This window comes from Trachypithecus francoisi, unplaced genomic scaffold, assembly GCF_009764315.1.
Source record: "Trachypithecus francoisi isolate TF-2019V2 unplaced genomic scaffold, Tfra_2.0 Lachesis_group8, whole genome shotgun sequence".
Lineage (NCBI taxonomy): Eukaryota > Metazoa > Chordata > Mammalia > Primates > Cercopithecidae > Trachypithecus > Trachypithecus francoisi.
Window position 1 is genome coordinate 34,176,071 of NW_022681473.1, and position 288,358 is coordinate 34,464,428.

At 39.4% G+C, this 288,358-nt stretch overlaps 1 protein-coding gene and 1 pseudogene across 1 annotated transcript; one reads left to right on the forward strand and one right to left on the reverse strand.

Moving 5' to 3' along the window:
* The first annotated feature begins 38,737 nt into the window (after positions 1–38,737).
* MPPED2 (metallophosphoesterase domain containing 2) lies at positions 38,738–220,390 on the forward strand. The gene is made up of 7 exons (XM_033205641.1): positions 38,738–39,474; positions 44,993–45,241; positions 89,550–89,731; positions 133,031–133,256; positions 211,162–211,277; positions 214,456–214,569; positions 219,020–220,390. The coding sequence occupies exons 2-7, from the start codon at positions 45,114–45,116 to the stop codon at positions 219,136–219,138; spliced, it is 885 nt and encodes a 294-aa protein (XP_033061532.1). The 5' UTR covers positions 38,738–39,474; positions 44,993–45,113; the 3' UTR covers positions 219,139–220,390.
* Positions 220,391–266,885: 46,495 nt separating this feature from the next.
* Positions 266,886–267,399, reverse strand: LOC117081282 (annotated as a pseudogene).
* Between the last annotated feature and the right edge of the window lie 20,959 nt (positions 267,400–288,358).

Consider the following 288,358-nt stretch of genomic DNA (forward strand, 5'->3'; position numbering starts at 1 on the left):
GACGGATAATGTCAACAGAGATATGAAAATTTTAAAAAGAATAATAAAGAAATGCTAGAGATCAAACACTGTAACAGAAATGAAGAATGCCTTTGATGGGTTCATTAGCAGATTGGACATGGCTGAGGAAAAAAAATCTCTGTATATGAGGATATAACAATAGCAACTTCCAAAACTGAAAAACAAAGAGAAAAAAGACTGAAAACTGGAAAAAACAAAACAAAACAAACAAACAAAACAACAACAAGAACAAAAACAGGACAGAATAGCTAAGAACTGTGAGATCACTACAAAAGATGTAATTGGGAGGCCAAGGCGCACGGATCACGAGGTCAGGAGATGGAGACCATCATGGTTAACATGGTGAAACCCCATTTCTACTAAAAATACAAAAAAATTAGCTGCGAGTGGTGGCGGGTGCCTGTAGTCCCAGCTACTCGGGAAGCTGAGGCAGGAGAATGGCGTGAACCTGGGAGGCGGAGCTTGCAGTGAGCTGAAATCACGCCACTGCACTCCAGCCTCGACGACACAGCAAGACTCCATCGCCCCCCCCAAAAAAAGATGTAATTATGCACAATGGGAATACCAGAAGGAGAAGAAAGAGAGAAAGTAACAGAAGCAATATTTTAAGGAATAATGACTGAGAATTTCCCCCAAATTAATTTCAGATACCAAACCACAGATTCAGAAACTCAAAGAACACCAAGCCGGACAAATGCAAAAGAAAAAAAAAAGTAAATTTCTGCATGTCATATACAGAGTTCAGTAAATAAATATAAAGAAACAATCTTGAAAGAAGTCAGAGGAAAAAAACACTTTACATGTGAAGGCTCAAAGATAAGGATTACACTCTTCTTAGAAACTATGCAAGCAAGAAAGTGGAGTAAAATATTTAAAATGAGAGAAAAAACTCATAAAGATTTTCTCAGACAAATTTGTTGCCAGTAGATACACCTTGCAAAAAATGTTAAAAATTCATCAGGTAAGTGATACAGGTCAGAAAATCGGATCTACTTAAATGAAGAACAAACATTGGAGACTGATTAAGTGAAAGTAAAATAAAAACTTTTAAAAAAATTATTAATTGATCTAACAATTAACAGTTTGTTCAAAATAATAATAGCAGCAATGTATAGAATTATGTGTGCCTCTGTGTGTGTGTGTGCATGTGTGTGTATTTATGTATAAGTGAAATGAATGAAAGCAATGGTAGAAGGGATGGGAGGGAGCAATTAGGAATGTTTTGTCATTCTAAGGTACTTGCACCGTCCGTGAAGCAGTATTTGAAAATGAATTTGGATTAATTGTAAACATATATTACAAATTCTAGGGCAACCACTGGGAAAAAAAAAAAAAAAAAAGAAGTGTGACTAACATGCTAAGGAAGGACAGAAAATGAAATCATAAAAAATAATTAAAACCATAAAAGGGAGGAAAAGTATGGAAGGAAAAAATAGAAACAAAAAGCAATGGCAACAAGTAGAAACCAGAAACAAATATGGTGCATGTTAATCTAACTGTATCAGTAATCACTTTAAAAGTCAACGGTCTGAATATACCAATTAAAGACAGAGATCATGAGAGTGAACTAAAAAAGAAGACCCAATTATATGTTGTCAACAAGAACTGACTTTAAATATAAAGACATATATTGATTAAAGTATGTAGCATGCTAACACTAATTAAGAGAAAGATGGGGTAGCTACATATTAATTTCATATTAATTTTATGCAGAGCAGACTTCAGAAGAAGGAAAGACAGGTGGACAGATAGAACACAGAGAATTTTGGTGGCCATGAAATTATTCTGTACACTACAGTGATTAAGAAACAATTCTGTACACTACAGCGATGAAGATATGTCACTATGCATTTGTCAAAAACCTATGGAATGTACAACATCAAGAATTAACCGTAATATAAGCTATAGGCTTCAGGTGATTATGAAATGTCAATGCAGGTTTACCAGTTACAGCAAATGTACCATGCTAGTGGGGATGTTGATAACTGGTGGGGTCTGTGCATGTGCAAGGACAGAGAGTATATATTAATAGGAACTCTGTACTTCCTGCTTAATTTTGTTGTGAACTTAAAACTACTCTAAACAAATTTTTTTCATTTGAAAAAATAAAATAATGAAAGTAAGATAAAAGTAAATGACTCATCCAAGATCACACAGCTGGAGAAAATATTTGAAGCTGGAGCTCTTTTTTTGCAGTTTCCCTATTACACCACATCCTACTCACCTATCAGTTTTAATTTTTGTTTCTTATGCTGAAAAATTAGGTACAATACTTGTTTGTCATTGGCCCTTTCCTACGTAGAGCCTGACTTACTCTTTCATAAATGAATCATAATTTCCCAGATGTTCCTCTAGTTACATCCTGATTAATGCCACATATATTACTCGGATTAAGAAAATAGGGTTTAGACTCATTTGCATTTCAGGATTTTCCAAAGGCCTCATCTTAACATTTCAGAAGCAGCCAGTTCAAGTACTCTTTTTCTCTTCTCAGTACATCTAATATTTCTTCTCAGGTACACATGTTCTTCAGAAGCTTCAAGGAGATCGTTTCCACGCCAAGAGTTGTTCAGAGCCATAAATTTTAATTTCTTGATTATCTGTTTAAGAATAATCTGTATTTCATTAGTATTACTTATTTCTCCCTAGAGAAAACAACAGACATCTTGCATCTGTTTCTCATAGTCTGATATAAATAATGAAGATAAACTATACATATGAAAAGATAGTATATGGTTTCAAAATATTTTGTACTACAGTCTTATCATTTCAAACTCTTATTGAAATTAATATTCTATATGTTACAATCTTAACTTAGAGCAACAGTGTTGGAAAAAGTACTGTGAATGGGCATTATTACCTGCCTTCCATATTCAGCATTTACAAAATGTTTCTCCTCCGTCAGAAAGTTCGTTAATGTGAATGTCTGGTGATTGGAATAGAGTTCACCAGAATTCTTTCAACTGAGATTTGAAGAATTAAACTAACTTCTACCTTAAGACAGAAGCATCACTATGCTGAAACTTGAAATAATAGGCTAAATAGAAATTCCATCACTTAACATCCTTCCAAACCTGTAAAGGAAAAAATAAATAAATTTGAAGTCAAATTAATATTTTTATTTTTAAAGAATGAACTAAAGCACATTTAACAAAATTTGTGTTAAGAAACGTCTGTATAATTTCAATGTGTGCTTTAAAATGGCAGTTTGTGGAAATATGGAGAAAGGGTAGAGGAAAATATAAAACAAAAAAAGAGAGGACCTTGGTTTTCTTTCTAATTTTCTTAGAAACAATTCATTTGGCCATAAGTTCATAGAACCATCTGAGGGATAGTATTAGGGAACAAAGACAGCAGAAAAGTCCTGATGACTGGTCAGTGGGTGTTATTTGGACCTCTGTCTTCTGGGACTCAGCAAATTAATAGAAAATCATAGGTTGCTGTGATACAGAGGATAATGGAGGTTGATTGATTTTGGTTTTGTCTTATTTTGATTTGGTTTGTTTCATTAAGAAGGCCTTGAATAAGGTGCCTGTTCTAAGGTAGTATCTAATCTGAGAACTGAAATTGCTTTATTCACCCATTCTTTCATTCAACAAAATGCCTGCTTTGAAGACACAACAATTAAACTGAGATCTATAGGATGAGAAGACAGATGAAGGGCAAAAGCAAAAGGACCACATATGCAAAGGTCCTACAGGTGTCAAAGAAAAGTCAATGTGGCTGCAAAACAAAGCGTGAAGAGAAAATTGGTAAGAGATGTGATTAGGAATATAAACAGAAACCCTCTTATGTAATCCCTTGAAGGGCTTTATAAAGCATTGAAATTATTTTCTTAGAGCCATTAAAGGACTTTCAATAATGAGGACTTACAACTTATATATTTTAAGTTTACTTTTGTCTGTGTAAAGGATGGGTTAGAACAGTGGTTCTCAAAGGTGGGTGATTTTGTTCCCCAGGAGACGTTTAGCAATGTCTCCCTCTAAGAGATGGTTTTGGCTGTCAAAACTACAGAGGGAAGGGGGAGGGCGTTACTCACATCTAGTGGGTAGAGGCCAAGGTTGCTGCTAAATATGCTATAATGTGCAGGACAGATCTCCTGCCTCCATCCACAAAAAGAATTATTCTGCCCAAAACATCCAGAATGCAAAGATTGAGAAACTGTGGAATGAAGGAAGCAACAAAGGATACAGGGAAATTAAATTAAGTGAACATCGCAGAGGTCTAGGTAGAAATGATGGCATTTTTCAAAGTTGTTGGTATTGAAATAGAGAGAAGTAGATTCACTCAAGATGCAGTTTGTAGAAATACAGATGGAACTGGACTTCTAGTTTTGATAATGGCAGATTATTCAAAGCACTGATGAAAATTGCTAACTTAGTTGGTTTGTGCTGCTATAATAAAATATCACGGGCTGGGTAATTTACAAACAGCAGAAATTTATTTTCTCCCTGTTCTGTAGGTTGGGAAGTCCAAGGTCAAGGTGCTGACAGCTTGGGTATCTGGTGACGGCCCATTCTTCATAGATGTGTCTTTATATGGCAGAAAAGACAGAAAGGGCAAAAGAGGATGAACACTGTCTTCATATGGCAGAAAAGAGAAAACCTATTTCCCAAAGCTCTTTCTATAAGGACCATAATCCCATCCAGGAGGGCCCTGCTCTCATGACTTAATCACCTTCTAAAGGCCCCACCTCCTAATACCATCACTTTCACTTTCACCATCAAGTTTCAGCTTATGACTTCACAGAGAGCACATTCAGACCGTAACAACTACTAAGGAAGGTAGAGTCATTTTTTCAAAATCTTTTAAAGGTAATACAAGAGCTAACAAATACATGAGAAATCAATAGACTAACATCCAAAAAGGGATGAAAATTCAGAGACATGAGCCAAATATTTTAGGGATTTAGCCCTGTATTTTCCCATCCAGGAGAGAAGGCCCAGAGGTTGCATTGTACTTTTAACATCCTTAAGAAGTGTAGGAAATACAAGTCAGTCCAAAGTTTGGCAAGAGTGGAAACTCTGCTGAGCCATCTCTACCTTGGTGGGATATATCATGAAGGATAGGTGAACTGAAGGCAAAACGGCACTTGCACAGATGGCACCCAGCTTCCAGTCATCTGGGTGACCTAGACAAATTTCAGGCATGACAACTGGATTAGGATAATCTTTAATTACTAATGCACAGGTACCTGTCTGAGACAAAAATCCTTTCTAGAGAAAGATAATATTCTCTACAAACTTTTCTACAAATATTTGATCAAGCCAAGAATAAAACCAAACCTAACTAGATATATGAGAAGACATGACTAGTAGATGTAAAACGAATAAAAATAAACCAATCAATACTTCAAATCTTAGAATTTTCAATCACAGAATGTAAATCAACTATATTCAAGGAGATAAACTTCAATCCTAATAATTTCGAACAGAGACTCAGAAACTCTTAAAAAGTGACAAGATAGATGGGCAAAGAAACCAAATTGAAATTCAATAATTGAAAAATAAAACAACAAAATGAAGAAGTCAATGGATGGTTGATGTAGTTGAAGGGATAATCAGTGAAGTAGAAGAAAATATCAATAATTAAGCAGGGAAAGACAAAAGGATAGAAAATTCAGAATTGAGCACAGAGCAGACAGGGAGAGGTTTAATACACATTTGATTGAGCCTCGGGGTACAGGAAAGAGATAAGAAGCAGAAGCCACATTTGAAGAGAAAATGGCTAAGAATTTTTCAAAACTGCTGATAGATATCAATTTACAGATGCAAAAACCTCAACTAATTCCAAGAGGATATATGAAACTGCTTCACAGCTAGACAAATCATCAAAGGCAAAATGAAAATCTAATTGGGTGAGTGGGTGCCACTCACTGAAATGAAAAAAACTGGAAAAGGAGAAATGAAAAGTAAGAATCTAATCCTACAAGTATTTTGCAGCTGTAATATAATAAAATTCTTTAGCTAAATCAGGATCATGACCAAATAACACAAGATTTTTTTTTTAACTAAAAGAATGCCACAAGTGAGATTGAGTGTTCCTCCTAAGTGCTCTTCTAACACACAAACACTCATCACACATTATTATAGTCATTGGTTTACTTGCTATAGACTAAGCACTCTGAAAGTAAGAGTAATGTCTTTCATCTGTTATCCTCAGAACAGATTCACTTTGCCTGGCAAAGAGAATGTTCTCAATAAATTTTCATTATGTCCCTTGCATCACTTAGGACTAGTATTTGGTTGCTAGGAACAAATATCCAAAATATGAGTGACTTAAACAAGATTCATGTTTATTTTGTCTCATGTAAATGAAGTTTAAATGCAGGCAGTGTCAAGCTGTAAAACAGTTCCTACTTTTACCATTTCCCAACTGTATCCTTTCTTATTCCCCATCCTTAGTGCATGACTTCTGTACTTCAAGTCCGCTCATGACTATACGACATCCACTCTAGCTCCAGCCATCACATCTGCACTCAGGGCAGGATAAGCAAAGAGCAAAGAGCAAAGAGCATGTTTCTCAAAGCTCAGCCCTCTTTAAAGTGCTTTTCCAGAAACTCCACCCAATAAATTCTAGTCATATTCGGTGTTTCAACTTCTACTGCCCCTACCAGAGTCTTAACCTTCTGCAATTTCCTCGGTTCTCCTAATTTGAAACCTGTTCTGCCTTTCTCCCTACCCCAGTGGACTATTAAAGCTACTTTCTCAATGAAGGAAAATACATTTCTAGAGTTTCAAGGAAGAAAATAGAACGTGTTTTCTTGAATGTTCTCAATAGTGCTTATGTTGTATAGTATCATTAGGTTACAATCAAGTTATTCACTATTAAATGAGTTTCTCTGGCCTAAACTTAGAACTCAAACACCATTTAGCACTTGCTTAAATTAGAGAGTTGTTTATGATTATACACAATTGTCCTAGAAACAAATTTCTGAAACACAAACATTTGTTAGGAAATGTCAACATTGTTACGTGTGCTAGAACCCTGGTAGTGTACAAAGTAGTGTGCAATGCACTTTGGAATATTTGGTCATTTTTAACTTCTCCCACGTCATTATTTCTCTTGCTATTCTCTTATTAGAATACATTTATTTTGCTTTGTTTTTAACCAAGGACTTAATTGTGTCCCCATTATGATCTGAAAAGTATTATTTTTTCTCCTGAGCCATAACAGGGGATGACTTGCTGGTATTCTGAGTATGGCAGAGGGTCCACACTTAGTTTCGATGTCACAGTACACAGCTACTATATAGAATGACACTTGTAATATCCTGCATATTTCATCTAGTAAACCCAATAGTGAGGTTCTATCATTTCAAATCATATACCCTGAATATTTCTTGACATGAAAATGAATGAGTACTAGTTTGCTTGTGTTAATTCCTTGAAATTGTAGATGTGTGTTCAAGAATTATTTGAAATATTGCTAATCGTTCATTTTGTAAAGATATCTGATATAGAACCACACGGCTTCATTCTGTTATTTTTTTACCTCTTTATAATGGCACATTGTAAACTAGCAAAATCTCAGGGCAAACTCTGAAAACACAAAGTTAAAGGCACATTACATGTAGCTTAAATTAGATATTACACAGAATTTTATGTCTACCCAGTATGTTTTATCATTTTCCAAGCATTATACTATATTAATACTAGATAAATACTTACATAAATCATTGTGCTTTGGAATATAATTCTCCATTTTACATGTTTCTCTGTGGTTGAGAATTTTGGTTTTTTTCTGAGATTTTTAAATTATAACTGTCAGAATTATTTGATTTTTAAAACTATATACTTGTAACATATTGATTTTTATTTTCTAAAAATGAAATAGAAATTGATAAAGTTAGAAGTTTTCTTAATATTTTCTTATAAAATTGGTAGAAATAGCATGAATTTTGGAGTAGATGGATTTGGTTTTCAGTCTTTATTCTTTCAGTTATTATCTCTATAACCTTATCTATGTTATTTAATTTTTCTGAGATTCCATTTTCTTACCTAAAATTAGGAAAAAAATATTTCAAAAAGTCATGATGATGGCTAATGAAGATTTTTTGTGTGTGAAAAAGTGTCCATTTTTCCTTCCTTTTCCTTGGGTGTATTGTGAGCTGCTTCAGAAGAATTTTTTCTTTCTTAGTGTTTACAACAATGTGAGACACACAGTAAATATTTAGTAAATTTTAGTTGGGTTGAAATGAAATAAAATATCTTACAAAAATGCTAGAAATGTATGGAGGTTTTGTATTCATTGTTGTAGTCTCTAAATATTTTCATGTTTTTACTTAGGATGTACCTCCTTATAATACACTTTCTAGGCTGGGTGAGGTGGCTCATGCCTATAATTCCAACTCTTTGGGAGGCTGAGACAAGCAGATTGCTTGAGCTCAGGGGTTTGAGACCAGCCTGGGCAGCATAAACCTTACTTTACAATACATTAAAAGAAAATCTGGCCATGGTAGTACATACTAGTCCCTGTTACTCAAGAGGCTGATGTAGGAGGATCAGTTGAGCCCAGGAGTTTGAGGTTGCAGTAAGTTATGATGGCACTATGCACTCCAGCCTGGGTGACAGAGCAAGACCCTGTGTTAAAAAGAAAAGAAAACAAACAAACAAAAATTTCTGTTTTAATACTATCAGGCTGGGTTAGATACCTGTCCTATATGCTGTTACAAATTCATTCTGTGTCTCCATTAAAATACTTATTATATTCCTTTATATTAATCTACATATTGGTTGTCCCACTCACTAGACTATAAGGTCCTTGAAAATCTTCTTCATTTTTGTATTCCTAGAACTTTGCAGAGTAATTGACACAAAGCAGGTTTAAGAAATATTTATTCAATAAAATATGAATGAATTAGTCTTCAGCATTTGAATTCAGGACTGTATATATCATAGTCTCTCCATTCATTAACTCAAACACTGAAGGAGGCAAGCTCAATACAGAGAGTTTTCTGAGCACGTTTCTTGTCCTCTTATATTAAAACAAGAAAAACATAGAGGTAGGAGGGTAATTTAGTAGAAGCTTAAATAAATGAGCATAGATTCCCACCACTGCTGACCACAGGGGTAAACAGAATTTAGGTATTGAATCCAACCATATTAACTTTCTACTAAGACAAAATTCACTCTTTACAATAATACAACAGAATCTAGAATCTAGCATATTCAGCAATCTTCAACAGCAGTGCCAAGAATACAAAATAAAGAATAGCTCATTCAATAAATGGTGTTGGTCAAATGATATCTATATGCAAAAGAATGAAACTGGACCTTTATTATATATGATACACAAAAAATCAACTCAAAATTAAAGAGTTAAACATAGACTTGAAGCTGTAAAACCCCTTAAAAAAAAAAATCCTTGACATTGGCCTTGACAATGAATGTTTGGATATGACACCAAAAGCCTAGACAACAAAAGCAAAAATAAACATGTGGGATTACATTAAACTAAAAAGGCTTTTGCACAACAAAGGAAACAATCAATAAGTGAAAAGACAACCCATGGAATGGGAAAAATATTTGCAAACTATATCTCTGATAAAGGATTAACCTCTAAACCACATAAGGAAATCATACAACTCAACAGCAGTAAAGCAATATAACCTGACTTAAAAATGGGCAAAGGACCTGAACAGATGTTTCTCTAAAGAAGACATACAAATGGCCAACAGATACATGAAAATGTGCTCAACATCACTAACCATCAGGGAAATGCAAATTAAAATCATAATGAGCTATTTTCTTATGTCTATTAGTTATTATTATTTAAAAAAGAGACAGTAAGTGTTGGCAAGAATATGGAGAAAACGGAACTCTGGTACACTGTTAATGGAAATGTAAATTGGGGCAACCATTATAGAAACCAGTATTGAGAGTCCTCAGAAAATTAAAAATAGAACTACCATTTGGTTCAGTAATCCTACTTCTAGATATTCACCCAAAATAATTTAAATCAAAATCTCAAAGAGATATCTGTAGTCCTATGCTCATTGCAGCATTATTCACAATAGCCAAGATATGGAAACTACCTAAATGTACAAAGATGAAAGAATAAAGAAAGTGTGGCATATGTATATACAATGGAATATTATTCAGCATTAAAAAAGAAAGAAATCCTGCCTTTTGTGATATGCATGAACCTGGATGAAATTATTCTAAGGGAAATAAATCAGATACAGAAAGAAAAATACTATATGATCTCATTTATATATGGGACCTAAAATATGGGACCTAAAATAATCACACTCATAGAAACAGAGAGTAGAATAGTATTTGCTAGGGGAAAGGGGGAGGGGAAAACAGGGAGGTGATGGTCAAAGGATAAAGTTTCAGTTGTGCAAGATAAGTTCTAAAGGTTTACTATGCAGCGGCCAGGTGCGGTGGCTCATGCCTGTAATACCAGCACTTTGGGAGGCTGAGGCGGGCGGATCATAAGGTCAGGAGTTCAAGATGAGCCTGGCCAACATAGTGAAATCCTGTATCTACTAAAAATACAAAAATATTAGCCAGGCGTGGTGGCGGGCGCCTGTAATCCCAGCTACTTGGGATGCTGAGGCAGGAGAATCACTTGAGCCTGGGAGGCGAGGGGAGGTTGCAGTGAGCTGAGATTGCGTCACTGCACTCAAGCCCAGGCGACAGAGCAAGACTCCATCTCAAAAAACAAACAAACAAACAAACAAACAAACAAAAAACAAAAAAAAATTTACTATGCAGCATAGTGCCTATAGCTAACAATACTGTACTATATACTTCAAATTTGTTAAGACAAATAAACAGATGTTGTGTTCTTACCACATCCACAAAAATAATAGTAATAAAAGGCGTGAGAGGAAACTTCGGGAGGTGATGAATATGTGTATGACTTTCATGGTGGTAATGGTTTCATGAATGTATACTTATCCCCAAACTCATCAGGTTGTATACCTTGAATACATACTGATTTTTATAAGTCAAAAAATATAAAATCAGATAATATTTTAATAAATACGTGAATTTCAAAAGATTAAGTGCAGAGTTTATAGGGTATATTTTCTAACCATAGTGGAATTAAGTAACAATAAGATATTTGGAGAGTCTCACATACTTGGAAATTAAATAACATACTTCTCAACAATTCATGGGTCAAAAAAGAAAGAAACCAAAAGGAAATTTTAAAAATGTTTCTAACTGAATGACAATAAAATTTAGCACCTCAGAAATGACGAGATACAATTAAAGCAATGCTTATAGGGAAGTTTACAGCTTTAAGTGTTCATAGTAGAAAAAAGACAAGTTTCAAGTATTGATCTATATTTTCAATCTTAAGAAGTTAGAAAAAAAGAAAAGAAAACTGAATCTAAATGAAGTAGAAAAAGGACATGTAAAGAGAAGAAATCAATAACATTGAAAACAATGAACAAAATCAATAAAGTTAACAATTTAGTTCCTTGAAAGTATTAAGAAAAAAATTTAAACCTAGAAAGATTGATCATGACAAAACACCAAATACCAATATCAATAATAAAAAAGATTCCACTATAGACCATTCAGACATCAAAATGAAAATAAGGGCATACTATTAACAATATTATATTAATACATTTGACATCTTTAATAAAATTGACTAATTATTTGAAAACACACAACTTAGAAGTGAACATGATAAAATGGGATATTTGGACACTCATATTTCTATCAAAGAAAATAATCTGTTATCAAAATCTTCCTCAAATACACACAAAAATAAACAAATGAAAACACTCCAGTCCCAACATTTTCATTGGTAAATACTATCAAATATTTAAGAAAGAAATAATGCTTATCTTACACAAACTATTTCAGAAAATAGAGAAAGAAGAAACATCTCTAAATTTATTCTAAGAAGCAATAGTAATTCTGGCATCCCAATAGAAAGAAAGTGGGAGAGAGAAATGAAGAAAGAGGAAACAAAAGAAGGAAGGAAAGAAAAAGAGTAAAGAAAGAAGGAAAATTGTAGATCAAAGTGTCTCCTGAAAATATATGAAAAAAAACCCGTAACAATATATGAGGACATTTTTTAAAACATGGAAAGGTAATGCATCAGGCCAAGTAGAGTTTATCCCAGGAATGCAAGGTTGGTTAACATTTGAGAATTAATAAATACAATCCTACATACAACTGAACAAAGGAAAAACATATGATCATTTGAATATATGTACAAAAAACATTTGACAAAATTTCTCACTTATTACTGATAAAAACTCTCAGCAAACTAAGGAACAAAAATGCTGGGAGACGTGGCTCCCACCTGTTGTCCCAATGACTTGGGAGGCTGAGGTGAGAATATTGCCTGAGGCCAGGAGTTTGAGGCTGCAGTGAGCTATGATCACACCACTGCACTTCAGTCTGAGCAACAGAGAGAGAACTCATCTCTAAAAATAAAAATAAAAAGAAGAAAACTTCCTCAATCTGATATAAGACATCTATGAAAAAGTCACAGCTAATGACATACGGAATGCTTTCTCCCCTAAAATTAAAAAAAAAAATAAAAAGAAAGCCTGCTTTCACTCTTTTATTTAACGTAGTAGTGTAGGAATAAATAAAGGAAAGGAAGAATAAAGTTGCCTCTATAGGCAGATGACATAATTGTTTCCATAAAAATAAATTAATAGAACTAATAAGTGAGTTTAGTAAGGTCTTAGATTTGAAGTCAGTTTTTTAAAAAACAAATGAATATATATTCACAACAAATATTTGAAAAAGAATTTTTAAAACATGGCATAAAACATATAAATTAAGAATTAATTTAATAAAGATTCAAAAACTTCTACAGTGAAAACCAAGACATTAAAGAAATACTAAATAAATGGAGAGATATACTATGTTTATGGATTTGTAGGATCAATAGTATTAAGATGCAAATTCCCCCCAACATAATATGTAACCTCAACACAGTCCCTTTTATAATCACTGCAGCCATTTTTATAGAAATTCATAAACTGATATTAAAATGTATTTGAAAATGCAAAAGATTAAGAATAGTCAAAACAATTTTGAAAAAAAGAATATAACTGAAGGGCCTATACTAAATAATTACATTAAACCTTCCATAATAAAGACTGTAGTCTTGTCATATTGGCTAAGGACAGACAAATAGATAATGGAACAAACTGGAGAGTCCAGCAATAAGCCTACACTTATGCAATCAGTTATTTTTTGACAAAAGTTCCAAAGCAGTTCTACGAAGAAAGATAAACCTTTCAGTAAATTGTTCTGGAGTAACTGGTGTACATATGGAAAAGAATAAACCACAATCATTATCTCATACCATACATGAAAATTAATTTGAGCTGGGTTATAGATAAAAATCTAAAAGTAAAACTACAAAGCTTTGGGAAGAAAATATAAGAGGTTATCTTTGCAGCTTGGGAGTAGACAAATATTTATTAGACAGGATACATAAAGCAATATCTGTAAAAGAAAATATGAATAAATTAAACTACATCAAAATTAAAAGTTGTTGCTATTCAAATTCCATTCTTTAAAATAAACAGGTTGGGGTGTGGTGACTCATTCTTGTAATCCCAGCACTTTGGGAGGCTGATGTAGACGAATCCCTTGAGCCCAGGAGTTCAAGACCAGCCTAGGCAATACGGCAAAACCCTGTTTCTACAAAAAATATAGAAAAAAAAAAAATTAGCTGGGAGGTACGGTGCAATGCACCTGTAGTCCCAGTTACTCAGGAGGCTGAGGTCAGAGAGTCACCCAAGCCCGGGAGGTCAAGGCTGCAGTGAGCTGAGTAATGATTGTGCCACCGCACTCCAGCCTGGATGAAAGAGTGAGATCTGCTTCAAAATAATAAAATAAAATAAAATAAAATAAAATACAGGCAAGCCACAGATATCAAGAATACATTTATGAGATGCATATTCTGAATATATAAAGAACTTCTACAACCACTCAATAATAAAAGACAACTCAATTTAAAAATTGGGCAAAACACTTGAAAAGACTAGTTAAAGAGTGAAGCAAATGAAAAAGGTATGCAATACCATTGCTTCTCAGAAATATGCAAATTAAAATCACAATGAGGTGCCACCCCATACTCACTAGAATGGCAAAATACAAGCAGCATGACAATAGCAAATATTTGCAACATTGTGACATGACTGAAACTCTCATATATTGATGATGGGAAAGTAAAAGGCAATTCACCTATAAAAAAGTTTTAGTAGTTTAGTATGAAGTTAAGTATCTACCCTTGACCCAATAATTCTACTCCTACTTATCCAAGAGACATGAAAAACAGATCACCAAGAAAGCATGTATAAGAATATTCATGGCCGGGCGCGGTGGCTCAAGCCTGTAATCCCAGCACTTTGGGAGGCCGAGACGGGCGGATCACGAGGTCAGGAGATCGAGACCATCCTGGCTAACACGGTGAAACCCCATCTCTACTTAAAACTACAAAAAACTAGCCGGGCGTGGTGGCGGGCGCCTGTAGTCCCAGCTACTCAGGAGGCTGAGGCAGGAGAATGGCGTGAACCCGGGAGGCGGAGCTTGCAGTGAGCTGAGATCCGGCCACTGCACTCCAGCCTGGGCGACAGAGCGAGACTCTGTCTCAAAAAAAAAAAAAAAAAAAAAAAAAAAAAAAAAAAGAATATTCATTAAAAATTTATTCAAAAGACACAAAACCAGGAAACTTACCAAACCCGCAAATTGGAGAAATCTCAATATATCCATACAATGCAATTCCAACAGGAGTGAATTGTTAATACACACGTGAATGAGTATCACAGATACGCTGACCAAATAAAGCCAGACACAGAAGTGTACATACTTCTGATTTCACTTACATATTGTATATTTTTATGTTTGCATATATTATAAAAGAGGCAAAACTAATACAAGGGTTAAAAAATATCAGAAATGTGGTTCCTTCAGGGATAGCATACGAATTGCTGGGGGTTTACAGGAGGCCACCTACTTAGGAGACTGAAAATTCTATATTATGATAAAGATATGGTTACCCAGGGACATCCATTAGTCAAACTTGTACAAGTAAGATTTGTTTATTTTAGGCTACGTGTGGCAGATTCCAGCACTTTGGGAGCCTGAGGCGGGAGGATCTCTTGAGGCCAGAGGTCTCATACACACACACACACACACACACACACACATATATATACACATATATATGCATATATTTTTGTATATTTTCATGTGTAAAATTTTACTATAAAAAACTAGAAATTATAATATTTCAGTGGGGGAGCAGGGATTGGACGGAGGTATAGGTGAAGTAAGAATAACAGAGTATTGATAATTGTTGAAGCTAGGTGATGGTAACCTAGGGATTCATTATGAAATTCGATTTACTTTGTATATGTTTGAAATTTTCCATAATAAAAAGAAGTTCATACAATCAAGCACTACTTATGTCATCATCTAATATATATTTTTATATTAGATCCATACCAAGTTCACATACTTTATAAGAACAGTGTTTGGGACATACTTTAGTACTTCAATATTTCATTCATAAGGGTTGCTCTCTGCATATCTGTGCAAGAAAATCACTCTCATACAACCCAAGTTTGTTGGGTAATTCATAGTCTGGGTAATTCAAAGATACTTTTAAATAATCAAACAAGCCAACAAACAAAGTCAACTTCATGAAGTAAAGAACATGGTGGCAAAAGCATGAAGACTTTATATTAAAAATGACAGTTTTCAATAAGAGTCATAAGATTATAGAATTAAGCATCAGTACAATGTGTGAATAAAGCTAGACAAATTGTCCCAACATCAATCAATGCATCAGATTCCAATAGAACAAAAAGAAAAAGAATCCACTCTGAGTATTTAAAACAAGAGAATTTTAATGCAGGGAATTGAATACATTTTGCTCCTCTGCTGACAGAGGAGCAGAAAAGTCAAAGGGGGAATAGTGAGGTAACCCAGAGATTAGCGACAACCAGAAATGTCTACTACCACTTTGCTGGAGAGATAAAGGGAAGGGGCCCATGAACAAAGCCCAGGGGCTAAAGTCTCCTATTGGAAGTTAGATCCATAAAGGGTTTATCCAGTAAGACCGAGAGACAGGAGGAGATGCAGCTGCTTCTGAAGATGCCACCCAGACAGAGAGGTCTGGATAAAAACTCTCCCACCCTCGCATCTCCAGCCAGTGGCTCCCATTGGCCAAAGGCATCTGACATAGGAGCCTGGGAAACAGACTGCAGAGGATTTAAGAATCCTTAGATCCAAGAAGAGGATTACATCCAGAATAAAGTAGCTAATGAAGAAAAAGATAAACATATGCTTTGGCACAAAGCCTATGTGCTTCAGTCTCTATCAACTTTATTGAACTACCTCGGTTCTTCAGTTTCATGTTGGACGTTGCAGACAGCACAGATGTTACTGTCTAAAAGCTTTCCACCTCCTTTCTCACTCTAGTTGGGGGTGGACTTACAACAGAGCTAATAATTCATAAACCTCAGGGCACCTCTCTTGCTCCAGTCTCTTCTAAGGCCCTGGGAAAGATCTTAGCAATTTTTTTTTTTTATAAATGTACAATTGTATGTCCTTTTTCCTTTTTTTTTTTTTTTTTAGACAAAGTCTTGCTCTGTCACCCAGGCTAGAGTGCAGTGGTGTGATCTCGGCTCACTGCAACTTCCGCCTCCCGGATTCAACCGCTTCTCCTGCCTCAGCCTCTCCAGTAGCTGGGATTACAGGCACCTGCCACTGCGCCCAGCTAACTTTTGTACTTTTGTACTTTTTATTTTTTGTATTTTTAGTAGAGATGGTGTTTCACCATCTTTGCCGGGCTGTTCTCAAACTCCTGACCTCATGATCCACCTGCCTCGGCCTCCCAAAGTGCTGGGATTACAGGTGTGAGCCACTACATCGGCCTTTTTTAGAAAAAAAAAAAAAAAAAAGAGGATCCCAAAAGTTATATCAGCTTCTCGTCCCATAAAACCTGAATTTGCTCCTTTCCTAACTGCTCTCTTCCCCCTCATACCTAAGTTAGTGCCCTTTTCCAAATTTTCTTAACTCCTATCCTATCAAATGAAACCAGGACCCTGGATCGGAAAAGCTGGGGAAATTCTAATTCCACATAGCAAGGTGTAAAAAAAAAAAAAAAAAATGCCCCTTATGGAAACTTTCTTTACAATAATAATCACAAACTCAAGGTATTCCTGGGATCAAGCCAGATGACAAATGAATGAGAAAGGATAGGTGGTAACTAGGGCAGCCCCAGGGGCTCATGCCCAGGTTGAGGTGAGCAACTGTTACTCAGCTCTAGCCAATTGTTGCACGAAATTGAGTTTGTTGTGTCCAAATCTTCCTTTAAAATAAAAACCTGAAATATGATTTCCTTTTCTCTATGAAAAGCTGGAACCCTTTTGATTTTTAAATGTATCCTCAAAAAACTTTGATCCACCACTCAGCAAAACAAATAACATCCAGCAATATATTGAACCTCCGGGCTGCCAGTTCACATTTGCTTTATAGACAACATGGGTAACTTGAGAAATTTGTAACAGATCTTTAAAAGGAATCTGATTCTTTCTACTCCCAAAGTCAAAACCAAGAAAAAGAAAAGAATAAAGCTACTCCAAGAAGTCTCTGTCCAAGGTCTATAACAGATTGATTATAATTTATTATAATACAAATTTAGATTCCACAAAATCAGTTTAGTGCCAAGCACTGTGCTGGTGCTGGGATATAAATGTAAGAGAGGTGAAGCCAAAAGATTAGGAGAGGCTAACAGATATATAACTACATAGAATACTGTGACAATAAAATAGCTAACAGCTACCTAGTTATGAAGTGCCAGGCACCGTGCTCAGTGTTTTTGTCAATCAGACAGTCAGTGAAAAAACATGTTAGGCTGGGCACTGTTCTTTGTGTTTGGATAAAGCAATGAACAAAACAGATAACCCTGTCTCCTAGAAATTTAGAATCCAGTGGAGGACGATAGAAAATAAGCCTCTGATACAACAAAGAAAATAAGGTAATGAGGTAGACAGAGACTGGGGAGATAAGGGCTGTCTAGGCTGGTCAGGAAAGGCCTCTATGAAGAACTGACTTTGAATGGAGACCTGACTTATGAGAAGGAGGCAACCATGAAGCAAACTTTATGATGTTTATTCCAAGTAGAGGGGAAACCAAATGTTAAAGGTCCCAAGAGGGCTGCAAGTTTGGCATAACTGAGGAATGGAAATGAAGCCAGTGTGACTAGAGTAAGGGAAGAGTAGAAGATGATGAATGTAGAGAGGAGGCAGGGCCCATATGGTATTGTAGACCATGATTGGGAATGTTGATATTCATCTACTGTGCTCAACGAGCTGCTGCTTTCAGCAGGGTCCTGGTGTGTATTGATTTAAGCATTAAGATTACCCTGGCTGGCCAGTGGAGGAAGAGGACCTCCTGATGTGAAGGCTGAGTTGATGGTGGCCTGGACTAGAGTATACCAGTGCTATTGGTGAGAAATGGACAGATTTCTCATTTATTTACTTTTTTTTTTCTTGGTACAGAGTTTCATTCTGTTGCCCAGGCTAGAGTGCAGTGGCACAATCTCGGCTCACTGCAACCTCTGCCTCCTGGGTTCAAGCGGTTCTCCTGCCTCAGTCTCCCAAATAGCTGGGGCTACAGGTGCACACCATCATGCCCAGCTAATTTTTGTATTTTTACTAGAGATGAGGTTTCACCATGTTGGCCAAGCTAGTCTCGAACTCCTGGCCTCAACTGATCCTCCCACCTCAGCCTCCCAAAGTGCTAGGATTACAGGCATGAGCCATCACACCCAGCTTTATTTACTTATTTTTAATAGACTGGATATATAGTCTGAAGGAAAGACCTAAAACAAAGATGGTGTCTTGACTTGGAGCTGTCAGGATCTGCTCAGGCCACCACCACTGGCACCACCTCCATTACCTTTGTCTATTAAGCAATCACCATTGACCAGCCACCTTCACGTCAGCACCATTCCCAAGCCCCATTACTCTTTGTCATAGCTGATGCTGGGTTAGATCCATAGGTCATTTATAGAGTCAGTAAGTTAAGTATTTCCTTTATCAAGTGGTATGGAAGTATTTCAATACTGTAACAACTGGTATAACCATACTAAGTCATACCAGCTGAATATCAGTCCTAGACTAAGAAGTCGGAAATGTATCCTGTTTGACATAGGATATTGGTGAACATTTCTGGTCAGGAGAATGACAGGATCGAAGTAGGATTTCCTACTAAAGGTTGCGCTGGCAGCTGTGTGCAAGATAAGTTAGAAAGTGCAGGGGTAAATGGGAGGCAAGGAAATCAATTAGCAGGTTATTCCAGAAGAGGCACAAGATAAGGTGAGAAGAACACACAAATTCCCTAAAGGGTTTTGCTGTGAAACTTAGACCCTGTCTTGATAGGAGGAAGATAATGTAATCCCTTCCCCCTTTAAATTGATTTGTTGGAGTTTGTTTTGTTACTGAGGGTACCAAGTGAATATATCACTGTCACCTACATGCCCTGTGGATGAATGATAAAATTACCATCGCTGCTTCCTCTTTCTTGAAAGAATGAACTTCAGAACTCTGTGGTACGGAATGGACTAGATTAGGAGTAAGTTCCTGAGATAACTGGATACTTTCAAATGACAGAATCTTTCTATGAATCTTTGACATGTTGGTTAACCTGGTGGATAGGGAGAGATTCACACCTGACTTGAAGAGTATTGAAAAATCCTTAAAATATATATCTTTGCTTATTTATGAATGTCAGAAGAGAACAACTGAGAGAGAGAGAGAGAGAGAGAGAGAGAGAGAGAGAGAGAGGAAGATATAAAAATGGGGAGAGAATAATTTGTTTATTTACTAATTATAATTTCTGGGAACTAGCTGACCTTTGTTTTTGTAGTTTTCATTTTAATGAGTCATTTTATTTTCACTCTTGGAAATGTCTCTATATGGGTTAAATGATAAAGTGAATCCCATATGTCCAAATCAAGGGATCAGGATTTTAAACATTACCTAATGTCAGCAACTTTTTCCTTCCTGTGTTCATTTCCCTGTTAATACACAGGCAAAGATCCTTTGTATGACTGTAGAGTTTCAAAAAAGGAAAAGCCACCTGTGCTACTCTTTAGCATAATAGTATTCAGATTGACACAGAAAATACAATCATTAGATGTTTTGCATTATCTATTTATGATTTGTTTGTTTGGGTTTCTGATAATTTTGAAAGTGTCTGCTGTGTTGAACAAACTTGATATAATAAGAATGTCAGAGTACACTTTAAATTCTATTTATTTTTCAGTCCATCACTTTGAAATACAATCTTGAAGTAAAAATGTTCAAATCATCCTAGCTTCTTTAAGCTTGAACAAATTCCAATGCAATCCCAGTTACTGTTAGAAGTCCAAAAATAACATTTTTGTTTTGTGGCTTACTCACACCTTAAAATATTAGATTGAACTACATGAAATCGACATTTTGTAGATCAAAAACAGTCAAATATTGACTATTTCATATGATTCACTCTATTAGGATCAACCTATTTCTTTCAATGTTGACATCAGATAAAAATATCATTCATATTGCCTATTGTATATAATTTCCTCCCTCATGAAAGCTCCTCATAGTTTACAGAAACATAGAGACTTATAGTTTAAAGAACCTCAGAGCATGTCCCCAAAATGGTTTGTTAAGATAAATGTAAATTCTCATACAAACTTAAAAATGATGTCATTCAGCATGTAGCATCCAATTCATTATTTTGTTCTATTATTTCTGGGCTGGCAGTATTGAAAGAATAGAAACTACTAATTAAGGTTAGCCCTTTGGGATTTTTATTTTATTTTATTTTATTTTTTTGCATATCTTAGTGACCTATACACATTCTGGAACTGTTCAAATACCTTTATGGTGGATCCCATGATTGTCATCTTCAAAGTATATCACTTCTTTGCCTGTCAAATGAAAACCCCACTGAAGGTGGTTGAAAGTTCACTAAGTAGTGTTAATCTATTGGGCAACCTATATCTTTTCCTTTCATTTTTTCCTGAATTACAGTTTCCGATAACCCCTGACAGGTGAAAAACCACGCATTGAATCCTCTTACTCTCTTTCTTTAACAAGTGCATATTTTCAATTTAGCATGTATCATACTTAAATGCCAAATCCTGAACGTACCTTATGATGCAATAGGGCATAGATTATCCTAACTGCTCTGGTAAGTGCTATAAAAAAAAAAGATCTCTGAATAATTCTCGTAATTTGGCTCACTTACAACAATGGAATATTTTTTGCTTGACATAGAAAACGTATTTTCCCCTCAAATGATTAGTGCTTCCCTTGGATATTTCTCATTAATACACTTAAATATTATAGTCCTGAGAATTGCAGTTTTTCCAAAAGCAAAAAATTACATGGATTTTCTTTTGGAACTAAACTCTCTTAACAGAATGTAAAATATTGGAGCTTCAGTACAACATAGCTGCCCTTTACCATTTCAAACTATAGTGGCAAAATAAAGAAGTAACTTTATTTGGACTTGTTTACTTATTTAATTCACAAAATCATTTTTTATGCCAGGTGCTCTGAAAGTTCATTATGCTGGTCAATAAAGACTTTCTTTTTTCTTTTTTTGACAAAAAAACTCTACACTTTCTAATGTTACCTAAGTATCCCAGTAGTAAAATTGGCAGAAGATAGAAGAGACTGGAACAGAAAGTCAACTAGAGGAGAGGAATGTAATAGCAGGAATATTACAAAGGAGGCAACAAAAAGAGTGTGACAGGTTATGATAAGGATGCTCCTAAAGAAATCTGTATGCCCAATGCACACACACAAGTACTGACCAGTGCTCAAGTCTCATGTTAGTACTACCAGCAGGTAACATGGTATAGTAGTTTTGAGCTTGGATGCTGGTGGCACAGTAACTGGATCCAAATCTTGGTTGCAGTTGGGTAATCTGAGATGAATTGTTTGTCCTCTGTGCCCCGGTTTACTTGTCAATAAAATTAAAGTAAAAATGGCACGCATGGGATTGGGTTAAAAGGACTAAAAGTGATATTCCAGGTGAAGCACTTAGATCCTAGCTTTGATTAATTGCCAATAAATGTTAGCTATAAAAATGATAGCTATATCTTAGTAATTTGTTTTCTATCCTTTACAGCAGAACTTCCCCAGACATACAAATAAACACACTCATAATACTTGACAACAGCTTTGGAAAGAACTCAGAAAAATTAATTATATGGATTCAGATGAAGCCAAACTTATAAACTAATTGGATAATCTAATGATTGGGCAGCTATTATAGTTTCAATATACTCACCTAAAGAGGTGCAATGTGCTGTAGTAGACAGATGACAAACTTTAGAGCCATGTAAGGCAGGGTTCTACTTTTAGTCATGTGACCTAAATTGCCCATGTGACTTTGGACAATTCATTTAATTTCCCCAAGGCTCAGTTTCCCAACTTTCACAATAGGGATAACAGTACCTTCTTTGCAAAATTGTAATAATAAGCAGTAATAACCAGGAGAGTATTATGCATATCATAGGCACTCAGTTCATGGCAACTCTCATTTTTCTTAAGGGAAAGAGGAAGTTTGGATACAGTGAGACTAGAATATCAGAAACTTTAACACACAACAAAGTCAACTCAACAAACCTTCATGCTTGCTTTGAGATCCAAATTAGAAAGCTTTTGGTATAGAGTAATTTTTTTTTTTTTTTTTTTTTGAGACGGTGTCTGGCTCTGTCGCCCAGGCTGGAGTGCAGTGGCCGGATCTCAGCTCACTGCAAGCTCCGCCTCCCGGGTTTACGCCATTCTCCTGCCTCAGCCTCCCGAGTAGCTGGGACTACAGGCGCCCGCCACCTCGCCCGGCTATTTTTTTGTATTTTTTAAGTAGAGACGGGGTTTCACCGTGTTAGCCAGGGTGGTCTCGATCTCCTGACCTCGTGATCCACCCGTCTCGGCCTCCCAAAGTGCTGGGATTACAGGCTTGAGCCACCGCGCCCGGCCTAGAGTAATATTTTTAGTTTACTCAAAGTTTCTTTAGGTCACCCTGTCGTTTCTTCTGGTCACCCTGTATTTTCTTTTATTGTTTTAGACATTTAAACTTTCATAACTCCAAAAGCTTTGAAATTGAAGTCAAATAAGATTTTAAAAATCCATCCCCCAAGCAAAAGCTGTCCTATGATCCTCCATATGGAACCCTTATTATGCATCCTACACATGAGTCTTACGGCAGACCTAAATCATTAGATACAACATTACTCAGAGGATCTTACATAGCATTAGATTAAAAAACAAAAGCAACAAGTGAGTTTCAGAGTGGTAAAGTAAGTTGCCTATAAAGCTAGTTAAATATATTGCTGCTATTTACCAGGTTCTTTTGCTGTTCCAAGTAATAAACTAAGTACTTTACATACATTATCTCATTTAATTCTCAAACTATTCCTGGAGGCAAATATTATCATTGTCATTATTTTATAGATGAGAAAACTGATTCTTAGATATGCACTATCCAAAAAGTAACCATTAGCCACATGTATTGGTCTATTCTCACACTGCTATCAAGAACTTCTGGAGATTGGGTAATTTATAAAGGAAAGAGGTTTAATTGACTCACAGTCTTGCAAGGCTGGAGAGGCCTCAGGAAACTTACAATCATGGTGGAAGGGGAAGCAAACACGTCCTTCTTCACATGATGGCAGGAAGGAGAAGTGCCGAGTGAAGGGAGGAAAAGTCCCTTATAAAACCATCAAATCTCACAAGAACTTGCTCACTACCATGAGAACCGCATGGGGGATCAATCTCCACAATCTAATCACCTCCCTCAAGGTCCTTCTCACAACATATGGGGATTATGGGAACTACAATTCAAGATGAGATTTGGGTGGTAGCACAGTCAAACCATATCACCACATGTGGCTATTAACATTTCAACTTAATTTAATTTAAATGCAATTTAAAATTCAGTCTCTGAGTTACCCAGGCCAATTCCAGGTGCTCAACAGCAGCTACTGTACTGTTCAGCTCAAATTATAAAACACAGAACATCATCACAGAAAGTTCTATCAGACAGCCTGAGAGTTTAAGTAATCATGTAAGTTTTCACAGCTAACACATGGTAGAACCAGGACTCAAATCTAGGAGTCATGACTCCTAAACTTGTCCTGCCATGACTAGGTCAAGCAAAAAGATAAAAGAAAGTTTGTGATTAAATCTAGGCGACTATATATAAAACAGTTTCAGGTGTTAATTGATTGAAGAATCCGTTATTGGGAGTTGAAGTTTTATAGATTAGCATGTTAAGATGTCTATTGGTGACTAGAAGGTAGAAGATACAGAGGCACAAACATTTGTAGCATGATAAGAGTGAACCAGTAGACTAAAAGAGATTAAGGAATGAAGAATTGATGGGACAAGATTGAGGTGGCCCTATGGGTGTCTGACTTCCCAAACACTTTTGGTGGTCAAATACAAGCCTCAGAGAGCAGGCGGAAATGATTCACTTAGCTCATGTCTCTTCTAAACCAAAAATCTGGGATTCAGTTCTGTCGTAACACCATTTTTCAAAAAAGATTGTTACTTTAGACAACTTTTTCTTAATTTGGAGCCATTTTGACCCCAAGGGCACATTTGGCAGTATCTGAAGATATTCTTTGTTGTCAAGACTGGGGTTACATGCCTCAAAGAAGAAAACAGAGAATTACTGTATCATCCAGCAATTTCACTTCTAGGTAAATACCCAAGGGACTTGATGGTAGGAATTCAAGCAGATATTTGTATACCCATGTTCATAGCCATATTTTTCACAATAACCAAAAGGTAGAAGAATTCAAGTGTCCATTGTCAGATGAATGGATAAACAAAATGTGGGATATACATACAAAGGAATATTATTCAGTTATAAAAAGGAAGTTCGGACACATGCTACAACATGAATAAACCTTGAAAACATTATGCTTGGTGAAATAAACCAGTCACAAAAGGACGAATATTGTATGATTTCACTCACATGAGGTACCTAGAGTAGTCAAATTCATAGTGACAGAAAGTAGGATGGTAGTTACCAGGGGCTGCAAGTAGGAGGAAATGAGAAGTTATTGTTTAAACATGTATGGAGTAGTTTCAGTTTGGAAAAATAAAAATGTTCTAGAGATAGCTGGTGGTGATGATTGCACAACAATTTGAATGCATTTAATGCCACTGAACTGAGTGAACTGTATACTAAAAATTACTAAATGGAAAATTTTATATTTTATATCTATGACCCCAATTTAATAAAAAGACTGTGGAGTGCTACTAGCATCTAGTGGGTAGAGGTCAAATATTCTACAATGCACAGGCCAGTTCCTACAACAAAGTATTTTCAATAGTGCTGAAGTTGAGAAATCTTGCTTTTACAAAATACTGAAAGAACAACAGTAAGAGACTGTCCAACGATATTGGGCTTTTCACTCTTACGTTGTTTTTGCACACTCAAGACACTTTCCTGATTTCATCAGATTTCATTAGCGAACTCAAACTGTAAAAATAAAAAAAAAGCAGAGGTAGCAGAAAAAGAAGAAGAAAAACCTCAAAACAGAATGTGGAATTCCCAATTTATATAATATAATATATAAGTCATATAAGAGATATAATTATAAAATATATAAAAAGATATATATAATTAAAAGATATATATCTTATAATTTCACCAACAAAGTCTGAAACTATATAAGACTTCCCATATTGGCATGAATACTTTCTATTTTGTTCTATTCCCAAGTCTATCCTATACATGTGCAATAATGAACTTTTTTAACAAGAGTGTACTGTTTCAGCACATATTGATCTAAATGTGTGTAGTCTGATTGAAATACTTGGGAAAATCATGAGTCTTCTAAAGCTGTTTATTCTACAAATAAAAAGGCATCCTGGTTTTTAAAACTCTTTATTTCACCTGTTTAATATCATAGAGAAATCTCAATGATGAAGAATCATTTTGTCATTTAAAAGGGAGCAATGTCTCCTGTTAAATAACTAAGGCAAATTCAAACTTGAATGAACAATGACAATAAAGAAAAATTACTCTTTACATTTTCTATCTATGAGGCCACTGATAAATGGCCTTTCTTTTTTTTTTTTTTGAAGCGGAGTCTCGCTCTGTCGCCCGGACTGGAGTGCAGTGGCCGGATCTCAGCTCACTGCAAGCTCCGCCTCCCGGGTTTACGCCATTCTCCTGCCTCAGCCTCCCGAGTAGCTGGGACTACAGGCGCCCGCCACCTCGCCCGGCTAGTTTTTGTATTTTTAGTAGAGACGGGGTTTCACCGTGTTCGCCAGGATGGTCTCGATCTCCTGACCTCGTGATCCGCCCGTCTCGGCCTCCCAAAGTGCTGGGATTACAGGCTTGAGCCACCGCGCCCGGCCAAAATGGCCTTTCAATTCAACCAAATACTGTAAACCTCCAATGCAGTTCAGCAATCAGTGAGTCTTATTAGCATTTTCAAGAAGTCGAGCAGCTTATTTGATTGAAAATGATTGAGGGAATTCTATAGGTGTGTTGGGCCACAGCATTTGATAACAGGTTAAACCTAACGAAAAAGGACTAGAGTTTGAGAAACAATGACCCAGAGAAATTTTTCAGTATTTTATTAATTTATTATTTATTTATTCCTCAATTTTGTTCCAGAAGAGGTTTAAGGCAGCTGTTAAGTATTTTGATAATCTGCAGACTCTTGTCTTATGTTTGTGAATATTTTATAGACTGGGTGCTAAATACTAAATTATTAAAGATCTTTTTTGTAAAAAAGAAAAAGAAATAGAGCAGCCTAATATCTTCTAACTCCAGTGAATTACTTTATCTTGAAGACTATTAGCAGACAAGATGGTACATTTTACTTGCAATTCATTTGTATTCAAGGAAACTACTACTATAGAAAATTGCTTATTTAAGTAGAATAAAATGTGTTCTGAATGGACCCTGACTGTTTTTTTTTTAACTTTCTGACTTCCATCTGCCCTTCTGAAAAACACTCCAATTTCTTTTCTGAGAATTTCTTTCCCTCCATGTTATTGTCTTAGTGAGGGTGATAAATCCAGGTGCTAGAAAATCATGCCTTCTACTGGGGAGTCACTGCAGCTGCTGGGGGCTCTTTCTACCAAATCTTTCCTGCATCACTCAGATACAGGTAGGAGTTAGATTTATAGTCTCAGGTTGGTGCGTGGATATGCTGTCCAGGACTTTGACTCTTAAGCAAGTGATACAAAGATTGAAGAGACATTTGGAGTTGAGTCATCCTGGTGGCAGTAGCACAACAACACTACAAATGCTATTAGGTATTTCTCTAGTTCTTGGTTCCCAGCTTTCTCACTCTTTCTTCTTTTATTCCTGCTTCCTACACAAGTGTTCCAATTACTATGGCTGTGTAACAAACCATCCCCAACTTACTGGTTTAAAACAATAACAATAATAAAATCTGTCTTGCTCAAAACTGTACTCTGGGGCAGGGTTTTAGCAGGGACAGCTCAGCAGGGGCAGTTTGTTTCTCTTCTACTCATTTTTGCATACGGTGGCTCAGAGGCAGGGGCTTGAAGGCTTGCTCAACTGTCTGACACCTGGTCAGGGAAGACTCGAACGGCTGAAGACCAGAACAGATGGGACCCTACGAACAACTCTCATAATTTTAAATGGCTTATACAGCATGATTGCTAGAGGGTGACTGGACTTCTTAAATGGCAGCTCAGGGATCCAAAAATCCATGCCCCAAGAGAGATCAACACAGAAACTCTATCATTTTTTTTAATGGCCCAGCCTCTGATGTTATATCATGTCATTTCTGCACCACTCTTTTGATTGAAGTACTGTAGAAGTCCATTCAAGTTCAAGGGCAAAGAACATAAACCCACCCACCTCTCAATGGAGTACAGACAATATCACACTGTAAGAAGAACACGTGGGACAGGATATATACTAGTACGATCATCTTTGGAAAATTTCACCCACCACATCAGATCTTCTGATTGATGTAATCCTGGTAATTTTCAGTAAACTTTCTGTTGCTGATCTTAGCCAGGGTCAGATTCTACTACTTATAACTAAAGAATCCCAATCTAATAGAATAAGGATCTGTTTTATTAAACCCTTGACAATTAAATGCCACTTTAATGTTGGATATTTAATTAACATCACCATTGAGAGGTTGGTACTTATTCATTAATTAATTAATTACTAGACATACCTGCGTGACTAGGAAGCAGACTTTGCGTCACTGGTGAGCGACTGCAACTGCTTTGTCAAGTTTCACTCCATTGCTGCAAAATAGGCATGATTATAAGAAAAGAGCTGAGGCAGAGAAAGGTTATTTGGTTTATCACAGATGGCAATGGGGAGTGCATTGCTTCCAGAAACAGACCCAGAAGTTTTCATTCCCTGGGCCATGCTGGAACTATTAAATCACATAGAAATACCAGGAAAAGATAAGCTACATGAACCAGTGATTGCTAAACTAAACACTCTAGTGACTTCAAAGAGCCCTTAGGGCCTGCTGTTTATTTGGAAAACCAGAAAAAAAAAGTGGTGAGAGAATGGTAGAATAGAAGCCCAGCTATATATTATCTTACGATTTTATCTTAACCAGGCTAGTTTGAATAATTTACATATTAGGGGTGCATGGTGTGTACATATATGTTTGTGTGTGTTTACGGTCCTTTAATCTTTAAAAAAAGTGTTTATTTGTGTGTACATATATGTTTGTGTGTGTTTATAGTCCTTTAATCTTTAAAAAAAGAAAGCTTCAGGACATGTGTGTATTTTCAAATAAATGTATATTTCAAAAAATATTATCAGTCAGTCATCAAAAGATCCTCCTAAAGATCCTCAAAAGATTCTTTTCTCCTAAAAAGAAAATAATTTTGACATAAAAGCAGATGCATATCAACAATACAATTTAGAAAAAATAACAAATGGAATAATATGTAGAATGTGATATTGCTTTATTAAAGATGAAAATAAATAAATATATAAAATAAATAATGGAGTGAGGGACTAAGTTTATTGTTTCTAGGAACATTCCATTCCTCCTTCTGGGACTTACAAGTCAATTTTCCTCAGATGCCAGAATGTTCTAGAAGATTTTTTAAAACCTGATTGTTTGATTGACCACCTGTACTTCCAAGCTCTTTTTATTGATAACATTGTTGGAGGTAAAAGAGAAAAAGAAAATATATGCCTGTGATTCTAGTCACTGGTGTTTTTCAGGATTTTATTTTTACCTTTAAGTGTTCAAATATTATATTTCATCTACTTTCAATCTCTCTTTTTCTAACTCCATTTCCACCTCTTTTACTTTTGGTTCTTTTCCAGAGACCACTCTTTTCAGTGACAGACATCTCCATGGGCTGTTCTTTGTGACCACCGGCTGTGTTGTGAGAACTGTTTTGGTCTTGCTTTTCTTCATGCCTGTCAAAGGCCACAGAGTGTTGAAGCCTGCAAACACAGCCTGAATCAGCATGGACTCCAGAGACTTTCAACAGCATCTCAATAAAACTTTCAATTATCTCCATTTTATACACAGTATTTCAGTTGTGGGTGACACACTTCATCTGAACAAAATTATATTAACACCTTGAATGAAAATGTCCATTCAAACAGAGAAATAATAGAGAATTACACCCAATACCTTGTGTTTTATTATACATTATGAATAAAATCACTACTAAAAGGCAAGAAAAATCATCAATGTTCTTTTTAGAATCACAAATGTCCCAAAACCTTTGATTTGAAAACCTCTTGTGGCCTAAGCACCTTAAGCTATCTTGCAGAAAATTCTATGTGTGTTAAAACACTTGCAGGGACTACTTTTCCATAGAAATGATTATTAAAGGACATTAGTGAAACATCTTTATATTGACTAATTTTGGAGCTATCCTTTCACTCTTTATTCTTTGCATGTGTTTATCTTGTTTTATTAGCAACTTGTTGCTAGATTTTGATGTGTTAATTCTTAGCTACAGTAAGGTTGTTTTAAATGTTATGTTTACTATGATATTACTTAAAAAAAAAGTTACATTTTTGCCTCTGTGTAAGCACAGGGTTGGTGAACTAAACAACATACATAACTCTCAATCTATCATCTGCATTCCCTTTGCATTAGGTGTAACACTGGCACAAAAATCAGAGCCCCAGCTCCAATTTTTCCAGCTGTCTCTGTTGCCCTGTGATCTTTTGGTACAAATTTTCTAGCCTGTTTGAAAAGGCAGGCTTCTACCCCCTTCTTTGATTGTGCTTGGGCATTTTGCCAGCCTGTGACATGGATTAATATGAACAGAATCACAGACTTTTCTGAACACTAGTCATTTACGTGTGTTTAGTAGCATATACCCAGCAAGAGAAAGGCAGGCCGCCGTTGCCTTTGTATAGAGTCTGGGTAGGTTTTGATTTCACTCAGAGTCAAGAACAAAGCAACCTCTGACTTTTCCTCAAACTCAGCCTGTATGGAATGACTTTTAATGACTTCACGAACTGCTAGCCTTCAGATGACTGGAGTGTTTTTTACTTCTTAAGTTTTTCCTTCTATGACGTTTTATGATTATACCTTATGGTGCAGTTCTATTTTTGTTCTCATGTGTTTCTGAGTGCTTAAAGTCTAGAGGAAAAATTTTTTAACTCATTTGGCTCCCATCAAATGTGCTTTTCAGCTTGGGGATAACGTGGAGAGAAGCTTTAAGTACTGTGCCAATACCAAACATGGCATTCCCTATTGAATGGGCCAATTCCATCCCCTGAGTCTGAATAATTTAGAGAAGACGTGATGTCATTGTCTCCTTAGAGATAAATGGAAAAGAGTCTGGGTGTAGAATTTTTGAGTGGTCTTTATAATAATAGTAATTAAAAAGCATTACCTCATATATTTAAACTTTTTGTGCACGCCATGTGCTTTTCTCATTTACCCAATATTACTCGTAAAGGACTAGTATTCCCATTTCATTATTTTTGAAGCACTGTTTGATGACACTGGTTTAACAGTTTCTCACAGTTCACTGCTTCAGTTTTCATCAAATTATATTTCTAGTTACACTAGACACTTTCATCAACAATTTCCATATGCCTCAAAGACATGCAAAGACCAGTCTGCCAACAAGTGAATTCAGATACCAGATAATAGCTGCTGTAGAATACATTTTTCTCTTACTATAGCCTTCTCTAAAATGAAAAGTTTATAACCTACCAGGCCAACCCCTTAACAACCAAACACACCATATTTGTTTAACTGGATTAGCTTGGGTCTATGGTGAAGTGTCAGGATTATGGCAAACTATTTAGTTTTGATGTGCAAATGTTACGGTAAGATGAACAGTGGCCGTATATACTTCCATACAGTTCATATCCCAGCTAATGGAAAAGCAGCAGCCATACAATTTGCCAAAGAACTGCCAAGTTCAAAAGAATTCTAAAATCCCTTCTCTCTTAAATTCTACAACTTTCCTGTGTTCTTTCTGTCACGTCTTGAAGCTCCCGTTGTCAGACAAATGCCACAGATTAGGGTCCATAGTAAACTCCAGATAATTCTGACGCATGCAAGTAAGTTTTATATCAATAATTGTTGATAAAGTTTAAATATCAGTCACCATTTTTCAATGAACTTCCAACTTGTTTTGCTTATGACTTTAAACAGCATAAATAAAAACTGTCTATAGCTGGCAAAGCATATTATCTTCAATTTGTTTTTTAGAACACTGTTCATGCCTTAAAGAAAGGGAACTAATACAATCAGTGCTAAACTCACAGGAAACTAAATGAAAAGCTTTTAGTCTTTCCTCAAGTCAATCAAGCTCCAAAATATGAATATCAGAAGGGTTTTCTTAATATGCTTTAGAATTACTGAATCTCTTGAAGTAATCCCTATGATTATTATATGTGTGCAATATCCTGAAATACAATACGGACCGTTGGGTTATTCTGAACTTATAACATGTGTAGCACTTTTCAAATGAAAGTTAGATTCATAAAAAGATGGAATCATAAGGAATCATTAAAAGATGTGTAACAACATGGAAAGATATTCAGTGTTTTATTCAGTTGAAAGAACAGGCTATGTAGGTGATGGGATATGATGAAGAAAGAGGGGCAACTTTTACTTCTTAATTACTTCTGTATTTATTTACAATGTGTATTAAAAATTTTAAGTGGATTATAACACTATAATAATTGATATGTATCAGGCATTATTCTAAGTACTTTAAAAATATTAACTTAATTCTCGTAACAACTCCATGAAGTAGATACTTTTAGTATTTCTCTTTTACAAATGAAGAGACCAAGACATAGAGGGCTTAAGTAACTTATCGAAGTTCACACAGGTACTACGAGGCAGAGATGGGATTCAAACCCTTCTCTGCTCTTGACATTCCACTCTTGTTCCATTTTTGTGAAATACATTTGACTGAAAAACTATATTACAAAATGGTAAAAGTGGATATTTCTGAATGATAGAATTATGGTTAATTTTTATTTTTTATATTTTGCTTGTCTGTATTTTCCAGTTTTTCCATAAAACAATCAATAGAGTGCTTTTGAAAAGGAAAAAAAACTTTTTAAAGTTCCGTTTGTACTAAAGCATGAAATAGGGATTTGGATGTAGCACTGTGATTTTTTTTTTTAAACTGCCCTCCAGTAAACCTTCCTTTTTTTTTATGCATCTAGTAAAACGTGTGCCCTAGATCTTGGCTATTGAACTGTTCTCTTGTGTGGAGATTTTACTTTGTTTACAGTTGGTCACTATGGGGAATAATGAGAACAGAAGAAAAAATTGATAGAACTTTCAAAATGCAGAAATGTCAAGAAAGGAATAAAGTTAGAAAATATAGTTGTCATCTATTAGTCTTAACATTTCTGAACATATTACTATTACATCCTTCCTTGGCAGTCTGAGTTGCTGAGCAGGGTCATAGTAACTTAGCTTGTATCCATAAGGAAACAGCCACTGGAGTATCATCCTTACCACGGGCTTTTCAAGGCTGATGGGGTCCACATGCAACAATACCTGAACCAAGAGAATAATATTCCCATTTGTAGTTGGTTTCTTGTGTTCCCTCGAAAGCGTATCTGTTTCTTTGAAGATCTCAATAAAAAAGTGACCACTTGTTAAGGATCTCTTAGAATAGTGCATGGAATATTAAATAATTAAATTATATTAAACTGGTTCTGATGAGGACAGATAAGGAATTGACGTAGCATTCAAAAACTTTAAGGAAAAACACAAATACATTTGCCTCTTGCAATTACATCTCATGTGAAATAAGAACAAGTTTGTCTGTGGGCCAAAAACAGGTGTGGGGCATTGAAAGGAGGATAAAGTGAGTTTTAGGATCTGCCAGTTTGAACAAAGTTAGATTAGTGACATTTTATGCTAGTCTTGTATTTCATGCTATAATTCTTCGTGAAACACAGAATCCCAAGAGGTGTGTAAAGGATAGGATGAAGATGGCTTAGAGACATAGGGAGGCTGGAGTGTGTGTGGAATTAGATGCTTAAGAAAGTCATTAGGTGAGTATGGCTCTCAACCTCTCTGGCTGGGTACCACAGTGCTGTTAGCCAGTAGTTCCAGATTCCAGTATCTTTGTTTCTCTTATGTAAAATGTATTCAACTCTCTTCTATTCATTTCTCTCTAGGTCTCATCTTCTACTCCAAAACTGTCCTGGCTAAGGCTACCATCAACTCCAACCCAGTGACAGCAATAGCTCCCAAATGGCCTACCTGTGTTCAGTCTAGTTCCCTAAAATCCGTTTTACAAAATGGGGTGAGTGATCTTTTCAAAACACTAATCTAATCATGTTACCTTTCCAGTTAAATTTTTAAAACAGCTTCCCGTTGCCCTCAGGATAAAATCAAACGTTTTAAACAGGGCCTTACTGTGACCTTCAAATATCTTTAGCATGGCCTTGTAGTTCTGGCCTCTACCCACACATCCAGATGAATCCCAGACACTTCTTGCACCATGCAAATCTTCACTCTCAGTACCTGGCCACACTGAATTCTCTTTTTCCTGTGACCTATTTATACTCCTTTCCTCCACTAGGGAGGTCTTTGCTCAACCCCAGAGGAGAAAAGGGTTCCCTGTTTTGTTTTCTTTGCACGAGGGGCCTCTCCTTTACACAGCCATAATTTGCATTCATTTATGTGATGCTTTAAGTCACTGTCTCCCCATCCCCCTGAGATTATATACTTCATAATGTGGAAAGAACTCTGCTTTTTCTACATCATTAGACTATCAGTATGGTTTAAGAACTATGCCCCACACAGAGCAGAGCTTAAAAATATTTGTTGAATACTGTAATCAAGCCATTACATTAATAATACAGTGAGAAAAAGGTTTTACATTCTGCTGATCTCTCAAACTCAGTTGTAAAAAAATTGTATCCACTCATTCATTTAGTTTTGCTGAGAAAGAACGTTAACATTATATATTGCTTTCTTGAAATACAGATATCTTATGCTAGATTGCCAAATTGAATTATTAAACTTGGAAATGCTCACAAACCTTTTCTTTACCAGGTTTTCATGGGATTTCTATACTGCTCATCTTTCAAGAGAGATTATTTTGAGTTTACTTCAATGAGAAAGCTCTTTTCCACCATGACAAGCCTATCCCAAGTACAACAAAATTCTACCACTTTCCCAAAATTGGGACCATGACATGGGGGAAGACTCAGCAAGTATTAATTGATTTAAAATGAGAAAAGAACTTTTATCTGAGGAATGTGAGTCCTTTTAAATTATCAGGCCTACAAAGTCATTAAAATGAGACAACAAGTCCATCCTAACCCCCACCTTTTGAGATATGTATTCATCTCTTGAAACAGCTTGTTATTGTCCCTACTAGCTATAAATTAACTAATAATACTGCAACAGAAACTATAACTCACACCCTATAACTTAACAATGTCTAGCCAACCACCAATCAACGCTTTTCTATAAACCAATGAGAATTCTTTACAGAGAACTTTGTGTCAGCCCTACTCCCTGTCCCCCATATTTGGCTTTAAAAATTTGCTACAACAAAGGCCAAAGGAAGCTCATATCCACTGTTACCTGGGTGTGAATCTTCCAGGCAGTTGTCCTCACACTTTGGCTCAAGTAAACTCTTTAAATTATATTTTGTGCCATAGCCTATTCCTTTTAGGTCAACACAGAGATCATGGATGTCTGTTAGAATAGTTACTAATGCTAAGAACACACGAATCCAGGCTCAGTATCAGGTTCAGACTTTTAAAATTAATTATTGCATAAATAACTTCCATCTGATTTCTTGATACATGCTAGATATTGGCTAGTAAGTATGTTAATTATTCGTGAGTGTTTTGCTAAATTTTAAGATTCTTCCCCAATGCTTGCTACTTAAGCTGCAGGCAAAGCTGAATTAAATTTAGCCTTTCTAAGATGATAAGGAGCATAACATTTATTTTATGAAATGAAATTTTATCAGTTCTAGTGTTTTCTGATTCTATTTTTTTTAACCCATAAATATGTTTACAGGTTAACCAAAGAAAATTTTAAATACAAAGTACCACACTTAAAAAAATATATATATCATGGACTTCAAAAAGGATCAATTGAGGAATTAGATTAATCATATAAGTTTCTTTTGAGAATGGCTTGATACATTTCTGTACATTTTAAGGAACAAGTTTTACTCAGAATTCTTTTTATTGTGGCATCCTGCTGCATTTAAAAAGAGGGTTGCCTTTAAATGGCCATGATACATAACAATCTTGTCTATGAGAAAATTAATTTTTAAAACAGTCTTAGGATTATTTCATATTTCTAAAGACATTAGCAAGACCTTTAAAATGTGCTATTTTAACTCCTTGGGAAGTCCTTAGCTCTAATCCTACAACATTGCCTCATGACATCACTTCCTCTCCTGCAGATCTGGTGTGAATTTGTCTTCATTGTGTATTTGCCTCATTCACTGATGTGTTCTCTTCTTTACTTTCTCATTTATTGACAAATACAGTCATTTAACAACTATTCCCAACATAAAGAACCCAAAGAAATATAGGACATTGTTATTCAACTTGGAGGGGTCATAATAAAAACATTTGAATGAAACAAGTCAAAAAAACATAAGAACTGCAAGAATTCAGAAAAAAAATAGTTTGTTGGTTCAGTTTTATTTTCTAACTACATCATAGTGGTAATTTTATTAAGAGGCTCTGATTTCTGATAATACCCATCTTAGCCTTTGCTGTAAACTGATAGAAATGCTTACAACTTAAAGAAAAAAAGAAATAAAATAGTTGCTGTTTGTTCCTACAGTTAGACTGGTATATATCATTTCAATGAAATTATCCAACAAAATGCAGTAATTTCAATGGATTATTTTTTAGAAGAAGAACCACAGTATTGAACCAAGTTTTAAGCCATACACATCTCTGAAGTACAGGAAAACCTGTTCTCATAGGGAAGATGAAAGCCAACTCCAAATAAAGTATTGAGCTTTCAAGGGAAGCATCATTTTCTTTCCAAGCTTCCACCCAAAGTTCTCCCACGCTCCTCTTTCTCATTTTCTTTCCTAAATGCATTCTGAAAAGATAATTTAAAAGGTATTGCAGTGGGCTATCAGGAAGCATATTCACCAGTTCCTTCAGTGAAATCACTGGGGAAAGGGTCCAGCTTTGAGTTCTATTAAAAGAAAAAAATTGTAATATTTCCTTGAAGCCAATCATAAACTTAGTATTTGATTTTTGTCCTTCTTTTCTTTTCCATTATACACAATAAAAGCTGAATTTAACAACAACAGCAAAATGGAACTTACAGACTCACTTATCTTAGAAAAAAAAAGCTGCAGCTTATAGGATTTAAAATCTGATATAATGAGGTAACATTTCAAAGCTTATATGGGAGGTGGGATAGACATGGTTCACATCCAATAATTTTAAATTAAGCTTTTAGTGTAGGTAGCTGTATTTGTGGACAATATGATTTAACAAAATGCGGTATGTTCAAATCCACGTAAAGATAATTATTTGAAAAGTGAGTGTCTTTTTGTTCCTGGTTTATTATTTAAACTCAATTTCATATCTCCCGCTTGTTAGTAGCCTAATGAAAATAAAATTTCATAATCCAAATATACCTTGGTCATTATTGGATAATTGATCTATCAGCAAGTTGACTTCTTCCAGCACTACAAACTACAATTTTAAGTCTTTTTACCTCAGTTTTCCCCACTCGGTAAAATGGTATACAAATTTTCATCAACTTTGTAAAGGATGACCCACTTGATTTTTTATGGCATTAAGTATCCTGTAAAACGTACCACTAAAGTAGAAAGCATTATTATTTACTGTCTGGTTGCACATATTTAGATTCAGAATCATGTTCAAACTAGTTTGTCTGCTTTGTTTGACTGCAATTTTTTTTTTTAAAGAAGGAAACCACAGAAATTATTTGGCTGGTGATGCTTTTTTTTTTCTTTTTTGAACTGATTAAATCAGCCCAAATCAGTCTAAAAATTCAAACTGTTAAGATATGAGGAATGTACTACTCAGTCACAGAGTAAGGGAAACAAAACCAAGCATTTCTTTAAAAACGTGATTCTAGTCAGTGCTCGCTGATGGACTAGAAAACAAAAGAAAACAAAATTTAAAGGTGCCCCTACGCCCCCATCTTTGGCATCCTTTAATGTCAATGTCACTTGTTCTGATTTGTGCTGGGCAAGGAAAGACACTGTCCTTTCCACCCCAGCACATTTGACAAGTACTGACACTCTGGGCATGCTGTAAAATAAAATAAATACATTAGTAAGACCATTTCCCTTTTCATTTCAGCCTAGGCATAAGAGATGGGTTACTTAAAATTCAAGTGCCAGGAAAGCCCATTGTAAAGGAAATATTTTCAAGTGAATTCCGTTTGATCTTTTTTTTATAGGGGCTCCTACAAGCCTCTCTCCCTTCCTCCCCAGACCCTGGAAACCAATTAGTCTCAGCACAGAGGCCACAGACCAGGTTGCAATGGCTCCTTTTTATTTTTAGGGGATATAATTTCAGCCAGGATGTCTAGTCGATTGTCACATAGTATACTTTGTACACTTCTCTCTCTCACACATATACATTGGATTTCCCTTCGGAGAATGCACAGCTCTTTCAGTCTGACTCCTAGAAAGGAATTAGATCTGGTTGCTGTCCCAATCTTTCAGCAATGACAATGGCATAACATCACAGGGCCACCTCATCTTTCACAGACAATCCTGCCAACCAAGTTTTCTAAAAGCCTTCTCTCCCTTGTTTTCTGTCTTCCAGCATTTCAGCGGCATTTCCTTTCCTTGTGGTGTTCGTATACAATTCTGAAAACCTTTTCTTCCATTTTCCAAAGTAGCAGACAAAACTGGACTAACTTTGATTTTTAAAATGCTTTTGACGTGCTTATCTTTTGGGGAAAATTTGATCCAAAAGACGAAAATGGAAACAATTAGAGTCTTTGCCTCTCCTCACCTTCCTGTCCTGAACCAGCCTTAATTCATGGAGGTGAAAAAAATGATCAGCTGGGTTGGCCTTTTCTTTCTCAGCAACATTGCAGAGAGAAAGAGGTGAGTGTGTGAGTGTGTGTGTGTCTGGCGTGTTGAAAGGCTTGGGGGAAAAGGAGCACAGCTCTCCCCCAGGAAAGCCTCAGATCAGCAGATGGGAGGGAACCTAAGGTCGCCTTCCTAGGTCTGAGCGAAGTGTCCCAGCCGCTCCCCTTACCCCCACGGTGAGCCCTGCGTCCTGGAACGGTGCCAGGACTCCTGACAGAGCCTGGCAGGTCGGTGGGTGGGGGGAGCTGGGTGTTCTCTTTGCAGAAGAACACCATTTGGGAGAAAGATCCCTTATTTTCCTGGGGCACCGTAGCCTGCCTTCCTTCCCCTATCATTTTTTACGCAGATCACACTCATGATGATGAACTTGCAGCTCAGCTTCCTGCCGCCTGCTTGACCCGGGAGCACCAGCAGGCTGCCGGGCCTCGCCCTCGGTTCCCTCCTCCTCTCGAAACCCTGGGGCTTCGGGGCACCGGTGGGGGTCCGAGTGGGCAGGGACTGCAGGAGAGGCGTGCAGGGGCGCGGGGTCCCGCCGGGGAGCGCGCACGGAGCGGCGCCTCGGCCGCCCTGCTTCCTGGAGCTGTGCTCCTTTGACCCCAGTGGCAGTCCCTGTCACTGCACCGCTCGCGCTCCCTCTGGCTCGCCGCGCCCTCGCTCCCTCTCCTCGCCCCCTCGCTCGCTCTCTCCCCAGATCGAGGCTGCTCGGGTCCTTTCTCCCCCCGCCTCCCTCTAGCGCCGCGCCCCCTGGCCCCCAGCCCCAGCCTGCGGCGGGACCTCCGGGGTCGAAGGTTCTGGCCCGCCCGCGCCCCTCGCCGCCCCCGCGCGCCCCCAGCGCTCCTCCAGCCAGCTCGGGCCGCTCAGCTATGGATTGCCTGCTCGCCGGGCGCTGAAGGCATCCCCGGGACCCGGAGCGCAGCCCGGGAAAGGTAATCCGCCCGGGGAAGGGAGGCGGAGGGCGGGGGAGGGGGAGGAGGCGGCCGGGAGCCCGGTGCCGAGCGCGAGAGGAAGGGAAAAAAATGCACACACAAAGCGGAGCCCGGGTGAGAGGTGCCTTGTCAGAGGCGCGTGCGAGGGGATCGGAGGCTGCGGACCCGGGCTGCCCCGGTGCCCCTGACATCCGCACGAGCGGGCGCCTCCCGGGCAATTCGGCGCCCGGGGAGGGCTGATTTTCAACCCCTGAGCGAAAGCAAATTCTTTTTTAGGAGCTGTCTTCCCTCCCACTCCCCATCCTGCGCCTCTTCTCTTCTCCCCCACCCCCTCCAGCCATCAGCCCCCCGACCTCTGGGGGTCCCCACCTCTTCGCCCCCTCCTCCGCCGGGATTTCTTAGAAGGAAAGGAGGGGGTATCGGCGAGAAGCTGCGGCGAAAGCCGGGCGACGGAGATGGGGGTGGGGACGAGGGCTCAGCGAGCTGTTTACTAGAAAGTCCCGGGGTGATGTGTTCGAGCCGCCCCGGCCTAGGCCCGGGTGCATTGTGTTGGCCCGATCCCTGGTCTCCCGCGGAGGCCCGAGGCCAGGTGCAGTGACTAGGGGAAGGCGCCGCGCAGCTTTGTGCTCGGGCTGCACCCCGCGGCCGCCCCCGGGGCCGCCCGCGCGCGCCGCTCTCGCTCGGGGCTCTTTCTCACCCAGTCCCCGCGCCCCAACCTCACTCTCCGCTGCTGCCTGGGTCTCCGCGCTCGCAGCCTGCGGAGCGACTCGGCGACCCGAGCTGGGGTCGGGGCTAGGCGACGGGGGACGAGTAGCCAGGAAAAGTAACCGTTGCCGCCGGATTTCTTCTCTACAGAGGCAGGACTTTCCTTGCTATTTACGTGTAACAAGATTATCTTTGTAAAGCCTTTGAATTGCGGGGTTTTGCGGCCTAGGAGGTGAAGGGGGCATTTTTCTAGAGGCTCAGGAGCGGGTTGGAATCCGTCAGTAAGAAAATAAATTAAGGATGCCCCAGTGGAGTTGATTTATAATAGTACATCACCACCCCCCTCTCACACACACACCCCAAATTAAGTGCAAATGCGAGTCGTGAAAAATGTATAATTGATTTGAGATGCTGCAAACAAACACAAACAGGTCGGGGGGGTGGAAACAAGCAAAAGTTTAAGTGAAAAAAGATTTCAAAAGAGGGGGAGATCCCGTGGCCTCCACACCCCCTTTCAACGCTCGCTGGCTCCCTCCCTTCCTTTCTCAGCCGTTCCGGGGAAGGAACCTGGCAGCGCCCAGGCGCAGAGCAGGGAGGAGGCGGCGGCCCCGGGCTCCGGCTCCGCGCTGTGGGTTCGGGGATGCCTACGCGCCCGGGAGGCTGACGTCGGGGACGTGGGGCCGTGATGCCCGACCGAGAATGGCGTGGTGTCAGAGCCATTGGCCGCCGGTGGTCATCAATCAACCCAGAGCTAGGGAAGAGGGAGAGAAAAAAGATAGGCGTCCAGCGGAGCCCGGGGCCGCGAGCGCTAGCGCCAGCAGTGCCAGCAGGAGCGGCGGCCGTATAGGCAACGGAGGTGGCAACGGGGGACTGAGCGAGTAAGGCGCTGGTGCTCCAGGAAGGAAGGGGAAGTTGTACCCGGGAAGAGCCAGCCGTGAGCCTAGAAGGGCAGGGCGAGTGTGTGTGTGTGTGTGTGTGTGTGTGTTAGTTGATAAAGCCCCCCCCCACCCCGCTCCGCGCAACTGCCCACCACCCTAGATTTAAAACAAACAAACCAATCCAAAGTAGAGAATTCCGCGCCCCCCACCGCCCCACCTTATATAGACTCCACGAGTTGCCAGAGGCTCCGGAGAAAAGTCTTGCCCTCCCTCTCCGAAAGAATGTGTCACTCGGGTGTCCGCAGTGCTGGAGACAAGTTCAGGTGTAAGTGCGGTGGGAGGGAGGGCACTCGGTGGACAGAAGCACGTGGAACTTTATGTCAGCATCCCCCAAAAAAACCCTGGCGGAGAAGCCCGCCGGGAAGGCGTGTGGGCATCGCTCCCAGATACAGGGATGAGTAACTGGAAGTGGGCATAAAAGAGTAGGGGCGTGAGTTAAGAACGCACTGGGTCGGCGCGGCAGAGGGAGGAGAGAGTGAAATTTGGCGAATTTGGAGCAGGCAAGTTCCAAAGTCCCGCTAGGCTCGGTCGGGAGATCTTGGGGCAAGTGATTAAAATGAGCATTCTTGTTGAAACGAGAAAACCGCGGGCTCTTTTCTCATAGGCTGTGCTGGGCAGTGCAGGGGTAGAGAGGTCATGAGTTGTTGCTTTGAAAGTTTTGGTAAATTGGACTTCTGGTGTCTAGGAGGTGGAGACAGTTATTTAATTACTCAGCTTTTAATCCTTTTATTGCCAGGCGACTTTAAAAGGTTTTCCAACTAGATTCCTGGAAAAGAATATTGCTAGTTGTACAGCTTAAAGGACAGAAGCGATTGCTGTCTAGGAAATGCAGAATATACGCACATGATTTTCTTTTTAAAGAGAAAAATCAAACTAGCACCAGCATGAATGTTTGGCAGTGTCAGTCCCTTTTAGATTTTTCTTTTGGCTTCTTGATATTTCGTCCTGGGTTCCTTTGTTTTGTGGAGCAAGTGTGTTGAAGTACAAAATGAAAATTTATGAAAAGATTAGTGCTGTCTTTAAATATTGTGTGTGAAAAGTTAAAGTAAGTGTGAAGAGGGTGAGATGCACCAAAATCTGATCATTTGGAAGGTTTTACTGCCTAAATGCACATCTTCTTGATAGTTGTAAGCAGTGTATCATTCTGTCTTGTTTCAAACTCTCTCCACATTTCTCAGGTTATAGGAGGTGGTTTTGTGCATTGTCTCGTGTCTCTGAGAGTTACCAAAAAAAAAAAAAAAAGTCTTTTCCAGGTGTTTGTGTTTAAAATTCTTAGGTTATGTTCATTTTGAGATATGGGTGGGGGTGAACATAGCATTTTTAAAAATAAGCCTTTTCTTGACTTGTCTGTAAAGGTGCTGTGAAAGTTTTGAAGCTCTCTGCCTCAGTCTGACATTTTCTTCAAAGGACTCCAGATTAAAGAAGATAGACGCTGCAGGTGCACTGTTTCGATAAAACATTTGAAAGGGAACATGGCAAAGATGAATTCAAATGAGGTGCCAGCCACCCATTTAGCCTTTCAGAGTTACAGGGGCCTGTGCTTGCTGATGAAAAGATGTTCTATTTGTCTTCCTGGGGCAAAGGTGCAAAGAGGCATAGATGTTCACTGATAGAGAAGGATGACTTTAGGATCAAGCAGACCATGTAGAAGTGCAAATTGATCAGCTGCTAAGTTCTGTCTCTTCTTAGCTTCAAATAGTAGAACTTGGGTGGGTATCATGCTAACTGCTACAATTCATTGCTTAGATGTTTAAATATTAGTTATGTATATTTTATTTCTAGGCCACATTTGCTTGGTTTAGTGTGTTTACTCCAGAAACATTTAAAATCTTTCTAGTATTGGGTGCAGAGATTGTTACTCAGAGGTCACAGTGGTCTAGACATGAATTTGATTTCCTTTGCTTCTTAATATTCAGTATTTCACACAATAGACATTGATGGAAGAAGGAACATAAGAATTGTCAAGTAATTTTTACACCACTCTCTAATTTATGCAAACACTAAGTTCTCACAGTCTGAAAATGTGTATTTTTCCCCCTCTGTGCTTTGATGGCTAACATTCTTTTTAATGACAGTCATTTCTATAACAGGAAGATGTTTTCATTTGTATTTACTTTTCAGCGCCACGCAATTATGCAGTTTTGCGCTTCAGTAGTGTCTCGGTACTTTGTGTCTCAAAAGAGAATTACAGTACTTAGAACAGGACTGCAATTTGAAGCAGGTGTTGTGTTTTACTGTTATGCAAAATAACAGTAAAATATAATTGTGGGGGAAATTAAGGAAACAGCTGCAAACTTGGTATGAAAACTGCTACATTATGATTTGTAAGCAGTTCTTATAGATATCTTACATCAGAGGAGCAGGGAAAGATTTTAATTTAGTTAATCCTACTGGCCTGGTTGTCTGTCATCTGGCGCTTAAAAGACTCATACCTCCCATGAAGTCAGGAAAAAGAAAGAGAACCCAAAGTGACACTTTGTTTAAAATGCCAGAGCATGGGGATTCATCTCTTGGCAGTGCACTTGACATTAGGAAGGCAGGCAGGGTGGGTGTTATTTAGCTTGCTTTGCTAATATGAAGAAGGCAATGATTTGAGTAGAACACTCTGGAATTTCTTAGCCCAGCTAGCATATGGAGGACTACACAAGCCCCGGGTTGTAAAATAATAAAATAAATGGCCTATGGCAGGCCATCTGCCTTTTGCTCGATATTTAAGGTGTTTCATGCCAATTTTAAATCTAATCTTATTATTCTAAATATTTTTATTTGAAATAGCAGATAAGATTCTCAGTGCTCAATGGTGCACACGGCAAACCTATTCTGATGTAGAGCACTTAAAGTAAGAGCATGGGTTACCTAAGGGTTACCCAAGGAGCGTACTACGGATTCTTCTCTACCGCACTAATCAATTGCAACAACTTGGACATGAGAATTTGCTTCCCTCTCCCTTTGCACACCCACCATAAAAATAGACATCTTCATTTCTCAACCCAGTGCAGCAAATAATATATTGACATTTATGAAAAAATCAGAACTAATGGAAATTTTTAAAAAACGAAACCAACTACTGAGAATTATGTGGCACCAAGAATGAGGTGACAGATGTAATGGCCGCCCTTCTTTACCGCTCCATCGGGGCTTGAAGAAGGGAGGTAATGAATGCATTCAAAGTGGTGGTCCAGACCTGGAGGTGTTTGGCTTTCCCCTGAGTGACTGGAGTGTTGAAAGAAATGACATTACATTTAACAAGAAGGATTTGCCTTACCATAAGGTTCTGGGCCAGAGAGAAATGCCAAGCATTGCCTACCTATGTATTTTGGGAGCTGCTTGTGAAAGAAAAAATGTGTGTATTGTGTGGGTATTATGAGCATGTTATAGTTATACACATGTATTTGTTATAAGCACAACATTTTAAATTCTTATCTGTCATTGAGTTATACAGCTGTTTTAAACATGGAGCTTTCAAATGATTATATGACACCAACTTTATAAAGACCAAACGTTCCAATTAGCAGGGAAGGTTTGGAAGATTCTTCACTTCGAGCACAAACCATGTATAGCCAGATGCCATGGCAACTGTGGATATGCCCCTTCCGTAATTCACGTTAAGTGCCATAATTATAATTAAAGAGGAAATCTTAGTTTGAACTCTATTGAGATGATTTGCTAGCACCCAGCAATGATGTATAGAGTGTACTATCTGCTTTGAAGTGCATGAAGGGAAGAGAGATGGGAACAGTTGTATCCACGAGCCAACAACACATATTCAGATTTTCCCTGAACTAGTTTCACATCTAGATGTTAAATTTATGTCTCTTAGAACACCCTTTTTCTCTTTGTTCTCATTTTATATACATATTTCTTTTTTCTTTCAGAAATGCACAGCGGTATTGATGAGTAGATCCTTGGATTCAGAGGTTGGCTGAAACGCACCATGCCTACTTCCATCTTTTGCTCTGTAAAGTTGTGAATTGCTCATGCCTATAGGGAGGAAGGATGGCACATGGGATTCCTTCTCAAGGCAAAGTTACCATAACGGTGGATGAGTACAGCTCAAACCCCACCCAGGCATTCACGCACTACAACATCAACCAGAGCAGATTCCAGCCTCCACATGTACATATGTAAGTATCACTCATGAACTTAACAAAATTAGCAATCAGGAAAATAAAGAAAAAAAAAGAAAAGCATTCACTCTTAACTTCTGCTAGGGAGACTAAAAGGTAAATGATTTACACATCGGATGGGTATCTGTGGTTTCAAATACAGCTCAGGAGGAATCCCATACATCTGTGTAACATTTCGAATTTTCGGAGCACTTTCAACCACAATTTGACATTAAATTTTCAGAGCCTCTGAGGGCTGGTGGTTGGTTGCCCATATTTATAGGTAAGAACAGAAAATAACAGAGAGGTTAAAGTGTTTGCAATGCCACACAGAGAATTTGCCTGAGACTCCTGACCCCTAGTTAAATTTGCTTTACATTGTATTGCTTGCCTCAATTCTGAAATACTTCTTTAAAATTTCTGTAGTTTTTTTTTTTTTTTTCCCCACACCTCACCCCACTACCCCTTTACATTCAGCTGGGAAATAGGCCTAATTGGGACTAATTGTCCAGCTACTGCTAGATCCATTGTCTTGCCTGTTGCTAGTGAAACGTGTGCTGCATGCTGTAGGACTCAAACAATATGGGGAACAAAGGAATAAGGGACAGTGGAATAGTTGGTTCCAGGAATTGTACTTTTCTCTCACTCCCTAATACTATTTAAGTCATGTTGAGGTTTAAACTGTTTAAGGAACAAAGTGTGGCAGAAACCCAGAGGCAAGGATTTCGCAGCACCTGGTTGCACATCAACTTTTTTCTGGTCCTCTGCTACAGGATGTGCTGGGCTTTCAGCAGAAGGGAGCAAAAGGTCACCATCTCTCTTGTTTATTCAAGGCCTGGTGCTCATTCTCTATGAGACCCTTCCAATGTCTAACATGAGTCTTTCATAGTAGGACTAAACCTCTTTGAAAACTATTGTATAGTCAAGATAGAAAGGAGGTTAGGACTCTGTTGACTGTTTTTACCACTCCTGTAAGAATTGAACTTGGGACATGTCCAAGTCACAAGCTCCTTTTTTAGTAATTGTTTTATGTGAGCATTTAAAAAAGTAGTAGGACACCCCAAACACACACCTGCCCCTCTGGAATCTAGAAACGCTAACCAAACAAAAGGGTCTTTCCCCTGACTGCCTGGATATTACTGTAAATGCTAGGATGTTGCTTTGCAAGTATATTCTGGAGAGCGACTCAGTTACCTATGATGAGATTTCTGCAAAGCAGCCATTCTAAAGCAACATGCTTGAGTGACGAAAAAAAAAGAAAAAAAAAGGAAAAGACAATCATTGTAAGTGGTTACTGCTGAACTATTTGTAAGAACTTTAAACTTTCTTTAAATGAGTATATATTAATGATTATGAAGGATCGCTAACATGATTTTAAGGAAAAATGTTTAAGGTGAATAAAGTTTTTCCTTGTTAAAATGGCTTTTCTGAATAATAAATATATGTTCAATTCAAATATTCTTTTTATTCTGCTGTTTCTAGTTATTTCTTTTTCTTCAAATATGCTACAATATTTGTGTAAGCCATACTTTAGAATAGCTTCAGCTCTGTTTTGCTGGTGTTATATTTTTATATTACAGAACTACAAGGAACTTTGTAGATGCTGTTTCCATTCAGGCAAAAGAAAGTGTGTTTTGCCCAGATTCCTTGGAAAATGACTGCTGGGGAACGCCAGCTTAGTTCTCAAGTCTGCAGACATCTGCTCACTTGTTCTTGGCCTTAAGATTCCACTTGCAACCTGTGAATGCACATAGATATTTTAAAAATCACGTAACTTTAAAGTTGATCTGCTTATATCTAGCCATAACAAATTTGAAGGATCAAATTATACCTCTTTTGAAAAAAATCGCTTGAAAATGGGGCAACTTAGACAGCTGTGTAGTGCTTTCACCAGACTCCCGATCTTGGAATAGAGGATTCTTCCACAGGCTAGTTCCAGTGTGCCTTTTCACTTTTATCGCCAATGAGGGTTTCCCATTTGAACCCCCTGCTTCAACCACACAGTTTGGCTCCCTGTCATCTGGACACACCTTAGTCCCTTCCATCTTAATGCCACTGCCATCACTTTTTATCACAGCTGTAACACAGTTACACTGTGCTCATCAAATGCCTCAAAGCCAGGTTAGGTTCCTCCACTTAAGCCATTCCAATCCAAAATGATCATGCCTGCCCAAGTTACTTGGCAACACTTTATACCACCTCCATTATTTTTCTTAATCTATCTGTCTATCTGTCTACCTACCTGCCTATCTGCCTATCTGTATCTATCTGCCTGTCTGTGTCTTATTCTCTTAATTTATTATTTCTTAAAGAAAGGCTTGTTCTTCTGAGCAGGTGACAGATGCTCAAAAACACTGGTCGATTGATCCATTGATTTGATTATGCATTGGATAGAGTGATTGGATTGATGCTTGGAGATTTTCATTGGAATTTTTCTGTCAGTTCTCGACATTTTGAATGTTTTTATGATGGTGCGTATTGTCTGGAGGCTGACTTACCTTTTCCTTGGCTTCACTCTTTCTTGCTTGAGAACATGCCATTGTTTTGTAGGCGTGATGGCCTCGCACAGTGACTGGCCTGTTGTAGGTGGTCAGGGATCTTGGTTGTATGCAATCATGTCATATTTCTGTTATATTAAGAAAAACAATTGGCCTTAATCTAATTAGAAACTTTAGTTGGCTAGAAAATATCTATAAAATATTTAGTCTAAAATGTCTTCAGGTTTTCTGAAAATTTCAACATGTCATGGCAGAACTTTGCTCCTCTCCCCAAGGTAAAGATATTTTGTCTTTTCCACTTGCATAGTTGCTCATTTATTTTGCGTGGATTGTTAAATTATTTGCTTCCCTTTTTCACGTGCACTTGAGATTTCTGAAGACCCCTGACAGATCACCTGGATTATAGTTAAAAATCCTATCCCTTTAATGATGTCTTATTTTCTTTCCTACAGCCTTGTGGTGGTAGTGAGGTTTTTTCACCTTAAATGGGAAGAACTCACTTCCCATTTAATTCAATTAGTCTCAGCTCAGCTTTATGACTAATGAATTTTCTTTTCCAAGTCTCAGTTTACTCATATGTAAACATTTGCACTAAATGATGGTTAAGGATCTTTTTAGCTCTGACTTGCTAAGATTAAGATTGCAGTTAAGACAATGTTTATTTGCAAGGCGATGCTATTAAGGAAACAGAAATAAATAAGACCCAGTCCCCATTTTCATGAAGCTCATCGCTGATTTCAGAGCTGATGTTTCAAACAGCTTTAAGAAGCATTGGTTTAGTTTTCATCTCTGAGTTCTGACAAGATTACCACCAAGCTCTCTAAGAATGACTGGCTTGAATCTCTGCTTGTTATGTAGGGAAGTTTTTTTTTTTTTTTTTTTTTTTTTTTTTAAAGAAAACAATCCTGTATGACCTTGGGAAAGAAAATTAAAGCACAGCTGGAGCTGGCAGAGCAAAATTTAACCTAGAATTTGTGTGCCTCGCTTACCCAGACTCTTGAACATACTAGTAGATGTCATGATTGAAACCCAGCAATTAACAGGGCTTCATTTTTCCACAACCCCTTCGTCTTTCCCAAGCAGAATGTTAAGAAAAATTATTTAGTATTTTTAATGATGGTGAGAGGAGGCGCTGAAGGAGCCAGTGTAGGTCTGAAAACACCATAAAGATTTTGTATGTGTTTCATGATCTGAGGCCTAATCAAATGTTACGAAACTTTATTAGTAGGGGATTCAGCCATCGCAGTTTTAGCACTGAAATCCCTGTGTTATTGGAACGCCTCAGCCCGGTGAAAACCATTACATTAGGATACCCTACTGAAGTTAATTCTTCATCTTTTTCTTTAAGGATTGACAACTAGGGAGCTCAAATCAAGTTTTCAGTTTCAGCCACTTTCCTTGTTTGCACCTTCTGTTGTTAACACCCCTCGAATCTTACTCTGTGCTTGTTCTTTTATCCTTGTTCTATGGAGGCAGGGTAGCATAGTGGTCAACATCACTTGTGGAAACAGATTATCGGGTTTAAAATTTGCTTGCACCACTGACTAGCTGTGTAACCAACTGTGGAGAAATACTGTAACTTCCTTATGTTTTATTTTTCTATCTGTAAGATCTGGACCATAAAAGTAATGCCTATCTCAAAAGGTTGTGGAGGATACAAGAATGAAACAGTGTTATATGTTAATGCTTATACATACATAGACTATGCTCAGTAAATGTTAGCTGTTATCATTAATAATTGTTTCATTGATTCTGGGTTTTTAATTTTAAACTGCCAGTTCATTTTGAAAAGCAGTGGAGTGTATAAAAATGAGTAAATAAAGTCATTGCTAAATCTTGTCCTTTTTTCCTCATGGAGCCATGATCAGCAAAGAGTCATGGAAACTTTTCTGGGTGGGATTTTGGTTTGTAAAGGTTGACAAGTGTCCTGGTTTAGTGCCTGTCAAGATTCTAAACAGCCTAGGAATGTCTCATCCACCTCCAGTTACTCCACGGGAGTGGCAGTCCCAAGGGGAGGTGGAATCTTGTGAGCTGAGTGCTGACTGGTTGCCCTCTGTGGAATCACAGTGGCCTCCCTCCACATAAGCCGGACCTAGGTTCTCTGTACCCCAGTCAGTTTCTTAGACTTCCCACCTCTATCTGTGGCTAAAACAGAAACATCAAGCGCTAACTGTAATTAACCAGAATTGAGTGCAAAAGGCACAGTTTGGGCTGGGGAATGAGGACAACATGTATATGGTAGCTGAGAATGTGGTCTGAAATCAGCGATCTGTAGACAAATGCTGATCCTGCCAGTTACTGCCATGGCTGGGTGACGATGGAAAAATTGCTGAACCTGTCTTCTCATCTGTAAAATAGGTTCAATGATCCTTTAATATGGTTGTGAGCATTAAATGAAATGATACATAATGACATACAGTGCCCAAAAGATATCACTTGATAAATAGATTCTATGATAATATTTATGGTATTGTCTACCAGCTGATGAGCATGAGTTAAGTTGTTAACATTTTCCTTTCTAAACTACTTGGCTATATGAAACCTGACCAGTCCAAATTGCTTTATTATTGTATTGTGTAGTATCTGTCAGTGTTGCTTGGCCATCGCTATTAAAAAAAAAATCTGTAGCTTTTAGGGTATCTGGGTGATTATTTCATGCCAAAGTATTATAAGATTTTGTCTGATCTGAGATTTCATTCTTATTCAGTTCAAGAATGTGGTAGGAAGTAACTGTTTGTTTTAGTTCTGTATTAGATATGCTTGCGTACGAAAACAGTGTTACAGAAGAGTGTTATAGAAACGGTGTCATTTGGCTAAATAACTATATAAAAGTGTGTGGAAAGATAAGTAACATTACTGGTGATTATTTAGGGAATACATTTGGAACTGAATTTGCAGGAAGGAGTGTTGGATAAGGACCTTTTACTTTTTATTTCTTGTACTTTTGTATAATTTGAATTGTTCTTATAACAAGTATGTAACACTTTTATGATAAAAACGTTTTTTAAAGATTGATAAAAAATGTAATTTGTCTCCAAGTCCTTATCTTTTGCCTGTAAGATTTGCTTTAAAGTCTTGATCTGATGCAAATCTTCTGTTTTATTTTGTCCTCACTTTCTTGGGTAGCACTTTCTTCTATTTTATATTGCAATCAAGGAATAGGCCAAAGGCTGTTCATTGGTTCAGTATAACTCAACTTTCTCAAGTGTGGGAAGATGAGAATATTGTTGCCTGCTTCATTGTCTTATAACTGATTGGAAATTTTTAAAGAAGTATGGTGTCACTTAATGACAGGGATACATTCTGAGAAATGCATCTTCTGGGTGGTTTCGTCTTTGTGCAAACATCATAGAGTATATTTACACAAACTTAGATGGTATAACCTACCATACACCTAGGCTATATGGTATAGCCTATTGCTCCTAGTCTACAAACCTGTACAGCATCTTACTGTACTGAATGCTGTAGGCCATTGCAACACAATAATAACTATTGTGTATCTAAATATATCTAAACATAGAAAAGGTATGAGAAAGGTAGAGTATAAAAGATTAAAAATGGTCCACCTTTATAGGGCACTTACATGAATGGGGCATATAGGACTGGAAGTTGCTCTGGGTCAGTCAGTGAGTCAGTGGTGAGTAAATGTGAAGGCCTAGGACATTGTTGAACACTATTTTAGGCTTTGTAAACACTCTACAATAAGTTTATAAACAATATTTTTGTCTCTTCAACAATAAAGTAAGAAACTTAGCTTACTGTGGCTTTTTTACTTTATACCCTTTTTAATTTTTTAAAACTTTTTGACTCTTTTATACACCAGATTAAAACACAAATACATTGTACAGCTGTACACAAATATTTTCTTTCTTTATATTCTTATTCTATAAGATGTTTTTATACTAATTTTTTTTTTTTTTTTTGCTTTTTAAGCTTTTTGTTGAAAAGACATGGTGTGAAGGGAATGAAGGATTTAAAAACTGCATATTGGATACAATGTACACTACTCAAGTGATGGGTGCACTAAAATCTCAGATTTCATCACTATACAATTTATCCATGTAACCAAAAACTACTTGTGTCCCAAAAGCTATTGAAATAAAAAGTGTGTGTGTGGTGTGTGTGTGTGTGTGTGTATAAAACTAAGACATGAGCACACATTAGCCTAGGCCTACACAGGGTCAGGATCATTCATATTACTGCCTTCTACCAGCACATCTTGTCCCACTGGAAGGTCTTCAGGAGCAGTAACAGGCATGGAGCTGTTATCTCCTGTGATGGCAATGCCTTCTTCTGAAATATCTCCTGAAGGATCTGCCTGAGGCAGCTAGGGTTTTAGAGTTAACTTTTTTTTGTTTAAATAAGTAGAAGGAGTACACTCTAAAATAACAATTAAAACTATAGTACAGCGAATAAGGAAACCAGTGACAGAGTCATTTATTTCATTGTCAAATATTATATACTATACATAATTGTATGTGCTATACTTTGTACCACTGGCAGGGCAGGTTTGTTTACACCACCATCACCGTAAACACATGAGTAATAAGTTACACCACAATGACGTTATGACAACTAGTGTCATTAGGTGATAGAAAATTTTCAATTCCATTATAATCTTATGGTACCACCTTCATATATGTGGTCTGTCATTGACCACAATGTCATTATGCAGCTCATGACTGTATTTTCAAATCCATTTGGGAAAGCTAAAAGAGTATACAGTAGTAGACTTCTTGACAGCATTTCAGGAACTCTGCATTCTAGTCCTGTCATGGTCACTAATCAGCTCTGTGATCTTTAGCAAGTAGGGCCTCTCTCAATTTCAGGTTCCTTACCAGTCAATAGACTTGATAGCCTTAGCATCATCTCTTCCCATGTTAACAGTCTGAGGTTTCTCCCATTCCTTACCTTTACATTTGTCCATGTAAAATTACGAACACAAATCCCACACCATTAGTGACATTCTGTAGGGAAAGAATATAATAGAGACACCATTGGGATATGGTGGTGAGAGAAGAGAAATGACCCCTAACGCTCACACAGAGGAAAAGTCGTATCAGTGGATGAATGAATGAATGAATGTCTGGAACTCTGTAAAATAGCACTTACTAACAAGGTAGAAATGAATTTTGTTACAGAGTTGGGCTGCATTTGCTATTTAAAAAAAATTCGAAACATACACTTCTTTCTTGGTAAGCCACTTTCTTATTTTCATTACAGATTCATCACTGTCCTGCACATTAGCGTGGTGGCCATAATTTGTGAAGTGCTCTCCATCTGAAATTCATTGTAGAAATGCTGAATGGCCCTTTTAGTTTGCACTTTATATATAAACACTGGGTATTTTTATTTTCTTCTCTCATTTATTTTTAAAAATAAATTCTTTTTCCTATACACTCCCTGAGGGCACCCGCCTTGTGGTCCGTGACAGTTGGACTTCATTTTAGAGCTGACTTTTTTCCTATTCTGTACAATCCTTTGTTTGCACTCGAGCATTAAAGAAGCAATCTAAAATTAGATTTGTTTTTTGTCCGTAGGAATTTGTTCCTAGAACCCTACTGTATGTTGCATAATTGGACAGCGTTTTTTGTTTATTTGGTTATTGGCTACTTGACTTTCTGGAAGAGTAAAGAATTTTGGTGAAATAAAACAAATCCTGTTTTCTATGTTATACCTGGATTTTGGGTTCGGAAAGTTACCTACATTTGTAGGGATAAAGAACGACTCATAGAGAAAGCATAGTCATAATCAACTCATAGACATATCCTGCAACCGGGAGCCATTCAGATCACCTCTCCTTACAGACTGAATCCATCTAACTCCTGCTCTAAATACAATTTTTGTTCTTTAAACTTCTTTCATGGGGATATTTTGGTAAAAATTATTCAAGTGGCAAGACAAACTAAACAGGCCATAATGAAATAGGTAGTTTGTATTTGTGACATACTCGATTTTAATTCTGAGATTTTAAAGCTTATGAAGATGAGCTTTTAAGATGTAGAAACAAAGCTAATGCTGCTGAATCTACTGCATCCTGTAGGGCAAACTCTAGATAATTCTGAACTGTTTCCAAAAAGGAGAAGCTTATTGAGTCTTGGAAGATCTATTCATCAGTTTGTTTTTCTTCTTTTTCAGTATTTCCTTAGCTCTTTCCTTCCCATGTCTTTTTCCCTTTTAGACTTTCATAGCATACTGGAAACTAGATGTTTAAGTAGCTATCCTAGCACGGTTAGACTATTATTTCAATATCAGTATGTACAAAACTGCCACACTTTTGCAGACCACCATGTTAGTCTTCTTTTTTTTTTCTTTTTTTTTTTTAATGTAAAAAGTACACTTAGAGGCTTTGTCTGTGTGGAAACACTAACTCTGCAAAGAGGAAACTGTTGGATTTATTGGCTCTTGCAGTATTTGGGTCTGCATATTTTTGTTCTATTTTGCTTTGAAGATTGGTTTTATTCAATTTCTGCCCCTGTGGAAGGGACAAAATATATGCAAATAAGAAAATGCATTTTTGCAGATTTTTTTATTTTTTTCTTCTTTACTACAAATCAAGAATATAAGCTTCTCTAGTTGATTTACATTTTTGTGCAAGTTTTTATTAAGCCTCAGAGCTGTTGAAACTAGTTTAAAAAAAACCCAAAAAGATAAAGAAAGCTAACATCACCATGGAATAGAGGGAACAGGTAACTTTTTCACATTTGATAGTATTGATCTTTAACATTCTAAGTGAGAATTAGACCATTACCGAAGTTCCTCTGTTGGTAGTGGCTTCCTTAAAAGACTGCAGGACTCTACATCAAAACATGGACTCTACTGAAACTCACATTTCTTTGTACAGACTGTCTCTGAAACCTTCCAGCTCAAAGATTTGATAATTCTTGGATTGGAAAAATATCCTTTCCTGTCTTGCTGTGGGCTTTTTTGGCATTTATACTGATTGGCTAAGAAAAGTGGCTTACTTGTGGTATTTGGCTTTAGGTATTTGGGCCAAGGACCAAGTTTCAAACCTTGTACATATTTGTACACTTAGCTTAAAATATGTTTTGAACAAAGACTTTAAACTGAAATCAAGAAAAAAATTAAGTCTCCCACCAGCTAAGCAAGCTCAGCATGTTTCCCTAATTTCCTGAAAGAGTTAGTCTTCTTCTATGACATAGGCATTTTACTAGCTCTGTTTAAGTCCTGAGTCAGTTCTGGAAAATTTTTCTCCAGTTTACTTTATTTTGCTTTGCCTGGAGATTTCAAAGATAACCAGTGAAGCCTATCAAACTGTACTCGATTTTTTAATCATAAAATTGTACCTATTGCTCTTAGCACCTTTTATTTAATATATTCTATGTGTAAGAATGATACAACTTTTATGTACTGGTTCTGCTTGGATAGTGCTATGGTTTGAATATTTGTGCCCCTCCAGAATGCATATGTTAAAATCCTAACTCCAAAGGTGATGGTATTAGGAGGTGGGGCCTTGCAGAGGTGATTTTCTCATGAGGATGGAGCCTTTATAAAAGAGGCCCCAGAGTAACCCCTTGTTCTTCTTTCATATGAGGTTACGGTGAAAAGATGCCTGCCTATGAACTGGGAATTGGGCCATCAGCAGACATTGAATCTGCCTTGATCATGGACTTTCCAGTCTCCAGAATTGTGAGAGATAAATGCATGTCATTTATAAGCTACCCAGTCTATGCTATTTTGTTATAGCATCTCCAACAGCCCAAGGCAGGTAGGCAGGGAATATAATGGGAAGATGAATTTTATAGAGGAAAGAAGAGGAGAAATTGGGGTATTTGTGAAGGAGAGAGGGAGAAAGTAGGAAAGAATATATAGCAGATGTATTTGTGAGATCATAACTCTTCCTTGGCAGTTATGATGTCCCGCCCTTGGGCTTGACTTTAGCACTGGGAGTGGGTCAGCATCCCTGGACTTCAGTCAACAAAGTTGCTCTGTTGAGACAAAATTGCACCTTGGCTTTCTAGGGTACACATGCCAACTCAATATACCAATGAATCTAGCATATGAAAGGATCAGGATAGGAATTTTTGATACTTTCATACTTTGAATTTTTGATACGCTCAGACTTATGTTGATCTTTGAGAAGCAATGATTTTTGGGGTAATTCAAAACTTTTAGGCTTGTATTTCAATATTTTTTAAAAATCATTTGACAAATAGTGAACTCTGAACTGGCTTTCGAGAATGTAAGAATATCTGAAGTTGTGATTTCCCAAGGTTCGCCATCTGTTAGTATCTAGGAGACTTACCATATGTTGTGCTCAAATTCTGACTTTTACAGGTTAACTTGTTTTCACTTTGTTCTTCACTCCTACATTTTGGGCACAGCTGGTAGCACTGAAACCTATCTTGACTCAATAAACTTAGAGAAAAGAATGGGGAGGGGTGAGTCTTTGGGAAGAACAAACAGGCTAGGAGGTGTTGAATCCTAAAGGATATTAATTCTTAATTCTTCCATAATGCAGTTCAAAGAGTCTAATGCTTTCTTCATGTAAAATACATGTAAAGACTTGGGTATCCTGTTTGGTACAGTAGTGTGAGTCCTGTTCTAGCCCCTCTTGCAACTGACCCTCCTGAGAATTCGGAAGGGAAATAATAATCCCATGGGAGTCTGTTTGCTCCATGTTGTGCCCCTTGGTGGTGGTGGATAGCTCCCCTGTTTCGCATCTCTCCATCTCGACCCCACCACGATGTTAATGGCTGTCGGCACGCTCCACTGTTTATCTTGGAATTTGATCCCATCATCTTGGCAACCAAACTGGGACCTTTACCGCTCAGATTGTTTGTCATTTGTTGTTAATTATCTGTTACCATAAATTCTGCACTTTGAGAAAAAAGGGAATGTTTTGAAATATTTCCTCCAACATGTAAGTGGAGCTTCATTTTCTGTGGACAAAAGAGAACAACAACAAAAAAAATGAGCCCTCTTGGCAGCTGGTTTTAGGGAAATCAAGTGCCTTGGTTTTTCAGACGGGCTCAGTGAGATCCCACTAATGCAGCCAGGATTTGCACTGAAAGAACCTTTGCAATTCAGCAATGGTCTAATACAGACCATTAGTGACAGGTACTCCCCATTGGAGGGAAGAAATAACTTTAAATAAGGGGTTTTGCTTTTTATCTCAATCAAGAAATAATTTAACTTTAAATAAGGGGTTTTGCTTTTTATCTCAATCCCTTTATGCCATAATTGTGTTTTTTGTGTGCTAGGGCCTGTTCCCTTCAGCCACTTCCTCCTTTTAAAGATTATTAAAACAAAGCAGTCCAGAGTGAGAAGTAGCTTCTGCCTGCCTGTCTTTATGAGGTGTTTATTTTGTCAAGTATAGAATTAAAATGAGCTTTCTAGTCATTAGTGGATTTTAGTCCTGGTCTCACACTCTGCAGGGAGGGTCGTGCCATGTTATAAACAGATAGCACTGTTTTGCAGGGTGCTGTACCACCGGTTACAGGAACCATGGTTGAGCTTAATATCTTCATAAAGCGATAAACGAGAGAACATGAAAGAGAGAGGGGGGAAAGAATGAAGGTTTGTATTTTAGAGGGAAGCATTGAGAATAGAGTGACTGTTGTTAAGCAGAAATCTGGGCACAATTAAAGTATTTAAAAATGAAGTCATTTGAGAAGTTCCAAAAAGAAAAAAAAAGTATACCCACAACTACTACTAGTGTCTTATCTTTATAGCAGGGATCATAATCATATGTGCTTCAAAAAGTAATGGTGAGGGTTACAGAAGATAATGCTTAGTGCCCAGTATAGCACTTAGTGCAGTGTCTAAATGCTCCATGTATGGTGGCTATTATTGTTAACAATATCGTGTATCATTATTGCCTCTAAAACATTAACATGAGCTTCTGCAGTTTTAATAGTGACATATAGTCCATCATCGCTATAACATTTTTCGTGCCTTTAAGTTTGGTGTGTCTGTTTTATTCTTGTCAAGATGTTTTACGGTTTTGCTGTCTCCCAGAGGAGACACAGGGAGGGCGGGATCGAGTCTCTGTTAACCTGATAGCCAGGGGCGGAGGCTTAATAAACACTTAGTTCCCTGCCTGCTGCCTGGGACAGTGTAACTCTCAGTGATGTGTCTTTTACTGGAGTTGTGGAATTTGCTTGGACGAAAATGTTCTCAGGTTTATAGGGGTTCATGATAATAGTATCGGCCCTGAAATAAAGCACCGTTTCTAAATATTCCACTTTCATTATCCTTGTATGTCTTCTCTCTCAGTGTTTTTCAAAGGGGACAGGATAAGTGCTTGGGCACTACTTTAGAACACAGATTATAATCAGACTTTGGGATTAAGACATGAGTAGTAAATGTATTAAATTAGTGACTTAGTAACTGTTCGAGTATGAGAATAAGAAACTGGAGGGAGGAGATTGGGAGCTGGAAAAAAGCACCCTCTGATTGCTCTCGGGGAGGCTGGGAAAAAGAATTTAACACTTTGAATTTTTTAGGAGCCATTAAAACTCTGATGGGATCGGATTACTTGACTGCACATCTGAAACATGAAACTCTTGCCCTAAACCGTGCAATTGAGTTAAGCTCAAAATTCTAGGCCTCCCCCTAAGACTGGCCTCTGGGTAAGCCTCATTGTTGATCACAAAATGATTTCCTTTGAGAGGAACAAGACTACAGTGAGGTTTTTATGGCCAATTTAGTCTGTGCATTGGTGCCAGCCAGACTTTTGGCAAGAGTTAGTGCCAACTTTGGTGATCTGTCCACCGAATTTTTCCCAAGGTCTTCAAAACGGTTTGGATTTAGTGCTGACATCGAAGGAAAGATGCATTATAAGTCCAGCTTTCTAGGCACACCTCTTGTATTTTTTGTTTTTTCAAGTAGAGAGATACTGAGAGGTGCCAGAGAGCAAGAGGCTGATCTGTGGCCGTAAACTTTGAGTCACAAAAGAATGTGGACAGTCTTCTTCCCTAAACACTATTTTCTCTCTCTCACTTTGTCACATTTTTAGGGACCCCCTGTCTTCTCTGTGGATTAGGTGTCCCCCTTATACATACTCCCAAACCTATGAGTGGTACTGTCCTTTAGCTGTACTTTTCATAAATATATACTTGAATTGTTTGTGAAATGTCTGTCTTCCACTAGGATATAAGCTCTATGAGGGCAGTGACCTTATCTTTTTCTTTTTATTTATTTTTTGCTGTCTGTATTCACAACACCTATCACAATGCTAGGCATGTTCTGGAGACTATATAAACACCTGTTGAATGAATGAATGAATGAATGAAAGCTGAGTTTGCAATGATTCGAGGGATTAACATGTGCTTCCCCAGGAAATGAGTGCTGCCTTGTAATCACTCATTCATTTTGGGAGCAGATATGTAGACTTGAGGATGTACTTGGCTTTAAAAAGGGTAACTTATGTAAGTCTCCTGTGTTTTTTTCAGGATGGAGCTGGATGAAGCTCAGAGGGAGTATTTCTGATACTCATACATTAATGCTGTCATCTCTGCCTTCAGTTGACTTTTGCTTTGGCAATAGTAAACTCTGATTTCTATTCCATTTTCAATTTGACCCTAGAGATTTGGGTTTTCTATATTGTTCTTTAATTTAAAAATTGAGGCATTGGAAAGCATATTGTTTTAACTCCTTATAAAATGCTCACTTATTGATCGTATTTGGAGTCAGCAATTATCAGTCAGAAGTGTGAAATTAATTGAGATATATTTCAGCCCACTTACCTGGAACCCAACAACTGCTCCTAATATGTGGAGTTTACTTGAAATGAAGACCTGAAAATGGGTCATCTGTCATCATGGGAATCATGCATTTTGAATAAGGCGAACCAATTTTTATTCTGTACTCTGATGTTTAACGACTTTACTTTTTTTTAAATGGTAAACGCTTAACATTTTTACAGAACAACTTTTTTGACAAAAATCTGTGATTTGGGTTAAATAGAGATAACACCGTCATAACAGTATTGGTATGACAGTGATTGAAAACCTTTCTTAAAAACATTGACTTGAAGGTAAAACAAAGGAAATTCAAAGTAAGTATGCAATGGAGTTCTAATTATGGATGACTAAACTGCAAACCCCTTGAAAAGCAAATGATCAGGAAAAGATCCTGCTGTAAAGTACCAGGCTTAAGAAAATTTTACATGGCGCAGAAGTTAAAAGAGGGGAGATAGTAAGAAAGAGAAGTCAGTATTGCAAGCACTTTTGGGGCAGGGTTTTTAATTTAGATGACTGACTTCAGGTTTTCTCTCTAACTTTCCCTGTGGCCGTGTCTACTAAGGAAGGTGCTGTATAATTAGACTTTGTGGAGATGCCTTTTGGCTGAAGACCTAATTGAGTCTCTGGACTTGAGTGCAGGGTTGGAGCTGGAGGAGCTTTTTGCCCTGCAGGTAAAAGCGCTTTGATGGACCTACCTCTTTGATAAGTACCTGTAGGGCTGGCAGTGATATTGTTTAGGTAAAGTATGGTTTAGTAATTGAAGAATCAGTGCTCCTTAGTATATGAAAATCTTTCTTTAAAATAGGGTAGACACCAAAATCCACATGCGCAATTTAAATGAGTCTGTATTCTGCATTATAAATATGCACCGGATGCCAAGTAGAAAACCGGAACACTCTCTCAGGATGCTGTTAGGGCCAAGCGGAATCTCATTAGGGACAGCTTCAAAGATCAGTTCCTCGTGTCCATAAAAACAAGTGTAAATTATCTGGTGCGCGCCTGCTGTTAGCAGTTGCGGTGTTGCATTATGCATGATTCAAGACTGCACAGGGGAGACACAGGCTGCACGGAATTCCACAATGTATGTGGGGATTTCTCTACCCATTTTTTTCTTTTTGGTGCTGAGTCCTACATTTTGGAAATTTATTGGTGTGTTTCAGTTAATGGAGGGTGTCATATATAACCCGCTCCTACATTTTTGATGAATTGGAGTCAGTTCAGAGAGAAATGATAAGGTTCTGAATTGTTTACATGAACAGCCACGGTACTCAGATTTATGTATCTTGTTTGCTCACACATGGAGTCAGATTGGGGGGCATGAACGCATTCCATGCACACAGAATTGAGTGCATTTGTTTCAAGTACTCTCTCCCTCATTTTGGTCTCTTGGTTAGATTTTTAAAATAAGTATGAATGCTCCGTAAGTTAAGAACATGTAGTCGAGTTTAACATATGAGGCTTCAATAGTTTTGAAATAAATGCCTGAGGGTCTGGAAGTATATTTCTGAGCTTTATTGCCTGAGGAGACAGGGAAGCAATATAGTGTTTAAGAACATGGATTCTAGAAGCAGACTGCCAAAGTTTGGATCTTGATCTCACTCTTACTATCTGTGAGACTTTGAGCGAGTTACTTGACCTCTCTGTGTTCTCATCAATAAATGTGACCTCTCTGTGTTCTCATCCATAAATGAGGGAAGCAAGTAGTACCTTTCTCAAAGGACTGTTGCAAAGGTTAAATCAACTGCTTTAAGTATAGTACCTACCAAATTTTCTGGGGATGTAGTAAGTTCTATAGAGTGTTTCATTTTGGTGTTATCATCATTATCAGAGGTAAAAGACCTTCCAGTGCAACTGGGCATGACTAGGTACAGAACACCCAGAGCCTGAATTTATAAGCATATGTGTGCTTGAATGGATAGATATACATGAAAGCTGAGGGCAGACAAAGTCAGGGAATGATTACCTTGGGGTCAATTAGAAGAAGCCACTAAAAATACAAAATGCTTAGTAGATGTGTATCTTGCCAGCCCAGGTAACTCAGGGAGATAAACATGAGATCTTGAGAAAAGGTTAAGTCATAGTAGCAAGAGAGAGTTAGCTTTCCTCTAGCCAGAGTAGAAGAAAGGGTTTGTCAGTTTCCTTTTCCCAGTTGTTTCTCAAGACCTGTTCCCAGAACAAAGAGGCATGTGGGAGAAAGATCAAAAGATCAGCCTTACCTAGTGTCAATGACTTAAATCCATCAATTTCCCAGCACTAGTTACCTCCATTTTGAAATCTACATTCGTTCCTATAAGCGGATACCCACACACAGCAATATTGCCCTTTCTAGACTGGAAGCCCTACAAGGGCAGGATTGATGCTGGCTGATCTTGAATCCTCTGCCTTGTCCATGAGTTCAGTAACAAATTCATCTTTAACAAATCAATAAACAGTCTTCAATATGTATTTGTCCTGTCATTTTGTCCTCACAGTAAATGTATGTGGGGATTTCTCTACCCATTTTTCTGTCTGAATTCTGTCTGAATTCAAAATCTCCCCACCCTCTTTAGAGTCTCTGCTGCTACTAACATGCTCACCTAAGCACTAGTTAATGGCCTACCATGCTTGCTTCAGTGTCTCTCCTTATAGTTTGCTGAAATTGCCCCTACCATCTCCTGTCACTTACTCATCAATACCTTAAGAATGGTTTGTTGGGAGCTCTCATATTTTGGCACTAAGTGATTGAGGCTACCTTGGGTATTCTGTAGAGGTGAGCTGCGCCAGCATTACTGCCTGAGCTCTGCCTCCTGTCAGATCAACTGTGTCATTAGATTCTAATAGGAGCCCAAACCCTATTATGAACTGTGCATGCGAGGGATCTAGGTTGCTTACTCCTTACGAGAATCTAATGCCTGATGATCTGAGGTGGACCAGTTTCATCCTGAAATCTACCTCCTCATACCCCCATCCATGGAAAAATTGTCTTTCACCACACCCGTCCCTGGTGCCAAAAAGGTTGGGGACTGCTGATCTATAGGATAGGGAGGGAGGAAATGAGCAAGGAGAGTGGGATGTCTGGGGAAAGCTGGGTGTCACTGAAAATGTTACAGTATATGAATCAATAAGTATTTATTGGAAGTAGCATGGGATGCAGGGATCCTGGTTGTTTTGCTTCTCGTTTTAACCCCAATGCATAGTACAGTGCCTGACACATAAATAATTATTGATGAACAAATTAATGAAGGAATGTTGTATTGGGTTTAGCAGTCAGGACAATATAGAACGATAAGCCCCCAATCCTTGTCTGCTAGCGTGTCTTGCCTGTTTAGAGAGACAATCAAATTCATCTGAAATAAATAATATTTAATAAAATAATCATGTGTGCATTATTGTTAATAGAATATCAAGGTTCTTAAAGTACTTTTGTGCTGTACTCACTGTGAAGGAAACGGAAGTAGAGAATTTTATGTATAGCCTACTGGCAGCCCAGAGAGGTTGAGTGATGTGCTCAAGGTCAAGCAGGACTGCTGGTTTCTAGTATAGAATGTGACTCTTCATGACCCTTCATAAGCTGTAGGTGCCTAAAGAACTTACAGTTTGGGGCAGACAATAAATGCTAACTGAGTAAGAGAAGCAAGGAAGAATTCAAGAACATGTCTAAAGTAAGACTTTTTGGGCATCTGCCATAGTTCTACTGAAATGCTTTACAATGTTATTTCCTAGTTTTTCCCTGTAGGCATGCATCAGGTTTGACTATTCTCCCAAACGTGAAAGAAGGTAGGCTTCCCGTAGGAGGCACCCTGTGATGGAAAGCAGCTTAAAATAAACAGGAGCAGCTATTTTCTGCCCTGGAGGATCACACTTTACTTTCATTTCAGAGCATGCCCTCCTGTTTCTACCACTCTTTTGTCCTTTGGTTCTTCTCAAGTCTGGCAGCATCTTCTGGCCTTATGGGCTCCAGAAACTACTGCCATTTCCTATTCAGAGCCTGTGCACACTTGGACAGCAATTGCATTTTTGCTTGGTTGTGGGAGTTGAGAAGTGTGTGGCCATATGCTGTGGCTTGGATAATGGCTTACATTTCAAACAAGTTAGATGGTTTCTGGCCCACTGCTTGCTGTGTGTTGAAATGAGCAAACCTATATGCTTTTAGGTCTTTTCCATTTGCAGACATGAAGATGAAAGGTGGGATGCTTCAACCCAGTATATTTTACAAAGCTCAATTTGAGTGTGGTTTTCAGACCTGACTATGGTTGAGTATCAAAGATCAAGGGTAACTTCAAGGCACCATTTTTGAGAAATCCACAGAGGTTACTATTTGTAAATGATGTCTCTGACCAAAAGGAAGTGGTGTTATTGCACAGAAAATTGCTTCTGTTCTCTGTCATTGGTGTTGGCATCACTTAGTAGGCTACTGAAGTGCATCTTCTTCATTAGGGTGGAGAAACCCTGTGGTCACAGGTTGCTCCACAAGGAGCACTTTTAGCCACAGGCAATTTTCCTTTTGGAAAATGTGGGGTGGCAGGTGTGAGGTATCACATTAAACTTCTTCATGTTGGACTGCAGCTGGGCCCAAGTTGGCTTTGACAATAACCCTCTTTTTGCCTAGGTTGCTACAGATCTAGCTATCAGTAAGGCTGCAGCCAGACTCCTAGGATGTTGGTGCAGTGGCTGGTGACTGGGCATTGGTTTATTTGCCGGCATTGAGCCAGTATTACCTGTTAGACCTTTAAAAACTGAGCATCACGGGACATGCTAGAATTCTTCCAGCTTGTTGCTTTTCTGGGAAGTTCAGAGACGGCATTTGGCAGTAAACTCACATTCAGCTGAGACTGTTGAACTTCACATTCAATTGAACTATTGAACTTCATAATGGGGAAATTATCTAATAAAAGCTCTAGTTTTTGGTGATGATTAAAAACAGTGGCTCTGGAATGCTCAAGACCCCAACTTAGTAGGCAGAGAAGTTCATAAAATACGCATCGTGAAGAGTCCGACTAGTGAATATACTGGCTGTAACAGTATTTATTTCACTGTAGAATTTATACATCTCTGCTGTCCATATTGAAATAAGTGTGTGTGTGTGTGTGTGTGTGTGTGCACACCCACATGAAGGTTTAAAATTAAACATAGATGAAAATGCTTACAGAACACTTCTTTTGGCTATTTAAAAAACAAATAAAACGTTGGACATGTTTGCATGTGGGTTGAACACCTCAGCTACCGATTACTCACACAGTTGACCTTGTTTTCTATTCAGGGCACCAAGAAGCCACATTGTTAAGCCTATTGGGTCAACCCAGGGTTCATGTTAACATCATTTTTCTTTCTGTGGAGATGTAAAGGTCTTCAGCCTGATTGTTTTCTTTTTCTTCCGCACCAGGTGGGGGGTAGCATGATTTTTGCATGACTATGGGCCTGCTCTATAAATAAGCAGATTCAGTCCTTTGTTTTCAATGTAATCAGCAAGATTGCATTTGCATCGCCTGTAAGTGAATCACATAAGTGAAATTACATTGCCTGCATCTCATTTGGTATCATAAAATGTTATGGGATGCAGGCTGTTTTTCCTCCAAGTAAAGTGTCTTGAGTTAGTTTAGTATTAGGGTGCTTGCTTTCATTTTCCTTTGTGACCAAATTAGTGGCATTCTACAGAGCTAGGGCTTGTATTTTCACTTATGTTAGTTGCTAGAGAAATACTCATTCATGGCATCTAGAATGAGCTAAGATATTGGTTCAGTAGGGGGTAAATGGGAGTTTTAAGACTATCTCATGTCGTGTAGCAAGTGATTGCTAATCACTTTCTTTCGTTTGTGACAACTTCTGCTTACTAAGAGTAAATGCCAGTCAGTATTGGTTGGAAATATAAAGCAATCTGAAGCTTTTCAGGCAGTTGGCCACAGAAAATGGTTAACATATCTATATATTTTAAACTTGTTAGTCATCTTTTTTAGTAACTACTATGCAATACATATCTTAATTGGCCCTTTAAGTGGTATCCCTAAGACAGAGGACTCAGAAGTCATTGTAAGATTCTCCCACTTATTTTCTTGAAAATAAATAAACACAATAAAAAATAATTACTGACTTCAAAAGTCAGTAATTTTGGTGACAAATAAGAATGCTCTATTTCACATACCACCTCCCCTCTCCCCTGAGGTTTTCTTAATTCATGAATGCTGGTGGAAGTCAAAGCAAAGGTATGAGTTCTTAGATAACCTGTAACACAGTGTGGTTACCCACAAAACATCTGTTTATTGACTACATTATTGATAAAACTCCACAAGGCAACAGGCAGCTATAGTGCTTATTGTGTCCTTTGCTTACATATGAAGACTATTTTCAAAAAGAAAAGGCGTGCCAGTCATAATGATATACCAACACAGTGTAGGTGCTTGATACAAAATGCTCTTTGGTTATTTGGAGAGGTATTAAATTTAACATGCCTCACATGGAATAAAAATAATTTATTTTTGAAATTACATTTAAGAAATAACATTTTTTAAAAATAACTTTCAAACATAGCTTACAATTTTTTCTATAAGACTTTGAAGGAGATTTGCAATTTTGTGTTTGCATATTATTTAAAAGAAGGTATCTGGGAAAAACATTTCATATGGAAGGAAAAGATTGAGTATAGTTTCTTTTTAATTAGTAAGCTTTTAATTGACACATCATGCAAGCTAAAATGTATACAAATTAAGCATGTTCATGCAATAAATTTCCACAAAGCAAAATACTCGTGTGATCACAGTTAACTATGGTTTTAAAGATCATTTTGTTTGTTTTAGTTTGCAAAATATTATGAAGTCATAAGAATTTAAATATGATTGCAATTTACAATAAATTTTTATTAATAAAAATTGTGAAGACCTTTGTTACTATTGCTGTGTGGTTTACAAAGAAGATAATTGTGAACATTGGGAGCCCATTGGACTCCTATAGATTCCCCTGCCGCTGGATGTTTCAGGGCATCCAGTTACATATGTGACTATTGTGACTTTTATTTCAACTGGACTCTAAGGAATACTTTTCATTAGTAGTCATTTAAGATTTCCTGGAAGCTCTTCTCTGTGATTTGAAAAATTCTCTGGATAGTATTTCCAAATTGATGACCTTCTGGAGTTAAAACAACTTTTATTTTTGGTCTAGCTTTAAAGATATCTTTATTTTCTATTCCATTCATCACCATTTTCTCATTGAAAAAATTAACCATGCTTATCCCACTTCAAATGAGCAGCTGCACTTTGAAACTAGATCCTTCTTTTGGCTGTAATTGTCCAAATCAGGAGGACCAGGTTTGCGGACTATTTGAAAAGAATTGGTTGTGGCTCAAAGCATTTTTCTGCTTTCAATTTTTCTCTTCAAATTTTAGTGTATTCCAAAGCCAGGAAAAAAAAAAAGAAGAAGAAGAAGAAGAAGAAAGAAGGAAAGAGGGAGGGAGAAAAGGAAGAAGGAAGAAAGGAAGGAAGGGCTGGGCAAGGTGATTCCTGCCTGTAATCCCAGCATTTTGGGAGGCCAAGGCGTTTGAGACTCCCTGGGCAACATAGCAAGACCCTGTCTCTATCAAAAAAAAAAAAAAAAAAATAGCTGGGTGTGGTGGCATGTGCTTGTAGTTCTAGCTACTTGAGAGGCTGAGGTAGGAGGATTGCTTGAGTCTGGGAGGTAAGGACTGCAGTGAGCTGTGATCAGTCCACTGCACTGTAGCCTGGGTGACAGAGCAAGACCTCATCTCAAAAACAACAACAACAACAAAAAGGAAACAAAAAAAAGAGAAAGAGAAAGGGGGAAAAGGTTTACAAAGTACATATAAGCAAGGCAGTTCTTACCTGGGAATAGCCGAACTATAGCTTTTGAGGAAAGAGAAAGATACAGGATGATCCCAGAATTTCGGCTTAAGAACGACTATTGGGTTTGAAGTGTGACTATAAACTACTCAGCCAGACTTTTCTTTTCTTTTTAATAAATTTACCAGAATAGGTAAAATAATAATAATAAAATGCATACAAAATATATAAGTGCGTGTGTGTATGTGTGTGTGCATATTCTATTGGTTGACCAATTCCTGCAATACCAATACTGCTGGAAACAATTGTGAAACCACCTCTTTGAGGACTGTCCTTGGAGCCAGGTCCTGGGCACATAAAGAAAGAGTTCTTCATATTTTCCAGCCACAGACATTATCTTTACTCGTATTTATTTATATCTTCCTAGCAAGGCCCTTATGGTTCCAGTTCAACATGCCCAAGGAATAAAATTCATTAGTGAGTTCTCACATTTGACTTTCTCCCTCTGACCGTGAGGCTCTTCAGACTTACCAGGCTAAATGTTTCTTTGATTGGATTCCTCATGGTCATTGCCATGAAGAGCTCTCATATACATATCACTATAGCAACTTTTTACTTCTCTTCAGATATACTGGACTGACTGTCGGAAAGTTGACCCAGCAGTTGATCCAGATCATTCTATATAAATGGGAATATGGGAGACTGAAATAATTGCACATTCCGTTGTTAACGGCATCAAGATAGCTGATCAGAGATGCTTATTGATTGGTTATTTAGCAAGTAGCCTTTACTTAAAAGAAAACAAAAGGAAACTAACAATCACAATAGATGGACATGTGCTAAATCTCATAATAACTAGAAAGAATATTTGTAAATAAACATGAATTATAGGTCTGTTTATTACACAGTTGTGAGAGCTAATAATTTGCCTTGACATATAGCTGCTTTCGAGCTATCAGCAGTCATAAATATATGAAAATATCTATAAATTTCCAAAAGTATATTTGAATTATTATATTTTGCATTATATGAAATTACACATTTTCTCTGACAAAATGTTTTAATTCATATCTCCAGTTAAGATAGAAATATTCTAAAACTTACTTTAACGTTGTAAATGACATAGCAAATACAGCTCTTTCAGAGTTTTGAGATATATACATACATAAAATATATATTTTATATGTATATATATATATATTTGCTTGTTTGACACAGTCATTCTTTTATTCATTCACTCATTGAATTCCTGCTATGTGCCAGGCACACAAACTACCTAAATCTAGGACTATTTAACAAATTGAAATGATAGTCTCATAAATGCATTATGGGGGAAAATGGCTCAATGTAATGCTCAGTGTATCAGTCTTGATACAAAATTTGTGATAGCCTGGAGTGTAAAACTAACCCCCTTATGATTTTGATTCTTTTTATTCTGATGATCTTTTCCTCATCTTATTGCCCTAACTTGGTTCAACACTGCTTTTGGGGAATCCCTTGTCTCTCTTCTTATATTTTCTGGACTATAGGGTGAAACGGCCTAAGTTAGAATAAGGAGACCAGTCAAAAAGAGCCAAGGCAGACAAGGCAAAATCCACAGAAATGATAATAATAGTAACGATAATAAATAATATGGCTACCATTTATTGAATGCTTATTGTGTACTAAGCCAAGTGTTATTTGTCATAATACATTATATCATAACCCTAGGAAGTGAGTGGTGTTATTCCCATTTTGCAGATAAGAAAACCAAGGCTAAAAGAGGCTGCCAAGGGTGACCTGGGTTTTACAGCTTGTCAGTGACACACAACTTTGCCTGAATCTATAGGCCATGCTAATCTGTCAAGGAGGCAGTGACAGACTTGTGGATTAAAGGTTTGGATTTGACTATTTTCTTTTCTTTTCAAACAATGTTCATGATAAAACCATGTGGAACTGAAGTCATGAAGAAGCATGAGGTAAATGCAATCCAAACCCACAAACATATTTTTGGGATAGTTCTATCGATTGAGGTCCTGTAGAGAAGCATGACCTAGGATGACATCTTCACTCAGAAACAAATATGGAGGAATTCATTATTTGGAGGTTGGGGAATGGCATGGAGAAGAGCATATTGAGTTAAGAGTCAAATGGTGTAGGCCTCCATTCCCTACTCTGTAAAATGAGACTAATGCTGGTTAGAGCAGATGGCCTCCAAGGATCCTTACATTTCAAGCATTCTAAGCTTTTAGGCTGAAGTTACTTAGAATTCTTTGTATTATTAGTTCCTGGACTTTCCACTGAGAGGCTGCAGGGATTGATGACAATGCAGGAGAGAGTGGCAAATGAGGTTTAATGGACTCACAGTTCCACATGGCTAGGAAGGTCTCACAGTCATGGCAGAAGGTGAAGAAGGAGCAAAGCCATGTCTTACATGGTGACAAGAAAGAGAGCATGTGCAGGGGGTTTGCCCTTTATAAAACCATCAATCTCGTGAGACTTATTCACTATCATGAGAAGGGCATGGGAAAAACCCGCCCCCATGATTCAATTACCTCCCACTGGGTCCATCCCATGACACGTGGGGATTATGGGAGCTACCATTCAAGATGAGATTTGGCTGGGGACACAGCCAAACCATATCACTCATCTAAGAACCGTGTGAAGAGTAGCCTGAAGTACTCTAGGTCTGGAAATTCCTAGTTTCAGCCTTGCCACTGATTCGCACTTTGATATTAATATCTGTTTTGTTTTTTCTAAGACCACCAGATCGGGCGCAAAGGAACCAGCGACTAGGCAAGGGTAGGAGCAAAACTGCAAGTTTATTTTGGTCACCTAGCTTCAGGGGAAGAAGGTGGGTAAGGAGAGGTCTGTTGGCCTCCGGCAAATGAGGCCCACAGAGTTCTCCGTGCTGCCCTCGGACGGAGTTCCGACAGTCCTGACCGCAGTGGGGAAGCTGGGAAGTCCGCGCGTGGCACTCCTCCGGAGCGGCTTTTCTGGGAGTGGGAGGGCGATAGGCGGGGCACGGGCGTGTCCGGGGGCGTTCCGCAGGTGCGACCAGGTAAATCTTGGTCTCTTCAGATTGACGTCACCTGGCGCATGCCCAGTTGGTCTGCACCTTCCCGGGCGTCGGCTGCATTTTCGCGCGCGGGAAAAGTTGGGGGGATGAAGAACCCGGAAGTGCGCCATCTTGCCTCCGTTCGTCCAAACAATATCTGGGTCTCATTTTCTTATCTGTAAGATATAAAGTAAGTTTCTAAAACTGCTTTCTGGTGCAAAATCTGTGAATCAGGGTATCTTGATATCACTATAGCAAGAGAGTCACAGTGTTGAGGTGGTGTTTGGGGTGCCTGGACTGTCAAGTGGACTGAGTCCTGGCTGAGTGACCAGTTCAGAGGACATGGACTAAAATAGTTTCCATGAGGAGGAAGAAGAAAAGTCCAACATTAGGAAAATAATTTGTAGTTGTGTGAGAGTAGTTTGTCCTGTGGGGTGAGATAAGTAGATGATGGTAATTCTGCTGTCATATACCATGGCATCTGGAAAATGGTGGAGAAGGCAGAATAGTCTAGACCAGCACTGCTGTGGAATCTGGGAGACTATCTGCATTTGGGGCTAGTGTTAATTGTGGGTTTGGAGAGGACAAGAAATCACAATGAGCAATGTACTTAGAGAACTGATGTCAGGCCTAAGGACAGACACACATGGAGATCTTCTAACCCAAGGAAAATGTGGTACAGGCTGGGCATGGTGACTCATGCCTGTAATCCCAGCACTTTGGGAGGCCAAGGTAGGCGGATCATTTGAGGTCAGGAGTTCAAGACCCACCTGGCCAACACAGTGAAACCCCACCTCTACTAAAAATGCAAAAATTAGCTGGACATGGTGGCAGGCCCCTGTAATCCCAGCTACTTGGGAGGCAGAGGCACGAGAATCTCTTGAACCTGACAGGAGGAGGTTGCAGCCGAGATGGTGCCACTACACTCCACCCTGGGTGACAGAGTGAGACTCTATCTCAAGACAAAACAGCGCCTCTAAAATGTGGAGCAGATGATGAACATGTAATAGATATTTTGGAGTTTCAGAGCAGAAATTTTAAAATGGGAGACACTCTTCAAGGAGCAAGGACATACTGCAGTCCCTGGAGTTGTGGTAGGATAGCAAAGCTTAACAATAAGAAAGAGGGCAGAAGCCCGTTTACTAGAATTGAAGTGAAACACAAGCAGCGGCAGACAAGCAGAATGACTTGTCCCTGAGCTGTGTGAAGCCTGGATTAGGATTTTTCTGAGTGCCGTCTACAGTCAGGGTGGGTTTAGGAGCCTGACCTTGGACTGAGTTGAGTGATGGGCATAAAGTTGCCATGGCTCTGTGTAGGGGATTGACATGAGGGCGGAGAACCAGTCTCTGCAGTTGAGAAATTCACAAGTTACCCAAGGACTCTACATTGGGCAGGCTGCCTCAAGACAAACCAAGAAGTCTAGGAAGAGTGTACTTTTTCTTCTGAGTTCTTGGTTTGCTTCATGACGTTAACAAAAAGAAGCAATAGTCCTAGGTTCTTAATCTCTAGGTCCTTGACCTTATGCTTATGATTATTTACACTCATAAATTATCAGTGCAATATGACTCCCTGACAGCTTCCTCCTTCTTGCGGTATAGGCTTTTCTTCGTGTTGACAATAATTCTGCAATCCTTACACTTTAATACCTGCTCTGTGCCAGAGATGGTACTTGGCATTGTAGGTACCATATTTAACATTCAAAGAACCCTTTGAAGTGGCTACTTATCCCTCCTGCATGTGGCTTGAATCAGAATTCAGGCCCAGCTATTATCCTGACAAAGTCCATTGTTTTCCATTAAGCCATCCTTACTTTCAACTTGAAGCAGTTTCTTTCCTGTTTCTCAATCTTGTTTTAACAGGAACGGTGAAGATTTTCTAAATTCTAGCTACTGCGCCTAGAAGTGCAAAAATGCTGTTTTCTCTTTGCTTAAACTTTAACTGCTTAAAACAAAAATTCGTGTTTGTTGTTTGTTTGTTTGAAATGCAAATGCAGCTTAGAAGTTGTTTTGTAAGACCACACAACCATTTTTAAATTCAAAGACTTAGCTTTGAATCTTGGATTTTAAGATGATGGTCATGCATGTGCATGTGGGTGTTAAAAGAGCCTTGGTTATTGTGATTTCTGATTTTGGTGTTACATTCTATGACTATTGCAAGTTCTACATTGTTTTATCTACCTAATCCTTGCCCTTCTGCCTTCTTTGTTAAAAAAGAAAATATAATGAACATGATATATTATTTAAAAAGCATGTTTTATGGTGCGATTCATGGCAAATGGTGTTAAGTGGTGATGGGACAGTGATTTTTGGAAATAAACTGAGTAGGGCAAGAGGAGAAAAGACGGAATTCACATCTGCACATCTGCACCCTTGGTTTGCGTTGGAACACAGGCTGCAGAGGTGGGTGGGAGGTGTTTGTGCTCTTCCGTGTGCTCACCGTGGGTGGCCAGGCCTGTCAAGAACATTATTTTATTTATCTTAGAGGAGTTGCTGTAATTGTTGACCAGAACTACTGGCATTTGGGGTTTACACATCACTGGACTCAGGGTCTGTTGGCATTTGAAGAGGAGGACTCACGGTGATTCTTACCTATGGTGAAAAGTGAGGTAGCTGGTTCCCAAAATGGCATGGTTCATGACCACAGGCAGGCCCCATCCTTAGGCTGTGTGTCTAGAAATCTTGTCTGGGCTTGACAGCTTAAAAGCCTTCGGGGGGGTATAGCAAAGGGAAATGGTTAAGAAAATTGTGACAAAACTAACCTATGAAATACCCCATAGCCAGTGAAAACGTTTATAAAAAGTCTGCAGTAACATGGAAAATGCTGACGTTATAATGGTCTAAGCGGAGAGAAAAAAAAAAAAAAACAGAAAGAAAGAAAACTCAGAATATAACATTTTGCTTGCAGAATGATTCCAATTATATTTTTAAAATGCATAGCAGAAAGATGAAATGGAAAGATACCAAAATGTTACTAGTAGCTATCTCTGGGAGGCAGAATTATGGGTTCATCTTTCTTTGCTTTTTATGTATATATTCTTAATTTTACTAAAGTTAATTATCTCTAACTTTAGTAAGCATATATTATGTAACCAGGGTAAAAAAAAGCATTTTCACAATAAAAATATAACTTCTTATATTTTGGGGAAACTCCCCTTTGTGGATCAGGGAAATTCGTTTGTGCCTTGTCATTCTGGCTTTGCAGATGGCTCCTGTTTGACCAGATTAACACAGGACATTGTGTTCAAGAACATCTATCTGATAAGAGTACTAAGGTGCTATAGAAGATGACAGTTTTAGTAATATCGGATGAATAATAATTTTAAGAGATGGGGTTGACTTATGAAGTATAAAATGACATTTTATTCCCCAGTTAGGGTGTAGGATGCTTTATTATCTGTTTATGAGAAACCTGCATTTGGAACACTTCATCAAGGAGAATTTTCAGGTTTTTTCAATCTAGTGAAATTAGGACAATCCTGAGACATTTTGCAGAGGCAGAAATAACAAGAAAACAATTCCAGTAACTATTGGTCGTTTATACCGTGCTCAGTGCATTCTCATTACTTATTCTTTATAACATCCTTGTGAAGTATTTTTACCCCTAATGCAGACATGAGAAAACTGAAGTATGAAGGTTGAGCAACTTGCCCATATTCCAGAAGTTGTCCGTTTGTGTATTTGGGATTTAAATCCATGCTGTTTGTTTCTAGAACTTACTATGCTCATAAAGTTTGCTGGGGAGTCTAGAAAACTTCATGCGGGAATTTATATTAGACCATCTGTTTTTCTTTTAAACAAAATAAGAGATAGAAGCGAATAATACTTGGATCAGTAAAAACACCTGACAAAAGACAGCACTTTTCAGTTTTCAGAGTGTTTGCCTTTTGACAATATCAAAGTGGACCAAACTAGAATTTCATAAATTTATTAGATATTTTAAAAGGAGTGTATTTGAAATCAAGAGAAAACTTGTAATTTTTCAATTTAGCATTGAGTTTGCGTAGACGAAGGCATTGGACTGGGAGGCACTATAATAGTGGGTAAGCTGAGGAATTATGTTCTCCTTATAACAGAGCCCTCATGATTTATAGCATGTCTCCTCATAGGGAAATTATGTAACCTCATAAGTCTAGTATTTCTCATCTGTAAAATGGGATTAATGATACCTACCTTACAGGGTTCTCATAACTAATCGAGGTAATGTTCATAAAGTGCTCGGCACAGTGCCTAAGTGCGGGAATAGTGTTCACTGATGGTAGTGATTATTTTTATTACTGAGAGTTAGGAAGTACAGAGTGTGGATCCAGTTCTGCTGCTAACATTGGCCATGGTTCTGCTGCTAACATTGGCCATGAACTAGTCACTCAACCATTCTGGTTCTTAGACCCCAATGGGAATCATAACAGTGTCCTTTTTACCAATAAGATGAGAATGAATTGAAATTACGTATGAGTCAACTTTTTGAAAAAGTATGAAGGATTCTACCAATATACATGATAAAGATGGAGGGGAATTGCAGGCAGGTCAGAGGGGCAAAGTGGTTAACTTTCTTTGGGTTTAAGTCCTAACTGGGACTTTCTCACACAAGTCCAGTTTGCACAGAACAAGTTGAGTGAATTATACTCAATCACTTGTGAGAAAACAGTTTAACTCAGAAACCTAGCATTACTGCTCCCAAATTTTCCTGATGTTTGGCCTCTCATCATGAAGGGGTCTGAACTGGACCTGGCGGGAGATCTTATTGTATTTTTTCCCCAGGCTATGCTTTCTGGTTAGTAAAGTGTCCCGGACAGGCCTGGCTGAGGTTTTACTCTTTCACTCTGGAGTGAGAGGAGAATGGAAATAGCTCATTTCTTCAGCTGTGCAAGCCGTGGAAACATCAAAGGTGTGTGTGAACTTGTCCATACCATTCAGGCCAAGTGCTTATAAAAATTATCTGCTTCCTAAATTGCCACCAGTGGTCTACGAAGTTTTGTTTTGGTAAACTCCCATCAAAATTCCTGACTATTCTCACATCCCCTCTGCAGGGCCATAATGGGAGTACTGCAGGGCCTTGGCTCTGGAAGCAAACATTTAAGAGTCAGGGCAAACAAAGAAAAATTATATTCTAGTCCCGCTGCACTCATTGAAATGGGTTCAAGATACTCAGTGTGTTTCCTAATATAGATAACATGCTACAGCAGGGGTGGGAAAGACACAATGATTTCTTTGGAACCAGGGGCTGGTTTGTTGTTGGGGATTATAAATCTTTTCACTGACTATTTCTCAGGCCACCATTCACCCTAGATTCCTACAGGAATCACATTGCCTCCATGAAACAGCCCCAGCCCCAGCGCTAATCAAATTTAATCTATCAGCCAGGACTGCTTCCCTACAATGGACACTGGGGGGGCACTGCCCATTAAAATATTGAGTCACTAGCACTGTCTTGAAAACAAATCTGAAGGCTTGATAGGTGCTACTATCTTATTATTATTTTTAAAAAGCAATTGATATGAGAGTGGGAAGGGGGGCTGATTTGAACTTAACATGCCCCCATGGCCACCCCTCCCTAAAAGATGATTTAAAAACAGGCAGTGAGCCAGAGAATTTTCAAGGCTGACTTTCTCACATGGAAGAGAAAAATTATTGCAATGCCCTTTAGCTAAGTACACTCACTTTAGCCTTTATCGATGGCAGCAGTCACGTGTGTACCTCTTCATGAGGAAGAGAACTTGAAACAGTCACAGGGCAGAACCTCCAGAGGCTAGAGCTGGGATGAGCTCTAATAGTACGGCACAGGGAGTACCTGTAAGGTTTTTGTTCTTGTTTTTAGGAGAAGGCTTTTTGAGGAAGTAATCTTCCTGCCCAAAATTCAAAGTTAAAGCTTTTCCATCTTATCCATCATTGCTCTAACAGAGACAGTTGATATTCCTGAGTTATAGGAGACTTGCAAGTCTCTACAGTAGGCAACTTTGTGGAACTCATATGTATAGATAGTGGGCCTTTTACAGTTTAGCATTCACTTGAGTGTATGAAGGAATAAAAAGGAGCAAACAGATGGGATTATGCAAACATGGTGCATTAAGAGTTTCGAGTAAACTTTTAGCAAATGTTGACACAGAACTGAGAATTCTCTGAAGTTTATTCTCCTGTCCAAAGTATCCAAGAAAGCAATTGACTGGAAATAGAGCAGGGGAAATTTTTAATGTGAACCATAACAAGATCAACAAAATGTAGAAATGACATATAAGCAGATACAGAAAGAAAGCAGTTATGTCCAGGATAAGAGCAAGGATGTAATTGGCTTTGTGTGTTATTTTCATGGGTGTATAGGGATGCATATGTGTGCACATTGAATGCAAGCTGTTAAAGTATGTTGTATAAACTTCGATCTGTCTAAAATGTGGTTTGCACTTTGAACTCATATTTTTTGGTTGCTTATAAAGTTTAGAATAAAATAACCACTTATTCCTGAAGGGTATTTGACCTGGTGAGTAGTCACAACTGTAGTCATGATAATTTGGTGTCTAGGTTTTTATGTAAATTGGTACCTGGATAATGCATTCCTATAAATTGGTACCTGGATAATGCATTCCTATTTGGCTTTAGTAATCTTTATACAACTGTGAAGTAGAGAGGTACAAGCTTTAACAAATTTAGAAAAATTCAGGTCACCTGACAAATGCAGTGTCCCCCTGGGAATTACCTTCTTTGTAAATTTGGCACTATGACTCACCTTTGTTGACCCTTTCATGACTGTCTTTCTCTTTAATTTAAATTCTGTTTCTTTTATGTCAAATGACATTACTCCAGTTCTTTGCTTGGTGACCTAACCTTTCAAGTCCCAGGTAAAATGCACCTTTTGTGAAGATCTACCCATTTTTAAATAGAACTAATTTCTTTCATCAATATTTCTCATAGAAGAATCTCAATAATGTTGGCTAACACTTACTGAACATTTGATATGCACTGGGCCCTTTACAAGCAATAGTTACTTAAGCTGGGCATGGTGGCTAACATCTGTAATCTCAGTGTTTTGAGAGACCAAGGTAGGAGAACCATTTGAGGTCAAGAATTGGAGACCAGCCTGGGCAACATAGCAAGTCCCTGTCTGTACAAAAAATAAGAAAATAAAAATAAGCCGGGTGTGGTGGCACATGCCTGTAGTCCCAGCTACTTGGGAGACTGAGGTGGGAGAATCCCTGGAACCCAGGAGTTCAAGGCTGCAGTGAGCTAGGATCACACCTTTACACTCCAGGCTGGGAGAGAGAGAGACCACATCACTTAAGAAAAAAGAAAGATAGTTACTTAATTTTTGTGTTGATAGTTAGTCAATCTTATGAGGCAAATACTATTATTATCCCTAGTTTATAGATGAGGTAAATGAGGCTTTGAGAGGTTTAGTAACTTGTCCAGAGTCTCACACCTAGGCAGTGGGAGAGCCAAGCCAGGTCTTGTGAATTCCGTACGTGACCTCACTGTTTGCTGAAGTGACCTCTTAATCCCTTTATTCTTTCTCACTCTCCCTCCCCAGTTTGTACATAGGTATATATAATTTGTGGTCACATTGATTACAGTTTGGTATGTATACCCTCCCAAATAAAAATGTGAGATTCAAGATAGTAAAAATGGCATCTTGGTAACCTCTGCAAAAGAATAATTTTTTAAAAATTGACTCATATACAGCTATACGAACGCTTGTCAGAAAATTTACTTAAGTTGTTAATGAATGAGGGAACCAAGAAAGTTGTAACAGATTTGTAGAACCATTAATTTACATGGAATTTAAAAAATGCTGAAATTAATTGCAAATGGATCACAAGTGGAGGGGAAGTCGATTGAACCTCCACTGGACATAATTTATTTGCATCTGTAGACAAAAATTATTTGCATTGCTTTTCGTTATCTGTAAGTTACAAAGTTATACAATACAAAGAACATAGGCTCATGGTTTAGATAGGCCAGAATCCAAATTCTAACTTGGAAGCTTAATGTTTGACCTTAAGTGAAGTTGTGAGAATTCAGAAAATCACACGCACATACCCATACACAAACATCACACAGCAATTTTGAGAAGATTAAAGGTAGTAATTTAGAAAAAGCCGCTGGCACATAGTAAATACTGCTAAATATTAGGGTTGATTGTTAGTAGTAATAAAGCCGCTATCAGAGTTCTAACTGTAGTTGTTGCTTACTAAATGTGTGTTGAGTGACTAAATCAGGAGTGAACAAACTTTTTCCTGTTGAAAGAGTTCTGGACATGCCACTCCAGGTGTAGCACAACACGGTAGATGGTAGTTCTCTTGGTTAGTATTTGAAGTTACTTAACACTGGAATTGCAGTCAGATCTAGATTTGATTCCCCTCTGAACCACATAGTAACTGGGCAATCTTGGGCAAGTCAACCCATCACGTCTACAACTTGGATATGCCAACCCTGTGAAAATCATGAGGAAACTGTGAAATACTCAGCCAAGGTAGTAAGTATGCATTTCCAGAGAGGGAAGAAAGTAGTTTTTCATGAGTTCTTTGGTTGAGAGGGAACTATGTGATTTTTGTGGCTAAAAAATGAACCAACCTTTTCTGCAAGGGATAAAGAGGTAGGGTAAAATAGTTCTTTATTGTTACAAAATCACCTCCAGAGAAACAAATATTAAGTCTAATAATTATTGTATTGGATTAATTTTGAAATGGGGTTGACTGTTGACATCATGTTGTCTTACAAATAAGCATTTGTCTTCAAACTCATGTAAATGATGTCCCCTATGTAGTAAAAAATGGTCTTTTTATCTTAGGCATTGATGATTCTTAGAAAGTAAGTTATCAATTCAGTCAAAATTGGCAAAAAACAATACAGACCATTCAAAGCCAACTAAAATGGCCACACACTTTAAACAATGTCCATTAGCCATGCAAATATGAAGTTACCTGCACTTCCGATAAGCACAATTAACTAAACAATGAAGCCCATTAACAACTACTTGTGGGACCTTAAGCTTTGGGAAACTGGGCTTTGATGAGTTGGAAAGGAAGGAAAGACAGGATTTGTTCTCAGTTTGGGCTGAATTTTAATACAAAAGAAATCTTGTAGAGTCAGTTAGGGTCAGTTAATGCTCATTGTAAACGCCACTCCCAACTCTCTTCCCTACAGCATTAAAAAAACAAGTTCCTGTGTTTGATGGTTCTTAATGTTCTTTCTCCTGTAGTGAGCTAGGTGAAGACATGTTTGAGGCTGGCAGTGTTTGGAAATAATCCACATTTTGTTCATGATGTTGTAATAATTGATTTTATAACTATGATTTTAAAATAATAGTTTTAGGCATGTCTCTATTGTTTTTTCCAAACTTTGGGTTGAAATGATAAACACTTTTTAAGAAGCAGTTGTGGCCAGGCCTGGTGGCTCATGCCTGTAATCCCAGCACTTTGGGAGGCCAAGGCAGGCAGATCACTGGAGGTCAGGAGTTCAAGACCAGCCTGGCCAACATGGCGTGGTGGCAGACGCCTGTAATCCCAGCTACTCGGGAGGCTGAGGCAAAAGAATAGCTTGAACCTGGGAGGTGGAAGTTGCAGTGAGCCGAGATCGTGCGACTGCACTCTAGCCTGGGTGACAAGAGCGAGACTTTGTCTTAAAAAAAAAAAAAAAAAATTCATGCTTAAAACTATGTGTCCCATTTTAGAACAGAATCTGCTCTTAGATCTCTGTGTGCTGTTTTGTGTAAGAAGAGATTGCAGAAGCTGGAGTAAAGCAGACATTGAGCAGCCACACTGGGGCAGAGTCACCTCCTATTCCTGTACCTTTGCCATATTGATTAATCTGAGTCTCAGTGTCTTTGTGTGTCAAATGGGAAAAAGAGCCTGTCGCCATAAGGGTCAAATGAAAATGATCCATGTAAAGTGCCCTGCACAGTGCCTGGCTTCTAAATGAAAACCACTGCCATTACTCATCATCATCATCATCATCATCATCGCTATTACCCTATTCAGCCAAAAAATGATGTTAGTGTCCTGATCAGTGGTATAGATAGCTATAAGATAGAGCTACAGGAGACTCAGTGTAGGATGTTGTAGTTCATTTTTGACTACTTCTCCAGTTCTCCCTTACAGTAGACATTTATGTGATTATCATGATGGTTTCTGTTTACGATAACCATCAATTTTCTGTTGCCTTTCCTTCACGTTCTCTCCTTTGTATTTTCTTCTCAAATGGATTTGGTTTTATCACAATATGCCTAGATTCTTAGCAATAAATTACAAACCAATCTTTCCTCAAGAATCCCCCCACCTCCCATCCTGTAGGGAGCAACCCCACTTTTCCTAAAATTTAGCTTTCCCTGTGGCCCTCTGTTCCTCTTACTGGGTAGAGGGAGAAAGATGTTTTCCATGCCCTCCAGGTTCAAACCCCATAGTCTGGCTCCCTGAGGTTCAGACCCTAATCCTGTCGGCCTTTCAAGTCTTCTACTGCTCACCGTCATAGTGACTTTGCTTCTGCCATGCTTGTTTACTCACAAGTCCCTGAACATGCTAAGTGCTTTTACACCACTTTTAGTAGTTCTCTAGATGCCCTTCTTCCTGAGTTTCCAAATCTTGTGCTTATTTTAATTCCAACTGAGGTCCCAGCTTCAGGCCACTCTCATGCCTCTTTTTTCCTGAGCTCCTAATAGTACCAATCTTTTGTCTCATGCATTTGAAATCGACATACTACCTTGTGTTCTGTGCCCACTGCAATATTACCTGTCCTTCTTCCTAGCCCATAGGCAGTGCTGGATATTTTTTCCTTTACTCCATAGCACCTCAAACATTCTTAATTATAACACTTTGCACATTATTTCACAAATCACCTATTTACATATCACATGGACCATCTCAGACTTGCTGGTAACTGTCTCTCCAGCAACTAGTACAGTCTGTGGCCCATAAAAGGTGCTCAATAAATGCTTGTGAAATAACGAGATGACAGAGTACTTGCCAGGCGTGTTCACAAGCATTTGTTGAACAGTAAATTGGCAGAATCCTGGAGGGAATCATCTTTATTGCTTCTTTGTCTTCCTTATACTTACCAGGGTACCTGGTACACAGGTAGGTGCTTAAGACGTGGTTATTGACCTACTGCCTGACCAACTGATAGATCAACATACTATGTGGAATAATGGGCACTCACTACAGTGTCACATGCAAGGCCGTTACCCAGAATGTTAAGCTGATTAACATGATTGCCATGTTAGAAGGGAGGGAAACGTTTAACCCTGGACAATACATCTCCAGTGGGATACTTATGACCCAGCGATATGTCATCTGAGAGGTTTCAGTGGCTGACACAGTAGTTAGCCTGATGGACATAAAAACACCTCAGATGGCACTAGGAGAAGGACCATGAATTCATATTGCATGCAGTGCTCAAAGAATTAAATTGTTACCACTTAACATTCATTGAATGTCGGCACTGTACTTTTGTAAGAGGAAAAAATAGAGGAGACACACTCCGTGCAGTGGGCTTTGTTAGCTATAATTAGTTGGTGATAGAACAGTGTTGATACAGCAGTTCAGCAGTTAAAGGAAAGCAGTGCCTGTGGTACAAATGTGAATATATTTATACATCTGGTTCTGTTCTGCTTACTGTGTTTCAGCACCATTACTGTTCTGGGACATGACGGCTAAACTAAGATAATTTTACCAGCTCATAGTTAAGAAAAAAAAAAACAAAAATAAGAACAACGCCGTTTATGGAACGCCTTAGTTCAATCACATATCCTGTCATTTTTGTTTTGTTGTTATAACTGGAATTCTGGCTTCTTTGTTCTCTTTTGGAGTAGATACACCTAGAAGCTCAGTCTATAGTCATAAATTGCAATTTCACTTCTCTTTATGTGAAGTCTTGCTAATTCTGATTATATGTGGATGGATCTGGATGACATTTATCTTTGCATTGTCTGAGAACGCATAAAATAAAATTGCAAAGAGAAAGAACATGCTTGAAGTGACTTCAGAACCTGAATTGTTTCTGGTCTTTCATCAGTAAGTAGTGGTGTATAAACTGTGTGGCTAATCATGGAACTTTGGGATCATTTGGTCTTGCCCCTCTTTTCACACTCAAGGGACAGAGGCTAGAAGAGGGGAAGTGACTTGCCCGGGGTCACACAGTTTATTGATGATATACGTAGTAAGAGCACAAAAGCCACTGGATTCCACAGCGAGGGCTATTTCTAATGAGACTCATCAGTCAACTGAAGTAGTCTCTCTGAAGAGACCTGTATGTGGAAGCAAAATCCATATGTACATGTGACGTGAGATCCCTGAGAATGAGGAACCTTTATATCTTTATCAGTATTTTAAAAATCAGACTTCTGTATTGTTCACTCCCTGTAATATGCATTTTTTTTTTTATTTAGGAGACTTTTTTTTGTTGTTGTTTTGTTTTGTTTTGTTTTGGTAAACTTAGGAGACTTATTTAGTTTAGGAGAATTCATTACTTCACTTCCATATAAATTATCCATGACTGGATACTGGATAGAGAGCACTAAAACTTGTATATTTTTGACAACTAGTTCCAATAATTTTGGACAGTCTCTCTAGATATTAACGTTTGCCAGAGTTAGGTGATTGATTTGCCAGTATTTTGTCATTTTTAAAATTATTTTTATTCTCCAAGTGCAGGTGTATTGTAGCTTGCAAAATTAAGTGGGTGGAAAGATAAGCGAATTGAAAATTAGAAAATCTGAGTTCTGCTTATGGCTCAGATTCTTCATGGTAAAATGAGTCAATTTAAACCAGATCAGTGTTTACCAAAGCATGGACTATGTATTATTAGCATTAATAAGCAAGACATTTTACAGAAGACACACCTTAAACAAAAATTGAATACTTATATGTTTATTTTATTTTATTTTTATTTTTATTTTTTTAAGGTGGTCTTGCTCTGTTACCTAGGCTGGAGTGCAGTGGTGCAGTCTCAACTCGCTGCAGCCTTGACCTCCTGGGCTCAAGCGATCCTCTTACCAAGTAGCTGGAGCTACAGGCATATACCACCATGCCTGGCTATTTTTTTTTTTTTTTGTATTTTTGGTAGAGATGGGGTCTTTCCATGTTGCCCAGGCTGACCTCGAACTCCTGAGCTCAAGCAATCCACCCACCTCAGCCTCCCAAACTGCTAGGATTACAGACATGAGCTACCGCACCTGGCTTGTGTTTATTTTAATGTGTAGTAGAAAAGTAAAACCATCATTTCTGATTGATGTCTTCAAAGACACTGTTTTTCAGGGTAAACTAAAAAATATTTGTGTAAAAATTATTAAGCACTTAACAAAAATTAAGGACTAGTACAAGTGAATAAGGCAAAGACCGTGAAGATGATCCTCAAAGAAGTGGAACACAGGATCAGATCATCTCTAAGGTCCTTTAAACGTAAAAATTCTGTAATTCTGGTAACTTAAACCTGTTATTTATTTGTTCGTTGTTGTACTGGCAGCTTTTACCTGTCTTTATCAAATAGTATGTCCAGGTTGGATGATAGAACGTCACAAATATAAGTTTAGCATTCATGCTATCTAAATTTTCTGGGTGAAAAGGAAAGCCTTGATATCACATTGGAAACATTTTAGAGATAAAGTCAGTGGGCTGGGCACCGTGGCTCATGCCTGTAATCCTAACACTTTGGGAGGCCAAGGCAGGTGGATCCCCTGAGGTCAAGAGTTCGAGACCACCCTGGCCAACATGGGTGAAACTTTGTCTCTATACAAATACCTAAATTATCCAGGCGTGGTGGCACATGCCTGTAGTCCTAGTTACTTGAGGGGCTGAGGCAGGAGAATTGCTTGAACCCGGGAGGCAGAGGTTGCAGTGAGGTGAGATTATGCCACTGTACTTGAGTTTGGGCAATAGAGCGAGATTCCATCTCAAAAAATAAAAAATAAAAATAAGTCAGTGGAATCAATAAGCACAGCATCAGGGTTTTAAAGTGGAATGGGGGTTACTAAACCCATTTAAATCCCTTTAAAATGCTTTGTAAGGATACAGTTCTATTCTCTCACTGAATTATAGGTTGATTGTATACACACAGGTTATACTACACACATGATCTAAAGAAGAAATCCATCTCACAACAAACCACATGACAGCTTTTCTGAAGATCTACCAATGAGGTTTGCAATACTGTATTCATTTGTTATTGGAAAAAAATAACAGATATTGCCGAAAGAGGAATCAGAATGGAAGCCATAATGTTATCATATCTTTTGTGAGTAAAAAAACCCTAATATGTCAAGACTGAATAAACAAGAATGGTTTATTTGTTTGAATATGCAGTGAGATATGTAAGCATTTGATGATCAAGCTTCAAGAACAAGATTTGAGGCTTGGCACAAAACTTGAAGAGTTAATTGGAAAACGGTTTAAGGTGATAGCTCAGGCCTCCTCTAGAAAAATCTGCCAGTTTGTTCAGCACTGCCACCTCCCCATGGCCTGGACTAGCATCTGTCTTTGATGAACAGCTCATTGGTCCATGAATTCACACAGACCATGAATTCTGACATTACAAAGGGAGGGATTCTCCCCAATGAAATTGTATCTGGGAGGAAATAGCCTAAATTCTGAGGACATGAGACATCCTGTCACACAAGGAAAAATGGAAGAAACTGTAGCTACTCAACTAGGGTGGAGATGATTTCAGGGGATTATAATAGATTGTTTGCAAATAGTTGAAGAACTGTCCAGTGGAAAAGGGACTGGATTCTTCTTTTCTTGTTATTTCAGAGTGCAGAACTAGGATTAAGAAGGAGGGACAGGCAGGAAACAAATATATTAAAGACCACAGATTCCACTCCCAGTATGTGCTGGATGTTGTGTATGTGATTTCTTTTAATTCTCCAAAGTCCCTGAGTGGTAGATGTTATTATCTCCCTACAACAGAAAAAGAGATGGGGGTCAGGGAAGTTAAATGATACTACTACTAATAGCAAAAATACTATTAGTTACTAGTAAAAAAAAAAAATACTAACATTTATTGGGTATCTACTTCATGTCAGACACGTTCTAAATGCTTTGAGTACATTATCGTTTTTTATTCTTGTAACTATCTTAGGAGATAGGTACTATATTTATATCCATTTTACTGATGAGGGAATCAAGGCACAAGGGTTGAGCCATTTGCTTGGTGTTGCATGTTAATAAGTTGTGGAGTGGATTTCAGAGACAGGCAGTCTGGCTCTGCAGCCAAACATCCTTCACCCTTAAACGCTATTCTGCTACTCTGTTTTTGGAGCATTTGTTGTGTGTCAAATGCTGTACTTGATAGTTTGTATTCTCATAGCAACATAGAAAATTAGGCATTATTATTCCCATTTTACAGATGAGAAAAAAATGAAGCTTAAAGGAATCAAGAAAGTTGCCCAAAGCCAATGACTGAGCTAAAATTGTTACTCAGTCTTCAGGTTCCAGGCCAGTCTTTGGACCATGCTCAGCTTTCTCAGAGGTATAGAATCTGAAACAGAAACTTTCTAACAAGTAAAGCTATCAAAAACTAGGATGGATTGCACAGGGGGAGGAAGGAGCTCTCCTTCTCTGGAAACCTCAGAATGAAAATTGAGGCCAGGTGGGATGGCTTGTGCCTGTAATCTCAGCACTTTGAGAGGCTGAGGTGGGAAGATTACTTGAGCCCAGGAGTTCAAGACTAGCCCGGGAAATATAACAGGACCTCATCTGTACTACTACTAATAACAAGAAAAATAAGCTGGGTGTGGTTGCTTATGCCCATAATTGCAGCTACTCTGGAAACTGCAGTGGGAGGATGGCTTGAGCCTGGGAGGTGAAGGCTGCAGTAGGCTATGATTGCACCACTGCACTCCAGCCTAGGTGATAGAGCGAGATCCTGTCTCAAAACAAACAAACAAACAAACACACAACCAACAAAACAAATAAACACAAAACATTATGTCATCTAGAGGGAAGGGATAGAGGAGATTCAGGCGTCATGTAAAACATTGAACCAGATGCCCCGTAAGATTTTGTCCTGCTCTGGGATTTATGCTGCTGTGTTTTTTTCTCATCTTCCCATGTCACCTTGTTGTCTCCCAGGTGTACTCAAACATATGTGCAAATATCACTCTAATATTTGAATCTGGCTCTGGGGTTTAGATTGCCTTAGTAAGATACTCACTTGCTAGGATATTTGACATGATGCCTTAGGGGAAATATGAGGTCATTTGAGAACTCAGCAGCATAAACACTAAGTGGTAAAGTTGTAAACTAAGGATGAAAATAAAGTATGAGGGCCTTCACACAACGTGAACAGATAGGATCTTCCAACAGCAGTCAGGGTCTCCCTTAGATGTACTTTTATAGTGAAAATGTTTGGCTGTCTTAACTTTTCGAGGTGTTACCAAATGCCCAATTTGGGAGGAGTAGCTTCCTGGGGGTGGTGTCAGTTTTAATTATCTCCACTGGAATTTGCCCACTCTGCTAGAGGTCTTATTTTCAACTCTGAATACCTGTGGATGGAAATGTCTTCTTCCTATGAGCTCCAGGTAATATTTGTTGTACCATCTAGCAGAGTGGCTGTGGCGTGTTGCACTGCCTTGTCTTCTGAAACCATCTCCTGCTTTGTACTTAGTCCTATGGATAACAAAGATTCTCAGTGCCTCTGGGTCAGGATAGCTATATAAAGTCTGCATCTTTATACATCTCACTTCCCCCATCCCTGCCTTGAATCAGTTTTCTGTGCATTCTCCCTAATGTCTACAGATTGTTTCTCTTTGATGGCATCATGGTGGTGGTGTAGATGTGCGAGCCTTCTTTGCTTACCTTGCTGTCTACTTTGGACTCAAAACTGAGAAGAAACACTTACTATTTCAGCCCAAAGCTGAGAAGAAACACTTTTCCCCTTTTTACTGTCCCCTCTACTCTACTGTTCCTTGGCCTTTGATGTTTAAATGTTTCTCTGAAGGAGGTGGGAGGTAGAGAAAGAGGTTAAAGTGATTCAGAAATTGCCTAGTGTTCCCCATAATGTCAGAAAATTTATTGCCCAGTATGGAGGCAAGATGGGGAACCAATTATGTACCAAGTGATGATTGGCTACTCTAAAGTGGGTAGATTCATAGAACAGGGACCTATTTACAACAGGAGGTTTCCATCTGTGCTACTTTCAGTCTAATTCAAAATAATGACGATGATGTCTCTCTGATAAGCTGAAATGGCCTCCCAAAGGATTTTGATGCAGTAGCTGGGTCTATAGCTTAGCCGAGTAACAGAAAAGAAGAAATGGGGCTGTGTCTTTATGTTAGTATTACGATGAAAGCTAGAAAGCAAACACTAGAGTAGGTATTACATTTATTCATATATTTAGAGATACAGTGACTGATTTAGTAAATTGTCATTCAAATGTTGGTGCATTAAGTATAAATGCAAACAGTCCCATTGTAGTGAGCATTTAACTATTGGGATAAGAATATTACTTACCACTTTTAGAGAGTGACACAGTCAGCCCCAGCAGGGAACAGTCATTCATTCTCTGGGAAAACTACTTTTGGAAGACAGGAAATGTTGCCAAGATTTTAAGCACGGAGACTGAGTGTAACTAAGTCTCAGTGATGGAAAGGAAGACATCAAACATTTTTACATCTAAAAAAGCAACATCGGCTATAATGAGGAGGGTTTCCAGGTTACTAATGAGATCACAGTGGATTCGTGACTCTTCTATGTGGTAACAGCATATTAATTTCTAACCTTTCTAACAGGAAAAATCCATTAATTTTTTGCAGAAGTTAAACTTTCTTTTTGGGCTTCCAATTAGCTGCACTGTGATAACCAGTTCACAGTTCCTTCCTGCCTCCTTTCCTCCTTTCTGCCCTTCCTTCTTCTTGCTCCTCTTACTTTCCTTCTTCTCCGACAAAGATAAGAGGAAATAATAAAAAGTTTAGTCATTGAAGAAATGTGAAACTATCTAGGTTGTACGCTGGTGTCTTCTATTTCCCTCACTGAAATTGTCATTGTTAAAACAGATTGTTTCTTTAAAAAAATAAATAAATAAAGGAAAAGAGAAAACAAATTAAGCAAAGCCTGTAGAGGCAATATGTTTAGGGAGTCTTGCGTGGAGCTTTCAGTGTGTTCTCTGCTGCATGTTAACTATCAAGGATTGGAGCTGGCATATGAAATATTGTTCCTTATTTAATGTTTCACACTCTAATCTCTGCACTGCATATTTGCTTCTCTTGTGACCTTCTCTTTGCATTTATAGCTGCTTCTTTTCACCCATAATCCAAAAGTAAGTGTACATTCCTACAGAGAAATTAAAGGAAGCTGTCAGTGTAGAGTTAATATGGTTAAAGCATCCTTAACTCTGCGACAAACCCCTTAAATAATTAAAACTGTATGCTTGAAGAGTCAGATTTGCATTCCTTTACCAAGTTTATTTAGTACACTTTGTTACACTCAATTAAATGGGAATGTTCTGTTTCATTTTCTTTGCTTTGGGTTGATCATTTTGCCTTTGATTCTTATGCCCTGGTGTAATTTCACAGTGCTTAGGTCTCTAAAACTATACATATATTAATGCATATGTAGATATATACATCTCATTAAAAGGCTTAGTATTTGTACTGAGTAGAATCTTTGCCCAAGACAGTTGAGCATTCCTAGTAACCTCAGGTGTAACTGGGACCGCAGATAATTCATCGCAGTAAAAACGAGTTTGACAAAGTTCTTTTAACATCCAGTATCTGTTTTTTTTTTTTTTTTTAATTTTTTAAAGCCCTGTTATTTTGGCATCACCTTCCCTCCCTACAGTTTGATTTGTGCATAGCAAAAACGAGAAGATACAGGTGTTGAATGGTTGTGGAAAGGAAATTAAATATAAGTCCTATCTCTCCACATCTCAGTTGGCAGAGCATGTGCAGACTGCTCTCTGTAAATTAGTTCATTGCTTAAGTTATGCATGTTTAAGAAGGAATAAATTAGTTATCCGTTTCCTAATGAGTAGTGGGATCAATTGGAGCATGATGAGAGAGAAATAGCATAATTTTGCTTTCCCAGTTGAGGTTCAATATCCCTAAACTTCACCATTAATCACTCTATCGGTTTCCTGGGTTATTTCAAATCTATATGTAAGATATTCTTTCCTTTTAATTTCCCTGCCAGGTAAGTAAGTCTTTTTGAATTTGCCCAGTGGGTTTGTAGATGGGTGATGCTGTCTCCTTTACACCCAGAAGTGTCCTTAATTACAATGGGTCCTTCTGCCTTTGAATCAGTTTGCCTGGGTGCATTCACGAATAATAAGAAATATGTATGTGCGATGACAATTTCAAGGGTTCTAATATGTTTAACTGTTATGGGATCTGTTATGTCTACTTTAGGGTCGACCCCATCCCATATGACACTCCAAAACCAGCGGGCCACACGCGGTTTGTCTGCATCTCAGACACACACTCCAGAACAGATGGTATCCAGATGCCTTATGGGGACATCCTTCTCCACACAGGCGATTTCACCGAGCTGGGACTGCCCTCAGAGGTTAAGAAGTTTAATGACTGGTTAGGTAAGGAATGATTGCGTTCTGGCGGCCCCAATTAACCTTTCCCGTCCGAGTGTCACTCACTGCGTCCTAATTGAATTAGAGCACTTGGAAGCCAGCTCAGCCATTTCTCGTATGATATGCGGTGGTGTCTAGCTTTAATCCAATTCTGTTAATTAAAGATGAATTTTTAGATATTTAATTTTACTGTGCATCCTTTCAGTGCCTGGCCTTGGCGGCTCTGGGGCAAAGGGATGGAAAGCTTTGAAACCGATCTCATCTCACTCATTCTGCTTTAATGAGGGCATTCATTGGCACACAGGAGACCTAGAATCATATTTTTAATTCATTGGCTCTGCAATCTTTCCCTGATATTATAAGCAAAGATATACAAATGACCTACTAGTAAGAGAAATTTCTAAGAAATGAAGGGGGATATAAAAGTCCTTATATGAAACGAAGTTCCTGTAGCACAGTGCTGCTTGGGAACAGATTTTCTAAGTGAAAAGACCCCTGAAAACATGAGATGTATTACTGTAAGTAAAAACTTAAGATATGAAATTGCCCTGTGTCCTGTGAAAAGGATAATAGCAATTTTCTGGGTGTTATGGAGGCACCCACAGGTCAGAATTACTGCAAAATGTTGGATCCTGGTTCCTCTTAGCGGAGGGAAAGAAGTGCAAATGTTCTGAGATTTTAGAATCTATAAAGACAAAAGAATTAGGTAGTAAAGAGCAGACATCACTCTGGGAGCATAGCATCGTCGATAATATGTCAGCCAACAAAAATAACTTGGGAGATTTAGGCAAAAACTTTACAATTTTGTTTTCCATCAAACTAAAGCAGGGTTTGAAAATTTTTAAAATTTTTGATTAAATGATAGGATGTATGTGTTAACGGAAAGATGATATTTTAGAATTGTAAGCAATAAACTTGACTAATAACATAATTATTTTGATTTTTCATGTGACTTTGCTCATCTATTCACATTTTATATGGCTGACATCTGAGTACATGTCTGCTCTTTGACTTTTGGCTGTTTTCATTTAACAGTATTTATTGGTAAGACTTAAAATGTTTTTGCATAGTTTTCATATTTATTCTTTTTAATAGCAGCATGGCATTCATATGGTTGGCTATGCCTTTCTTTAATAAGACATCTCTCTAAAAATGAACATTTAAACTGATATCAATTTGTCCTCTGGTAGCTAGCACTGAAATGTGCATTTTTGTTTGTGTACGCTATTTTGTTTCTATTGATTTATTTCTTAAGGAAAAATACTATACTTAAGTTGCTAAGTCAAAGGATATGAAATTTTTTATGGTTTTGCTGCATGTCGGCCTCTTTTCCAAGGGCACTGTAGCTGTGTGTTTGACTAGCAGTGAATGAATGTATAGATACCAGTTTTACCATGGTCTTGGCAGCATTGGATGTTGGAGCATTTATATTTTGTGCTGTTTAAGTAGGTACTTAATCATGTTATTTAAAATGGCAAGATATTTTAAATATTATTTAGCATAATCTCGTTTTTATAGATGACATAGAGATGTAGAGAAGTTAAGTGATTTTTTCAGTTTCATAGTGGCAGAGTTGGTTCTAAATCCAGATCTTCGCTTCTGTTTTTTTTTTTTTTCTCTACAATAATCTCTTTATTTTAGCAAATTTTATCCATGAACTATTAGCTGTTAAAATTATTGTTGGGTAAATTTTGACAATTTTAAGCTAGTCTGTGTCAACGGAATTTCAACACAGAAATTATCAAGCTGCATTGACAATGTTGATTTTTAAAGGAAGACAACAGCACTGTGAGAAGTGTTTATACAAATGGAGGACAGGTTAGGGCTGGTTGTAATCTTGTTTAGCCACTGACCTTGGGCAACTGAGTTAACCTCCCTTTTCCCCTTGGTTTCCCTCTGCAGGACGAAGGATTAATACTACCTGTCTTTCTGGATTGTTGTGTAGATTAATCAGTAAATGATTGCTGCTAGTAAGTTTTTGTGGGCCATTAATAACTGAATGGGGAATGTGCTGAATGAACCATCAACATATATTTAAAGGGTAAAAACAAGAAGAGGCCAGAGGAATTATTTAGGAGATTGGAAGTAAACACTGGGAGATTTTATAAGGGAAAGTACTCCATAAATGGAAATGTGCCGTAACTAAGGAAATACAATGATAAGGAAATAAAAAGCCAAGGCATAGCTGCATGGTCAATTCCTTCTCTTCTCATTTCCCCTATGATCTGGTGAGGCAGGAGGAAGAGGTTTCAGCATGGGGTACAGAATGTGAGACGACGGAAGGGAGCCCTGGGATATAGTTAGAGGAGTTGGGATCCCATAGAGAAGGCCAAGAATAGCTCACTGTTACCCAGGCAACCTCATGGTGCTCAGAGGGTAAGAGATGGTGTGTGATAACACTCTACCACTTGGCTGAATCAGGACCCTTTCTGAAAGGGTACTTCTAGCAGCAGCTGCCAGGTGGCCTGGCAGAGTGGAGTCAGAGGTCAGATCAATCTAGAGCTTTAGGGCTTTTGCCATAATAGGGCATCCAACTGTCAGTGGGGCATGGGTCTCACAGATTTGGTAGGCATTTAGAGTCCAGTGAATCTCTGATTTCTACCTTTGCACTCTAGTGTCGACTACCCTGATTATTGAAAACAACCTGACTGTCCCCCAAGCTCCTTTATTCTGTGTCTGAGCTAATCTGTTTCTACTACAGGCCAGGCACTCCCTCTATACCTGTAACATCCTTCTGAAGTTGCTAATGTTATCCCCATTTTACCCAAGGTCATTTAGTATGCAAGAAGCTCATAGTGGCTGAGTATCCACCCAAGTTCACTCAGCTAGTAGAGGTGGGGCTGTCTGACTCCAAAGTGTGAGCCCTTTTCCTTTGTCATTCTGTGGTATTATGACAGGGCTTGTGGCATCTAGAAGCATGCAGATTTGAAGCTTGCACTAGGAAGTGCTGTAGCTTCTGGCAGCTTCCTGTGGAAGCTGAGTAGCTGTTTTACTATGTGCTAATATTGCACATATTTAAAAGATGTGTTTAAGCTCTGCCCATCTTAAATCTCACCCTTGACCTAGCAGCTGCACGGCCTGGGATTCCCATCATGAGTTTTCTGTTGGTTCAGAGATCATGGTCCCTTGTTAATCTGTACGTATGTCACCTAGCAGGTGTAACAGGTAAAGTTATTAATATGGGTAATTTATCAGATAATTGAGCACAGCTTCATCTTAGGTCATAAGAATATTGAACTCAAACCAGATATCATTACAGGATGGAATGGGAGTATAACGTGTAATGATTATGAGCAACTGGGAAGACCCAGTCAGTTTTGAATTCACTGCCTTTGATAAGTTGCGTAAACTCTCAAGCCTTGATTTTCTCATTTCTAAAATGGGCATCATAATGATAATACACCTTACGGTGGTTGTGAGGATATGCTCTGTGATAAAGCTCATGTTGTTCTTAGAACAACCCCTGGCCTATATACAACTTTCAACTAGTAGAGTAGAGGAAACCAACAGAGCCAGTGTCATAGAATCCCAAAAGCAGAAGTTAAAAGGAGTTGGCCCTGGGCATTTAAAGAGAGATCCAGAGTGTAAAGAGGGAACACCAAAATGTATAAAAACGAGCCTCCCTTATAAGAGTGACACTAACCAGACAGAATGTTAGGACAGGAAGAGACCTTGTAGGCCATGGAGTCTCACCTCCTAATCTTATAGAAGTGGAAACTGAGACTGGAGAGATTGAATGAATTGTCCACGGTTTCTCAGATAATTGATAGCCAAGTTGGGATAGAATTTGGATGGGGCAGGGTGGGGTGGGTGAACTAACATGTATTAGCATGTATTGTCTTTGGGAGGTAAGGTCCAGATGCTATACCACTGCATTACATGTGTCATTTCATACAACCCCCACAATAACTTGTGAAGTAGGTATTATTAGCTTCCTTTTAACTCGTGAGGAAACTGAGCCGTGGTGAACCTAACAGTTCAGCGGTGACCTCAGGATTTGAACTTAGTCCATCAGACTCCAAGTCCCAAGTGTATTTCCTTATCATCTCTATTCCCAGAGTGGGGCTTGAAATCTGTTGGAGGAACCATATCCTGGGTAAAACCATGGTTCTTCAAACAACTGCCTCCTTTTAACACAAGTATTTACACGTACATACGTACAGGGTCTAAGGTGGTTTACTTCCTGCGAAAACTGTTTTGTGGCACAGCCTCTCTGTGTAAGCTGGCCGATGGAAGAGCATTGTGAGGTGGGGAAGTATTCTCACCATTTGGTGTAGATAATTCCAGTGGCAGTGAATTACAACAAAGCAAGTACCTGTAAAGAATTCTACAGATGCAGCCAGTCACGTAAGCTCCAAAGAATAGTCTAAATTATGTTATGACATTAGCATTTCATTGACCAGTCCTAGAAATGAGTAGCTACTGATGGTAGCCTGGAAATACCGTCCTTTTGGGCGAGTATTTCCCACTTATGAACACTTGAAATGATCAGGATAGTCTAAAAACTGCAGCTACAACCCCATTGACCCCTTTCTTCCCAAATCTCTGCCATGGATTGGGGAATGAAGCTTAGAATCCCTATATCTGACAGCTGGAGGGAGTGACAGAGCCCCTGTTTTCCATCTCTCCCCAGTCTGGCTAATCAGACATTCCAGTTCTCCATTCGCTCAGACAACCTGTGCCTCTCTCCACCTGGCTGCTGCCCATAGTGCTGTCTTCAGGGTATCCAGTCCAGGGTCAGAGGGACGGGTGGCTTCTTATTGCCAAATATTTATTGCCAGAGTGTATGGAAAGAGGTACAGGTGAACCTTTCTTAAAGAAATACTTTTTAAAGTGATAGTCAGCTCCTATTGTCTCGTTAACATTTTAGCTCAGATGTGTTCTAGGTAAGCCATGAATAGGCTTTGGTGAGTTGAACTGGGACCCTGCCACCCAACAGTTAATAACATTTTCCTTCTTATCTTGGCAAAAATGCATACCAATCCCAGACTTGGCTTAAACATAAACTTGTGAACTAGATAAAGTACCTGTCAGTTAAACATCAGTGATATATTGAACATCAGTGGCTTCTAATACCACATTCCCTAAAGGTACATTTTGCAAGGCCTCTTACCATATGTGACCTTCCTGCATGCTGGCCCTGTGTTCCTCCCACCTGTGCTTCTTTGAGATTACTTACTGTTCACTCGATTTCGTCCCTGTTGTGCTTTCATCTTCAGAATACTTTTGGTAGCCTGCTTGAATATTGCAGTTATGCTCATGGATGCTACACAAATGGTCATTAGAAGATCTCATCGTCTGATTGCACGTCCACCTTCTTATTTCTGATTTTCCCTTATGCCCATACCCAGTTTCTTCCCATTCTTCAAATGCAACATGTCCCTTAACACCTCTTTCCCTTTGCAAACGCTGTTCTCACTTCCTGGAACGACCGTCTCTAGGAGAACTCATCTTTTATTACAGGTTATCTTTCATAGTAAGCTACTTTCCTTAACACATCAGTCACCCATCTGTGCATCCCTTCCCATGGCTATGCCATTGTTTACTTGTTTCTCTGCCCTACCAGACAGCAGTGTGCATAATGAGTGCTCTTGGTACGCCTGGTTCTGAATATAGGGCCTGGAACACTGTTGGTGTACACAGATGTTTGTTGAATCATTGAGTAAGTGGATGAAAATAAAGGTACAAGATGTTTTTTCCTGCCTGCACCTTTGGCCAAACTTTAAAATTATGTCACACCATATGTATAGTGCCTGATCCTTCCCTCTCCTTCCTTTTTCTTTTATTCTCAAATAACTTATAATATCCCATTGGCTGTTGTTGGTGATTCCTATATATTGTGCAGAAATAAGAAGGGTATATTGTTGCTGTTTAGCTTTCCACTTTATAATTAGAAACACAGGGTTTTTGGGTGGTCTGTTCTTTCAGTCAAAAGTTTATATATAACAATCCGGTCAGTCAAAAATTCCTTTTAACACAGCATCATTGCCATGAACTTTTAATTATGACCTTTCTTTGGTCTGGATTGTCATTTAATAGTTCTGAGCTTCAGTTTCTCCAGCCCTAAAAGGGAGAACAAAAATGCTTCAAGGAAAATCTCAAGAAGAGGGTCATTCATATTTGTAAGAGCATTTTGTTAGACATGGCTGTAACAGAGTGTGACTGTAACCAACATCCCAGATTGCAGACACACAAATCAATTTTTGCCCCTCTCGGAAGACTATATTCCCTTTCTAGTGATCCTGCTATTGGCCCAAAGTTTTGGAGCTGGTCTTTAGGAGAAACCTTCACCTCCTAAGCTATTTATTTTATTCTTATAATACATGTTATACATGTGCATTCCTTTTAACTTAGAGATAAGTGAAAAGAAGAAAACAAAATTACCTGTGAACAGACGTAACTACTGTTAACAGTGTGTATTCATATGGAAAGTCTTCTATAGATACACACACGCACACACACACACACACACACAAATATCTTTTACCAAAACGTAAGTCTTGCAGTAGTATTGTTTTGTAGTCTGTTTTTCATCTTAACAATAGATCATGAACCACTTTTCACATCACTGAATGTGGCTAAAATACTTTTTCCCAAGAATACTTTCATTGTAAGATACACATAACACTATACAAATCCAAATATTTGATGTGTGTAAAGTATAAAATATACATTCCTCCATAATCCTGTTTCCAAAGTAATTACTTGCTATTTGGTGTGTATAGCATTTCAAAAATTTTTCTACTTTCTGTTTCTATGTTTAATAGCCTCAATAGCAGGAAATCTTCACCCATTAAGGGCCTTTCTTAAGGACTATTTTTTAAAATTGATGAAACTATGCGTGTAACCTTGTAAATTAAAAAAATAGGCCGGGCGCGGTGGCTCAAGCCTGTAATCCCAGCACTTTGGGAGGCCGAGACGGGCGGATCACGAGGTCAGGAGATCGAGACCATCCTGGTAACACGGTGAAACCCCGTCTCTACTAAAAAAATACAAAAACTAGCCGGGCGAGGTGGCGGTAGCCTGTAGTCCCAGCTACTCGGGAGGCTGAGGCAGGAGCATGGCGTAAACCCGGGAGGCGGAGCTTGCAGTGAGCTGAGATCCGGCCACTGCACTCCAGTCTGGGTGACAGAGCGAGACTCCGCCTCAAAAAAAAAAAAAAAAAAAAAAAAAATAAAGAACACATCATGCTCTGTGTCAGCATAGCATTCTGTTGTACTGATGCACTCTAATTTATTTAGCTAGATCTCTATTGCTAGATACATAAGGTATTTCCATTCTTTTATTATTCTGCTTGCACTGGAGTGATGAACATCCTTCTTGCTCTCTCTTTGCAAACATCCTTAATTATATTCACAGGATATATTCCTAGAAATAGAATTGTTTCTTCAGATGATGTGTATTTTAAAAAAATTATGTATTGTCAAATTTCTCTTTATAAAGATTGCAATTTCTCCATGATTCTCTCAGTAGTATTTGAGAGTCTATGTCACATATTTTTGAGTAGCCTCAGTGGCAGCAAATCTTTACCCTTTAAAGGGTTTTAAAAGATGATGATAGCTGGATGCCGTGGCACACACCTGTAGTTTGAGCTACTTTGAGGTTGAAGCCTAAGAATCACTTGAGCTCAGGAGTTGGAGACCAACCTGGGCAGCATGGTGAGACCCTATCTCAATTATAAATAAATAAATAAATAAAAGACTATAAAGGATTTTCTAATTATGAAAGCTCACATGTTCATTGTAAAAACATGTAAATAATGAGGCCAGGCACAGTGGCTCACGCCTATAATCCCAGCACTTTGGGAGCCAAAGAGGGTGAATCACTTGAGGTCAGGAGTTCGAGACCAGCCTGGGCAACATGGCAAAACCCTGTCTTTACTAAAAAAATACAAAAATTAGCCAGGTGTGGTGGTGTGTGCCTATGAGGTAGGAGAATCACTTGAACCTGGGAGGCAGAGGTTGCAGTGAGCCAAGATCGTGCCACTGCACTCCAGCCTGGGCAACAGAGCGAGACTTCGTCTAAAAAAAAAAAAAAATGTAAATAATGATACAGAAAAAAATTAAAATTGCCAGTATATCCTATACAGTTCACATGTAACTACTGTTAATGGCTGGTGTGTATCCTGTGGTGTGGTAGATGTGCATGCGTGTGTGTGTGTGTGTGTGTATTGTATATAAAAAGGCAGTGTGGTATCAGGTTAAAAGCATGAGTATTAGATTGAGCCTGCCTGTGTTTAAATCCTGATTTTGCCATTATTAATTCTGTGATCTTCAATGTATTCATTTGTAAAAGGAGACTTATTAATGCTTAGTGTATCCAACCTCTAAGGATTGTTGTGAAGTTAAATAAGATAAAGGACACCCAATGTAATACAAATAGTGAATGGTCAGGAAATGTTGTTTGCTGCTATGACATTTTCCGAGCATGCTGTGCAGTGATAGCTCTTTCATGCTCTGTTGTTGAGGTTCTGTTACTCCTGGGGAGGGCAGAAATCGGAAAGACATGGGGAGGGGAGAACTCGGAGAAAGTAACCTTGAAGTCTCTTGCGTCATAGTGACCTGCTGGCCTGTGGCCCACTCTGCCTGTGCAACAGAGAAAATGGTGACACAGTGGCCCTACTTGGCCACCAGAAACCTGGTGCTGTCCCCTTCCAAGTACCCCCGACCTCTCCTTAGACTCTGATTAACATCTGAACCACACAAGCACGGGGACAGGGCCTCTCCTTTCCCTTTCTCCCCCATTTCGTGTCCTCTCCCCTCCGTTCCCCTCTTTATTCTGACCCACTCTCTCTCCCTTCCAGCATTGCCACCCCTCCTTCCAGAAACCACCCCTGCCTACCTGCTCCTGTCTTACAATCTCCAGCACCAGGCTTTAATTGCCAGGTTACCAAGGACAGTTTTTAATTTTTTGAAAAACTCTTCCACATAATACTTTCCAGGCATGGTTCACACATTTAAGGTTTCTGATTTTTTGAAACAACAAAAAATATTAGGAACTGGAGCTGGTGAACTGGGCAAGGTAGGAGATGCCATTTTAAATAGAAAATAGAGATTGATACCTGGCAACTTTTCTCTAGTAAAACCCGGCACTTCCCAAAGAATCACTTCAGAAAGGAGTTGAGCAGAGCAGCCTCACTGGAATGTTTATGGTCATGCAAGTTTATGATTACCTAATAGTCATATCTAGTAAGGAGGTAAAGGTAGGAGGCTGTTTTTTTTATTTTGAGATTTAGTCTTGCTCTGTAGCCCAGGCTGGAGTGCAGTGGCACGATCTCGGCTCACTGGAACCTCCTGCGGGTAGGAGGCTTTAGGAAGGGCAGATAAGATAACTCTTCCCATGATTTACAAAGGAGAATATGCCAGAGGGTTCCCTAGAGTCAGGATCTCTGATTCTTACTGTTGAGAGTTTAATACTCAAGTAGTTTCTTAATCTTTAGCTTGTTCACAAAAACAGTACCTAATATGCTATACTTTTAAGTTTTTGATTCATAATATGGTTTTCCTAGCAACCATCCTAGAGTTATGATTTATTGAAAGCTTCTCTTTCTAGTTAAAGAAATCCACTTAGGGTCTGTTTTTCTGTTTTTTTTTTCTTTCCTCTTTTTCATCATCATTGTTGTGCTTGTCATGGTGTGTAATTCTAGGATTTCAGTAGGTGTCTATGAGTTGCCTGTATGTTCTGTCAGGTAGCTGTAACACAGCTTGTTTTGCCTGTGGTAGTACAGGATAAGAGTATTTGCTTAATACAAGTAACAGTTGATTCATGCTTACTATCTGTATGTCTTTCTTTATATTGAATATTTTTTTCCTATATGAATTACTTCATGGTCTAATTTATATAAAAGTGCACCTTTCCAATAAGGACAAAATTAACTTTAAAGTGTAGTTCAATTTTGATAACAGAATTAAGTAAAGTACTTGGGGAAAATAATGAACCCAAACACAGCATGGTTGAATATGCTCAAATAAGTAAGACTGGATTTTGTTCCATTAGAAAGGATCATTAGTGACCTGGGGACAAGATGACTAGGTCTTTTGTGATCCATGTGAACCCAATCCTCTGTGTTATGGGCAGCCATTTTCTTAAATTACATTAATTATTATGCCTTTAATTTATATGACATCTTTCCTCCAAAGGACTCAAAGTACCTTTTGAGTATATTAGATCATTAATGCTTATATTGTTTCAGGGGAGTTGATATGGGCAGATAGTGTTATCCTGTCTTACTGATGGATGGGTGGAGATCCAGAAAGGTGGAAGGACGGGCTGGGTCACATTGGAGCCACCATGAGAGCTGAAGTCACTGACTTGACTCTGTGTTCCAGCCTTTAATTCTTAAGCTTCCTACTTTCTCCTTTCCTGAAATCTCTCCATCTCCTAAAGAGAAAAAAAAAAAAAAAAACATAGGTAAGGCATGCATAATTATTACGTCATCACCTTAGCAGAAAAGCCAGGAAGACACTTTCCTGAGAAGGGTGATGTTTTAGGAATTTTACTGTATGAAAATTGTATCACTATTAAACAAAATAAAAAAGCGGCTCTTTGAAAACAAAAAAGTCCTCAACTTTTCCAACCTATCTGGTCCAAGGGGAAACACTGAAGCCCCCTAAATCCTAGAGTGGGACCCTTTTGTCCTAGCACATGAAGAGACTTCATCCTCAGAAAATTGTTTGTGTATATTCTAAGTGTCTCGTGAGGGCCAGGTATTGCTTTGTGGGAGACACTGAGAATGCGGAAGCGAAGGCACTGCATTTCGCATCCAGCATCCAGCCTCTGATTGTCAATTTTTATTTTCCCATTTTGTAAATGAGGCAACTAGAACTCGGAGAGTTCAAAGATCTTGCCCAATTTTGCACAGGTTTGCCAGTGGGAGGCCTAGGACTGGGGACTTTGTCTTTCCTTCAGATATGATGCCATTTCTCATCATAGGCTAAGTCTGCCTTTCGAAACCTAGGAGATTATTCTAATTATCTGAGATTTTATTGTTATAATGGAGTGCTGGTTTTATCGTAATCTCTCCTTCTCTTTCCAAATACTTGCATCTAACAGGAGACCAGATATTTTGACATAGATGGTAGAAGGTACACAGACACCTCAAAACCAATAATACCTCAAACTGAAATATATCTCCTCCAAATATTGCTTGTTCTTTTAAATTCCCCTTTTGACTTACAGTACCATTAATCCAGGTACCTAAACCTCCTGGAACTACGACTACAATTCATTCGTTTTACTTCCTGAGTGTCTTTCTGACCTCTATGGTGCCTAAAAAGACTGCCAAGCCCCAATCTGCCATTCATCTCTCCTGGAATCCCCCAATGCTAATAACTAACACTCGTTGATCACCCACTATTGCCTGACCCTGTACCTGCATTAACTCATTTAATCCTCACAACACTGTGAGGCTTGTTGATGCTGTTATCATCATTTTTACTGATGAAGACTTGGTATCTCTTTCTTATGGGCCCTCCCATTACACTGATATTTTGTGGAATGCATTTTAGGAACCGTGAACAGATGGAATAGAGTCTACTGTGGCATTCAGAGCTCTTTATGAACTGGTCCAACCTATCTGTCCACCTTAATTTCCCACCACACTTCTCTCTGGCCTCTCCCTCACTCTTTGGACTTGTGTGTTACTGTTTTCTCCCTTGTTCTCTCTCTTTTTTTCCCCTTTTTTGAGGCAGAGTCTCACTCTTGTCGCCCAGGCTGGAGTGCAATGGCACGATCTCAGCTCACTGCAACCTCCGCCTCCCTGACTCAAGCGATTTTCCTGCCTTAGCCTCCCACTGAGTAACTGGGATTATAGGCGCCGGTCATCATGCTGAGCTAATTTTTGTATTTTTAGTAGAGACGGGTTTCACCACGTTGGCCAGGCTGGTCATGAACTCCTGACCTCAGGTGATCCACCCGCCTCAGCTTCCCAAAGTGCTGGGATTACAGGCATGAGCCACCGCACCCAGCCCCTTGTTCTCTCTTCTTGACCACAGCGACCTTCTGGTCCAAGTTTGTTCCCACCTCGAACCTTTGTACTTAACCATCTCCTCAGTCTGTCAGTTTCTGCTGAAATGCCACCTCTTTGGTGAAGTCTTCTTATTTTACCTCTTTCTGCATATCCTTCTTTATTGTTAGTTTTCCTCCACTGAATGCTAGCTCTGCGAGGGTCTGGACTTGTTTTGTTTACCATTGCATCCTCTACCTACAACAGTGCCTGACACAACAGCTGCTCAAAAAGTGTGTATTAAGTGAATGAATGAGTGAAAGCATGCATCATAGAATAGGACTCGTGTCTGTCTTGCTCCTTGCTGTTGATGAGATCACAAGCACAGTGCCTTGTGTGTAGTAAATACCGAACTCATTTTTGCTGAATAATGAATATTGGTCCCACTGTCTGCTGCCAATCTTGCTCCATTTCTCTGTGAACTTCTGTTCATTCTTTAAGGCCCAATTCAGAGATTGTAATCTCTGTTGTGAAAGTGGCCCTCGCTTTCCCAGTGGGTCGTCATACCTTCCTCCCCTGCACAGTAAGTTCAGACCGTTAGCACACAGTACTTTTAGAGCTTTTGGTTTCTTCTTTTGATATGAGCCACTTGAGAGGATGTGCTCAGTGGAATCTGTAGCAAATAGCAACCCTGCAATAAATGTTTGGCTTTCCTCACTTTGCAGTTGTGCTTCTGTGAGCAAGATGTGTTGCTTCCCTGTGCTTCAGCCCCCTCTTTTCTACAACAAGGGGAAGTTGTCACGGAGTCGTGAGGATGAAATTGAAGTCGCCTCATTGGAAGATGTCAAATGTCATGTAAATGTTAGACGTGATCATTTTGGTGTTAACATCCTGTCCTATCCCTCATTGCCCTAGGTAGGAGGCCTCCCAATGCGCTTCCAGTCCCTGCAACAGGTTTCTGATAGTCATCCTTATACCAACGTGGCATTTGGTTTGGCTTTGAACTTCCCAGTACTCTATAGATCCCTTTCATCTTAATTCCCCACCTCCCCACAGCCTGCCTGTATATTGTTTCCAGGAATCTTGATTCCATCTGTCTGCTGGGTTTTTGAATGCCATTTTCCTGGCCCTGCAAGCTGTATGGAGAGTCAGTTCTGCTTCCAGTCTATCACTGGACTCACTAATTCTTGACGTTCACCACCCGCCCCCACCTTTGACTGATAAATTTTCATTATTGGTTTTGCGTGAAAGTCTTCAGGGTTCTACTCTGCCTGACCCCTGTGGTCACTTAGTGATTACATGCGCCAGCTGAGGTAATTTATTCACTTTGTTTTGGTGCGAACATGTCCCATGGGGCTTGTAACTGCTGTAATCACTTGACCCTAGTGACTGTTAAATGCTTTAAACACAGTTATTTTAAATTTATAATTGTTTTCATTAAAAATCCCTTATAGTAACTTAACTGACCTCGCTGTCAATATGGCGTTATGTGCAGGGGGAGGAAATGAAAATATTATGATGTAAATAAATATAGTACTCATCGGAGATATGTGGCAAATCATTAGCTCACTCCACATATTCTCACTTGGAGTCGTGCAAGGAAGATGAAAGGGAAGACGACATAATTACAGCACTGTCCACATAATTCAGTGCAGCCATTCCCACACGCAGGGCAGGCCACTAGCCTAGAGAGGTGAAAGTGGAGTGGAGTCCAAGGTTAAGTCCCAGAAGGGCCTTGCATCAGGCCTGTTAAATGTGTAGACAGCACTTCTCACACAGATGGGTGGCCTCCATTGATTAATTCTTTTTAAATTAATATTTCTTCAAGTTTCAGGAAAGTTCCAAGAATAATATAATGAACACTCATACACCCTTCACACAGATTGCCCCAATTGTTAATGTTTTGCTACATTTGCTTTATTATTCTCTTTCCAGGTGTGTGCGTGTTTGGGGTGGGGGGAGTGTGCATGTGTATGTATGTTTTCCTGAAGCGTTTGAATTTAAGTCATAGACATCATGCCCCTTTACCCTAAATATTTCAATGTATCTTTCCTAAGAACATGGATATTCATTTACATGAGCTCATTACAGTTATCAAAATCAAGAAATATAAATTAATACAACTCTATTTTGTAATCTATAGACCTTTTCAAAATTTTCCAGTTATTTTAATCATGCCATTTATGACATTTATTTTTCTATTCCAGGCTTCTATACAAAATCATGCATTGCAGTCAGTTTTAAAAATCAAACCAAATCAAAACACTGTTTCTTACTTTGTTGCCTTAAAGAATGAAGATTTCTTAATGGAAACAGTCCTATGAAGTCAGGATTTGGACCTACATTTCTAATAATCATGAGAATTACTGTATATTAAGTGACAAGACACCACGCTAGGTGTATGTTTTGCAAATACATTTATCTCATTCAGTCCTCCTAGCAAACATACAAGGAAGTTATTCTTGATGTGCAGCTCCAGATGCTGCAACTCAGAGAGGTTACCATGCTCTGGGTCACAGAGCTCCAAGGGGCAGTATCTATGTCCCACATCCTGCATTCTTCTGTGGTATACAAAAAGGGTGGGACTCCAGGATCCTAGAGACTAGTAAACACGTGGAATCGATTGAAGTTATATTTGTTTCATTTCTAGTTTTTACATTTTACTGGCAAAGATCAGAAGATATTTTACATTAGAAAGTTACCTAATATATATTTTGGCTTCAAAAGATACTGCCTGGTGTCCTAATTAACTTTAACAATTAATGAAATTTGTAACAAATGTCAAATAAACTAGGTTTGTTTAATGGAATGCTGCTAGACTGCTGACCAGAAAGTGCTAAATAATGAAATCCAAAGAGCCTTGATAACCTGGTTTGTGGTACTGGACACTTGGACGCTGTGATACTCTGTGTGTTTCTGGCCTGGCTGTTAGTCCTTGTGGAAACTTGAAGGCGCGTTCCAGAGTTGTGAATCGAATAGCCCTTACAAAGGCATTTGATGAGCAAGCTTTCATAATTTAGCCTGAATGGGACTGGTGGGGTGATTCAGTTCCAGACTTATGGTTACATCCCTACATTTGGTTTTGGTTTTGTTTATTCTTGTTTTTTTCTTTCCTTTCTGTTTTACTCCTAAATCCAGGATTTCTATGAATAATGGATTCACAAAATGAAGAATATACCATGAAAATACTAAAATGTCAGTTCGGTTTCCTAAATCTCCCCCAAAATTCATAAATTACAGCTAACTATTCTAGCGTTCCTACTAGTAACCCCAGTACTATCAGTACTATTATTACTATTACTACCACTACCACCACCATCACCACCACTTGGGGAAGGAAGTGGGGGTAGTTGTGCATTTTCATTGAAAAATTTTTCAGTATTTTTCCAATATGTTATTTCTGGTTGGGGCTGCTGCTTCTCTGTAAGGTGCTTTTGTACAAAGTGTAAAGAGGTGTCCCCTGGGCCTGGTGGGGACATACTCAGTGAATGGAAGATAGCTCCCACTTACCACCTTGGCTGCTACTCTTCTTGTGCAGTGAACAACCTTTGCAACCAAAATGAAAAGTCATTTCTTCCAACATAATTATTTTCTGGAACATTATAAAAATCTCCCCTATTTTTTAACATAAAAAGTGACATTTTGACTAAGGAAATTTATAGTTCTTTTAAGAAATGATGTATGTTTTACAGGCTATTTATTACAAATGCTCAAATCAAATGCTCTAAATGCTCCCGTCATTTCCAAATACTTACTGTATATGAAAATGACAGATGAGACAGTATCAAAAAGTCATAGGTGACAAATAAAAATAAATGCTAGCACAAAACATTAACCAAAGATAAGTAATAAAAAGTGAAATAAAAAAGGCAAACAAAAAGAAGTCTTCTGTTTTGATTTGTCCCCCAGATGAACATTCTTTTTGGTTGCCTTATTTTAGCATTTATGTAGGGAGAAAATGACTTTTAATTTTGGTTACGTTGCCTGAATTTCCCAGCTTTTTTCACATCCGGAATTTGTGTTGATGCCATATTTATAGTACACCCAAAATGAATAATTAAGCAGCTAACTATAACATGCATTATTGATCTATCATAGATGTTACTGCAGCAAGTTTTGTGTACATTATGAAACTGAAGTAAACTTTTTTTACATTTTTAACATTTTTTTAACTGTTCAAATTTTAAGAGCAGGAAAGAAGCAGCATTCTTTTCTTCTAATTTCCGGGTAAACGTGTACAATTAAACTGTGTGGTCTCCCTTCTCACTGCCATTTTTATGAATCTCATCCTTCTTTGTTTGGAATTAGGAGGTAAAACTCCTTTTGGTTTTGAAGAGACTCTACTTGCCCCTATGAGGGCAGACATCTCACTATAAAATATACAACCTCTGAGCCTTGATTTGTCTGTAAAATGTTGAGAACAATGTTAGGAAGTTCTTCTGATTGTGAATTAACTGGCTGACTCAAAATTAATCATATCCCCTAGTCGTTTGAGACTCAGTGCCCACCAAGTCCTGTGTAGTTCTTCCCTTTGTTACCTCAATTTGGAATTGTTAATCAACCAAGAGCATAGAATAATGTTATTAGTGGTGGTGATTGTGATGGTAATGGTAATGGTAATGGTGGTGATTGTGACGGTAATGGTAGTAATAGTAATAATAGTACTGGGGCTACTAGTAGGAATACTAGAATAGTTAGCTGTAATTTAGGAATTTACGAAACCTAACAGATATTTTAGTATTTTCATTGTATATTCTTCATTTTGTGAATCCATTATTCATAGAAATCCTGGATTTAGGAAGCAATGTAACTACAGAGCCTGAAATGTGTATGTATGTGTGTGTATGTGTATATGTGTATATGTATGTATACACACATACATATATATCCTTAAAGTCATTTTTATGATTTTACACTCATATATATGTGTATTCTAGCATTCCTACTAGTAGCTCCAGTACTACTGTTACTATTACTACCACTACCACCACCATCAGTACTATTATATGTGTGTGTTTTATAGGCTATTACTAATGCTAAAATCACACCCACACATATATATGTGTATATATATGAGTGTGTGTGTATATACACACACATACGTATTCATATATACACACCCACACACACTTTTTGTGTGTGTACATATATATTTTGTTTGTTTGCTTTTGAGACGGAATCTTGCTCTGTTGCCCAGGCTGGAGTGCAGTTGTATGATCACCACTTACTGTAACCTCTGCCTCTTGGGCTCAAGCAATTCTCCCAAGTAGTTGGGACCATAATTGTACACCACCATGCCCGGCTAATATTTTAATTTTTTTGTAGAGATGGGAATCTCCCTATGTTTCTTAGGCTGGCCTCGAACTCCTGGCCTCAAATGATCCTCCCACCCCCGCCTTTCAAAGTGCTAGAATTAAAGGTGTGAGCCACCGTGCCTGGCCCTGAATGTGATTTTATATATGAATTCCAAAATGAATCTTTAAGCATACACATTTAATACTATGAAAGTGAGTAAACTAATCATTCATCCATAAAAATAGACAGAAACCAGGTTGTGCGTGGTGGCTCAAGTCTGTAATCCCAGCATTTTGGGAGGCCAAGACGGGCGGATCACGAGATGAGGAGATCAAGACCATCCTGGCTAATCCAGTGAAACCCCGTCTCTACTAAAAAATACAAAAAACTAGCCGGGCGAGGTGGCCAGCGCCTATAGTCCCAGCTACTCGGGAGGCTGAGGCAGGAGAATGGGGTAAACCTGGAAGGCGAAGCTTGCAGTGAGCTGAGATCCGGCCACTGCACTCCAAGCTGGGCAACAGAGTGAGACTCCGTCTCAACAACAACAAAAATAGATAGAAACCAAAAATGCAAAACCAAAATGTATTGTTTGGATGAACGGAGGCAAGATGGCGCAGTTCCGGGTTCTTCACCGTCAACTTTCCCGCGCCCGGGAAAGACACAGGTCCACTGCGCAGGCGCAACCCGACCTCCGATGGAGGAAAAACCGGAACCCGCCTAGCCACGCCTACCGCCCGGCCCTAACCCGCCTATGTCCCGCCCACTCCCAGGCCCAGGACATAAAAGCCGCTCCCAGCGGGCGTGCTGCGGAAACTTACTCCGCCCCAACTCCTGTCGGGACTGCATTAGGAACCTCCCCGGAGAGCTCCACCGGGCGACTCCTTTGGCCTCCCCTGCCGGAGACCGACAGACCTCACCCTCCACACCTTCTTCCCTGAAGCTAGGTGACCAAAAAATAAGTTTGCGGTTTTGCTCCTAGCCTTGCCTACTCGCTGGTCTTTTAATACTCGCCCTGGTGTGCCTAGAAAGCAAGTCAGTTTCCTGGAAAGCAAATCAGTTTCCTAGAAAGCAAATCATGTATGTCTTTTGTAATGGCACCTGGAGGTTTTGTCCTTTGAAAAGGCCATGCAAGAGTTAAGGGTGGTGGGAAGGCAGGAAAGACTTCCATCTTCACAGTCTTGTACATACGCAGCTCCTAGTCCAGCTAAAGCCTTCTTATCCAACCTGAGAAGGAACAAAAAGTGTTCAGTTCATCAAAAAAGTCAGCTAATGTAGGAACCCATACAAATGATAATCATATGGCTAAATAGTTTTATTTTAATGTGAAGCATAAGATGTGCATGCTTTGGTCAGTGTTCTGGGGTAGAACTGAAGCCTTCCCTTTAAGCATGGACACAGTAATTACAGGTCAGCACTGTCTTGGGTAAATCACACATTTAATTTCTCATTATTAGAAATTTATCACATCTTCATTTTGGCATATTTATTGGTGAACAAAAAGATGCTTGTGAAACAATCTGAGTGCAGAATCCTAGAATGCTATGATTTTTAAAGTCATTTATAATTACATGAGATGATTACATTAAAAATACAGCTGGATAAACTGGTTTGGAGATAAACACAGGTGGCTCTAGGACAACCATGCATGGAGCAGAAGAGCACGGGTGTCTACTATAGACAGCCTCTGGCTGCTGTTAGTAAGTGCATGTTGGGCAGCAGACCGTATGTGTCTCAGAGAGACTGGAAACTGTCAGTTAAAAGAGTGTCTAGAATATCTAGAAAGATAGAAAGATCCTAAGCAGAGACTGTGTATGGTTCTTGGTAGCTGTTCTGTGGCTCATAATTTACCATAAACTCTTTTAGTAGTTCTCAGATCTAATGTATGATCTTTTGCCTGCCTGGGAATTGTTTTTTTAAAAATATCATGGATATAGTTCAGTGATAGCATGAATTTGTTGTTCACAAGTCAGTGTACATGGTGGGTGAGTTCCTCCTTTTTATTATAAGTAAACCAAAATGCATCGCAGAGTAAAAATCCATAGTATAAGGTATCAGGTAGGAACTTAAATTTTAAGAAGGGTTTTATTTTTTAGAAATAGTTTATACATGATTTTACTAAGGTAACTATGGAGACTCCTTCTCCCATGACAGAAGGAGGAAAGATCAAGAAGCTTGGCATGGCACTTCTTTCTTTGTCCGTTTGTAGTTCTTTTCATCAGGGCCAGATAGGTTGAAGTACAAGGGTGTTCGTGCTTACAGGACAAGCTCTTTCCTTTCTCATTAGTACACTGTTCCATTGCCTAGAGAGAGAGAAACACGCAAGATAAGGAAGGACACGTCCCAGACACATAGGCCTATACTTTAGCAGGGTTATTATGTCTTCGTGACGTGGATAGTCCAGAATTTCTGAAGTGTGATTGCTTCATCAAATATATAGTGTACAGTGTTGTGTCCATTCATTTGTAACATATGGCAAAGCTCCTCAATATTGTTGGTTTAAAAAGCCTCTTTTACCGTGTACATAGGCTTGAATCTACCTTGTTAAAAATTTTGTGCTTGTGATTATTAAAATATGCCCAGTGTTCATAAAAGTGTTTGTGTATGCCCTGGCACAGAATATAGATATACACCAACTAACAATAGCTATAAAAATGAAATCTTGCACAGAGCTGTGCCCTGCCTTCCTAGTCAGCAGGAATACTGCTTTTGGGTTTGAAGGGAAGCTTTCCCACTGGGGAGACATGTGGGGAGTATGTGGGGGTAGCAGCTTAAGAAGTCGGGAGGGAGAATTGCTGCAAATTTTAGTATAATGCATAATGTTGAAATAAATTCCATCCCATCATAAAGATTAGCAGGCTGTGTAATTCAATTTAAAATTAGTTGGTGTGTCCTGACTTTTATAAAGCCTTTTCTTTTTTTGTTGTTGTTTTATCACCATTCCATTATTTTATTTCATATACCAATACAGAATGGAGCATACAGCCACCCATACAGAGTCTCTTTCCACGTTTGCATCCATTGGAGAAATTGTTGGGGAATGTAAGAGTTTATCTTAAAATGAGTTAAGAAAATGCTTGCTTAATTGAATGCCTCCTTGTTTTCTTTCTTTCTTTTTTTTTTTAACACAAAATGAATTTCTTCTGGGCAAGCAACCATTGAGAGTGAAATTCTTCTAAAAGCATTTGCTGGACACAGGGCTTGGTTCTCAAAATTCCAGCGTTAGCACTTATCTACGGTATCATGGGCATTACAGTGCCATTGAAAATCAAGATGAAGTAGCTTATGTTAATGCAAGACTGACAGACCCACATCTGATGGCAATTACCCATACTGGGGGGTTAATAAATGTTCTTAGAATTACTGTCTTTATTTTCTTTATTGCAAGAAAAATGGGTAGCTTCCTAAGCCGTGCCTCCTGCTTCTTGCTACCAGCCTTGGTGACTTGCTAATTAACTGTTTTGGCTCCAGTGTTTCATGGGCTCTTCTGAGTTTAATATTCATGTTAGGGAAATGCTACGTCCTTTAGCCAAAGTAGTAGAAAATATTAAATTAAATTCAGCAAACAGTACCCTTTAAGAACAAGAAATGAAGACCTATAGAAATAATAATAATGACACTCAGATATCTCAGAAGAGTGTCTGGAAAAATGAATGCATGCTGTTTTTTCCTTCTAGAGGAGAGCGAGCTTAATTTTTATTCCTGTTTTGAAGGGGTTTCAGCACAGGTGTGGCAGAGAGAGTTCATCACATTTGCCAACTCTGATCAACCTAAAGTGGCTCCCTGAAGCACTTTGTTAGGAAGGATCCTCATGCTGTATCCAAACTCAGTGGGAAAGATGTTATGATTTATCAGCAGTGTCTCTCATGCTATAGGGTAGGGTGTGGTTACTCACACCATGCATTTGCTGTGCCTGCTATAGGGTAGGGGTGTGGTTACTCACACCATGCATTTGCTGTGCCTGCTATAGTCATGGTGTGGTTACTCACACCATGCATTTGCTGTGCCTGCTATAGTCATGGTGTGGTTACTCACACCGTGCATTTGCTGTGCTGCTATAGTCATGGTGTGGTTACTCACACCGTGCATTGCTGTGCCTGCTATAGTCATGGTGTGGTTACTCACACCGTGCATTTGCTGTGCCTGCTATAGTCATGGTGTGGTTACTCACACCGTGCATTTGCTGTGCCTGCTATAGTCATGGTGTGGTTACTCACACCGTGCATTTGCTGTGCCTGCTATAGTCATGGTGTGGTTACTCACACCGTGCATTTGCTGTGCCTGCTATAGTCATGGTGTGGTTACTCACACCGTGCATTTGCTGTGCCTGCTATAGTCATGGTGTGGTTACTCACACCGTGCATTTGCTGTGCCTGCTATAGTGTCATTCATCTTTGTTCATATTCATGCTCTATGACTGTGGTAAGCAGAAAATTGCTGTGGTGGAAATGTATGCCTACTTTATTTTAACTCTTCAGCGTCATTCTAGACTTTGGAATATCTCCAATACAAAGTTCTCGAAATGACTGATTTTGGCTTGATGGGATTTTAAAGTTTTCTTCACATTAAAGGCTATTCTGTGTCTGTTCCAAGAGGTTCTTAGCTGTCTGTGAGGCAAATTGGGGGTAGTGCATTAGTAAGGTTGTCAAGAAGACAAGAAAACACATACAACTTTTGGGGTCCTGTAGGATTTAGAAAGCAAATTAACTTTGGTTTATTTTATTTATTTATTTATTTTGAGACGGAGTCTTGCTCTATCGCCCAGACTGGAGTGCAGTGGCCGGATCTCAGCTCACTGCAAGCTCCGCCTCCCGGGTTTACTCCATTCTCCTGCCTCAGCCTCCCGAGTAGCTGGGACTACAGGCGCCCACCACCTCGCCCGGCTAGTTTTTTGTATTTTTTAGTAGAGACGGGGTTTCACTGTGTTAGCCAGGATGGTCTCGATCTCCTGACCTCATGATCCGCCCATCTCAGCCTCCCAAAGTGCTGGGATTACAGGCTTGAGCCACCACGCCCGGCCAACTTTGGTTTATGATGCTAAATCTATAGTAAGAACTAAGGTTGTACAACCACTCTGATGGTGGTTAGCTTTTGAAGCCTTTTGCGTACCTACTTGGAAAGGAATTCAGAGATCAGGAGAGACAATTCAATTCAATTTATCCTGTTATATCCCCCAAATCTTGGGCACCTCAGTTTTCTCTAGCCCCTAGTTCCTATCTCCTAAGTCTGACTGCCCATCAGAATCTCTCAGGCAGGTGGTTAAACATTCAGATTTCTGGAATCTAGTTCCGACTTATTAAATCAAATTCTTTACTGATAAGTCCTCATAATTGGAGCTTTAATGAGCTCTTCCCTGGTTCTCAGGCAGCCAGTGCACTACCACCTTCTTGCTTATGGATAAAATGGATTGCTAGGATTAGGGATATATTCAGTATACTCCTATTATCCTAAACCAGGCCATTCTTTTCCACTTTCTTTTCATGATGACCTCTGTAGACTTCATTTAGCTCATCTGTAAAAGAGGATAATAGATTTTGCCTCATAAGGTTACTGTAAAACGTATAAAGGTTTTTTGTTTGTTTGTTTTGAGACAGAGTCCCACTCTTTTGCCCAGGCTGGAGTGCAGTGGCGCAATCTCGGATCACTGCAACCCCTGCCTCCCAAATTCAAAGGATTCTCCTGCCTCAGCCCCCTGAGTAGCTGGGGTTATAGGTGTGTGCCACCATGTCTAGCTAATTTTTGTATTTTTAGTAGGGACGAGTTTCACCATATTGGCCAGGCTGGTCTTGAACTCCTAACCTCAGGTGATCCCCACCACACCCTCCTAAAGTGTTGAGATTACAGGCCTAAGTCACTGCGCCAGACCTGAAGTTTTTTAGGATGGTGCCTGACAGAGGTAAATATTGGATGTGTTGGTTCCAAATCTCATAATTGTCATCATCATTTGATTTCATTTACAGGGACACTGAGTATCCTTGCCAGAGGCAGCAAATCAAATTATAATCTCTTACCAGGCTGTTGTAAGAAGCAGAAGGTATACAAAGAGCTTTGTTTGGTTGAAACACTATTTTTAGAATTTATGAACATGTAAACAGTTAGGAGGCTTTTGACTGTAAGAAACAAAATGCTGTAAGCAACAAGGAATTTAGTCACTCATTAAAAAAAAAAAATCCAGGCACAAAGCAATTTTCAGCATCTGGTAATTCAGGGGCTCAGTGATGATACCAGGAATTCAGGTTCTTTCAGTATTCCTCTCACATGGTGGCCTTGTCCCAAAGGTTTGAGAGTGACTGCTGCTGAAGTTCCAGGTGTAGCATGAAGTAATGACAGTTTTCATTGGAAAAACAAGGTCATTTCTTCCAGTATGTCACTTTGTATATAGGTGACGACCATTTCCTTGAAGCCCATCCACAGACTTTAATTCATGTTTCACTGGCCAGGATTGGGTGACCGCACCTCGTTAAGCCAGTCATTGGCAAGGGAAATAGAGGTACTAACTAATCAAGATAAGCTCGCCTGGGTCTATGAATAAGTTTACCTTTCTGGAGCACTCGGCTTCCCAGGGAAAGATGAATACATGAATAAAACTGGGGGCTGTGCTGCTGAGGAAAGGTGGGGTGAGGATTTGAGTGTGCCATCAATAGCATCTGCTTAATGAGTCTCGTAATGAAGTATCTTTGCATGGCACCTTGAGGAAAGTAGCCTATGGTCTTCCTAGAATGGAATTCCTTGGGCATGGCAGGGGACAGCACTGTAGTGAGGCTTGGCCAGTGACTGAGATAGGCTTGGGTAACATTTTAAAATATCATGGCTGTCATCTTGTTTCCTATTTTCATCCTGAAATCTTTACTTTTCTTGTTTCCTTTTCTTCTATTCCTTCTTCTCTTTTCTTTCCTTCTTCTGTTTCCTCTTTTGTCCATGTTATACCAGGATCCATGGGTAGGAGAGACTTCTAGCCACCTGTGTCCCTTTCCCATAGAAATCATCTCAAAAGAGAAGATGACAGGCTCCTATTATGTAGTCAGATTCCAAAGTTCTGAGAGGCTTAACCTGTCGTCACCTGTTATGTTTCATGGCTGTTTGGAGCAGTTTAACCTTCTGTCCTATCCATCCAGAGTTGAATATTTTAGTTCCTGAAGATCACATATTTGGCATATTGAGATTCTGAAGATAGTGTTGGAACTATACTTTTAATAATTCAAGCTAATTATCTGTCACCATCAATTGGCCACCAAGAGATGGAAAGACACTTGGTTGGTATCTGAGCCCACTGGTAGAGTGTAGCAAGAATCCCTGGCTAGACCTCTTGAAAGAGAGATGTGCACAGAAGACAAGGCCTGACCAAAAAAGAGAAAGAAAAACAGTCATCTGTATTATTTCAATGGTTTTGAGCTCATTTCCCTCTATAGAGGAACGAGGCTTAACCATGGGTGGACTGAGGACTCCCTCTGTCTCTGGACTAGAATAAAAGTAGGGCAGGAGGCCCCCATTTTCCCTCCTTGCTAGGATAATGCTGGTCACTGAGATCTTATCTCTCATTAGAGATGCAAAGAAAAAAATGGAAGAATTTGTTTTTTTAAGGTCATGGCCACTCAGACCTAGAGAACAGAATCTTTCAGGATAAAGCCTGGAAATTGATTTACTTTGTTTTTTTTTTTGTTTTTTTTTTTCCTTTTGAGACAGAGTCTCACCCTGTTGTCCCAAACTAGAGTGCAGAAGAATGCAGTGGCGTGATCTTGGCTCAGCACAACTCTGCCTCCAGGGTTAGAGCCATTCTCCCACCTCAGCCTCCCGAGTAGCTGGGATCACAGGCGTGCACCACCACACTTTACTAATTTTTTGTATTTTTAGTAGGGACAGGTTTTCACCATATTGACCAGGCTGGTCTTGACTTCCTGACCTTGGGTGATCAGCCCGCTTCCGCCTTCCAAAATGCAGGGATTATAGGCATGAGCCACTGTGCCCGGCCATGATTTACTTTTTAACTTGTACATAATTTGGAAGATCAAACGAGTTTGGGAACTACTGGCCTAAAGTGACTATCTTAGGCCTTATAATCATTAAAGGGTTTGTACAATACAGGTTCTAGGGCAGTGATTTTTCCAAGGGCCCTGAGAGGCTAGAAATATGGTGTTGTGAGGTAAAACTTTATCCCTCCCTCCTTCCCCCCACAACAACAGCAGACCTAATTTCAGGTTTTGTTTTGTTTTGTAAATTCAAACTTCTTCATAAACTTTTCTTTGAACAAAGTTTTTCCTTCACCCCACTTGCCCCAGTACGCAAAGAGAAATGATCTGTTTCTGGGCCAAGGCACAGGGTGCCATGGCTTCCTAATGTCATTATCCAGGCCATCTTGGCAGAGGTGAGAGAAAAATCCCATCAAGGGCACTGAATGTCTGAGGTCACATGAACAACATATGGGAAGTCAATGGTGGCTGAGTAGAATGACCATGGAAGGGGACCCTGGAACCAAGGCGCATGGCCCTAGTCATGAGGACATCTTCCCCCTCAGGACTTCTGGGAGCCCAATGACGACAGAGTCCTCACAGGACACTGTTACTACTGCCTATTTGGTGTCTCCTCAGTGAAGTCATTGTGTTGTGGCATACCTCAACTCCCCAGAGTCCAATTCCCTATAATAATGAGAATTTTTAAGGAGACAAAAGTAGAGTCTAAGAAAATAAACAAATATGTTAGCTTTGTTGAACTATTCCAAACCACGCCCAGACAATAACCACAAGGGCAACAACAGGAATTGACGTTCAGAGTATACACACATTTAGCCCAGTCTTGCTATTGGATTGCATTTTATTTTTTTTATTTTTTATTTTTTTGAGACGGAGTCTCGCTCTGTCGCCCGGGCTGGGGTGCAGTGGCCGGATCTCAGCTCACTGCAAGCTCCGCCTCCCGGGTTCCCGCCGTTCTCCTGCCTCAGCCTCCCGAGTAGCTGGGACTACAGGCGCCCGCCACCTTGCCCGGCTAGTTTTTTTGTATTTTTAGTAGAGACGGGGTTTCACCGTCTTAGCCAGGATGGTCTCGATCTCCTGACCTCGTGATCCGCCCGTCTCGGCCTCCCAAAGTGCTGGGATGACAGGCTTGAGCCACCACACCCGGCCTGGATTGCATTTTAATCTCCTCAAAGTTGCTTCAACATTAAACCATTAGTAGCTTGCCTTCTGAAGGTAGAAAATTGAATATTTTAGAAAAAATTTTCATTACAAGGGTAGATTTAAAAAAAAGATATTATCCAGTTAATTGTCAGCTAATCAATTATAGATAATTGCACTGAGTGTTCTAATGAAAATTGAGATTTACAAGGAGCTATGTGCTTGATATACTGTTCTAAACACCTCTGGGGAGGGCTGTGTGTGCATGTGCACGTGTGGTGTGCATGCATGTATTTCCTGCCTTCTTATGTTGTGCTGTTCATAATCAAGGAAGTTTATTTCTTAGCTATCTTTACTGTTCATTGATAAAGGGCTAGGTAGACAAAATATTGACTGATCCCCCTCAAAGACACCTTCTTGGATTGCCGTATCTTGGTAATTTTCTCTGTTACTCTCTTTCATAGGACCTGCTAATTATCTTCCTTGCAGTTATAATCTGAGTTATGTTAGCAGGTTATTTACTTCTTTATTATCTGTCACTCCCACATAAATACAAGTTCCATAAGGCCAGAGACCCTGTTCTGTTTGCTGCATTATTATATTCCCAGCCAGCCCCATCATACTGCCAGTCACATCCTAAGACCCCAGGGAATATTTCTTGGAGGTTGTAGAAAGACTGTGATCATTTCATGGCATTCTGGGGCCCTATTGCATTATCAAACCTCATCCTGACTTTTGAGAGAGTCAGAAGCTTAGTGGGATTTAATGGAATCTAATGGGATTTCTTTTATCCAATGCTACTGGATTAGAAAATTAGACTGAGACCCGACTTCGCAAAACCCTTGAAATGAGCCTAAATGTAAAGAAAAATGAGGGAAGAGAGAGTTAAACCGCAAAGTGGGTGAATCTGAGAATGTGGGGTTGCAAGTGAAATGCCACATGACAGAGTTAAAAAGTAAAAGCAGTTTAACCTGAAGAACTGAAATCTGGCCACACTTTCCTAGTAAGGGATCAACTTTATAAGCTTCGGATGGGTTTGAGTAGAAGAGATTGGAGTTCTCAGTTTTGGAGAATTAAGTTAAACCCTGCAAAAATACCTTCTTTTTAAACAAGTGTATCTAATCTCCAGTTTCTGGTCAAAACACTCGAAAGTAATTCAGTTTTAAAAAATAAATAAAAGTAGTGTTTTTCAAAGAAAGTCACCCTTCATTTTCACCATTTAAGAGTCAATTATCTGGGCCTTAGCTTCCACTTTGAGGAAAATAATCTTAGTGAAAAACGAAAGCTGGCATTTTAGAGACATGTAGAAATGAAATACTAGACTAGAGATGAGCCTACATATTATAAAAAGATACCAATCTGGAAAATCTTTTGCTGTCAACCTTGAGAAACCACGTTGGTGGTATTGATATGAAAAAGAGATGCTGTATTGGCTGAGGATAAGCAAATATAGCCCCTTAGCTACTGATGAAAATAAAAGTAAAAGTTGTGATGTTCATATCATGGAAGAACTTTGCCATTGAGTTTCATTAAAGGTACCTCAGGGATAGTGTCAGAGACAGAAGAAAAACTTGGAAGAACAGTAGCTAGACCCAGAGAGATAATTTCTATCGTCTTAAATTACTCCCTAATTTAAGTTCATGGTTAAGATGGATAAATAGATGCCTTCCATGAGTCAAATGAAAAAAAAAATGGCCTTAAACCATGATAGTACAGGTTAACAACAAAAGAACATCCTAACAATGAAATTTGATTAGCCCTCTGTGTCTATGAAATAAGAAATGAGTGACTATATGCCTGGGTGTCACTGCATGATTCTTGCTGGTAGTGGCAGATGAATGTTAGGACCCAGGATTCATGATTGTAGGCACAGTCTTTAGAAAAGCTTCTTAGCTTCTCTGAACCTAAATATTCTGATTTGCAAAGTGAATCATTTGAATCTCTGACCCGGTGATTATGTGATATGGTGGAGAAGGAGAGGATTGGTCTGCAAAATCAGAAGTTCTATATTGCAACTAAGTCATCGGGTGACCTTGGAGGAGTCCTTTTAGCCTTGCTAGGTCTTAGTTTCCCATTCCATGGAAGAAATGATTCAAATCTCTGAGGACTCTGCTAGGTTGGAATTTCGTTAAGCCTGGAATTAGAGGATAAAAGGTCAGGAGCCCCCTGCTGTCCCTTGATTTTTCTGTTGGAAGCAAAGGGATACAACTAGCCTTGCACATAAATTAGCGTGGATTCTTTCATCTGACCCAGTGGCTTGGGGGCCTGAGAAGATGCACACACGTGTCCTGTTTGGGCCTGGGCAGTAGGCTCATTTATAAAGAGTGGCCTCTGCAAAGCCAGCTGTCAAAACAGCAGTGATTTTCCTGAGAGTTTGACGGGTGAAAATTTTCAGATGAAGGGATACCATGAAGAAATACAGGCAGCTTCCTCAAATAATGAATGGCTATTCCATTAACTCCATCTATTGATTACTCCTCTGAGCTACCAGGAACAAAGGCTGGAAAAATCTTTAAGTGCATAGTGTCAACCATGCAGCAATAATTCGCTTCTCTTTTGAAATTGTAACGTTATTTGTGTGATGTATATAGTTCATTTATTCATGTATTCATCCATTTATTTGTTCACTCATTCAACAAAATGGAGCCCTTACTACAGGCGGGCCAATTTCTTTGCCCCCCTTTGCCTTTCCCAGTAAAAAAAAGCCGCTGTATAACAGGTTTTGAAAATCAGACTTAGTTTATTAATAGAAAATTAACAGTATACTTTGTGATGTATATAATTGGTGTCATCCTTGAGTAAAATAGGATTTATAACACTTAAAGGTCATTTTGCATCCAAAATTGAGACCCTCGCTAGTCATATCCACATGATTCTCAGGCAATATAGAATTATTTCTTCATTCATTCATCTATTGGATAAATAATGATTGAAACTTTCTTGGAATACAAAGATGAATATAGTTGGAACCCTCCTGAGGGCCATAGTCAAGTGGGAGAAAGAGAACTCAGACAAATCTTCATTCTGTGAACTGCAAGCACTTGTCAAGCTCAGAGCTCTGGATACAAGTGGGGAAGTGGCTGGCACGGCCAGATCACAGAGAGTTCTACACACCATACCATGGAGCATTTGGCCCTTTGTCTGTGTGCAATAATAGAGAATCTGGGAAGATGCTAAGTTGGGTGAGTAAACCCTTGTTAAGTGAGGGAGTGTATATGATCAGATTTATATTTTGATGAGATCACCCAGCTTTAGTGTAGGAAGGATTAAGCCAAGGCACCCTTCTAGGAAGGGTATTATTTTGCTAGGGGCTGTCAACCACAGAACCACAGACTACGTGGTTTAAAGAATAGACATTTATTTTCTCACAGTTCTGGAGGCTAGAGTCTCCAGACTCTGGAGGCTAGATCAAGGTGCTGGCAGGTTTGGTCTCACCTTGGGCCTCTCTTAAAGAGCTTGTAGATGTCTGTGTTCTCCTTATGTCCTCATGTGGCCTTTCAGCCATGCATGCGCATCCTGGTGTCTGTGTGTCCAAGTGTCTTCTAATAAGGACACCAGTAATATTGGATTAAGGCTTACCCTAATGGCCTCATTTTAACTTAATCACCTCTTTAAGGGACCATCTCCAAACATGGTCAATTTCTGAGATACTGGGGATGAAAGCTTCAAAATATGCATTTTGGGGGAACACAATTCAGCCCATAACAGAAGCAAACCAAAAAGTAGGGGATTATCTGCTCCTTGACAGAGTGTGTGCATATGTATGAGGAGGGAGAGAAATTTACATGTTTTTTAATGAACAATTTAAGGCGAACGTAGTATGCATTTACCTGACTTCACATGTCTAGGAACAAAGACCCTCATAGAGCAAACACTTTTTTTTTTTTCATTTTACTGTCATGCCAAACACCTATTTATTTATTTGTTTGTTTGTTTATTTATTTATTTATTTATTTTTGCTGTCTTGCTTTGGAACAGTGTTCAGCAGCGTATGCTCCCCAACTGTGTTCTGATTACCTGAATTCCTTAAAATACTTAATTCAAATTATTTAAGGAAAAACTTTATGGAACACCTTATGCCTTAATTATACTAATTAGGAGAAAATACGGATTTAGAAAGACAGTGTAAATGTATCTTTTGATAAATTTTAAGATGGTGCGGCCTAGATCTCTAGAAATTGGAAAACCCATGAGTAAGGAATGAAAATGTAGAAAGTAAAATAGACCTCCAACTCTGCTTCTTGGAACTTTGGGCACCAAGGGCCATGATGGAATTTCCAGAAATCCTTTCTTCCTGAAGAATTATACTACATACTTTTTACTTCTTCATACCAGTGGCAGGCTTGTGGGATAAAGCCACAAAAGCATTGCCAAAGAAATATTGGAGACTATTGGAACTGGTGCTCCAGTGGAAGCAAAACCTTATCCAAAGGAGGCCTCATGATTTCACACCCCCCAGGAAGTCTTAGTAGCTGTGATTCAGGGGAGCTCTTATAGTAGTAAATGTTGCCCATCAAGGGGTGGAGAAAGCAAAATGGAAGAGGAAATGAATATGGTTTCCATTCCCTCTGTCTTGTCACTGTCACTATTGATCAAAATAACCTTCTCTGAGGGGTTTCTTTGTAAATTTTATACTTGAAATGCTTCATTGAAATTTTGAGTTATAAAATGGGAAGAATCAATTTTATTGGATCCTAGATTTTGCTCTATGCAGCTTCCTGTCCAGAGTGAATATTATTAAAATTGACATAGGATGTGTGTGCAAGGTAATATCCCCTTTCGTAGGCACTTCTCTACATTTCAGGATATTCTGTAGAGTGGATTAGATTATACAGTGAGTGGGGACTCGGAAAGGAGAATAGAACTGTGTATTGATGCCTTCAGAAATATTATTTGATGGCAATAAAATATTCCCCGAAATTCCCTTCAGAGGGAAGAAAATGGAGTTTGTTTGCAGTAATTGCGTTTTCTGGCATTTGCTCTTACACTTTCCAATATAAGCCAATTGGAACCCATGATTTGGTTTTGCTTATTGACAAAAGTACCATGTAAATTGATCTGTGATGCATTTAAAGAAGATGCTTTGAAAGTTTGGAAATTGAGATGGCTTTTTCTTATTAGATTTTGAGAGTATTAGGGTTCATTTCTATATTTTAGTCTAATGTAATATTAGCCAAATATGTTCTTTTTCAATTTAGTTTTAATCAAGTTCTGGAAGACCATTTTCATCTAGCCCCAGTGGCGCTGTTAATGCAGAGATTTTATTTTCACTGTCAACCCTCCATTCTGGCTTCTGCAGCCCTACCCCGCAGAATTCCTGCATACCGAAATCCTGCATCATCTGCCCAAATGTTATTTCAGCATGCAAAAGAAACAGTAGTTATTACAGGAAGATTTTTAAAATTCTTATTTGCAGGCTTAAGGAAGGGAGGAATTTAAAAAGCCTCTAAAATTGTTATTTCTTTTAAAAGATATGGCCTTTATGCCTTATGTTATTTTTATTTAATTTGATTATCACCATATTTAATGGTTTAAAATGCAAACACACAGGATTTGCATTTGTTCCTCTAATTATTCAGTAGAATAATTGCCACTTATTTTGTAATTATTGCTGGAAGGAACACCTTTTTCTCAGTTGCTTTTTAAAGGCTTTGTGGGGAAAAAATAAACATATTCTTCATCTCATCAGAGACTTTGTCAGTCAACAATACTAGTTTATTAAAGATATTTATTAAATACTCTTTTAAAGAGGTAGGAAGAAGGAGATGGGCTCCTTCCTCTGACCTAAGTTACACTGCAAAACAGAAGACAGAATAAAAATAACAATTATAGGTCAGCCACGATGGCTCACGCCTGTAATCCCAGCACTTTGGGAGGCTGAGGCAGGCTGAGGGGATCAGCTGAGGTCAGGAGTTTGAGACCAGCCTGGCCAACGCTGCGAAACGCTGTCTCTACTAAAAATATAAAAAATTAGCTGGAGGTGGTGGTGGGCATGTGCAGTCCCAGCTACTTGGGGGGCTGAGTCACGAGAATCGCTTGAATCCTGGAGGCGGAGGTTGCAGTGAACTGAAATCGAGCCACTGCACTCCAGCCTGGGTGACAGAGTGAGACTGCATTTCAAAAATTATTAATAATAATAACAATAATAATTGTAATCCTTTATGTGGCAGGTATTGTATTTGGTCCTTTCCTGCTCTCACTTATTCCCCATACCCACTTCATAAGGTAGATTGTACAATTCTTTTTTTTTTTTTTTCCTGATGAGCAATGTGAAGCTTAAATAGTGTGTTTGGAGTTTGAGTTTAACAGGTAATAAGTGACAGAACTAGGAACTTGTTCCCAAATCTGTCTGACTCCAAAGTCTATGCTCTTTCCTTCATGCCATGTATTCATATATTCCTACAAGTTCAGGTTGTATAAACATGAGCACAGCCGATCCAGATGAAACCTGACAATGTCTTTACCAATTTTTCTTGTGACTATCTGGTGGAAGCTTGATTTGGATGCAGTTTTCTAATGCTTGAGGAAGTAGATTGAAGGGTCTTTAGAAGCTAGTCTGATTGTTCAGATCGATTTGTTGTATAAATCTTTTTTAACAAGCCAAGACCCTCATATGTAAAGGAAAGTTTGGATAAAATAAACAGTGGAAGGGTCTACCTTATGATTGTTGTTGTCCAGCCAGATGGCAATACTGGAATATAATTGGAGTTGCATTTAGGTGGACATTTACCACTAGGGATTCCCATTTAGAGCATGCCATGTTGATTTGGGTGGCAACTTAGATATACTCGGTTGGGAAGCAAGGAGAATATTGTCATTCATTTATACTACCTTGCGGTTATCTTAAACATATGTATAAGTGTGAATGAGTATGTGCAAGTGTGTAGATGTGTGTGTTTAGGTCACAAAAAGTTGTGTTAGAATAAGGCCATGGTTGAGGCAAGAGTGCTTACAAACAAGGAGTTGCTGAGCAGCAATAAAATCTCTGGGCTGTTTTCATGGTCTAAAAAGTGTGACTATTAATGGCCTGCTTCCCCATCGTTTGCACTTCTCAGTTGTTACCTGCCATCGGTGCAGTGCAGTAGTGACTACTGTAAGGCAAGGGGAGTGGACTTCTGTCTTCTTTGTGTGGACTAAGGTTTATCACATCTCCTGGTGCCTTGGGATTCTCTTCATGGAGGAGGCTGAAGCGGAGGAGGGAGCGTTTCTGCTGTGGTGTCTTACACTGGTCCTAATTCCTGCCGTGGACCACTGGGCTTTCACTCCGCATCCCCTGCCTTCTCCTGGGTTTCTGGCTCAGCCCTGACATTATTGTAATATAGTTTTCTGTGTTTAATATTTCTTAGACCTGGTTTCCCATTGCAAGCATGGAAGAAACCCTAATGCATGAGTTTCAGAGGAGAAGGTAGCAGTCTGAACCTGCTGTGTGGCTCCATCAGCAAGTGTGAGTATTAATGATAGAGCTGTCAGGACTTGTGAAAATTAATGGAGCCTGACGGGGGATAGACTGAGGTCAGAGACAGAGCTTGCCCTGACTGAATGTTTCTGGTGTTTTTGTAGCTGAGGCAAGTGAGTGCAAACTGTGGAGCCAAGGGGGATTTCTGGAGTATGCAGTGGGTACCAACTAAATGCCAAGCATTCTTCTAGGTGCTGGGGGCACAACAGCAAAAAGTTGGCTCTGCCTCCTCATAGCTCATAGAACCCCATCTCCACCTCCAGGCTGGCCTCAAGCCTTCTCTGCTGTCAGCCCCCGGTAATTGCCAAGGAAGGAATTTAGATGAAATGTCTCCTTAGCCCATCCTGAACCTCATAGTTCTTCCATGCTCCTAGCAGTTGGTGTGACTTTTTTCCTTTCATCCTCCTGCAGAATTTTCTGCTTGGCCAGTTTTCAAGCCCAGGTTATTCTTGTTCATTCCTCAGTGAAATAGAGAGGCTTCAAGAGTTTTTAACATTTTCCCTGTTCCTGCTGGAGTTACAATATTAAACATATAATCATAATTTTAAATAGGAAAAATTTCCTCCTTCTGTTGCCTTGGGTATAATGAAGTCACTTTATATCACTAGCATCAGGGAACAGTGTTTTAAAACAGGCCCCTGACACTGCCCCATTGCAGGCAGGTTTCAGAAATGCGATCAAATTGTTATGTATCTCTTTTTTAGAAACAGTCCTGTGATAACAGGTCTGACTATATATTTGTTTGATTCTTTTAGATCCCAACAACTTAGCTTTTTTTTTTCCTAGCACATTGCCAAGGGAAAGTGAGCCTGAAGGCTGTGCCTTGTGAATTGGATTTTCCTGGGCACCTGGGAGCCATAGCAGGTTCCTCTTCTGTCCTGTCACCTCTGTTGTTTTTCTTCCTGCTATAGAATGAGCTTTACTGACTGTGAGTGTTATGCCACAGACATTTTTGGTTTTGGTTTCCTTATATATTTTAAAAACCTATAATTTGGAAGAATAGAGGGGAGAGGGCATAGGGATTGGCAGTCTTAAAATATGTCAGCTTTATGGAACTAGGTTTTCTTTTATACGGGAAAACAACAAGCCATGTTTGCTTTTGGAGGCTCTCTTTCACAAATAACTACTGCTGAATGCTGGGGTTTTTCTCTTGGTTTCAGCAGGAGTAAACAGTAGATAGTGATCAATTAGCCTTGCCGACCAGATCTCTGATTTATAAAAGAAGGGTGTGGAGAAAGGATATTTGGTGTTAACCGTGACCTGATGAACCATTGTGGTTGCCCCTGTTTTCCATATTCCCTGTTCATGAGGAATGAAGAGTGTGGGTCAAGAGTTGTCTTCTAACAGTTGGCAGGCTATATTAGCCTGTTCTCATGCTGTTACTAAAGATACACCTGAGACTGGGTAATTTATAAAGGAGAGAGGTTTAATTGACTCATAGTTCAGCAAAGCTGGGTACGCCTTAGGAAACTTATAATCATGGCAGAAGGGGAAGCCAACACGTCCTTCTTCACATGGTGGCAGCAAGCAGAAGTGCTGAGCAAAAGGAGTTAAAACCCCTTATAAAACCATCAGATCTCTTGAGAATTTACTATCATGAGAACAGCATGAGGATAACCACCCCCATGATTCAATTACCTCCCACCAGATCCTTCCCACAACATGTGGGGATTATGGGAACTACAGTTCAAGATGAGATTTGGATGGGGAGACTGCCAAACCATATCACAGGCAGATTCCTGGGAAAAATGAATGTTCTGGAATTGACCTTGGATTTTGGTTTGACCTAAACTTGAGTTTTCTAGAGGTATTCATTCTATAAGGATTTACAGCAGAAAACCTGAATGCAGTTGTATAATACTTATTTTTGAGGAACATTAACTTGTATTGAGGGAGAGGAGCAAGCTAGAGAGGAAATCATGTTTGGCCAGAGCAGTGCTTATATATGTTTATTTTAAAATGCTGATGCACCTGTGCCCCCAGTCCTCATTGTTCTCTATTATCTTCCACCTAGTTCAGCTCAGTTCACATTGTTTCTTTACCTCCCTAGTCCATGTAGGTGTTTGAATTTATTACCTCAGACCTCCATTCTCCTATCAAAGTCTCATCCTAATCCTCATAATTGTAGCCAACAAGTTTTTAGATTCTGGGACCTCACATAAAGTTGGTCTTCTCTTCATTTGGTAGGCTCCCACATTCTCCTGGGAGCCTGTAGGTAAGAAATTACACCACCAACTGCAGTAGCATTCGGGGAATGTTTTATTTTATTTTATTTTATTTTTTTTGAGGTGGAGTCTCGCTCTGTGGCCCAGGCTGGAGTGCAGTGGCGCGATCTCGGCTCACTGCAAGCTCCGCCTCCCGGGTTTACGCCATTCTCCTGCCTCAGCCTCCTGAGTAGCTGGGACTACAGGTGCCCGCCACCGCGCCCGGCTAATTTTTTGTATTTTTAGTAGAGACGGGGTTTCACCATGGTCTCGATCTCCTGACCTTGTGATCCGCCCACCTCGGCCTCCCAAAGTGCTGGGATTACAGGCGTGAGCCATCACGCCCGGCCCGGGGAATGTTTTAATTGAGCCAGGATGTGTTTTAATTGTCGTAGCGTGAGGCTGACACTGCCTCATGTCCCATACAGGAGAACTCTATGATATAGTCAGAGAAGCATCTAGAATGGAGAGTTCTGTTTCATGGGTACAAAAAAAAAGGGCTGTAAGTGCCTAATATTAGATAAAAGATTACTATAGATGGAGAATGGTATGAGGAGGATTCATGTACCAGTAGGCCTTAAGTCAAACTTTATCAGGTTGTCACATATGTGGGGTCATCTGAAAACTACTGGTCTGGGAGCCAAAGAGCTAGATTCTGGCCCTACTTGTGGCCTGTGACTGTGCTTAGTAAGCACCTCTCTGGCACTCAGTTTCTTCATCCGTAAGATGGAAGTGCATGAATCAGTGGTTTCCTCTTAATTTTTTTAAGCCAGGGTTAACTTTCTTTGAATGATGACATCTTTTCCCAGATGGTAAAATCAAGGAAAGCATAGCTGCTCTGGTGGACCTCAGAGAAAGTCGTTTCCCTCTGCCCTTCTCCATCCCTGGGGAGGCTTCACGGAGCACAACTTCAAACCACCAGATTTTCTTGGAGGACACGTGCTGTGATTCATCGAAGTCATTATAAGTGCCATGTTAAATGTCCAGAGTTTTATAAGGGAGTTATGCTGACTTTGACATAAGTTGCTATGTGTTTAACATTGTTATAGAGTTCATCAGACATGTGCATAGCTGGAGATCTTAAATTTTTAATCTATTCCTTGCTACATGCTGATACCCCCACCTGATTCTAAGAAGAAGTTTTGGATATTCTGCATGAGTAGTCCCTCTTGAGAGAAACAGTCTGGAAGCTATCACAGGTTAACTAATCATTCATGAATGAGAGGCCACTCTTGGCACATTTTTTGGTATTTGAGAAATACTGGAAGAGAGAGATATCTGGATAAGAGAAGGAGGCAAGAAGTTGTGTGTTAAGGGAATACATTGTGCGAGGTTAGGATTATCTCAAAAGAGGTGCTGTGTTTGCACTGTGTGCAGGTTGGAGGCCTCATAGGCCCACTGACCTTCACTTTTAGAACCAAATGCTTATTGGCCCTCATAATACTTTTGTTAGTTTGAAAGACATGTTGGAACATGCCAGTTTCTGCCATGAGAAAAATCAAAATGTTCTTTTTCATCTTCAGATGCTTTGCTTTGAGAGTAGTGATGTTGTGCCTGGCATCAGGGAGTGGTCCAATTTGTGGATAAACCAGTGATTGATTGATGGGGATTGGGAAAGATGGGCATGACAATAACATAACAACACAGCTAATGTCTATTGAGTGAATATAAAGTGTCAGAAACTGTGCAGATTCTTTATATGCAGGATCTTGTTTAATCCTCACCAAACTTCAGAATCAATATTTTATTTTTACCCTATTTATATTTGAGAAAACTGTAGTTTAAAAAGAGTGGAGATTAGTCGGGATAGACTGGAAGACTGGATGTTGGGGAGAAGGAACAGGACACTTCATGTGGGCTTAAAGTTGGAAGAAAATGTAACATTGGCTTAAACCTTGCCATAGCCTAAGATGACAACCCAAGTTCCTGGAATTCTATGGAAGTTCCCAGGAAATCTTGTGGAGGTTCATTTGTTCCTTCACTTACTCAGCAAATCTGAGTTGTGTGTCTGCCATTTTGAAGATATGGGACTAGGTACTTTTGGTCAATAAGGAACAACAAGCCATGATCCATGTCTTCAAGTCTATGGGGAGACAAGTCACATGCAAAAGCAAAACTCAAAAAAAGAGTAATAATAGTGAACATGCACTGACGGTTTACTCTGCACTATGCATGTGCTTTAGAGGCTATATTTCATTTTGTCTTTGCCAAAACTCATGAGGTGGGTGTTATTATCCCCATTTTGCTAGTGCACTTTAGAGAACATAAGGAATCTCCAAGGTCATACAGCTAACATGTGGCAGAGACTACAGAGTCCCCATTCTTATCCCCATGTTGCCTCCATAGTTTAAATTGTAATAGTTTTAAAATCGAATCATTAGGAATAGAAATGGGAGAAGCACAGTAAGCAACTATTAAATACTGCCCCTAGAAGTAAAGATGAAGAAGGAGAGTGTCATGGGATAAGCATGCAGATGAGATAGGATGCAAAGGAAGCTGAGGAAGAAGAAGAGAGAGGAGAAGAAATATCAGAGAAGGAGGAGGATAACTTGGAGAGTGCCACAGCAGTAATCAAGGGAACGGATCACACCACTGTAGTGTGCTCAACAGAGGTCAGACTTCAGAAACAGCCTTGGCTTTGGCCATTAGGAAGTTATTAGTCACATTCCAGGGAAGCTTTTGGAAGGAGAGTAGAAGCAGAAGCCAGATTGCATTGAATAACTTTTGAGTAACCATTTGGCTATATGTTGTTAAATCTATTAATATAGTGGCCCATCAGGCAAAACAAATGTGGTAAGTGGGCTGTATGAGAAGAAATTAGAGTGAGGAGGTCTGTTGGCAGACTGGAGATCAGTTTTGCCTGATCTTTTGATTTTCCACAAGAAGCTGGAAGTGCAGAAACTTTTGGGTGATATTTTCTGAGTTCTAGATGTTAGTTAAATACAAAAGCAAAACAAAATAAAAACAAAACAAACAAAACCTCAGTCTAGGGCTAACCATAACACATCTGAGGGCTGAGTTGGTCCTACCAGCAGCAAGCTTATGGAATCCTCTTTTTAGAAGTTTAGAAGTGAAATGAGGAAGCATCTCAAAGAAGCAAAAAGGTCAAGGAATGTTTAAGATCATGTTTGAGGCATGTATGTGTGTGTATGTGTCAAGGGTTGTTTGTTTTTGTTTTCTTTGAGTGGGTAAATATAAACTCACTAATGAGGAGGATTCAATATATAAATAGAGAGAGAACCAAAATATCAAAGAGAGGAGATGCCTGGAAAAGGAAGGTGCTTGTGGGAGTGGGAGGAATCTGATTAAGGGGCCAGTTTGCAAATTGAACGTCCCTATTATGAGAATCCAAAATCTGAAGTGTTCCAAAATCTGAAACCTTTTGAGCACAGACATGACACTCAGTGAAAATGTTCACCGGAGCATTTCAGATTTTGGATTTTTGGATTTGGGATATTCAATCAGTATGACACAAATATTCCAAAATCTGAAAAAATCCAAAATCCTAAGTGCTTCTGGTCTCAAGCATTTCAGTTAAAGGATGCTCAACCTCTGTTAGAAATATGAGAAGATGCAAACAGATGGAGTGATGGGAAAGTGAAGAGGCAGAAGTGAAGAGAAACTTCCTCCTTCTTTACACATGTGGTTAGAGGATATTTTGCATGTCTGGAGAGGGGCTCAGTTGGAGCCTGGGAGCTAGAGAGGAACCTGGACACATTTTGTGATGGCTGCTTTGGGGAGGTAGTGGCTAAAGTGTGGGGCACTTAGAACTGTCAAGTAACAGTGAGGACCCAGTTGACTTTCAGTTCATGAGTATCTACTTATGTGACACCACTAAGTGCAGAAGATACAGAATACATAAAACTCAAATAACTGCCTGTATGAGTTTATGGTCTCACTTACATTCGGTAGCTCTAACCTGAGCTGATGAGCAAGTTTTCCACATTTCATTAATTCACTTGCTACCATAGTCACTTTGTTGTACCTGTAAGTTACCTCTACTATTTGCTTAGTAATTTTCTTGAAATTACCTCTTATTTTACATATAAAGATAGAAAAAAGGAAGCTATATATCATTACTTCCACTTTTATATTGTATTTGTCCAAACAATGCATTCTTAAAAGTTGTTTTAAAATACAAAACTGTTTGACATTTTGTCAAAGGTTCCTTTCCATTTCACCTAAAATAATCTTGTGTGCCATTAGTAGAACATATACCATGCCTTAGGAACGATGAAACTGGTTGGTTGGTAGAGTTCTTTTTTCTTGTTTCTTTGTTTGTTTTTCTGAGATGAGTTTTGCTCTTTCACCCAGGCTGGAGTGCAATGGCGCAATCTCGACTCACAGCAACCTCTACCTCCAGGGTTCAAGCAATTCTTCTGCCACCACGCCCAGCTAATTTTTGTACTTTTAGTAGAAATGGGGTTTCAGTACGTTGACCAGGCTGATCTCAAACTCCTGACCTCAGGTGATCTGCCTGTCTCGACCTCCCAAAGTGCTGGGATTACAGGTGTGAGCCACCATGCCCGGCCGGTAGAGTTCTTTGGGTCATTCAGAGCAAGATTTTTTTTTTTCATATTAGAGTATATATATGGCCTTGCTTTTTTTTTTTGTACAAGCAGGTCAGCTTAGCTGGCATGATCTGAATAAAATGGAAAAAGGCAGGCACCTCTTTGCCCGACAATTTTAAAGTGTTGCTATTTGAATACCAAGAAGTTTGAAGCTGGACTGCAGAGCCTTCCAAATTAATCTAGTCTGGAAAAAAAAAAAAGAAAACCCACGAAAATGCCATCAAGTAACAGGAGATTTGTCAGCTGCCCTGTTTACACTTTTCATATAAAATATAAAGGTTAGCAGATTATAGATGAAAGGTCAGTTCAGCAAAAAAGAAAATATGTCAGACAATCTCATAACATCAGTAACAGAGGATGGAAGTTGGAAGCTACTATTGGATTCTCAGAAAGAGATGAGTTTGTTGATGATGTGTAAATATCATCACCTTTTCTGTGGCTCTTCATTTTGGTGGCTACCTTTTTATCCTGAGTCTCCAAAATTTGATTTAAAAGACACCAAAGATGCTTGTCTTCCTGAAAAAGATTTGCTTTGCAGCAGCTTTACTTAAAAAGAAAAAAAAAGAAAGAAAGAAAAAAATCCAATCTGAAGGGGGAAAATATACTTCCTTTGCCATAGTGGCTAGTCTCACCCATGCTGTCCCTGAACCCAAGCCCTAAAACAAGGATAAATTGAGAAACCCAGGCTTCCTGCAAGAGCGGCGGCACATAATTAAAGGGTTTACAGTGGGTCCATCATTGTGAATGATTAAAGGAGAACTGGGCAACTACAATGTGATTTGTACAGGTAAAATCTTTTGCTCCAAGAATCACAGTAAGGACCTGCCTTGGAAGAGATTGCTGTCTGGGAAAACATTTTAGCCTGTTCCAGCTTTGGGAGCACAGGTGAATTGGCGTGGGGAGCAGTATTAGGCTCATAGGGTCACAGAGCCATGATATTAGAGTTGTAGGGCCTCTCACAGATGTCCAGCATGTGCAGTACTGGGAATTTGTGGCCCTATTAACACATCTTTCATCTTCACTTGAAGTTCAGGAATTGTGCAAAATACCACCATTCTATCCAAGCAACATACTATGTACATCATACTCTTAATTACCAAATTCACATAAATGTGCATTTGAGGGAGGCTTCCTATTCTTTTCTGAACTCTTCATCATAACCTTGCAAATAACTGAGGCCAAAGACATGACATGCAGCACTGTGGGCTAGTAGTCAAAGATAACCATTGCTGCTTGGCCTCAGCATTTCTGGTTTCTTCTCTCTGCAGTGTTATTTTCTATCAGATTGCTTTCATCTCTCTCTTAAGCCTCCCCATTATTGCCCGAGCTATATAAGCAATTTTATTATTGTCAGAAATCTAACAATTAATAGCTAAAGAAAAGGCAGTAATTTTGCAAAACATGATCTGACAGTCTTGAAAACTGCTTCAATATTAGCAAATACGTTTGTGATGTGCTGCTGAGACTGTGTAAAATTCACAATGTAATCTTTACAGTTTGAATTGCTGAAATCCAAGTGGACTGACGACAGAACTTGCTCCCATCACCTCCCCCACAAAATTCTCTTCCCCACTAAGCTTCCTTAATGAAATCATTGAGACTCTAGCTTGCTGGTAAGCACCAGTTCTTACAACAAGTGTACCCAATTTCCTGCTAGTGGTAACTTTAATTCTTCCTGGAATAGCAGGAAACATTAATTTTGCATCAGATCCATAGGTCTCAGAAAGCTGGAATTATAGGTGCCATTGTCCCACTCTTTTTTTGCTCCAAAATAAAATAAGCAGCAGATGAACAGTGAGGCTTGAGGGATGGGTAGTGACAGCGTAAAGAAAAGAACATTAATTTCAGGTGGGGACAGCTGCCCGGCACTCTCTCCCTTTGGATTTTGGTTCTTATAGCATCACGGTGAGTTATTAATATGTATGACCCGTACTTTATTCAAACATTATAAATCTATGCAGAAGTCTGGTGTTTGGGTTTTCCTTTATAGCTTTCATTCTTCTTCCCAGAATTATCTCATTTTGATCGGGAAACTTTTGCATAAAAAGCACACACCGAGAACTCACATTTCCATACCATAAATATTAAAAGTGGGTTAAGCTTTACAGTTTCTTCTCCCTTCCCAATGGGAGGAAAGTTAGCTTCTAATCAGGGGGCCCTTCCTAATGTTCTTTTTATTCACAACCCAAAAGGTAAACTTAAAATTAGAGTTGAAATATGAGATTTTACTATCTGGTTCCTTTCTTGTATGTCAATTTTGGAATGTTTGACTATGCCATGTCTTTTGTCTGAAGGGTATACTAAAAATCTAGTAGTTATTTGACTTGTTAAGAATAGTTGGTTAGATTATGTTTTGAGAACTAAACTAGGTCCAGACCTTCTCTTAAGGATCGTGATTAATGTGCTTTTTTACTGGATAAATATAAAGTGTGGATTCATTACCCTGTGGATTCATCACAATGAATACGTAGCATACAGAAGAGGGAAATGGAACTAGAAAACTTAATGTCTTTTTAGCAATGTTTTAGCTACTTAGCAGCTTCCTATCTCCTGTTATTGTCATTTTTGTTGGCATAAAGGACTAATCATAAATTCCAGTTCACATGGAAATGTAAAGGAATGTGTGAGCTATTTCATTTGAGTGAGCTGTCTGCTAATCACGTAGTCTCGGCTGTTGTACTTTGTGATGGGAAATGAACGTGCTAATTGGTGCTCTTTTTTCTTATTTCAGGAAACCTGCCATATGAATATAAAATAGTGATTGCTGGGAATCATGAACTGACATTTGATAAGGAATTCATGGCAGACCTTGTTAAACAGGACTACTACCGTTTCCCCTCTGTGTCCAAATTGAAACCAGAGGACTTTGACAATGTTCAGTCCCTCCTGACAAACAGTATTTACTTACAAGATTCGGAGGTAACAGTGAAGGGATTCAGGATATACGGTGCACCTTGGTAAGTGATGATTCAAACAGTTTTCCACATTGCTTTTTAGCTCAGTACCAAGAATATATGGCTTAGACTTAGATGCTTTAAATGAAAATGATTCGGATGGAAGGAAACCTTATTGCTGTATTTCCAACAAAATGCATACTGTACTACTGCAAAATGCAACACTTGTTTTCATTGTGATAGAGATCCCTTTAGGTAAGATCAATGGGAGTTAAGGCTTTCCTAGATATATACAGTCATCCTTCCCTCAGTATCCATTGGGAATTGGCCCAGGATCTCCTGCTGATAACAAAATTCCAGCATGCTCAAGTCTTTTATATAAAATGGTGTAGTATTTGCATGTAACCTATGCACATCTTCGTGTATAGTTTAAATCATCTCTAGATTATAAATCATTGTTAATACTTCATGGTTTAAGGAACAATGACAGCAAAAATATCTAGCATAGATGCAATCCTTTTTCCAATATTTTCTTTCTTTTTTTTTTTTCAAGATGGAGTATCTCTCTGTCGCTGAGGCTGGAATGCAGTGGTGTGATTTCAGCTCACGGCAACCTCTGCCTCCCGGGTTCAAGTGATTCTCCTGCCTCAGCCTCCGAAGTAGCTGGGATTACAGGCACACGCCACTGCACCCGGCTAATTTTTATATTTTTAGTAGAGACAGGGTTTCACCATGTTGGCCAGCCTGGTCTTGAACTCCTGACCTCGGGTGATTGGCTCGCCTCGGCCTCCCAAAGTGCTGGGATTATAGGCATAAGCCACCGCTCCCGGCCCTTTTTCTAATATTTTCTATCCTTGGTTGGTTAAATCCCTGGATGTGGAACCCGTGATTATGGAGGGCTGGCTGTATATGTTTATGCTACTGGGGCTGGGTGTATGTCTGTGTGACACAAAAGGATTTGAGAGGAGGTCACCATGCTACCCTTCACACAGACTCAGCTACTCTGAACATTCCATCAGCCTTAGGTAACTCATTTCCCTCTCATTTTGTACTGGAAGAGGTCATAAAATATCTTGCTTAGATTAGGGTTTCTCAAATCTCTCTACACATCAGAATTACCGTCTCTGTAGAAATATAGATTTTGAAGTCCTACCTACAGAGACTCTGATTGCCCTTCCTGAGGTGAAGCTCAGCAGTTACTATTTTTTAAAGTTTCCTGGGCAAGACTGATGTACAGGTGGTTTGAAAGTTACTGGTTGAGAAATGGCGCTAGAATTCTCGGAACTAAGCTCTGGAAAACTTGAAACAGGTGCATATCCTTGGAAGCCAGACAAGAAGCATGTCAATCTTGATTCTATCAGTTGACAGTTGTCAGGTTTTAAAGGAGTTACTTCACAGTGTCTGAGCCTCAGTTTTCATATCTTTAAGATGGTGAAGATGATATCTATTTTAGAGGGTTGTGATGAGGATAAAATAGGTAAAGTTTGCAGTGGACTTTAGAGAATATTGGATAGTTTGCTTAGGGTATCAATTATAATTTTTCTGGCCTTGGGCTCTCCCACTAAGTATTTATGTCAACTTAGGCAAGTCATTTAGGCCCTAGAGCAAGTTTTTTTTTTTTTTTTTTTAATCTTTAAAGTGAGAATGTTAGACTAAATGATTGTCAATCATTTAGGTTCTAGGACTTTTTTTTTTTTGAGGGTGTATGTAGAGCAAAACTAACCTGTGTGTGTGTATATAGAGCAGAAGAACTTACCTTACTCACTCAATACAGAAAGTACCCCAGTCCTTCACCAGGAGTTGTGGATAGGACTGGAAACAGACAAGCAGACTGAATTCAGATTGGCCACTTTACTTGACAGTTTGTCAAGTAAAGTCCTCTTGTCCTCTGTAAGTTAAAAGGTTGAGATATTTTCTATAATTTTTTTTCTAGCTATACGAGTTAGTATCCAGAAGGACTGATGAATGGGTACAGGAAGTACATCTCTGTTTAAAATCAACCCCAACAATGATTTTGAACTCTTAATTAAGTACTTCCTATATGCCTGGCATTGTCCTATGTTTTTTGTATATGTATTGTCTCATTTAATCCTCAAAATGCCTTTGGGAGATGGGCACTATTCTGATTCTCATTTGGCAGATAAGAAAACCCAGATGCAGAAAAGTTAAGTAATTGCTCAAGAATCGCCACAGATAATAAGAGGTGTGATTTGAACCTGGCGAGTCTGATTCCAGGGTATACAGCGTGACTGAGGGGTGGTGGGGGTGGGGATGTGGTAATTGGTGGTTATAATCTGCAGATCCAGTTTATACCTAGCTTTAGTAAAGTACGTCAATTTATTTTTTTAATGTGTGAGAACGTGGTAAAGGGCAAGAGAATAAACAGCAGAAATCAGTGCTGTCAAACTGTAATCTGGGGTCATGTAGGATATTGATATTAGCATTTCTGGGTAAAGGGCAGGAGAGAGAGCATTTCCAGCTTCACAGCCCAGTTCTTAATGTCAGTGAAGTAGTTGAGGAATGACCTCTGCTTAGCAGAGATGCTCTACATGCAAGTTAAGATCATTGTTTAAAAATAATTTAAGATTACTTTTGAAAAATCCTTAAAAGGTACAGGACATTTAAGGCTATTCCTGAGCAAGCAGGATGTTCAGAGGTCCCTGGATTGATAGTTGCTGAAATGATGACAGCAACAAACTTCCTCCATTATCTGAGCTGATTCAAATCTGTTTAGGACAGGGTTCAGCTAAACCAGATTATAGCTGTGATGAATGGGGGAATGATTTTGGTCCTCAGGCAGATCTTGCAGCATCTCAAGAAATTGAACAAACAGACTAATTCAGATATGTGATGTGACAGGACATGGTCTATTTTTGGTGGTGGTGCAAACTGCAGACAAAGTTTATATCTGAACTGGATTGATGTCATTTAAAATGTTTTAATTTTAATACTGGCAAGGGTAGAAAAGTCAGGAAAATAAGCACTAATCAGTCTTCTGAAATGTTCTCCTAAAGTTGTCATTAGACTTAATGTCTGTTGAGATTTCCACAAAGCTTCAACCATTTCCTATTGAGCATCTCTTTGCAATAAGGGAGATCTTTAAATGGTTTTTGCCCCATCCATTGGAATTGTTGATACTTTGTATTTTGACCAAGAATACAGAGGTTGACGAAAAGGATATTTCAGTTTCATCATCTGTTTTTGGGAGGCCTCAGTAGTTTGGATCTCACTGTGAAGATATTTCGTCAAAATTAACATTCCCAGAACTACTGATAATCTGAACATTGATTTAGAAATGTCTGCATTAGCATTTCTGTGCTAGGGAGGAGAGTATTTGCCATCTCTATCACTTATTCAGTGGGACCTTGGGTGAGTTTCTTAACATCTGCCTGCCTCTGTTTCTTCTTTAAAATGGGATAAAGCATTATGGTTTCATGGTTGTTATGAAGATAGAATTAATGCATCCACAGCACACAGAAGACTTTTTAGCATGGAGTAAGCAGTTGATAAGTGTTAGCTATTACTATTAATAGTGGTGTATTAGTGTTTCCAAACTATACCTCTGTCAGCCTTCATAAGGAGTGAGATTGGATAAGTTTTAGCCCTAGTTCACCTTCTGCTCATTGGGTGACACTAGGCAAGTCACTTAACTTTTTCATTTAGTTGTAAAACATGAGGAATGAAGTCTTCTCTAGTTTCTCTCATATGCCACCCACTTAAATGGTCATCAAAGTTAGAATTTTCAAAAATATACATATTTGCGAGGATGCTTGAATTACTTCAATGTCTTGTACAATTTTTAACATCTTTTACTATTAAGAATTTGCCCGGTGGCTCACGCCTGTAATCCCAGGCACTTTGGGAGGCCAAGATGGGCGGATCACGAGGTCAGGAGATCTAGACCATCCTGGCTAACACGGCAAAACCCCGTCTCTACTGAAAAATAGAAAAAATTAGTTGGACATGGTGGCGTGCACCTGTAGTCCCACCTACTCGGGAGGCTGAGGCAGGAGAATGGCGTGAACCCAGGAGGCAGAGCTTGCAGTGAGCCGAGATCGCACCACTGCACTCCAGCCTGGGAGTTCACACCTGTAATCCCAGCACTTTGGGAGGCTGAGGCGGGCAGATCAGGAGGTCATGAGATCGAGACTATCCTGGCTAACACGGTGTAACTCTGTCTTTGCTAAAAATACAAAAAATTAGACGGGCGTGGTAGCCGGCGCCTGTAGTCCCAGCTACTTGGGAGGCTGAGGCAGGAGAATGACGTGAACCCGGGAGGTGGAGCTTGCAGTGAGCCGAGATTGGGCCACTGCACTCCAGCATGAGGGACAAAGTGAGACTCCGTCTCAACAACAACAACAACAACAAAAGATTTTGCCTCAAAGCAATGTTTGGGAGAACTTATTCCATAGGTACTTACCCACTTTTCTCCCTTCAGAAATTAGATTTTTTCCATCTCTGAGATTTACACATAGGTGAGTTCCTGCTTAGTAACCCAGCAGATATTTCTACCGAAAATAATGTAAATTGATGGTCTGATTTCCCTGTTTTTACAGTGACTTTTTTGGAGGAAGTATTAAGTTCTGCATTGCTGATAGCGCTAGTGGTTTCAAAAATAGAAATCAAAATAAGAACTCTGATATTAAGGATTCACAGGTTTCTCAAAAGTAATTGCCATCAGACTAGGAAAATAGCTATAATTCGTGTATTTAGAAAATACGGATTGTGACCTGGTCTAGCTACAGAAAAAGAATATTAGTCTGTATTCGTTACACGTTCATAACTTGCAACACAGCTGAAAGCTACCTCAAGACTACGGAGAATTAAAGTAGTGTTTTCTAATTTACAGTTGAACAGGAACTGGTATGTAGAAAATAACTTACAACACACCAGAGCATTCATATATGTCTGCAACCGTAATGTTCTGTAGTGCTTACTACATCCCCAAGGAAGAGGCTTTGAATATGGTTTGATGGGTCTGGGAAAATTCAGTGGCCTAAACTGAAGATGCTGTAAGTGGGATGCCAGATCTGAAAGGAAAGGGGCTCCCTCAGATGGGAGGGCAAGAGTTGATGAATTCTCTGGGGGCACCCTTACCTCAAGAGGCCTTAAGGTAGGTTTTATGGCATCTGTGTATATTCCTTCATCATCTCATTCTTCCAAGAATCTGGAATAAAGGCATCAGGCATCTTTTTAATAGTTCAGCCACAGATTTGCTTCACTTCTGCTATTGTCGTTATTTTCTCATTCTTTTTGGGAGTGCAGGAGAAGAAGGTTTTGTGTTGTCAGGCAGGTGGGTCAGCCTCATTCTTACTTCGTACCATGGGAGAGCTTGTGGATTGCTTGCATACCTAAAATTGATTCTCTGCCACCAGTGGTGCCCAATTTTGTCTTTGTGACTCATTCTCAGCACTATAACATCTTTCCCAAAGGCTGAGTGTGGTTAGAAAGGGGACAAAATTCTAATCTGTCAAATATTAGCCACTGTGGTAATTAATGGCATGTCTGGCCAGAGTAGAGGGAAGGTAGAATTTTGAAATCATTTTTGTATTTTTGATTACTGAATCTGTAGCCAGCTTTTTAACACAAGCAGTTTGGGGTAAACTCGCTCATGGGACTTAGTTTTGGTACTAAGATGCTGTGCAGAAAAAAAAAAAAAAATCCACATACTAATTGATTAGCAGCCAAGCTGCAGAAAGTGAAAGGTGTATATTGTGCCGACTGAAGCAGAGCAGTTGTATTGTTCAGCGAAAGCCCGCACCTTGTTCTTCTCTTGAACAGAAATACAGAGCTGGTCTCCCGTGGCTTTTAATGAATATGAGTGGGGCTTTCCGATGTCCAGGAATTTGATCTCTAGGCTGACCAAGGGGTCAGCAACAAAGAGCACATTTTTTCACGTTAGAGTGGACCCAGGTGTAATTTGTCAGATTTAGTAACTGTGGAGGAAGTGCCTTAACTTCTCCAGCAGGAAAATTAGATCAGGCCTAGGCAGTGCAATTCTAAAATGGCTGAAATAGGAAGAGAAAGTCCGTTGAGTCGCATTTTCAAAGGAAGTGTGAGCAGGATTTGTTTTCCCTTCCTCTCTTCCCTTCATTTCCTTTCATAACCATGTTGAATTCATTCATTCATTTAGATGTAATTTTCTCAGCATTTTTCAAAGTGGGAGTTGAGTGTTGATTTCACTCTCTGCAGCATTTCTAATTGTGTTTGCACACAAATAGCTACAAGGTTGCTCACATTTCCCTTGTTCTGATCAGTGCAATAGTGTACTTTATGTTTACTCTGTCAGAAAAGTGTCAGATGTTTTTATTTCCAATTATAAGTTTTGTAATGCATCATGTATTTTGCTGACAGTCTTCAAGTTCTTGAAATAGCAAACAAATTAACAGCAGATATTGAATGAGAGGATTAGAAAACCAATGGGCAATTCACATGATAGAATTCAGATACAGGGATGGGTAGAATGGGCTCATTTATTTTATTTTCTCAGTCATACTTTGTAATTAACTCGGGCAAAAAAAAAAAAAGTAGAAGAAGAAGAAAAAAGAAAAGAAAGAAACAGCTCCCTGTTCAGGAGAAAAATCCTTTGGCACTAAAGAATGAGACTATGCAAACAATATTGGTTCTGTACCATGTTTTCAGGGATTTCAGCTTTTATTCAGGAGGGTTCAGAAAGGTATTGGCAGAGAAAAAGGTCTTGTGTGTGTGTGTGTTAAACAAATATGCACTCTGCTCTTACATGATTCTGTTTAAAGGCCCAGGGTAACATTTCATTTTTCTTGGCACAGGGCCCATAGACTCTCCCATTATGAAACCTATGGCTGTTCTGCCCTAGTCTAGAGTTACAGGGCTCTGTTTACATTTTTGCCTGTTTCAGAATGCAGCTGACTGCTCTTAAAGCTGGGATCAGATTCACTTCTGGGTTAACAACTGCCCTGTTTAGGAGAAAGCAAAACCGATCACTTTGCTTCCTACCTCCCCATTGATGACCAAATCAGTAAATACCATTTCCAAAGCCAGTTTATGCAGAGCTGGTCATGTGGGATCTCACTCGCCCCTTTCTGCCAGCTCTGTCCAACTCAGCCTTCAAAGCCTGCCGGGTGCCTTTATCTGATGTGTTGGTGGTGGTTGTATGGAAGAATGTGGAGGTGCTAAAGAAGTATTTGTCTGCATTCAATTATGCTTCATAGCAACCGTTGGCATAATTTATATTTTTGCCTGCACATTCTGAGAGAGCAACTCGGCAAACAACAATAATAAATTTACATTTGGATGGTGTATTTCACCCAGAGAACTTTCATATGTATTATCTCGTTTGAGGCTGACAACAATTCTTTAACCAGGGCATGTATTACTAATAATAATTAACAATAGCCAGCATTTACAAGTGTTTATGTGTCAGCTGCTGTTCATTATTGCCTCCTTTTGACAGAGACCAACAAAGAGAGTTTTTGATAGAGAAAGTGACTTGCCCAAAGCTACAGACTTAATTTGAGGACAAAATAGGACTAGAATCCAGGCTTCCTTTGTGGAGTTTGCTAGACTAAACCAGGATATCCTAGATGTCTGTCTACTCCTTGGCCTGAGCAACTCAGGAAGTAGCTGCTTTTCATCTTAGAAGACCTGGCCGTTTTCATCTAGTTGCAAAAAGGGTGTACAGAAATCCAGGCCAGCACCCTTCAGGGGCTCTCAGGATTAAGTGGTGAGGTGTGCTTCTAGGGGAAAATAGGATCACTGAGGGAAGACCAAAAACAAGTGACCCCGAGACTAGGATTTTAAAAAAATATATTGGCCAGGTGCAGTGGCTTGTGCCTGTAATCCCAACACTTTGGGAGGTTGAGGTGGGAGGATCACTTGAGCTTAGGAGTTTGAGACCAGACTGGGCAACATAGTGAGGCCCCATCTCTACAAAATTAAAAAATCAGCCAGATGTGGTGGTGTGTGCTTGTATTCCCAGCTACTTGGGAGGCTGAGGCAGGAGGATGGCTGAGTCTGGGAGGTCGATGTTGCAATAAGCCGTGAGCACACTCCTGCACTCAGCCTGGGTGACAGAGTGACACCCTGTCTCTCACACACATAAATTTGTGTCTTAATGTGTTATAAGGCATGAGTCAGCTCCTGCTGTTCCTGCACCACAGAGACAACTTCCTCCACAACACATATCAGGAGGCAAGTATAGGTTGCATGTGACTTTTTCCCTCTGAAGAACCATGCAATGGAGAGAGGGCAGCCCTGGGCGTATGTACCAAGAGGGAAGTGCTGGCAACGTACTTCGGCTGCAGGCAGACCTGCCATGGGCCCACACTGTGCTCCACAGAAGGCCTGGACCTCCACTTTGGAATATGGCTGACTGGCTGCTGGGTGTTCTTTCATTTTCTCCTGTTACACTAATAGGCTCCTTTTAATCCAGAGTTGCTGCTGGTGGATAGAAAGAGAGTATCAAGTGACTACAAGCTCCATCAGAGCAGGGACCTGCACTTTGTCCTGTATGCATACCCTAGGCAAGCTCAGTGCCTGGCACATAGTATATGCTCAGTCCCTGTCTTATGAATGAATGAATGAATGAATGAATGAATGAATCGGGGTGGTGGTGGTAAAGATAGGTCTCTGACTGGTGAACTGAGGATTTACACAGATTAGACACCCAGTGACAAAAGGAAAGAAAGTATTTCCAATACAAAGTCAGGAACGGTCATACAAAATGGAAGACTAGAGATGACAGAGCAAAATGGAACCAAGCAAAGCCCTAAATGATGTCCATGGGCTTTAATAACATGTGTAACAAGGTACATATACCTAGATTTTTCCTGAACACTCAGAAATCTAGCATCTCTCCAGGTGAGCATGTTTTAATAAAAGTGAGAAATGGGAGTAGGACAAACCTCACGTTAAACCTCATAGTAAGGCAGTGAAAGTTTTCAAAGAAAGCCTCCATCAGTAATTTTAGGCTCTTTGGTATCATTTCTTCAGCTCAGATACCTTATTCCCGTACTGTGAGCAGCTCTAGAAGTTACTCTTAGTTATAGAGACCGTCACTTCAAGGCTGCAGTAAAGTAATTGGCGTCAAGTTTGAGATTGGTGGGAAGCTAGACCAGGTGGACCCTCAGAACATCCTATGGACATTAAAACCAATTGTCAAATATACAGTATTCCCTTTTCTTAGTGGCTGAATTCTCAGTGATTGGGTTCTTAGCGTCATGTAGATTCTGTACCATTTACTTTCAGGCTACTTGACAAACATGGATTACTTATTTTGTCCTCTGAACTGTAAGGGTAGGGTGAACTTCTCCAGGTCTTGCCAGAGAGTGAGCCTACTAGGGTCCCACTGACAGTCTTGATCTGTATTTATTTGTTTCCAGCCTTAGCTACTTCTGTCTTCCTGTGATGCATTTCTCCTCTGTGGCTCAGATGTATTCACAAGTTAGTCTAGGTAACCACACTGGATTCTTTCATCTTTCCCCTAATCTCTGATGAAGGTGAGAGGGGTTTTGGAGCACACGTATCTTTGGACAGATGAGGTTGCTTCTTCCATCGGGTGCTCCTCTTCTGCCAGCACCACATCTGCAGAGCCGCAGGACATCCTTCCGCCCCTTCTGATGAGCCTGCACGCTGCCAAAGTTGTTTCATAATACAGCCTTAATAATCAAAGCCATGTTGTGTTCTGTGCTTCATACAGGAGAAGCCCCCTGCCTTCTAGGCTGCTTTGTGAGAGCAACGTCAAGGCATGATGTCACCCACCCTCTCAAGGGTTCATCTATAAGCCCATGGGAGACTTGGTCGGGCTTGTAGACCCACCATGGGCCTAGGGACATCCCCTCTGATGTCGAAGGCTTTGTTGAAACTGTTCTCCAAAAAAATTATTGCTAATTTTCTCTTCCCTTAAACAAGCAGTTCCTTAGGCTACAAAACTTCTGGCAGGGCTTCCCCAGCAGGAAGGCATGCGCTCCCCACATCGGGCATAGCTCAAACATCTACAACTCTGTTCTTCTCACAGAAGGAGGGGGGCAGTGGTATAGAGCTCCGCAGGCTTTGGCCTTAGAAACGCTGTTCCCAACAAGCTTGGGTCTCACTTCGATCATTTAGAACTTATTTACCTTGTTACACATGTTATGTGTTACATGTGTAACATTTACACTTGTTATTGACCTGGTTACACATGTTATGCAATCTCTCTGAACCACAATTTCATCTGTCAAATGCGTATATAAGTAATAATAATAACTACTATCTATTGAGCATCATTCATATACAGGTTCCAGATGTAAAATTGTCTTTAAGCCTCAAAGCAACCCTGTAAAGGAGATAATATTACCCTCATTTGGGAGATGAGAAAATTAAAGGTTAGAGAAATTAAATAATTGACCCAAGGACACTTATTTTGCAATGAACTGTAAATCAGTCCCAAATCTGTTTGGCTCCAAAACCTTTATATTCTTCACTACTTCTGTATATTTTTCATGGGATTAAAATAAGATCATGTATGTTAAGTTCTTGGCACTCAGTAAATGCTCAATTAGTTTTTTTTTTTTCCTCGAAAGGTAACACTTGTTAGTTTTGTAATGGCTGTTATTTTTTGGTTTTGTTTTGTTTGTTTTGTTTCTATGGTGGTATTACCATGGTAGAAGAGAAGAAGCAAAAAGAGTAGAAATGAGATAAATAGTAAACTTAGTCTAGGAAAATGCTTACCCCTGTTTGTGTGTTGGTGAGGGCAGGGGGATAAAGGAAGAGAGAAAATGTTTTAAAGTGGATATTACATAGTTTCTTTGCATGGCATGTTGCTTATGATCTGGATAAGTAGAAACCACTTAGGAAAGGAACCCCATATTCAACTGCATTTGTTCAAAAGGTATGGAAGAGTGGATAGATGTCTGTTAAATGAAGACATATGGGCATTTTGAAGGTCACTTACATGGAGGATCATTTTCAGTGTATGAGTAATGTTGGCAGTGTGTTTCCACCCAGGAAGAATAAAGGTAATCTTGGATGGTGACTATAAATTAAATGTGGACTGTTCCATGAGGGCTGCTCCAATACCAAATGAGTGTCAAACTTTGAAGTCTCTGAGTTAGCAACATGTATATGCATTCTGCAAAGAGCTACAAAGGTGAGCTACAAATCTGCATTAATTCAGGAGAGGATATGGGAAGACTGTTTTGCTCAAATATAAAAGATCAGCTTGGTTAAAGTGTAAATAGAGTTACTATCACTAATAATGTCTAAGTATAAAATTTGTAGCAATAAAAGACATAAAAAGGCAATGAGAAGTACCTGGTATAGAAGGGCATACTAGAGGAAGTGGTTAAGACCTAGCTTAAATAATAGTCTTCCTAGGATAAAATTTCCCAAGACAGCATCTGAAGGTGCCAGTGATATTTAATGATTAATTTAGATATTTTCAGGCCTAATGTCTTGGTGTGGTGGGTTTACAGGATGGATCACATTAAATAAAAAATGGTGCTAAAATTTCCTATGAATCAACAGTAAGTCAACATTGAAGACTAAGTAAAACCAATGCTATATTTGTAAAGGGAAGAAAAAGAAGAGCAGAGTCAACATACTGATTTTTCATTATTTCCTAAACTTGGTTATGCACTTCTTTTATACATTATGTACAAAATGATTACATATAGAACTACGTGCCGCTGATGGCTGCCTGGTTTAATAAACTGTGATTATTGTTTTTCTCTCTACATTTCAAGCTACCATATGTACTGAATTTCTGGGATATATCAGTCTCAAAGCTAAACCTAATAGGATATACTGCCTTTCCACGCCACACAAGGCTTCATGAGCCATGGGAAGTAGCCTTGGAGTACCACGGTTCTAGAAAGAGGATCGTCAAAGACAGACACTCAGGGGAAAAAAAATGTTTTATTGTCTTAATGATTTAAAAGTCCAACTCTTAAATCACTACCCATAATTGAGGCCTCTTATTGTTTTGAGTCAGTCATCAATAGAAAAACCTTTCTTGCTTTGATCTTTGAAGAACAAAATAAAAGATGCTAGACTAAAACCTAATCAGAAATTATTAATGGCAAAACTAACCAGTTGTTATAGGCTGTTGGCAGAAGTCTCTCCCTCCCACTTTTCTTCTTTTCCTTTGGTGTTATGATTTAAGGGAAAAATTATGGAAGACAAGTTTGTTTTAAAAATTCATAGGGTTCACTTGTGGGTTTTGCATTTATATATATATTTTAAATAATATTAAGAAGCACTTGAGAATGAGGATTTTAGGCTATGCTGATGCTACTGCTTCTGTTACTAAACATTACTTAATGCTTCCTGTTTTTCAGAAGATATAGCCAAGACTAGTTCCTTTTTTTATCCACATTCAGCCCTTTCCCTCAGAAAGATAAGTTCTGAAAGAAGTACTTACCTGTTGGGCAGTAGAATAAGTAGAAAAATGGAAAACCCAAATGTGTGTCTGCGATGCTGGGTCTGACCTTTCTGCTTTTAAATAATTCTTACCGGAGGCGAATTCTGTGTGGTTGCCGGCTTGCATAGCAGCTTCAGAGGCAGGTCCATGAAAGACCAGCGAATTTTTAGGGTATTGAGTGCCTTGCTACATTCACACTGTATGTGCCGTTCAGTATTACTATTGAAGGGAAAATCAGAAGATGTTGGTTTTTAAGGAGGGTATTGGTATTTAAGGTTATTTGCTGTAGGAATTACCTTCTATAGAGTTTGAACTCTGCTCTGAAAAGTCTGAGAGAAGTAGAAACAGTTCATAGGAAATTTTGAAGTTTGGCTAGCCTGTAAACCACAGGCTTAACAGTGCTCTAAAGTCAGTTCTGAGAGTTTTTCTGAGACTTTGTAACTCTTGATGTATAATTATGAATGCATTTTTGCTTTGTTGATTGTTGCAATAAACAGAATCAGTGGATTATTGGTTAAGTAGAATACAAATATGCCAGAGAAAATCCATTCTCTTTGTCTCACTCTGAAAATATTGCATCAAATAATCTGAACGAGACCAAAAAAGCTTTTTATCTGAGTTTCTATAAGTAAGAGTAGAAAAAACAATTGAAGGGAAATAGTTAAATGTAGAAAATCATCAAAAATAGAAATCGTGCAAAAAGTAGACGTCTCGATTCTTAAAAATTATGTTTCTCAAGCTGTGCAAACTTTCCTCGGTTAACCACATACTCACATGGATGAAGATTTCACAATTCCAGTAAAAGCATTCTTACATTCACCTTGAATGGTTTTGTCCCTTGAAGAATTAGCATCCGTCATCAGAAAGCAATGGTATGTTTTTCTTCTTATATTTAGCAGGAAGCATTTTAGAAGCCATATCCTCACCAAGAATGTACAGATGGACCATTGCATTATAAAAACATACAAATATAGTTAGAAAACAAAAACAGAGATAATACACCACAAGTATAACAGCGATTTTCTCTTACGAATGTTCTTTTTTTCTTTCTCTCATTCTACTTTTCCTGGGATTTAGTACATTCTTACAGTGGGTAAGTTTTATTTTTACAGACAGGAAGAAAGGCCACATTCTGTAGCTGTAAAACGTATGTCTGTAATTGGAAATTAACCCTGTCCTTCAAACTTGATGCTGTCATCACGTATATGATCCATGTGTGTGTGGGTTGGCACATATGTACATATTTCACAGATTACCCCATTCAAAGATGGGAAGGTGGAAGGGTCTGTCCTCAATAAGTACTGTGGTTTGCCTGGCTGACATGCAAGGAAACCCCCAAAGCACCAGAACCATGCATTTATTCAGCCGAAAAAATGTGTTTTCTTTTTTAAATCAGAGTCTCCTAAGATAGTAGAACCTAGATGGCTCTCCAGTGCTGGGCTGAATGATGAAACCCAGACCTTTCTGTTGCTGTGTTTTGATCCATCCCTGAATGTGACACCCTAGTACTTGGGTTCCTGGGTCTGGCTTTACAGGATGTGACTTCAGTCAAGGAAAGCCTGGTGCCTACCTTTGCTTATTTGTATTCTAGTGCTGTAAGCTCCCCTCCTCTCGTGTGTCTTTGTTCTATTAATCTGCGAAACAGGGCTCGACTTGTGATTAGTTCTTGGAGCTTGTTTCTATTAATCAGTCTGCAAAACAGGTCGACTTGGATGCTTTTGTTCAAGAGCTTAATGCGTTCTCCTTGTCAGGCTGTGGTTCAGGCTGCTCGGTTTGCTTTAAACGGGACCAGGTGGTGAAATTTGGTTTTTATACGCTAATTGCACCGTCAAGAAAGAAAATACTGTTTGAAAAGACAATAGGAAAATGCTAATGTGGAGTCGTACGTAGAGCGATCTTTTAGGAGGAGGAAAAGTTTATAGAAAATATAACCATAACTTGTGTAACCTGGCTGTGGTGTATAATAAACTGTGCAGTGCAGTTGACTGGAACAGAAAATAAGGCATTATTTATATTATAGTCTAGAAGCATAGTGTCAAGGAAGGGTCACCTATTAATACAATTTTATGTGGATTTGAATTGTAATTCTTTTGATTCTTAAAGTGGGAATATCATCCTTTTAGCTCCAGTATTAGCTACTGTAAGAAGATCCAATACAATTTTGTGCATTTCCTTACTTTTTTCTTTCCACCCTCCCTTATGCCAAACGACCTTGCCGCAGATTAAAATTATTCTACCTGTTATGTAGGGAAAACTCTGTATCTCAATTTTCTTATCTTCATTAACAAGGGACAAAAACTGACCTACCCGTGGAGATAGAGTGTGGGCTAACTGAGTGATGGTTATAAATTGCTTTGTAAAATGCTCATTATCACCATTTAAAAAATTCTTCTAACTCTAATGTGCAAAGGATAGCCTCACTGGAAAAGAATTTTAATGCATAACTTTTTTCTAGTGATAGCGACACTCTAGGAAGAACACAGTTTTTTATTGGAAATTGTCTTTTACATCTCTAAAAATTTCAAGTAAATTTAGCATTCATTACTTGTGAAATAGCTGCCCCCTCCAAAAAATCTGTTGAAGTATATGCAAGGAGCAAACTTTCAGAACTCCAAATTAAATTTGTCATCAGTGATAAATTTAGTCCTGTGAGATAGTTTAATAAGTGCTTCAGCTTGATTTATTGGCTTTGTTAGTTAACAAGAGTGTATTATGTCTTGTACAGAACTTAGCAGAGCAATTTTTTGACTAGACCTTCCTTGATTAAAATAAAAAACTGAAAGTCTCATTTTAGTCACGGCGATGGTAATTATTTTAACATGAAATTGGAAGGTAAGCACACTGCAGTCCTGTCATTAATATTTAAAAAAAAAAAAAAGACAAGAAAGCAAGAAAGAAAAGAAAATGTCAGAATGTGAAGGGAAAGGCATTTAAAATGTTTTAGTTCTTTATGTTTGTACGTACTTTATTTCTTTTGTGTGTATGCAGAGCGTCTAGGCTGTTTTACTGGTTGGGGCTGAAGATGCAGCCCTTGCATATATAATCACTAATGAGTGTCAGGATTCAGCTGCTAATTTGAAAGGCTTTGTGGCTCTTTCACCCCAAACACTAGAAGCTTCATTAGGTGCTGTTTTGTCCAGCCTGACCTTTGCTGATCTCTAGATCACAGCTAAATACCAACATTACACCAACACCCTCCCAGTTGAAACAGTCCAGACATGATTCCTTTGGTGCATATCTTATCAGAATCTGCTACTGACATAAACTTGGGTGTCCTTGTAGTTTGCCACATAATTAGGATTACCTTCCCCCAAAGAAGCCCTATTTACTTACAATTGTGTTCAGCTGATTGGAGATTTGAATTTGAGAGCAATTAGCAAATTTCTCAGTCTCTTTTTTTTCTAAAAAAGGCACTTTTATAAAGCATAGCTTTTAAAATATGTTTTTATGGCTGTTTCAGTGTAAGTAACAGACAGCCACTAATAAGATATTTCTCTCTTTGACTTGGGAAAAATACATAAAATTTATTATTAATGATATCAGATTTTAAAAATAGAAAGAAAATCAAATGGTATTTTTTTTCTTTAGAAGTATGTCTTTCGGAGTACACGATCCTCAAAATCAAACCTCGTAGCAAGCAGGTGGAAGAGACTTTTCTGCTTACACTATTTTAAATATCCTGAGCAATGAAACAACAGGCATGATTTGTCAAGCTTTCAGTTGTTGGGGGAGGGAAGCCTTACTTTTCAGCGTTATTGTTTGTAGATTCTCCCCCTACTCTTCTCAATTGCCAGAGAAATTATTCTGCTTTAGTTTAAAATTTTACTCTATATTTGATATGAAGCAGTAGCTAAGTGGAGATATCTTTTGGCGTTATGTGTAATTATCAACCAGAAAAATGCATCTTTATAAACTTATTTTTCAACAGATCCAGTCATCTACGTCAGTTCTCCAGTGATCTTATTTTGAAGTGGTTTGAATTCTCTTTCCTTTTTAGAGTCATAAAATTAGAGATGGGAAAGAGCTCTCTGATTGCATCACTTTTTCCACCCTTTTGGCCAGTGTGATCTCCCTCCCTCCGGCATATTCCCTGGTGTTCCATTCAGCCTAGTTTAGGATAATAAGACCAAGGAGGCTTCTTGTCCAGGCCCTCTGGGAAAATGTCCCACGGCCCTTGACTTGTGGATAAGCTTTTAGGCATGCACGCTGAAGTTTTCTCCTGCTTTGAGGCTGCTTCAATATTCTTGAGTTCAATCTCTTTTCTTATTGTTCCTTTCATCTAAAGCATCAAGAACTTTTTTCTCTGTCAAACAGCCTGCTTATACTGTGAACAACAATAAAAACCCCACAACACTACACACAGGCATGGTTTTCCTCCTTCTACTTCCGTTCAAAACGACAACGTTATTTAAGGTATTTTGTTGTTATTAACCACGTGTTTTAAGACATGCCTAAATTTGAATGGTCCATAAATTTTACCTATAAATGAATCTCATAAATCCTTAGCCATTTCATAGACCCTGTGACTACAGCGTCTCGGAATCTTGTTGGTTTAGAGCCTTTTCAGGAGTCCAGGAACAAGATGGGGATTCTGACAGCATTTGTTTTTAGATGGATAGAAGTAAATTAATCAAAATCCTTTGTTTATGATGCATTGCCATCATTGGTCTATGCCTAGCCTTTATTATCATCATTTTTTTTTTTTCCATTTATGAGTAATGTAGTGAACATCCATTAACCCACAGAGAGGCTGAGAACTAGAACATTGACAATAATTTGTGTTTATCTATGTGCTTTCCCGTCTCTTATCTCCTGCCTTCTTTCTCCAAGTATAGATTAATCTGAATTTTGTTTTTTTTCATTCCTTTGCTTATTTAGATGCTTCTTATAATACACACGTCTAAACAATATATAGTTATTGATTTTGAACTTTATACAAAAGATACTGTGGGTTTCTACTTTAGTTATGGAGGAATAAGCTCCTAACAGACTAAGCCTCCCACAAATAACTATACATAACAAATAGAATAACTACCCAAGGGCTTTGGAGAGTGCACAGAAGCAAGTAGGCTTTTGGAGGGGAGTTGAAACTTAGAGGAAGCAACTCCAATAAAGTTTTTCATTTCTGTTGGTTTACCTGGAGGGTAGCCACAGTTGAGTATAACGGTGTCATGATATGGCTAAAATTCTGACAGACAGCACATACTCTTTTTGGCAGGAGAAACCATTTGAAAAAGCTCAGAGTAACCAGAGCCACCAGAGAGTGAGGGAGAATCCTAGGGGAAAAAAGAGAGAGACAAATAAGAGAAACACCAAATTCTTTGTGTAAATTCTACAAAGTCTCTGGCCCCTGAGCCATGCACGTAGGGGCAGATTGAAAGTGTCTGAACTGAGATCCGAGCTACTGCCCACCATATATATCAACATTTAAACATTCAAAGAAGAAGTAATGAAATCTTACAAAAAATCTTTCCAAAATTTGAAGATGAAATGCTTCCCAACCCATTTTATGGCCAGCATGACATTAATACCAAAACTAACAAAAATATATTACCAAAAAAATTATAGAATAACATGCCTCATAAGCAGAAACTAAAATACTTTCCAGAAGATTAGCAAATCAAATCCAACAACATGTAGAAAGGTTAATAGATTATGATCATTGTAGGTTTATACCAGGAATACAAGATGGGTATAAAAAAAAATCTATCTAATTCACCCTATTAACAGGATAAAAGAGAAAAACTATGTGACCATTTTAATAGATGCAGAAAAAGCATCCAAAAAGACTCAATATTATTCATAATAAAAAACTTTCAGCGACCAGGAGTAGAAAGCTTCATCAATTTGATAAAAGACTACAGTCCTACAGTTAACATCACAACTGATGGTAAATATTGAATGCTTTCACACTAAGATAGACACAATATAAGGATTCTTGGATTGACATTCCTGTTTACCATTGTTATGAAGGTCCTCCATAGTGTAATAAATACACAAAAAGAAATAAAAGGAGTGAAGATTGGAGACAAAGAAGTAAAATTGTCCATTTTTGCAGATGACAGGGTTGTCAATGTAGACAATTCTAAGGAATTTACAAAACAGCTGCTAGAAGTAGTAAGTGAGTAAGAATGAGGTTATGGGATACAGGATTAATATACAAAAACAAATTGTATGTTTTCATAATTGCAGCATAAAATTTAAAATGAATTTTTTAAAATGTTAATTACAGTAGTACCAAAACCTTAAAATATTTAGGATCAAATATAACAAAATATATGTAGAATCTCTTCACTGAAAAACCAAACAACATTACTGAAAAAATTAAAGAAGACCTAAATAAATGAAGATATATTATGTTTGCTAACTGCTCAGTTCTCCCTAACTTGATCTGTAGATTCAGCTCAATCTACTGATTGGGTAAAAATCTCAGCAGGCTTCTGGGTTTTGGAAATAAACAAGCTGATTGTAATATTTTTTGAATATAAAAAAGATTTAGAATTGTCAAAATGAGTTTAAAAAGATAAAAGTTGATGGACCGTATTCTCTGATTTCAGGCTTACTATGAAGCTTTTATTATTCAAAACAAAGTAATAGGTGGACACATAGATCAATGGTGGACACATAGATCAATGTCAAAGAAAAGTAAGTCCAGAAACAGACCCATACATATACAGCCAAATGAATTTGGCACAGTTTCAAGGCCATTTAATGAGGAAACAGTAGTCTTCGATAAATGGTACCTGGACAGGTAAATATCAGTATTGAAAACCATGACCCTTACTTCATACCATGTACAAAAATAATTACAAAACAGATCTTACACTTAAAATTTTTTTAAAAATGAAACCTATAAAACTTCTAGAAGAAAACTTGCAATCATTGCAACCTTGGAATGGGCAAAATTTCTTAGATTGGGACACAAAAAACATAAACAACATAAACCATTGATGAAAATAATGACAAATAGGAGTTTTACCAAAATTTTAAAATTTTCAGTCTTTGAAAGACATCATTACAAAAATCAAAATGCAGTCCACAGTCTTGGGGAACATAGTCTAGGGGAACATATTTTCAACCTATAAATCTGTATCCAGAATACATAAAGGAGTCTTACAACCCACTAATAAAAAGACAAAAACACCCCAATAAAAAATGGTCAAAAGTTTGAATTGACTCTTCATAAAGGGATATATGCAAATGGCCAATAAGTATATGAAAATATATTAAAAAAATCATTAGTCATGGCTGAAATGCAAATTAAAACCATAGCAAGGTACCACTGCACACACAATACAATGGCTAAAATTTGAAAAGCTAACAATACCAAGAATGACAAATATATGGATCCACAAATAGAGGCAGATGTGAATGTAAAATGGAGCATCCTCTTTGGAAAACTTTCTGGCAGTTTCTTAAAAAGTCAACCCACATCTACCGTACAACCTAGCCATTCTGCTCCTAGATATTTACTCAAGACAAATAAAAATATATGTCCACATAAAGACTTGTACACAAATATTCTTAATAACTTTATTCACAATAACCAACACCAGGAAACAACCTGTACATTGGAATACTACTCAGCAAATAAAATGAACTATACTAAAACGTGGGATAACATGAATGATTTTGAAGATCATTATATTGAATGAAAGACATCAGACACAAAAGAGTACATTTACTCTGATTCTATTTGTATACAATTTTAGAGAACACAAACTAATTTAAAGTGACAGAAAGATCAATGGTTGCTTGGACTGGGGACAGAGGGAAGGACACAGACTGCAAAGGGTATGAGGAATATACTGGGGGTGATAAAAATGATTGGTATATTAATTATGGCCTTGTGTCTTCGTTATAGTGTGTATATATCTGCAACATTTTATAAAGTTGTACAATTTGAATAGATACAGCTTATTGTACGTAAATTTTATCCCAATAAAATTGTTTTGAGAAGGATGTTCAGCTGAATGTCATCTTCTGGGGCTTATTTCATTAAACATTTATTTGACATGATTTAACAAATATTTGAAGAATGAAGGAAGGAAGATAGATACATTTATGTCAGTCACTTCTGTCATCGGAGAGAAAAAAGATGAAAATAAACCCAAGTCGTCTTAAACAAAATAATCTAATTGGAGATTTCATATCTATCCATCTTAGATATCAAAGAAGAACCTTTCTAGAACCATGCTCACCATAACTTACATTCAAGGCTATTATCGCTTTCAGTAATAAGGGAAAACTTCAGTTTGTATCAGCAACATTCGCTAATCTGTCAAATTATGCAGTTTTTTGTTTTGTTTTGCTTGAAATCTTGGAGCAGCAAAGCAAGAGGGGCATATTAGTTAAAACTCTTTTGGCTGCAAGTGACAAGACGTCAACTCAAAATGACTCAAAAAGTGGGAAATTACTGGCTTACATAACTTAGAAGTCCTCAGGGATAACCAACATCAAGCATGACTTGATCCAGATACCAATGTTACGGTTGGAATTCACTTCTTATTTCGTATTATTGGCTGGGTCCTAAAGTGTTGGCTTCCTCTGTAGACAGACTCCTCTTGTGGTGGCTGCTGGCAGTTTGAGCTTTCCATTCAGTCATGAGATTCTCATTGTTTTAGCTTGATTTACATGTTTTTCTTTGGACCAATCAGTGTGGGAAGGAGGATGGAATGCGCTGATGGGCAAGGTATAGTCATGTGCTCCTTCCCAAGCCGGGCAGGGTATGAGTGGACCCCATCTGTACCACACAAATTAACAGTGGAATAGGAGTGAGTTTTCAAGGGAAAATTGGTGTGCTATTACCAGAATAAGGTGGTTTAAATGTTCCACAGGCAAAAATAACAGTTGTCCTCTCTCTCAAAGATAAATACATGAGGTGAGTGATGTCACTATAAGGAATCTCACTGGTGGTAACATTTTTAAGTTCCTGGTCCTATTTGTCTTCCAACCTCTTTTTCCTAGGACCATGGCCATCTGTTCATGGCTAGAACACTCTCAATAGTGGTGGTGGTGATGATGAATTGAAAATCCTGGAATGGTTAATGCCTTCTTAAACTTCCATTAAGCCCAGCAATCTGAGTGTGGCTGTATTGGTTAGCTATAGCTATGTAAAAAAATCAACACAAAATGCAGCTGCTTAAATAACAAACATTTATTATCTTACAGCTTCTATGGGTGAGGAACCAAGGCGCAGCTTAGGTGGGTCCTCTAGCTCAGTCTTTCTCACAAGACAGTAATGAATATGTCGTCCAGAATAGTGGTCTCGTTTCAAGACTTGACTTGGGTGGAATTCACTTCCAGCGTTACTCAGGTGGTTGTTGATAGGAGTCAGTTGCTCGCAGGTTGTTGGACTGAAGGGCTCAGTTTCTCACAGTTTTCTGGGTTTTCTGTTGACTATTGGCCAGTGCCCTTTCTCTAGTCCTTGCCATACGGACCTCTCCACAGGGTAGCTCACAACATGGTAACTGGCTTGAATCAGAAGGAGCAGAAAGAGGCAGGAAGGTGGAAAGCAGGGTCTTTTGGTAATCTAATCTCAGAAGTAATACTCTATCACTTTTGGCTGAACTTTTTTTTTTATTAGAAGCAAGTCACTAGATTGAGCCCATATCCATACCCAAGGGGGCAACAATTACATATGGGCATGAATACCAGACAGGGAGATCACTGGGAACATCTTAGAGGCTACCCATTGTCTTAGAGGCTGCCCATCACAGTGGCAGTGGCAACAGAGGAAATACTTTGCTAATATCTCTTGACATTGAAGTTTTCTGTTGAGAGCCTTAAATCATGGACTGGATACATGAGGCAGACAGAGGCATTTCCAGAAGCTAGGTAGGACCTTTGGCAAGATGGAGTTTATGTTCATGGTTACTAATGCAAATCAAATAAAAAGACAAAACTGAAACTATTAGAGAGTTTGATTATGAGGTACAGAAATGATTACGGAAACAAGCTGAGAAAGTGAATATGTAATGAGAGGTAAAATAGAGATACATGCCAAGACTTGTATTTAAAGTGTTCACCACAGAGAGAATCAGCCAAAAAATGTCCAAAACCAAGGAAACCGTTTACAAATTGCACTGTATCCATATGATAGAATACCATGTAGCTGCTAAAGATATTTTGTTGGAACAGTGGCTTTTAAACTTTTTTTAAACCATAACTCACAGTAAGAAATCTGTTTTATACCAAAAATAAGTATATATAACTATTGGAACCAAAATAAAAATTTCATAGAGGATGTTTATCCATTGTACATAATATGCACTTTGATATTTTGAATTCTATTCTACAAAATTTTTTATAGTGGTAAAATGTGTATATTGCAGAATTTGCGATTTTAACCATTTTAAGTGGCATAAAGTATGTGTACATTGTTGTGCAACTGTCACACTATCTCCAGAACTTTTCCAGCTTCTCCAACTAAAACTCAGTTCTCTAGCTCCCATTTCCTTCTTACCCAGCCCCGAGTAACCACCATTCTATTTTGTGTCTCAATGAATATGACTACTCTAGGTAACTCATATAAGTGGACTTACACAACATTTATCCTAATGTGATCAACTTATTTCACTTAGCATGATGCCTTCAAAGTTCATCCATGTTGTAACATGTGTTAGAATTTCCTTTCTTTGTAAGGGTGTATAATATTCCATTGTATGTATATACCACATGTTGTTTATCCATTTATTTGTTGATGGACACTTGGGTTGTGAAGGTACTTGGAGCAAAAGTGTGAAGCCTCTCTGTGAGCATCAGGTTGACAATCTCTATTGAGTCACAGTATCCTAAACTGCAACTAAGGTCCTCTTCTCCCTTGATTTTCATGCTTTATTATTATTATTATTATTATTATTATTATTATTTGAGACAGGTCCTTGTTCTGTTGCCTAGGCTGGAGCGCTGTGGCACCACCATGGCTCACTGCAGCCTCGACCTTCTGAATTCAAGCAATCCTCCCACCTCAGACCCCCAAGTAGTTGGGACCACAGGCATGCACCACAACCCTGGCTAGTTTTTTAGCTTTCTGTGGAGATGGGATCTTATGTTGCCCAGGCTGGTCTCAAATTGCTAGACTCAAACTGTCCTCCCGCCTTGGCCCCTCAAAGTGCTGGGATTGCAGGCAGGAGCCACTGTGCCTAGCCTTATGCTTAATTTGAGAGACGTAATCTGTAGACATACCCAAATGTTGTGCACAAATGGCGTGCGCTGTAGCTGGGATTGACAAGAATCACGCTTTGACTTGATCAACCTTGAAAAATGTTTTTTGTCATTTAGTTGCATGTGGTTTATGAGATTATTCTGAGTCTGGGCATTAAATTGATTAGTTGTCCTTCAAAAACCCATGGGTTATGGTTCCAAGAGAAAAAGATAGCAAATTAGGATACATGCACACCCCTGCATCAATGGTAGAAACTTATTCTTATGTCTTGAGTTTCATTTGTTCATTAACTTAGCTATCATTTATCGAACACCTGCTCACTGTAATGTCAGGCACAGTCCTAGGTGCTGGGAATATGGGAATGAACAAATTAAAATACTGACCCTAGAAAACCTTTATAAGCCTCTTAGTAAAAGAGAGAGAGAAGTAGATCATTTAACAGATTGTCACAAGTGCTACAGCAATTTTGTAAGATGACTTGGGAGACAGACACAATGAGCACCCAATTCAGCTTGGGTAAGGACAAGCTTCAGGAAGACTAAGAATAATCTGAAAGAGGATATTTAAGGCAGAAAGGGCAGCATGCCCAATGAGTAGAAGCAAGTAAGAATGCAGGACATATGTGGTAGGATGAGAAGGCCATAAAGGCCTCATGTGCTGGGTGAGAGAGCTTGGATTGTATCCTGTGGTTTTGGTAAACCATGGAAAGGTTTTAAGTAGGACAATTATTTGGCTATATTTATCTTTTGGAAAGAACTCTAGCAGCAGTGTGGACTAAGATGAAGGGAATGGGAAGGAAGTGAGACCAGGAATGTTACAATTGTCCAGGAACAAGATGTTTAGTATCTTACTTTGAAGCATCATCATGTGAGATGATCAGGAAAGAAAGACCCAAGAGAAGCGGAGAAGATAGAATCGAAAGATTTAGAACTAATGGGCTGAGGGCAAGGGAGAAGTTAAGATTAGATTTCCGGCTTGCTGGCTAATATTAAATGATTCTCTAGTAATCCAATAATGAACCACTAATTGAGTCTTTTTCCAAGGAGCCCTATTGTGAGAGACATTTGACGATTTGCTCAGGATATAGCTGGGCACACTTCTAGGTGGCACATCCTGCAAGCTTCTTTCTTTCTAGGTGGCACATCCTGCAAGACTACTCATCTGCTTTTTGTCTCTATATATTTGTCTATTCTGGACACATTAAAAATAATCCCTCCCATCTAACTATAATGTATACGTACTTCAATCAACTTTTAAGTGGTGCTTACTGCTTATTATGGGGGCTTGTTTGCTTGACCGACCATACTGGGTCAGTAGGGTAGGGGATAAGTGAAGGGAGGTTTTCTAAAACCTCTTATATTAGAATCATGAACTGACCATCCAGCTGTCCACTTCATGATGGACTGTCCTATGTATACCTTAAAAACGAAAATGAATAATAAATTTTCATAAAAGAACATGCTAAAATCAAAGTGGATAAAATGATTAAAATGGACAGATAAAAAATTCAGTCACCAAGCATTTGTACAACCACTCACAAGTTGAAGTTGCAGCAAATAATAAATTAGATATTGCTGGTCAAATGATATGATTCTAGTTGGGCTGAAGCTACTCTCCATGGAGTTCTCTTGGTACCTTCCATGACACAGTGATAATGAGCCCTAAGTCCTTTCCTTGAAGAATTCTTAAGAATCAGACCATGCTCCTTTAGGGAAATTTACTTGTTTTGTATTATCAAATTAATAGGTATAGAGAGGGAAACCATTTGCCTGCTAATCAATGGAGGATATGAAAGGAGTGATCATGATAATGACAATGATGGTGAAAATGATAATGATAATAACACATTGCATTTGAGGGCTTACTTCTGTGGGAGGCACTCTCTAAAGGGCTTTACACACCTCTCTATTTAGTTCTCAATCTGCTCCTTGGGTACCTCTAACTACAGACGAGGAGGCCAGGTTCAAGAGATATTATATAATAATGTACTTAATAGGATAATATGCTTAATTGGAGAAGTAGGACTGAACTTGGCTTTTTCTACTATGCTGGTGCTACGTCTCCGATTCTGAGTTTTTTCATTTAAAAAGGAATAACAGTATGCATGCATCCTTATTAGGTTGTTTGCTGCTATGGGAACTAGATGAGTTAATACATGTAAACTTTCTAGAACCATGTCTGTCATCTAGTAAGTGCTCAATGAATATTAGCCATTATTTTGTATTATTGTTGTCATTATTATTCAATATTTTTGATATTAGAAAAAGATAGGCCATATTTTACGAAAAAAGTAGACAGTAAGGAAACAGCAATGCAGGCACATAAAGTCAGTGAAAACTACATTTCTTTTCCACTTCCATCAAAGGCTATTAAATGTAGGGCCTGCTATTGTATATTTATTCAGACATCAATCTTAATCAGCTCCTTTGCTACTTTGGCGGTAAGGGCATTGTAATTCTATTTTTATCGGTTCCTTCCTGTGCACCAGACATTCAAAATAGCATGAGTAAGGATCAAAAATATCTTAATGGATTTGGTTCCCAGAGATATCAGTGACCAGGGGAAGAGTTTTGCAGAAATTTCTTCCTGAACTGATAAGGAAGGTAAGTGGGGAAGGTGTAGGGAGGGCTGGCTGTGCAGCTTACTGTTAAGTCTGCATGGTGTGAAAGGCAAAGATCCAGTGGTGGAGTGAATTACAAGAGTCCCTGGAAGAATCTGGAGGATCAGAGCATAAATGCCTCCTATGTTCAGGTTTATGCTTGGGACCAGTGTTGTGTAATCCTTGCAGATAATACTGCCCCTTCATGAGGTAGCCATGGTTTTGGTAAACAGACTTCCCGGTGTGATTGTGTTGCACACACACAGACATAATATGGAGGTTCCTATATGATTAATATTTTTATTTGTATGTCTTGCCTGGCCATCTTTTCTTTCTTTTCTCTCTCCTTTCTTCTTTCTGCTTCTCTCCTAATTATTTTACCTCTTCTCCTCCTTCGACCCTCTTTTTCCCCTCTGCCTCTCTTTCATTCTCCCTTAGTGCCATTTTATATTCAGACTAACCATCATCAAAAAGTTATCAAAGTTTGTAAACTGAGATTGATGGGAAGAGAAAATGAGATTAGAATATCCACAACAACTATAGTTCTTACAGCAATGCATGCAGTGGTAGGCTATGCCACATGGTGAAGTGTGACACAATCTTAGGTGGTGCACAGGTGCACATTTGTTCCTTAGTAATTATGTATTTATTGCATGCGTATTGAAAAGAGAGAGAGAGTGTGTATGTGTAGTATGCCACACTTGTGATTTCATGGATATTCTTGTTTAGGATAAGGATAAATTTATTTAAGTAATAAAAGTGATACCATATGTAGAGAAATACTTAGTAAATATTAGTACAGGTGGTACACAGATGTAGCTAATGAATCATGACTCTAGTACATGAGGACTGAAGCTTGGGATACACTGTTGTAATACATGGCATCTTTTACTTGCATCAGGGGCCTCTGGGGAGAGCTGTAGAATGTGGTTGTTGGTCCATTCCAAGTGATCTCCAAGGAGCCTCCATGTTGTTTTGCCTTGGTTCTGCCATAGCATCAGTAAACCCATCTTGGAGCTAAGGATTCTGAATAAAACCAACCCCCTCCTACCCCCAACAGTTCCACAGCTGCATCTCTTGATGAAAGCCCAAGGCGTGAGCAATAACTCTACACCAGCAACTCGAGTTTTTAAACATTTAAATATGTGTAGCAGGTGTGAATGTTATTCTACTATGATATGCAGATGCAAGAAATTTCACATCAATATATTTGTTTGTTTGTTTTTAGAGTGGAAGTAAATCTAAATCTGAGCCTTGTCCCTTGGCATGAGAAAGAATTAGATCACACTTGTGATGGGGGTTCACTCGACCTTGGCTCCCAGCCCAGGGCCTGGGGGAGATCCAGGCCATTTGGTGGGAGCCCTCTGGACTGTGGTCCATACTGGCCACTGCTGATGCGTCCTCTGTTAGTATCACGTGGGCCCTTGAAATCAGTCAATGTCTTTGGTTTCACTGACTTGGGCTTGGAGATCCCTTTCCAAGCTGGGAGTGATGGCATGATTTAGGACATCACACAGCTGCTTCAGCTGAGGGCTTGTCACTCCCCACCCAGCCCAACCGCTTGCCGGGAAGTCCAGCTGAGTCCTCACTACTCCAGACAGTCCCTCCCTTTTCATTCTAGAGGAGTCCTCCTCCTGCTTAATCTTGACTGTGTCTGGAAGCCCTTTACCCTCAACCCTGTCCCCAAAGGCACACACCTGGCTCTCCTCCCATATGTGTTGATCTAGCCTTGTGCCCTCAGTGACAGCAAAAGCCAGGAAGGGTGGGGGTGGAGTGTTTTTGCAACTTCTGTTTAAACCATCACATACAAACACCGCTGAGGTAAAGGGGCACGAGGTCTTCTTAGAATAAGGGAGAGAAAATCAAACACAGATTAGTATCTCTATCAACAATTCTGTCATGTGAAGGAAAAATTTGAAATTTTTGTATATGCATAAAGGGTATGTTATGATACATGCATACATACACATATTCAATTCAGAGGCTCAGAAGTGTGTTCAAATAGGCATATGTATTAAGCATGGTTTCCCGTTGTTACCAGAATTGGCATGGAATTATAGCATCTGAATGTTATGGTTGTATAGGCCTTAACAGTTATATCTTCCAAATGCATTTTATCCAAAAATGCAGTAGGTATTTGGGGCCAGGAAGCCCTGTTTCAGTTGAATTTGCAAAAGCATTCAAACTGGGAGAAAATAACAGAGGATCAGCCCAGTTTCTGGTCTAACCTTAGGTTCATTTGCATCACTGCCCCTTCAGTATTGGTATTTTAAAACTCAATGGCTACGCTGATACTTTGCTCTTTGCATTCAGGCACATTCTCCATTGCCCTGCTCCCCTCTGCGTCACAGGGCAGATTGGCCTCTACCATCTAGGGTCCAGCCATCCCTGAAGAGCCCTTTCCTCAATGGACCCAGCTGGTAGCCCACCATTGGCCCTGATGTCGGGGTGTTCCTGGCCTCCAGCTGAGCAGCACCTCTTCCCTTCATCACTCCAGCCCCATGGCAGGGAGCAACATCCTTCAGTTACTAAATCCACATTCCTCTTCTAACACTTTTGAAAAGTAATGTTCCATGTTAATATTAATTCCTAGATTGAATTACCTGACTCTATCATACCTTGCTCTCCTAGCTGAATCCTGATTCAAAGGGGCAAGATAAATCTATTAAGTTTCAGAGACTAAAATTTATAGCTCAGAAGCTTACATTCTATGTAGAAATCCACAGGAACAAATAATAACACCTTTCATTTTTGTCATTCAATAGTTATAGATCTGTTCTTCTTTTGCAAGCTTAAGAGCACCTCCTTTTGCAGGCTTAAGAGCAAAGAATGTGCACTCATGGAGTTACATTCTAGCAAGGAAGAGGCCGACTGAAAAGAAAAGTAAAAGAATATCAGACACTGAGAAGTGCTGTGCAAAGGAGTAAAAGAGAATGATATTTTAATGATAGGCTGCTTTGGGGAAGGCCTTGTAATTACTACAAGCTTGGGTGTAGCTTTCAAAGACACTGAAACCCTATCCAGTCATCCCTCAGTATATGTGGGGGATTGGTTGCAGGACCCCTACATATACTCAAATCAGCAATATATACAAAAAGTCTGCCTTCCATATTCATGAGTTTCACATCCTGCAAATGTATTCTCAGTCTGTGTGTGGTTGAAAAAACTCCATGTATAAGTGGACCCACACAGTTCAAACCTGTGTTGTTCAAGGGTCAGCTGTACTGTTTTTGCTGCTACTTCAGATTCTACCTGCCAAAGGTCACAAATTAGGGCTACGTTTGGAAGTTAAATATGTTGTTTTCCATGTGCAGTATTTTATTTAAACGAAGAAAAGGCTGGGCTGGGCATGGTGGCTCACACCTGTAGTCCCAGCACTTTGGGAGGCCCAGGTGAGTGGAATTGTTTGAGCCCAGGAATTCAAGACTAGCCTATGCAACATGGTGAAAGCCCATCTCTACCAAAAATGAAAACAAAATTTAGCCAGGCATGATGTTGCGGGCCTGTAATCCCAGCTATTTAGGAGGCTGAGTTGGGAGGCAGATGTTGCAGTGAGCTGAGATCGTGCCACAGCATTCCAGTCTGGGAGACAAGAGTGAGACCCTATCTCCAAAGAAAAAAACACAAAAAAAAACCCAAACAAGTTTAAAGGTCTTCTTGTGGAACACTTACTTTCCAGTGTGTAGTAGTTCCCGTCACTATTTCCAATTGTTTTATATTACAGCCTCACCAGCTTACCATATCTACATGAACTCCAAATGCAGTTCCAACGCAAACCATTTGAGATCATTTTAAATTGCTTAGCATCACTTCTCCTGTTTGAGAACTTACCATATATACCAGATACTGCTGAAAATTTCAAAACTTCACAACATACCTTGTGAAGAAAGTATACTAACGCTAATTTTCAGACCACATTGCTAAGACCTAGAGATTACATGCCTAAAATTATATAGCTAGTGAGTAGTAGAAATTGGACTGTTTGCTTACTACCAAAATCTATCTCTTAACTGAATTGGATTGAACGGTAAGCCTGTGATAGATATCCATGGTGTCTTACTTGTGTTAGCAATGCCTCCCCAATCTGATAAGTTCCTTGAAGAGGAGTTAGTTACTCATCTAAATCCCTGCATTATCACAATAGAAACTAAACACGAATTATGAAATTATAATTTTATAAAATTATAAACCATAAAAGTGAATTGATTGGAGATAAACAACAAGTCATAGCTTTGAATATTCCCAGGTTCGCCTCTGAAAGTGATCAGAGATTCTTCTGATAAGCAAAATAACTTAGCAGTTTTCTGCCCAATGGCACAAAACAGACACATGAAATGCCAACTGTTTATCCAGATGATTGGAAAACAGCCAGTTTGAAGTAGTGAAGCCTGAGTTTCAAAGTGGCTTATTAAAATCAAGTACAACAAGAAACTAAAGGTAAACTTTTTGACATTACCATGGAAAAGTGAGAAAGAAAGGATGTGTTGTGTGTAAGTAGGTTGTGTTTTCAACGTAGTGTTATCAATTTCTCTTTCTTGGGAAGCATGATCCCTTATTCTGAAATTATGTCCATCCTACTTTTTAGGCTTAATTTTTTTTTTTAATTGAAATGTAGATGATAGTCAAGTGGGGTGTGTGTGTGTGTGTGAGAGAGTATCCTTTCATGGTAGAATAGAAATTAACAACTTATTAGTACCTAAACATTCCTAGAAATTTTACTAGTCCATGAGATCCAAGTCTGATAACCTCTGCCTCTGATAAAATATCAACTTAAACAGGCTGATGTATTTATCATATCACTTACTTGTTAGGATAATGTTTACATTGTTATTAAGGTATTATAGATATATGTCGATATAACTAATCAATTTTTTATTGAACACTTGCTATATACCAGTTTTTAGTCAAATAGTTTAAAGGTTCCTTTGAAGTTTTTTTTAGGTATTGCATGGGTAAATTTCAACCTAGCTCTTCCTTGACCTGTATTTCCTGAAATTCACTATTGTAGGGTTCAAATTATGTGTTACTTCATTTAAGTGTGTGTGTGTGTATATATATATATATAGTAACAGTTTAGACATAATCCCATATCAGTTAGGGTTTTTATGTTCCAAGCAATTCTGTGTTAAGAAAACTCAACCCAAACTGTCTTGTACAAATGGAATCTTTTGTCTCCATATTTTAAAACTTCAAAGGTAGATATGGCTTTAGAGGTTTTAATGTGGCCTTAACATGTAACCCGGATGCTGTTTCTTCTTTTACACTTCTGAGCTCCATTTCTCACAGGTTGGCTCCATCCTCAGGCATGATGTCTCCTCAGGCTTTCAAAATGGCTGCTGGCCACTTTGCAGAACTAAGCCAGGAGGAAAGAGCAAAATCCAGAGACTGAGCCTGCTGGCTGATTTGGCTCCTATGCTCATGCCTGCACCAACCTCCAGGGCTAAAGGGGTGGAATGCTCGAATGGCCTTACCTGGGTCACAAGCGCCACCTTGCTGGCCTGAAGTGCAGCCACTTCACTGTGGATCCCCAAATGGAAGTTGGGGCTGTTGGGGAGAGGAAATGGAGGAATGAGTATGGGAAACCAACAAATGTCCACTACGACTTGTTTACTGGGGGTAGGAAATGAACAGCTGGTCTTTGAAGCTCACTTTCTTTACACAATTACAATCATTTGGTGTTTATTTTCTTCAGTTGTTACCAGGATTACATTGTAATTGATATTTCAGAATTGCCCTGAGTGGATGGCAGAGAAAACTTTCATAGTGACATAAATCTATACAAAGAAAAGGTGATAGAGATTTCTAACCTCTTGTACCCCTGTTGTAAGTTTACCAATTGAATAAAAATGGACAGATTCAATTCCAAAGTCACTGAACTATTGCTGACTCTTATGTTTCCTTTTATGAAAACCACAGGTTCTTTAGGAAAGTCAACTTTTCTCCCTCCAATATTTAATGCTCTTTCCCCAACTGTTCCCCTTCTATATGACCCTTTTCTTTCCAGATTTAAAATCTCTTCATATGTGCCTTTTAAAACATCTTGTTAAACTTTCCATTCATCAAATAAATACCAGATGATAGGGACTGTGCCCTTTTCCATACTTTTTGCCATGTGGGTAATAAATACATCTATTTACTTCATTTTCCATCAATTAAAAATATTACAGTGGCTTTTTATTTAATCGGTTATATGGAAGTTAGACAGGATGGGAATGGAACATTATTAAACTTCTTGCTTGCGAGTACTTGGACATTAGTAAACTTCTCTTGAGATCCAGTCCAGAAAAAGAGATTGCTGGCCAGAAATAGAAACAGCATTTTTCCCCTTAAATAAAGGAAGTCATTGTTTAAAATAATACTTAAAAATTTTAAAGAGACTAGTTGTCCCTTTCCTTTTTAAGAGTATTTTTGAACATACTTTTAAAAGACTCTTGGTGTCTTCGTATTATTTTACAATTATGCAGTGATTTTTTAACACAGAGCATATATTGAAGTCTATTGTTCCTTCCCGCCCAAGTTGGGTGTATAAGTTGTGGGTGATTTTTGCTCTCTTTCCAGCTGTGTCATAGAATCACACAAACGAGTTCATACTGGGGCTTAGTGCTTGTAGACTTTCCATTTTGTTTGCTTTTTGCTGTTTTCAGTGTATTGTTAGGTTAAAGGAATGCTTCTATCTTTGATTATTCCCTGGTAATGGGGACATCTTTACCCTGGAAAGCAGGAGGTAATGAAGAACAGGTGTTCAATATGAACTTTCAGTTTTATTTTCTCAGAACTGTGCCCAAAACTAGGGCAAAGCTTTCCAAGTATTTTAGTGCAGATTATTGTATTGATAGCTGCAGTATTTCCCTTGGTCTCCCTCCAGAACCCATATCCCAAGCCTCTAAGTCTGACAGCACTTGAAGGAGCCATGAAAACTTTCTGACTTACAATTGATAAGTTGATCAAATGAATTTATGCAAGACAGTGAGTGCCCAGCATCTCCGTCTCAATGTTTACACAGGATAATCTCCTGAAACATAGCAAAGTTTTCATTTGTGATAAGAAATAGATGCTGCTTCCCTTCAGAATCTGAAATAAGATTAGGCAAAAAGTTCTAGAGATGAAATTGTCAGGATGATTTTTGCTTAAATATGTGAGGGCCAGAAGAACATTTACTCTTCATAAATAATATTTAGCCCCCGTAGTTAACTTCCAGGGAACATCTCTATTTTTTCAAGGCCTTTTTTATCGTATGCCTACCTCAGGGTGCTGAACTTTGGTCTGTAAGGTCAGGCAAGTCTCCATCTTTTTATCCTGCAACAGGCCTGACAGTCTTTGGGACTCCTATTCTTAATGCAGACATTGTAGTGTGAGTCACAGCAGCTACAGAGTGCTTTCCACTTCAACAAGGGTAGACTTGCTGGCTCTCAACTTCGCTGTGGCACAAATGCAGCACTCACCCAGGCCAGTTCTGTAGCATCTCTGGTGCAGCGTCACCATTTTCCTAATAGATTCTTTTCATTTGTTTATTGATAAAATATGCATAACATAAAATTTACCATTTTTAACTATTTTTTAAGTGTATAGTTCAGTGGCATTAAGTACATTCACATTGCTGTGCAACCATCACCACCATCCATCTCCAGAGCTTTTTTCATTATTTCAAATTTAAGCTCGGCATCCATTAAATGATAACTCCCATTCCTCCTTCACCTGAGCCCCTAGAAACCACCATTCTCCTTCTGTCTATACGAACTTGACTACTTTAGGTGCCTCATATAAAGGGAAATCATTCAATCTTTACCCTTTTGTGTCTGGCTTATTTCACTTAGCCTAAATGCCCTCAAGATTCATCCATGTGTCAGAATTTCCTTCCTTTTTAAAGCTGAGTAACGTTCCCCTGTGTTTCTCTACCACATTGTGTTTCTCCATTCATCTGTCAGTGGACACAAGGGTTGCTTCCACCTATTGACTATTGTGAATAATGCTGCCATGATTGTGGTCCTACAAATACCTGTTCAGATTCCTGCTTTCACTTCCTTTGGGTATATACTTAGAAGCAGAATTGCTGGGTTACATGGTAATTCTGTGCTTAGTATTTTTAGGGTTTGTCATACCACTGTACACAGTGACTGCCCTATTTTACATTCCCACCAGCAATCTGTAAGCTACTTTTTAGCAGACATAATTCCTACCACACCCTACTCTCAACAATATAAAACCAGTATTCATCTGATTCTTTTTTTAATTTAACATTAGACATTTTTAAAATATTTATTTATTTATTTAATGTCTTTATGTTTTAGAGACAAGCTCTTGCTCTGTTGCCCAGGCTGGAGTGCAGTGGCACTATCATAGTTCACTGCAGCCTGGAACTCCTGCGATCAAGCCGTTCTTCCTCCTCAGCCTCCAGAGTAGCTGGGGCTACAGGTGCACCACCATGCCTGGCTAATTTTTTTTAAAAAATGTTTGTAGAGACAGGAATCTCACTCAGTTGCCCAGGCTGGTTTTGAAACTCCTGGCCTCAAGTGATCCTCCTGCCTCAGCCTTCCAAAGTACTGGAGTTACAGGCATGAGCTACCACACCCAGCCTGATTCTTGTCAGTAAAGATTTTTCTCCATTTTTGGGGCGAGGGGGAAAGTTGGACTCTGGACTTATATTGTTGTCAAGGGAAGCAGAAATGTATCAAAAGAAGACAAGAAGAAAAAAGCAAAAACTATGGCATAATGCAGAAGAAAAGCCAACAGCCACAAAGGATACAGGGTCCTCTGGATTTAAACAGAAAATGCTATAAGCAGGGTGTGAAACTCCCATCTGTCCATCGCTGCTTCATTTTAGGGTGCACCTGATCTCGTGTGTGCCAAGTACAAAATGCCCCGTGTGCCTTTGTAACGGCCAATCCCCCAGTGCTTTCTCATTCCCACAGTGGCCATGTGGTCTACAAAGAGAAGCAGACGCCAGGCTGACTCTCAAATAAAGCTTCCTTGCTGCTGTTTGCCTCCAGATAGTTCAAGCCATTTCCTTTCATTTTTGGGAAAAAAGAGTGTCAGTTTGGCTTTCTGAAAACAGTTGCCACCTTTGGGCAAAGCTAATTAACTACAATACACATGTTCAGGATTTCCAAAGAGAAAGAAATGTTTGATACTGGTATATGTTATTCAACCTAACCACACATATGGCAGGTTTGGGCCAAGAGGAGGGAGCAAGAGGACATTAGTTCTGATTTCAGGTAACTGTTAACTCATTCTACTTCTTGGAATAATGTGTATGATACCAGAGAGAGAGAGAGCGCTTCTACGTGAAGCTTTGTGGATTTGAAAACTGCTATACTGAATATTTTATGATGTTGTCAAGGCCTCCCCTTATCATGTGACCTCAAGGCGCTAACTGTGGCTTTCATCTTGTGAAGTCTTGAACATTTGCAGTTGCAGAAAAACCTCAAGAGACTCAGTATTTCAAAAGCCATAGTTTAGGTTTTATTTTCTAGGCTGGGATGTTTGTGGGTTTTCTTATTATAAAATTAGAGTTGTCATAGTGATGTTGTGTATTTCAAACCAGATATTCCATGGTTGCAGAAAAGTCCCACTTTAGGAAATAGGTTTCTTTATGAATGTGCTAACATTGTGCACAGAAAGTAGCACAATACAGATAAACAGGCATCTTTGGTAGGTGGGGTGGTTGGGTAAATTTAAATTTCTGAGGATTGAACAAAAACTCCTTTACCTTAAGAACTGTGCAAAATGGTCCTAAAAAAAATTAAGTCAGTCTAGTCTCTAGATGTCTGTAGTTAACATAATTTTATTATTCTCACTCATCCAGCTTTAGAACATATGGTTCCTGAATACAAGTCTTAGCTTTGACCTCAGTGCTTGTTAACCCAGTGCCTGAGCCCTTCTTAGACATGAATCAGAACCTTTGGTGGTAGAGCAGGAAATTGGCACTTTAGCACCCAGGGTGATTTTTATGCCCGCTAACGTGTGAGAACAATTGACTTTGAAGCTGTAGGTGTTTGGATTGGTGGCGTATTTATTCCTAGAATTGCTCCATGTAATTTGACTTCTGATGAGGACATCTTTCTGCTTCTTTCCTCCAAAATGGAAGGCAAACTAAATTAAAATAGCCAGTTAATTCAGGTTCTGAGTTGGTTGGGATATGGATAATTGTGATCTTTTTGCTGATTTCTAAAATATTTTCCCTTAATTATCTGTTAGATTTCAAGTGCATTCTGCTCTGTGTTATAGAAGGAGGGTTGGTGTGAAACTTAGGGGGAGTCCAATTATATACATAGTTCACTTACTAGTTCCATAATTTAGGATGTCATCTTTTCCCAAGGACTTTCTTCGCACTTAAATGGAAATGTTGTACTATTTGATCTCAGTGTTTCTTTCCATCTCTAGCATCTTATGATTCCCTTCTTTATTTTCTAACTTTTTCTCTTCCACCCTCAAAACATTTTCTCCATGCATAGAACTGGAAAGGCCCTTTGAGATCATTTCATCTTAATCTCTCATTAGGCACAAGAGAAAATAAGCTGAGGAACAAATTGGAGATGCTGCTTTGAAAGAGCCCAAATGAGAGCCTGGGGCTTCAGCTCTCACAGTAGAGCTCCTTGCACTGTGGCATGAATTGTCTATCATATGTGGGGCTCCATTTCTTGCATTCCAGCCCTGCCCGGTAAGTATTTGGTACAGCAGCAGCGGAGGTTGCTCTCAACATTTGGACATTAGGAATTTAATGCATTAGGATTGATTGATATGTGTCATCAAATTATATCTGGGGACGGAGATTCTGGGGAGACTCACATACGAGTTTGGCTGGTCACAAGTAAACCCCAGATGACTCTTGTTACTAACTCTAGAATACCCAAACAGCATATATCGCGAACGTTTTTGCAGTGTACTGGAAAGGGCATGACCTTTGCACTTCAAACTATGTTATAATCCTGGTTTGGGAATGTATTAACTGTGGAATCCTAGGCAGGTTACCTTACCTCTCTGAGCCTTATCAACATAAAGGTTGTGAAATAACTACTTTGTGGATTAAATACAATCTTACATGTAACGATTCCTTGAATTTAGTGGGCACCAAGTAAATACGAGCTCACGGATCTTTCTTTACTTGTTGGTATTATTGGAGTTTGAAACTTTGCAAACTTGGGACACACATCAACGATTTGAAAATACAAAGGAGTAATTTTAAACTTCTCGTGATACCAACTTTTAGCAATTTAAAAAGAAAGAACTGGGTTTTTTTGGGAAAATTAGGAAGTCAAAATGCCAGACTCATCTATAAATGTGAAGCACTTTTTGAGCTTTTATAGTATGGGCTTATGACATCAGTAAGGATCCAGCCCCTTCATTATTGGAACCTGTCACAGACCAGGGCAGGAAACCTCTCCCTTATTTTGTCACCACTTTTTCTTGTTCTCAGAGCTCCTTTAGAACATGTCCAGGGAGCATTGCTGGATGTGCATTCTCAAAGCATGTTGCTGTACTCCATAAATGCTGATGAGTTTTTTTTCCCCCAGACCAACAGAAGTCATATAAGTGAACTGCCTTCCATTAAAGGACAGAGAAGAAAATTTATCAAAGAAAGAGTGAGAAGAAGGTTGACCCCCACTAGGAATGGAATTTTCTCTCTATAGCTTACTCCTCTTGATGAAGTATTAATTTTTAAGAGAAATATAGATCACTTTTTTCCAGGTGTGAATTAGTTGCTATTGTGAAGTATTTGTCATTCCAAACCATTTTTGTTCTTATTGCTAGGGTGTGATTGCATGAATAATTAGTGCCCATGGAGTGCTTTAAGAGCCTAACCTTCCTGGAAAGACAGTGCTAGTGTAAAGGGTCTTATATATGAAACCATTATGGCACTGTTTAAGGCATTGGAAAGGTCCAGAATATTCTGTGCCCATGAGAAAAAAAAGTGGGCTAAAAAACAGAAAGTGAGTGCTAGGCCACTTCTTTTTATTCCTCTATTTGATTCTTAGGATTATAGAATCTCAGGATTTCAATATTGCTTAAAGTTTATCTAACCGTCAAGTACATGGATTTCTCTACAACAGTCCTGTACTACACACACACACACACACACACACACACACACACACACACACGTATACGCGCGCGCGCGCACACACACGCCGGATTGGGAGAAACACAGAGAAAGAGAGAAAGAAAATGAGAATGAATGAATGTATCAACTCTGCTTTACTGCCCAAGTGATGTATGGAATGTGACCCCAACACCTGTTACCCCATATATGGTCAAGATTGATTTTTGTTGTTTGGTACCAGTCCCTCTTCCGCTCATTGCCATGTGTTTATTCCCCTCAACTGAACCACTCATCAGGTAAGGATATGTGTCCTACTCAAACCCCCTTTCTTTGAACCCACATCCATCTAATGTCTTTGTTCACATGTCAGACAGCTCCTCAAATAGTCAAAGGGAACTTGGCATTTTCATTAATCGTCTCTTCTGCAGTTGAATTTTCCCAGATTCTTCATTCACTCCTTGTTTTTGAGAATGACCAGCAAAACTAAAGGAATGGGTGTAGATTTCTTCCATTGTTTATATAGCGCAGCTTTTCCATCGAGAAACAATATTTATAAAGGACAAATAAAGACATGTCTGCAGAGACAGTGAAATTCTTAGAAAGTATGCTCCACTTGAAAGGCAAGACATAGAGGTTTTGAATGCAAGCTATGATGAAACATTACCCAGGACAGTGTCTTGTCTGTGTTAGAGTGGGGAAACTGAGTCATGGAGCCTCTTGGTCAAAGCGTCACTATGTCAGTCTTGTAGAGCAGAATGGCTGTCAGGTTAATGAGTGCTGAATGTGCCCAGAGGCAGTTCTGAGCATGGTAGGACTGCCCAGGTGAGGGCTCTTTACCTTTGTGAGTGGGGAGCTCCCATACCTCATCAAGTTAAGCCAAGCTGATCTGGAAAGGGACACCTTCCAGTGGGAGAATAGGGATGCTTAATTGATTTACACTGTTGATGAAGCACACAGACATGAATTCTGGTTGCGTCCTATCCCATATGGGGAGTAAGGCATAAGTTGTAGAAGCTGCCTTTTGGCATTAAAAGCAAAAGGCACGCACTGGAGTAACATAAGTATATATACTTAGCTTTTCCTTTTTAATGTATGAATGGAAAACATGTTTTATGCTTCAAATGTATATTTTATTAATAAAAATAGAACTATTGCCAAAATTTACTCCAGAAGGCAGCCTTTTTTCTTAAAGCACAACGAGAAAGAGAGATCAAGTGTCTTCTCTTTTCCATGATAATTGCTTGTAGTCCCTGCTAACTGGCCTTTTGACAGGGTCACTGGCAGAGCTTGTAGGCCCTCCTGGCAATGTTGGTTGGTGGGACAGAGCATGGGCCGGTGCCCAAGCAGGAATGGGGCAGAAAACGCTAGGCTGGTTCCCAGTCTTCTTTGCTCTGAGCACCAGCCAAGGCACGTTTGGTTTTTGCTCACCTGTCATTGCAGCAATATGTAGTGACATTTCAAACTGCTAGCATGGAAACAAGGTAAAAACTTCTTGGGACAACTGGGAAATTTCATTTAGACAGAATGTCAGACCTTAGCCTCCAGTGTAAATACTAGAGGCTTTGCTCTGTCCAGTTATGCAGTAGCATTTGGTGTGAAATTAAATCAGAGGCTAGTGAAAATCCAGGCAGGATCTAAATGTGTTGAGTACATTTAAGTTTCTACTCTAATTTAGGAAACCTTGTGCTTCTTCACCCTTTTGGCACCGACAAATACCTGGAAGAGGCCCTAACAGTCTTGAATAGGAATGTGATCGCTAGATTCTCTATCACAGAGAAAAAAATGAGAGCTTATAGGCTTTCTGATTTTTTTTTAAGTGCTTTGGTCTTCAGAATCTGGCCCAGCACTAGTTGTTTTGATTTGCCCAGCAACCTAACCCATATTCTTGAATAAGCAAGCAGGATTTCAGCTCTAGAAGGGTGAGCTGCATATATTCACACACCATTCTATTCATTTTTCAGATACAGGACTTTTTAAAAAGGAGAGAGAACAGGGTCATTTTCATTCTATTGCGAACGCTTTTTATGTTTCAGGGATCAAATTATCAAATTTCAGGCAACTTTTTTTTTAAACTAGGTCATGACTTTCAAAGGCCATCTTTATTATCCTCAGCAGAAACATTAAACTTGTAAAAAAAATTTATAATTTTTTTTCCTCTGGTGATTTTTTTCTTTTATTCCCCCCACCCCCCAGCCCTCCCCCTCCCCACACACACATACAAAAAACGCTCAGGGAAAATGTTTGCCTTCACTTCCTGCTATTCAGCACTGTGTATTGTTAAACTGATGTAGTGTTTATACACATCGTGGTTATGGCTGTAGCCCGGCTATTGTTGAAGGATGTTAGACAGCCATTTATCACAGTACGCCAGTAAACCCATTGTAAAAATGTCCTACTAGTTAAATGAGGCTTAGATTTAATGAGGCTGTAAGAACAGAACGGGATTTTGACATACTGTAAATAAGGTTCCTATAGCAATGTCATCAGGATTAAGGTGCAGATTCCTTTTGTTTTCAAGCAACAATAGTCTCCTTGCCAAGGTAAAAAGAAGCCTCCCCCTTCTAAACGAATCTTTTGAGGAAGTTGTTGTTTGCTCAGAGAAATGCATGAAACAAAGGTGTGTGGCCAGGAGATGACAAGATCAGGGATGACTTCTTTGGGAAAGAAATGACACTCCTCAGAACTCCTTTGAATGTCACAGCAACACCTAGAGCCCCCAAAGCCTCCTTGTTAATGCCTGCTGCTGCATGCAAATACCATTCAAATGTGGTCCCGGTCCCCTCCTCAGGGAGGGCAAAGCTAGCCTCAGAGAGACTGAGTCTGAGATTCCTGGCCAGCCTTTGAAGAGAGTAACCAAGTTAGATATAGCAGTAGGGCATTTGCTCAGAGAGACTGAGTCTGAGATTCCTGGCCAGCCTTTGAAGAGTAACCAAGTTAGATATAGCAGTAGGGCATTTGCCCTTTCAAGCCAAGTGGGGAAGCACAGAGCAGAAGAGCCAGGCTTCTTTGCTTGATTTTATCAGTGTTCAATGAGATCTACCATTTTGCAATCACAGAACAAACTGTAGAAAATGACCAGAAATTCTGGTGCATTCAATTTTCCCCATGGGAAGGAAAAATCAGTTATTTCCCAAATGTCTAAGGAAACGAATTCAGAGAGAATGTCTCCATATGCAGCCAGAAGTAGGTACGTAGGGCTTGACATTACCATTGGGGTTGCAGTACACTATTTACAAAAATAGGCAGTCTTGAAATTGCCCTATTGGAGAGAAATTTGATTGTCTCAGAAATAAAATAAAGTGGTCTCCATCTTCATTTTGCTAGGGCTCCTGCGAAGCCTCAATTCAAAGAGATCAGTGTTGAAAAAGACTAAATTGAAGGATATCTTGAGAGCCAATAGATGGTCTAGAGGCAGTCCATCCACATCTGCAGTTTCCTTAGTATCTTTCTGAACCTGGAACAATTTGGAGGTGTGGAGTCTTCTTTGACTTTGTCTTCAGTTTGACATAACAGCGTATCCCTTTGAGCTTGAACCCCAAACTCACAAGGTCTTAGGGAATATATTGCTTCCATTTTGGTGATCACCAAAGGCTTAATTTTAGCTGCCGAGAGATTAGCCTTTTATATTTATTTAATGTTCTCAGTAGGAGGAAAAAAAGTTCAAGGGTTGTGTTTCCCTTCAGTGCTCACCGCACATAACTCACTGTGCATCGTTGCAGCAAATGCCTGCTACCTTCATCAGGAAGTCACATTTGGACAAGGTGCAGTATGTGCTGGGCATCCACTTTAGCCAGAAGGGCCCTTTCTACAGTGTCTCCATCTTAAGCTGCCCCCCACAAGGCTCTTTTTTTTTCCCCCAGATCCCTCTTTTGCTGTAAGTTTCCACCATCCTTTTTGCAGAGCCACACAGAATAATGTTGGCAAAGAAACTTAGCGATGCTCTCTTCGCTCTTTCATCCTAATAGCAGTTTGTGTATCCCCACACTGCTAGACGGAATGTCCTTCTCGAGACAACCAAAGGCAGCTTCTTCAAGAAAAGGATACAGATCTGGATGCACAACAGTGAATCAGGCATAATTGCTGCCACTCCAGAGCTCATGAACCAGTACAGTCATTCTCAAGCTTTAGCGTGTGCAGTACATACGTTACCCCCAGAGGTGTGACTTTGTTGGACCCCAGAATCTTCATTTCTGACAAGCACTGCAGTGATATTGATGCAAAAAACCTCAGGAGAAATACTGATGTAGTGAGGCAGAGGGAGCACAGAAACAGCATGAATTACAAAACTGCAGGAACTGCCTGAAGGAAAGTCGGAGTGCTGTGGGAACGGAGAAGATATGGGTGCCACAGGATGGGCCTGGGCAGGGCCCACAGACACCATCGTGTTTAAGCCAGATCTTGAAGGATGACTTAACTGTGGCCCCTTGGCAGTGCTAGAGGGAAGGCCTTCTGAACAGGAAACAAGATCAAGGTGACTGAGGGGAAAGGGGAAAAGGCACATAGGGGTCAGTGCAGCCGGAGCGCTGGGTGCAGGGAAGATTCTGTTTGGAGCTCAAGAATGTGGAGTTCAGTCTTAGGCAGTGAGAAGCCCTTGAAGATTTTTAAGTAGAAAAGAGAAATAATCTGCTATTTGCTTTCTGCTTTCTTTCCATAGTGACCAGAAGTGAAGTTGAAGTGGCTTTGGGCAGCTATAAGTGAACAAAAAGGGCAAAATGAGAAGAGACAGGAAATGGGAATCATTTTACGGCTCCCTCCTACTTCCCACATTCCTTTGAGGCCGAATTAATTGGTGTGATTCCATTCTCAATTTAAGAAATCAAGGTTAAATGACTTGCCCACAATTGCACTGAGCTGGAACTAGGGCATAGGTCTGCTGTCTCCAGATCTCCAACTGACTTCCCACCGCAGCCTGTCAGTCAGTGAAATTAATCGGCAGGCATTCACAGGCACCTAAAAATGTCCCCTCCCACCCCTCAAATTGCATAATAATGAGTCCCACAGCATAAAACAATTGTATTCGTTCAAAAGTTTCTCTAATATTGTTGAAATACACAAGGAAATAGTAAAAGTTAAGTGGACATTTTTTTTTTTTTTTTTTTTTTGAGACGGAGTCTGGCTCTGCCGCCCAGGCTGGAGTGCAGTGGCCGGATCTCAGCTCACTGCAAGCTCCGCCTCCCGGGTTCACGCCATTCTCCTGCCTCAGCCTCCCAAGTAGCTGGGACTACAGGCGCCCGCCACCTCGCCCGGCTAATTTTTTTGTATTTTTTAGTAGAGACGGAGTTTCACCGTGTTAGCCAGGATGGTCTCGATCCCCTGACCTCGTGATCCGCCCGTCTCGGCCTCCCAAAGTGCTGGGATTACAGGCTTGAGCCACCGCGCCCGGCCAAGTGGACATTTGTAACACAGGCTTCTTTTAACATTAAAATAACGTCTCCCATGGAGCGAGAGTGAGGGTGGTAGTGGTCGGGTTCCTGAGAATCCAAATAGATTGTACTTCTGGCCCTAAAGATTCCTTATTAGCAAAATCTTTGAATCAGCCAGGTTTAAATGATAAATAAGAGGACACTGGGCATTTGGAATCTCCATTATCCATCATAACGAATGTTGCCCGCTGGCAAAGACCACATCCCTCAGTCTGAGTTCTCACTTCAAACTGCAGAGGGCCAGGTTAGCAGTGGGAATTGCATTTCTAAGGCCTGACAGCCAAGGTCCTTAGACAAGAGGGGCCTAAGTTTTGTCATGTCTAACCCCCGAATGTAACCAAAGCAGCTAAAAGGTGAAGAAGGGAAGCCCAAAAGGAGAAAAAAATAAAGGGGTGAGATGCAGCTTCACACTGAGTTTCCAAGCTGGAAGACAACATATAGATCATGTAGTCAAAGTTCCCATCCCCATCTTTACAGAGAAAGAAGACTAGTCCCAGAGAGGGGAACTGACTTGCTCAGACCCCTACAGCTAGTTAGGGGTGATGCCAGCATGAAGAAGCCATGTGGCTCTTGTCACCACACCAAGCTGTTGCTCTCATGTCTTATGAGACAGTGGTGCTCACAGATTATTTTTCATGGATCCACTGGGATAGTTTATGAATCCTTTAAATGCAAAAATTAAATAATACTGGGCAGCCAGAGAGCCTACGAGACCAGATTTGGTATTTTTACTGTTTACCTGCTGTGTGGCCCTGAGCCAGACCACCTCTGAGCTTATTACTTCTCCTGAAAAAGGGGGCTAATATTCTATCTGTACCCTATACAGAGTTTCTCTGAGGGTAAAATGTGTCATTTAATGTGGAAATGCTGTGCAAACTGGAAAACTCCACTAAAACATATGCTGTTAAACTCTTAAATATAAAACTTGGGTGCTGAGCAGGCCCCTAGGAAGCTCACATATGCAGCTATGATTTTTCTGTGAATTTGTTTATTGAGTGTTTAGAAGCACCTAGGAGTGGCCGTATTGCTTATCCTATGAATGCAGGTTTTGGAACCAGAACCAGCTATTGTCAAAAATCCCTGTTCTCCCATTTGCTCAATTCTGGTTATCAGTGGCTTACTTTACTTCTCCAAGTTGAGATCTTCATCTGTAAAATGAGACCAATAACTGCATCTAATTTATAAGAGAATTGTGATAATCAATGAGATAATATATACAAATTACTCTGTGTCACACCTGAAATAAAAGAATAACTTATACACAATGTCTATGTTTACTCATTTTGCTTTAGTTGTTGTCTTTATTATTCTGGTTCAGACAAGGAGTGGGACTGTTGGAACCCCATGAGGGCAGGGCTTAGGCTCTTTGATTAACCACTGCATCTTCAGGTCTGACGGGGCCTGGCAGTAGCAGATACTCAATTAATATTTTGGAATAAAGTAATGAGTTCTTATTGTAGGGGAATAAAGAAGGAAAAAAAAAAAAAACCCTTTCACGAAACTCTTATTTTTCGTGGCTGGGGCCTGTGAATTAAATGACACCAGAGAGGTTAGTAGGAGAAAAAGCATACAGATATAGTTGATATTTTTAATTTTACATGCACAGGAGCTCCACAGGAAGTTGAAAACCCAAAAAAGTGGTTTTGGGGGGCTTATGCCATTGAACAAATGGCAGTGAATTGTGAAGATATGACTAGACAGAGGAACAGGAGTTTGGGCATCTAGGGCAGATGAATTGTGGGAACATGACTTGGAAATTTTGGGGGAAACTAATGGAAGAGAAGGGCAATTTTAGTAAGGTCTGTTTAAGCAGACTTACCTTGGTGCTGGCTCCTTACCTCTCATGATAGGGTATATCTCTCTTTATCTTGGTTCAGGAGGAGGGGAAATTTATACCACCATCACAAAGGGAAGTTTATGCCCTGTTTTTAGGCAGAAAAGGGGAGGGCAGAGAACTTTTCCTGTATATGCTGATTCTCTCTTTCTTTTTTTTGAGACAAGGTTTTCCTCTGTTGCCCAGGTTAGAGTGCAGTGACATGATCATAGCTCACTGCAGCCTCTACTTCCCGGGCTCAGGTAGTCCTCCCACATCAGCCTTCCCGGTAGCTGGGACCCAGGCGCACACCACCACAACCAGTTAATTTTTGTGTAGAGATAGGGTTTTGCTGTGTTGCCTCAGCTGGTCTTCAACTCAAGCAATTTGTCTGCCTCAGCCTCCTACAGGGCTGGGATTCCAGGTGTGAGCCATTGCACCTGTCCTATCTGTTGATTCTCCATTGCCTTCAACTCAGAATACTCCTTATGACAAAGCAGGATAGTTGGGGGTGGCATATTCTGGACTCCTTCAATATGCAAGCACAGCAGAACTTTAAGATTTATGATATGCTGATTAATGTAATTTTTAGCTATACATAGGGGCATTCATTTATTCCATTAACGTTTACTGAGCAACTACCATGTTCCAGGCACTGTGTTTGACAGCGGATATAGATGAAGGAATAAAGTAGACACAATCCCTGCTGTGGTAAACTTAAAATCTAGTAGAAAAGACTAAAAAACAGGCAAGTAAACAGATGACTAAAACAAAATAACGCAGTTATGAATTATGGTAAGTGCTATGAAGGCCACGTAGAGCATGTGGTTAAAAATAGTGGAGAGTGGCTGGGCACGGTGGCTCACTTTGGGAGGCCCAGGCAGGCATATCACCTAAGGTTGGGAGTTTGAGACCAGCCTGACCAACATGGAGAAACCCCATCTGTACTAAAAATACAAAATTAGCCGAGCGTGGTGGTGCATGCCTTGTAATCCCAGCTACTCAGGAGGCTGAGGCAGGAGAATCGCTTGAACCCGGGAGGCGGAGGTTGCAGTGAGCTGAGATTGCGCCATTGCACTCTAGCCTGGGCGACAGAGTAAGACTCTCAAAAAAAAAAAAAAAAAAAAAAGTGGGGAGTGCTTCTCTGAGTCATCAAGAAAGGCCTTCTAAAGATGAAAATGTTAATCCTTTGCCTTTCATCCTTGTTGAAGAAAGTTATCCTAAAAAGCCCATTTCCTTGTAGGTCAAAATAGACTCATAGCAGTAACTTCCTGAATGGCAGTTGTAAGGATAGATATGATAAAGTCATAACACTTTAGTGTGTAGCAGGATACTCTATTGAACCCGAGTAACAATCAGAAACCTGGGCTTCAGCCCATAGATAGTGAGGCTCCTAGGTGGGGCCCTGGCAAGGGTGTGTCTGTGGAAATCCTCAGGTGCTCCTGCTGCAGGCTCAAGTCTGAGCACCCAGCTCAATCCAGGGAGCTATTGATTTCTTGGCTGGTTGACTTCGCCGAACATCATGGCTCCCTCCCAACAACAGGGATGTTGCTGTTGAAAGCATGACATGAGTGGGGCTCGATGTGAGTGACATCAAGATGTCTGTTAGTTTTCCTTTGGAAACCGTTTCCCTTCTTAGGAAAATCATACCCTTGTAATGTGACTCATTCTCCCCCAAGAAATGATGCTCATTCACGTCTGAAAAAATACCCCCCTGTATAGTAAATGGTGACAACAGCCAGGGATTTCCCTTGTCTTAAGCCAGGGCTTGTCTCTGAAGACATCTCAGAGTGGACTTCAGTTTTGTAAACTCCCTGAAATTATATGCAAATTGTGTGTCCTTGGTGTAAATATGAATTTTCTCTTTTGAGGGTCTATAGCTTTCTTCACATTCTTTTTTTTTTTTTTGAGACAGAGTTTCGCTCTTGTTGCCCAGGCTGGAGTACAATGGCACGATCTCGGCTCACCACAACCTCCACCTCCTAGGTTTAAGCGATTCTCCTGCCTCAGCTTCCCGAGTAGCTGGAATTACAGGCATGCACCACCACCCCAGCTAATTTTGCATTTTTAGTATAGATGGGGTTTCTCCATGTTTATCAGGCTGGTCTTGAACTCCTGACCTCAGGTGATCCGCCCACCTCCACCTCCCAAAGTGCTGAGTTACAGGCGTGAGCCACCGCGCCTGACCCTTCCTTCACATTCTTAAGGAGATGTGCTCCTTAAGATCATACGTGCAGCACTGGATGGTAGGGGTGGCGTCTCGTGCATCCTTGTATCTCCAGCACCTAGGGCAGGTACTCATGAAACCTCTCAGGAAATACCGATTGATTGAAGTAAAGATTCATTGTGAAGCAGACCCCTGTAGCTATCAGCAAAGTACAAAATCCACACTTGGTCTTTCTTACTTGCCCCTGTTCAACTGCGCAAAGCCTTGTTTGCTGTGCCACTCTCTTTTGTATGCCCCTTTGCACCCGGCTTCCTATTTATCAACTATCAATATCCAGCGAGTGCTGGCTCTTGTCAGTCTAATTTCTGGTTGCTGCCGCTTCTTGACACCCCACACTTTATCACCCACACACTGCTTGGCTCCTATTACAACTGGTCTCAGCATTGCTAATAAACAGCAACACCAAAGCCATATTTTCCGGTGCCTGTCAAGCCACTGCTTTCCTGGGTGAAATAAAAGTCCTATTAACATGCTCCTCCTCATTGCCTCTGACAGATTGATTAATTAGGCCTCCTCTTTAGATGACCTCCGCACTGACACGACAAGGAGGTGAATATAAAATGAATAGTTTGCCCATATAATGGGCTACTGTGGGTTTGGGATTTTTATCAAATTAGACTGTCGGAAGTTACAAACTTGTATGAAATTCTATGGTGTGCAGCAGCAGCAGCCTAGGATGGCTTTTGGTCCAGTGGAATCTGTCACATACAGATAGGACTTGAATGTCAGGCACTGCAGGGCAGGGGAGAACCCACCTGACAAACAGCCGCCTGTCTACCTGAATGACCTCTTATTTATGCAACCCAGTTCATAGAGTGCAAATCTAATGTTCTTTTAACGTTATCAGATAAAATGACCTTTTGTTTTCCACAGCTTTTCTTTCCCTCCATCCTTCCTTCCCTGCTAGAAAACACAATACATTAACTTTGTGGTTGCTTTGCCTCTCAGAACGCTAATGCAAACCATTACAAAAGAGCAATTGAGTTAAATGTCCAGATTTCCATTATAAGTTGTTGTTTTCAGAGAAATTGGTAACTTGGACATAAAAAGTCATTTTAGACTGGGACTTGGCGTCCGGGGACTCCGACAGTCTTGGCAAACAAATTAGGCTGCTTGCTTTCATTAAGAGAGTGTGGAATCCGAGGGGTGCTCGTTGGCTGCCTTTGCTGTTATGTACTTCTTTAGTAAGGGGATGGCTTGGGAAGCCATTAACCAGATTGAAATATACAGGGAGCTCTCTAATTGCTTTACTGAGCAGGCTCTGTAGGTATATAAAATCCTGCCTGCAAAGAAGAATGAAACAGCCTGGCAGAGCATGGAGGCTGCAGCAGGCGAACAGACATGGACAAAGATGCCCAGAGATGGAAGGCTGTCTGTTTCTTCTGCTTACTTGTATTGTGTATTTTCCCTTTGCAGTGGGTTAATTTATTATTTTAAAGCATGCCTACTAACATCTAGCACTTTTAGAAACATGCCATTCTATTACAGTGTTTTCCTCCAAAGAAAAATAATTTCAGTGATGCCAAGATCAAGCCAGTGAATACTTAGCAGAGCTTGGTACTTGCTAGGTGCTCAATAAGTGATAGGCAGGCTGAGCTGAATGATGAGTCTTTACAGGAGAAATTATCAGTGGGTGAAACACTAGAAAGAAGAGAGTAGGAGAGGGGACTTGCCAGTCTCCTCTAACTGCACTCAGAATTCCCAGGGCCTGGAAGGAACTCACGGCCTTTGATTTTGCCTGCAAAGCTATTCATTTTATATTGGTCTAAATTTGGGCTGAGTTTGCAGCTATCTGCAACCAGCTGAGTGAAATACTGGGTGATCCATGGAGAAATGATGGTATTAGAAACAGGACCCTCAAGAAGGTACATATACCACTGTCACCACTTTAGAGATGATAATAGTGACATTAAGGAAGACAGCAGTTGCTTACAGACTGCATGAACTTGAACAGATATTTGTATACCCATGTTCATAGCACCATTATTCCCAATAGCCAAAAGGTGGAAGCACCTCAGATGTCCACTGACAGGTGAATGAACAAAACATGTATACCTAAAATGGAATATTAATCAGCCTTAAAACAGAAGGAAATCCTAACACGTACTACTACATGGTTGAGACTTGAAGACATTATGCTAAGTTAAGTAAGCCAGACACAAAAGGACATATATTGTATTATTCCATTTGTGTGAAGTACTTAGAGTGGTCAAATTCATAAAGACGGAAAGTAGAATGGTAGTTGCCAGGGGCTGAGGGGTGAAAGGGATTATTTAATGGGTAGGATTTCAGTTTGGGAAGATGAACAAATTTTGAAGATGGATGGTAGTGACAGTTGCACAATAATGGGAGTATACTTAATGCCACTAACTACATTAAAAATGGTTAAAATGATAAATTATTTGTTGTGCATATTTTACTATAATAAAAAAAGGTTAATTAGTGACAACTGGCCTAGAACGCAAATCCAACAATAGAATGGAAAGATGTTTGGTCTGGGAGCCAGCAGGCATGGAATTTAGCTCCTTTGTATTAGTTGAAAGTCTTCAACAAATCATGTTAGCACTTTGAGCCTTGTTTTCCATTTATAAGAGAGCGTTGAACAACATTTCAGCTCTGCCAGTCTTACATACCCAGAGCCCTTTCTCTGGCAGGGAGTCTCCTAGTGGACGTTGTCCTGAAGCCAGCCTGGATTTTGCTCACTTTATTTTTTTTTCTTTGTCACAGGTCATTCAGGTAATGACTGCATACCTAGACTAGGTGTTGTCAGGGGAAAAGAGTGAAAGACAACGGAAGCTTTAAAGGGACTGTTCATCTCTCCCAAACTTAATTTCACAATTCCCAAAGAGGAAAAGAAATTAATGTAGTTGCTGTTAAGAAATTGCCATGTGTCCTCTTCTTTTATCCCAATGTGGATGATCATTGACTCCCAGAAATTCCTGAGAAATAAGTCAGAGAATATGCTGAAATCTATTTAATTAAGGTAGTGCAGGGGCTGGTTCCATATTACACATGGTAATGGGAAGTTAAGATAATAATGCTCCTGTCAGTACATCTAAAATTGTTTAATGTTTTACTGCAAATATTTTTTAGCTAGAAGAAATTAAACAAGTGGGGAAAATTCTCAGAAACCAACACAGTACAAAATGTGCAGATAAAGAACCAAAAAATAACGTAGAAGGGAGCAAGATTATAATAAATGTATTTTTAATTAGTTAATTTATTTCCTCTTTTTAAGTCTTGTAACATTATTTGAAATCACAGTAAATGTACATTTTATTTCTTGTTTCAACTCTGAGGTGAGTATATTTGGAATGTTTGTTGTAAATGGATTTAGCCATCATGGAATTAGGTCATCTTGGAGAAATGTGTTCTTTCTGAAAAAAAAAAAAAAAAAGAGGATGACGTTCTGTGTGTTTGAGAGTAATTTAGAGACCACTGTTAATTTCCAGTCCTGTTATGGACTCCTTCTTCAGGAAGGCAAGTGCATTTGATATGTTTGAAGTATTTGGTGAGACAAGCAAAACAATTTGGAGCAATTGAAAGTGACAACCCTGCCCTGAGCACATGGCTTCATTTTCATTTCGTTATCACGCAGGTGGAATGCAGATCATGCTGAGTCAGTTCTCTCTCTCTCAGTATCGTTTATTCTACCTTTCTGTGCCTTAAGAGCAAACTTTTCACTTAACACAAGGATTCTATCCATTTGGTTTCTTTTTTGCTTTTCCAGTGAATAGCCATTTACTTATTGACTTGTTTTTGAACTCATTACAATAAGCTTTAGTCAATTTTCTTTTAAAATTTTTTGTTTGCTTTAACTCTTGTGAGATAGCAGTAACACAAAAAAGACATTTATTTTGCTTTGAAACCAGTGCTTTTTCCAGAAGGTCTTGTGTTTCATAACAATTTGCATTCATCCATTTATCAAATGTGGATTGAGGGCAATGTACTGTTCCAAGCCTTGGATTGCTAGGGAGAAGCATAAGGTGGGTTCATCCCTGCTTAAGATGAGTTTGCAGTTTAGTTACGCAGTCCTTCTTATGGTGAGAACTGTCAGTAATTCATACTGTCTTCAAGTAGACAGAAAAATCCATCACACTAGTTACTGGTCATCTTGGAATAGAAGACAGTAGGGGAGGAGACGAGTATTTATTATCTCCACCTGCCTCCAAAGTGTTTCTTATTCCCTGAGTTCATTCTACAGAGCCATGATTTGAACCCAGGTCCTTATTACTGCAATCTGGATACTTTCCAATTACCATGACACCTTTTGGATTAGTCTATCATTTGTCTGCTTTCACTCCCCACCCTCCCACCTGTAATCCCTGCCCAGTCTTCTCTCTTTCTGTCCCTCCCCTCCTACAATGAGAAAGTGATATATAAGGAAGACAATGAGACAAAAGCCTGACCCTGAAGTCAGACAGACCAGAGCTTGACTCCCACCTGTGCTGGGTGACCTTGGATAAGTTATCTAACTTTACTAAACCCCAGGTGCCTCCACTGAAAACAGAAGATACTGATACTTAGGTAATAATAATAAGCTCTGGCACTTAAAGCATTCTGCCCAATGCCTGACATGGAGCAAGCAGTAAGCTCTCACTTAGTGTTAACTGCTATTATGTTTACAATCTTCCCATCATAAATGCTTTATTTATTTATTTTTTTAAGTAGCATTTCCCACTAGGTTCCCAGCAGAGTGGATGGGGAAGCAGGTTTGGAGAAGGATTGATTTCAGGAGTCTGTGTGTCTATGAGCAGAGAAAGTATAAATTTATATTGTGTCTGAAGAATTTCTTATGTGACTTGATTCAAAAAAGATAAGGATGAAGACTTAATGACAGTAACTTTTTTCTTCTTTCCTTGGGACAGTGTTTTGCTCTGTCGACCAGGCTGGAGTGCAGTGGTGTGATCATAGCTCACTATGCCTCAACTCCTGACTCAAGCAGGAGTAGCTAGGGCCGCAGGCTCAAGCCACCATACCCAGTTAATTTTTTAAAACAATTTTTGTAGAGACGGGATCTCTTTATGTTCCCCAGCCTGGCCTCCAACTCCTGAGCTCAAGCTATCCTCCTCCTCCTTCAGCCTCCCAAAGTATTGGATTATAAGTGTGAGTCACCGTGCCTGGCTTAATGGTGATAACTTTTTTTTTTAAGAACCCCAATTGATACTCAGTTGAAATGTTACCTATAATGTGATATTTTCTGGGACTGTCCCAGGTGGAGTTGGTCACTCTAGCCTCTGTGTCACTCTAACCAGTGTTTGATAGGTATACACAATGAATGCTCAGTAACTTTTGTTATGTGGCTGAATGAGTGAAATAATAAGTGAATGACAATACATCACTTTATTTTAAAATATTTTCACGTTCGGTTCCCTGACCAGACCTTGATATTGTTGGATCTGGAAAGGAGTCTTTTCTCTCCCCTTTTCCCTGCTGTCCTGACATACTTTTTCACATAGTGGGCAATCAGCAAAGCTTCCCCTATTGCTTTCTGTAGACTCTTTCCTATCAGAGACATGTCTCCAAACATTCAGATTTTATTTGACGAAATACTCACATGTAGATCTAATTAGCTGGGCTCTATTTCTCTGTTCTCTAAAAGACTCCCTGAGTATTTCAGTCTGGAGACCACTCTTCTATCTTTTTCTCCTTCCGGAGTTTCAGAATTTTCTTCTTAAACTGCCATCTTTGGGAGATCTTCTCTGTTGTTCTTCACATTCTTCCCACCTTCTTTACAATAATTTTTGCATTTTATCTTAAGTGATGTGTCTTGAAAGGATACAAAATGCTCCCTTCTGGCCATCTCTGAGCCAGTTTTTCTATGAGCCAGAGATCAACAAACTGAACTTTTTATTTCACATCTTCTGCATGCCAGGCACTGAATTAGGCTGTAAGGACACAATGGTAAACAAGACAGGGTTCTGCCCCATGGAACTTACAGTCCTGTGAAGGAGCAGTTTCATGGGTTGTGAATAAGAGTTTCAGAGGGATAAATCAGGAATAAGAAGCAGCCTAACCTAGCCTGGGGAATGTGCTATGACAACTGTGATGAGACCTCAGCACATGTTCCCACTGGGCATCGGGAATGAGGAAACCTATGCAAAAAGAAAGGGAATGCAAGAGAATGAAGGCTGTGGTGCTGGAAAAGCTGAGGCCAAAGCTTTAGAAATGTTTCCTACTTTCAGAGTTGGGATTGAATTAAAGGACACAGTGGGAGAGAAATATGAGCCTAAACCACAGAATCACAGATCTGTTGCCAGGCTCCTGGAATAAGGGGGCATCTTTTGGAGCCATAATTAAGTCATTACCACAAGATTATTGTCAATTGTTAGTATTTCATACATTACAGATGTTTCTAAGTGATTGGTTTCATGGAAGGGGATTGTGGAGGACGTTCTTTAAAAATATGACCTCTCACTTGTTCCGTTTCTGATTTTCCACATAGAACAGATGATCTTGATTGTCTTACGGTCAACCCAGAATTATGACAGTCTGGGAAGATTAGGAGGAGAACAAACTGCTACTTAAACCTTTTCTCAGCAGTTTTGGAAAGCATGTGTTTCCAGCAATAACTCCTGGGAACTATTTGGTCAGTACATGCTTCAGCTGTAATTAAAAGGGCATTTCCTTGGTTTTAATTTCTTTTAATTAATTAAAAAATATGCCATCTGTGTAGGGGGAGTTATAGTCCCTTCCTAGATGTGGGAAAAATACGATTTCTGAGACCAAAAAGCAGTATTTCCAAAAGAGTGTTCTGAAGACCACTAGTTCTGCTTGGTAACCCAGGGAATGGGTCGGTTTGGGATTTGCTGCTCACTCTCTCCTCTTGGAGATGCACGCGTTTGTTAATGTACTAAAGGCTCTGAGAAGTCCTGCAGTAAAGACACCTCTTTAACTCAACTTTTCCCATAAATGTTTGAGCAAGGCACCCTGTTTTTAAGCCAAGACATATTACCATTCCACAGAACACACTTTGGGAAACATGGTAGTAATGGTATTTCTTAGCATCCTCTGCATGCATCATTGTGGTGACTCTGAGCTGATAGGACTTACAAGCAGGTATGCCTCATGCAGAAGTCAAAGGAGAGGCCTCAGCCACTGATTTAGTGGCAGCTCCGATTGTTTGTTGAGTGAAATGAACATGTCAGCAGTAGACTGCAGTGGAAAGAAACACTGGACTTGGAGTCAGATGATCAGAGCCTATTCATGGCCTGGCACTACTAGTTTTGCTACCTTGAGTAAAGAGGTTAACCTCATTGAGCTTCTCTTTTCTCTGTAAAATGGCTATTACCTGCCCTACAGCTGCCCTAAAAACCATCACTCATTCAGTGCTCCAGAGTCCAGAACAGGGGTCAGCAAACGTTTTCTGTAAAGGCCTAGAAGGTGTAATAAATATCTTAGACTTTACGGCCCGTATGGTCTCTGTCATGGCTACTCACCTCTGCCATTGTGGTGTGGACGCAGTTGTAGACGATATATAAGTGAATAGGTATATCTGTGTCCCAGCTATAAAACTTTTATTTATTTTTTATTTTTTATATTTTTTTGAAGACAGAGTCTCGCTCTGTTGCCCAGGCTGGAGTGCAGTGGTGCGATCTCAGCTCACTGCAACCTCCGCCTCCTGGGTTCAAGCAATTCTCCTGCCTCAGCCTCCTGAGTAGCTGGGATTATAGGCATCTGTCACCACACCTGGCTAATTTTTGTATTTTTAGTAGAGACGGGGTTTTACCATGTTGGCCAGGCTGGTCTTGAACTCCTGACCTCAGGTAATCCACCTGCCTCAGTCTCCCAAAGTGCTGGGATTACACGTGTGAGTCACCGTGCCCAGCCCCAGTAAAAGTTTATTTATAAAAACAACAAGAGAGATTTGGCCCACGGGCCATAGCTTGCTGTTCTAACGAATGTCAAGGTCTTTACCTACATTACTGGTAATTCAGCCTGTCGGATTGACAGAAAACCTAGATTTATACCAGAGAAAACTGAGGCACAGAAATGTTAAGTAACTTGCTTAAGGCAATATAGTTAATAAGTAGGTCTAAGGATTGTGCTCTTAGCTACCATACTGAACTCCCTTCTCTCATGACATCAAAAAACAGGTTACAAATTACAAAGGTAAATAAATATAGATACGATGTAGTGTTATCTGAGGAAGTTCTCTTTTACTTGGGCTATAGGAGGCAATTCATGAGAAGAAGCATGTATTATGTAGTATACTTACTATGCCCTCTTGTCTCCACTACCACTTCTGTACTGTGCTTCACCTTCTCCTCACTCAGCAATGACTGGGATTTCTAGGGCACCATAAATCAAAGAAATTGCCTTTTTCTGGAAATTACCAAAATCCACTAGCAGCCTATTGAATATAATAGTGACACTGCAAATGTGCCCGAACCTTCAGACATTAAGGTGCCAGGATGCTGTAGACCTGAATGTGTAATAGGAAACATCTGAGCCTACAGTTCCAGCAAATGTAGACTATTTCTTAATAAAAAATAACCCTGTGTACATCCACTTAGGTTTTACTTCCTAAGTGGAGTAAAACTAGCCCTAGAGTCAAGTTTGAAATTATTTTCACAATTTTGGGTAATTAAGACACTTCCCAGATCTCATTAGCAAATGCTTAAAATAGAATAATTGCCATATAATTAGTGATTGGCAAACCTTTAGAGATTTGAAGGTTTTGTTCTTTTCTGAATTTGGAAGTACAAGGGCCTAATCTGAGTTTGTCCAAACCCAGGAAACTTCGTAACTAGACTCCATTCCTTTCCCAATTCATTTGTTTTAGTCCTATCGGTCTTCTTCCACCAAATTCCACACCCTTCCATGAGTTTCTTGTAAGCATTTTGTCTTGTTCTACTTAGATATTTCTCCTTGACTGGAATCTTATACTTTAACAACTATTTAGCATGTTCCTTCTTCGGGTCTAACCCTGAGCCAAATGCTAAGGGAAGATGGTATCCCTGCCTGCTAGGAGCTTACAGTCTCGTTAAGACATGATTTCATGATAACAGCCAAAGAAGAGATAGGGTGGCAGATCATTCACTAAAGTCTGCTGTACTTTGAGGTTTAGAGTTAGGGCATCCTACTCTTCTCTAGCACTTTAATTGCTTTTTAGGGCTACCCTTGTTACCTTCATTGATCTCAAAATAATTCTGGCAGGTAGTGCAGGTACAATCAAGAATAGTAATGTCTTTCACCTAAAGAAGCTGAAGCTCAGAAGAGTTGGGTAATTTCTCTAAGGTTATGCAGTTATGTATGGATTTAAAAAATAATAACAGGTCTTCTGCCCCCTGGCCCAGCCTTTTTTTTACTGGGATGCATCAGCACATGGCACATAGTTTCCCAAGTGTCTCACCCCATTATCTTGTCAAGGGAAAGAGTGTGAACATTGAAGTTGGACAGCTTTGCATCCAAAACCTAGTTCAGCCACTTTGGTTTGACCATTAGGTCAGTAATTTAACTTAAAATTTCTTATTCCTATTCTTCATAGGTAATTGGAGACTGCGATAAGTCAATTGCAGGACTCTTGTAGGGATTAACTAGAGGACAAATGTGAAAGTACCTAACAGGATAAATGAAATAATAAATGGAAGCTGTTATAAGTGAGTATATCAGTCCATGCTCACTCACCACACTTCTTCTCAAGTCTGTCTCCTTTACTGGATCTGAACTCCTTGAGAATAAGAGTCATTTCTTGGTCATCTCTGACACATAGTAGGGCTCAGTATGCTTTGTTCATTGAACAAACACCTAGTGCATATTGTGTGTCAGGCACCATTCTAAGTGGTTTGCATATTTTAACTGAGCTTTATTATAATCCCTTGAAGTGGAAGAACTACTATTATACCGATTATGCAGATTAGGAAACTGAGACCCAGGAAGATATGCCAGAGTTCACCCAACTATTAAGTGGTGGAATTCAGACACAAACCCAATTGTCTGGCTCCAGAGTCTATGCTGTTACTCATCCTGGGCTGCTATCAGTTGGACTGGGTTAGGTTGTTCAGGCCCTATCAGCTTTGTTTCCCCCAAGATTCCTGCTCCTTGGCCCTGGAAGCACATTTTGTTAACAAGTCAGAGGATTCTTCGGTGAAGTCAGATTTCTTCTATCTGCCTCCATTTTACTGCTCTTGATTTTCCAGGGATAATAAGTTAAGATGAAAGCTGAACCATAGGACTAAATTTCAAAGCACAGAGTCTAGAGGTGTTTTAAATGAAGAGGAAAGGTTGTGCAAAAGTCAGCTGGGTAGAGGAAGGCTGGCAACTAGATTTGGGCTAGTATTCAGATAAGTGTGGATCCAGAAGAGCCCCAGCTCACAGAGTCATGCCTAGGTGACAAACTAGTTTTTTATTCTCCTAAAAAAGGAAAGGACTTACTTAGAAACAGAGTGCAGCCCATTCCGAGTCTTCTTTGCCATTCTAGGGTTGAAATTGGATGGGGAAAATAGAAGCTTTCAGGTCTCACTTAGGAGTCAATGACAACACAAGGAAATCTGTCTCCCAGTCTCTTTTTTAGCTTCTATTTCAGGTATTGTAATTTTACGTATTTGCAAAGGTGTGTAAGCAGTTTAATAGAATCATAGAAAAACCTAAATGAACAGGGAATGGTATTAAAGGGTATTAAAACAAACATAAGGGAGTAAAAAGAAAATTCATTCTGAGTTGTGGGTAGGTAACTTAGTGTTTAGGTCACAGTTTTTTATTACATCCCAATGCTTGAGCCCAGTGATGCTGAGGTAGGCCTGGTGATGACAATATTCATTAAAGTTAATTTCCTGATAGAGGACACTTAAATCTGATTGTTGTTTTAATTTGTTTCACTGCTAATTTCCTTCGCTTAAATAGAGGAAGCTCTCTTCCCTTCCCACAGCCAGCCCAGGCAGTTTCAGAGAGGTGACAGCCATCATGGCATTCACCAACCAGAGAATGGCCATCATGTCACACTCTTTAGGCAGGAGATGATGCCTCTATTTATCTCTGGAACCTAGAAGTTGCCTGATTTGGAAAATATAGGTGCTCACTTTCAAAGTCTAAGAGTATATTGCTTTATTGAATATGAAATCTCCTCCATTACTCAGCTAGACCTAAATCCATCTAGGACTTAATGGGAAAAATGTGAGCCCTAGCAGTGTCCAGGATTTTTGAATTATACATACTCATTTTGTTGTTTGAAGAACAAATATAAACACAGCACAGGCTAAAACATCAAAGCAGGAGAGAAAACTCCCACAGTAATAATAGCAAACAAAATGCTTATTACATTCCAGGTTGTTCAAAGTCTTTTTCTTCATGGACCTTGTGCGGTAGGTGCTTTTGTTATCTGCATTTTTACAGATGAGGAAGTCGATGCCTAGAAAGGGAAATGAAGCTAACAGCCAGGATTTGAATTCAGGAGAGTTGCCTTAGACTCTGGCTCTTAACCCTGACAACAGTGCTTCTTAAACTCTGGTCCCAAGACTGCAGCATCTGCATCTCTTGGGACCTTGTTAGAAATGCAGGTTCTTCAGCTCCATCCTGGAGCCACAGAACCTTGGAGTGGCTTTAGTTGACTAAAGCTTTGAAAAACATTGCATTACAGGATGCTACTTTTCCAGAATTGGTTCTTACATTCCATAAATATTTATCAAGTACCCAGTAAGTGACAGGGACTGTTGGAGATACAACAAAGGCAAAAATGCCTCCCCTCTGGGGGTTTACAGTTTAGAGAATTTACAGACTCTAAAGAAAATGAAGTAATTCAAATACTAAGCTCTCTTATTTCGGATTGGCAGATTACATTCTCAGTTAGTTAAGAAAAAAAAAAATGCTAAACTTTAACACTAATAGCCAGAGGAAGGAATGCCACGTAAAGGAGTTTAGTAGCTTACTTCAGGTGACACAACTGAGGCTGCAAACCCAGGTCTCTTGCTTCCTGATCTTGGCATCTCTCCTGTGCTCTGCTGAGCATGTTTTCCTCACCTCCTTTGCCCTGTGTCTTGTTAGGGGGAAAAACATGAGGTTTATAGACAGGCTGACCTGAGACCAAATCCCAGCTCTGCCACTTACTGATTTCATTGCACACAGATTGACATGGGGTTGAGGTTTGCAGGGCAGAGTTAACAGTGGTTGGTAGAGGCAGAGCTGGAAATTCCAGTCCACAGTTCCTGCCAGCTCACAAAGTTGGGAGAGATTCCAGTCTAGGGAAGGGGTGTGAATGATGGGTGGCCAGGCTTTGTTGGTCCAGTGTCTGTCAGTGCTCTTGGACTCACAAAACTTCCTGCTCTTCAACTTTGTGAGATTTTGAAATACAGTTTTCTCTCCTTCTCACTGTAGTATGCTTAGCCAGAGTCCTCAGAAGCAGCACAGATTTTGTGTGTATATTAGATATGCTTCCAAACGTATAGTCACCGTGATTGAGCGTCACTGCCACTGGTTCAAAGTTTTCTGCTTTAGGGAGAGCCAGCAAAAACCTGACTTCTGGAAATTTGTTGAAAAAGGCAGACAGTGCCACTTTTGATAGCATGCTTGTTAAAAGGCTTTAAGAAGAAGGTATTTGACTGGCTTTCACATAAGAGATGGTGTGTCACCAGATAAAGAGTAGAGGACTGGGGAGAGTGGGATACCATGCAGTAATCACCCACTTTCCAGAGAAGAGAATTCTGGTCCCTCGCCTTCTAAAACATTGGCAAAAGAAGAAAGGAAGAAGAAATGTGTTCTTTGCAGAACTAATAACTCAGAAAGCATACAAACAAGGGCCTCTTAGGAACGCACTCACAAACTATGCTAATTCTGGGTTAACTCATGATTCTGACACATTGTCCCGGCCCCAGAGAAACCTGGGTGGCAAATTTGAAGAAGAAGAAATGTTGAAACTGGAGGTTCCAAAGGCAACCAGATCTGAGTTTGGATCTCAACTTTGTCAGTCAGATGCGCAACCCTAATCGAGTGATTAAACACTGTGTACCTTTCCTCATTCGACCATCTGTAAAACTGAAAAAAAAAATTAACAGTTTATATCTTCTAGAGTTTTTGTGAAGCTAATGTATCGAAAGCACCCAGCAGATAGCTGTATAATTGTTTCAGTGATGGTGGAATAGCAACAAAACGGAAAGGTATCACTTACTGAGAGCTTCTTATGGGCCAGGTTGATCTAAGCATTTCATAGGTATCAATGTATTTAAATATCACTGTTACTATTGGAAATAGACTGTTATCTCCATATACTCTGGCAACTGGGAATAGCTTTTAAATGTTTTTATGCAGAACTAGAAATGCACAAGCTTGTATTAATATGAAAATTGTGATTTAAAGTTGAAAATTCTCATTATCTTAAGTGAAAATTATTGCTCCAGGATGATCTATGGATGCAGATGTTACTTCCTGGGGGTTAACACACCATTGTTTGAGAATTACAGCCCTGCACTCCTCTTTTTATCTCACCTCTGCTGTTCAGGGGCTATGGTGGACGAGCTGATGATGGTAAGAGGGGCAAGTGAGGAAGGGATATATGACTCATGACCTTGTCTCTTCCTCCTTCCCCTGCCAATTCTGGATCCCTGCCCACCTCCTCTTCAGCTCATCAATAGTGCCATGCCAATGTGGTAGGCAGTATAATGACCCCCTACCTAAAGATGTCCACATCCTAATCCCAGAAATATGTGAATGTTACCTTACATGGAAGAGAGGATTTTGCAGATGTGATTAAATTAAGGGCCATGAGATGGGAAGATTATCTTGGATTAGCGGAGAGGGCTCAGTGTAATCACATGGGTCCCCACAACTGGGAGGCTGGAGGGTCAGAATGCGAGGAGTTGTGGCCACAGAAGCAGAAGCCAGAGTAATTTAGGGCTGGGAGCCAAGGAATGTGGGAAGCCTCTAGAAGCTGTAAAATGCAAGGAATTAGATTCTCCCTCAGAGCCTGGCTCTGGCTGCCTCCTCATCCTCTTTCATCTCTAATTTTGATTTTTCCTGAATACAGAACCAGCCTTGCCAATACCTTGGTTTTAGTACAGTGAGACTAATTTGGGACTCCTGGCTTTCAGAACTATAAGATAATAAATGTGGGTTGTTTTGTTACAGCAGCCATAGGAAACTAATATAGTAGGATAGAGTAAGCCTAGATTTCCTCTGAAATGTGAATGAATTTTTTCTCTCTCTCTCTGTTGCAAAAGAGAGAAACTTTTATCCCTTTGAAAATTTCCCACTCTGGCTTCAGAATAACCGTGGGCTTGAGACATGACAGCAAGGGACCAATGTAAGAAAAGAGCATTGACAGGGGTGGACCTGCCCTTTGGATAATGTTTCCTAAAGTGACATTCAAGGAGATTGGCTTCCAGGGTTTATTCTGGCATGGTAGTTAAGTACAGGTCTCCCTGTGACTTTGGAAATCTTTAACCCCTTTGGGCTCAGTTTCCTCATCTGTAAAATAAGGTTAATCACAGCATTGACCTCAAAGAGATGCTGTGTGTATCGAGTTCATGTACATGAAATGTTTCATATAGTACATGCTACATGACAAGCTTTATGTAAATACTAGCTCTTACGAATAGCCATTATTTTTAAAAAGTGAAACAGAATTTATAAGGAGTCCAATATGTTTGGAACATGATCCATTACGTCAAACAGACTTCTTTTCTGCAGGGTTTCTCAGAATCTTTACTATGGTAATGTTCACTTTATACCTTAAAATTGGAGGAAAAATGCAAGAACATTTCTCAAACTTATTTAACCACAGAACGCTTTCTGATCTGTAACAATCTCAGCAAATCAGATTTATTGGACATAGTATGAGAAATACTGCCCTGGAAAGTTACACCAGGAAACCTTAGTTCACCTCTCTCCAACTCATAGTCCCTGTACCCAGCTTCGAGAGTCATCACCGAACTGGAGATTGGGGAACCCCATCAGAACAGTGCAAGGAGAAACATGTCCCTAGTATCAAGAGGTGAAGATTAGAGGCTCTTCTCCATGTTCACATTGTTCTAACATTGTATGTTATCATATCAATTAGTTTGGCTCCTGGGGACTTGCCTGGGAACCTAGCATTGTTTCCATACCATGACACTTTAGTTCTAACCAGGCAACCTAGAAATAGCTTAGAATATAGTTTACAAGTTGGGGACCTGTAGTTTAGCTTCAAAGTAATAACTGTTGATTTGTGAGCAGATAACCTAGAACTATATACATCAAAATATTTATTTTACTCTTCTAAGTAAGCAATTTTCAAAAAAGAATTGTGTATTTTATAGGGTGGAAGTATAGCATCGCTAAGTTGTATTCATTCTGGGGCATATGGTAAAAAAAAAAACACAAAAAACACTAGTGTCATTACTTTGCACAGGCATGCCTTGTATAAATATAGGAAATCTAACTTCTGGGGAATTTCGTTTCAAGAAATCAGACCTGGCTCACATAAAGATACCTTTCAAAAATGAAATATAGCAAATTTAGTCAAGCTCAGGCTCTTTTGTTTTGAAAGCTATAAAGAAGTAAACTATAACCCGCTTTATTTTTAGCAGACACCTCTAGAAAACCTTGCACAATGTTCTATTTATAAAACAGAGTCTGTTTTCATGCAAAGTTGCTTAGTAATAAGAGAAAAGAGCAAGACTGAGTATCGAAAAAAATGCAGTGTTTCTGTTTTCAAGATTCCTTGAATTCATCAGCATCTCTTTAAGACACAACAAAGCAATTGATCTGGTTTTAGTTTTGACTAATGAGAGGTTACCTGGAGATTGATAAATTGTGCTTAATATTCTAACTGAGTAGATTGGAGCTTAATGAGTAACACCCTTGGGAAAAAAATTTTTTTTGTTGTTTTGTTTTGTTTTTTGTTTTTTTGGGACAGAATCTTGCTCTATCGCCCAACCTGGAGTGCAGTGGCGCGATCTTGGCTCCTTGAAATCTCTGCCTCCTGGGTTCAAGCAATTATCTCTCATGCCTCAGCCTCCCACGTAGCCGGGATTACAAGTGCCTGCCACCACACATTTTTTTGTATTTTTAGTAGAGACGAGGTTTCCCGATATTGGCCAGGCTGGTCTTGAACTCATGACCTCAGGTGATCCAACCACCTTGGCCTCCCAAAGTGCTGGAATTACAGGTGTGAGCCACCATGCCCAGCTGAAAAAAAGTGGAATTTGAAATGAAGGTGCAGTCTTTCTCTTATGAGTTATGCCACTGAGTAAGAACAGAGGACCTAAATAATTATCAGGTTATTTCAGTATCACATTATATAGAACATTTATAATTTCATCATCCTTCAAGGCATTAACAACAACAACAACAACAACAACAACAAAAAAACCAAAGAAACCTTGGAAAAACAAAGAAGAAACTTTGGTTGAGTAAATTCAATGGCTATAGAAGATTCTAGAAACTGAAAGTAATGACCCAGTACAGCTAGAATGTAGTGTAGAAAGCAGGCAGTTTCCACCATCTGTTTTATCATTCTGATCAATTATGTATCATGCTGTTTCCTAATCTTTACAATAGCAATAAAGCCAACATTTATTTAGGGGTTGTTATGTGCCACACACTCTGCTAAGAGCTTCATGTGGATTATTTCATTTAATGTTCCCAACAATATATCATTGCCATAGATAATATAATTATTTCCATCTTACAGATTGGGAAACAGATTCAGAGAGGTGCAGCAGCTTACCCAAGTTCAAACCTCTGGAGGCGTTAAAGCTGGTTCAGACACAGGTCTGACTTCAGGGCTGCACTATTAAGTGCTACCTGGCTCCTCACAGAGCCAACAGTTAACCAACAGAGAATACACACACGCTCTGTGTCAGAGACTCAATGTAGAGAAGAGGTTGATCTCTAGTCTGCCTTTTTATCATCATAATCCAAGAAAGCTTAGGAATCCCCCCCCAAAAATCCACATCATCCATGACAAAAAGAATAGCTTTCCTGTTTTTCTTCACATTTTTTGCAGCCATTTCTTAGCTTCGGAAAACTTAGGTGTGCTCATCTCACCTTGCATATATATACTGCATGTATTTTAGACACAATTGTGTGTTTACCTGGCTGCCTCCTCATCCTCTTTCATCTCTAATTTTGATTTTTCCTGAATACAGAACCTGGTGGGAAGTCATAGTTCCGCAAGTGTACAATGGGTGAATGGAAGAGCATGTCCAGATGCAGACTGTACATAGACTCTAACATGATGTGCAGTGTGTGCTGTGGGCTGGTTTCTCTCAAGCAATGTGAAGTCTTAAGGATTTTCTGTGTTGCCACCTAGTCTTCAGAATTAACATTTGCATAATATGTATTTTACTGGATATTCCAATCGTGGCAATTTTTTTAACCATTCTCTTTTCTGCAGAATTTAGAAAGAATTGTTCCCAGTGTTTTGTTGTTATAAATTACACTGTGGTGAACAACTCTGTGCATGGTGTTTTTACTTAATTTTGGATTATTTCATTAGGATGTAATTTCTAGACAGGGATTACTGAATCATAGTATAAGCATTATATATGGCCTGTGACAGCATTTTCCGATATGAATATAATGTGAACTACATATGTAATTTTACATTTTCTGGTAGCCACATTAAAAAATAAAAACATAAAATGAAATTTGGTTTAATGATATATTTTATTTAACGCAATTATCATAAATCAATCATTTAAACATGTATTCAGTATAAAAACTATTAAAGTATTTTCACATTTTTTTTTATGAAGCATCCAAAATATGATGTGTGTTTCACACTCACAGCACATCTCCATTCAGACTAGCTACATCTCAGGTGCTCAGTAGCCACATAATACGGCTGTCATATTGGGCAGCACAGGCCTGTGATATGTCTAATCCAGTATTTTTAAATGACGTTTGCTTTTTAAAAGCTGAGCCTTGATCTGCCTTGCCCTTTCCTAACCTCCTCCAGTCACACATATTATCCGGCTCATTCCCTTGGGCACTTACTTTAAGCTATCTTGACTTTTTCATTGTTATGAATATTTTCTTGACCTCTATTTCGTGTCAGGCACTGTGCTAGATCTTGGGGGACACCAAGATAAATAGGACTTGGTGTGCAACCCTTTGGGAGAATATAGACATACCCATAACACGACGTGGATTCAAATGCTTGTTGGAATGAGGTGGGAAATAATTTTGAAAAAAAAGACACACACAAGCAAGTAATAATGCAGAGCATGACAAATTCCAGAAATGAGGATTAAACAAAGGGCTGAGGGGATTGGGGAAAGCTTCTTGGGGAAAATCTAATTATGAGTTGAGCCTTGAGGGCTCAGTGAAATTTTAATGGGCCGAGATAGGGGAGAACAGTTTTGCCTGTGACGATCTTGTTATCCCAACCAGATGGCAGGTTGGTGAAGAGTGGGGCATTGCCTCGCATTGCGTTTAGATCTCCCCAGAGTGCCCTGCCAGAGTTTTGCAGTAGAAGGTGCTCAATAATGTTTGTTGAGCCCAATTAATAATATATGGTTGGCTGGCACACAGTGAGGGAGACACCGGGTCTGTGTGCTTGCTTTAACCTCTGAATTGAAGGGCAGCCTAAGCTTTTTACTCATTCCTCTGATTGTGTGTACTGCCAGTTTGCAGTCACAGTTTTCTCACTTTACTAAATCGGTCTGGACTGAAACTAGTCGTTTAGAGCCAAAATGGTAGATAAATGGGGGCTAACACTTTAACTTACATCTGACCTCCTTGTCACTTATTCCAATTCCCCCGAGCTTTCAAACGGCACAAACAGGCCACAGGGACAAGAAATGACATGGGAATTAGAAGACACTTATCAGAAGGTGCTCTCTTTTTGTTTGCAACTCACACATACAGGCCTTTGTTTGACAGTCTTGCTAGAGCCTTAGGAATTTTTGTCTTCATTCCACAGGTAAGGAGACAGGAATTCAGAGAAGGGTACCTCTTCAAGGTTACATAGCAAGTAAATTAGAAAAGTCATCACTATAACTTCTGTTTTCTATCTCCCAAGTCAACGTCTTCTTTTTATTCGCAGTTGGCCCACCCGTATCAAATACCATCTTCCATTGCTTTGTGACAGATCTACTCAATTCTTTGGTATCCACATCCTACAACTGAAAAGTAGAGAAAAGGTAAACTTGGAGGTGATACGAAGTGTGAAGAAGAAAGTTAGGGAATAAAAACCAAAGGGTTGGTGATATTAATATCTATAATGATATTAACATTCATAATGGTGATTATAAGAGTCACCATTTAATTCTTTATATAGGCAGGCTGTCTGCTAAATGTATTACATATATTATCACATTTAATCTGCACAACACACATGTATGGTTGTTATTCTTATGTCCATTTTATAGATGGGAAAACTGAGATCAAACAGATGAGCTTATCCAGGGTCATGTCGCTAAGTAGAAAGCAGTTGGAATTTGAATCCAGACCTAACTTCTAACCCTCTTAACTTAATCATTGCACTACAAAGTTCTGGTTCATGCCAGCCTAGCTTGGATGACCTTAGACAAGTCACTCTAACTTCTATTTATCTTTTACTTTTAGAGACAGCCAAGGCTGGAGTGCAGTGGTGTAATCAGAGCTCACTGCATCTTCAAACTCCTGGTCTCAAGGGATCCTCCCTCCTCAGCCTCTCAAGTAGCTTGGACTACAGTCATGAGCCCCCATGCCCGGCCCCCAAAATCCTATTTATGGAGACTGTTTTTCCCAAAATTAATACTTTGCTCACCTCTTGGTGAACTGATAAATGTGAGAATTATTTGTAAGTAGCAAAGTGGCATACAGATATATAATGTGTACGTTGAAACTGAAATTTCTCAATCAGATGAGAGATATATACCAGCAACAGAGTGATGTCTGGCACTAAGCAGGTGCTCAATCATGTGGCTTATATTCATTCCATGGATGGATTTAAGACTTCCGTTGCTGAAGATGCTTTTTTATTGCCACATATGCAAACGGGCGGTAGAGAGAAAGAAGGCAGGCTGTATGTCAGCTTCCTGAGCAAAAGTCCCCAAACCCACTAATTAAACCCAGGGCATTAAAGGGATGTAGCTAGGGAAGAAACCACCTTAGAAAAAGTAGAGTCGAAGTAGATGTTGAATTCTCCAAATTCTTCCATCCATGCTCCACTTGCATTTAGTCATCTGGAGAGTTTTACACTGAATAAATTTTTTTCCCCAAATGATATATAGTCATTATAGAAAAATTAAAAAAAAAAAAAACCAGAAAGGGAAAAAAATTCACATCACCCATAATCCTTCCCCTCTTCCTTCACCTCCGGAGATAACCTAACCATTAGGCATGTCCATCTGTTTCTTTTTCTTCAAAGCAATTTTTACATGCTTGAATTCATAGTGATACATGAAAGGTAATACTTTACTTTTCCACTGACCGTCAGGGAATACACATTTTCTCATGAACTTACAAACTCTTCATGAACATTCATTCTTAACTCAATTCAGCTGACAAATACGCATCTTCTCTGTGCCAGGTGATGGGGACACAGTAGTGAGCCAGACTCATTGAGTTTCCAATCGACCTTACGTTTAATGGCTGTATGGTATTTTATTGTCCACTTACCAGTGTCCCCTTTGGGTCTATTTTTCAGGTAGCAGGCTTTCTTACCAGGAAAATGCTCCCCAGTTGTATCCCCTTGATGATACCCTAGAATATTAAATAGCATACAAAAGAAACCAGTATTAGCAACATAAATGTGTAACAACACACACATAAACACATTCTAAATGAAACCAAACATAATAAAATTGTGAATTCTCCTGTACTGGTGGGCAGAGATTTCATGAGTTCCTACTTGTTTATTAACATCAATTCTTGAGAGTTCACTATGTAACAAGACAAAATTCAGCTACTCCTGAACCTACCTTTCCTCTTTTTCTTATTTTGTTGGGGAACCTAAGTTAGAAAAACAATCTACCTGCCTGGTTGCCTTGACATGCCTAAAGGGTGGGATGGGGCAGGGGAGGCACAGGTATTATCTGTGAATTTCCTGAGTACTTGGCGGTCTTCCCACCTCCTCCCCTGTCCTGTTCATCCTGTGCTCTGGAGCCAGCCAGGCATGTGACACACGCCACCTTGCAGGCTCAGTCTCTAGTAGGATGTGGGTTTTTGTGTGTTGTAGTCCTAGTTACAGCTGCAGAGCCTTATTAGGGAATGTATAGGAGGAAATGGAAGGACCTCCCTCCCACTCACACCAGTCCTGTCACAGATGCCCCAGGTCACCTCCTGGCCTCAGGGCCTGTCTGCATTTAGAACTGCTGGATTAGTTTTCACATCATTCTGATGTTCCCCAAGCTCCTCTGAAATTAGGTTGTTTAAAAAAGAAGGCCAAAGTTTAAAGACTCCTGTCTAGGGCAGTGCTACCTATGAACTGGCTAGCTGTGGATTGGTTCTGCAAACTGTATTCAATTTCATTTTCTCAGCACCTACCATGCCAGAACCTGGCTCATTATAGGCATCCAGGTGATGTTTGTTGAAGGAGTGTATACCCTGGGAGGCACCTTACTGAGCCAATCCCCACTGGGCTTACGATCCAGTAACTGTGCACTTCACAAAGAAAGGGACTAGGACTTCTTATCCAGGTCTCCCTTTGGTTAAGCTTAGTGCCTGGCACATACTGGGCATTCAGAAACCTTCTTAGATAAAAAAATGAATTCTGCATACCCATACAATGGCATATCATTCAGCCATAAAAAGGAATGAATTTCTAACACATGCTACAATATGGAAGAACCTTGACAACATTATGCAAGGTGAAATAAGCCAGACTATTACTGTCTGATTCCACTTACATGAAGTACCTAGAATCATTAAATTCATAGAGACAAAGTATAATAGTGGTTACTAGGGGCTGGGAGAGAAGGAATGGAGGAGTTAATGTTAAATGGGTACAGACCTTCTATTTAGGATGATGAAAAGAATTTGGAGATGGATAGTGGTGGTGAAAGTAATCAAAAGTAATGGCAAAAACAGCACTTTCTTTTGCACCAACGAAATACTTACTGCTACTGAATTATATGCTTAAAAGTGGTTAAAATGGTAACTTTCGTGTTATGTATATTTTACCACAATAAAAAGACTGCCACGAAAAAAGGAAAAGAGAAGACAAATATCCCTTTTCTTTACATCTACTTCTCTCCATCTGTTAAGCCTCCCTTTTTCTTTCAAACCTGGATAATGGGAGCTGTGAGATTCCTCTTTGAGGAATTCTCCCTGCCAAGGATTGGACATCAGTGCAGGTCCCACTGGGGGCTGCTAAGTTCACAGCCTTTCCTCTTGTCAGGGTCCCAGGGCTGAACAGGACCTGCCCTTGTTTTAACTGAGGGCACCCTGGTACGCTGTCCTTTGATTTCTGCAGCAGCACAACAAAGAGCCACTTATGTAAGCACCAAGTCATGTCCAAAATCTGCCTCACCTGTCCACCAAGACAGAAGTCCTGCCATGATCTTTCTTCTGCCCTGTCAGGCTCTCTTTGCATGATAGATGGGTGTCGCGTTTCTTACAGCCACGTAGAAGGAAACAGATTGAAAATATTCCCCTTCCTGCTATGAACTTGTTTACAAGATTAAAGGCAGGTATGCTTGAGAGGGCTGGGCAGACACTGTAGGATTATTTTTAATAATTCAGAGCACACCAAGTTCGAAAACTGGTCATGATGTCTTTTGTTTCTTGGTTTCTACAGCAAACTCTGCTTACACTACCTCCTTTCCAGCAGAGGAAAGGAAAATCGTTAACAGAGGCTTAATTCTGACACTTGTTCTTTATTAGTTACAAAAAAGGGACACAGCGGGTGTGTTTGTAAAGATGTCTGCGTGTGCTGCCTGGGTTTAAGAAGCCCCCATGAGTAGCTCATGGGGCTCAGGTGACTACCTCAGGCACAATTTGTTCCTTTCCTGTCCATGACACACAGACCACATTATTAACTCAGGCCTGCCTTTTATCAAAACAATATCTCTTTTCATCCCAAGGACCTCATAACGAAGGACCAACCTACAAAGTCGTAGTGAAGAGATGGGACCAGACAGCTGGTGAAAGAGAAGCCAGCACTGCCCTTTGGAGGCAGCTGGGCCAGTGGTTTGGGCTAGCCAGGCTTCCCAAGCAGCTGCACAGGGTGGAAATCTTGCCCTGATGTTAAGTTTTCCTTCCCTCTCCTAGCGATGTCAATTGGTGTGTGTGTGTCTCTTTGCTGCACAAGGTGTGAAGTTGCTCTGTGGGCTAATGCAAGACATCTTTTGCATTGTGCAGAAGAGGAACTTCCAGGCTGCCCAGAGGAGGGACTTGGGAGTTGTGGGTGTGGTGGTGCTTGCCTTCCCAAACAAAATCCAGAGCTAAGAAGGGAAAATGAGGCAGGGAGGGAAGGGAGCAGGGGCCAGGTGTCTGCCTTTCGTCTGGATATTCAGGATGACACATCTGGTGCCAGGGAAACTGCTATTTCTAACTGACGGGGAAGCTTTACAGTCAAGGGAGGGCTGAGCTGTCAGGTGAGCTAGAGATCAAGAATTATCATGACAGCTTCATGGCATGTGAAAGGCGCTGTGAAGTGCAGTATGATTTTAACCAGCGGTGGTTAAATTAGCTTCTCTTGGACCTGGTGTGATGTGCAGTCGGAGAGGGGCCGATGGTGGCTAGGAGTGCCAGGCGTGAAGAAGGTTGCAATTCAGAAGGGCTACTACCATTTAGAAAAGAAAGTGTATGTGAAAATTGGCTCTCCGTTTCTGAGTTTTGCTTAATAGAGGTGCCAGGCAGCAGTGATGGCATTCATTAGTAGCTTGTCAATTCCTTCGGTGAACCTCTCTGCGTCCCCTATTATAAAGATTCCAAGGACCCAAAGTAACCCCTTGTCTGAACTTCCCCAATTTAAGATCTTGTCAAAATCTAACCACCTGTACTAGCTGGCTAAGCAGCCTTGACTAACCGTTTTGCCCTGTGCTCTTGCATTCCACAGTTTTGTCTATGCAAGACTGAGCCAGTGAGGGAAGGAGCAAATGAGCGAGTGAGCGAATGGCTTTCTGAAAAACTTCCACTCAAAAGTGAACTGAGAAAGTGCCTTTTAATAAGTAATCAGCCAGAGGAAATCAGGCTTTGTCTAGCCATCCAGTAGTGCTTGCCTATTCATTGGGGACTTTTCAAAAGTCTGGAGCAGGAGGGTCTATGATTTGATGAACCATTGCTTGGGAAATTCTAGGAAGAAAAAAATAATGTGAGCAATTTTGTGTGTGTCTGTATATATGTACACACATGCATATGCTAATATATATCATATGTAAATTAAAGGCGGTACATTAACCCTCTGTGCCAAAAATTTTACAAAAGTTCACTCACTTTATCCACATAGGCAAACATTCTGTTTTTATTTGTAAAAACTGAAGTCCAGAGAAGCCAATAATTGGCCAGTCTGGAACTTGAACGTGGGTCTGTTTGACTCCATAATCCATGCTCTTAACCACTGCCTTCAGAATAAGAATGGCTAACTTTTTAAGAGCCTGCAGGTCCTCATTACGCTAAGTGGCACAGCCAGCCTGCCAGCTCCTAAAGTCTGGGTGCTATGTGATCTTTGCACTTTCCCCTTCACAGCTTCTGTGCCAAATCCAAGCAGAGCTGCCCCAAGGCTTCCAAGCTGTAATCCCTGCAGAAGGTGCCCAGGAGACCATAATAATAAGAACCCAAGTCTTTGTGATGCAGCCAGCTCAGGACCTGTCTGTGCATTGAAAATTTGTGGATGTTGATTTGTAACACCAGGGCTGTGACGCTGAGTAGCCCACCTGAGGATAACAGGCACCAATGTCCTGTTTCCAAATCCTGCTTTCCTAGGACGCACCCAGCCCCCACTGGGGGGAGTAAATAGCTATTCACCTGTCCAAGCCTCCCTGGATTTATGGCTTGGCAGCTCCCTTCTGCCTGCACCACCGTACTGTGTACTGCAAACACAGATGACCTTTGCAGCGATTTCGTCCCAACTTGCTTCCTTAAAGAAAACCTGTTTTGTATTGACATTGTTTGGTGTAAGTTCTGCCTATGTTAACTCCCTTCGCCCCTGCCCCTGGAATTTCAGCCCAGGGAGGCCAAGTGCTTGCAATTTCAAGAGCAAGGGGGAGGGTGCCTTGAAAGCATACCCAGCTTCCATCCATCTGAGTCTTTGGTCCAGTGGCTTCAGGCAGATGGAGTTGCTCCCCTTCCTTCTAGTTTTCGAGTCTCTCCCTAGAAGGGAAGAGGTTGAAGGCTCAAACTGGCCCACTGGCAATAGGGTGCTTTGTGGGACATTTTCTTACAAGTTGGTTCCCATGTGGTATCTGTTAGTCACAGCTAATTATTAAGTCCTTTGGCTGAAGCAATAGACATTGTTCCCTTGGATTCCCCCCTCCTCCTTCCCCCCCTCGCCCCCTATTGCTACACAACAAAATCCATTGTGGGGCTCTGGAGGTTGGCTGTGCACGTATTTTCCAGTGAACCCCTGATGGGCTCACTGCTGGGGTTTCATGTTTCAGGTTGAAACTCAACTGGATAAAGCATTATTCATTGGCACTGACACATTCAGTGTTCTGCTCTGTATAGATATTTCTGTCACACTAGACTTGGTCCCTCACAAGCAGTTTAGGTAATTCACTGAGAGCAATTCACTGCAATTACTCAGAACACGGATAATCTGCACAGAACTATAAAATACCAGGATTTTTAGATTGTGGAAAGATCATCAAGTGGCAGATTTGGCCAGCTGTGCTCAGAGGTGCAGGTTGGAAAGGAGGAGGGAGCTGAGTGAGTGAGCAGGCTCTAAGTTTCTTCTTCCCAGTCCCCACCTTTGCATTTGCCCCCTTTGTGCATTGCATTTCTGCATAAGATTTCTACAACCTAAAAGCAATCTTAAAATCCAGTAATTGAGTCCATTCACTCATTCATCTCTCAGGTGAGGAAACTGAACCAGTGAGGAGCTTTTGCTAACCTAAGTTTCAGGTGAACCAGTGAATTAATAGCATGAAAATTAGCACACACATCTCCCCACTTCTGTATGCCCCATTTGTTATGCCACGCTGAGATAATTCTGGAATCCATCAGTGGGCTGGTTTTCCCACTGCCTGCCACTGTCTTATGGAAACACCTTACCTAGAGGATTTAGAGGACTGGAAAGCTCCCAGAACAGCCATATCATACTATGTTTTACCAAAGGCCACCACAGTTGCACAATTCCATGGCACCTCTTGGAGTTGTACAGTACACAGACTAAGATACTGTATGAAACAGCCTTATTTTTACTTTACCTATGTGAGAGCAAAAACTGAAATTTGGCTAGTAGGTTTTGGTCAGCATTGTGCAATGGAAGAACCCAAGCTTTGGAGCCAGCAGATCCAGGTTCAGATCTTGGCTCTACTACTTACTGGTCCTGGGAACATGGACAAGTTACTTGATATCCCTGATGTTCAAGTTTTTAACTAAAAATAGAGTTGATAATACCTACCTTAAAAATTGCTGTGAAGAACTAAATCCAATAACTTATGTAAAAGCTCTATGTAAAAGCACATGAAGGCCATGATAAATGTTTTTTTTTCTTTTTCCTGGAATATAACTGTTCTTCTTCTCATACACATAAGGATCTGAGTTGAAATAAAAGACAGACATTGTTAAAGTTCACCCTTAACTTGGAAACTTCTGGATTTTGTCACAGTTTAACATTAACCAAATGAAATTTGGGGTCTCTGTAAATATAGGCCATAGGTTTGTCTTATCTTTTACAGAGCACTTATAAAACTGAGGATTTCCTGGGGGAATATGGCTTTGGAGTTTTAAGAGAAAATTCTGCAAGGGAAAACCGGAAAGACTGAAAAATTTAAGCCCTGTTCCTTTGCCTCTGGAAGCCCCTGGGTGTCCCGTGGGATCAAAGGTTGACTGTCCTCGCTGACAGCAAAATCAGATCCCCTCATTGTACCAACTACCTGAGTGTGTTTGAGACTTGTTAAAACCCTTCTTTATCAGATGTCCAGATGAGAACCATAGGCCCAGAAACTTGTTTTCAAAATCTAGCAAAACAGATGCTTTTGCTTGTTTTTCTCTGCCTCTCTTTGTCCAAAATGTTCACCGAGTTTTCATTGGGTTTCGAAGTTGCCTTTTTGTTTTGTTTTTACTTTTAAGACAAACCTTAGAAGAGGGTTACTGTAAAATGAAGGGGAAGGATGGGCATCCCGAATGAGAAAAGCTCTATTTTAGACTCTAATAAAAATGTTTAAGAGCCTGAAGGTGAAGAATCTTAAAGGACAAGAGAGAAAGACCAATTCGTTGAACTCTAATAGGGTCTACCTGGCATTATCCCCAGGCTTCCAATGCCAGATGCCTCCCAAGCAAATTGAGGTAGGAAAGAGAGCACTACCTTCTCCTCTCTAAAAGCACTGCATCTAACTGAGCAAGGCAGTGCGGCTGGGGTGGGGCTGTGTTGACTGACCATGTGCCGTATGTCAGCTGAGACCCAGGGCCACTCCCAGTGCCTGCATTTTATAGCCAGCTCAGATGTTGTAGGTACTGTATCAATTTTCTATTTCTGCTCTATCAAGTCACAGCAACTTTAGTGGCTTCTAACAACACATATTTATCTTACAAATACATTGGTCAGAAGTCTGACATGGGTCTCACCAGACTAAAATCCAGGTGTCAGCAGGGCTGTATTTTTTTGGAGGATCTATAGGAAGATCTGGGTTTTTCTTAACTTTTCCAGCTTCTACAAGTTGCCCACATTCCTTGTCTCCTAGTCTCCTTCTTCTGTGTTCAAAGCCATCAATAGCAGGTTGAGTCCTTCTCACATTGCATCACTCTGATCTTTTCCACCTCCCTTTTCCACTTTTAGTGACCCTTGGGGTTACGTTGGGCTGACCTAGATAATCCAGGATAATCTTACTATCTTCAGGTCAGCTGAATTCCATCAGTGACCTTAATTTCCTTTTGCCATGTACAGTAACATTCACAGGTTCCAGGTATTAGGATGTGGACATCTTGGAGTGGAGGAGACATTATTGCTTATCCCAAGTGCATACAATAATTGTATATATTAGGACTTCTTAAGTTTCAAGAAACAAGATCTAACTAAAGTTAATAAAAAGAACAAGATTTTATTGGCTCGTAGAAGGAAAAGTTCAGTTGGCTTCGGGTAAAGCTGGATCCACGCGTTCAACAACATCATTAGAGCCCTCTCTTTTTTTGTCTGGGGTTTCTTGTGGTGGTTTCTCAAGCAAGGGCTATCTATAGGACAGATAAAATAGCTCCCTGGCAATTCCAGGCTCATATAAGTCTTAAGACTCAGGATCCCAGAGAGAAAAACCATGACCTCTTCTTAGATAACACCAACCAAAGCCTGATGGTGACCCTCGTTGACACAACTTGGATCATATGTACATCCCTGAGACCCAGTCTAGAGCACCGATGGAATCAGTTTTACCAGAAGCACATGTACTGAGTGGGAAAGGGTGGTTCTCCAAACGAACTCAAATGTTGTCACCAAAAGATGGAGGCAAGATCTGAACAGGCAAAAGCAATAGGTGTCCACTCCACCATGTTATTACTGGATTTCAGAACCATGAAATTGCTATATTATTCCAGTTCAGAGCTCATTAGGCTTCAAGCAACAAGATACCCAAACTTGAAAGAGCACAGAAGAGTCTCACCCAGAGCAAGGAGTAAATTAATTCAGATAGTATATAAGAAGAGGAATTGCATGGTGGTAAACACTGGTTTTGGAACCAGACCGCCTGGGTTTATATCCAAGTTGTTAATTGTGTTTACCTAACCTCTCTGTGCCTCAGTTTCCTCATTGTAAAGTAGAGATGATAATAGTGCCCACCTCATGAGTTTGCTGCGAGGCTTAAATGAGTTAATACAAATAAAGTGCTTAGAATGGTACCTTGACACAGAAAAAACATTAAATAAAACAATAGCTATAATAATTCTTCTTCTTCTCATATTCTTATTTCTGTTATGAGCAAGCACCCTGGGCATGTCTTAAGGATTTGGAAAGTGGTTAGGAAGCAAGTCTGATACTTTCCTGGTTTCTCCTTTTCTGGCTAGGGCTACACAGTCTCCTCTCTGGAACTTTCTCCACCATATCAGCATGAACTGAAGTTTGCACGTGTACCACAGATTTTTGTATGGCTTTCGATGACCATTCTTCTCCCTCTGGTCTTGACTATATGTGTCCACCACCAAATGAATGCTGTGTCAGTGTTTCTAAGTTCAAATTCTTGAAAGAATCTGATTAGTCTGGCCAGTGACTGGCTTTAAATAAGGGTGCACTCCATTTGATTAGCTGTGACTGACAAGGTTAGGGTCACCTTATACACAGGTTTACCTCTTTCATTTGGCATGGAAGGGGCGGGTTAAGCTGAAAGGGTAAGTTGGGCTTGGCCAGAAGATTGACCAACTTGTTTGTTACCTGTATGCCTTAGCAAATTAGAATTTACCCACAGAACAAAATAGAACAGTTTTAAAGAATACTGATAAGATCTAGATGTTTTGGAATAGGATGACACTGGGAACTACTTAGTTCTAATGTGATTTAGCCTATAGTATTTGCAGAGAGAAATTGATCAGTCTCCTATTACAATGGTAGAGACATTTTCAGCACCAATCAGAAATGCTCAGAAATGTCCAGTGGATGGACAAAGACTCATTCCCTTCTACATGGAACATCAATCTCAAAAACTCATTCCTGGAGCAGAAGTTCCTGGGATTGGAAAAAGCTCACGTTCATTGTCAGGAGAGTAGATTCCAGAGTGACCAGAGATGTCCCCAAATCTTCCTTTTGGTGGCAGGAGAAAAGTTCTACATTTACTTTCTGTTTACTATGTTCCTTCTCACTTTTCAGAGCCCCCATATTTTTTTTGGAAATCTCACTCCAGGGTATACAAACCATCATAATGGACAGAGGTGTCTGTATCAGAGCCCTCATCATTTTCTCCAAGGACTTAGTGAGAATCTTTCTGAAGAAGTAGTTCCACAGTGATTGCGAGGGAGAAGGAGTACTGCAGAATTTCTTAGCTGTGAGGCACTACAGGAAGGGTGGAAATGCTTTGGATCAGGGCTGGGTATCTTAGGAAGCACTGAGATTTGGGGGAAGACAAAGCATTGTCAAGATTTTGATAGAGGCCTGCTGGGAAAGTCTCCACTGTAAAGGCTCCTGTGCCCCTTTCTAGTAGAACAATTCGTAGGCTCCACGCTTGCTTTCAAATGGATTGGTTTTGAAGCAGTCAACAAAAAAGCATCCTGCTGCCAGGGCCAACCATCAAAAAGAGAAAAGAGAGCAATGCAAACCGTGGGGGAATGTGCGAGAGAGAAATATTGCAGAGCGGAGCCGTGGCTCTGCTGGCCTGATACCATGTGCATTATCTCTCCCAAAGGACCCCGTGGTTTAATGGATGGGGCTTTAACCTACCCAGAGGTCAGTCTCTGCTGGACAAGTGGAACCTCATCCCTGAGGGCATTGACATACTCATGACACATGGACCTCCTCTAGGTAAGTGAAGCAAAGGTTGTCCTTTGTCATCCAGATGCCTTTTTTTTTCCAGGCATAATGAATAATGCTTCAGGGACATAATCATTTTCCTCCAAAAAAAAAAAAGTGAATACGAAAAGAAAAGTCAATGTCTTTAAAGAAACTCAGTATGATAATTAAACTCAGCAGTTTTGCTGGGCTTACAGGTGTTCTTGAAATTAAATTTTTTGATTTAGTCAAGTCAGGGAAAAATCAAATGAGTATGGTGCACCACAGTCTTTTGAGCTTGATAATTTATTTTAAGAACTGTATTCACTTTGGAGTAAGGGGGTGGGGTAGAGAACGGAAGGAAGATACAGACCTCCCAATCACAGGGCTTTTGAATGGCAATGAAATGATGGAAATTTTTGTTCAAAGGAGCTCATTTTCCTTTTCCATATAATGCTGGAACCTGGGAGACCTTTAAAGTTTAACATTTGAGCTGATAATTTTAGAAAAGAATCCTTTTTTTTAAGCTGAGGTATTTCAGTAAGAACTTACGCTGAAAGTTACTTACGGATACTTATCCTACAGGCACATGGAGCCAGCATCCAGATTTATATTGTCTGTGGGCTTCAAAGCCTACCCACTAGTGAGCCACATTACGGGTCAGAGAATGATCATTTGACTTATTATCTTCTAATTTTTCACGAACTTGTTATCTGTTAGTTTAGCTACAGAACATTCTTCAACAAGGACTACCACCCTGATTCCACATCTACTCAGTACTCATTATGCCAGGACCCTTTCTAAACAACTAAGGTGTGCTCAAGAAATTCAGATGTTCCACTTTTAATAGAAGAATGTTCGATTTTTTCTTTCTTTTTAAAATTGGGGCTAAACACACACACATACACACATATCACATGAAATCTACCCTTTTAACACATTTTTCAGTGTACAGTGCTTAGAGAGTTTCTTAATCATGTTGGTTTGGAGAGGGGGAAAAACACTTTATATAAATATAAATAATTTCCACAAATGTTCCTGTGGTTTGGGGTTTTTATCCATGTTACTCCCCTCCTCTGTCATCCCTAAAAAGAAAAAGAAAAAGCTAACCTTCATTTCCTAATGCAGGTTTAACCTTTGTAGATATTTTCTCCTCCAAGGCACTTAGTGCTTCTCTCCTTCTCTTGCAAGGGAAGTGGCCCATGTTTCACAAAGAAACAGTGGAAGTGAGCACCACAGCGGAGGCCATAGTGGCACATTTTAGTAATGGGGGAAGTAAGAGAAGAAGAGCCAGCTCTCTTGCAGACATGGGAATTGTACAGATTTGCACAGGATCAGCAGTTCCTCACTTTTTTAACACTTCAGAATCACCATTCCCATGCTTTTTCATCATCCCCAGACCACCCCAACCCATGTTTTAAAATATTACACTTGTCAACAACCTTTATCAAGTCATAATTAATTAAGTTCCCTATTTTGCAACTGTTAGAGTAGCTACATCATTAAATTGCTAGGTAAATATTCTGATGAGCATGAATTACCCAGTGAGAGCACCCTACAGAGTTATCTTTTCAGCTACCTTCATCCTTTTGTCTGAGCAGCCTAATTGAGTGCAGGCATGATTTCCCTTTGGTTGTTTATTTCAAGGGACTTGGACATCTTCAGCAGAGAAACGTTTACATGACTGGGGTATTATTTGAAATATAACTTTGAACAGAACAAACTTACCAAGTCATTGATTTTGGTATAAAAGCAAATGGCAATAAGAGTAACTCTGAACTGTAGACTCCAAGGGTTTTAGACATCCCAGGAACTCTTAATAGGGAAGCTAGCATCCCTCTCTTTATGGTAAAGGTGGAGTAAATGAGAGAGTGGCTGTGAGTAGAGAATAGTGACAGCTACATCAAGGAGTTCCCAAATAAAAGGTCAGGCAAAGTTTTCATAAGGTATTACTGAATCTTAGTTAATACAGCTATCGGGATTCTTGTGAAAACGTGACATCGGAGAGGGGAGTGGAAAGATTGGCTTTGAATTTCTTCCTACTGGTGAGGGGCGCCACACTGCTGTGGGACTTCACTATTACGGTATGAGTAAGATGCTTTCTCAGATGTTTGTATATGAAATAGAATATATTCCCCCGTCAGGAAAAACACATGCATGAAGTAATATGCCAGTCAATGCAGCTTAAGGATTCTGCCCCACCATTTAAAAACTTTTGAAAATGCTGAACAGATTTTTGCTAGCGACCTCACTTCCATCTATTCTCAGACTCTCCGGTCACTCCTTAAACCCCTGCAAATGTGTCTTTACAGAGACGCTAAACGTTCACGTGTGCAGTTTGGCCCGACAAAGCAGAAAGCTGTTCCTTACTGCCCAGTTATTTCTAAATAATAGAAATAACCTAATGGCGCTGTGGAATGGATTTCCAGAGATTACAATTTAGCCTTTCATCCTACCTGCCTTCTTTATGCCCTATCCTGCTGAGGCGTATGGATTCCATTCCAGGCCATAATCATCCAGATAGCTGACTTTTGCTATAATTGATGTCAGTTTTTATGGATTTTCTGCATTAAGTGTAGAACTAAGTGGCTTTTACTTTAAAAGTAGTCAATTAGCCCCAGCTTGCTGGATGCCACTGTGAGGTCACATTTTTGCCTGTCGCTGCAGAGGACAGGACCACAGCAACAATCTGGCTTTCCAAAGCTTTGGTCATCGGGAACCACAAGAGGTAAGACTTAGTGTATCTAAAGAGAGCTGGGTATCTTGTGACCAGTTTACAGGCAGCCCCTCCCAGTCCTTCTTCTTTGAATCATCTTAGAAGTAAACTGCTATAAGAAAGATATAATAAAAAAGAGAAAGTAACTGAATTGATGGAGAAAGAGATACTGTGGGACTGCCGGGAATAAATGTCATTGAGCTCATGAAGAAGATTTGAAACCCATGGCTGAATAAATCTAATCTCTTACAGAAAAAAAAAATGTTAATTAACAGGAAGAAAAAAAAAATGGAAACCAAAAAAAAAATTTCAAGAACCTAAAGAAGACAAAGTGACGAGTGAAAAGTTTCTTAAAAGCCATTGTGAGCTTTAATGGAGAGGCTAGGATTACAGATAATGTAATAAACCTTCTGTGAGTTATGGCTTCCTGAAAGTCTAAATGAAACCTTACCTGAAGCAAGAAAATTAAGTGTATTGATTGCATTTTGCCCTTAGGTTTTCGAGACTGGGTTCCAAAGGAGCTTCAAAGAGTGGGCTGTGTGGAGCTGTTAAACACAGTTCAGAGGCGAGTCCGGCCCAAGCTCCATGTGTTTGGTGGAATCCATGAAGGTAAGAACAGCGGAAAAGAATTCAAAATATGTTATATCTCTATCCATGATCTCAGTCTACAACTAGGAATAACTGGAGTAGTTGTTTTCAAACTTTTTAGCAGCAGGACCCTTTTATAAGATGAAGTCTTATGAGAAATATCTGCATATAAAACTGATAAATATTTTATATGGACCTTCTCTCTTGTAAGCAGAGTGGAAAGTAGGAAGCACATCTGGTCTACTTTACTGCAAACCCAGCATTCCCCCTGGCAGCTTCTGGAATCTCAGGGCTTTAACGAGGAATGTTTGATAACCACTGCTTTAGAGCAACTCCGATGTACAGAAGGAGTCATTTTCTCCTTAAGAGAGTTAGAAGAAAAGGTCTAGATATTAGAAGATATTTTAAGCCTGTATAGTCCCCTCCTACCTGTAAATATTGTGTTTCATACGGAATTAACACAAAGACCCAGGAAGACAAGGCATTCTCTGAAAAACAGCTTGGGACATACAGTGAAAGGTGTGTAACAGAAGTGGCGGGAACCTGCATGTTTGCAGGTAGACTTTTCCTTACTAACCTCAGAAAACTGTTTCAGACTTCTCAGAAGTCAACAGAGCTATTAGCTCAGGCTGAGGTTAAGCAGAATAATTAAATCTCTCTTAAATGGGAACTGGTCCAGTTGCTGTTTTTCTGCCTTTCAAGGTAAGCTAAGTCAGGTTCACAGAACCAAAAGCCTCACAGGAACCTTCAAGGGATCTGGGTTTTCTCCAACCTGCCTTTTTCAAATCATGGGTAACTGGGCTTTGGGACAGACACAAAGCCTTCTTTCAGCAAGCCTAAGGGTTTCTGTCCCTAGCCGACTTTCCCAGTTACACACGCTTGTGTGCAATGGCCGTGTTTACGTGGGCAGCCACTATATTCTCTCCAGCTCCTGCTTATGGCAGCTCTCTGGAGTTATTTATGAATCTGCAGTCAAGTTGAGGTGTTTAAGGCTGTGTGCCTGAGGAAGCAAAAAGCAAAGTTGGCTTTTTCAAAGCCCACAAATCCAGTGGCTTCCTGGTTAGGCGGGTAATAAAGAGCATATTGAAAATCATCCTACTGAGGCCAGAGAAAATTCAGCTTGCTCCAAGTGCAGGTACCAGCTGAGTGGGTGGAAAGCAGGGTGCAGCTCCCAGAGAGTGGATGTCAGCCTGCCCTGGCTTTGAGCTGTGCTTCCTGTAAAGGAGGATACTGCCCTAAGGTATGATGGAGGGAACACCAGTGATGGGGGAGTGCCTGAAGGGAAGAGTAGGGAGGTGGGGCCTTATATGTAAACTAAGCAACATTTCTGGGGGACTGTTATTCTGAAAACAAGTCTGAATTCCTGCAGCATGCCTCTGAGTTTGCATTTTATCTTTAAAAAAAATCATTAATTACCTTTAAACTAGCCAGACAATTGGGGAATTCCACCGAAGCCCCAAAATAATAAACTTGCCTAAAAGGGAGGAGATCATATTCATATAAACTTGTCTCACTTTTATTCACTTAAGACAGCTGAAGAGGGCAGAAAGAGGGCAAATACCAACCTCTTGATGGAGAGAGATAACAAGACTTTATGACCCCAGAACTAAACAGCACAGATTTTAAATGCCTCTTTTCTTTTCTTAAGAGATTTTTCCATTGACCCTCATTAAGTTCTCCACAGGCTTACTTGGAGAAATTTTAGCAAATGTGGAAAAAAGCCTTTTCAGTTACTTCTATGTATCTTGGTAATTTTATTTTTTTCACAGCTATATTTTTATACACCATAAGAGCCTGATACCCACATAGAATTACAATCTTAGTTGAAGAGGCTATAAGGCAAATATAAGGTATTAAGGGAAATGTGCAAACTTGCAAACATGCTAAACATTTTAACATATTAAAAATTATCAAGGTAACATATATACCAAACACCTAGGGAAACAGCTTTCTCCCAATAAATCACAAAAGGTTTATATTGCACATGGGAAGTGTTTTTGCTTGATCTAGTATCTAGGTAGGCTTAGGAAACAATGACCTAGGGTGATGTTTCTACACATCACTTGGGCATGCGATTAGTTGACACTTTTGAATGAAATGGAATTGTATTAAAGCCACACAATTCAAAAATCATGTATGGTTAACTTTTGTAAAGGCAGTTAAGAGATTATTTCATAAATAAGTAGATTAAGTGTCTACATTTCTTTTTTTTTTTTTTTTTTTTTGAGACGGAGTCTTGCTCTGCTGCCCAGGCTGGAGTGCAGTGGCCGGCTCTCAGCTCACTGCAAGCTCCGCCTCCCGGGTTCACGCCATTCTCCTGTCTCAGCCTCCCGAGTAGCTGGGACTACAGGCGCCCGCCTCGTCGCCCGGCTAGTTTTTTGTACTTTTTAGTAGAGCCGGGGTTTCACCGTATTAGCCAGGATGGTCTCGATCTCCTGACCTCGTGATCCGCCCATCTCGGCCTCCCAAAGTGCTGGGATTACAGGCTTGAGCCACCGTGCCCGGCCCATTTCTTAACTCTCAATGCAGTATCCTTCCCCCCTCACCTACCCCATATCGCACTTTGAATTTGGTTGTGTTTGCCTCTAAGGAGTAATCCTTCTATTCACAATAGCCAGGACATGAGAGCAACCCAAATGCCTGTTGATGGACAAATGAATAAACAAAATGTGGCATATATGTACAATGGAATATTCAGCCTTAAAAAGGAAGAAAATTCTGACATGTGATACAACATGAATAAATCTTAAGGACATTATGCTAAATAAAATAGGCTAGTCACTACTGGGACCATTGGCTCATACCTGTAATCCTAGCACTTTGGGAGGCCGAGGTAGGTGGATCAGTTGAGGTCAGGAGTTCAAGACCAACCTGGCCAACATGATGAAACCCCATCTCTCCAAAAATACAAAAATTAGCCGGGCATGATGGCATACACCTGTAATCCCAGCTACTTGGGAGGCTGAGGAAGGAGAATCATTTGAACCCAGGAAGCAGAGATCGCAGTGAGCCAAGATTATGCCACTTGACTCCAGCCTGGCTGGGTGACAGAGTGAGACTCCAACTCAGTGAACGTGGGTGTGCACATATCTCTTCAAGACCCTTCAGTTACCTTGAATAGATGACCAGAAGTAGAATTGCTGGATCATACAGTAACTCTATTTTTAATTTTTTAAGAAATACATTGACTTTTAATAAGTAAAAGCTACACATTGGAAAATAAATGTATCCATATAAAAAGCAGCTTTATCTATTTTATAAAACAGAATTCTACATAAGCATTTGTTTCATAAAGGGTAGGAAGGGATCTGCTGCTTTGGAGAGAAAGGAAGGGGAGGATGGGGACTTCAGGACAGAGCTGGTAGGAATGAAGGACAAGGGCAGACATTGCTCAGAGAGGTTAACAAGGTGATTTTGCTGCTTCCAAGTCTTTGCTAGTGTGAATAGTGCTGCAATAAACATATGTGTGTGTGTGTTTTTATAGTAGAATGATTTATAACCCTTTGGGTAGATAGTAATGAGATTGCTGGGTCAAATGGTATTTCTAGATCCTTGAGAAATCACCACACTGTCTTCCACAATGGTTGAACTGGTTTACACTCCCACCAACAGTGTAAAGGTGTTCCTATTTCTCCATATCCTCTCCAGCATCAAAGATAGACTAGATAAAGAAAATGTGGAACATATACACCATGGAATACTATGCAGCCATACAAAAGGATGAGTTAATGTCCTTTGCAGGGACATGGATGAAGCTAGAAACCATCATTCTCAGCAAACTAACACAGAAACAGAAAACCAGACACTGAATGTTTTCACTCATACATGGGAGTTGAACAATGAGAAGCATATGGACACAGGGAGGGAAACATTACACATGGGGCCTGTCAGGGGGTGGCAGGGGGAAGGGGAGGGATAGCATTAGGACAAATACCTAATGCAAATGATGGGTTGATGGGTGCAGCAAACCATCATGGCCCATGTATACCTGTGTAACAAACCTGCACATTCTGGACATGTATCCCAGAGCTTAAGTATAATAAAAATAAATAAATAAATAAAAATTTAAAAAAAAAAAAAAAAAAAGGAGTAATCCTTCTATCACTCATTTTATTCCCTAGAGCTCAACAGTTAACACAAGGCTTTGAAATGAAAATCCTATTTTAAAAGGAAGAAAAAAAGTTTTTCTTTATTCTCCCTAGTAAAGAAATCACAGCCCTTCTTCAACAAGTTTAGCATGGAAATAAAGAAAAAAAATAATCGCTCTTAGTTGAAGAGGATTCTGCCGTTTAAAGAAAATAGAGTAAAATAGGGCAGTAGCTTCTGAAAGTCATTATATCTGAGGAGGCTCAACTGAATTTCATCTCACTGCCCACTGACAAAATTTTTTTGTTTTCCTTGCCTGACAGCCCTACATTCCGTCACTCTCATTTGTATATATTACAGTAAATGTGACACTCTCTTCCCACAGGTTATGGCATCATGACCGACGGTTACACAACGTACATCAATGCCTCGACGTGTACAGTCAGCTTTCAACCAACCAACCCTCCAATTATATTTGACCTTCCAAACCCACAGGGTTCCTGAAGCTCTAAATGCCCTATTGGAATGTGAGGGAAGGTCTACAAACTGCCATTTTTCTAATTATAAACTTACATTCTCTTACTTATTTCCAAACCCTGTGAGTTCTTTTTGTAAATTGTTGGAACACAAATGATGCTAGAAGTTGTGCTTCTTCTTTATTTTATTTTATTTTAAATGGGGCATCCATTTGAAATCAGAGGAACATTGTGAATTTGTAAATTGACTTCTGTTTTCTCAAAGGCCATGCCATTGTAAATTGTTAGTGTTCGCCAAAGGACAGCCAAGCTTTCTTTTAAAAAGTGATAAAAGTCTTATTTTAATATGCTTTAAGCTGAAAGAAAAAAATAAGAAACAGGTAGGCAGTGTTTTAAAAACCAACAGAGATTTGCACAACTGTTTAAGAGTATTGTTTGAAATATTTTAGTTTTCGATGTTTTGTTGTTGTTGTTTTCTTGGTAATGCTTCTTTTTTGCAGATATGGTCCCGTTTTATAGCAATCTTCTCAACAGAAGCAGGCATGGAAAAGACGTCTTTTCACACTCTCACTATGAAGAAAGCTGCGTTGAGAAGAAAATGGCTGTCATTTAAAGGATGGTTTAGCTAGTAAGATTCCTATTGTGGTTATACAAGGTCTCTTGTTTGTTTGTTTCTTTTAAATTATTTTAGCTTTAAAAATACAGAAATGGAATCTGTCAAGAGCAGGTATCTCATACGGTTAAAAAAATGAACATGCAGACTCCTTTTCAATATGGGTTTATATATATAAGTATTTTTTGTGTATTATGACTACGTTAGGAGTTTAATATTGCCAAGGACAGTACAACTGCAAAGGGATGCTGTATAGCAGCACATCAGAAGTCGGAAGGAACTGACATATTTTCTCAGAACTCAAGGTCTTAAAGAGCTTGAGTTAAATCTAGGTACAGTTACAGGCGTGTATAGACTTAAATGGATGCAATGGAAGCTAACTAAAATAAGGCTTAGTTGTCCTTTCTATTTAAATACCCCGAATTGTCTTCTTACTTCCTCTCCCCTCTCCCATTTTGCACTGTGTGTCGATGCAATCTTCGCTAGCACAAAATATTGTCGCTAATAGTCATTTCTGTTTTCCCATTGTAAATGCTGTTGAGCTTTATTCTATTTTACGTTACCTTGTTAATGAAATTTAGGAAAGCAGTTGTTTCTTTAAATTTATTGTGATATTCTATATCTAGCGGCCTTTATATGCAAATAAAATTGCAAGATTTTTAAATTCGTGCTGTTTGGAGGGTTGGCTGGTGGAGGATGGTAGTTTCGTCCTGAGGAAGGAGGGATTTATTCATATGTAGCATCAGTAATGCCTTTCAGAAGAATTAGAGTAAGTGATTTTTTCCCCTAATTTTCAATAAATTTTTATTACCCACCATTCACAGGCTGGCAGATAGATCAATAAGGCACTCAGTGTACTCTTTCCTTCCATCATGCTGTCATCTCTCTTGCCTTAGATTTCATCTTTGGCTGTTGTAATTTCTACAGGAACAGAGAGACTGCAGTTAAGGCTGTGGATGTATTTTGGGCAAGTTTGTGATAGTGAGTTTGGGGAAACAGTCTATCACACAGTAATCACTACACATTCTCATCTTCCCCAAGAGCAGTCACCATCTCCTCCTCACTGGTTTTTTAGTGATGCCCACCCACAAAATGCTGTGGCAACCAAGAGGGGATAGGCAGAAGGGTGGCGAAAAACAGATAAAATAAAAAACATCACACGGAAGAACCACTGAAGCAAAACAGCGTAATCTTGGATCTGCAATGCATCCCCAAAGTCTTATGTGTCAGGGCTCATTGGATTGTATTCTGGATATATGTTTCTTCCTTTCTACCCATTGTGGATCCTTTGGTGCAATTTCTGAAAGGAATTCTTGATTTCAGTACCAGCAGAATTTGAGAGAATGTTCTAGGCCAGAATTCATGCTCAGATTCACATGTAACCATCTTGGTCTGTTGTAGTTGTTAATAGTTATTAAGTATCTTGGATGTCACCATAGGCTGTGGTGGACATTTGGGTCAAGCTTGCAGAGCAGATGCTTGAGCTTCCCATGGGCTTCCCAGAGGGCGCTCATGACCGTCGCAGCTAACATGGACCAAAAGAGGTACTATGACAAATGGACCACCCTTCCTTGACCTTGTACATCAGTAGAAGAGGGTGTTCACTTCAAGCCACATCCTAGGGGGTTGGAGTGAGAGGTAAGCTACTGAATGGCATTTTCATCTGATTAGTGTACCAGAAGCCAGAGACTCAGGCCTCTGGCTTCTGGAAAAACAAGCCTCCCAGACATAGGTGGGTTATCATGATGACAAGTGTGTATGCACAGCCCTTGAGAGTTCGTCTGGACACAAACTAATTGAGCTAAGCACTTACTAAAATTGCTTTCCATTTTGTGGAGGCAGGAAGCTACCCAGTGTACTAAATCTAGAAGGCAGACTCGTTTGTGGATAAAGCTTTCTTCAGCCAGTCCACCATTTCATATGCACAAACTGCCTCTGAAGCATTCGTAATCACTGTCCAGATGCCCAGAGCTTTCTACACTGGGCCTTACAACAAGGAAATATTCAAAACCGCTCTTACAAATTGGGCACTTCCTATCCTTCCATCACCAGGCACTCTGTTGAGCAGGTTGTGTATTTTGTTTCTAATCTTCACAGAATCCTGGGTAAGGTCACAGAAGAAGAAGAAGCCCCACTTTACAGATAGGAAAGTAAGATGTGCCAAAATTAAATAACTTTCCCTAGGAAAAATGGAAGGTTCAAAAGCAGATCTGTACATAGCCCATGCCCTTTTAATCATTCTGTGTCTGGACTGGATAAGTTGATGCCCTCTGAGTGCTGATACAAGACTGGTGGCCGGGCACGGTGGCTCACACCTGTAATCCCAGCACTTGGGAAGCCGAGGTGGGTGGATCACAAGGTCAAGAGATTGAGACCATCCTGGCCAACATGGTGAAACCCCGACTCTACTAAAAATACAAAAATTAGCTGGGTGTGGTGGCACGTGCCTGTCATCCCAGCTACTCGTGAGGCTGAGGTAGGAGAATCACTTGAACCCGGGAGGCGGAGGTTGCAGTGAGCACCGAGAGAGTGCCATTGCACTCCAGCCTGGATGACGAGCAAAATTCTGTCTAAAAAAAAAAAGAAAAAAGAAAGAGAGACTGGCACAAGCTTGGGGATATATCCTATCCCTCAAGTAGCAGCTCCCTGAAACACCCTGCAATGTGGCTCTATGACAACTGCAATGGCACCACATCCTCTCCGCCGAGGCCCAGCACAGCACAGTGGATAAGAGCACAGACCCTTGGGACAGCATGCCTGCCCACATACTGGCCTCACCTCGGACTAGTGCTTATTTCTTCACCTGGGTATTCACTTTCTCTGTAAAATGGGGATGATGAGGAGGAGGAAGTTGTTCCAACTGCCATATGAATTCATGGTTGGAGATGACTGTCTGACATCTAGTAAGTGTTGCACATGTGTTTGTTAAATAAGGTCACCCATGCTTTGTCTTTAGATTCCTCAGGCAGGATTCTGTACTGTTGTTTTTTTTGTTTTTTTTTTTTGACAGAGTCTCACTCTGTCGCCCAGTCTGGAGTGCAGTAGTGCAATCCCAGCTCACTGCAACCTCCGCCTCCCGGGCTCAATCAATTCTCCTGCCTCAGCCTCCTGAGTAGCTGGGACTACAGGCCCGTGCCACCGCGCCCAGCTAATTTTGTATTTTTTGTAGAGTCAGGGTTTCCCCATGTTGCCCAGGCCAGTCTCCAGCTCCCGAACTCTGGTGACCCGCCTGCCTCGGCCTCCCAAATTTCTGGGATTACTGGCTTGAACCACCGTTCCTGGCCTCCAGGTAGGGTTCTGTCTGTTGACTCTCCAACCTAGAAAGCAGCGGTGGTATTGTTTCTGAGAAAGTTTGTTTGCATTGCTTAGGAACTGTAACAAGCCTGTCTTCATAAGGATAGGAAGAAGCCCAAGGACATTAGTGAGAGACAGATAAGGGAGCCTGACTTCCCAGTTTGGCTATTGTTCTTTGCAAAATCACTTCTAATCTCCCAAGAGGAGGGGATTTCTCCTCTTTCAAGTTTCTTGGAAGGGCACCCACAGATCTGCTTATTTCTCACAGCATCTCTCTGCCCCTGTAATCTTTCCACGCCACCTCTGCATCCCCTTTTAGTGCAATTAGTGAATTCTTTTCTATCTGTTTTTCACACAATCCCCTTTTGTCTTATGTTGGGAGGTTGCTGAAATCCCTTTAGAAACAGGTCACTGTTATTCTGACAGGTGGCCAGCCTTAAGCCTGCCTTCATCTCCATCATTTAAGTAAGTAAATACTGTGACCTAGGTCTTAAGTAGGGAGAAACGGAAGCTGGGAGGATTTGGGATTTGTCAATTGCGGATAAAACACTTGCTGCGTCTCAGAATAATGTCCCATTCCCCACGCTCATCCAGCAAGGATGTGCAGCTTTGGCAGAGTCAACATCCAGATACTATTTTGCTTCCTAGTGTCTTTTCATACCCTATTCCCACTTCCCTGAAAGTTTTAAGATGCTTTTTGTGTAATTATTAAACAAAAGTGAATTAAGATCTCCTTTGTTTTGAGGATTTGGCCATGAGCGGAGCATTTGGAAACACTGGTAGGTATAGGGTAGGAACAGTTACTTGTGGGGAAGGTTCTAGGATGGGATAGTCTTAATGTGTTGTTTCACGGAAGGCTCCAGGACCACTTCTGAATGTCAGATTCTTAGCACAAAACTTTGTTTGTTTGTTTGTTTTGTTTTCTCCTATCTTGTATTAAATAGCAGGCCTTCTAGCATCGCTCTTCCAGAAGTTTAGAGCTACTTTTCTCTTCCTTTTCTAAGTGTCCCCTCTACCTTCCTCCTCCTACTTTGCTCTTCCATGGGAGAGAAAAACACTGATTCAGAAAACTCCCTGAGAAGCTCCAGTCTTCGCTGGTGCCCCTATAAAGTCAGCCTCTGGAGATAGGAGAGCTTCAGAGAGGGTCAGTGGCATCACCATGGTCACAGAGCAATTCAAAGATAATGCTCCACTTTGGCATTTGGACGTCCCATTTTGAGCATGAACTGATTTTTCAGCTTGACATTCAGAAATAATCAAAGATGGAGAGATCAGTTTTGGCCTGACATAGTGTGATTTTGTAGCACAGGACAAGCTGCCATTCTATGAAGAGAAAACAAGATTATTTGAAAGAAACTTCAGAATCTGAGGTTTCCCATTAATGTTCCCATGAAGATTCATTTTCCTTTTCTTCAACCCATCCACCTGCAACAATTCCAATAGGCTTCCAATTCCTCCTCCTACAAGAGAGATGGGTGCTCAATTTCTACCTTTTCTACCTCAGAACATGATGGCTCTTTGACATACGTTTTGACATACATATGTATGTCAGGTCTGGAAGCTGTTGGGTGTTGGTAAGAGCCCTCAACTTTGGAAGCAGACATGCTGGGTAGCCTTGGATATGCTCTTTTATTTCTCTCAGCCTCAGATTCCACACTTGTAGAAAAGGAGTCATTCCCATTTTGCAGTGGATTTGTCAGAATTGATATGGTAATATCGACAGAACCCTGGGTGGAGGATTTTTATTCTGTCAATTGTAATTTCCTAAAGAAAAAAAAAGAAAGAAAGAAAGAAAAAAAGGCAGGGGCAGAGGGCAAAAACAAAAGTTTATATTATTTTCTGATGACCACAGCCCTTCATGAGAGAAAGCTAATGCCTTGAACTGGACTGTGTAAGAAACTATACAGAAAATGAGTTCTTTAACTTTCTCTCTCTCTGAACTATCTGACAAAATATTTGTGGTGGGTTTTTGTCAACTCCTCCTCATTTCCTTCCTGAATTAAGGACGCCTTACAAGACAAAAATCTTGAGGTAAAAAGGCTCTTTCATATCTGACAGCATCTATATCTGGGTAATGGTGAGAGAGAGAAATGCATTTCCATTAGGAAGCACAGCCACAGTGGAACTAAAAGCACGGATAGACTAAACACATGAACACAGAGAGCCTCCTCCCATCAATCAGCTTAGATTTTTATGAAGCCACAGTTACCATGAGGTACATCTGAACACTCTCGGAGCCTGCTTGCCACAGGGAAAGGGGCTTGTGGTTTCATAGCCCATTTCTGTCCTGACCTTAGTTGATGACTTTGGGAATAGGTTGAGCTTTTCAGTTGGAGATCCTGAAATCACAAATGACTTGGAACCCAAATGCTCCCTGTTTGCATGGGCTCACCAAAATGCCTTTGCACAAATGGACTATCATGTTTAGGTAGCAACTACATAATCCTGAAAGAGACTCCTATTTTCTGGAAGCCTTTTCTGGATCCCCCAACCTACCTTGACCCAGAACGCCCCCCTTTGGTGCTGCCATAACCTCCCACACATACATCCAGCTGTGCCACGTTCTGATTGTTGCTTGTCTGCATAGAGACCCCAAGGTCAGAGACCATGCCTTCTATCCGCATTCCCAGCATCTAGGTCCAGAGAAACACCTTCTTAATGAATTAATCACTGTTTGGCAAATAACAGCCGGGTATGCGAGAAAGATAGGCAAAATCAATCACAGATGAAATCAACAAATATTTACTGAACACATAAGCCAGATGCTGTGCTGGTAAGCTTCATTTGTAAGACCCAGTATTTACTATGAAAGAGTCTTTATAACTAGGTGAAGAAAACAAGATACTGACACATGAAGGTAAATGGTAATGAAAAATATAAATAATAGTTAAGACAACAATAAAAAAAAGTTGAGGTCTGGAATACACAGGTTTCTCCAGTTACATGAGTGGCCATAGGTATGGGGACGTGCGAGGTGGGGCATAAAACTCAGACAAGCACAGACAGCCTAGGAAAGGGTGTCTGCACGCTAATGTCAGTGCCAGGCCCATGTAGCTTCATTCTTGAAGGAGAAAAACCAGCATGGCCAGTGGCAATTCCGAGTGTGTCACGTAGCTGATTTGTTTTTTAATTTACTCTGTGAAATGGTTTTCTCTAATGGCATGCCATTGACGAAATGCACCATAATGTCTCTATCCATCACCTCCAAATGCTTTTGCATGCATCAGTTGTTGACTTGTTTTCTCCCATTCAGCACATAAATGAGAGGAATGATTTATCCAAGGCCACCAGTTACTCTTATGTGGAATCCAAAATAGCTCTCTGGAGAAATACTGCCCTGAGCACTTATTTCTTTGTACATCTCTCAACTTGTATTGAAGTGTGACTTTGGTCTGGGCTACAATGGTATCTTCCTGACCAATGTTTCCTGGGAAGCTAGGCCAGGTCTCCATGGTGGTATATAAATCCTGGATGCAAGACCTTGTATTCTTCTGGGTATGGCTACTAGGGTTGGATGATAGGAAATGAAAACCAGGGCTTTGGCCTTTGGCTATGAGTGGGCATTTGAACAAGCAATGAGATTCCCTCATGAGCTCTCTGGAACTCATAACAGGAAGAGAAAGGGTGTTACATATCTGAGTGCATTTTCTTTTCTTTTTCAATTCATCTCACTTCCTTGAACTCCACTCCCCATGCTGAAGACGTGTAACCCCTTCTTCCTCTGAGTTTTCCATAGTAGTAGATCAGAAATGGAAAGTAAATAGGAACATCAAGATAATTCTTACCTGCTGAAGATTCCTTGAGAGAAGCCAAAGCATGGCATCTTTAAGTAGGATCTACTACTGTCTCAATTAACAGAAGGGGCCACTCCACATAGCTTTTGTCTCATTAAACAATGGTGATAATGAAGATAAAAGGTTTGAAGCATCAAATGGCATAGAGATCCTGGGACATTAAACACAGTATTCCTCTCTGTAGCATTAATAAATTGTGATGAGGTTTGAAATACTATATTTACCTTCTTAGTTCTTGTTTCAAACAGCTGAAAAATGTAATTTGGAAGGTTTCACCTGAGAAAATTTGTTGAAGTCAATTCTGTAGGAACAAGAAAAATAACAATACTCATCACACATTGTTTCTGCATTAAAGTATTTTTGGTGAATGTATGTGTGTATCTACCTCAATGATGCTATGTCTCATATATTAATTCTTTCCTGTGACTGGCTATATTTCTGAGTCCCAGCAAAATTGAAATAAGGTGTACAAAGGATAATAACCTCCTACCTTGTTTTCTAATGGGCTGAATAACCAAAATTAAAAATCCAGAGCTAATTGTAAGCTGCAGTGGAAGCAGTATGTTGATTTCACATCTTATGAATGGAATCTGTGTTCTGAGATTCAGAAACTATGGTAAATTGGCATTGTACTTCTCACATTTTTACTTAATAGGTCATTTTCCCAAAGAAGTGAGATACCCATGAGTACAGCATCCAAGAATAACAAAATGTATTTGAGTTCAGAGATTACTCAAAGAAGTTTACTTAATAAAAAGCTAAGATGGGGGTGGGAGAATAAGAATAGGGAGGAGAAAATGGTCCTGACCCAAAAACTGAATGAACCTTTAGATTTCCCAGGTCAATATGCATGACTTCTGTACATCTTTTGATCACTATCTTTCTCAAGATTATAAATTAGTAGATTTGTCTTCTCTGATGTCAGGACAGGTGAGTAGCCTGGTAGTTTTATTAATATGAGGTCTGCTGGCTTTTATGGGGGACCAGGAGGGGCGGCCTCCTCATCACAATCTGTCTGTGATGGGCTTTTCCAACACAATGGCGCATAAGAGAGTTTTGTGAGGATGTTACTCTCAAAGAAGACTTTTCTCAAGAAATAAATCACATCTCCAGTGAAGTGACAATATGCAGGTTATTCTGGCTATATTTGTGGATTCAGCAGTATCCCATTTAGTGATATGAATATTTATATCCATGCCAGTAGCACTGCGGTTCTTCGTAGTATTTGCAGTGAATAGCTTGGCTGGGATGCTGAGGACATCACCTACTGTTTTTAAAGCTCAGCATTCTCAAAGCTGTTTAAAGAACCCCTTCATCACCACCACTTTGGACCGATGTTAAAAGCAATTCAGTAGGGACATTATCCTTTCACAACCCCCAAATAATTATTGTGCTGACCTAGAGGCAATTCTGAAAGGAGGTGTACATTAGCCCTTTAAAAAAATCTTACGTAGGCCAGGAGCGGTGGCTCACACCTGTAATCCCAGCACTTTGGGAGGCCTAGGGCGGCAGATCACGAGGTCAGGAGATCAAGACCATCCTGGCTAACACAGCGGAATCCTATCTCTACTTAAAAAAAAAAAAAATCAGCTGGACGTGTTGGCAGGTGCCTGTAGTCCCAGCTACTCAAGAGGCTGAGGCAGGAGAATGGTGTGAACCCAGGAGGCAGAGCTGGCAGTGAGCCGAGATCGCGCCACTGCACTCCAGCCTGAGTGACAAAGCGAGACTCTGTCTCAAAAAAAAAAAAAAAGTAATTCCCTTTCATCAGAAAATTTTGAAAAATTACGGTTGACCTTCTTTCATTTGAATCTATGGATATAATTCCTTTAGTTTGTAAGAAAATGCTTCTGCTACCCACAGAAAGATAAAAATATTCAGTTTTAGCCCTATTCTAGGGATGAGGCTTAGAAGTGTGATGGCATACCCAGTACATATCATTTCAGGTGCTTTTAGTGTCCACTGACTTGCACTTAAAGGAAGTTAGATTGAGGTCAACATTGGACATCTGTACCTTCACAGCCATGCAACAGGTAAAGGATATCATAAGGCCCTCCTGTGCAGGGCACTTTACTTAGCATAAGATTCAATCCAGAGTTAGGCCAAAGAGAGAATCCAACCAAAGCCTTAACTACTAACCTTAACCACAGCACCAGGGCAAATGAGCCTGTTTCTTCCCAAGTGATGGGAATAAAAATCAGTGGTGTTCTGTTTTCTCCACCTGCTGTCCTATAATACACAGTCACAACCTTCTCTACTGATTTTTCAAAAACCACGCTATTTTTATAACACTTTTTGGGGGCCATGATATGTATAAACAGGAAAAAGGTATCAGTAAATTCATTTAAGAATGTTTAGCCAGGCACAGTGGCTCACACCTGTAATCCCAGCATGGTGGGAAGCTGAGGCAGGAAGATCACTTGAGCTCAGGGATTCTAGACCAGCCTGGGCAACCTGGCAAGACCTTGTCTCTACTAAAAATCAAAAAGATTAGCTGAGCGTCGTGGCATGCACCTGTGGTCCCAGCTGCTCAGGACGCTGAAGCAAGAAGATTGCTTGAACCTGGTAGGTCGAGGCTGCAGTGATCCACGGTTGTGCAATTGCACTCCTGGCTGGGTGACAGAGCAAGATGCTATCTCGGAAAAAAAAAAAAAAAAAATGATGATAAATATATTTTATTGGAAAAAAGAAATAAATGGTAAGTAATTGATATTGAATGGTGTGGTTTGGAGTACATGTCTATAAGCCAGAGAAGTCTGGGTAATGTTGAATTTTGGGAATTAAAGTTACAGTCCTTTTAAACTTTTCACTCTTTGGATGATGTCTTATAACAGGTTAATGAGTTGCATGCTCTAGTCTTCAAAGATTTAGGACATGTCTGGCTAATATTAACATTGACATCTGCAAAGTAATATTGGAATGGACACCCAAATATGAAGAATGGCTAGGATCTTGATCATCCTAAAGCTTTGGACCCTTCCCAGACTTTCCTACAGTTTTAGGGTATTTTCCTTTTCATTCCATTAAGGCACTTAAAATACTCTCCATAGGGCCAGGTGCAGTGGTTCACATTTGTAAACCCAAAGCTTTAGGAGGCAGCAGTGGGAGGATTGCTTGAGGCCGGGAGTTCAAGACCAGCCTGGGCAACATAGCAAAACCTCCATCTCTAAAAATGTATATTTTATTAGCTGGGTGTGGTGGCATGCACCTGTAGTCATAGCTACTCAGAAGGCTGATCAGGAGGCTGATGCAGGAGCTTGAGATTACGGTGAATTGTGACTGTGCCTCTCTACTCTAGCCTGGATGACAAAGCAAGATCCTATCTCTAATAAATTACAAAGTAATATGCTGATCTTTCGACTGCCATAAAATCTTTCTTGCATCTAAAAAAAAATTAAAAATAAATAAATAAACCCTCCACAAATACTTATCTCTTATTACAGTGAAAGGTATTACTACAAACTTAAGACTTTAAATGTTTCTCTAATACAGTGTTATGGTTTAGGTCTGTCTTTGTTGTCAGGCTGGTACTAAAAAAAAGTATATATGGATACAAACATGTTAAAAGGTTTAAATATGTACATATCCTTGTAATATATATTTTTTCTCCTAATATTTTTTATCCTGTTTAAAGCAAAATCTTAAAGGTTAGAGTTTATTAACCATAAATTTGTATCCGCAGTTTATAAACTTTAACTGGTAATTCAACCTATTTCTATGAATTTATCTACTGAGACTCTACATGAGTGAGGTCTTCACTGCAAATGAAACCTCTCTAATCTTCACCCATTGTCCATTTACACACAAGTAAATATGTTAATCTGTTCATAAAAGGATAAAATAATTCTGAAGATAAATGCAAAATGATTTTTACAAAGACACAAAACAGTGCATTACATTCCACTCTGTGTGATGCCTGCCAACATTCCAGAGGACAGAGAATTGATAAAATACCAATTTAAAGGATTAGAAGAAATGACTTCTCGAATCAAGAATTCCATTTCTCTGTGATGGGAGTCTTAATTCTGGAGGAAAGGAGAAACATATATTTTTTTTCTTACCTTTGTAATTCGGCAATTCTTAGGCTAATAAATTAGAGTAAGTGGTTTGTCTGAGACATGAAGAAAATTGGATGCAGCATGAAAAATTAACAACAGTGTTAATGAGAAAATGGTTGGCTTATAAGTCCTGTGCTTGAATTTAGTATGCCAAGTGATTAGGTCTTCACAATGTTGTTTATTTTTAAAAAGTATCGTATCTTTTTTTAATGTTTCCATATCTTGCCAAGGTCAAAGAGGACAATATCTGTTTTGTCACATTATGTTTTAGGTAAGGGTGGTTGGTTTAATGAAATTATTGTAGAAGAGCTGGCCACCAGACTATATCAGACTTGTGTGTGTCACTGGTGGAGCATCTTTCACAAACGATTAGCTCTTTATAAGACATATGATCGTCCTCACATTCATCACATATGTCCCATGCCTCTCAAATAAAAAACGATTTATAACCATTATAATCAACCAAAATTAACCTGGGCCCAACTGAAGAGAAGGAAGTCAAGTCTTTAGTCTTTGGTTGGCAAGTTAACTCTTTCAAGTCTGATACATACTATTTTATGCTCCTTAGTGGATGGACCTTGGCATATTTGTATTTCCAAAGGGTTTTTTTCTTATATTAAAGAAAGTTTAAAAGCTTTCTCTTGGCTGGGTGATGTTTGATTGCAAGGAACTAAAAGTTATTCCAATTTGATCAATAAAAGAGAGGTTTGTTATCGGATACAGACATAATAAATTTCAAGAAACAAGAAGCCCAGAGAGGGAAAGAACCAAGAATCTTCAGGCACCTTCATAGCCTCATGAAATCTCACTAGTTGTTCATGGACCTTCTATCCGATTCTTAGTAAAAAGTCATCTGACCATCTGATCAGCTTAGTAAAAAAAATCATCTGATCAGCTTTCTTCTAGTGAATGAATGATACCCCCAGATCATGTGTTCACCCCGATCTAATTAACAGTAGCCCCAGTCATGTAAGACCTAAAGCTACCCCTTTATGGGAATGAGTGGGGTAGGTAGAGTTTGGGTGAGAGTGGTGTGTTAATGAGGACAAGTTTTGACGGTGAATCACGTAAACATTATTCATTATTCTTATCCACAGTCCCAAACAATTTCAGCCCTATCACTTAATAACTCATTAGCATGACTGGAGATTGGCTGAAAGAAAATGAGTGAATTGAGGCAAATCTAACTCTGCTATGGAAGAGGAAAAAAAGCTGTGATAATTCATAGTCCTTGAGGTACTGATAGGAATCATTAGTACCATGTTTACCTGCAAGGATAATGACTTAATAACAAATCTCCATCCAAGAGATCTTGCAAGATGTTTGGTCTACATTAAAGACCCATATTAGACTGATTTTTTAATTACATGGTTAAGTCAGTTCACGGGGTACATGGTTGAAAAAATGAACATGAGATGATGATAATGGTGGTGTTGCTTTCATTTTTAGTATCATATTTTTAACATGGGATTTGGATCAAACAGCAGGACAAGACTCTACTGCCCACTAGTTAGTGAGGCGTGTGTTGATCAATTAATTAATCTCTTTGAGCCTCTGTTTCCTCATTAAAATGGGAGTGATTAGTGTACTGATCTTACAGGATTGTTGAAAGAAATCAGAGAGAAAACTAATGTAAAGAGCTTAGCATGGTACCTGACACGTGAGCTACTACCACTATCAAGCATTTATATAGATCTTTTATGAATGTCAGTGGTTGTTTTATGACTTATCTTCCTTGAATCTCACCACAATCCCATGAACTTACTGCAGTCAGTGAAACAGTTAAGACAATATTATAGTTTTTATCATCAAAATTAGGTAATTGAGTCCTAATGATAATGAAGTCAAAGAATATCAACCAAATGTAAAAGCAAAATAAATACATTATTGAATATGTAAGAACTACAGTATGCTTACCACCTGTGTACTCCATATGAAAGTTACTAGAGGAGATGCTCCAGGAAACTTATAACAAGATCCAAAGTGAAGAGCAAACTAGCATACAAGAAATCGTGGCTGATAAATATGACTCAGAAAATGGAAAAGAAGGTAGAAATGGAAGAGAATCCATTTGAGAAACTTAGAAATTTCTCTTTTAAGAGTTTAACTTCTATACTTTTCTTAATTTAATCACATTATTTTATAGTAAATATTTTCTTAATCACAACTCACAATATTGTTGGTTTTTAATATTACAATTTACATACAAAGCACTAAAACTTGAATTACAGAACAGAATATAAGCCTTTAAAATGTGACAATAACAATATATGTAACAAAAATTAGGGGTGACATATAGGAATAAAGAAGAGAGATAGAAGATTGAGCATATTAGTGGTCTTGTCTTTCTTTGCAGAGAATCACTAGTTACTACCTAATTTGATATATCCAGAAATTGAGGCATAAACATACCGTGTAAATTTTAATTGCTGCTAAAGTCGTTGCCCCAGGATTGGGACAAGAAATGGAAGAATTTTACTTTCTCTTTCTATTTTTCTACATTTTTTGAATTCCAGTTTGCATGTGTGTGCATTATTATTTTAAGTTTTAAAAATAAACTGAAAAAAGAGCATTCAAACTCATGGTTGAAATGGAGATAATTCTATTCAGGCACCCACATTGAAATTACAGGAAAGAAAGAGTGGAAGCTGATCAGATGTAGGAAGGTGTGACTCTGAGCTTGCAAGTAAACCTGGGCTTTCCTTCATTAAATTTGGTTTCCTTCTCTATCTCCTTGTTTCGTTGAGCTGAAATATGGAATTAGAAGGCACATATTCCAGACCAGTTCTGCAACACAAACTATTAACAACTTTCAAGACTTAAATGTATAGCAACCATAAAATGCATAGTTATGTCTAAGCATAAGAAATAAGCAGTCTAGAGGATAAGAAATTTAAGAAAAACTATAGGTGTATACAGGCAGCTGGTAAAGGCTGGAGTGGGAATATTTTTAGCAGTGGATATTTGCTGCCATTGAATGCTTAAATCAGTGCAGGTGGGGCATTCAAAAGGCTTCTGAGGGGTCAAGTTGCTCCAGATATTTTGCAAGGTTATATTGTCCATGAATGAATGATTTTGCTTTATGTCCCTGCACAGGGGAATCAGAGGACAGTGTTCCTTTCTTAGTCCCCAAGGATTCTCAACTGTTGTGAATAGCAAAAGCCCCAGGCAGGAGGATGGATCAGAGATCTGAAATCCAGAGCCTTGCTGGCATGCGTTGATCCTTAAAAGCAAGCATCTCAGTATGATAAATACGATCTCCTCAAGCCCGTTAGGGAATGGAAATTTAAGAACCGTTTAGGTCAAAGATCAGGAAATTTATGACGATTATCTGCGGTTACAGTGTAGAGTGTTTGAGGATGGTTTAAGCCAAAGAGTCCAGTGCTTGTAAATCTTGAGAGTGGTATTAATACCTCCATGAACGTGTGTGTACAACGTTTCTGAAAAGATTGATTGCAAAGGCCAGTTCCCAGGAAAGACAAGCAGGTAATTGGCATTTAATTAATGAGAATAAGTTATATTAAATTAAAGACTTATAATCCTTGATTATTTATCTTCCTGTAAGCAGTGTGACAATCTACTCTTAGATTATTAACTCACCACTGTTTTTTTAAGAGGCCAAACTAAGCAGTCTGCTCAGACTGTATAAATAGGAATATGTTTGCATCTCAACCATGGGAACAAAATATCCTTTGGGAACTCATAAGAGGCTTCTTTCTAATATAAATGATTTTTGAAAAATTGAATTCACACAGAGCATCCAAGGTATTCTTAGGTCTCTTCCATACCTCCAGAATCCAGAAGAGTTGACATGAACCATTGTGCAGTAGGAAGGGTGTGAACTTGAGGGTCAGCCTGACCTGACCTAGGATTGAGTCCTAACTCTGCCTTATATTAACTAAGTAGGCTTGGGTATGTTATTAAAATTCTCTGGGGTTCAGTTCTCTTATCTTCAAAAATGAGAAAATAGTACTGACCTGGAATACATTGTTTTAAAATCTAAATGATACTGTAAATCCCCATGGTTCATTAGCTATCACATAGACAGTACTCAACAAAAGCTCATTTTTTTCACTTCACATTCTCCTACTTTTGTAGCACAGGATGATAGTGGTTAGAAAATGATTCAGAAACAAAGTTGGAGGCTTCATGCTACTTGAACAATTATGATAAATACACATTAATCAAGATACTATGGTACTGTTGAAAGGATAGACACATACTACAGTGGAGTAGAATAGAAATTCCAGAAATAGAGCCACACAAGTATGACGAATTGATTTTTGAAAAAAGTGCAAAGACAATTCAAAGAAAGTCTCGTCTTTTAAAGAAATGATGTTGAACAATTTAACTACACATGTAGAAAAAAGTAAGTTGTCTCAAAAGGGATTACCTATCTAAATGTAAAGCATAAATCTAGAAAACAGGAGAAAATATTCATAACTTGAAATGGCGTAGAGTTCTTACATATGACACCAATAATACAATACATGATAGAAAAAAATTGTAAGTTGAACTTCATTGAAATTTAAAACTTGCTCTGTCAAATATGCTTTTTGAAAAATAAAAATACAAGTTACAGAGTGGGAGAAAATATTTGTGCATTACATATCGAACAAAGATCTTGTAGCTAGAATATATAAAGAAGTCTTAAAATTCAACCAAATTAAAAATGGGTAAAAAGTTGAATAAACACATTACCAAAGAGGATTTATGGATGGCAAATAAGCATAAGAAAAGATTTTCAACCTTATTAGCTATTAAGAAAATGCAAATTAAAACCACAACGAGATAACATTACATCCCTATTAAAATGGCCATTTTAAAAAGCCTGATAATATCAAGGATGCAGAGCAACTGGAATCCCCATGCATTACTTATAGAAATGAAAAATGGTACAGCCTCCTGGAACACAGCTTAGCAGTTTCTCATGAATTTAAAGATACATTTACAGGTGTTCTAGCAATCTCACTTCTCTGAATATTTACCCTAGAGAGATGATGACTCATGTTTACTCAAAAACCTGCATACAAATGCTTATAGTATCTCTACTTATAATCACCAAAAACTGAAACAACCCAAATATCCTTCAGCAGGTGAAGGGATAAACAAACTGTTACACATCCATAAAGTAGAATACTACTTGGTAATAAAAAGAAGTAAACTATTAGTACACACAACAGCCTGGATGAATTGCAAAGACATTATGCTGAGTGAAAGAAGACAGTCTCAAAAGGTATGTTCCACTTGTATGATATTCTCAAGAAAACAAAATTATACTGATTAGTGGTTGTCAGGGGTTAGGATGGGAGCAAAGCACGACTTCAAAGGAACAACACAGGGGAGTTTTGTGGGCTGATAAAATTGTTTTGTATCCCGATTGTAGTAGTGGTTACACAAATCTATACTATGTTAAAACTCAGAACTGCACACCAAAAACAAGTCAAATTAACTGTATGTTAACTTTAAAAACAGGATAAAAGTAAACGTATTTTTAAAAATGATCCCACCAAGAAGCCATTCTAACTTATGATAAACAAGGCGTAACACCCCAGAACTCTGGGACTCTTTAAATATATTCATTTACTCTTTATTGGACAAATGTTTATTGAGCACTACCTATGTGTCCACATTGTTTTAGGCACAGAGGATGAAGTTCTAAACATAACAAAAATTCCTGGGAGGTTACATTATAATAAATAATAACTAAATACTACCTTAGATGGTATACATACTCTGGTAAGCAGGATAGGAAATTGCAGGAGGTTATGCCAAACCATCCCTGGACAGAGCTGATTTGGTTTGAGATGAAGGGAAGGGACTTTTCTATGGAAAAATCTCTTACCCAAGGCCAAGATGAACTCTGGTCTGAAAATTCTATGAGTTGGAGGCATGCTTTAGGCCTGGATGATAAAACCAAAGTCACATAAAGACTTCTGTCTTTAGGATTGTGTCCAGGATATAGTGAGAGCAGAGATAGGAAGGTTCTGTTAGGAAGGACACAGAGGTGGGACTGGCTGTGGTCTTCCAGTGATGTCCTGAGTGCCCAGCAGGTGTGGTGGAGAGGCAAGACTCTGACCCACATGACTCACAGTTAATTGGAGAAAGAGAAACAACTGTCGATGGGAGCTGATCTCCAGATTGGGCACAAATTGAAGGTTTCCAAATACAAGGAGTGAATGTTCAGGGAAGTGGTGGTTGGGAAGAACCCTAGGATGGAAAGAAGCCAGCAAGAGGAACAGAAGGAAGACTCGAACCAAGTTGACAAAATGCCAGGACCCAAGCATAGAAGGCAAGATACGGGATAAAGTGTTTGGAAAGAAGCTGGTGGACACACTGCCTTAAACCCTGAGCACAGTTTAAAATAGGCACTTCTTCCTCAGATATTGCTGCTTCCTTCCTCCTGGCTCAGTGACTGCTCTTTGAGTCTACTTTGGAGGTGAGCAAACCTTAAATGGGGAGCATTAACACTCCCTCCCATCTGTCTGTCCATTACTATCTCACGCTCCTGAGCTCCAGCTCAGGGAAATCCAAGGGAACCCGTCCCCTTTAAGAACCAGTGGCTTGCAGGGACTGGCTTCCTGCCAGGGTAGAAAAGTAGAGCAGGAGACATTTAAAGCCCTGTTTGAAAACTGTCATTTTTCCAACGACCTCAGATGGGGTGATTAATCAAGAAGCAATTCCGGAGAGAAGCCATCTTCTTTACCTACTTAAATCTCCCAGGTTAAGTTGTATTTTAAGCCCTGGCTTATTTTTAGACAAGTTTGTTGCCGTTGCCTAACCCTATGTTAAAGTAATTATTGTCTGCAAAGGTCACACAGAGTTCAGTGGAACTGAAAAACTCACAGCCTTTAGTATTAATGGGGTGAGCAGCCTGTTCAGGGCCTTTTCCTTAAAGAGACAGACCGGTGAGAACAGTCAATAAGGACAAAACCGCATTTGACATTTCAAGAGAGAGGAGGCTTATTCTTTTTGTGGCTTCTGGCAAAGACCCCAAAATCAAACAAAGAAACCATTAGAGGGGAGTCAATCACTATCTTCTACACATGCCAGTGCTCAAAAAATGTTGTTGAATGTGTTATTTGAACTCAAGTGGGAAGTTAGAAATTCAAAGTGGAAGGAAGAGAAATAGTATAGTTCGAACACCTACCATACACCAGGTGCTTTACATAATTACCTTAATTCTCACATCTACTTCTTCAAAGTAGTTATATGTACTACTATTATATGTACCATTGCAGATGAGGAAACTGAGGCTTAGAGAGGTAATTTGCTCTGGATTACACACTTAGTAATTGGCAGAGCCAGGATTAGCGTCCAGGTTGATGTGACTAGAAAACGCAGACCCTTTTCATGTGACTTCCTGAATCACATTAATTTAAAGCCTAATGTTGGGGTTTTAGCTGTGAAGGTAACTGGGGAGGTTGAATATTTTAATTTTTTATTGATATTAGATTCTATAAATATATATTATGAAATTCATTTCAAACAACACTTTTCAGTTTGACTTCTATGTTGATTGGAAAATAATGAAAACTAATAGTTAAGACCTAATAAATGCCAGACACTGAAGCAAAATGACATGATCTTATTGAATCCACACATATACACATATGATTAAACATTTAGAAACATATACAATCATTCCATTTTACAGAGAAGACAATTGAGGCTTAGAGAATTCTTATTCATATATCTCAGACAATATGTGGTAGAGCCAGGATCTGAACCCAGGCATTTTTATTTGAGAGCCCACTGTCCTACCAACTGTTTTATTCAGAGACCATGGCTTCTCCTGCCTGCCCCGCCAACTGATAAAGTTAGGTGCCTGTCCCAGATTTCCTCAATGAGGAACCTGAGGGCTGGTCTACAATCACTTCCAAAGTACAGAGTGTATGAGTGGTGCAAGACAAAGGCTGAAATGACCACACCAAAGAGCAGTTAGCCTTTGTCTTTTAGGCCATTCAGCAAAAAAGCTGCTGAGCTTCCCTCCAGAGGGAAGCCACTTTATAAAGGGAGTGGGGCCCATAGCCACTGGGCCTGCAGTTCAGAATCAATTCCCTAGCTTATCTGAAGCCCCTAGACAGTTCCATCTCTCACTTCTGGGATCTGCAATCCATCTGTGGCCTGGTTGTGGTACATTGTTTAATGGTTGCAAATTTCTTCCATTCCAAGATCCAGGCCCCTGTGCACTATAATTTTGCCACTTCTCCTATCGGGGGCTGCAGTCTGTTTCTCCACACCTTTGAATCTGGGCAGGTGGTGTGACTTGCTTTGATCAGTTCACTCCACCCTCTTTGAATGCTGCCCTGAGACCACCCTACAAAGAAACTGATCTCATTGATTAGAAGATAAGAGGCCCCATGGAAGAGAAGTGAGGCGCCTTAGCCAACAGGTAGCACCACTGCCAAACACGTGAGAGGGGCAACCATCTCAACCTTTGGGCCCAGGTGACCTTGCAGCTGAATGCAACTACCAGGCAAAACTGGCACAGCAAACTTGGAGTCAAACCAGAGAATCCTAAAAGATATTAACAATAAGTTGTTGTTTTAAGCCACTGGGTTTTGGGGTACTTTGTTACACAGCAGAGGCTAACTGAAACAGTCTTTCTTTGAAGTTCAGAGCAGTGTAAGGGTGCACTCTTGGTTGACATACTTCAGCGCCTGCCACAGTGCAATCAATGGCAGTGATATATTCTCCAGAGCCCTGCCTCCATTACCATAAACTCCTCCAGGGACCAAAGGATGGTTTCAGGGCTTTTTATACTTTGGCCAACATAGGTGGACACCCAGACTATTAGGCTGTCAACATTTGAGGCCTAGAAAAAGTATTGTAACTTTTCCTTAAAGAGACAGACCGGTGAGAACAGTCAATAAGGACAAAAACACATTTGACATTTCAAGAGAGAGGAGGCTTACTATTTTTGTGGCTTCTGGCAAAGACCCCAAAATTAGACAAAGAAACTGTTAGAGGGGAGTCAATCACTGTCTTCTACATGCCAGTGCTCAAAAAATGTTGTTGACTTTGTTATTTGACCTCAAGTGGGAAGTTAGAAATTCATATTTCTGGCATATTTTAAAAGAAAGCTGAGAACCCAAATTAATAATTTAATAAATATTTAATAAATAAATAAATGTGAAATGTAATAAATGCCAGTTAGATGCCTGCATTTCAACACTTAAATACTAAATATATTTCATGTGGACCATTATTCTTGAATAGATAGTATAAGAGGCTTTTTCCTAAAAGGCAGGTGATCTGGGGCCCATGAAGATATTCAGTAGCTGTGGGTATTTTGTGGGTTGATGGGCTTGGGAACTCTGTGTATTTGGCCATTAACTTGTACTCTGATGCCCCAGATTATTGCTGTGTTATGTTATCTGGTCTTCAGGGAGAACATTAGCTGTGAGGTTCCAAAAAACTAAGGGCTCCCTATCTACCCCTATCTAGCCTTTTCAGTTTCTGAAAAGGCTAACACCTGCCTCAGCCTCTCAGAGACTCCTTGATCCAGAGTCAAGGCAACCAAATTGGGCAGAGTGGCTGTAGAAAAGTAACAATATATTTTCTAGAGAAGGAGAGGATTGTGGTGGCACAGTGTATGATAGGATATATAAATGAAGCCATTCAGGATTATTAAATTTTTCATTGGTTAATTGAGAATTATTTTAAACCTAAATCCCACCTGAGGAAAGGAAGCAGGGAGTCCCTGAATTTCTGCCCATCAGAATCATAACCACTGGTATGTATTTTATGAAAACATAGAAGCAAAAACTGGCATAGCAGCTTAGCAGGAGGACCACAGAGAATTCCTATTTCACATTAACCCTCAGTGAATAGACAATCCCCAGGGCATCATTTTCTTTTTTTTTTTTTTTTTTTTTTTTTTTTTGAGACGGAGTCTTGCTCTGCCACCCAGGCTGGAGTGCAGTGGCCGGATCTCAGCTCACTGCAAGCTCCGCCTCCGGGTTTACGCCATTCTCCTGCCTCAGCCTCCCGAGTAGCTGGGACTACAGGCGCCCGCCTCGTCGCCCGGCTAGTTTTTGGTATTTTTTAAGTAGAGACAGGGTTTCACCGTATTAGCCAGGATGGTCTCGATCTCCTGACCTCGTGATCCGCCCGTCTCGGCCTCCCAAAGTGCTGGGATTACAGGCTTGAGCCACCGCGCCCGGCCATCATTTTCAAATATAAGGGTTGGCCACTTTTGCCTGAGAGGAGCTCTCTTAGTTTGGTTCTGTGGGTGACCACACACACTATGTTCTACCTCATATCCTATCTCTTGTAGTTGGGAATATACCTAACCTCAGTCAAGGCTCCCGAATTTAGTCTAAGTGGTCAAAAGACTCTGTTGGAGGAAGAGGTCAGTCTTCATTGTTAGAGACCACTAAATTCGTGAATCACTTTTGCAAGGCAACTGCTTGGTGGAGGTGCCTTGTTAAAAGCCAAGATTGCTCTGAACTTAATCTAGCACAGTCCGTCCTCCAGAGACGTGCTGAGGGGTTGCTTATGAGAATGGGAAAGTAATCAAGACACCATCAGAGAGAAAACTGAGTAATTTAGGTCGTGTTCATCTCTCTGTCTCCCTCTTGCTTTCTATCTCTCCCCTTTGGTAAACCCTGTGAGCATCTCCAAGGCACTGAGGACAAAAATATGTTCTCTGTCTTCAAAAATGTCCTAGTCTAGAGGAAACTGCCATAGACACAATTGATTGATGATCTGATGAATTAGCATCATGTGAGTTACAATCCTGGCATGAATCAAGAACTAGAGAGACACACAGGAAGGAAGGAAGATGCCTCTCTTTTTTTTTTTTTTTTTTTTTTTTTGAGGCGGAGTCTCGCTCTGTCGCCCGGACTGGAGTGCAGTGGCCAGATCTCAGCTCACTGCAAGCTCTGCCTCCCGGGTTTACGCCATTCTCCTGCCTCAGCCTCCCGAGTAGCTGGGACTACAGGCGCCCGCCACCTCGCCCGGCTAGTTTTTGTATTTTTAGTAGAGACGGGGTTTCACCGTGTTAGCCAGGATGGTCTCGATCTCCTGACCTCGTGATCCGCCCGTCTCGGCCTCCCAAAGTGCTGGGATTACAGGCTTGAGCCACCGCGCCCGGCCAGATGCCTCTCTTTGGTGAGGACAAAGAAGGCATGAGGAGAAGGGGACAGGGAAGCTCATCTGTTGGACAACAAGCAAGGCAGTGAAGAAGGGCTGTGCTGGAAGAGGAAACAGACTGGGGAGGTGGAGTCAGTGCATAAGGAGCCACTGCAAGAAGGGGTTGTAGGAGAAAAGGAAACACAGATCAGTCACTGATGACCTCCCCTACCCCAGGACTGCAGACAGAGCCGATCCCTTCTCTAATGGCCTCGGCATCCCCTATCAACAGTCCCTCCTGCTCCTTCTCTCCCAAGTCATCAAAACAGCTTCATGCCCAAACCACAGAGAGAACATTCTCAGGCCTAAGGCAGGCCTTCCCAGCACAGAATGTTTGGAGCCCTCTGTGGGAGAGCGTCTGGCCCCCTTAACTGTCCCCCTTCCCTCTGGGAGCCAAGGCGGGCACTGTGCACCTGCCCCTGAATTGTGTGTGGCAGTTGCCGGCCTGGAGCTGAGTGACACAGCAGGTGCCTCCAGCCTGAAGACAATTCCATATTTCAATGGAGCGTCGCCACCAAAGCTTATTATCTAGGGCAATAAAGTTTGGGATTAGGGGGATTCAGGATGATTGTGTGATTCTCCACAAAGCTTATCTTCTAATAGACCAGCTGCTTTATTAGGCCGCCCCCACCCGCACCAGGCCCTTCCCAAAGCATCCCAAGTCCCAGGCAGCCGAGGGGGGCCTTGAAGGCGGCAGTGGTAGACAGCTGGGGGTATCATATCACCCTCAGTCTCCATCTGCGAGTGTTAAATTACGGGCGGCTTCCAGCTGGGCACACCCCAGCTCCCACCTTCCTCCCACAAAGCCGGCATCATCGTCAGGCATCTGCCAAGGACACGATGTGGCTGCCCCTCCCCTGCTGGTCCCCACTCTTGAACTCTAAAAGGGCCAGGTCTAGGTATTTACTTGCTATTCGGGTTGTCACTGTCACAGTGTGGAATGCAGTGGAGTGGAGGCCTGGAGAGAGGGGGGAAATTTCTGTTGCAAACTGGGCTTTGCTGGGACTGTTCACTATAAACAAAAAAAGAAGATGGAATCATGCACCACAGAACCTCAAAGAAGCTGGCATGCTTACCAAGCTCCTACATATTTCTCCCAAAATGAAATTCATTAACCCTTGAGTGTTTTGGGGACCACCCCCATATGCTCCCTGATCCCATGGCTCAGTTTCTTTTCTAATGGGAACAGAGAATGTGACGGTGTCTCTCCAATCCTGTGTGGTCAGCAGCCCTGAAGCCACTCTCCTTTCCTATCCCCCCCGAGAGCCTCCTTTATCTTCAGCCTCTGAAAGACTATCTGTTTAGAGTAGGAATTTATCAACAAGTATTGATAAACATGCTGAAAGGAATATGGGGGACTGGGAATATCCCTGAAACATAATAAATGTTTCAAAGAAATGAAACATTCTGAAAATGGAATCTTCGAAGATTCTGACAAGTACACAGCATCTGCTTGTGGATTTTAGGAAAACTTAGTCATAGAATTATTCAGAGTTCACATTTCAGCCATGGAGATGTTGTGTGCCTGTTGACAGCAGAGGTCTCTGTACAAGTTTGTTTTTTACTGTGTCTGTGTGTCTTTCCCTAAAGAGAGAGTGTGGCTTAGATGTTCAGAGTAATTAATTGTAGTATTGAGATAATAGTGGCTTTGAAATCCAGCTGTGTTTATATACATGCATTCTGTGCAGTTACATGCTCCTGGGTTCAGATCTGCTTCCATCATTACCAGCTATGTGGCCTTGTTTTCTGATCTGTAAGCCATGGATTGTATTGCTTACTTTGCAGGACTGTGGTGAAGGTTAGGCATTTATGAGGCAAGTGCAGTGCCCAACATTTGGCAGGGGCTTAATAAGTGTTGGCTATTATTACTAATACTACCATTGCTTTTGTTATTGTTATTATGTGTGACCTAAATAATAATCCTACTAATATGAGTGAAGGCAAGAATCATGGACTATGCATCTAGCATAATCAGAAGGATTTGACTGTTGTGAATGAATTCAAGGGCAGGACCAGCAGTGACAAGAGTTACTGAAGTTCATCTGATCTAAGTTCTGTTCATTCATTTATTCAGGATCCAAATTCTGAACCCCAACACTGTGCTAGGTGCTGGGAAAGCAGCAATGTGTTAGTCTGTTTTTGCTGCCATAAAGGAATCCCTGAGACTGGGTATTTTATAAAGAAAAGAGGTTTATTTAAATCACCGTTCTGGAAGCCTAACACCTGATGGAAGCTCCCAAGGTTTACAGCTTATACCCTCTGAAGCAGCAACCTAATCTATACCTTGAGCCAAGACTGGAATTGGAGCTGCCAGGATGCAGGAAGCAGTGTCCCAAGGATGTGCAGAGCAGTGGGGTCCCCAGTGTCACCCCCCAAACCATTATTTTCTCCTAAGCCTCTGGGCCTGTGATGGGAGGGGTGGTGTTGAAAATCTCTGAAATGCCTTCAAGGCCTTTTTCCCATTGTCTTAGTTATTAGCACTTGGCTCCCCTTCAGCGGTGCTAATCTGTCTAGCAAGTGGGTGCTCCACAGCCTGCTCATATTTCTCTCCTGAAAACGTTCTTTCCTTCTCCACCACACAACCAGTTTGTGAATTTTCCAAACTTTTATCCGCTGCTTCCCTTTTAATTATAAATTTCCCAGTCTCAGATATTCCTTTATAGCAATGCAAATGGACTAACAGAAGCAATGAATAAGAAGGGGTCCTTGCCCCTCTACAACTCATCTTCTATTGAGAAAGAAAGAAGAAAAAATGAAAATAAGTTTTAAAAACCTCAAATTTTGATAAACCCTATGAAGAAAATAATCACGTAATGGGGTAGAAGTTAGCTGGCAGGGCAGGGTGGAGTGGGTGAGTGATATTAAGGAGGGTGACTACAGAGAAACTTTCTGATAAGAAACCCAGTAAGTAAAGGTCTAAGTGATGTGGATGAGGCAGCCACATGAAGACCTGGGAGAAAAGTGTTCAGGCAGAGAAAATAGCAGGTACAGAGCTTTTTGTATAAGAAGGTAGAAAAAAGGCCAGCATGGCCAGAGAATAGAGGAGGTGGCCGGGCGCGGTGGCTCAAGCCTGTAATCCCAGCACTTTGGGAGGCCGAGATGGGCGGATCACGAGGTCAGGAGATCGAGACCATCCTGGCTAATACGGTGAAACCCCGTCTCTACTAAAAAATACAAAAAACTAGCCGGGCGATGAGGCGGGCGCCTGTAGTCCCAGCTACTCGGGAGGCTGAGACAGGAGAATGGCGTGAACCCGGGAGGCGGAGCTTGCAGTGAGCTGAGATCCGGCCACTGCACTCCAGCCTGGGTGGCAGAGCGAGACTCCGTCTCAAAAAAAAAAAAAGAGAATAGAGGAGGTAAGGAGAAAGACAGGGGATGAGGCAGGTGCTAACTCATTAACATCCTTGCAGGCTTTGATGAGAGTTAAGTTTTCATTATAATTGCGATAAGAAGACAGTGGAAGGTTTTGGGGCGGGTGGCAAATGACATGATTAGATTGATATGTTGGAAAAGCCCATCTGGTGACTGTGTTCAGTAACAGTGCACTTACATGAAGATCCCTCACAGCAGCAGACAACACAAATGCCACCTCCCACCCATTATGAAAATTTGGAAAGCCAAGCCAACAGGAAACTGAAGCTACAAAGACCCAGCCCCTAGAAAGCAACATAAACAAGACCAGAAAAAGCATGTGTTGAGGACAAGTTCACATTGAAGTAAAACCATTGACATTGATTACATTCCCTACCTGCTTAGGGGTTTTGCTTCACCTAAACTAGTACTTTGGGAATCTGTAAAAGCTTACAGTTTGAGAAAAGCAAGAGATGACACCTGACTATCCTTTGAATTGGCTTCCATGTCTGTTGCTGTTTTCCCTAAGTTCCTGTCCCTTACACACACGTTACAAAATGTTGCCTCAATTCTTTGCTTTTAAAGGATTTGACTTTAACAAATTCACTTTGGGCACTTGCTTAGTAGAAAGGGAAATAAATGACCCTCATCCTCTATGTTATAAAACTTTTAGGAGTATTACACACAGACACATAAGGGGCACACTGGTATGGCTTGTCATGTTGTGACAAAATCTTGTCATTTTGTGGTCTGGTGGAAAGCATATGGAATTAGCAATCAAGAAAGGTGAGATTTAGTTTTGGCTCTGCTTCTAACTAGCCATGCAAACTTGGACAAGAGATTTATTCTTTCAAGTCTCAGTTTCATTTTGTCGTATGGACATAGAGTGATACTCCCTTTAAAAAGAACTAGGGTATCCTGGCCAGGCATGGTGGCTCACGCCTCCCAGCACTTTGGGAGGCTGAGGCGGGTGGATCACAAGGTCAGTAGATCAAGACCATCCTGGCCAACATGGTGAAACCCGTCTCTACTAAAAATACAAAAATTAGCTGGGCGTGGTGGTATGTACCTTTAGTCCCAGCTACTAGGGAGACTGAGGCAGGAGAATTGCTCGAACCAAAGGTTACTGTGAGCCGAGGTCATGCCACTGAACTCCAGTCTGGCGACCGAACAAGACTGTCTTAAAAAAAATAATAAAAATAAAAAATAACTTGGGTATCCTAAACATGGTTGAGAATCAAATGCAATTTTAAAAAAAATCCTCCTCAAAGACCAAACTAGATATTAATCAATCCACATTTTAAAATTTCCTAATGGTACTAATAGGAAAAATCCTCTCTCCATACCGTCTTTGTCATACTTTACACGTGTTGCTAATAAACTTGGATATTGATTCCTGGTCTCACTACATAACATTACAGAGTAAAAGCAGATTCAAAGTGAGAAAGATTCTCGTGCACTAACATCAAGGAAATAAGATCACATGTCTCTGTGTGTTGGGACTGTCTTTGTTTTTTGTAATCAGCATGATATCTAGCATGTAATAAGCACTCAATGTAGATGTTTGCTGAAGTAAAATTGATGCCATCAATTGTCACTTTTTTTTTAAGGCAGAAAACTCAAGGATTCAAATAGAATTAAATGAATGTCTAGGTCAGTTAGGGCAAGGACAAAGAAACTGAAATGTCTTGTTCCTAAAATCATGGTAGTAAAATACACAACCAAGTATTAATCTTGTACCTCAAAGAAACAGATTATGGATAATATGCTCTATTTTAAAAGGCAAGGAAGCCTTTTATATGTCTCAACAATAAACTCATTTAGATTTTTAAAACTTGAACTGTCGATTATATAGAAAATAGAGCTATATAGAATAAATTATTATTTATTTATACAGAAATATTTACTGATCACAAACTCTACACTGGGAAAAATAGGCATGGCATAGACAGACAAAATTCTTTGCCCTTATAAAATCCACATTCAATTGGTATAGTTAGAAACTGAGCAAGTAAACATGGAAATTTATAAGAAATTTACCTCAGAATCTTGGTGACTGAGGTTATCGTTTAATAAAACCTCATAAGTCCATCTGAGGAATAATTAGAAAATTAAACATAAATATGTTTAAAAGTTAAATGCACTCTAAAGATGTAAAGGTTTATTAAGTAGTAAAATTTATAAAGAAAACTGTCAGTTACTCACGTTCTGATTTACTATGTATCATTTGTGCAAAAGTAACTGCGGTTTTGCCATTATACCGATTCAAAAAAAAAATTAAGTGAAAAAATCAAATTGCAGGAGTATGTAGTACAGTATACATATATATAGTATGACTTCACTCTTGATTATATATTGAACATCTCTTCAAGGGCTCTCTCTTAAAAAAACACATATAATGTTTTATTTTATTTTATAAGGGACTTGTATTGCTATTGTAATTTAAGTGTTTCTAATGCAAAAAAAAAAAAAATAGTCAATGGAATGTTCATGGGCCTCCATAAATAGGCATGTGTGTGTTCAAAAGAATCAGAATGTGTGTAAGATGGCAGCCATTAAACATGAAAAGTCTGCTGTATCCAGCTTGGGTAATGAGGTAGAGAGAAAAATTCATCAAGATGAACTTGGAGATAATTCCTTTAGCACAGAAGGCAGAAACGTTAATTGATGGATGTGATACCCACGCAGGACAACACATTTAGCTCCCGAACATGACAGCTTCAGTTGGCCAAAGTAAAAATGAAATGAAATGAAATGAAAGCCTCTTGAATTGAGGTATTGGGGAAGAAGAGAAAGATGACTTTATTGGATACCAAACATTTATTTTTCATTCACACAAGAACGTCAATCTAATTAGGAAATATCGTAGTCATGATCCTTGGGACAAAAATAGGACACGATCTCCCTTTTCTCTTTCTTCTTTTCTTTGTATCTTTTAAAATACAAAGAAATTATTAAATAACTTCAGGCCAGGCACAGTGGCTCATACCTGTAATCCTAGTGCTTTGGGAGACTGAGGCAGGGGGATTGCTTGAGGCCAGGAGTTCAAGACCAGCCTGAGCAATATAGAGAGAGATCCTCTCTACAAAAAAATTTTGTTTTTAATTGCCAGAAGTGGTGGTACATGCCTTTAGTTCAAGCTACTTGGGAGGCTGAGGCAAGAGCATTGCTTGATAATGATAGTTTATGGTTACCATGAGTTATTATTGTGCCACTGCACTCCAGTCTTGGTGACAGAATAAGATCTTGTATCTGAAAAAATTAATGAATTTAAATAAATAAATAACGTCACTCAAGGTGAAATATAAAAAGAAAAAAAGTTATCTTTTCATGAGAAGCTATTTCCCTTGGAAAAAGCTACAAAAATCTATGCTTGTGTTTTCTCAGGTGGGTGACTTGAGAAACATGGTCATGATTTTAAAGATCATAGTCAAGGTGAATAAATCTTACACTGAACTCACCCTGAGCCTCACATTACTACAGAAGAAAACAAATCTTCCTGATCCTGACAAATCCAAATTGAAGACTGCCTGCCTAGACAAATCCCAGCTTATCAATCAGGCGGCTGGGAGGAAGCTAATCCAACTGCTGGACCCCCTGCGCCCCAGCCTGCCTGGCATTCACTGCTCTCTCTTTTGCTCTATGTTTCTCTCCTCTTAGTACACAGGTTATTCAAATGGTGTGCCCATTTTAGACCAACAGACAACCCAAACAACCAGAAAAAACAAAAAACAACAATAACAACAGCAACAACAAAAAACAGGCAGAGGTGAGAAGAATGCTTATGGTGCTTATGAACAAAATTCAAGATGTTTTCCTCCCAAAAATTTGCATTTGCTTGGAGCAAAAGAAACTGATCCTAAAGAATAAAAGGGAGGCAGAGGGTTGAAATTAAACAGAGTTGGGTTGCAATCCTAGTCTCTGATAAAACAGACTTTAAACAAACAAACATCAAACGAGACAAAGAAGGCCATTACATAATGGTAAAGGGATCAATTCATCAGGAAGAGCTAACTGTCCTAAATATATTGGCACCCAATACAAGAGCACCCAGATTCATAAAGCAAGTCCTTAGAGACCTACAAAGAGACTTAGACTCCCATACAATAATAATGGGAGACTTTAACATCCCACTGTCAACATTAGACAGATCAATGAGACAGAAAGGTAACAAGGATATCCAGGAATTGAACTCAGCTCTGCACCAAGTGGACCTAATAGACATCTACAGAACTCTCCACACCAAATCAACAGAATATACAATCTTCTCAGCACCACATCCCACTTATTCCAAAATTGACCACATAGTTGGAAGTAAAGCACTCCTCAGCAAATGTGCAAGAACAGAAATTATAACAAACTGTCTCTCAGACCACAGTGCAATCAAACTAGAACTCAGGACTAAGAAACTCAATCAAAACTGCTCAACTACATGGAAACTGAACGACCTGCTCCTGAATGACTACTGGGTACATAACAAAATGAAGGCAGAAACAAAGACGTTCTTTGAAACCAATGAGAACAAAGACACAACATACCAGAATCTCTGGGACACATTTAAAACACTGTGTAGAGGGAAATTTATAGCATTAAATGCCCACAAGAGAAAGCAGGAAAGATCTAAAATTGACACCCTAACATCACAATTAAAAGAACTAGAGAAGCAAGAGCAAACACATTCAAAAGCTAGCAGAAGGCAAGAAATGACTAAGATCAGAGCAGAACTGAAGGAGATAGAGACATAAAAAACCCTCCAAAAAATCAATGAATCCAGGAGCTGGTTTTCTGAAAACATCAACAAAATTGATAGACCGCTAGCAAGACTGATAAAGAAGAAAAGAGAGAAGAATCAAATAGATGCAATAAAAAATGTTAAAGGGGATATCACCACTGACCCCACAGAAATACAAACTACCATCAGAGAATACTATAAACACCTCTACTCAAATAAACTAGAAAATCTAGAAGAAATGGATAATTTCTTGGATACTTACACCCTCCCAAGACTAAACGAGGAAGAAGTTGAATACCTGAATAGACCAATAACAGGTTCTGAAATTGAGGCAATCATTAATAGCCTACAAACTAAAAAAAGTCCAGGACCAGATGGATTCACAGCCGAATTCTACCAGAGGTACAAGGCGGAGCTGGTACCGTTCCTTCTGAAACTGTTCCAATCAATAGAAAAAGAGGGAATCCTCCCTAACTCATTTTATGAAGCCAACATCATCCTGATACCAAAACCTGGCAGAGACACAACAAAAAAAGAGAATTTTAGACCAATATCCCGGATGAACATCAATGCACAAATCCTCAATAAAATACTGGCAAACCAAATCCAGCAGCACATCAAAAAGCTTATCCACCATGATCAAGTGGGATTCATCCCTGGGATGCAAGGCTGGTTCAACATATGTAATCCAGCATATAAACAGAACCAAAGACAAAAACCACATGATTATCTCAATAGATGCAGAAAAGGCCTTTGACAAAATTCAACAGCCCTTCATGCTATAAACTCTCAATAAATTCGGTATTGATGGAACGTTTCTCAAAATAATAACAGCTATTTATGACAAACCCACAGCCAATATCATACTGAATGGGCAAAAACTGGAAGCATTCCCTTTGAAAACTGGCACCAAACAGAGATGCCCTCTCTCACCACTCCTATTTAACATAGTGTTGGAAGTTCTGGCTAGGGCAATCAGGCAAGAGAAAGAAATCAAGGGTATTCAGTTAGGAAAAGAAGAAGTCAAATTGTCCCTGTTTGCAGATGATATCATTGTATATTTAAAAAACCTCATCATCTCAGCCCAAAATCTCCTTAAGCTGATAAGAAACTTCAGCAAAGTCTCAGGATACAAAGTCAATGTGCAAAAATCACAAGCATTCTTATACACCAGTAACAGACAAACAGAGAACCAAATCATGAATGAACTCCCATTCACAGTAGCTTCAAAGAGAATAAAATATCTAGGAATCCAACTTACAAGGGAAGTAAATGACCTCTTCAAGGAGAACTACAAACCACTGCTCAGTGAAATCAAAGAGGACACAAACAGATGGAAGAACATACCATGCTCATGGATAGGAAGAATCAATATTGTGAAAATGGCCATACTGCCCAGGGTAATTTATAGATTCAATGCCATCCCCATTAAACTACCAATGACTTTCTTCACAGAATTGGAAAAAACTGCTTTAAAGTTCATATGGAACCAAAAAAGAGCCTGCATTGCCAAGACAATCCTAAGTCAAAAGAACAAAGCTGGAGGCATCACGCTACTTGACTTCAAACTATACTACAAGGCTGCAGTAACCAAAACAGCATGGTACTGATACCAAAACAGAGATATAGACCAATGGAACAGAACAGAGCCCTCAGGAATAATACCACACATCTACAGCCATCTGATCTTTGACAAACCTGACAAAAACAAGAAATGGGGAAAGGATTCCCTATTTAATCAATGGTGCTGGGAAAATTGGCTAGCCATAAGTAGAAAGCTGAAACTGGATCCTTTCCTTACTCCTTATACGAAATTTAATTCAAGATGGATTAGAGACTTAAATGTTAGACCTAAAACCTTAAAAACCCTAGAAGAAAACCTAGGTAATACCATTCAGGACATAGGCATGGGCAAGGACTTCACATCTAAAACACTAAAAGCAATGGCAACAAAAGCCAAAATTGACAAATGGGATCTAGTTAAACTAAAGAGCTTCTGCACAGCAAAGGAAACTACCATCAGAGTGAACAGGCAACCTACAGAATGGGAGAAAATTTTTGCAATCTACTCATCTGACAAAGGGCTAATATCCACAACCTACAAAGAACTCAAACAAATTTACAAGAAAAAAACAAACATCCCCATCAAAAAGTGGGCAAAGGATATGAACTGACACTTCTGAAAAGAAGACATTCATACAGCCAACAGACACATAAAAAAATGCTCATTCTCACTGGCCATCAGAGAAATGCAAATCAAAACCACAATGAGATACCATCTCACACCAGTTAGAATGGCAATCATTAAAAAATCAGGAAACAACAGGTGCTGGAGAGGATGTGCAGAAATAGGAACACTTTTACACTGTTGGTGGGATTGTAAATTAGTTCAACCATTGTGGAAAACAGTGTGGCAATTCCTCAAGGATCTAGAACTAGAAATACCGTTTGACCCAGCCATCCCATTACTGGGTATATACCCAAAGGATTATAAATCATGCTGCTATAAAGACACATGCACACATATGTTTATTGCAGCACTATTCACAATAGCAGACTTGGAATCAACCCAAATGTGATGGACTGGATTAAGAAAATGTGGCACATATACACCATGGAATACTATGCAGCCATATAAAGGATGAGTTCGTGTCCTTTGTAGGGACATGAATGCAGCTGGAAACCATCATTCTCAGCAAACTATCGCAAGAACAGAAAACCAAACACCACATGTTCTCACTCATAGGTGGGAACTGAACAATGAGATCACTTGGACACAGGAAGGGGAACATCACACACTTGGGCCTGTTGTGGGGAGCGGGGAGGTGGGAAGGATAGCATTAGGAGATATACCTAATATAAATGACGAGTTAATGGGTGCAGCACACCAACATGGCACATGTATACATATGTAACAAACCTGCATGTTGTGCACATGTACCTTAGAACTTAAAGTATAATAAAAAATAAAAATGAAAATATATAAACAGAGCTGGGTTTAAGCTCTGACTCAGCTCTGTGCTAGCTGCGCAACGTTAGGGAAGTTACTTCATCTCCTGTGGCCTCAGCTTTCTCTTTTGCATATTGGAGGTAATCATATCTACCTGGGCATTATGTGAAGATTAAGTGAGAAAATGCAAGTCAAGAGTTTGGCACAGCTTGTCATGTAGTAAGCACTCAATGTTTGAAAGTATTATTACTGAGAGAAAAGCAGTTCAATTCTGAGTTGAGATTCTGAAGGATATTTGTATAACCAAAGAACATCCTGGAATATGAGATTGTTCCAGAATGGTTTGGGTAGGAATGTAAAAATGGGTAGTTTTTTCCCTGTTGCTAAATCATAGTTCCACAGATGTACTGAAAGCTTTAAGTGAATTATATAATGTCTCTGGGTTTGGATATCATTGTCTTTAAATAGATAATATTTCTACCTAATTCTAATGAACTCAGAGATCATGTAGCTTTGCCTTAGAGTAACGTCACATATCATAAGCATTGATTTCAACAGCCCAAAAGTTGTTGAAAAGATATTCTTTTTTTTGCTGGAATCCTGCAGACTTTATAGAGGATTTAATACTTGGTTTACAGCAATGTTAAATCAACCTTTGCACTTTCCCATCCACTTAATTTACTCCCTGCAGCTGCTCCAAAGACTCTCTCCTCAAATACTATGAAAAACTAAACCCATCCTCCACCACCGTCTCCACGTCATTCTTTCACTCTTTACCCCTTTCTTCTATCAGCATCTTATTAATTATCTCAATGTTTGGCCTCCAGCAAGAAGGAATCCTTCTCCTTCGAAAGGGAGGAGTACAAGGAAAGTTGAGGTGGCTATTACAGATGTCTCTTTGTAGGGCTAGAAGTCTATGAACATTAAAAATGTTTATGCTGTCATAGCTGCCTCATAAAGTTGTTACGATTAAATGAGATAATGTATATAGAATTTAAGCAAAGTACTCGGACGCAGCAAGTGCTCAATAAATTGTATTTTTTATTACTATTACCTTTGGGCTAATGATGGTTCATGCTCAGCAAATAGTATAAATCAATAGAAGAAACAAGCAACAAAGTTAGAATGCAGAGACCAGAGTTCAACTCTGTTCATAGATATTGATTTTATGATCCTTATATTTGACATCTTACTTGTCTATACTGTTGTACCTACTTGTTCCTTCTTGTCTTAGCTGACTTCCTTAGAAATGACCCTTTGTTTTCCTGGGGAACCAATCAGGATTTTAATTGCCCTGTTCCTCACTGTCTAACTGTGACCCTTATCCTGGAATTCACCATGTTTTAGATTATATCAGCATATCTTAATGAAGATCTTTAGCCATGAGTACTCATTCATGATAGTCTCTGGATTATGCTGATATAGGAATAAGGAATATTTCCTACCAAATCATTTGCCTAGCCTCCTGATAAACTAAACTTCTGTTTTCCGTGTTTAGCTGAGTAAGTAGTACAGGAAGTTCCAGGTTATTGCAGTCTTAACTAATATCCTCAAACAGTGAGGTGTCGATTCTGGTCTGCTTGCAGACAAACTTCAGAATAAACAAGTAGAATGTTTATTTGCCGTGCTTTCCTCTGAGCATTTTCTAGTAATATTCTTGGGAACTGATATCATAGTAACTGATACACTTGATTGAAGAAACTCCCATCCCTTGCCTACACACATACTTTTAAAAATCAAGCTTCAGTTTTGGTAAAGGTTTATTGATATTGTCTAACTCTGACAGCCCCAGTTCTACTGCAAGACCTGTTCAGAGGTGAAATGGACTTAGTAATGCCTTCAACTTTCATTCCTCAGCCAGATTGTGGAGTCTATCAATTATCCCAGCATTGACAGTCAGGTGAATTAATTGGTACATTTGACAAGGACAGCTATTACCCTATGTTGTTCTGACAGCTAGTTTTGATATCAGGAATTTGTCAACCTCCCCTTCACGGGAGCAATGGGAGGGATGGTTGAGTGAATCAAGAGAGGACATTCAGAATTTTCCCCCCACCCTCAGCAGCTGCAGCTACCCCTCCTCCTAAATAGAACTGCTGACATTCTTAACCTGAGCATCCTAGCACATGACAGACTTTCACAGTACAACAATCTATACCAAATGGGGTTGAAAAAATTAAAAAACAAAAAAAACCCAGAAAAGTTGGTAAAGTTATTAATACCAAACTGGGAATATTTTAGTAATGACTTTAGTGAGTTTCAGACACTAGCTGTACTCACCATACTCTACTTTCTTGGATTCATTCATCTGACATGAGGGGGTTTTTCATTTCCATTAGTAGATAAGGTGGCTTGAAGGTGGTCATACACGTAGCAAGTTGTAGTCAACTTTATCTGAGAGGATGTTTGAAACATAAAGGTACAAACAATAAATATCCCTTAGGGTCCTTTTCAGCTTTACGATTCTTATGATTCAAAAACCATTTGTATTTTCTACAACCACTTTTTGGAATTATTATAGCCAAGTGACTTGGGCTAGTGAAAAAAAAACATAACAAGACAAAACAAGAAGCAGGATAACATAATGACTTTCTGTGTGATTTTGAGGAAGTTACAGTCTTTCTATGGAATTCTACAACATGCCTGTAAGATGGGGAAACTAGCCATTCTATAGCTTTCAAATACAATTTTCCAAGACAAGGGAGGTAGTAAGACTGGGATAGAAATTTGAACTCTTTGGAAGACAAGCACAGTTAACACAAGTCATTACTCTCACATTACTCCTGGGTTTTTTTCTGGATGCGCAAGAGAACCAAAGTGCTGATTTCATTGGGACGCTGTAAGGCCAGGTGTTAATCGCGCTATGCTACAGTCATTTGCTATAACTAGTCTCAGACATTAATGCTGACCATGTGAGTTAACAACTCAGTAGGTCTGGGATTGTCCAGGGTTGAGCAAGAAGTGCTGAGCAGTAAATGTAATCCACAATCCATAAAATTAAGCCTGATGGAGAAATGCAGTTCAAGGACATTTAAAACAGTTAAGCAAGAGGAAAAGCAAAACTGATGTTCAGTTACATTTTCTGGGTGGCATGTTGGGCTCACGGTGTGGAAGTGACCCTTTGAAAAGGTTAATGTCAAAGCAACTGCCTCCACCGTTAGTGAGTCGCTTAGCCTTTCCCTCAGGACGTGATTAGGTCTTTGAGAAGCTTGTAGAGGTGTTTCTGGAAGCTGTCTGCTGTGGATACCCTCTCAACTGCTGAACGTGCGATGCTATTAATCTCACTTCTGAGCCCTCAGTTCCTCTTCCTAAAAAGATTGTTGTTTCTTGTTTTCTGCTCTCATTATTCCCATCTCTCTCAGCACCCTCCCCAAGATTCTACTGTGAGAACAAAATTGGAGACATAAGGAAGAGCAGGAGAGTACGACAGACAGGTAGAAGCAGAGATTCTGCAGCATGATATCTCTGAAAGCCCATTAACACTCAGTCTTCTAAGCTTGAGCCTAGGAGACGATGGCCATGTGTAATGACTGTGCAGCCTCTACTTAAGTAGCTCCACTGTCATGGAGCTCATTGCTTCTTATAGCTTCCCTCCGCACCTTCGGAAGTCTCTGAATATAAAAATATATTTTTAAAGTGACCCGAAATCTGTCCTCCTATAACTCCCATCATTAAAGTTCTAGCCTTCTGCTACTGTATAAAACAAATCTAACCATCTTTGCCTAACAGCACTTTGAAAATAGCTAACCCAGGCCTCATGAACAGGGATGAATTCAAGTTTTATGAGAGCCGACATTTATACAATTTGAGAGGTTCTCTTTAAGAAAACTAATATAAAAGTACTTACAAAGTTAGGTGCAAAAGTAATTTTATTTTAAATAGAAAAGCATAATAAAGTATAGATTTTAAAAAGCTAACAACAATCCAGACATCACAAAAGTCAGAAAAATAACATGATAATATTATTAATTGCCCAACAAATCTCTTTATTATGTTTATTTCCTACATTTTTGAATCAACTCTTATTTAACAATCATTTTGTAGTATTATTTTCTAAAGCAAAAATAAAAAGATAATTCAATCTTGTCTTTATCATCAGAATTTGTTTTTTTTACTTTTGGTAGGTTAGAAAAGGTTTTTTAGCTACATCAGTTGTGATGGGTAATATCAATAAATTTTTAGGATTGTTGTCAAATTCGGGCAAGCCTCTACATGTTTCTTTTATATATGAGCTCTAAGATTTGGAAGAATTTTCCACAGACCAACTTCTGGCTCTAAACATTTCACACCTTGCTTCTCTACACTAGTCATAAACATCTGATGTCAGGTACTATATGACACTGGTAGTGCACACAGTTTCTGGTCTTGTATCTTCATGACACAGTTGACGATGGGTGAGCCAGCACAGTCAAGGAAAGAAATAATCCTGGAAGACATTTTTACCCCAGGATAGCTAAACCTACTTAACTGTGTACAGAAGTGAATGCAAACCACAAAAATATATCCTACTACACTCAAACTACACTCAAACTATATGTATCTTCATCTCAAGGTCTCCCTAGCTGGAGATGAAAATACCCATGGCTGCTCCATTGCCCTCTGAAACAAAAGGGCATGTGAGGGAGGGAACCCAAGTGGAAAGAGACAATAGCCTTAACCAGTTGTAGTGACAATATCTTACTTTTGAAATGCTATTCAAACGGGTGACCACGTGAACTTCTTGTTGGCCCTCTCCCTAGGTCTTAGGAGGGACCTGTGTAAATAAGACGTCCTTAATCTTAAGCTTCATTGACTTCACAGAAATCTGCCTCTGCCTGTGGGTCCTTGAAACAAAAAACAACCCACCTGGACAAAGAGACTCCAGTTCCCCTTACAATAAGTCCTGGGGGCTGGTGAGGAGTGATAAAACCAATAGCTTTGCACAGGATCAGGAAGAGAACTAGTCACGTGCCATGTAATAGCCGCGACATTTGGACATGGCAGAAAGCATGATATGCATTTAGTGGCAAATTGACTGATCCACACTTTTGGGGCTGCTGTATCTTCTTCCAGTAAAAGTCCTTGCATCCTCAAGGCTTTGACTATGGAATGCAAAGCTGGTGTTAAACTGTATCTGAATATAAAAATATATTTTTAAAGTGACCTGAAATCTGTCCTCCTATAACTCCCATCATTAAAGTTCTAGCCTTCTGCTACTGTATAAAACAAATCTAACCATCTTTGCCTAACAGCACTTTGAAAATAGCTAACCCAGGCCTCATGAACAGGGATGAATTCAGGGATGTATCTGGTGTAAAGCCAGAATCAACCATGGTTTCAAGAATCAATATTACTTAGGAGGGAAAAATGTGTGTGCTAGTCACATAACATTTCCATTGAGCACATAACCATTTAGCTTCCTGTTTCTTGTCTATGGCATGAGAAGGGAAAGGCTATCTAGAAACTAGATACATTTAGATGAATAGATGATGTTACCTCTCTCCTTTTGCACTTAATGTATCTTGGGTCATATTGTTTATTCATTTATTTATTTTAAAAAGAATGCATTTTACCATCCCCACTCAGCTTCAAATGTCTCAGGGATAGGATTATGTCATATTCTTAAAAAATTATTTTTGTATCCTCAACATTTTTAGTATACCCTGTACATAGCCGACATCATACAACATTATTAATGAGAACTTTTTACATATATTTAAAGTACTCTATAGAGTTTAACAATTGAAACAAAAATTGATTTGTATCTTTTTTCTCATACTGTTCCTCTATTTTCCCTTTCTCCCCTTTCTTCCTCTATCCTTATGCCTTAATTCATCCCTCTGTCTTTTGTCCTCTTATTTTCACCAAGTTCAGGGCTTTGGAAACAGAAACAGTTTGACTCCTGGCTTTGCCACTTACTGGCTGTGTGGCTTTGGGCAAGAGAGTTAACCATTTGAGCTAGAGTTCCTGCACCTACAAGATGGGGCTAATAAGAGATCTTCTCAAAATTGTTGTGTTCAGTTGATAAAAGAATGCAGTGAGTCTCAACCCTTTTGGAACAAATGCTATAATAATTTTATTGCAATTGTTTTTGCAAATACCTCCTTTGCTATCTTGAGAGAAAATTCATAAATTATGGAACCTACATACACACATAATAAAAAATCTATATAGTGCCCACGTGTGACATAAAGATATAAAAGAAATTTATAACAAAATAAATTTTAAATGCTGAGGTACAACTACACTAGATAATATAACTAAGTGATGTGATTTTGCACCTACATTTTTCACCATATATATGACAGGTACAAATGGAGACCAGTATGGGTGTATACTATTAATACTCAAGTATCACAGAGCACAAAATAAAGTGTGGTCTCTTCAGCTTACATCATATTGCATTCCTGGAAAGTTATATATATGTAAAAACCATGAATGTAAAAACTAGGCAAAAAATACTTCGTAAGTAAAATGAAGGCAGGTTCTAGGCCTAGATAGTTGCAAACAAGTTTTTACCTCCAAAGCTGTTCCAATGGGCCCTTTGAAATTCAGGTAGCATGAAGGATAATTCTTCCTCATGCACAACTGTTTCAGGCATTGCAGGTTATAGAGCATAATGCATTTTTGGTTCCCACTTGTATAGTTTTTTCTAACACCAACTGAGTGTCCAACAATTCAATTCAATTCTGACAGTATCTGGGATTAGTGCAGGTACCACAGGTTAAGGACTTAGTCCCACAAAACTGTCCCACTTCAGATGCCAGCTGCAAATGGGGTGCCCAAGCTACCCAGACGTCTATTCAACCAACTACAAATACAGGCGTTGCCACCCTTCAAAATTCACTATAACAACTCGTAGAAGTCAGGAAAGTACTATACTTACTATTACAAGTTTGTTATAAAGGATACATTCAGAAACAGCCAAATGGAAGAGATGTGTAGGGCAAAGTTTGCAGTGGGAGAAAGGGAGGGGCAGAGCTTTTATGCCCTCTCTGGCCTGGCACACCTCCCTCCTGGCACATTGATGTGTCCACCAACCAGGAAGCTCTCCAAACCCTGTTGTTTAGAGACTTTCTTGGAGGTTTTATAACAGAGGCATGATTGATTAAATCACTGACTATTGGTGGTTGAACTGAAATCTCTTAGCTTCTCTCTCTTTCCAGAGGTTAGAGAGGGCTGGTGCAGAGGGGTGGGAGCTGAAAGTTCCAACCCTCTAATCATGGCTTGGTCTTTGTAGTGACCAGCTCCTATCCTGAAGCTATCTAGCCCTGGCCCTTCACGCCAAGAAACATCTCATTAGCATACAAAAGATAATTATCATTCGGGAGATTAAGAGTTTTAGAAGCCCTGTGCCAGAAACAGGGGACAAAAAACAAAATATTTATTTTTATTATATAACATACCACCTCATAAATGGCAGCAGTACTCTTCAATTTTTATGATAACAAAAAAGTGGTTCCACAAATTTTCAAAATGCCATTTGGGGGTGGCATCCCTTTGACTGAGAGCCACTAAAATAATACATCTCTGGGGTTCCGGCCTGTAATCTCAACACTTTGGGAGGCTAAGGCAGGAGGATCACTTGAGGCCAGGAGTTTGGGACCACGCTGGGGAAATAGAGAGATCCCCATCTCTACAAAAAATTAAAAAATTAGCCAGGCATGTTAGTGCATGTACCTGTAGTCCCAGCTCATCGGGAGGCTGAGGTGGGTGGATCACTGGAGCCCAGGAGTTCAAGATTACCCTGAACTATGATCATGCCACTGCACTCCAGCCTGTGTGACAGAGGAAAACTATGTCTATAACAATAATAATAATAATACATTCTCTAAGTAGCTAGTGTAGTGCATAGATTATAGTAGAATTGCAATCCAAATTAGCTGTTTTCCTTTTTCCCTTCCTGTCTTTTTCCTCCCCATCCGTTGCATGTGCCCTGAAGCTCTGAGGAATTGCAAAAGGTAGAAAAACAACTATTTCCAAATCACTCCATTGGGGATAAAGCAATGAGAAAAACAAGCATCAGTTAACTATAAAAAAAACTATTCCGATCCATGGACCCTTAGATATTCTTTCTGTCCTGCAAGACATCTGTACTCTATCAAGGTACACACCCACCTGATTAACTTATTGGTAGATGGGAACTTCATCATGTTCAGATAATTTAGAAGAAGTAGCTGCCAGAAGATTAAGGAAATAGTCTTGGTTGTGTTTGCTTCGAATGGTGTTGAAATCAAAGGTGACATCAGACTTCCCTATGGGCTTCTGTTTAGTTTCATAGGGAAACTAAAACGGAATTGCCTGTTAAGGGAAGAACACATCTGGCAACAGGAATTCTAGTGAGTACCTTTGGGGTACTGACAATAACCAGTGCCAACTGATTCCTGGTTCGAAGGAGTATGTGTCCTTTGGGGAATGACCACAAAACTTTCAACTTGAGGCTAGGGGCAAGAAGGGGTTTTGGAGAGATAAGGTGATAATAAATTGAGTTAATTAGAATTCTTTCTGGAACTCATTTTGATGCTCTTATCTGCCAACTCAGGGTGCATTATGGATGTTAACTCCTTTATCCTCATAACTTTTCTCTGAATTCATTATAGAACAGAGACACGATAGTATTTCAAAAGACAAAGTATTTCAGAGGGCAAAAAGAACAATTGTGGTTAACACACAGGTGAATGGGTGAAAATCTCTCAGACTCTTTGTTCTTATGGAAGTGATGGTGCCTTGATGAGATAATGTTGAAAAAAAAAATCAGACACCTATCGAGGTTTTCATTAAATTATCACTTGGCATTTGATATATTATGAATATAATAATAATAATAACATGTCTCCTTACTGCCATGTATTGAAACAAGCACTTCAAATCCTCATAGCAGTGCAAGGTAGGTTTTATCTCATTTTACAGATGAGAAAAACCAGGCTCCGGGAGGTTAAATACTTTTCCAGAGGTCCCACAGCTCAAAAGAAGACACTGAAACTAGGTGGGAATGGAATCCACCTGACTTCAGAGTGCTAGGGTTTTCCACTTCCCTACTCTCTCTGGTTTAAAATCTCCTAAAGTAAGCTCTTCCTCTCTTTTGTGCTGCAGTAATGCCTAAGACTTTCAGGGATGGGACAGGCACATGTTTAAAAATATGCATAAAATTTATAAGCAAAACAAAAGTTTAGTCAATTTGATCACATAAAAATAAAGAAAAAGTTTGCAGGACAAAAAACACCATATTAAAAAGACCAAAAGATAGCCAAAACTAGGGATGAAATATTTGCGACATATAACACAGACAAAAATTGATCTACTTATTACATAAAGAACTCTTGAAAATTGAGAGATAAAGGAAAAAAGCATGCTAAGAAAATGAAAAAAAAAAAGACATGAAGAGATCGTTCACACAAAAATATAGAAAATGGCCCTTAGATATACAAAAAAAGTTCAGACCACCAATCATTGTTATATAAATGCAAATTAAGCCAATACTTAACTTACATACCTTTTCTCACCTATTAGATCGGTGAAAATTAACAAGCAGACAACATATTCTGTTGGCAAGACTGTAGAGAAACAAGCATTCTCCTGCATTGCTGATGAGGATGCAAAGTGGCACAACCGTTCTTGGTGATAATTTGGCAATGGTTGTCAAAACTATATACATACTTACTTTTGACCCAGGAATTCCAGTTCTAGGAATCTACACTGAAAATATATGTTCAGTAATATGTAAATACATAAATGAAAGGTTATTCATTTTAGCATTGGTTGTAATTGCAAAATATTAGGAAGAAAAATGCTCAGATAGGAGAGTGGTTTGGTTGAATAAACTACGGCTCATTCACTTAGTAGAGTACCATGTAACTGTAAAAAAACAGAGTAATTTTTATATATCCTGTTACATTAAAAAAAGCATAAAGTATATTTATAGCATGCTAACTTTCATGTTTTTAAAGAAAGACAGAGATATCAGAAAATATATTGGGATCTGCTAGGTTGTGAAAAAGAAATACAGGAAGGATAAACTAGACACTACTGGCAATAGTTACTGAAAGAGTCGATGGGAACAGGGTGGAAAGAATGGGGCACTGGGTATGGGGTAGCAAGGATGATGGAAAATGACTCTTCTCTGAGTATATCGTTTTTAATGTCTAGTTCTGACTCTTAGAATATTTAGCATATCTCCAGAACAAATTTAAAAATTTAAAATCAACCAAGATGTGAGGAGATTCCCAATGAAATACAAACAATAAACGTGATTCCAATATATGACAAATTAATAAATTAATAATACAACTATGCCAAAGGAGAGAAGAAGAAAAGAACTAACCTAAGTAACTTTGTCAAACCATGTTTTGACTGTATATTATGAGGCTAAAAATGAAATGAATTCTACACAAATATTGTATTCAAGTTGGCTAATTAAGTGTCCCCCCCCTCCACAGAGATAAAGGCTAGCAATCCTGAAACTCTTCATGTGTGTTCCAGGATTGAACAAATAAGCAAATATATTGTGGATAATGAATACCAGGTCCCTCACTATCAGAGAAAGGGTAACAAGTAAGACAATGGAGAGGGCTAGAAAGAACACTGTAGTTTAATTGAAATTAGAGGAATCAGCATAAAATCATGGTTTATATAGACCAGGTAGACAGATTAGACAGACAGATAGATAGATAGATAGATAGATAGATAGATAAATAGAATAATGGTTAAATTTATGTGTCAGCTTGACAGGGCCACAGGGTGCCCTGTGATTAAAATTTATTTATTATACATTTGTAAATGTTTCTGGATGACATTACATTTGAATTGGTGCACTAAGTAACACAGATTGCACTCCCCAGTGTAGGTGGGCCTCATTCAATCTTTTGGAGGCTTGAATAGACGAAATGGTAGCAGAAGGGAGAATTAGCTCTCTTTGCCTGACCAGGACATCAGTATTCTCCTGCACTTGGACTTGTATCATTGGTTCTTCTGGCTGTTAGGCTTTGGGACTCAGATTAGAACTACACCTCTGGTTTGCCTACAGACAACAGGTTGTAGAACTTCTTAGTCTCCATAATTGTGTGAGCCGATTCCATATAGTGAATCTCTCTCTATATGTATAGATATAGAGAGAGTTTTATTGTATTATATATATATATATTTGTTATAAGGAATTGGCTCACACAATTATCTAAATCTATATAGATATAGATACCTATATATATTTATCTATATAGATACCAATATAGATAGATACCTATATAGATAGATACCTATTATATATAGATATCTATATCTACATATTATATTTATTATATATTATATTTTATAATATATAATAAATCTATATATCTACATATATCTATATAGATTTATTATATAGATATATGTAGATATATATTATAAAATATAGATAGATATAGGTAGATATATTATAAAATTTGTATGTATTATCTACATCTATATATTGTTTATATCCATATATAGATATACAATTCCTACTGATTCTATATATAATCTAAATTATATATCTAATATATAGATAATATATCTATATATTATCTAAATGATCTAAATCTATATATAGATACCTATATATAATATATATCTGTCTATATAGATACCTATATATAACACATATCTATCTGGATATCTATAGATACATGTTATAACTATATAACATAGATATATATTATAGATAGATATATGTTAAATGTTATATGATATAACATATATCTATCTAGATACCTAGATAGATAGATATCTATATAGATATATGTAGATATATAGATTATATATTATAAAATTTGTATATATTATCTATATCTATATATTATTTATATCTATAATAGATATATAATCCCTTCTGATTCTATATATAGATATATCTTTGCTGCTGATTCTATATATAGATACATATTTCCTATTGATTGTTTCTCTGAAAAACCCTGACAGATAGATAGATAAAAGATAGATGGATAGTATAAAATATCCATAAAAATAGATATAAAATAAAGAGATAAAATATATAAAAAGATAAAGATGCTTCTCTGTGAATGTGTGTGAGTATACATTGTCTATTTTCTAGCTCTGTCCACTGAGAAGGCCTAGAACAATGATACCCTAGTAGCAAAGAGCACACTTAGTGCCTAGTTATTGGTTTTTCCAATAAAAGGAACCAGAACTCCTTGGATAAATATTTGATTAGAGGGTTGAGAAAGGGAAAGTACAAGATGACTTGTAATATCTTGTGTGCCAGAAATGAAAGAAGTGCTCAAAAAAAGGATGGGGACATGTTACAAGGAAGCAGGAATGAACTTGAAGGGGTTTTGATGGCCAAATCTGGGATGGTTTAAGGAAAAAAAAAAACAAAACTCATGAATAAAATAAACAATCATTAGTTCACACCTATAAAATATTTGAATAAATAAATATTCCTTACAGTAGATTTCCAATCGATCAATGTGGAAAGAATGATGAAAACAGAAAATCACCATTAGGCAAATAGAACAGTGATAACTTTGGTAGACAAGAATTATTAGTGGATACCAAAATTAGTAGGTTACAAAAAGTGTGATGAGAAACAGGAATAGCTGCAAAATATCTTCCCACAGGACATTTATTAAGTGATCAAAGTTAATAAGACCAGTAATAAAATATATTGACATCATGTAATCCAGATATGATGCACCTAGAAGAACACACCATGACTTCTGCGACATTTTCCCCAAAATGTCAAAAATGCATGAATGTAACCTGAGAACATATCAGGCAAATTCAAATTGAGGCACATTCTAGAAATAACTAGCCAGAACTCTTTAAAAGTGTCTAGGCCATTAAAGAAAACGAAAAACAGAAACTGCCACAGATTGTAGGAGACTTGGGGGACGTGACTACATACAATGTGGAACACTGGACTGGATCTTGAACCAGAAAAAAAGATGTTAGTGGGAAAACTGGTGAAATTCAAATGAATATCCTATCAATAATGTATTAGTCCATTCTCACATTGCTATAAGGAAATACCCAAGACTGGGCAATTTATAAAGGAAAGAGATTTAATTAACTCACAGTTCAGCATGACTGGGGAGGCCTCAGGAAACTTACAATCATGGTGGAAGGCAAAGGGGAAGAAAGGGATCTTCTTAACAAGGCAGCAGGAAGCAGAAGAACAAGCAAGAGAAATGCCAGACACTTATAAAACCACCAGATTTAATGGAACTCACTCACTATCATGAGAACAGCATGGGGGAAACTGTCCCCATAATCCAATCACTTCCCACTGGCTCCCTCCCACAACATGTGTGGATTATGGGAACTACAATTCAATATGAGATTTGGTTGGGGACACAGTCAAACTATATAAAATGCTAATTACTTGCTATCCATTATTGTACTGTGGTTTTGCAAGATGTTAATACAAGGGGAACCTGAGGAAAAGGCATATGAAAACTACTGTTTTGTGTACCCTTTCTGCAACTCTAAAATTATTTTAAGATAAAAAGTTAAAAATATACAGCATTTTTCCTTATAAAAGTAATGCTTATTAATTATAGCCAATTGAGTAAATTTAGCAGCACAAATTTTTTGTTAAAAAACATCAATAATTCCATCTCCACAAGATCAAATCTGTTCTTATTTTGGCATAATAACACACATACATTCATTTGTTTCCAAAATTATGCTAGCAAAATATTCATTCTTATGTAACCTGCTTTTTTCCCCACTTATTATCACCAGCACTTATGCCATGGAATCAATATTCTTTAATATTGTTTTAAGCAGCAGCAAAGCATTCCATATACAGATATGTAAATTTATTTATTTATTTATTTATTTATTTTAATTGTGAAATGATCCTTTATTGAAATATTTTGTGTGTGTGCTTCTTAACCAGCTTGGCATTCCACCGCACCACTGTTGACATCATCTATGACGTCATGAGGGTGGCGGCCATCAATATCACAGCCCACAGACTGAACAGTCCCCAAGACCTCTTTAATGATTCCAGAGAGTTATCTGGCTAAAGATCAGTGCCACATCTGTCGAGCAATGTTGACAATCTCATCAAAAGTGATATTTCCACTGTGTTTAATGTTTTTCTGTTTTTTTCTATCTCTTGGTGGTTCCTTGAGGACTTTTATGATCATTGCAGTGGCAGAAGGTGCCACCTCATTCTGGGTCTGTCTGTACTGAATGGTCAGTTTCACTGTAATCCTCAGACCCTTCCAGTCACCGATTGCCTTGGCAATGTCATTACCAAGTTTTGTTGGACACAGACCTGGGGTGGCCAATCTTGGGGGTCAGCCCAGATGTGGCACCAACTTTACCCCTGGTGCACCTCAGGTATATGACTTTAATCTTGCTGGGGTCGAACTTTGGTGGCATGGTGGAGGTCGCTAGTGTCAGATTAACCTGGATTCAGGACGACCAAAGAAAGTTGCACCTTGGCCTCCTCCGACACAAAAGCTGAAAGCAGATATGTACATTTATTTAACTCAGTATTTCCTGAAGTATATTTTGCAGAGCCTCTTTTCTGTAGTATATTAAGAAGCATTATGTAATAAAGGGGTCCAGTGACCAAAGGAATTTGAGAAGCACTGAGTTAAATGAAGTTAAATAATAGATTTCTTTTTTTGCAAGAATTCTGAGAAGATTCTTGCTAATATGCTTTGTCATTTCTCAAAATATAGATATAGTACGTATGTCCTAAATTTGTTTGATCAAACAATCCTTTGTGTGTGTGTGTGTGTGTGTGTGTCCGGGGCATCTTATGAAATTTGTTTCTGCAGAACACATTTTAGGAGATTCCAATCTCTTTTTGATAATTTGCAATATTTCACTATCATATACAATGCTGCTGTGACTATCTTGTCATATAAATATCGCAATATAAATCTTACAAGTATCTCTGTTTCCTTATGATCAAATCTCAAAAATATAATTGTTTAGTCAATGACTACACAGTTTGTAGTTTCTTGACACCCACTAGCCAAATCATGCTTCTGAAGGAATGACTAATTTATATTCTCACCAGCAGTATAAGAAAAGAGAGAGAGAGACTAACTGGAGAGAAGATAGATTTCAGATGTCAAAAGAGATGACTGTGAACTTAGATTTTATCAGAGGTAGTGCAGAAGTAGCTGAGTTCATTTTTCTGAACTTTTTAACTAAAAGGGTATTTTAATATCAATCCGGGCCACACTCTTTCTTGGAATTTTTTAACAACAGTGTTCAGTTCTAGTACAGTGTTGATTAGTTATGTAGTAGTGGCTGGAATTAGCTTAGTCTTTGCCAATTTATAGCTACTGAAAACATTTCACTCACTCATCTCCAATTTTTTTCTAATATTTTAGAAACATTGGTTCCATCAGATCAAATACTTGCCCCACTTAGTCAAAATCAAGACTGTTGTCAATTCACTTGTTGTTTGGGAGCCAGTGGGACACACGGAAGGTGATATGAGGGGGCCATTGTTAACCTTCTTGACATGGGCATCCAAAGCTGGGAGTCTATCTGTCCTAACCACAGGCCCCACCAGAGGAAGGCGAGGACCCAGAACTTATTAGAGTCTCACAGATCTCAGTGTTCAGCCCAGAGGAGACAGTGATGCTTACTTTTCTTTAGAGGTGAGAGATATTTAGCTCACCACTGGCTTCAAGAACCTCTGGAGAAATAGGGAATCTTGAGCTAGATATTTAATAAAAGTTTATAAAAGCTGAAAACTGTGTAATGATAGTGTGTCTCTGGACCATAACAGCATATGGAACCAGACACCAGACTAGTTTTCAAGACACAATGACCTTTGTTAAATTACATGAAAATAATAGGGAGGCAGAGTGTTGCAAGGATACCACCCTGCAAATGCAGAGGCCAGGGCTTTCCTTTGGTCTGTCCACTAAACTAATTTAATGATAAGCTGTGTGACCTTGGGTAAACTACCTAACCTCTCTGGACTTCCTGGTGCCCCCATCTCTAATTAGGTCTTAAATGACTTCAATTTGCATATCAAGTATTTGACAAAAAGTCAAAATTATTGCAGGGAAATAAAACACTTAATTTGTAGTCACCATCACTGCTCACAGCATATCAATCATTTGGGCAGCAGCATGGATAATTTAAGTTTCTCCCTGAGAGAGCATATCAGATGTCAAATGACCTACTCGCTGACCTTTCAACCCACCAAGTTCTTTCTGGCCTCAGGGTATCTGCACTTGCTACTGGATTTGCCCGCAAATATTTCCCTTTGACTTGCAGCTATTTCTCACTTCTCCATCTCAGTTAAAATCTCAGCTACAATCTTCCCAAAGAGGCCTTACCTAGCCATGCATCAGTCCCACTCTAGCTCCTCCTCACTCCATTTTAATTGCTTCAAAACACTTGAAATGATCAAACTTAGGGATTTGATCATATGCCTATTGCCTGTTTCCCTGACAGAATATAAGATCCACAAAAGACAGATCTTGTGGTCTTGTTCAGTCTGTACCTAGAACATTGCCCAGCACTGCAAATACCCCAAGGCAGGAAATAACTCAGTGGGCTGAAAATCAGAAAGGAGGCCATGTGACTAAAGCTTGTAGAGTGAGGAGAAAAGTGGTGAGAGGTAATACCAGGGAGGTAGGCAGGGGCTAGACCACATAGGTCTTATTGGTTATGGTGACTAAGTGAGAGTAACTGTTACTGTTAAACTTTTAATCTTCTCAGATGTGTATACTTCTAAAAGCAAATCATTTGCAAACAGCTATATTTGACCTGTTATTAGTAAGCAGTTACTTGAGACATACATCACAGCTGATCACTGCATCCTAGTGTGTCACAAATTTATAGTTTTACAAGATAACCTCAAAGACAGGGGCTCCAGGGAGGGGCTTCAGAGAATTTCTGAGTCCTTGGAGCAAAAGGAAAAATTTTGCTGCGAAGTGCAAGCATGCATGTGTGCTCATGGAGAAAGGTTCCATCAGCTCCAGCCTATTCTTAATGGAGCCCTATCACCTCCCAATTTCAGAATCATTGATCCCTGCTCTCAGTTTTCTCTGAACACCTTGACTCTTCCAGCATCTTGTTCTAGGCTGGCAAATATGTTTGCTGTCTATTTAAATCACAACTTAAATTTGTGAACTATACCTTCTTCAGTAAGCAGGCAGAGAAGTAAACATGGGGAACATTTACTTTTTAAAAAAAGATCAATTAGCAAATGACAACCCATGATAAATCAGTGCCCATGTGTTAAGTAACTGGAGTGCAGGTGGCAAGGGCTGATTTTCCTCCCAATGACAGTGGCTGAAATATCCACATAAGATGATCTTTAAATATTTGACTGTTGCCTTAAAATAGCTACCTTGGTTTTTTAAAAAGAACATAATTTTAAAACCCTTAGCTTATTTTTAATTTATAGTCCTTGAAAAAAAAATAAGTGGCTGGCCCAATCATTTATATGCCTGGGCAAAAGCAATACATCTATATAAAAGTACAGTGATATATTTCTGTTGCTACTTTAATGTGCTGCTCCTCGCCCTGTATGTTCTGATTCATTGGAGAGTAGCAATCATGTCGACAGGCGCTGTTCTTCAGTTCCCATCAGCGACAACTAAAGGCCAATTCAAGGTTGTGGTGGGGTCATGAATCTAACACAGTCGCTGATAGAACAATTTCCCTTCCACACAGCATTGTCAGTGGGACACACTGGGAATAGACAGGGAGGCTGGCTGTGTGCATCTCTATCTTCTTGCTTTTCCTTTTGTTTCAGAGCTGGGGTCTGCGGTGTGTGCCAATCCAGCACCATTAGGGAATAGAGGGCCAGTCCGTGGAAAATTGATAAGGGAGAACATTTCTAACACCTCAAGAATTTGGGAGGGGGGTGGGAAATAAGCCTGTCCCTCTGTGCAAACAAGTCATCCAACAATGTATTACAGGAGGGTCAAGAGCAGAAAAACAGAAGGAGAGGCAGAAATAAAGCCCTGCCGATTGGAAACAAGAGAGGTCTCAGAGCTTTACAAAAGAAAATGTTTACATTCCAGAGACTCTGAGGGTCAATTAAATAACTGAGTTCTCTGTTCTTTCATTGCTCAAATAGTGTCTGAATGAGTGAAGACGCTGTCTCTGCGGCTGCTTTTTGTGTTCCTTCCTCATTCTAGGCTGCAATCCACAGCTGACCAGAAAGTCAACCTTCTCTCTATTAGTCCAGAGGGTGAAGGCAGGTTTCATTTAAAACCAAGTCCAAAGATAGGGCATCTCGGATGAGGCTTTCAGAGTTAGTGTCATAACTTTTGTGGGCTAAGCCTCAATTCTTGTTGAGATAAAAGCATCTGGAAAGTGGGTGAAGGATGAGAACCAAGGACTAGGCTAGTTGTAGGGGCAGGTTCCTGCAAGTCAACAGTCCCAGGTCACAGTGTGCAAAGAGCCAGGAGTCTTTCAAGCATTAAAGCATTTCACAGCGGTTTTAAACACGGACTTTGAGTTCAGAGAGGATACAAAGGGGTTAAGAACTCACTCAATGGTACTACCTAGATTTTCTTCTAGGGTTTTTATGGTATTAGGTCTAACATTTAAGTCTCTAATCCATCTTGAATTAATTTTCGTATAAGGGGTAAGGAAAGGATCCAGTTTCAGCTTTCTACTTATGGCTAGCCAATTTTCCCAGCACCATTGATTAAATAGGGAATCCTTTCCCCATTTCTTGTTTCTCTCAGGTTTGTCAAAGATCAGATGGCTGTAGATGTGTGGTATTATTTCTGAGGACTCTGTTCTGTTCCATTGGTCTATATCTCTGTTGTGGTACCAGTACCATGCTGTTTTGGTTACTGTAGCCTTGTAGTATAGTTTGAAGTCAGGTAGCGTGACGCCTCCAGCTTTGTCCTTTTGACTTAGGATTGTCTTGGCAATGCGGGCTCTTTTTTGGTTCCATATGAACTTTAAAGCCGTTTTTTCCAATTCTGTGAAGAAAGTCATTGGTAGCTTGATGGGGATGGCATTGAATCTATAAATCACCTTGGGCAGTATGGCCATTTTCACGATATTGATTCTTCCTATCCATGAGCATGGTATGTTCTTCCATTTGTTTGTGTCCTCTTTGATTTCACTGAGCAGTGGTAGGTAGTACCATTCAGGACATAGGCATGGGCAAGGACTTCATGTCTAAAACACCAAAAGCAACGGCAGCAAAAGCAAAAATTGACACATGGGATCTAATTAAACTAAAGAGCTTTTGCACAGCCAAAGAAACTACCATCAGAGTGAACAGGCAACCTACAGAATGGGAAAAAATTTTTGCAACCTACTCATCTGACAAAGGGCTAATATCCAGAATCTACCAAGAACTCAAACAAATATACAAGAAAAAAGCAAACAACCCCATCAAAAAGTGGGGAAAGGATATGAACAGACATTTCTCAAAAGAAGACATCCATACAGCCAACAGACACATGAAAAAATGCTCATCATCACTGGCCATCAGAGAAATGCAAATCAAAACCACAATGAGATACCATCTCACACCAGTTAGAATGGCAATCATTAAGAAGTCAGGAAACAACAGGTGTTGGAGAGGATGTGGAGAAATAGGAACACTTTTACACTGTTGGTGGGATTGTAAACTAGTTCAACCATTATGGAAAACAGTATGGCGATTCCTCAAGGATCTAGAACTAGATGTACCATATGACCCAGCCATCCCACTACTGGGTATATACCCAAAGGATTATAAATTACTCTACTACAAAGACACATGCACACGTATGTTTATTGCGGCACTATTCACAATAGCAAAGACTTGGAATCAACCCAAATGTCCATCTGTGACAGACTGGATTAAGAAAATGTGGCACATATACACCATGGAATACTATGCAGCCATCAAAAAGGATGAGTTTGCGTCCTTTGTAGGGACATGGATGCAGCTGGAAACCATCATTCTTAGCAAACTATCACAAGAAGAGAAAACCAAACACCGCATGTTCTCACTCATAGGTGGGAACTGAACAATGAGATCACTTGGACTTGGGAAGGGGAACATCACACATTGGGGCCTATCATGGGGAGGGGGGAGGAGGGAGGGATTGCATTGGGGAGTTATACATGATATAAACGTCATGCACATGTACCCTAGAACTTAAAGTATAATAAAAAAAAAAAAAAAAAAAACTCACTCAAAGACACGGTGGTGGGGGTGCACCTGTAATTCGCTCCAAGGCCTGTTGGAGTCCAGAGCCCACACTCTTAGTCCTAGACTCGTGGCTCCCTGTTTTGGACGCCCATGTGAAGGAGGTTGACCATGGCACCCACCTTTCACGTGTCCCTCTGGGTCCCAAACGCCAACTGCATTGATGGCAGTCCTGGTTATAAGTGTGAGGATTCTTTGCCCTAATAGAACCAAACCTCTTTCAAATATTAGGAGAACACTTAAGATGAGTGAGTAGCATGTTTTTGATAGCTATAAACTGGCAAAGATGGAGCTAGTTCCAGCTACTACTACATAACTAAGCATTTCTCACTTCCTGTAACAAAGACAGTTACTTAGGAGGAATAATAAACATGAAATAAACAGCTAATTAATCCATAAAAGAGGCAAATCCACCACCACAGTTGCTGTATTTACTATTCTTTTTTTCAGAAACAGGGGTTTTGCTCTGTTGCCCAGGCTGTAGTGCAATGGTGTGATCATAGCGCACCGTAACCTCGAACTCCACCACGCCCAGTCTTTTTCTTTTTCCTTTCTTAAGAGAAAAAAAAAAACAATTTCTTAAATGATATTTTTGTCAGTATAAAATGAATACATTGTTGCTATATTTTTACACTATTATTATATGATTGTTTTGGAAGTACTGCACTGAAAAATAAAAGAAAGAAATTAACCAGCCTTAGTGCTACCATACTATTAATATTTTAATGTATTTCTGCTTCACTTATTTTATATGCATAATTTTTGCCAGTTGTTTAATGGTCATACTACTTACATACTTTTGAAAACAATTTTTAAAATTTAACATTTCTATGTAAGCATTTTCTCATGTTATTATGAACTCTTAATAAATATCATTTTAATGGCTGCTTAATGTTCCAGCAAGTGGATATTCCAGAATTTACTTAATGATCCCTTTATTACCAGACATTAACTGGTTTCTAATTTTTTACTATTACAAATAATGTCATGATAAATATTTGGGGGCATTTTCCACATTTCAGATTATTTCCTTAGGCTAGATTTACAGAAGTAGGATTGCAGAGTCAAAAGGTATGAAAACATGCAACACTCTCAAGAAATATTGTCATATTGCTTTATAAAAGGGTTGATGCAGTTTGCACTGCCACTAGCAGCTAATCGAGCAAAACTGCAATGTGACTAAAAACAGTTTATGGAGTTAGACCAGAGTGTTTCAACCTCAGCACAATTGACATTTTGGGCAGGATAATTCTTTGTTATGGGAGGCTGTCGTATGTATTCTAGGAATGTTTAGCAGTATCCCCACTATCTACCCACTAGAATTCAGTAGCAATCCTCAGTTATGACAACAAAAAATGTCTCCAGACATTGCCACATGTACCCTTGGGGGCAAAATCATCCCTGGTTAAGACCTCATGTGTTAGACAAACTTTAACTTTCATTTGGGCTCCATCACATACTAGTAAGCCAGTGTGGGCAGGCTACTTGATCTCTCTGGCTTATCATTTATTCATTGTAAACTGGGGATGATTACACTCAGCTCAGGAGTTGGTTGTGAAGATAAAATAAGATAGTGTATGTAAGGTGTTTCATACAATGCTTGGAGTCTGCTAACAGCTAGTAACTATTTGCAATTAAGATCACGGTGGCAATCCTTCCAGTACCCTGTGAAATGACCTGGCTTTTGTGTGAATAAAGGAGAGGTGGGTTTGGTGAATCACTAATACTCATTCATTTATTTATGCACTCATTCAGTTAGTATTTATTGGGCCATTACTACATAGCAGGAATTGTTCCAGGCACGAAGGATACAGCAGTGTATAAAATACTGTCCCATTGGAGCATACATTCGAGTGGAGAGATAGGCAATAAATGATATTGGAAAACTGAATTATATGATATGTTAGGAAAGAGGATAGAAATTGTTTGACAGGTGGGAGAGGTTAAAATTTTAGAGAGGATGGTCTGGAAGTCTCTACTGAAGAGGAACAATTAAGACTTGACTTTGCCACGTAGGCACTGAAGTAAGGGCAGTCCAGATGGAGGGAAGAACAAGTGCAATGGCCCTGAAACAGAAATGTGCCCAGAATGTTCAAGGACTCACAGGTAAACCAGTGTGCCTGGAGGAGGCTGGAGAAGGAATTATGACACTGGGTGAGTGGTTGGCTGGTGGCCTGGTGATGAGGGATTATAGAGATTTTGCTTTTACTCTAAGTGACAGGGGAAGCCATTAGATATCATTGTTTTGTATATTTTAAAGTAATCTTTGATAAGAAATTGTGGAAAGTGAAGTAGGAAATGTAAGAGTGTCTATCTAGGGGGTATAGAGTTGAGAGTAGAAAAATGGAAAAAACCTGCTTTTCCATGTCAACAGGGCTTACCCAGCCAACTTCCAAATTATTTCCATCTTATTTTGAAATAATTCCATCTTATTTCCACTAAAAGGTCTAACTTGGCTGAAGGCAAGGCTTCAGGGTCAATAAGGAGAGCTGATTGCAGGACTCTGCATCACCATCTGATTACCTGGATGTGCTTCATGCTCTCGTATGTGTGTGACATTGTCATGGATGCAATGTTCTCCTCAGAACATGGAATTCAATCTGCTGTCCTCTCTCTGTACCAATAATGAAGCTCTTAAAGCATCGCTGGAAGGTATGTCCATTTCTTTTTCTCCTCACATATGATTGGGAAGTGAATAATTAGAGTGAGAAACAGACAATAACTCAAAAGAACAAAGTGCTGTGGGCAAGGGCCATAGTTTGGTCTTGTGGCTAAAGAGTGATTGGACAAGTTATTGCAACAAATTTCTCTGTCTCTTAGGGAATTTGAATGTTGACTTTCTTGGTGAGGCTAGATCAGTGGTATGCATTTCATAATCATCTTTTATTCCAGTATTATGACTCAGATTTAAGGTGTATCTTTTATTCATGTCAACAAGTATAAACACATGCTTGAATGTTTTTCTCCTTTAGTCCAAGGTGATATTAATCAGAATTCATTTCAGATAAAAATCTCAACATGCACTTGAACTCAAAGGTGAGAGTGCATTCCATTCTGTTCTCATTTTATGGAGCAACTCTTCTGCCAGCTCTGGCTTGGAAAATTGACTCTTTTGCAAAAGTCAGTTCTCAGGAGCTCCTACAGAGTGGAAAAAATCCCTGAGACCAGTCTTAAAGACGAGACGGATTAGCTCCTCCGTGCTTCATAAGGTTTGCAACACTTGAGGTGATTCTGTGAATTTCAAAATTTTAAAACTTTTTTATACTTTGTGAAAGTAAAATATAAAATTGTTTAATCCAATTCTGCTCCTTATATTCATTTCCGAGTTATCTGAAGGATTTGCTAAAGGACCAAAGACAACTGCCAACCTCTTCAAAGGCAATTTTCCTGCATCAACGTCACACGGCCAGATTGCTTGGGACTGCACATATTCATTTCCCAATTTTTTTTTTTTATCGTACTTCACCTTGGGCTAATTGCTTGACAATGTCAGTCCATTTCTTTGTGGGATCCCCAAATGGGAATTCAATCACTGCCTCTGGTCAAGTTGGGAGCCTTCATTTGCTTGGGATAACAAAGATCTGTGGTCTCCTCACCCAGTCACCTGTTCATCAGTTAGTCCCTTTGGCAGAACCATCCATGACATTGGAGCACTTGCGGATAGCCTGTCTGATGACTTAAATTTTTCGTTTTCACTTAGTGAGCCTGCCTTATCCAACTCTGGAACTTTGAATGTGAGGAAAAACTGGCTGTTTGTGTAAACATAAATGCCTCTTCACAACTGGATACTTTCCACCCTTGTATTAGGATGGTGTGTGTTTTCACTGTTTGCCTGTTACTGTCAGCCCACAGCTGCTCTGGGAAGCAGTGCAGGAGATTCCCTCCCTGAGTTCTCCGACCACAGTGGATGACTCCAATGGCTTCAAGAAACATCCATGACAGTACTAGGGATCATTCATTGGTTTCACAGTGTACGGCCGGGTTTGTGATTCTCTCTAATGACAGACCAGGCCTCTGGACCAGAAATGGGGCCATGGAAAGTGGCACGAAAGGATCCCAGCAACAGGAATAAACAGATGTGGTTCTAGCAGCACTTGTTTCATTAGATATTTCTACCTGCTTAAGTGGAGAAATAGTAGACTTGAACAAATTAAAAAACCCAGAATGATCCACACCAATTTGCTGAGTCCCGAAAAGAATGCAATTCCAAATCTATTCATCTACCGAAACAATGACCCAAACCAATATCACCACCAAACCTACCCACCCCACCAAACACACACTCTGGGAAGGGAGAGAGGGTGTGGAATAAGGACCAAAGGATTAAAAAAGAATATCAAATAATTCCGCATAGTAAACCTGAACTAAAGCAAAATTATATCAATCCTCCTTTTCCCATCAAAGACTGAGCATTCTGGTAAATGAAATAATTTAAGGTACAGTAATGCGCTTTCACAGAAACACAGTTTTCCAACTTAAGAGTAACTTACATGTACAGTGGGATTCAAACTATCCTTTTAGTCTTTAATAAACCAAGCATTATAATGAAGATAGTGTCTAAACAGCTTTCTCCTTTTAGTGGCCCACACCAAAGAAGATAAATAGATGGGCTTAGCTACAGAAAGGCAGCCTCCATGGACAGGAGGTGAATGCATCCTTCTACATGTGGTGCTGAGAATGGGGAGGGCTTGCAGACTTCACAGGACAGGTGTATCCTTCTTTTGCTTTTCACAATTAAGAATCTGGAACATTCCAGCTACCTCCAAAATTGGCAGCAAGGAAGATTACCAGATGTAAAAGAATGCAAAGGGTATCTCTGGAGGGGAAAAGTCTTTCAGCCTCTTGGAATTCTTTGGCCCCTTGTTAGAAATTTTGTGTACCCTACTCTTGTGGCATGAGGAAGAACTGATGCTTGGTGAAGGCTGAGGTTTAGATGTATGGCCACAGTGGCTTTGCAGCTGGTTTTTCTGAACCAGTCCAATTCAGAGGCAGATCGAGATTAAGCTCAAAGAGAAGATTTTTAGGCATGGGATAAAACTTAATTTTCCTGATGAGAGAAATAAGAGCTAAAGCGAGAAAGTGCTAATGAAAGATTCCAGGCAAAGAAGGCAGGGCCAGCTGCCAGTTTACAGACTGAGCTTGGCAGACAGACAGTGGAGCTCTGACAGGGAGTTTCTCTGTGCATTTTAGAAGAAGGCAGAATAGATCTAAATGCAGCCAACCTATTGATTTATTCTCTTTGTACTGGACATGGCTTTTTATTAAAGAAAGCAGATATTCAATAGTGTTAACTAGTAATGGGAATTGACTTTTCACTAATTGCACAGACCTTGGCATTAATACACTTTAATGGAACCTGGGCTCTGTGTCCCTCAGATCAATCCTGAAGTTTTTCTCTAACTCTTTCTGGTCAAAGGATATGAATGGCATTGTAACCGAGGAGATCTTTTTTTTTTTTTTTTAATTCATGGAATGAATAGGCTGAGGAACTTTCTTTTATCCCAAGAGACCAGAGAGAGGGGTAGTTTTGTGACCTCTAAAATACATAGAAACTTTGTGAGTCTGAACTGACTTTGGAGTTTGGTATTGCCTGTTTAAAATTCGGTTGTGAAGGCTGGAAAAGAGTTTAGCTTCCCATGCACTTGGCTGGGTCCTGCCCTTGCTGGATTTTCTGAGGGAGAAGAATCATTACTTATTTATCATTCATTTGTTAGATTTATGAAAAGTAAATAGGATCCCTGACAGCTGCTGGGCTCATATATGGACCTGGAACCAAGGATATGAGAATATATGCTGCCCTGGCAAACCTCTACAGCAGAATCTGACCTCACCAAAGGCAAAGTAGCATGGCATACTGGATCCTGCCATGAACAAGGACATTCCTGAAGGCCCCAAGATAGCAAATGTCCCATCTCCAGTTCTCCAGGATTTATTGCCAGATTCTTTCTCCAGCCACAAAAGATTAGGAGGACCCTCGAAGACAATGATGCTTCAAATCCAAAGCATGAGACTTTCAGGTTCTCAGGGAGGATGTTTGTCTCCTATTAATCTTTGAATATGACAGTGCCTGGAGTCAGAGCCAGACAAACTGGTTTAATTTATAGTTTTACCTCTTTCTAGCTTGGTGGTATTAAGTCAGCTCTGTGAGCCTCTATGTCCTCATTTGCAAAAAACGAAAGAAAGGAAAGAAAGAAAGAAAAAGAAAGAAAGAAAGAAAGAAAGAAAGAAAGAAAGAAAGAAAGAAAGAAAGAAAAGAAAGAAAGAAGAAAGAAAGAAAAAGAAAATAGAAACACATGCTTCAAAGGGTTGTTGAGTGATTCAAATAAAATACTGTATGTAAAGCTTTTAGCTCATTGAGGGCTCCAGTGAATGGTAGTTATGATTATCATCACCTTTGAATCCTTTGCACTTTGACATTGGCCATTTGGTAAATGTAAGTTCAGTGAATGGGTTCATTCTTTGATTAAACTAATTTTGTGCCTGTTACATGCCAGGCACTATTCTGCAGCGCACAGACACACCTCCTGACCTCATGGAGTGTACAGTTTGGTGGGGATACAGGAACAGAGAAATAAATGAATGGATAAACTGTCTGAAATTTAATTTTGGATAGTAATAAGTTCCATGAAAAAGATATTAAACAAGACAAGGGGATCAAAAGTGACTGTGTGTGTGAGAGAGAGAGAAAGAGAGAGAGAGAGAGGAAGAGAGAGAAAGAGAGCAAGAGAGAAAGAAAGAAAGAGTATAGTAAGTGAAGGTCTATGGGGGAGACAAATGATTAAATAGGAACAGGCATTTCTTCTGCCCTACTTCTTTTAATCCCTTTGACCAAGTGTTCACTCAACAACATCTCTCTTTACTTGAGGAACTCTTGTGCTGTAGTTTCTCATTACATAGTGAAGTGAGATAACTCCCATTAGGTTAAGTGTCTTTATTTGTTTTCATCCTTGATCTTGTGTCCTTTTTCCTAAAGTGTCCCCTACCTCCATCCCAGGACTTCATCTTAAAAATAAACATTACAACCTGGAGATTTTCCTACAACCTTTTTACTTAAGGAGGCAGGAAAATGCCTCCCTTTTCATATCTGACTTCTGTACTGTCAGGCTTGCCTTCCAGAAGTGGACAGCCATGGATTCGCAATGTGTCAAAATTGGAAGGAGTCTTGCTTTCCATTTGGCCCTGAAAAGTGTTCCACAACAAGACTGCCATATTGAATTATTTTCAGCAGTAGAAATTCTTCGATGGCCCATTTCAGACCAGGCTCTAATTTGAAAGTAATAACATTTGGGCAAAGCTTAGATGCACTAAGTTGCTGCCGAGGGCTTGGTGGGCTTTGAGGTAATTGGTTTTACTCAGTTGCTGATGCTTCACTTGGACAAATGAGAAATCAAACTACAGCTCAGTTTACAGAAAAGCCCGTGTCAGCAGTTTAGTCTGAGTACTATTTCAGAGCTTGTTATGTTATTGGCAATAAAATGCAACTAATATACTGTTAATTAATATTGCATCCTACAGCTAATTTATCACATTATTAATCAGAGTAATAAAGCCAAGGAAAATGCAACTTACCTTTAGTGTCCTTTCATCTCTTTTAAACACTTGTATTTATGCACAAATATGTGTTTTGGTCAACATTGCCAAGTGTTTGGGTGGTCCTGGATGAGTGTATTTTATTTTCAAACAGTATCTTGCCCCTCAGGAATATTTTATTTAGCAAGACAGGACTTAAAGTGAAAGGGTAACCATTTCTGATCGTAACCTTGGCTTTGTGCTTCTAGTAATTATCCTTTAATTGCATTACCCTATTTGAAATAGAGTTGTAATTGGAAAAAAACAATTTGACATTCCCTGATGCTTACTCTGACATGCACTATTTGCTTTTTATTCAAATGTAAATTTTCACCATAATACTATCAAAGAAAGAAAAAAAATTAAGCAAAATTGAAATGTCAGTTGCAATTTCTGACATGCAGGCAGTGTCATTCACTGGTGTTGTCTGGAAGGCAAGACTTTCACTTTAGATGGAAAAAAAAATCAAACTATGAAATTAGCATGCTCTGAGGAGAGGGAGAGATGGCTGGCAAAATCACAGATCTATTCCTTTGGGATATGTGTCCACTTTGCACAATGGCTTTGAAATATCAAAAAAGCATCCAGCTATGGTTTTTGGATGCATAATCCTTTATGCTTAATATAAAAAACATTTTTCCTTCAAAACTGAAAAATCATAAACTTACCTCTATTTTACCCTAGGCATCTTGAAGGTGTAATCTTCATTTGGAGCATGTGTCAGGCAGTCTCTAAAATGGCTCTAATGATTTCTGTCTCCTGATATCACACTTGTCAATTCTTCCCTTTTGGTTGTGGGCTAGACCTTTTGACTTGCTTCTAATACATAGAACACAACAAAAGTAATGGCATGTCACTTCCAAGATTAGGTTACACAAAGTACTGTGGCTTCTGCTTTGGGCTTCCCTGTTTTGCTTTCTCACATGTTCACCCTGAGGGAGACCAGCTGCCATGTTGTGAGCTGCCCTATGGAGAAGCCTTGTGGTAACAGGGAGATCTCTGGCCAGTCATCAGTTAAGAATTGAGGCCTTTGGCCCAATAACCCATGAGGAGCTGAATCTTGCCAACAGTTTAGAAGTGAATCATCTTTCAGTTGAGCCTTCAGATGAGCCCACAGCCCCAGCTGACACCTAACTATTACCTCATGAAAGACCTTCAGCCAGAGGCACCCGGCTAAGTGGCAGCTGGATTCCTGACTCACAGAAATTGTGAGGTAATAAGTGCTTGTTGTTTCAAGTTGCTCAGTTTTGGGGTAATTTATTAGATGGTAATAAATAATTAATATAGGGTAGAAGAGAACAGATATTAAACAAATAAATAATTATAGATATGTTTGGCTTGTCACATAGGTAGGAAAAAACATAAACAGTGGTGGAGGATGACAACCGCTATGTCTTTGCCTCAGTATGTTTCCCCAGGTAAGTCATATGACCTTTCTGTGCCTCAATTTTCTTATCTTGCTCACAGGTATAATTTACTCACAAAATGTCTGTGAGTTAGAAATGAAATAATAAATGCAAAGCACTCAGAAAATTTCTAAGTACTATACATACATGAAATGATTGGTATTAAAGCTGGGAAATAACTGTTTCAGTCCAGGACTCAGTGTAGGACTCACAGTGTAGTGGAATGAGCACTGTGCCTCAGTAGACCTGAATTCTAACCCAGGACCTTTCATTAACCAGCTGGATGACCTTGAGAAAGCCACTTAAGTTCTATCAGCTTCAATTTTCTGATCTGATAAACCTTTAGACACTGAAAGGAAGGAAAACAGGACAAGTAAGTTTTGATTGATGAAAGCAGCCTAGGAGCATGGGTATAGTAATTGGGACCCTTTGGTCAGAAGTAACAGAAATCCAAGTTGATATAGATTATCTCTAGGATCTACTTTAGGGTCAAAAATATTGATTTTTTTAAAGCATTTCTTTTGCTTTCACTAAGTTTCCAACAGAATGTGATTGTAATTTTCTTTTACTTCAGAGTCTACTTTTAAAGACATTTGTGTGTCGGAGTGAGTGAAAAAATATGTTTTTTGAGAGCATGGTTAGTCAAGTGAATCCATCATATAGGCAGGCACTGAGCAAAGAGGTTGGGCAATGGTGTCTAGATGCTAGGCATGGTAAAGATGACCACCAGTGCCTGTTTCTGGTCTTCTGATTCTTCCATCCCACATTCTTCCTATGACTAAATCAGCCTAGAGGATGTGTGTTTATTTCAGGAAGAATCTCACACACTTCTAGAGTCTGAATTTTGCAGTTATGGCCTTAATGACGTTATGGGGCCAGGGCAGGTCATTGTACGACCCTGAAAATAAGCATCTCCTTGAATCATTTGCCCTTCGCACTTCACTTGCCTCATCCTAGTTCTGGCCCTGTGTTATTTCCTTGGTCCCGCTGAACATAAGCCACAGGAGTATCCCCTTCCTTGCAGGCAGAGTAGACAGCTGCTTCACCAACGTTCTGAGGATCCTCTGAAGGTCCCTTTGACCACATCATTTTCCTCACTGGCCTTCACCAATATCCAAAAGTCTAAGCCTGGAATTACTTCCTAAAGCAAGAAGGTGTTGGGAAAAGTACACAGGATTTGGAAGCAAGAGAAAGGGTTTGAAATTCAGGCTCTGGCAAAAAATAATGGGGAACTTGGGCAAGTCACTTAATTTATCTGGACCTAACTTTTCTATTCCATAAATAGAGGAAGACACTACCTGCTCTCCTTTCCTCTGCATCTTTATGTGGATCAACTGAAATACTGATTCAAAAATCATTTTGAAAATGGAAAAGCAGTATATAAGTGCTTACTGTGATTATTAAGGGTTAATACATTATTCTCTATGTTAGAAGTAGTAAAATTTTCTGTTCACCCCTTGGAACACTGAAAAGAAAGGAGACAGGTTGAGTACACTTTGATTGATGAGCAAGGGGTGAGAGTATAAGTATATGAGTCAGGTCTCTTTGTTCAAAATGGATAGAAATCCAACTTGAAATAGTTTAGGCAAAAGAAGAAGGAAATTTCTAAAAGGGCATCATACTTAACCTAGAGTAGAACAAGGTAGGAGATGGTCCTCAGGGAAAAGGAACTCAAATTGAACCAGAACTTCACTTTTCTCATGGCAGAGCTTCCTGTTCTGTTACGTAGACTGTCTTCTTCCCTGTGCTGGGAACCTGACTTATGTGTGCTCCCACCGTTCAAATCCTGTTGTTTCTACCAACCAGGAGGTGCTGATTCTCTCTATTGTTTTAGTTTTGAATGTTCCAGGGAAGGATGCTGATTGGTTTGGCTGAAGTCAGATACCCACTTCTGAACCAACTGGAACCAAGGAGGCAGAATCCTCATGGGGACACATAGCAACTGCCTTTCCCAGAGGAGTAGCAACGCCTTGGAGCAGATGCCAAATGTTGTCCTCTGCAATAAGGCCCTGACTAGGTCACTGGCTGCCACATACAGTTGTTTAGGTTGTGCAGTGTGCTGTACGCAGCAGCCGCACCTGTCTGGGGAGAAAGCTAAAATGCAAGGTGCCTGCACAAAAGCAGTTCATTTCTCAAAAGAAATATACTCCAAAATGTGGCAGCAAAAGAAGTTTTGCAAAATGTTAGTCCAAATGAGAGAAGATGGAAGAAGTTTCCATTGGGAGAAAAGATAAGGCCGTGCCAGATAAGCCTTTGTCAGCCCTTTGCTTAGAGCCCATCAGTGCCAGGCAGTGGACTGGGATGGGTAACAGCTCCATTCTCAGAGGCATACCCTCCCCACATTTTATATTGATGAGATGAAACGGGAAATTAAACTCTGACACCAATATGAATAGGGGAAAAAAAGGAAAAGCTACAAAGCGACAGTTATTTCTTCAGACTTCAGAGAAATGATTGCCCTGCCTAATGTTGTTGGCCGCATGTTCCAAATTGTTCGGGTTGTTAATGTGGAGGAACTCCAGTCATCTTTGTCCCCTTCTGCCAGGATGAGTAGGTGGCACTGAACCCACCCGTCCCTCCTGCTGATGCTGCCGGGCTAATTTTCCTCCAGCCCACATGTGCTAATCCTGACTTTGTCCTGCTCGAAAGCCAAATGTCCTCTCTCCGCTGCCTGCCAACTCCTTAAACAGGCACCCACAGTCCTTCATGCTATGGCCCCAATCTGCCTTTCCAGGTTCCTCTCCTGCTTTCTAAGTCCATAAATATAGACTTTTATTGTCCCCAGATATGCCAGACCAAGTCTCACCTTTGAGCCTGTGCTTGGGCTATTTTTTTTCTGCCTGGAATGAGCTGCTTTTTGAAAACTTCCCTGTTCATCCTTTGCAAAGCATTTCCTGGTTCCTCCCAAGTAAATGCGACTTCTTTTTTTTTTTTGATTCCCAGAACTCATGGCTTGTACTTCTTTATAGCACTCACTACATTCTGTCTTAAGTCATGGTTGCACTTGTTATATTTCATTCTTCCAGATGAAAAGATTCTTGAAAGGAGATTTTTTTTTAAATGGTGATGATAAACACATATATTTCTTACTCTGAGCCAGCCCTGCTACATATTTTAAGTTATTTAATCCTCATGATAACCTTTTTCCGAATGAAAAACAGAAGCACAGAGAGGTTTGGTAACTTGCCAAAGGTCACACAGCTAACCTAGGATTGAATCCTGGGTAGGGTGCCTCCCTGAGTGCATGCTATTGACCATGATTATACCTCTTTTTGTGGAGGCAGAGGAGTATTTACTGGGAAGCCAATGAAGCTCCTTTCAAGGCAGCAATTTATAATTTTGTAAACTTGTTCTAAAAGAAGCATTCAAACTTACGTTAATTTCAGATCCTAAAATAACCCGGAATTGATGTACTTGCTTATGTTTGAAACCTCTTAAACCTCATTTGGTAATAACCATTGCCATGATGATGATGACAATCATTCCAACTCTTGTACAGAGCATTTGCAAGGCACCTCTACTATCTCCCTGGATCCCCAGAACAACCTGAAAGTTAGGCATGATGCTTGTCACTTTTACAGATGATGTACTAACCTCAAAGAGACAGTGATTTTGCCTCAAGTCACCTAGCTAGTAAGTGATGGAGCTGGGACTGAAACTCAGAGCCTCTGATCCCATATGTCATGCTTCCTCCACTCAAACATTTGCTGCCTGTGGGTTCTGAGAGCCCTTTACAGTGCTTAGTGGATGGTGCTCCTCCCCGCCCCAGCCCCATGCAGACCCATTTACAGAGCACTCCATCACATCCAACAATTATCTAAATTGAAGTTATCCATCCTGCCTTTTAAGTTCTTTTCCTGCTAATGAACCTTTTCAACCAACACAGGGCGCTTGATGTTAATCATACGGAGAAATGCAAGCTCAATCTGTTCATCTTCGAATAGATAGCCCCTAAAAGGTATAGAAATTGCATTTAACTTCTCAAGCCCTAATCTTAAGAATTTCTTAGGGCAAACTTCTTCAACTGCCTGTTTTCAAGAGACTTTCAAAACCCTCAAGCAATTGCTAAAGTGATACTAGAAATACATTTGCCTGTATCTAGAGACTTGGTGAGTACTAGCCTGTAATTTATCATTCTGTATAACAGAAAGCCTGGAGAATCATATTATAAAGAAGTCTTCAGCTTTCATAGCTGATATGTAAACACATTCCTAATGCAGAAAACAACTGGATTATTAGTGATGCCTAAACACTGACCCTGGGGAAAGCACTCCACATCCAGTTATTTTTAAGGACATATTATCTCTGTGTCATTCAGGAAAGTGCCTACACCAGCAAGGCCTTGTCTTCCTTCCTAGACTCACAGAGTCAGTGGTAAAGTTACTGGAGATAGTGATTGAGAACTCAAGCTTTGGAGTTAGGCCAGCCTAGACGTGGTCTGCATATTCCTGCATAAATATGGGTACGTGCATATATGCGTAAACCTGGGTGTGGTTTATTTATATTACTTAACTTCATTCATTGATTCAAGAGATACTTCCTGAGCAGCTACTAAATGTCAACCAGTTTCACAGGTACTGAAGACAAAGGAGTAAACAAAACAAAACTACCCCGGGGTGCTTCCATTTGTCTGCAAAATATAGGAGTAATTGTTGCACCTCGCCCATAAGGCTGTTTAAGGATTACAATTGAGTCTGGTACCTGGTTTTTATACTAATAAAAACAAAATAATGTTTTACCCCATTCTAGATTTAAAACACCTCATGGTTCATTTGTTTATATTTTGAGCCATTTTAAACCCTGTTTTTCAGAAAATTATGGCGGGGTTTCCTTTGATGGGGCCTGGCAGACACGATAAATAGTAGCTGGCTCTTTGGGCCATGTGAGCAGGAGCTGTGGTAGCAGGCAGGGCAGCAGGCTGCATGAGGTGCATTTGGTAAACTAAGTCATGGCCAGAATGTGTTCAGGTGGCCTTGCCATAGATCATCATCAAAATGAAGAGGCTCTTCATTTTCAGTTTTATTCTGAAGGGATTGTGCTGAGATTACCTTCCCTCTAGAGTTTCTGTCTGTCAAGAATACTATTAAAGAGTTTCAAATGAAGCATTTAACAGAAATTCCTGATGCTGTGGCTCAAATTCATTTTCTTTCCTCTTGCCCTCCAGGTCTCAGTGGTGGAGGGTTGAGTTGGACAACCCAATCCACTTCTGCCCAGGTCTTCTGGGTACTTGGGATATTCCTTGGGCTTCTCTGTGATGCATCAGAACCCAAGGCTCTGTGTGGGCCCATCCTTCCTTGGTACTCAGATACAGAGAACCTCTGTCTCTGATAGACAAGTGGACTATCTTTTCCTCCCACTTCTGGAGTATCATGCTTTCCTGTTTTAATTCCTTTGTCTTTTTATCTTTTGGAATTCATTTCCCAGTAGCACCTACCTTAGCACCTATCATTGTCACCTGGTGGGGCCTGAGCTATGGATACTGTACTTCCTTAGACCCCAAGGTGAGGCCCTCCTTCTGTGGCACACTTCCAACCCACTGAACAGGAAATAAAAAACAGCAAAGCACTTCCTTTTACATTTCTTTGCCCCCAAATTTTGAGATGGGAGGTGAAATAAGAAGCAAAGTCAAATCTTATGAAATTGCCAATGTCAATTATTTCTGACCTAAAGGAAGAAAGCAAAGGAGGAAGGAAGCAAGGAAGCAAAGAAGAGGGGAAGGAATGGGGGAAAAATCTTGAGGAAGCAAGGGCTAGAATTAGGTAACCACACATATATTCTGCTCTTTAATGATAATTACAGTTTATTGAATGCTTCCTCTGCATGAAGCACTGGCTAAACAAAGTTTTACATCTATCACCTCGCTTAATCATCACATCAACTGCGTGAAGCTCCTCTCAACCCCTAAATTATTCCCATTTTAAGGATGCAGTAAGTGAGGGTAAGAATTAAGATACTCATCCAAGGTCCTGCAACATTTAACCACAAAAGTCATGGCTTATCTGCTATATGAGAAGAAAGAGATACAAATCATTAGCACGAATAACTTCCACTACCTTTTAATAATGTATATATTTTCATGACTATAAGAGTAATAATGTTCAGTATAGGAAATTTGAAAATTACACAACATTTGATGGAGAAAATGAAAAATCATATGAAGTCAAAGATAATTTCTATTATTATTTTAGAATCTCTCTCACTTTGGGTGTTTTCCTGCTTTTTAACAAAT

Excerpts from the sequence above, each read along its gene's own strand:
- MPPED2 (XM_033205641.1), top strand. The coding sequence starts at position 45,114 with ATGGCACATGGGATTCCTTCTCAAGGCAAAGTTACCATAACGGTGGAT. Across the intron at positions 45,242-89,549 it reads CAGCCTCCACATGTACATAT|GGTCGACCCCATCCCATATG; the intron begins GTAAGTATCACT and ends TGTCTACTTTAG. Across the intron at positions 89,732-133,030 it reads GAAGTTTAATGACTGGTTAG|GAAACCTGCCATATGAATAT; the intron begins GTAAGGAATGAT and ends TTCTTATTTCAG.